This window comes from Camelus ferus, chromosome 27 (genome assembly GCF_009834535.1).
Source record: "Camelus ferus isolate YT-003-E chromosome 27, BCGSAC_Cfer_1.0, whole genome shotgun sequence".
Taxonomy (NCBI): domain Eukaryota; kingdom Metazoa; phylum Chordata; class Mammalia; order Artiodactyla; family Camelidae; genus Camelus; species Camelus ferus.
Window position 1 is genome coordinate 11,232,421 of NC_045722.1, and position 225,385 is coordinate 11,457,805.

Here is a 225,385-nt window from a genome sequence, read left to right on the forward strand (position 1 = left end):
GCTCATTGGAGACTGACCTTTGGTGGCAATTCCTCCAGATAAAGGAAACCGTGCCCTAAAGGGGAAGGGAAGGGACATTGAACCCTGCTCACCGGCCTGGTACCTTTCTAGGCGAGTGATCCCATTTAATCTTAACAGTCCTGCTAGGTATTATTGCCATTTTACGGGGGAGGAATCCATCTCAAAAAGGTTTGAGTGATTTGTCCACGTAACGATTGGTAAATTTAAAAAATCATGGTTTTCTTTCAAATTACATGGGTGTATATAATTGTTACATGAAAATTTAAAAACTTAAGGGGGAAGGTATAGCTCAGTGGTAGAGCGCATGCCTAGCATACATGAGGTCCTGGATTCATTCAATCCTCCACACCTCCATTAAAATAAATAAATAAACCTAATTACCTCCCTCCAAATATTAAAAAGAAAAAAAAAAAACCTCAAAAGCGACAAAGTACTTTTGTATCCTTACTGCATGCCTAAATGCTTATACTTTTTTCCCATTTTTTCATGGTTGCATAATATATTGGTGTGTAGATTCATAATTCAACAATTTTGCTATTGATGGATATTTAGATTGCAGTTTGTACAAATAAAGGTCTTCATACCTGTATCTTTGCATCATTTTCTTAGGGTTGGTTCTTAGAAGTGTAATCACTGAACACTCCCTCTCCAGACAGGTTGTATTTATTAATTTGCCCTCCCCACCAAAGGAGCCTCACCTGAAGAGTACTTTCCGTTTACCCTCAGCAGCGTGGAGTATTACTGTCCTTTTAAACCTCTTTGCTAGGCATTTCCTTGTTTCATTCATAGTTAATTGATTATAACTGAAATTGTACATTTCCCCCACGTGTATTGGCCAAGTGTAACTTCTGTGAATTCTCTTCATTTGCCTTTTCCATGTAGGAAAAGTAAGACGCTCGTTTGCTCCACCGTCAGGACCATGGTTTTCTCACCAAGAACTTCACTGATGCTTTCAACATCCTTTAACTTATCAGCCGTGTGCCAAACATTTATACCATGTAATGTGTGGCCTACAGGCACCACTTTTAAAATTTACTTGCATTCTTTGTTGATTAACTTGAGAGTTTTCCAGAAAACTTCAAAAACTTGTGATCTTCAGATAGGTTCCCACAGCCAGCGTTGTAAGTATCCAGAGATAAGACCAATTTTGCTATCATGTCCTTTACACTGTAGTTCTGAAGCTAACAAAGTCACAGAACCGTTGGAAGATATCAATTCAGAGCACATACTCAGCACATACAACACTGTTTAATGTGTGTATAAAAAGGGGTCGTATTTCTATTGAACAGCATTGTTCTAGAATGTAAGTGCAATGCACTGTGACTGTTTATTCACTTGGCCATAGAATCTTCTAACTGCCACATATTCTTTCTGCAAATTAACAGCTCTGTCAGCAGCAGTGTCTTTGATCTTGCACACTAGCCTGATGTAAGTAGCACTGTTAAGATTCTAGCTAGACGCTTGAGGTATGCATTTTCCTTGGAATTTGTACTCATATAGCATTATCATTCTTCTATGGAAAGAATACTTTTTTCCCCCCATTTTTTTTTTTGAGGAGGTACTGGGGATAGAACCTAGGACCTCATGCATGCTAAGCACATGCTCTTAGCTATGCTAAGCATAGCTCTCCTGAGCTATTACCCTCCCCTCAGAAAGAATACTTTTGATGATCCAACAACACAGGTTAGGATCTTTCTTTTGACAAGTGGCAGCACTTATCAAAAGTGAACAGGAGAACAGATAGGAGGCAGAGCAACCGGGAGGGACAGTTTTGCAAAAGCCAAGCCAAAAACAAGTACCTCTGCCACGGGGATGGTGAAAAGAAGATGAACTAGAAGCATTTAGAAATAATAGGTAGGGGGACCAGCTGAACGTAGGGGCTAAAAATAAAAAATGTGAAGTCAGGGATATAATTTCCTGCACAAAGAAAACCCGAGTAGATGATAAGAATGTCGATTAAGGAAATACAGAAAGAAGAGCAGATTTAGGGATTCCAAGTGGGGACAAGAGGTTCAGTTTGAGAGTTTATCTTAGACGTGTTGAGTTTGAAGTGCCTGTGGAACGATCAGGTTGGAAATAATGGTGTAAAGCTCAACAGTGAGACAAAAGTTTGAGATGTACAGGTTAACAGGATAACAACTAAGGACAGCGAGAGGAGACGTCAACCAAGGGGGATGCCCAGAGGAATCAAAGGAGATGGAACTGCAGCCCAGAAGACTGCAGGAAGACAAAAAAGCATGTCACAGAAGCTGAATACAAGAATTTCAGGAAGGAAAGGGTGCTCATCAGTGAGATCAAGTTCAAAGAGGATGGAAAAGAAACCACTAACAGATGTGGTTAGAGTTCACTAGAATCAGCACTTAGGAGGGCACTCGTGATCTTTATAGGACCACAGTCTGCCAATGCCTGAAACTACTCTAACGAGGGACACAATCTTTCATTCTGCAATAAGAAACAAAAGGCTTAAAATTCAAGTACCTCCTCAAGTTAAAATAACAAACTCATTTTTTTTCTAAAGTTTAATGAATCACAGAATTTTAGAATTGGAAGGGTGCTTGCTGATCATCTACCTAATCCATCCCCCTCATTGTATGGTTGAGGAAAGTCCAGTACAGGGAAAGTTTCAAGGAAGAACCAGACCAGGCCCAGAGCTAATACCGAGTCCAGGCCACGGAGCAGACAAAGCCCCTACGTAAAGTCCCCTCTGCTTTAATCAAAATGGAAGTACATGTCCAGAATTAAACATACTATATTGAGAGTAGAGGCTTTATTTACAATGATACTTAAACAGGATTTAGCAAAAGATCCCCTTCCTCCTCATCAGCACTGACTGTACCTCATAAACAAAAAGAAATATCCTGGGGGCAGGAAGTGAACGCTCTCCTCAGATTTCTTCTCTAAATCCCAAATAAGTTCCCTGCTCCCAGCTCTTAGTAGGACAGTTGGTAGACATTTATTAGCAGCTGGGAGTCAAACTCCTGTATCCGAGGAATGTGTCCAGGGAAGACTTCAACACAGGCAGGGAAAACTTCAGGCTTTCACCTCACTCATGGCCTCCATAAGGCGAGCGCTGTTGGTGACTGCTGTTGTCAGAAAAATGAACCTGTACCCTAAGGAGTCAAAAGCACCACCATATGTGACTGAGAGCAGAACTAGGTCCCCAACATGAGCCATGTCAAGCCTCTCCAGTTCCACTGCCTTAGCTGGGTCAGAGTACCAGTTTACAGACACAGAGACATCAGTGCCATGCTCTTGGGCACAGCAACTTGCCATGCAAGCTTGTTGGAACCGGGCTCCCTGCTATTCAGCCCACAGCAAATGGCAGCAAGTGGTACCCAGAGCCCAGTAAAAAAGGCTTCCTGAGTGCTGCCCTCAGGATCCCATGGAGGCTGGTTCTCACCTTTCTCTCTGCCCAGGAATCGGAGGGCTGAGATCTCCGAGAACGTGCAGCCACCCAAGAACACCACCAAGATGAGGCGCAGGGACTCGCTGGAAGCCTTGTCTTCCTTGGTCATGTCTGCGAATATCAGACCAGACTCAGCTTTTCACCCAGCTCACTTGCTCGCTCGCTCACTCTACTGGGTGATGCATCCAGCCCTCCTCTCAGTCCACCCAGCCCGCCTCCACCCTCTGCCGGTCAAGGCCACTCACCTGTGAATGCCAACTCACTGCAGTTGAGCAGCCGCACCACTTCATCCAGGCCCTGCCAGCTTCGCCGCTCCAGCACCTGGGAAGGCACAAGTGCTAGGTTCAAGTCGAGTAGCAGTCAGACTGCCAGGGTTCTTGCCAGTCACTAGGGTAGTTAAAAACTAGGCCAGGCCAGGGACTAAGAGAAAGCAGAGAGCATGAAATATGAATGGGAGCAAGTCACCTGTTCTCACCTGCTCAATGATTCGGCAGCTCAGGGGCACATAAGCCCCACTGAACACATATGCCATGTCGCGTGGCACTTTCAGATCATACTCGCCATCCACACGTGGGATCTAGAGGGTAAAAGGGACTGCATGAGGCAAGTGACAACTCAACCCTCTAGGCCTTTACAGGGTCAGAGAAAAGTGGCATATCCCTAAGAACAGTTCATACTTCAACTAAAGGGAGAACCAGCAATTACCTCTGGAAAAAAAAAAAAAAGAATCCGTAACTGAAGATGAAAGCTGTTCAGTACCTGCTGATTCTCTTGAATGAGTTCCCATGCTCCCTAAGAAGGGCAAGAGGGAAGGCTGCCCCTTTCTGACCCCTCAGTGACATGGGATGGGTCTGTCACTGAAGCAGCACTTAGCATATTCTGTGACATTGGCAGCTGCTTGTTACATGTTTATTAAATGAATGAATCTTTGTGTTATTCTTGTTATTAAATTAAGCTCATGCTATAATGCTACTAAATGAAAGGATCTTTATAAAAACAAAATGACAGAGAAGATTTTGTGGATTCAAAGTACTCCACAGAGGACTGAACCTGTCACCTCCCCTACCCACCCCTGTTCTACATACCAGATTCAGCTTCTTGCTGATGGCACGAAAATTGCTCCTCTTGGCCAAAGAACTGAAGGCATCAGTAATCTTTCCTGGGAAAGAAATCAGTGTTGAGTTTCATCTAAGGTTTATGGATTAATGATGCTGCCACAGGCTATACCATCCAGAAAATAAGAGGACCACCTCTTCTCAAATAGCAAGACCTATCACATTTGAAGATCCCCCTCAAAGCTAGTCACCTCTAGTTCCCTGGAATTGATGAAGACATTCACCACTCTTGCCACTCACAGTCTTCCCTCTCCTACAGGGTACCAGCTGTCTACTAAATGCAATCTACAGGGTGACCCTAGTTTACTGGTTAAGTGTATGACCTTTGGAGTCAAACCGACTTGGGTTCAAATCTGACTTACTGAGGAACCTCGAACAAGTCCCTTAACCTCTCTAAGTCTCAGTTTCCTCATCTGTAAAATGGAGATAATAAAACTTACCATATAGAAACTCTATGAGGATTAAATGAGGAACTGTATCTAAAGGGCTTAGCACATCAGTGTTCACTAACCGGCAAGTGCTCTTACTAGCAGAAGTAGTGGCAGTGAGGACAGTTAACAGTAAGGAATCACTTCCTCCCCCAACCCCCAGCTCATTCTTTCCCTCTCAGGGTGCTCTGCCTGTTGAGAAGAGGCAACAACAGCTGAGGAGGGGAAACAGGTTACCTGGGCTCCTGCTCACCTGCAGCCTTGTCCGTTACCAGCTTGCTCACTTTACTCTCTACAGCTGTGAGGGTGTCCCCCGGGGCCTGCTCTGTTAGGAGCCCAGCTCGCCGCAGATTGGAGAAGGTGAGCAGGTGCTCAGGGCCATAGCTCTGAAGAAAATGCAATGCAGCTCTCTACCGAGCGTCTGCCAGGGGTCTAGCACTGTTAGCTGACACGAGGTGAAGGATTATGCAGTCTGTGCCCTGAGGAGCTCACTCTTGTTTGTGGGAAAGATTTTCATGCCAGAAATAACCAAACACCAAAGAAGAATAAAAGCAGCAGGAAACAATGAAAGAACTCAGAAAGCTATGGATGTAAGGATGGTGGGGAAGGCTTCACAGATGAGGCAGGACTTGAGGAAGACCTGGAAGGAAAGCTGTATCACTGCCTCTCAAGGTGCTAAAGGGAGGGAGAGTCCAGGGGTAAGAACTCACCACTGGGTCCAATAGCTGAACTGTACAAACTCCCCCTGCACTGGCCACATGAGAGGCGAGCAGAGTGATACAACAGCAGTGGGAAGGGTCTCTGTGTGCTGAGGGGTGACTATCCCCACAACCTCTGAGAGGGAGGCCACATGGGAACAGGGTGGTGATGTGGGCAAGAACGGGACCATTTCTTTTGCCTCTTTCAAAAATGTCCAATGACCTCCCTCCACCAAGTTCCCTCAAGAATGCATTCTCCTGACCTTACCTGCAGATACTGGGTTTTCAGGGATCGGTAATCCTTGGGGATCAAACCTGAGGAAAATCAAGGTTCATGACAACAGGTTCATGAGCCAGTTGAGGTGTCCTAAAGTGTATAGCCAAACCAACCAACCAGCAAACCCTCCTCCCCCCACCAAAACAAAAAACCAACAAAAAAAACCCAAAACCCTAATCAGAAGGAAGGCATCAGTAAATGATGTTAACCTTACATCCTATGCAGTTGACTCTAAATTGACTCCTAAATTTAAGTTTGCTTATTAAAAACTTTATAAAGCCTGGATCTGAGAGTTCCAAGGAAGAGCCCTGAGGAAGGAACACTGAAACGAATGCGAATCCAATCCGTAGTGGGAGGTGCGGTGGGATGCAGCAGAAGGGAGGAGGAGGGCCTTCCTGGGCTTTTCTTCCAGGCTATGGGCCAGTTCTCCTGGGAACTGCTTTACAGCTACGGAGCAATAGGAAAGGTGTTTAAATGAGTTCCCAAAGTGCCGTCTTAGACATTTTTCTCCATAGAGGTAAGAAGAAATGGGCTTCCAACTACACTAAAGGGAATCCAGAATAAGCAGACTACTTCTCTGGGTAGGAACAACCTTAAAGAATGTTCACTAATTGGAAGACTTCAACAGTCAAAACAAGTTGCCATGAAAGGTTGGGCAGTCCAGGCTTTTAAAATGTTTATGAAATTGATTTTTCTTGGACTGTGTCCTTATTATGAAATCTTATTGAGGATAGGAGGCCAGATGGAATGATGAGAGAATTGCTGCCCAGCTCTACCCCTTTGCAGTCCTATGGTGGGACAGGCCTTGTTCTAGGGGCCTGGATATGGTCCTGCTTAGGGCTGGGACAATAAATTACTCTATGACCTGTTTCACCCAAAACAAAAACTGCTTTATTTTACAGGGGAAAGAATCCACAAGATTACACAGAAACATTCTGTCTGCTAAGATAGTTCTCTCTCATTCAAAATGATTTATTCCATTCCTAAGGTCTAGCTTTTCAATCTGGCATCTTTTGTCCCTGGGACTCACCATTCTCAGTGATGGACAAAAGGCACATGAGGCGAAGGCTTTCTATAGGTGACACCTGCACAGGAAGAAAGAGGCAAGGAGAATTCAAGTGTCATAACGCATTCTTCTCCCCTCTTCCTTCTGCTTGAGCCCCACCTCTAAATGCCATTCCCACCACATCCCCGCATCCTTCACCCTCCCCACCCCACTTCACCTGCCGGTCTATGTGCTCTTCAATGTAGTTGGTGCTTTCCCGGATGTTGAAGCCCTCCAGTAGCGCTGTGAGTAATCAGAGGACAGCCTGTTACTGGGGGAGCAGCTCAGCTGTTGCCGTCTATGCTAATGGGCATCTGTCTCCCCATCTCTTTCTCCATCCTTGGGGTGGGTTAAGGGGCCCCCAGGACTTCTAGCAGGAACCAGCATTCCACACAGCCAGCATCAGCTGGAAAGAGCCAGAGAGCATCTTTTCAGGGTGGGCTGGGGCTGGGAGCCAGGGAAGCAGAGCATGAGAAGTAGCCAAGTTACCATGCTCAGTCTTGATGAGCTCCTGGAAGTCCTGCTTGGTTTTCTTCTTCATGATGGATTCACAGGCCCCAATATCTGCAGAGAGGATGGAAGGGGAGCTGACATAGTCCTGGTTCAAGAAGGATGTCTCTTTATTGTCCAGAAGAATAAAAACCTCTTAAGGCAAAATGCAAAAGCACTTCTTCCCACTTTAGACCAAATAAAAGCATTATCTGCCAGATGACGGGGACCTCCTCCTGGGGGCAAATCTCTCAGCATTCCCTCACCCTGCCCTCAAGCTGAAACCTACGGAGGCTCAGCAGGCGGTGCTCCTGTTTCAGTCCCTTGAGCTCCTGTGACACGAAGTTCTTCATCTGCTTGATGTCCATGCCTCTCCGGCGCTGTGGGGACGTCCCATGAGTTCAACCTCTCTGCCCTCAGATGTGAGCAACCACTACCCTCCCTCAGTGCCCACCCACTCTAGTATCAGAAGGGGAGCCACTGAGGAAGCAGACAGAGAACTGGGCGGGGAGCCTCACGTCATACTGGGCCTGCAAGTTCCGGGCCTTCTGGCTCAAGAAGCCAAAGACATTGGAGAAATGCTCATTACGAATCTCATTAAACACCTGTGAGGGGAACAAGACAGGAAGAACTTACTGTACAGAACCTCACCTTGTTCCTTCCTACCTCATCAGTGTCATGACAGCACAGGAAGAGTGCTCAGCTGTTCCAGCAAAAGTACCAAGACATCTGCACTGGTATCAATACATATATGTCAAATCCCTGCTACGTGCTCTGGGGTAAACTCTAAGTGGTGGGGCATCCCTCTCTCTGGGGGACTCAGCCTCCACTCCCAGCACCGGGACCCACAGCCTCATGGAAGCAGTGGCCCCGGGTAAATCCACTTCTGGGACCTAAGCACTCACCTTGTCCTCGGCATTGAGTAGCACCTTCAGGCTCTTGTCAGAGGATGTGACTTCTGGGCCAAAGTCAACACTCCCTTTGAAAGCACGAGGGGACAGCTATGAGGATCTCTGATGAGGCCTTCCTTCTCCTCCCTTTCTTGAACTGCCATTAAAGGCCCCCCAAACTATTTGGAAGCCCTGCCAAATAGTCAGAGTCTGGGTCTCTCCCACAAGCCCCGCCCCACCGCGGGAGGCTCCAGGAGCTGAGGACACCTCCATCCCGCCGAGATGCCACTTACCACATTTGATACGGAAGGTGTCATCCACCAGGCCCTCGTAAACCACCTGGGAGCAAAGTGCCGTCACGAAGTCCATGTCTGAAAGCGAGATCCCTGACCATGAGGGTCCTCCCTGACGCAGCCTCTTACCCAGTTTGCTCAGTATCAGCTCAAGTGCCTTCCAAGGGGCCCAAGGGCCCATGATCCCAATTAACACTGGCATTTACAGCCCCAACTTGAGGATCCTAACTGTGTTACCATGTTTTCCACATTCTCATGTCTTCTAGGTCCACGGATGAGAGGAGTGCTGAGCATAGTTTACCTCTGTCCAGGAGAAAGATATGTCCAATTTCTGGCCTTCGGCCCTTGGTTTCACCATCCTCCTCCTCCTCCAGGTTCCTCCACAATTCATGTGACATCTGCCAGGACCCAAGAAATTCTCAATCTTATGTCCAGGTCCGTACTGCAGCCCCACTCCTACAGAACCCAACCTCTTTGATACCTCATGTGACACTTCTCCTTGATCCCAAGAGGGAAGCTAATTATTAACAATATTACCTACTCGACACCCATCTGTGTCCATCCCTCCCCATCCTCCCCCACACCAGTGAAGAAATATCTCTGCCCCTAAAGATTTAGGAATGCTGCCCAGAGGACCTTGGCTCTTGCCATTCTGTTAGCCACACAAGCTCTCTCTGAGGCCTATTCTGGAGCAATAAAAGCAAAGTAAAGAATATACCTCACATCACAGGTGCCCATGAACAACCTCAGTGGGTAGACAGCAGGTGAAATAGGGACTATCAGGACAACAAAACTGCTCACCTTGGCACACCTGCCAATTCCATAGCAGTAAGGAAAAGGTCCATAGAGAGTGCTGAGGAGGTGCAAGGCCTGTGCCACAGTGTTGATCCAGCGCTGATCTCCTTCCTGCAGGGACCACATGGGCCACAAAGATATGGATCAGCCCGACAGATCCATCTGGAAAGTGGCTAGGCCTAGAAGCCCTGGAGCAGAAAGGCAGGGTCTGGGCAATGCTTGAAAGAGCTCATTTTCATTGATCCCAAAGGAAGCCCCATGGACATCAACCAGTAACATTCAATCTCCAAATCACGATCACTCATAATAAATTACATGAGTTGGACGAAGGTTAAATCCACATTTCTAGCCCACGGGACCCCATGTTTGTCCCCACCCCTCGATGCCAAGACCCAAGGGCCCTGCATTTACCAGAAAGTAGTCCCTGAAAAATTCTGGGAGTTCCATGCTCAACAGATCCACATCAAGAGGCAGCAAAGAGAAGGCCCATTCGTCACAGCTCACATCTGTGGGTACAGAGAGCATCAGCCTCCCTGCAGAAGGCACGTAGCTCCACATTAAGAAGGATGGTCCACGGGGGAGGTATAGCTCAAGTGGTAGAGTTCCTGCTTAGCATGCACAAGGTCCTGGGTTCAATCCCCAGTACCTCCACTAAAAATAAATAAACTTAATTGCCTATCCCCAAAATAAGAATTTTTTTTAATTTAAAAATGTATTAAAAAAAAAAAAGGATGGTCCACCACAGTCATGCAAAAATTCCTGAGTGCCTGCCACACGCCAGGTACTGCACTAAGCACAGGATGCTCAGAGATGAATAAGGTACAGTTTCTGCCCAGAAGGGGCCCACAGGCTGGTAAGGAAAGGAGACACGTACATAACAGCCTATAATACAATGTGATAAATGGTGTGTTTTCATTAGCGTGCTGGCAAAACATACATTCATTCACTATTCATTAAATACTGACTGAAAGCCACATATGTGCAAGCACCAGGCTAAACATTGGGGATGTGGTGGTGAAGAGGGACACACTCCTAACTTCTGGAGCCTCCAGTGTAGAAAGAGAGTTGAGCACCAGACAAACGTAATTAGTTTTGTGCTCCAAAGAAGTAAAACAGCAATCCATGGACACAAATATTTCAGGGATCTAACCTCAACTAGGGGTAGAGGAAAGACCTCCCTAAAAAAGTGACATTAGGCTTAGAATTTGAGTATGGTCTAGGTAGGCAAAAAGTTGTAGAGTGAGGAATATTCTAGGCAATAGGAACAGATGTGTGAAGTCCCCAGGGCTGTAGGGTAGTGAGTCGGGAGATAGGAGAGGCATGTGATGAGGCTAAAGGCCAGGAAGGGGCCAGACTGAAGAGGCGGAGGAGCCACGCTGAGGAGTCTGGGCTTTATTCAGAGCCACTGCAGGATTTCTAGCAGGGAGTACCATGACCAGGTTTGTGTTGCATGGAGGATGGAGTGAGGCAAACACAGAGAAAGAAGACACAATTTCTCCTGGTGGAAGTCTTGAAAGGTGAGAGGACAGCGGCTGGTAATTTCCAACTGGAACCCTGGCATCCCTTTCACGCTGTCTCACTAGTGTTCTAATTTGGGGTCTGACTTCCTATTCTCAGGACCCTCTCCTCCCGATAGGCCGACAGGAATGAGACATGGGAAAGGAGGAGATGGGAACAACCATTATGTCCTTCTTCCACATGCCCTCCCCCTTCCACTCACACTCATCTCCTCTCACCTCCATAGATGCCCTCTTCCTCAAGCACCATCTCACACGCATAAAACTGGAAGAGAAAGGGAAGCTGATTAGTAACCGTCTTCTCTGGTCTTTTCATTTCTTAGGAGTTCCTCTGTGGTCATTGCTGAGGACCACACTTGTTGAACCCAATGAAAAAGATTAGCAAACCCGGACTCTTAGATCTAGAAAGGACCACCGTTATCATCTAGCCTAATGCTTTGTTTCCTTTTCAGCCATTTTATTTAGTCATTAAGTTGATTGTATTTTTCTTCCTGAGAGACTGGAGAAGCTTTACAAAGGAGAAGGGACTTCAACTGTCATGGAAGGGTGAGTCCTGCAGGCAGAGATGGGAAGAAGGGCATGAGAGGTTCTAGAAAAAGAGGAGGAGGAGCAGGTGTAGGTAAAGCACAGTGCGTGAGAGAGGATGGAGGGACTTCTGGTTAGGACATGTCCATGGGACCTCTGGAGACACTGAGGGAGGTCTGGACATACAGTCTTGGGGGGGTCAATGGCACATATGATGCATTTAAAGTGGGTGGTTTGTCCAAAGACCACACAGAGAGAAGAGAGCTAAGGGTAGGACTCCAGGGAACCAAAACTAAAAGGGTGCACAGTCCAAGACCTGGCAGAGAAGACTGAGGAAGAATACATAGAGAGGTGGGACCAGAAGAAAACGGCACCTCTAAAGGCAGAGGAGGTCAGAGCTTCAAAGAAGAATGAGCAACAGTGTCCACTGACAGATAAGTTAAGGAGGATGAACATAAAATAGATATCACTGGATTTGACAACAGAGGCCTTAGGGGACTAGATGAAAAGATGGAGGTGGATGTGAGGAAGCAGAAGCAGTGACAGCAGATAATTCCGAACAGAAGCCTGGCCATGAAAGAAGGGAGAGTCCCTGATAGGGACAAGAGATGAAGGATGGAGAACTGTTTAGAAGAGACCGACATGGTTGAAGATATAAACAGTCTACCTGATGAAGCAAGAGAGTGGAGGAGGAAGGCAGAGATGGAGCCAAGAACACGGGTGAGCTGCTGATCTTAGATGGGACAAGGCCAGTGGCTCGTCCTCCTTTGAGATGGGTAGGAAAAGGATGAAACATTTGAAGGTAATAAGAAAGTTGAGGGCACTTCCGTCTAATAAGGATGATGACAATAATAACAGTGGGTGTGTAGGACGCATTTTACATGTACTAGGCATTGTTGTTAGTGTTTCAGAAGGATTACCTCTCTTGACGCTCAAAGCTCTATGAGATGTGGCAGATTAATGCTATGTGCTCCTTGTTTTATGGTTACACAGAAGAGTCCTAATTACCCCTCACTCATTTCTGTCAGTAAAACTGAAATTGAAGGGCCTACTTCTAATGCTAACTGATGGAATTCCAGAGCCTGGTTTGAAGACTGCCAATGTTCACAATTAACAAAAAGGGTCTCAGGAAGAGATAAAGATTTCCTCTTCCCTACAGCTAATGAGGGAGAGATCATCCTGTGATGGAAAATTAGGTCAAAGAATTTGACTAGATAGGGTGTTAGAAAGAGAAAATTCACTTAAAAATATCAATATCAATTTTGTTCTTCTGTGTGATATGGAGGTTTACAGGATTATTTGAAACTATTACCAACTTGTCCTATTCCCTATTTAAACAGATCTGTTCTTGGAAGTAAAATTTGAAAAAAAGGGTTTTGTGAGACTCCAAAAACTAGGAATTATTACTAAAGCTCCTTTAATAACATTCAAAAGCAACTTGTAATTCTGATTGGTTATTTGACTCAATAATTTCCTTGCCCTAACAACAATGTTATACTTGATATATTTGTATTCCTGAACAGGATAAATAGCTGAAAGATTGGGGAGGGTATAGCTCAGTGATGGGAGGGTATACCTTAGAGGGTATGCATGCATGAGGTCCTGGGTTCAATCTCCAGTATCTTCATTAAAATGAATAAACAAATCTAATTACTCTCCCCACAAAAAAAAAAAAGAAGAAGAAGAAGAAGAAAGAAAGAAAGAAAAGAAACCAACACTAAATAAATAAATAGCTGTAAAATTGTGCTATCAATCTTCAAATGATCTTCAAAGGAAGGTCATTGGTTCTTTCCTTTTAGTCCTTTTATGTGATAAGAAAACAGTAGAAGCCTGTGATTCCACTAGACATCTCAACAGAAACTGAAAGTCATCTCATTTAAAAAAGATAAGCACTATTATCAACTCCATTTTATAGATGAGAAAACTAAGACACAGAACAGTTAAATAACTTTTCCAAGATCACACAGGTAATAGGTGCTAAAGCAAGGATTCACACTGAAACAGTTTGGCTTCAGCATCTTTAGTCTTACCTGCTGCTATTTTCTCTAGAATTTTCTTAGGAAAATAGCAAAGGAATAAATCCCTGTGCTTTCCAGTTTAATTTCTACCTGCTCTAGGTGTGGTATGCACTGCTTGGTATAGCTTTTATAGGTCTATGGCTTGGTACATCATTCCTCCCAATCAATGAGATTGAGGATGTACCTACGATGCACCCCACTGATGTGGGGATGAGAGGGGAGCTTGATGGAATCGAGAAACGGAGATACTCTGATAGATCACCAAACACTGCAGTTATTGAAGTAAAGACGGAAGAAACCTAGCCTGGCTATGCTAACTCACTGTGTGACTGTGGGCTTCAGTTTCCTAAGCTACTCGAAGTCAGGTACAGTAAAATGGTCTCTAAGTTTCCCTTCCTGTGCAAGAAAATGTTTTTCCAAAGTACACTGGTATAGTTCTAACAACCCAGGGAAAGCCCAGCCACATGCCTTAGAGGAGCATGGTGAGGGATGATTTATTATACTTATTATTAAAGGGATATAGGTAGAAAGTCATTGAAAAGCCATAACGTTGTGTACCATTACCATACAGGAATTTGTGTTAGAAGGTATACATAGTAGGTTCTACTTCAAAACTGTCAATCTTTTCATTTAAAGAAGTCTCCACTATGCATAAAAACAGATGAAAAACAGGTTTCTTCTGTATAGTACAGGGAACTCTATTAAATATCTTGTAATAACCTCTAATGAAAAAGAATATGAAGATGAATATATGTATCTATATGCATAACTGGAACACTATGCTGTACACCAGACACTGACACATTATAACTTGCTATACTTCAATTAGAGAAAAGAAGAGAAAAGAAAAGAAATCTATGTAGATGCCACCTCTCATAATCCCACAATCTTATCTAGGGAAGTTTGATGACAGACCCTCTGCTAAATGATCAGGACTACATTAAAGAAAAGACAATGACAGATATTTTGTTCAGTCACACATAATTTGCTTAGAGGGAGATACAGCTGTTGGCCCCTTCCCCTCCCCTTTCCCAGTTCCCAATTCTGTTCTATCTTATCCCATGCCCACCAGGATCCAAACTCACCTTCTGAGGGCTGAAGATCACTTTGTATTTACGAGTTCGGCCAGCCAATTTGTCAGCATTGACAAGACCTACAGACAGAAGGGATGCAACCTAGAATGCCATGGGCCACTTGTTAGACTAGGAGCAAGGAAGTGGAGAGCCTCTACAAGGGGGATGGCCAGCCCAAGCAAGTCTTTTCTCCTTAAAGGGTTCTTACGGCCAAGGCCCTTAGACCTTCCCATGCTTCCCCAGGTCTCAGTTACATGGAACAGCCCGGCACACTCACTAGCAATGTACCGCATATTCTTGATGCGAGGTCTGACCAAGAAGCACAATCTATGGGAGAGAAGGGAAAAAAAAAACCTCATGAAGAAAAATAATGAAGTTGGTAGAAACTGGAACAATGTCAACCCTTTCACCACTTGCTACAGTTCTCACCCCAGCCAAAGCCATGCCAGCTCTCTTGGCCGACCACATATCAACCATAGGAGACTCCCCTTGATAAGACAGGCATACTGGGGTGAGCTGGGGGCACTTGTTGGCCCTATGGTGGACCCAGGAGCTCCTGCTCTCAAATAAGTTACAGTCTATTGGGCAAAATAAGATGCACCTATGTATGGAGTAGATTAACAGTCAAGCGTTAAAAAACACATTACGAGAAAGTATATAAAATAATGCTTTTCAAACTGGGGTTCATGGATGTATTCTCTATGTATCTAGGAGAACTTTTTTCCTCCAAGGGAGGGTGTACATTACTTAGGTTGAGAAATATAAAAAATAAAAACAGAAAACAGACAACAGGCAGTATGTGACTGACTGTGCCAAGTGAACAGGACAAACACTAAACCCCATGCAAATCCAGAGGAGGAGAAAATCACCCTGGGATGGCAACTAAGAGCCACATGGAGGAGGGGAGCTGGGCTCTGAAGGCTGGGTATTTTTACAAGAGCAGTGAAGATAGGAAAGAATTTCAGGCAGGGTGGTCAGAGTGGCCAAAAGCATGGAGGTATGAGCACAGAACTGGAAGCACGTGAGAGCGCATACTGAGTCAAGCTCCAGGGCATCTCTGAGAGACCGGGCTGGAAAAGGGGTGTGAGGCCTCCCTGGAGACGGCCTGGGAATCTGTGGTGAGTGATGCGGACTTCACTCAGTAAGTAAAGGAAGCCTTGAAGGTTCTTGAGAGGGGCACAGTGAAAATATTTTTGAAAGATTAATCAATCTGGTTAAAGATGGTAGATTGGGTTAGAGAGAAGAGACAAGGGAGGGGGGAACTGCAGGAAGGGGGACAAATCAAGAGGCTAAAGCATAACTAATGGATGAAACTGTAGAAGTGCAGGGAGGTGAACCGTATCACAAATATCATGGTGCAGATCTTGGCCAAGGAGCCATGAAAGGCAAATGTGCAGGGACCTCCTCCAGCTTGGAGCTGAGACAGACCTTCCCAGATACTCACTGTTCACTGGAGCTGAGAGCTGGCTTGTTCTCCACTTTGTACAGTTTGTCTACTTCATGTTGCTACAGAGAGAATCCAACAAAACAATGGATATAAAAGTGCTTAGAAACCCAAAGTGTGATACAAAGACAGGGCTCTTCTCGAAGGGCTCCCTCCCATTTATGTTAATTCTAGGAACAAGGTATCTCCCTGATGACCATCCCACTGAACCTTCCTCAAAGTGCCAAAAGAGAAACCAAAAATAAAACAATTCAAAAAGAATACAAACAGCATTATCAATCCTGTTTTGTCCACTCAACTCAGCTACCTATATCTACCCTATAAGGGTAGTCACTGTTTAGTACCTCATACTGTTCACCAAAAGAAAAACTGCTTAATGAGGAAAGAGGGGCCTGAGCCCACCTGGGTAAAGGGGCAGGTACCTTTAGGATGGAGACATTGGCGATTCGATCCAAAGGGCTCATGAGATCTGCCTCAATGAACAAGTCCTTTTTTCCTGGAAGCTGAGACAGAGACAGTATCTTGGGTCACTCACAGGTCACACAAGCTCCCTTGGCTGAGAGCCCATCCAGCCATCCATAAAATGGAAGCACAGTCTCTGAGGTGGAAGGGCACTAGACCTCATCTACCCCAGCCCCTAATTTATGGTCTATATTCACAGCTGACATTTCTCTACATATTCACCTATTTTGTCTTCTCATTTTCTGCACCAGTGGAAAGATATTTCACCTTCTTTCTAAGGTTAAGTCTTTATCACTCAACCCTCCTGCTCGCTAGTGACCTTGTTGTCCTCCATCATTGCTGCTCTACTGCACTGCCTCCTCCACTCTGCCTCCTGATAACCCTGATCTCATGCTGAAGAAAGCCAAACAAAACAAATCCGTACCGTATATCCTGCAACCCCTCAACTAACTGCCAAATATCTCTTTAAATAACATTTATCTTCTAATTACAAAAATAACCTAAGTCCAAGGCAGAAAACATAGCCCAGGATGGTCCTCACCCACCCACCCCCTCTACCACCCCAAATCCCTGTCATCTGGTTCCCATTTCATCACTCCTGATGCTAATCTCTCATCTGTCCAGAGGAAGGAGAGGCCATACTGGGCAGCAGAGAGGGGGAAGTCATTCAAAGTTTCCTCTCATCTAGGCCTTGACAAATAGGTAGAGTGTTGGCAGTGATAAATTAAGATGGCAAACCAGCAAAGGCCAGGGAAAGCGAACAGGCTGAATGTGAGGGCAGAACAAGCAATTCTGTCTGGCTGATGGGTAAGGTACATGTAAGGCAGTGGTTCCCAACCAGGGATGATTTTGCCCCACAGGGGACATTTGACAATATTTGCAGAAATTTTTGGTTGTCAACCTGGGTGCAGGGGATGTTACCAGCATCTAGTGGGTAGAGGTTAGGGATGCTGCTAAACATCCTACAATGCACAGGACACACAACAAAGGATTTACCAGCCCAAAAAGTCAGGCCAAAATGCAACAGCACCCAGGTTGAGAAATCTTGATGTAGGGCAATGGTGGGAAACAAGATTGAAACATTTGACTAGAATTGGAGCATGCAGGGTTCCAAATGTCAAGTTGGGGAATTTGGATTTCATCTTCTACAGAACAAGGGAAAACAGAAAGCTTTTGTGCACTGAAGCATCCACTTAGCTGAGAATTTCAGTTAGGTAAATCCGGGAACTGAGGGTAAAATGGATTGGAGATATGAGAAACCAGAAGCAAGGAGTCCATTCATATGATTAATGCAACAGTCCATTCATGTGATTAAGCAGCCCAAGCATGGGGTAATAAATGAGGACCTGATAAGCTGGTGGTAATATGAACAAAAATAGGTTAAGAGATACATGGAACATGTAATAGAATTTTTTTTAGTGGTTCTAACTAGCATCTCTTTTCAACTCCTCAGACATTTGTTGAGTGTCTTTCATGTGCAAATCACTGTGCTACCATCCAGGACCTATTACAGAGAAATAAAATATGGTTTCACATCCCCTGAGGTTCTCCTAAGTCCCCATCTTCACCCCAGCCGCAACCCTACATTTCTATCTGCTGAATGTTACAAGCAGTACTTCCTACTAGCATCTTAACTTCACCCTATCCAAACCCAAACTAATCAACTTCCCTCACCAAACCCATTTCTCTTTCTAATTCTTTTTCTCACTTCCATTCAATGTTCATGCAACAAATATTTATTAAGCACATGCTAAGTGCCTGACTCTAAGCTGGGTACTCACTGGGTATACAATGTTGAACAAAACAGATATGTTCCGTGTCCTTAAGGACCTTCCAATCTAGTGGGGGAAATGGACATTAAACAAATGACTATATATGTAATCCTTACAATTGTGGTAACAGCACTGTTTTCCTATTAACCCAAGTTAAAAATCTCAAACTCAGCTTTGCTTCTCCCTTAATTTTTACAACCAATTAATAAATCTTTGAGTCTTCTTTCACCATGACTTAAAAATCCATCACTCCCTTTCATTTCCACTGCCACTAAGTTTGCATGGGCCTTTGTTATTACTTCAGTCTGATCTATGGTCTCCTAACTGGCCTTCTTGTTGCCCATTTACCCAACTCCATGACAGCTATTAGAATTATCTTCAAGTATTGTTTCATGCCACAGATGGAAGAAAAAATCTTCAGTGGCTGCCTAATGCCTACAGTGTAACTTCTAATCGTTCTCTTCCCTGTTCCACATGCCTTGTCCTTCCCTGTTCCTCAGCTCTGCTCCTACCAGTCCATCTGCCTGGAACATCCCCTCCCATCTCCAAGGAAAATATGGTTATCTTCAACTCCAGCTCCATAAAACTGCTAGATCACTCTAGCTAGAAATGATTGTTTCAGGCACCCTAGCTATCACTCCCTTACCACTTACTCATGACACCCTGTGTGGGGTACTTTGTGTTTCATACATCCCACTGGAGTGTAAAATCCCTAAGGACAAAGATGTCTTAACTATCTTTCCATCCCCAGTGATGCCTGGCACTAGTGGTGTCTCCCTTGCCTGTATGGAAAAAAAAAGGGAGGGGGTGATTTCCATTAATTCCCTGGTCAGGTTATCCCAGGCACCGGTTTTCCTCCAGCCACCGGTTTTTTTCCTTACTGCCACCGGTTTTCCTCCGGCTTCATTTTGGACCTGCCACAGAAGCTCCAAGGACAATACCAAGGGCCAAGAGCAAGATCAAGGGAACTCAGGAAGAAAGAACTATTCATCCAGAGAGTGCAAAACTGCTGATGCAGTGAAGGCCCCCGGCGTGGCGGGCACTGACCTGCTCCAGCAGATAGATGAGCTGGTCTCGAGCCAGCCTCTTGAGCATGGAGAAGTCAGGTAGCTCTGGGGCGTCCGGCCGATGGGGAAAAGCCATGGCAGCGGTCACCTCAGCCGCAGGGTGGAAGAAGTGGGGTGCCCTCCACTCTGAGAAGGCCAGCAGCGGCCCAGGGTAAGCGCAGGGTGGTTCTCCTTCAGGTCTGGCAGCTGACTTCGAAAGAGCCCCCGAAGGGGCCCTCGCTCCTCAGCCACACTCGAGGAATGAATGGCCACCTCTCAGTCAGGCAGCCGCAGCCTCAGGGGACCTCGCCTCAGGCCTGCAGCCTCCGTGCCCCGTCCTGCCCCTCCCGGTCCACTCGGCTTGTCAGCGGGATTCGGGTCTGCACCCGCAGAAAAACCCGCCTCCAGCCAAAGAGAAAGGCGACTTCCTAGACCTCCCGGAAGTCCGTTACGCTCGCCCAGCGCTTAGCGTAAGGGGAAAGGGACGGCGTCCTGGAAGGGACATTTCAGAACGAGCGGCAACGCGTCATCGTTCCAGTCCCATACCTGGATAGCGGCGAGCGTTCCTTTCAAAAGAGGATTATGTCTTTAACTTTGAAGGGTACGCCAGTTCTCCTCCTGCCTCACTCAAGCAAGCGTTGGGCACTTGCTCGATTTTCAGAACTTCCTGAAATGGACGAAACCACCTCGGAGTCCGGAGGGCACCGAGCACTGGGGATCTTGGCTGTCAATCAAATCTACTTCACAAATTTAGCCTCCAGCCAGGAACTCTAGGGCTTCCGAACTGCGGCCGAACCTCAGGCGAGACGCATGAAGATGCGGGGCCGGTGTGAGGGGAGAGAAGAGGAACGCCTTAGGAGCCAATGGACGCGCAGTCCCGCCAGCTGTTACCTTTGGATACCGGAATTTTCACTCATTAATGCCCTTAGTGGGAAAATGAATAAATAAACTGTGGCGTGTTCATACAGTAAAAATAACTGAATAGACGAAAGAAGCCAGACACGAGAGTGTCATGTATATGATGCCGTTTATAGCAGCTTCTTGAGCAAGAAAAACTTCAGAAAAGTGATTGACTTTGGGAATGAAAATTGGGAAGAAAATTAGTGAATTTTCAGGAGTGATGGTAATGATCTATATCTACCTTGTTGGGGAAAAGATCTTGTAAGAGATATTATAATGGACAGATCTGGCTGACATATCTGAACTCATTAATCAGTGGTAACATCACATCATCGTCTCCTGGTGAGATGCATAGGAAATACACAGCATCACCCATTGCCGAGAGCTAAACATGATCAAACCTCGAGATCTTGGATGGACCTGGAAATCGTCATTCTAAGCGAAGTAAGCCAGAAAGAGAAAGGAAAATACCATATGATATCACTCATACGTGGAATCAAAAAAAGAAAAGAAAGAAAGAAAGACAAATGAACTTATTTGCAAAACAGAAACAGACTCACAGACATAAAAAACAAATTTATGGTTACCAGTGGGGGAGGGGGTGGGAAGGGATAAATTGGGAGTTCAAGATTTGCAGATACTGACTACTATATATAAAATATGTATACAAGTTTCTTCTGTATAGTACAGGGAACTATATTTGATATATTGTTATAACCTGTAATGAAAGAGTATGAAAATGAATATATGTATGTATATGTATGACTGAAATGTGCTGTACACCAGAAATGGACACAACATTGTAAACTGACTATATTTCAATTAAAAAAAAAAACCTAACTACTAGTTCATAGGAAATACAGGGAATAGTTAGAATATGATAAAATACACCATGAATATATGTATGTTCATGTATAACTGGAAAATTGTGCTCTACACTGTAATTTGACACAACATTGTAAAATGACTATTACTCAATAAAAAAAGTTAAAAAAAAAACTGTAAGGATAAAATCAACCATATCCAAAATGCAGAAAATTATATGGGTCAAATGATCTGTCAAATGACAAGGAGAAGAAAGTGGAAGGGTAAACCACTTTAGAATAAAAGAGACTTCTGGGCCATAATGACATGATGCATTGTCTGGATCCCAATTCAAAGAAATTAACCAGAATACTATGAGGATATTAGCTGATTAGCTGATATTAAAGAATTACTAAAAATTTCAAGGTGTAGTAATGGCTTATATGCCTATGTTAAAAAGCAGTCCTTATCTCTTTGAGACACATACTGAAGTACTTACCAGTTAAATAATATGATGTCTGGCTTTGCCTTACAATAAGCCAGGGGGAGATGTGGGGCAAGTATGCAGGATAATGAAAAAAGATGGGCCATTTGTTAAATGTTAAAGCTGGGTGATGGGTACACAGGGGTTCATTGCATTACAATATTCTACTTTTGAATGTTTGAAAATTTCTGTAATAGATTAAGCAAAAAACAAACAAAGCTCTTATGCTCACACTAGGGTTCAAGAGCTCATCTGGTATTTTTTACTAAGCTTCCCCCTACCCACCCCTCCTTAGCTTGAATCTCAGCTGCACAGAGAGGTAGAAGTGGCCCTTTGCAGATAAGTGACATATGTACCCTCAAGGGTGGAGGGACTTAAATCCCTTCTGTTATAGTTTGCAGCCTCTAGAGCTTGGCCCCAGGATTGCTGAGGTGCCCATTCCACCCAGTCACTTTCTCTCCAACTTGGGCACAGTCTTGTCCAATGTTGCCTTGTCATCTGTTGCGTCCTCCATCAGATGCTTCACCTGTGTCCCCAAAGTGCAGCTCCACCTCATCCAGTGTGGTGTCAAAGTCCTTCATCATGTCCTAAAACAGGACTGCCTGGGGACAGAGCACTATGGGGTCCTAAGACCCTGGCCCAGTGGAACACAGGCTGAATGATTCCCTCCCCCTTTCCAGCCTCCCAGCTTGGGCTGGGGCTGTGGGGGTGGGAGTGGGGACAGTTCCCCAGAACACCTCAGTGCTGGTGGATTAGGATCTGAGACACAGTGACAGGACAGGACAGAACAAGAACAGGTCGACCTACAGGAAGCTTAGGCCTTGCTGGCTGAGTTCTGGATGTGTAGGCTGGCAAATGTAAAATGCACAGCTTTCTGCCATTGTGGACCAGCTGATAGGTATCAAGTTCCCTATTCATTTCTTCATTCACCCAACCAATATTGAAATCTATGTTGAGAGCTGGAACTACAGCAATGAACACAGACAGGTCTCCTGCACTCATGGGATCTACCTTGTAATGCGGGAAAGGTGGGTGATGACAAATAATACAGTCGTAATATATTTCAAATACTGGGGAAAATTAAACAAGGTGTGGTGATAGAACATGAAGGGAGCTGGGTGATTAGGGAAGGCCTAAGAAAGCAACATTGACCTGAGACCTGAATGACAAGAACCGAGGAGCAAGCCAAGTGAAAATCTGGGGACAAAGAATTAGTAAATGCAAAAGCCTTAAAAGACCAGTATTTGCAAGAATGGAAAAAAAGATTTAAGCTTAGTGAGCATTAGAATGGTATGGGATGAGACAAATGGAAAACATATCCAAGCTTGCAATAAAAGCTTCTAATTTTCCATAGCCCCCTGGGGAAAGGGCACAATTTGCAGGAGTCATAAATGGAAGTTTAAACAAATAGCATCTTGCTCCTCCGAAATGCCTATAAGTTTCTAATGGCAAAATACCATTTTTTTAAAATCATAAAAATACTGATAAACGTTTGTTACATGATAGTGACAGAGCAGGGATAACAAGGTCCTATCTGTCCACTGCTGTTACCAGAATGTGGATTTTCTAACTTTGATTGGCATATGATAGGGCCTTGCCATTTTTACTGAACACTCAAGTTAACAGTAATCAGTGATGTTGCAATTGCTATTAATAGCATTTGAAATAGCAGTGAGATACATGAACAGACTGGGAATGACAGGGTTGGAATATCAATGTTTTCATTAAATATCCTTCATATATTCAAATTCTGAGCCATTTTTTGTTGGTAAATTGTTAAAGTGAGACATCGTTGAAAACTGTCATTGGACTCTTATGTTGCTTGCCATGTCTCATTCTATTGGTCCATTGATAATCGCTTTCCAGTGTTAAGTATTTCTAAAACAATCAGTAAATTAACAGAAATTATGCCAGGCAGTGCTAGATTTCTGGAATTTTAAAAGCCTTGAATTAAGAATCAGACCTGACACGACATTGTAAACTGACTATAACTCAATTAAAAAAAAAAAAAGAGAGAATCAGAACTGAGTTCAAGTCCCGCAGTCTCAGTGCTGTCACTCACTTGCAGCTGTGTGGTCTTGGGCATATCCAAAAACCTGAGACCAGCTCCTTATTTGTAAAAGGGGGCCTAGCAGCTGTTCTTGTGCAAATCACAATACCTTTGTAAAAATCTGATAAAAACTGTAAGATACTTAACCTTTTAGAAGTGGCTAGAGATTATGTTGAGAGCCCTTAAGTCTTTGCTTGTTTTGCATATTTTTCTTTTGTTTTGTCAAACCCCCATACCCCAATCTCTTTCAGAGCCCTAGCAACTAAAAGAGGAGCTACTTTTTTTAATGAAGTACTGGGGATTGAACCCAAGATCATGTGCATGCTAACTAAGCATGTGCTCTACCACTGAGCTATACCCACCTCCTCAGAGTAGCCACTTTAGATTGGGTGTTTAGGGAAGGCCTAATATCCAGTTTTTAGCTGTCAAAATCCATCACTGAGCCTGCTGTATAATATAGAACAGGGAATTATATTCAGTATCTTATAATAACCTATAATGGAAAAGAATCTGAAAAAGAATAGATTTATATATAACTGCATCATTTTGCTGTACACCTGAAACATTAAAAATCAACTCTACTTCAGCTTTTTTTTTTTAATAGAAAAAAAAATCCATCACTGAGTAGGACTGATCTGCACAGAGCTCTTTGTTGGGGGTTCCTCTAGCCCCATCTCTCTCCCAATATTTAGACAAGGGACCCTTTGCCTCTTCCCTTCCCTTCACAGGGAAACCCTCCCAAACCCAGAAAGCACCAATCAACACAGACTGCTACATTTTACTTTATTTCGCACATAATGAAATCAACCAATGGACTAAGCAGTTCCAGAACTGTTAAAAGAGTTCATTAATCAAAAAGTAAATGAGGTGAAAACGCAAATTTTTCATTTCCTCCCAAACATATACTGAAAGTATCACAAAAACTCCTAACAACACATGCAACACAACACAGGCTGGTTTCAACAAAGAGCCCAGGAAAGAAGGGTAAATCCTGAAGATCCACACAGGTCAGACTAGGAGCAGTGATCCAGGAGGCTGGAATCCACCCAGCCAGTCACTCACCCTTCTTCCATACATATCTGCTCTGTGAAGTTCTCTCCCCTTTGTCAGGTTCAGATCTAAGCAGCTTTCATCTCACATTCCAGGCTCATCATTTCCCCCCATTCCAAGGTGGATAATCCATCCACAGAAATCCAGGCAGATCCAAATACACTTGCTCAGCTGTGTTTCGAGAAGCATCACCACAAGCCAGGTTCCGCTCAAATTCTGTACAGGAAGTTCCCATTGCTGTCAAAGAACTCTCGCCCCCTTTGTACTACTTTGTTGCTAAAGTTCTGGTCATCTGGCTCCCCTGCCTTCAACTCTTCCAGCTTCTTGTCACTCGGCCATCCATCACAGTCAGTTGCCCTGGTGCCCTCACAATCATTGGTGGAGTACTTCTGCAGCTCTCTCAGATGACCTAGGGCTTCAGTAACAGGCATGAAGCTCTCCTCCTCCAGGCCCTGGATTCCTTTATTCCTTCCCTTCTGTCTCCTTGGTGTATTTGTACTGTGAGTGTTCGATTTGATCACTCTCAATGCTGTGATGTGAACATGGCCTTTGGATGAGACTTCATCCCCCGGCATCAGCAAAGAGCCTGATACAGAATGGCCTGCAGAAAGTGGTTTCAAGGTAACCCCAGAGCCTGGGAGCTGCCGGAGCGAGGGGGCAAGCCTAACTTTCTTAAGGACTTTTTGATCCTGCTTCAGTTTTTGTTCCAATGTGGGTACAAACTTGCTTTTTAAAACCCTTCTAATCACATCGGTGCTGACCTCAAAGCCTTCAGCCAATCTTGGAACTGACCAGGACTCTGCAAATTCCTTATGTAAATACCTAAGAAAAAAAGAAACAGGTTTTCAATCTGTGAAGTCTCCTATCAAGATAGTTAACTGATAATACTAGCAATAAATACATGGAAAGAGGGCTTGGAAAAACTGCAAACATAGTCTCTATTTTGTGCTACTAAATGGCTGTGTTCCATTTCTGTGCACTGACAATACTCAGCCACTCAAGTAACTTTATTTCATATCAGCTGACCACCTTCCACTGCATACCAGGCCCCAGTTAAAACCTGGGGATGCATGAAGACTGTCCTTCTCTTCAAAGAACATACAATCTGGTGGTGGAGACAGGTAAGAACACTATGACAAGTGTCACAGCAGAGGATGCTGTGAGAGCACTCAGAGACCCAGGGACAGGCTATCACAACACTTGCAGTGTGGCCCAGGAATTGCTTCAGGAAGTCTGTGCTAGAGCTGGTCTGAAAGGCTGAGCCTTAATAAGCTGGCAGAGGGGAGTGGGGAGGAAGAAGAGCAAAGGTAATAATGGCAGAGTGAGAAGCATGTGAAATACAAAATGTACATCACCTTTGTTGGGAACAGCTCAACTTGTGTGACAGTGTGAGAAGGAGCAAGATTGTATCATGCTTAGTGATTCTGGAGTTTATCCCAAAGCAACAGTGAAGAAAGGATTTTAAGTGGCAGAATGCCATGAGCAAATTTTCCTATTGAGGCTCAGTTCAGTGGTGTTGAAATGGAGGCAGTCATCAATTAGGTAGGGATCTGACCTAGAGAACCCAGAGGATTGGTTCTAGACTAGTGAAGAGCTACCACTTCCCCTGAGATGTGAATAAAGTGTAAGGTAATGGGAATGGAAGGTAAGGAGGAAGACCAAGAAACTTTAAATGGTTCTTACCTAACGGTCTGTTTTTTTTTCTTTGTCATAAAATGATATTTATATTGATCACAAAAGGGGAGGTGATAAGTAGGAAGATGTAAGCGTTGAAAAAGCTGGTATCCAAGACAGGAGAGGAAGCTGACAGGACAAAGGTGCTACAGCCTCATAAAATCTTGATCAGCTCTCAGAATCCCCTTTACTCTAAGTCTCAATTCCAGAGTCATTCTAATGGGAATGGAAAAATGGTACATGACCTATGGAGGGCTACTTAGCAATATTTATCAAATGGCAAATCCATTTGCTCTTAGATTCAGCAACCCTACTTCTGGAAATGTACAAAGACTTCTGACAGATATGTGAAATGCTGTGTATACAAAGTTATGCACTAGAGCACTACTTGTTACAGCACGTGGGTGGAAACAACCCAAGTGTCCACCATAAAAGACTGGTAAAATAAACTACAGTTTACTGTGCATCTACAAAAAAGAATGAGGAGCTCTCTCGGGAAGTGTAAAAATATGTTAAGTAAACAAAGTGCAGAACAGCATAGTATTACACTGTTTGTGATCAAGGAAGTGAAAATAAAATTCTATATTCATACTTGCTTGTTTGTATTTGCATAAGGAAACCTAGAAAATGACACAGAAAACTTTATTTAAAATAGTCTCCAGAGGAGACTGGGTGGGATTAATACTTCTTAATACATGTCATGTTATACTGTTCTAATTTTGAGCCATATGTAATATATTACCTATTCAAAACAAAAAACTTCACATTTAAAAAAGGATCTCTTTTCTAATATATGGATCCTCCCTTCAGAGAAATGAAACCATGGAAGCTCCATCCCTGGAACTTAGTCAAGAACGTCATGATCTACTTTAAAGGAGTTAAATGTTGTGACGCCTGCAATTTACTATTTAAAAATTTCAGCAAAAATGAACCATGTCAGAAAGTTAAAAACTATTAAACCTAGATGAGGGTCTTAGTGAAGTTCGTTTTATTTCACTTTTCTGTTAGAAATCTTAAATACTAAAAAGTAAAAGATATAAAAACAGCGTTTTAGGCCCCAATATCATTCACTTCTCATCACAGCAGATCCGAACTACCAAGAGTCTTACCGGATCTGCTCCATGGCTTCCCACGTCAGGGTCCTGGGCGGGGCACCTGGCACCTCCATTTGCCTTCGAATTTTCTGGAACCGGATGGCTTTTTTCTGTCGTTTCAGGGCTCTAGGGGAGAGAACCAATGGCAGCAGCCATGCGTGGAAGCTAGATGGGTAGTTTAAGAGCCTTGGGCTAAACACAGGGCGCCCAACCCGCATCTCTTTGCAAGGGCAACCTGGCCATATAAGCCAGCCCAGATTTGCTCAGTACACCGCCCCGTAAGTCTAACACCTAGAACAACAGCAGTCCACAAGCTGCTGCCGAATTCTCTAAGCGGGCGATGAAATACGTCACTGGTGAAGGGACCCGTGGTCCCAAGGGAGCTAACACTCTGCGCCCCTGACAACGGGTGAGAAATAAGGGCCGCTGCGGACGCCACGGCAGAACGCCTATGGGCCAAGAGGGCGAGGCCTGGGGCGCCGGGGTACGAGGCCTTGTTTCAGGCTGAGGGCCCGGGAAGGAGCTGGTACCTCTCCACCTCCTGCAGCTCCCGCTCCTCCGGCTCCCAGTCAGAATCGGGGTCCGGCTCGCGGCCGATAGAGCCTGGGCTCGCCACCCCTCGGGTCGCGAACCCACAGCGAGCGACCGCTGCACGTACACGCCCGCCCAGCAAGAGGTTCAGAGCAACAGCCATGTCGACAAAAACAGCCCTCAATAACCCAAAACGCTTCAGCACCGGAAGCCAGGAGCGGAACCGGAAGTAACGGGGGCAGGCAGGAAGCTGGGTTGATTGCGCCTCCTTCCCGCTTCCGGCTGAGGGCGTGACTTCAGAGCTTGAACCGTTCCAAGGCCCACCCTTCCTGACTGTAATTATGGAGGAGACTTCCCTGCCATTCGCGGGCGGGAATGAGGTAGAGGACACGCCTGCAAAACGGCATGAACTTTAATAAAAAGATGGGTTCAGTTGCCAAAAGCCGCCCCTCTGCCCCAACGGCTGCCCAGGCCGGCCTGTCTCCGCCACGGCGGCGGGAAGGGCGTCTTCTTGGCGGTCCACTGATGGCGACAGTCCCGTGCCGTGGGGACTCGGCTCCTCTGGGAAAGGGGCTTCTTGTCTCCCAGATAACCTCCCGTCCCGGGCCTCACCCAGGGGTCAGACCCATCATCTAGTGGTAAATCCAGGCTGAGGTTTGAAGGTTAGAGATGAGCACATCGCCCTGGCTTCTCTTCATCTTATAGTCTTTACTGATCCGGAAATAATCTTATGGAATTGAGGAATTATGGGCGTCTTTGTGTTTTGCCTTATGCAAATAGGGTTCCTGGCCAGGGCTTTTCAAACTGAAGTTTGGTGGCGGTCTGAGTTAGCAAAGATTGAAGACCCTTTGCCCCTTTGGAAACCTGAAGGGGGCTCTCCAGGAGAGCCTGAGTGCTGGGCTTCCTTCCTGCATTTACCTGTGGTGCCTGCTGTCCAGGAGTGCAGGGTTGTGCTACAGCAGGGGTGCAGAGGCAGGGCAGAGGGTGAGATCCTGGGCCTTGGCTGCTCTGTTTCCAGAGTCTAGCATGGAGGGCAAGGTGCATTCAATCCATAAGCCACTTACCACTCTTTCCCGTTGCAGAAGATGGCCCTGGCTTGGGGTTAAAGAGGATGACACTCGTCCTGCCAGGGCTTGGTTTATGGCTTCTAGTCTTCTGCTGGCTTGGCCTTCTGCAGTGGAAACATGGGTCCCCCTGAGTTGATATTCACAGAAGAGATTTGCTCACCTCTTTCCCAACTGTTGCCCAGTTCCCAACACAGAGGAATGGCATCCCATGCTTCCCTACAGCATCAGTACCACGCTGTATTGTAATTGGTGTGTTTACTTGTCCACATCCCTGTTACTGTTTATTGAGTGCTGTGGACTGTATTTCTGCTATTTCTATAACCAGGGTCTAGTACATAGGAGGTAAATAAATGGGTCCAGTACCTTCCTCATTCCCACACTGCTGGAAGTGCCATATAATATTTTGGAAGCATCCCAGCTGTAATGTTTGCTAGTGGGAATTTGCACGAGTCAGAGTGACCAAAGCTGGTTTTGCATACTTACGGCTCGTAAGGCTGACTCTGGCACTGGGAAAATAGTGCCTTCCAGATGTCTTCATTGACAATGAACAGAGGCCGATGGCTGCTGGAGCTTTTATCCAGTTGAAGTTCTTGGGCTGCAGATGGCACCAGGAATGATGTGGAACTGCAGCATTCATGCTTGACGGTGGCCCTAAGATCCTGGGGATCAACTCGTGGGGCTGAACTGGATGCAGGAAGTGAGGAACCTGCTCTTTGGCAGCCCTTCTCAGGAGGACCAATGGGACCAAACTCACAGATTGCAGTTCTTGACTGCCCAGCCTGTCCTGGTGAAATCTAGGCTAGAGGAGAAGAGCAGCCCCTTACCACATTTCTTGTGAGTCTGGATGGAATGGTGGAAGAAAATAGATAACTGAAAGAAATCTCTTCTAGGCTGTGGCCACTGTTTAACCAGCTACTCCTTTAGGGTTCAACAAAAACAGAGGACCCAACAGGTTTTCTACTAGCCGAGGGAACAGTGAATTCGGCAGCTGTTTTGTTGGCCCAAAACTGTTTACTTTTCTCCCATTAGAGCCATGGCACTGGCAGTGATAGGGACGAATTACACAGAGGCCACTGAGGGTGGTGGCCTTGTTAGTTGTCAGTCATGAGTTTGGGTTACTGCAAGACAGGAATATAGAGAACAAGTCTCTTGTAAGTGAGGAGGTTGGGAGCTGCACTTTGCTGGATGTCATTACTAAAAACAAGGGAGCTTGGGAACAGATGCAAAAGGAACCAACAGACCCTTTCCCAAGGTCCAGCATACCCTGCTTTCCCAGGCTCCACTGCCAGATACCATCACATTAGCCTCCTTGGCTGTGGCCACCACCATGTGCCAGTATAGCCCTTGTTCCCTTGTTCTGTGAGAGGCTGTGTAGGGACTCTCACCCGATACTTGTGAAGTTTTTTCTGGCCCTGGTGGCTGGGGTGCAGAATGCGGGTGAGCTGCTCTACAATACCCAGACTTCGGATGAGATTTTCCCTTTGTAGCAGGGCCTTCATCCGCTCCAGCTCCTCCTCTTCCACAATTTCTTGAGGCTGCATGGTGTCCAGGTGTACTGGTGGCAGCTGCAAGGTACATGAGAGATGAATGCAGGATCTCCAATGAGTCCCCTATCATCCACAAGGATGGCTGCAAGACTCCTGCCCGCTCTATCTTTGTCCCTTCCCTGACCTTAGTGGGAGGGTCCCTTTGCTATCCACTCTCTCACCTCCTGTTCCAAAAAGTCAGATTCAGTGTACTGATTAGGAACTCATCTCTCTTGTACAGGAGGAGAAGAGACTCCTCTTCTCTAGTAGTCCCAACCTGTTTTCCTGCAGAAAAGCAAGAGCCACAAAACCCCTGACACCTCTTTCTCCCGGTTCCGGTTCCTGTAAGCCAAGTGGGTGGAAAGGCTCCTGAGCCGGGCCCTGGACTGGCTCTTCTCCCCTGCCGATTCACCCTGGTTCTGGTCCTTGTTTTCCTTTCGTCTCTTATTGCCTGAGGTCTCCTGCTGTTCCTGCTTAAGGCGGATCTCTTCCAGTTGCTGCCTGACAAGACATAGCAGCTTCAGATACTGGAGAAATTGTGTTCGGGAGAAGAGGGGTGAGGGAAAATAGGGATGGGGAGAAAGCAGGAAATTATGATCTGCTCTGAGGACTGATGGGAAAGGAAGGAGGGGGAAGATGGGAAAGCCTACTAAACTGAGTCATTAAGAGTCTGATAGAATTTATAACTCCATTCCTCTTTCCTCAAGTATCTGGCTTCCTCTCCACCCTGCAGAGGAGCAGTTCAGCTTCAGGATTTGCCCCCACACAAGTGGACAGAGGAGAGTGCAGGGCAAAGTACCTGGCACACTCCTCTCTGGCCTTGGAAGCAGCCGTCTCCTGGAAGAGGGAGCCATTGTGCTTGAAGAAGGGTGTATACTTCTCTGTGTTGGGCCCAGGGTAGATCCGCCGGTACCCCCCAAGGTGGGCATCCTCATAGCGTTCCTGGTCCAGCAGTGCTGCATGGGATGACTCACTTTGTTCTCGCCTATGGAAACCAAGCTCAGGGTGAGTCAGGGAAGGACTGTGAGAATGTTCAACAGGGAAAGGAAGGCTGGCTAAGGCATTGAGAACCTCCTGCTAGCTAATGGCCTTTCTGGCCCCTGCCTGTGTGATGAAAGCTACCAGGCCCATCTATGGCCAGTCCCACCTGTGTGTATCCATGAAAACAGGCTTGACTTCCAGAAATCTGGTTTTCATCATAAATATAAAGGCATCCATTCATAAACTAGCACTCCAAGTTATCATAATATTTTAGGTTTCTGATTACAGAGTAGTATATGTTAATTAAAGAAAATTTAGAAGAGCAGAAAGAAGCTAGAAACCTCTAATCTTACTATGAAATTAGCATATTGGCTATGAGCATGGACTCTGGGGCAGGACTTACTGAGTTTGAATCCTGCCTTGCCACTCACTTGTTCTTTATTCCTTCCTTTCCTTCCTTGTTTTAGAAGAAAATGGGATCATACAACATTTTAAAATGGCCTAGTATTCTAGTGAGTCTATGATTGTACTTTTATTAAGTCCAGTAGTTTTTAACCTTTTTTCCCCATTGAAAGGCATGATTCCTAACAGTCACATGCACCGTCAGTCTCATGGGAATACCTAGGGTATCTTACAGTTACACTTCACCTTTGTTCACACAAACATCTGAATGCCTGCTGTGTGCCAGGCCCTCAGGATATCACGGCAAATCAAATACACACTGGTCCTGCATATTGCAATGCAAGTGGTGAAGAGTGATGCTATTATAGAAATAATCCTAAATCGATTCCAGTTCATTTTTATTATCATTAATGAATTATAATTTGGTGTCAGCAACAAATTACCATGTTTTAAACCCATCTTAAAATTAAACAACAGTGGGTAAACAATACTGATTTAAACATTACCCTATTATTGAATAACTAAATGTTTTCTGTGTTTTTTCGTTATAAACTTTCTTAGGAAATGGTTTATAGAGGAGCTTTGTTTAAAAAAAAAATGGCCAATAAAACCACATAAAGTTCCTTATGTGCTAATACGAAATAGCTCTAAAATACATTGGGTACAGAGTGTGAGAAAGTTATGTTACTGTCTGGGTAGATAAAGGGAGAAAAACAGTTTATATAAATACACATATATATGTGCATAAATGTTTGTGAAAGTATATACATGACCCCAGAAACATTGATTGGCTCCAGGGAAGAAAACTGAGTAGTTGGAGGAGGGTAGGAGAGAGACTATTCACTGTGTCTTTTGAATTTTGAAGATATTATCTATGATACATGATGTATTATCTATGCAAGAAAATTGTTTTTAATAGCTAGTCAGCCCTAGGCTGCCGTCTCCATCTAGAGAAGGACTTATACTCTCAGGAAACTAATAGCAAGGAAGGTAAGTTACATGACTAAACACATGTCAAACACCTGGAGCCCTTGGCTTCTCGTGGCTGTTGGTGGCACTGGAAAAGCCTCTCCTTGACTCGCCGCTTGTCCTCCTCTATCACCTTTCTTTTGTCACAGCCTCGGAGGTTGATAAGAGTCATGGCATCACAGAGAAGTGCATCCTTCACTTCCCGATCAAGGCGTGAGTCAGTGGTGAAGCTTGGAGAGTGGTTTACCTGCCAGGAGGAGTCATTATTCATCCCTCTCCTAGTCCACCTGAGCAGGTCATGATTCTTGCAGGCCCAGCTGGAGGGTCTAGGAGACATCCCCCTCCAGTGGCCTCAACCAAGGAGTCTCAATGTTCTGACTTCCAAGGCTGAAGGACTCTGCCACAGAGAACCCTCCAACACACAGGCTGGTGAGGACAAATCAGACAGCCTGACTATAGCTATAGTGTCCTTAAAGGTAAGGCTTACATGAGGAACACTTGGGATCCAAAACCTGGATTGTTATGTGGAGACCAGAGACCACTAAGACTGGACTCAGCAGGTCAAAAGTGCAGAGGTATTACACTTTCTAGTTCCTGTCCACCCTTGTGCCTCTGTGTCCCCCATTCTCTGTTCCACCACCTGCGTACACTTCTATCCCAGGTGTCCTGTTCAGGGGTGGACCTTGGTTTTGTAAAGCCCAGGAGATAATCCTCACCTCCAGCAGCCAGGGCTTCAGCTTGTGGTCCAGCAAGATGTCAAAACCAAGGATCTCAAAACAGGCACATGTACCTCCACTCAGATATTGGGGAAAACAGGTTCGGTAGTTGTGGCGAAGAACAGAATGTGCTGAGATGATGGTTTTGATGATGATGTCCTCGATGTCCCCCCATAGCTCTTGGGGGTCGTAGCCATGCTCTCGCAGCCAGGTGTTGAGTGTTGACAGCTTCCTGTGAGGCCCAGTGCTCAGAGGAAGACCAGTGGGGACTAATGCTAACCCTAATTCCATGTGTCGGTTTCTTGTGCTTTAAAGGGCTGCCATGAGCTTGGAGCAGGGCTTAGTTACAGGGTGGGGTTTGGGGCTGCCCTTGGTGGTCAGGCACAGTACAGGGGTCTATAAAGGCTGAGCCAGCTCAACCTCACATGAGCCATCTCAGTTTCATGGGCTGCTGAGACTGTGGGGCTAAAGGACAGAGAAAGAGGAGAAAACAGAGTAGGGCATACCTCTTACTGCCCACAGCATCATCCCGGACAAAATTCTCATTGTGTTTGTTGATAGCATAGTTGGTCAGGTGCATGCAGACGTCATCCTGGGAAGACAGTGGCCATGTGGTCTCAGACTGCTTCCACTCAACTCTCCTCTCCAGCCCTTTGTTGCCTTTTGATTGCCCTCCCCTCCCCAGGATGGCTCATCTCCTGTCCCTCTTCACCAAGGACTGTCCTGTAAGCTGGGGAGAAGAGTGTGCCATTCCTGCAGGCATGGCCTTTCTGCAGTCACCACCCCCTGAATGCTCTCCTCCCAGCTAGGTGCTGAGGTGCTCACAGGCTTCACTGCCTGTTCATGCATGATAAGTTAGCTGCGAGACAAGCCTCTACCTGGTTTTTCCATAGAACCTCAGCACTACTGGCAGTGGAAGAGAAGAGAGTGCTGCCCCGCCTCCCAGCACTGCCACCTGGCCCCTCACCAGGTTGTTGTGGCTGCGCTCCATGTAGGGCATGGTGGCAAAGCGGGCCAGGCCCTCCTCATACATGAAGATCCGAAGAGGGTCACAGGATGTGATCAGGACGTAGATTCGCATATCAAACTTGAAGCCGTCAATGAGGAAGGGCTGAGAGCATGCAAATCCACCGGGGAAAAATAATAATACAGTGGTCCCTCAGTATCTGCAGGGGATTGGCTCCAGGACACCTCAGGGATACCAAAATCCATGAATCTCATATAAAGTGGCATAGTACAGTCAGCCCTCCATAGCCACAGTTTCCACATCTGTGGCTATGGAGGGCTGACTGTACTTTTTAAGTACTTAATATGTTCCACCAACTGTTGTAAGTGCTTCAAATACATAATAACTCATTTAATTTTCACAATAACCATATAAAGTAGTTACTGTTTTTATACCCACTAATAAATGAAGAAACTGAGGCGTGGAAAAGTTAAGAAATTTGCTCAAGATCACAACATATCTAGAAAGTAAAAAAACTCAGATTCAGAGCAGGTTGGCTCCACACTGCCTCCAAGATTGACATGGGATAGCAGGAAGGGTGGAGGCCTAAAACTAGCCTCCCTGGCTTTGGGAAAGATGGGGCACCCCAGTGCTGGCAGAGGGACCTGGTGGTACTGAGGCACCCTTCACCTTGGAGATGTACTGCTGGCAGATCATATGCTCTCCTGGCTTGATCTCCCGTGGATTTCGGGTGATGAAGATGCCACGTCCCTGGCAGCCACTGTCTGGCTTGCAGATATAAGTGCGGATTTTTCGCTGACGACCATAGGACTGGAAGTCCCCGTAGCTATGTGCAGAGAGGGGCTGGTCAGAGGGTTTCTGTGCATGATGGCTGGTCAGAGGGTTTCTGTGCATGATGGCTGTCCCTGTGGACTTCTTCCTGTTATCCAGTCTATGCTCTTGCTGGAGTACTCAGTCTCACACCTACTTTTCTTTTCCTTTTTTTCCCCCTGGGTTTTTTTTTTAAGTTGAAGTATAGTCGATGTACAATATTATATAAGTTATTGTTGATGTACAATATTATATAAGGTATACAATATAGTATATTCACAATTTGTAAAGGTTACGCTCCATTTATAGTTCTTATAAAATACTGGCTATATTCCCTGCGTTGTACAATATATTCTTGTAGCTTATTTTATACATAGTAGTTTGAGACCTACTTTTCTTTAACCAGCCCAAACTCTCCTACTTCCATCCATCTAAGACATTCTAGGTCCCAAGGCCAGAGTCTGGTGAGAACTGAGTTGGTGAACCCTTTCCTCCCCAAGTATCTCAACCTGGGGAGTATCACTCACTCTGCGGGGAGGCACCAGGTGCGGGGGAAGATGTTGTACTCTGTAGGATAGAGTTTCTGCATGCGGTTGAGGTTCCGAGCCAGCAGATCTTTGCGGCAGATTTCTGTCATGCCAGGGAAGTGGTTGATTTTCTGAAACAGAGCCAGTTGGTTATACTACCCACCAGAGTAAAGGGCAGTTCCTGGGGCCTGGGCATCCCAGGTACCAGTGGAGAAGGACTGGGAAGGTCAAGGCAGAAGTCACAGTGGAGGTAAACACTGCACCTAGTACCCCAACGGAGAAAGGGAAGGTTCCCTAAGGTAGGTGAGAATCTGTCCATTGGCCTCTCCCCCAAACACACATACACAGAAAGGTTAGGAAATGAGGGGCAGTGAGAAGGGCTAGCCAGGACTTTGGGCCTTTCAGCCACCTTGTAACATCCCTCAGACTACCAGGGCCCAGTCCTGTAGGAATAACTGGTGTGTGTTGGCACAAAGCAAATGCGAAAACATTTCCCCAAGGAGAAAGGAAACTAAGAACCAGCTCCAGGGAATGGGCGGCCCTGGCACTCCCAGAAGGCAAGGCGTTGCCATGGTGGAACCCCCACTGCTCGGCCTGCAGTGCATGGTGCTGGGAGGCTCAGTGCTCTTGCACTGGCTTTCCCCCGCACTAGCTATGTGAACACGTATTCCTGAACCTATGTCCTTAACATAAAGAGTATCTTTAAAATTTTTTAAAATTTATTTTTCATAAGGCTATTTTTTTGAGAATTTATTGACATGAGAATGAAAAAGCACTTAACAGTGTCTGCTGTGTAATGAACCCTCAATAATGCTGTTACTGTTACCCTCATCTTACAACTGCTCCCTGCCTGCCCTTTCTTTGGGGCTTCTTGAGTATGTCTAGCCGTCTCCCTCTCTCTCTCTCTCTCTCTCTCTCTCTCTCTCTCTGTCTATCTCTCAGGATCTTCTCCCATGATTTGTGGGCACATTACAGTCTCAGCTCCCTGCTTAGCTTCATCTCAAAATAAGCTTGCAGACATTTTAAAATTATTTTACTGCGAACCACCACAAAGACCAGAGGGTAACAAAAATACCGATAAGAAGTAATAGTCTGCTTGTGGACCCTGGTCCATCTTTCCTGACTTTCTCACTGCTGTGCAGGACCCCACACTGACTCTTAATGGATGCGGAAGCTAGGCTGAGCTGCTTAGAAGGCTGGATCATTTAGCTGGCTCTACTGTTAGCTCTGAGCTGCCTCCCAATCTTCCCCCTAGGATAGGCTCACCCGCCCTGGAGGGTGCCAGCTGAGCACAGATGCTTCCAGGTAAGCGGCAAATATTGAGATAGAATGTGCCCAGCAGACACTTCCTTCAGATAACAAAAGTACCAGAGGCCCAAGAAGAAAATATTTCCTTTGGTTTAGAAGCCCCTGGCTATGATCTCTCCTACTCTATACAAGGGTACAGCCACCCAGAGTGGCAGCCTCAGGTGCCTGGGCAGAAAGATACAAGTCGTCATTCTGGAGTGGTAGTCCCTTTAGGATCTGGGGTGGGGAGGTTGTACCTGAAACCTCTTCATGTCCATGACTCGTTCCAGTGAAACAGAGCAGTCTGTCCAGTACACTGTCCACTCTTCGTCCTCCCCCACCTCTTTCAGGCCACACATTTGGGCTGCTCGACGCACTGTGGAGAGAGGGAGGTCAGTGGAGCCAGCCTGGGCACTGGTAACAAGCTCTGGGACTGTAGCTGGGTCGGGTCAGGAACAGACCTGACCAGAGAGTGGGTTGGAGAGGGGGATAGTTCTTACCTCAGCTCCACACTCTAGTTACCATGTGACAGTTCCAAGCTCATGAGGCTGTCAGGGCCCTTCCAAAATCTGTGACAGAAAACTAGAGCCTAGCTCCCTGTCCTTGTCAGTCTTCTATCTCAATTAGGATAGTTTCTGACCCATAGAGCTGACCCTTAGTAGGGGTCACACTGGCGCCTCACACTCTGGGGGTCCCCTTGTATGATGCCTGGGTTGGGGGGATAAGGGGAGTTAGAAATGACTGACCTAACTGGTGATTTTTTTTTAATTGCTGAAACGCCCTCAAAATCTGAGTTGAAAAAACAGTTTTAACCTGGTTTCATCTTATGTCTGGTAAAATCTAGGAACAGTGGAGCAATGATGACCCTCAGTCATTCTCTTGTTGTTGTTAGCCAACTGTGGAGATTCCTGCCCTGCCACTGAGACAAACTCGAACTATGATGTTTCAACTGCCTGTAGCTGAGCCAGGAGGCTCAGTACAGGTTATAGACCAGCCTCAGCCTAACGAGATCTGGGGGCTGGGAGCAGCTTGGAGGACCATCTCCAGGGTGAAAGCCACAGCCCTAAGTGCCCTCTTATGCCCAGTGGCGTGAGTGACGAGCTGGGTGCTTACCACTCTCATACTTGCAGTTGGTCAGGTTGATGGCCAAGGGTCTGGAATGGAGGAAGAGCAGAAATCAGGAAGAGTGGAAGAGAAGGATAGACCCTGGGCTGCCAGGCACCCCAATAAAGAGACACCCAACAAATGCACAGTGCAATTCATTTTCTCTAGAAGCCATTCAAAGGAAAGGCCAGGATGATATCAACTTGCTGAAATTCTAAACTAGACAAGCCCAAATTGTTCTGAATTTTCTTTGTTTTTGTAGTATCAAAAGGTTAATGATCTCCTGTATGCCCTGTCCTCTTTCCTAGGCTAAAGGGAAGACCTTGGATCCCAGCTGTTGAAGGGCAGGGGATGACTCTGGAGCTAAGCAAGTGAGGGGGTCCAGGGAACCATTACCTGTGTTTCCGCCTTTTCTTTCTCCTCCCAACTTCTACGTCATCTGGGTCAGCTGGGGTTATGACTTTCTTTGGTATTTTCTTGGCTACAACGGATAAGGCAACTCCATTCATAAATGCATTGCAGTCAGCTTTTGAGAGTGCCTGCTGAGAAGGGTTAGAAGGGGTGGTACCTTCCCCTTTAACACATTCCTCCTCAGATCCCTCCTCTTCAACATAGTCTTCCTCTGATTCACTGGTCTTACAGGTACTTGGCTCCATCCTTTTAGATTCTGAAGGGAGAGGGGTGGGAGTGAAATATATATATATATATAGATGTCAGACCTCCCGTATGTGTGTATGTATGTATGTATGTATGTATGTATGTATGTATGTATGTATGTATGTATGTATATGGATGTCAGGCCTCCCGCCAGGCCCGGGAAGGCCTGCAGAAATCCAGCTAAGGACCTTCATTGTGTTATAAGGAATGTTGCTGCTCCTTCAGAACAGAACAGTCCCACTACAGAATGCGATGTTTCCAAGTAGGTAATGGGGTCTGTGGTTTGCCCGTGAGATGTTGGATTCGCTGACAAGCCCCCATCATCCAAGATCACTCCAAATAACATTCTAGGAAGCATTCAGGGGCTGATCTGAGCTGGCAGCGACCATGACCATAGCTTTTTTATTCTTCCATGTGATGGTGGATGGCTGGGGCGCTGGGGCGGGGAGGGGGTGCTTTGCTTTTAAAACAGAGCTGAAGACCAAAGATCGCCTAGGCCAGCCTTTTCCCTGTCCCACGACTCAGTTTCTCTATATGCACTGGGGCCAGGCACCCAATGGCCAAGACCCCTTGGGCTCTGAGAGCAAAGGGGGAGCCCCCGACAGACACCGCCCACCCGAGGTTCCGAGGAGGAGGAGCTGCTGGGTCTGCCCCTATCGGCCTGGTGCTGGACTCAGCTGGTCGTTCATGTCCGCCCTTCAGCTGGCTCTTGCTTCTTCTTGGGCGTTGCTGGTCCTCCGGAGCCGCCTCCTTGTTCCACAGGACTGGTTGTCCCGGCCAATCGCGAGGGGGAGCCCGCTCCCCACTGCGCCTGGGGTTCGTGCCTAGCTCGGAGATCCCGGCGGCGGCGGCGCCTCCTTCACCAAGCCGGCAGCCGCCGCCGCCGCCGTCGCCATGGACACGAGGGAGGCTCCCATTAGAGCAGCGTTCTGGGGGCGGGGCCTCCCCGAAAGCCACACCCACCTGGGCGCCCGCCGAGGCCATCTTGGGCGGGGGCTGGCGGTGGAATCAAGCCCGCGGCCCGCGAGGCCGAATTCCTGCTGTAGCTGACCGGATGCATAATGGGACTTGCAGTCTTTCCGCTTTCACGCCGGTTCGCTCAAGCCCTACCCAGATCCTTTCCTTGAACCCACAGGCCAAGCACCGGATTTGGCCAAGTCGTGCTCGGGACAAATACCTGCTTGCCTTTCTTCATTTTTTTAAAATTACCATGTCTTGAGCACAGTCTCAGCACTTAACGAGGGACGGTCGTGATTAGCACCCATGCCCTCAAGGTGCTCATCAGACTTCACTGTGGTCTCTTCCTGACGTCCAGCCACTTTGACTTCTGATCACCACCTCTACCAAACTCAGCCCAATTTGTCATTTTAAGTTCATCCCACGTGCCTAAATCTAGACGACACTTAAAATTTTTCCCACCTTTAAAAAGACATGGTCATTTTTCATTCATAGACTTTTTGAACTTGTTTGTGACCCGAGGATGGGGGACGGGCACCTGTAAAGACATCATCTCTGTTACCCTCTCCTAGAGATGCTTCTAAGTCCCTTACCTTCCAGGACACACGTTTTTCTTACTCTTTCAACAAGCAGTGTTCCAGGCACTGTTCTAGTACCTGAACCGTCATTTCTTGCCTGAATTTTCACCATTCATCAACCTCTTAACTGGATTCCCTGATTCTGTTCTTCCCTGCTGCATCCATTCATTCACTGCAGCTTAAGTATCCTTTCTAAAATGTAAACTTGCTGCTCCCCAATTTAAAACTTTTTTTTTTAACGGAGGGAGGTAATTAGGTTTATTTATTTAGTATAGGTACTGGGAATTGAACCCAGGACCTCATGCATGCTAGGCATGCACTCTACCACTGAGCTATATCCTCCTCCCTAAAACTCTCAAAGTTTCCCATTAGATCAAGTCCAAAACCCCTTAGTATCAGAGACCCTCCATTAAAAAGCAAGCAAAGAGGTGGAGAGGCCCTGGGCTGGATTATCTCTTCTCACCTTCCTACTGTGCTCAAAGCTCAGGGCTCTGAGTACAAAGGGCCTCCTAAGTGTTCCATATTCAAACTTAGAAAAAGCTTCCATCTAAATCCCCTTCTTGATGATTCGCAAAGTATGTGTGGCTGAGAAGTACCACCATAAAGAAAACCTACTCGACTTTTTAAAATTTTTTATGGAAAAACTTATTTTTTTGCTGGAGAATGCTTTCCTCTAAACATCAGCCCTAGGGAAAAACTGGAAAATCCTCGTATTTGGGCTCATCACCTTGGACACAAAGTCCAGTTTTGCTATAATGGTCATCTGCACTACCTTCAGAGAGAGAGCAAGCAAAATAAAGTGATGTTATTGGAGCCTGCAAGGTAAGGCCTTGCAGAAAGAGGCATGAAGCTAAAATCACTGCCAAAAACATGAAGGTGACCAAAAATTCTTTATAGGAGTTTAAATTTTAAACTTTTTCTTATGAAATGGGTTGTGATGCATATTCTGCCTTATCTCAGTGAGACTTTATTAACTGGCAGTCGGTCGTACGTGCACAGCCCCAGCAGCTTCTGGTGTCTGACTGCCCTGTGCTGCAGTCCTGACTGCACTACTTTTGAGCTACTTGGACAGGTTACTAAACCTCTGTCATCTGTTAAACCTGTTCTCTTCACCTGTTAAAAGGGGGTATTAAGAGGACCTGCAACTTTCAAGTTGTGAGGACACCTTGTTTTCACATGAAATGAGAACATTCAGCTCAGCGTTGGGGATGTAGGAAAATTCAAGGTGGCTAGGTGGGCGAAGAATGTGCTACAACAGGGGCAAATGGATGGGGGAGCCAAATCGGGTGGAGGGATAGGATGAAGAAATAAAACTCAGTGGGGGGCAAAGGAAGACCGAGCAGAGAGGCAAGAACAGAGGAAGTGATTAAACTATCACTTTGCTAAGACTTGATACAAAAGGGAAAGTCTGCACATATAAAGTCAGGAGTGTGTAACTCTTGAACACACTCCCTTTGTAACTATAGGTTTGACATCCCTGGGGCTTGTCTAAGAAGAAAGGTGAAAAGCAACAGATACATCCACCAGGGCTCATTCATTCGATTTATTCCCAGGTTTCTCCTCTTTAAAGAGACCACTTACCAGTTCTTATCCCTCCCCTTAGGCTGAGACAGGTGAGAAGGCATTCGTGAAAGTGGCCACATGACCATGAGGGACAGCTCTCTGGAAAAAGACTTAGCTCAGTTACAAAATAAATACTTCTGGAAGGATTACTGCTCCTCCTGGGCTGTCAAGGCTACCAGTGCTGCCTGTACCTCTTCTGCCTGGGCTGGGGGCAGCAGACAGTCTCGGATGAGAGCCAGAGCAGCTGCCTCTGTTAGGCTGCTGAAGTCCTGGGACATTTTGACAGGGAGGTGCCCGGCCAGCTCACAGAGGGCAACATTGAACGCCTCGCCTTCCTTTACTCCAAAGCTGGGCTTCCGGGCCCACAGAATTACTCGGACCCCTGTAAGGGCTGAGGAAGACGATGTCTTTCCAGGTGGGCCCCCCCGGGTCACAAACAAGTTATGTGCAATCTCGTGGTCAGTCAGATAGTCAGTGGCCCGACAGACCCTGCTTATCAAGGCTTCCAAGTCAGGTCCTGGGCTGCTAGTGTAAAAAAGAAAGCCAGGAGCTGGGAGGGCCTGGAGCAGATGCAGATGGCCCCCAGGGTCCAGGGGTTTGCTGGGGGCCCCCTCCACAGGCAGTCTGTGCGCCAGGTAATAGCCATGCAGGTGGAGATGGTTCACCGAGGCCAGGCCACCTAGGCTGTTGAAGCCAACGCGGAAGCCCGGGTGTGAGCTCAGTAGCACGGCCTCGACCCCAGCCCGCAGTGCCCCTGGCAGCAGGCGCTGGGGGAGCCCTCGGGCGGGCTCAGGTACCAGCAGCACGTGGCCCCACTCCAGGGGGCTGACGTTGATCACCACAAGGATATCCTCTTGCTGGAGCACACCAGGGAGATCGGGTTCCCGGTGCAAATGGAAGAGGACTTCTCCTGGCCGGATCTTATTGAAGTTAAACTGTTCAGGGTCAAACGCCTGCCTCACACTCCTGATGTTCTGGGGGCGCCTTCTCTGCACACCTCGCTCCACATTCAGCTGAGCCACAAAACCCACAGCACCAGGGAGGGTTCGGGTCTGCAGCTCCCCTAGGCGGTAACGGAACAGCCCCAGTTCCATCCGCTGCCTCCAGGCCGAGCAGAGTGCAGAGTCAAAGCGAGACAGTGGCAGTGTGTCTGGGAGGCTGGGTGTGTTCCTCGGCCACTGAATCCCTTCTGGCACAAGTTCCTTCTGCCCGTAGACAAAGTCAGGAATGTTGTGTCCTTCCCAGTCCTCAGTGTTTGGAGGTAGCAAATAGGAAGTTTCATTTGAATCATGTGAAATAGCCATGGGGCTGACCTGAAACAATCATAAGAGGCGAAAAATGCATGATGATATCCCATTTCCAGAGATTTTATTTTTATTTTCAAATAACCTTTACTGTTTGTTCTGATTACAAAAAGTTAATACATGCCTTTGGTAAAATATTATGAAAATACAGAAATCACTCATAATTCACTCACCTGCAGATTAGCATATTTTTTTGCTGAATTAAAAATATAAATCAAAATTGTTTTATTTCTATAAATTATATATATTGAGTAAACTTTCTTAATGGAGGAAAAAAATAAAGATAAAATACAACCTTATCCAATGCCCAGGGGAAAATCGCAATTTACGTTTAACCTCAATTTCACATGTAGATGGGTCTTGATTTTTTAACCAACGTTTAACTTGTACATTTAGGTTGTTGCCAATTTTATACTATTATACACAATGTTGTGATGAACATCCTATGCATCTATCTTTGCAGATGTTTTTATTTTCTTTTAAAATAAAATCTTAGTAGATCGCTGGGTCAGAGTAGGCTCACGGCTCAGGTCAAGCTGCCCTCCAGGAAACTGTACCAGTGTTCCAGTACATGAGGATGGCCAGGGTTTCAAAGCTGACTACTCCTTTTGTGAGAATAGCTTTTCCACTGTTGGGTAGTGATTCCAAATGGCCATGCGTAGAATCATTTGGGTGAGGATGTCCCAATGTGTGCATAAGTGCCCTGGGTCAATCCTTTAAGGTAGAAATCTATGCCTGTCTTCATCTTCCACTGGGCCCCGGGAGCCCTGCAGACCCAGAGGTGTCAGGGAGACGGCCTGCTGTTGGCCCAGACAGGACTTCAGAACAAGGTTTACCTCAATAGTTGCTTCAGAACAAGTTTTGGTATCCTCAGCTCTGCTGGTCCAGAAACTTCACATTAATAAAATACAAAACATACAAAATGACATATTAAAAGTCAAACTGAGTTTAATGGGTATAGAGTTTTAGTTTGTAAGATGAAAAAGCTCGAGAGATTGGTGGCAAAACAATGTGAAAATACTTAACACTACTGAACTATACTTAGAAATAGTTCTTCCAAAAGAATTAAAAGCAGGGTATCAAAGAGGTATCTGTACATCCATGCTCATAGCAGCATTATTCATAATAGCCAAAAGGTGGAAATAACCCAAGTGTCCAACAAAAGAATGGATAAACAAAATGTGGTATATACAGACAATGGAATATAACTCAGCCTTAAAGAGGAAGGAAATGCAGACATATGCTGTAACATGGATGAACCTTGGGGATATCATGCCAAATGAAATCAGCCATAAAAGGACAAAAATTGTATGATTCCACTTATATAAGGTACCTAGAGTGGTCAAATTCATAGAGACAGAAAGTAGAATGGTGGTTCCCAGGGGTCGTGGGGAGGTGAGACTGAGGAATTGTTTATTGACTAATGGGTCTAGAGTTTCAGTTTTGCAAGATGAAAAGAGTTCTGGAGATTGGCTACCAGACAGTCTGAATATACTTAACACTATGGAACTATACACTTAGAAATGGTTACAGTGTTAAATTTTACACTAAGTGTTTTTTAACCACAATTTTAAAAAGGTCAAGATGGTAAATTTTATATTATATAATTTTACCACAATTAAAAAAAATTTTAAGTGAGTCTCAAAATAGATTTCAGAAATCCAGTAATTTGCTGAGCTAAACTTAAGACAGTATTCACTTACTCTCTCATTCATTCATTAATTTATTCAGGTTCAATGCCTATCTCATCCCTACTGCTGACATTCTGGGGGCACGTCTTCCAGGCACCCTGCTCCATGTTCAGCTAAGCCACAAAACCCAAGTACTTATGGAGTAATGCTGTGTATGAGGCAATGAGGACACGGTCACAAATAAGGAGAACAAAGTCCCTATCCTTATGGCACTTACATCCTGGGGTGGAGTCAGATGATAAGCAAAAGGAACACATTGACTCCCCATGGTGATAGCATTTGGTGGGAAATAAACAAGTGATACAACAGAGGAGGGGGATCAGGGCATCCTACATCTACAAGAGGGTGGGGCAGGGCTCTGAGATGACAGCTGAGCTGAGATATGAAGGATGAGAAGAGGCCCCCAGTGAAGAGCTGAGGAAAGTGTGCTCTAGGCAAAGAAAACTGCAAGTCCAAGGCCCTGAGTTGGGCAGGTGCTCGGCCTGTTCAAGGAACAGAAAACAAGCCAGTGTTACTGGAGCGTGGCTGACAAAGGGGAGATGAGGGCCCCAGATGAAGCTGGAGGGGGAGGCCAGATTAGCTGCAGGGCCTTGGTCAGGAGATGGAATTTTTAATTAATTAATTAATTAATTAATTAAATGGCAGTACTAGGAACTGAACCCAGGACCTTGTGCATGCTAAGCAGATGCTCCACCACTGAGCTATACCCTCCTCCCAGGAGATGGATTTTATTCTAAACAGTAAGAAATCACTGGCAGGTTCTAAGCATGAGGATCGTCTGGTATTTTATAAACCTTTCCTAACTGTTGTGTGGAAAGTGGATTGTAGGGGGAGCAAAGGGGAAGCAGAGACCATTTTGGAGGCCTCTCTGAAGGCCAGGTGAGGGATGAGGGTGACTGGACAACACAGATGGCAATAGAGAGAGAGAGGAGCTGGCGGTATGGGTCATGTTGAAGCCTGAACTAACAGGGCCTGCTGACATGCTGACTCTGGGGACTGACAGAAAGGGAAGAACTGGGAGCAACTCGGCTCCAGGAAGCGGGCGCGGCAGCAGCGGCATTTACAGAGGTGAGGAGGCTGGGGAGGTGGGGTGGGGATAGGGTGACTAGAGGAAGAGAGAGATCAAGAGTTCAGTTTTGATTCTTGAGTTTGAGATGTAGCCTGGGCATCCAAGAGAAGTGGTGTCAGCAGCTGGATAGTCAAACCTGGAGGTCAAGGGTAAGGTCTGGGCTGGGTACAAATTTGGAATAACATTAAAACCCAGGGAGAGGGACCAAGGACCCAGGACCAAGGTGACACCAAAAGACTAAAAATATAAGTAAAGACATATTGGTCAACAGAATCAATTGAAAGTAGGTACAGTTGTAATTAAGTTAAAGTGAACTAGGAGGCAAAGAGTATTACCTAGGAATAAAGAGGAATACTTAAGTGACAAATCATGGTGACCACTGACAGGACAGAATCTTTATAAGAAGAGAAAGGGACCACTAGTTGCATATCTTTATCATGCCAGCTATGGGCTGGGGGCTTTCCAAATCCGCTTAGGTGACTTTCACAATAAGCCTGTGCAGTGGGTATCATCCCGGGAGAAAGGTGAGAGATTAAGTTTTGGAGGCTGACAAGGTGTCTGAATTGTAGTTCTACCATTCACTAGTGATGTGACCTTGAACCTCTAGAACAAAGTCTCCTCATCATGGCCTCTGGGCTCTCAAGGCTTAGCTGTGCCTCCCTCTCTCAACTCTTCTCATACCCCTCTTTCCCTTGCCTACTCTGCCCCTCACTCTTCCTAAACTTGTTTCTCTTCAGGACCTTGGAGCTTTCTGTTCTTTTGGCCAAAAATACCCTTGTCCCAGATTTTCTTCTTATGGCTGGCTCCTTCAGGTCTCAGATCAAATGTCACTGCCTCAGAGAAACTTCGTGTGGCCATCCTATCTAACATCTCAAGGAAAACAGGAAGAGGAAAACAATACCACAAGCAGGGAAAAAAATGTCTTGGGAAAAAAACTAAACAAAAAAGGTGGAATTCAAAATCCAAGCATTGGCAAAATATGATGAGTGAGCAAACTTGTACAAGATCCAATCAAGAAACAAAATAATTTTATAACAAGCAGCACTAGAAGCTATTTTTAAGTCAGCCAGTTTCATCACTATTTCAAGGGTTGATCAGGCACAGGAAGGACAATCAGCTAACCAGTCTCACCAGGGATGGCTGGCTGACTCAGAATGACTATTTAATAATTTATAATGAGAATCATGCCAAATGGCACAAAATGTTCTTATTGTCTGGTTGGTACAGCCCCTCCTCCATACAGAAATCTACCAGGAAGCAAAATTATAATCAAAAGGTTGTTCAATAAAGAAGGGTTCAGTCAAGTGAGGTGGCTGGGAGATCTAGATCATAGCTGGTCACCACGGCACACAGCCAATTCCCACATTTTCACCATGAAGTGAGAGTCTCAGCAACAAGTCCAGGGATTCGCCTTGGCTGCCCAGCACTCCCTCTCCTCAGTTTAGCACAGGAGACACTGTGACAGCTTCTTGCTCTTTACCTTTAACTAACTGAAGACCAACCCTTTCTTGGACAGAAAGAGCCAACAGTCAAGGGACCACACTCCAGTCACTTGACTAGTTTTGGTATTCCCACTGCTCTGTAGCCTCTACTTTCCGGAATAGGGTATTTCTACAATGGTGGGACTCACAGGTTGATATCTGAGTCTTACTAAGTCACTCTCAGATGATCACCTTATTTTTGGGTGCCGGGAAAATTAGTCACTCAGCAAGCATTTACTCCACAACTGCCACATATCAGGTCCTGGAGATCATGATTTTCATTGCCCCTCATGGGGCATGCAGTCTAGTGGGGGAAACAGACATTAACCCAATCATCACCCAAGCAAATACAGATTGCAAACATGATAGCATGCTGTCCAGAAGCACTGGGTACTCTGCAAGACAGATTCCTAATCTAGTCTAGGGAATGAGGAAAGGATTCCCTGAGGATAAGACAGAAGAGGAACTGAGAGCCCATAGTGGCTGAAACACAGAAAGCCTGAGCAGAAAGAGAAAGAGGCTGAAGTCAGATTACAGAGGGCTGCTATTTGGTATTTAACCCCTTAAAGGCTTTAAACTGAGACTGACATGCTCATATTCAGACTTTACAAAGATCAGCAAGTGGAATGAATTGAAAGAATCAGGAATTAATTCCTACAATTTTGTCAATTATACCTCAATAAAGCTGAAAACAAAAAGAGAATTAATCTCAGCTCCACTTCCTCAACTCAGCACGTTGTAATCCTCACCTTTTGGAATAGTGTAGATTCATTCATTTATGCATGCATCCAATAAATATTGAGAGCCCACTATGTGTCAAGCATTGTCCTAGAGATTGAGAAGGGACAAGGGCAAAGAGGTCAGCTTCAGTCCCTACCTCCCCTGAGCAAGCAGTCTGGGCGCAGGGTGGGGTCAGAGGACAGCAGTGGGGAGCCCTGAAAAACAGCCTTAGATTGGAGGGACTGCTTTCTAAATGCCGGAGCCTGTACAAGTCACTGAACCACACTGAACCTCTGCATTTCCACATTTGTAAAACGAGAACTTACCTTGCAGAACTGTTGTAAGAATCAAGCTAATCATGCGCAGCGCTTGGCATTCAGTGGACCCTCAGTAAACAGCCTCAGTAGGCAGCAAGGTTATGGTTATTTCTGGAGAGGTAGAATGAGGGTTGCAATACATGTATAGGAAGTGCCGGGTGGCAACGTCTCTGGGTGGAAAAGCCCTCGCTCGGCAGACGGGCAAGCGACAGCGTCGGGTCACTCAGCGAGTCTTGAGGTTTTTCGGTTACCCTGGCTCCAGAGACTTCCCTGATGCCCCTTACCAGACTCCGCCCAAGGTCGCCGTGGCCGTCACCACCTACTGCAGGTGAGGCGGATGCAGCACGCGACTTCCTGCAGGCTCCGACTCGGGCCATACCGACGTCTTGGCGCCCTTAACGCATGCGCAGCCTGCACGCAAAAAAGCACGAGCCGCGGCCCGCCCCGCCCACCCAGGAGGCGGGGCCGTGAGGCCTGGGCTCCGCCCCGGAGCGTCCGGCCCCGCCCCGGGCCCCGCCTCCAGCTGGCCAGGGACCACCCGGAACCGGGATCCGGCAGGCTGAACCGGGCTGGGAGCGCCTGGAAACTTCAAGGAGGGGGCGGGCCCGGGGACGGTGGCCCCTGGAGCGGTTGCCGCGGGGACCGGGTGGTGACACGGCCCGAGGGCGGAAGTGAGAAAGTTGCCGGCGTCCCGAGACGAGTTGGCGGAGCTGTGCGCGCGGCGAGGCGATGGGGGGCTCTGGCAGTCGCTTGTCCAAGGAGCTGCTGGCCGAGTACCAGGTGCGCGAGACACCGGTCTCTAGGGAGCTTGCGCGCGGCTCTGCGCTCGGGAGAGGGGTTCCTGAGTATCGGCAGGGCGGGAGCGGCCTCTGGCCTCCCGGCGGCCCACTGACCTCCTGTCTTGTTTTGCCTTCCAGGATTTGACGTTCCTGACCAAGCAGGAGATCCTACTGTAAGTCCTTTTCCGAACCTCACCTCCGGGATCCTCTAGGGACGGCTTTCCAAGACGGGGGATGGGGGTGGTTGTCTGTCTTACAGATAGGCACACTGAGGCCCCGCCAGAGGGAGGGGCAAGGCCTGCCTGAGGTCAGCAGTTGAGCCAGAACTGGAGTCCAGGGCCCCCAGCCCTAGGCTATGCCCTGTTCCCAGCGCGCCCGACCTGCCCGCGCCGGCGGCCCCAGCTATGCACCGCGGAGCTACCTCGCAGCCTCCAGCCATAGATGGGCGCTCTTTGACCCCGCGCTCCATTGCTTTCTGCGTAAACGAACTTCCTGTCCCAGTCCGTCAGGGGCTGCTGTAGTTCTGGGCTGCTTTGCCTATTGGCAAAGCCAGAGAAGCCTTGCGGAGTCAGGCTCCTTTCCCCAACTTTACCAGAATAATACAGTAACCGTTAACGCTTATGAAGTACTTCCCATGCGCCAGGAACTGTGCTAAGTGGTTGCCTACATTACCTAACTTAACCCTCACGAGGGAGGTAAATGGACAATGAAACAGGTTCAGATAAGTTTGGTAACTTGCCTAAGACTACACTCTGAATAAGAGGAACCCCTTTCCTAGCCAGGTGCCAGCTTTCTGTGGCCTGGGCAATTGAGTAAGGAGATTCCTGGGCTTCCCTTGGTAAAAAACATCCCAATTGGAATGAGGTTGGGCCTAAGGCGTAGACAGTTCAGGATAGCTGCAGGAGCAGTAAGAGATTCCTGGAAAGAGAATGAGATTTCAACTTAGCTCTTTTTCCACTGGTCTTCAGGGCCAGCTTCTGGCTCCTTCCCGACCTCTCCATCCCTTGGGGAGCTCTAGAACCAGGGCCCAGCACAGTGCCTGGGATACAGAGGGCCCTCAGTAAATACCCATTACAAGAATGGACTCCCAGTCTGTACTGCCTTGTGATATAGCTGCTTTCGGCTTATCATGCCTGAGACTCAGAAGTTCAATGTCTGGGGCTTAGCTCCTCACCTGGTTTATGATGGGTAGCAAGGCAAGGAGTGGGGATGTAATGCACCCAGGAAGGCACACCAACAGTTTCCCCTCCTTCTGCCAGAGCCCACAGGCGGTTTTGTGAGCTGCTTCCCCTGGAGCACCGGGGTGTGGAGGAGTCACTGCAGGCACGGGTGTCCTTGGAACAGATCCTCAGCCTTCCAGAACTCAAGGTGCCAGCCCCCTAGCCTCCCTCTGCTACTCCTTTTGAGATCATGCCATCACTGGTCCCCATTCTAGTCTTTTATCTGGTTAGCCCCAATTTCCTGGGGGCTAGGGCTTTACCAAAATTATCCAGGGGAATTATCTAGAAGGATGTTTTCAAACTGAGATTCTCAGACATATTCTTGGAGGTTCAAAGAAGTTTTGTCTGTTAAGAGGAGTTGAATTACCTTATTTTGAGAAATCCTATTCCCGAGGTTGATTGCCTTTCCATAGGGCTGCTGGGAAAATTTGTACACAAAGTGACTGGCCTAGTGCCTGTAAGACAGTAAGTGCTCAATTAAATGTGTTTTAAAATAATCAGCCCATCTTCTTCTCTTTGCTTAGGATGCTTTCCTCTTCCTTTTCTGCTGCCAGGCTTGCCTTTGGGTTAAGCTCTGACTGCCAGGAAGCCATCCCTGTCCCTTCCCCAGCTGAGTCACATTGGTCTCCCTGCCTTCCATGCTGGCCCCAAAGTGCTGATCGTTCTCCCCCGCAATCCTGAACTGCTCCCTCCAGTTCTTGGTGGGGTTGGAGTGTGTGACTTAGGCTGCGTTCCATGGTGTTCATAGAGGGTTTTCTTGCCTAGGCCAACCCCTTCAAGGAGCGAATCTGCAGGGTCTTCTCCACATCCCCAACCAGAGACAGCCTGAGCTTTGAGGACTTCTTGGACCTCCTCAGTGTGTTCAGTGACACAGCAACCCCAGACATCAAGTCCCACTATGCCTTTCGCATCTTTGGTAAGGACCAGGAGCCGGGTGGAACACTAGCCCTTCCCAAGCGGTCTTTGCAGTGGTACTACTTGGGAGCTGGAGGTCATTCATGGAGCCTTGGAGCTCATCCTGACCACATCCTTTTCGGCTTCCTGTGTCTGCTCTCTAGATTTTGATGATGATGGAACCTTGAACAGAGAAGACCTGAGCCAGCTTGTGAACTGCCTTACAGGAGAGGGTGAGGACACACGGCTCAGCGCTTCAGAGATGAAACAGCTCATTGACAATGTGAGCAGCTGGGCCAGGCTGCTCCGGGGCAGGGAGCAGGAGGGAAGGGTTGGGCTTTGGCCTGAAGCTTTCCCTTTCCCAGATCCTAGAAGAGTCCGACATTGATAGGGATGGAACCATCAATCTCTCTGAGTTCCAGCATGTCATCTCCCGCTCACCAGACTTTGCCAGGTATGACTGTGGTCCCCATCTGCTGCATCGGGTCTGGGACATTATTATGACAGGTGGTACCTGGGGTGAGAGAAAGCCTCCTTCTTCCTCTGAATACCTTACAGTAGCTCTTCTTCTGAAGGGAACTCACAGATATGGTACCTAGCTCATTCCAAAGGGTCCTGGGGGAGAGGTGGGTAAGTTTCGGTTTAGTCCCTACCCTCCTTTTCTAGCAGAAAACCCAGTGCACTCTTCTTTTATTCAGCTCCTTTAAGATTGTCCTGTGACAGAAGCCACAGCGTGTGTCCCAGCACCTTGTCAAAGAACCTTTCCACTACTGAGCTGCGGCCAAGGTTACACCTGTGTTGCCAGGGCCGGCCAAGCTGGCCCAGCCTGGAGCTGGCACTGCGCAGTCTTGCCCGGGGCAGGGGAGGGCCCTCCACGTCAAGGCCTCTCCCCTTCTCACTGCCATTGTCATCCGCTCTGTTTGTGTTTCTACTAATCAATAATAAAGGTTTAGAAGTTTTGAGCCTTTGTGTGACACTAGAAATGCTGGCATGAGGAAGGAGTGGGCTTCCAGGAGCCTTTGATCACACTGGGAATAAGGATCTAAAGAAGGAAGTCAGACTGTGGCCGCCTCCCTACCCTCCTCCCGAGGAGCCAGTGAGGGTGTGAGTACACCGTGAGGGTGTGAGTACGCCAGGGTAGAGCTAGGGATGGAGCTCTTCTGGATCCTGACTGGTGGTGTTTACATGAATTTCTCCACGTGTTAAACTTTATAGAACTGTGTCCTAAAAGAAAAACGTCACTTTTACTGGATGATCCTTTTTAAAACTTTTTTTCTAAGTTAAAAACACACACACACACACACACACACACACAACCCAAGACCCTGTGCCCCATCCCTGGACTGAGGTAGAGTGAACAAATCCCCTCACCCACCCTCTCACTGTGTTAAAATTCCCACCTTAAGAACCTGGGAGGTGTGGTTGGCCAAGATGGGCTGGCTCTGGCCCACAAGCACCTCAAAGAGGAGGCCTAGAACCTCCCAGAACTCAGAGAACTAGACCAACCTCAGAAAGCAACAGGCCTTTAAGAGGAAGGGCCATGATTCAATTTCAATTCTAGATTTTATTAAAAAAAAAATGTAAAGTGCATCTTATTAGAAAAAATATAAAACCCACATAAACTCAGGGCCCCTGTGCTCAGGGCAGTGTCAACATCCCTTAGAGTGGAGGCTGGCAGGGTGTCGGGGTGAACTGGGGGACTGGGTTTGAAGATAGGGCCAGGGTGGGTGTGGGGAAAAGAACACAGGTTTGTAGGCTGGGATAGAGGAAGGCAGGCAACCGTCTCTTCCTGGAATTCTGAGGGAAGGTGAACACTGTCACGTACTCTCTCCTGGGCTCACACTGCCCTCTCTCCTGTGGCCACAGCCTGATACAGGCCGGAGAGGTCCAGGAGGTGGGTCCAGGCCCAGAGCCTCCTGAGGGCTGTGGTGCCAGCACGGCCCTCCGGTCCCTGAGGTGACGGGATGACAGCTGCAACAACCTGGCCAGCTGGCACAGGAGGACCCACCGGAGCCCAGCTGGCCCCGGCTCTGCAGTGAGAAGGAGCAGCCTGTGGCAGTAGGGTAAGGCTGAAGGTAGAAGAGGCCAGTTGGTGTCTCCAGCAACCACTCTGGGTGAGCCCAAGGCCCCCACGAGGCTGGGAGGCTGCGAACCGGGTTGGCTGTGTGTGCGGCACTCCTGTGTTGTCTCTCACTCTTCTCACTCTTGTTTCACATTTTCAACTGTTTTTAAACAAAGGGCTCAGTTTACATAAGGAGCACTGTTCTGCCCACCTGGGCAGGCCCCCATCTTCAGCCAGGACCTGTGGGGCCATGGCCGTCTGGCACTGAGGGGGCCTCGCTACTTGGCAGCAGGCCGGCTGGCTCCATCATTCCCAGGGGCTGGGCCCCACGGTGGTGGTCCATGAGGAGTAGAGGTCCAGCGAACTCCTCTAACCTTTCCCGGCCCCCAGAGGGTGGCCGCCTCTGGAAGTCTGCTCTCATACCACGGAGTCCCGGATCTCAGACCCCAGGCGGACCCGGGGCCGGGGACACACTGGGGACACCTCCACGAAGCTGTCCTGGATGCTGAGCGGCCTCTTCTCTGACTCTGTAAAGACCCGGGGCCCTGGGGAGCTGTCTGACAGGGCCTGGTAGCCTCGGTGGTCGAGGTGGGTGCTAGGGGGGCCCATGCCATTGAGCGGCCGGGTCTCAGGTGGCAGCACCACAGGCCGGGTCTTGGGGTGCACGCTGGCACACTCCCCCTGCTTCAGGAAGACTTTCATGCCGCCCCGGTGCCGGTAGAGGAAGAATAAAATGAGGAGCACCATGGCAAACACGAACAGCGCGCACATCACCAGGAACTCGGTCCAGTAGGACTTGTCCACACCCCAGCTGGCCCTGCCACCGGCTGGCGCGCTCACCCGGGATGTGTTGATGATGACAGGCACACTGCCGCTCTGGTCTGCTCGGTCCACCACCACTTCCTCCACTACCTTTGGGCAGTAGCTGACCTCCAGCTGCCGGAAGCCCTCCTCCAGTGACCAGCACTGGAACACCCCCAGCTCCTGCTGGCTGCCCACCAGCAGTAGGTCCCCAGTGGACAGCACGCGGCAGGAGGCCGAGGCATTGACTGGGGCTCCATTGTGCAGCCAGAGCCGGGTTGCCAGGTTGGAGAGGAGGGGGCAGGCCAAGGTGTTCACCGTGTTGGGCTGGAACTGGACTTGCTTGCATGACTTCTCACCTGCCGGCAGAAGAGGGACAGTACAGGGTATAGCGGGGCTGGTGTCCACAGCATCCCCAGGCTCACCCAGCTCCTTGTACTCTTGACGGCAACGCTGGGGACTTCGAGGACTGTGGGTCTCACTTGCCAGGGCCCTGCTTGTAGGGCTGGAAGGATGAGGAAGTGAGGAAAGGCATTTATACCCATCACTGCCTGCAGGAGCCCTCTAGGCAGACTTGGCCCCACCTCTCCTCTACCCTTAGATGGGACACCTTACCTGTTGTTACAGGAGATCGGCCCTTGGAGGAGGAAGTGTTGCAGAGGTCCCTAGCATTGGCCCCCTCAATGTCCTGGATCCATGGCCTGAAAACCAAAGAGAGTCTAGGATAGGCCAGGAACCCGCCATGAGCCTGCATTTCCCCACCCTCAGTACAGTGGAGGCCCTCACACGGCCCTGCAGACACGGGCCTGGGGAAAGGCTCAGGGACCACCAGGCCCAAAGCAGAGGTGAAAGGCAAATGGCTTCCCCACCTCGCTGGGTTGAGCTAGCATCTCCTCCATCCACACAGTACTTAATTCAAATAAAAGTTACTGTAATATTTTCCTGACTTACAAAAGCAGTATGAGCCCTTAAAAAAAGTCTGGAAGGACAGCTGGAGCTGCATGAATGTATGTATCTCTTAAAATTTTTTTAGTTTTACTTTTTGGGGGGAGGTAATTAGGTTTACTTATTTATTTATTTTTAGAGGAGGTACTGGGGATTGAACCCAGGACCTTGTATATGCTAAGCATGTGCTCTACCAGATGAGTTATACCCTCCCCTGTCTGTCTCTTTTAAAGCAATGCACATGCACTGATTTGTTTTTCAGGAAATCTGAAAAACTCAACCAAGCAGAAAGGCTAACAACATTACAAAAATCACAATCCACCATGCAGTGATAATGGCAGGTAGCGTTTTTTGGTGTGTCGCTTCAGGTGTACATATGTGTACTCATATTGGTTTTTTGAAATATAAAACTGGAACTGGAATCTCCAAGTGAAACATGGACACTACAAATGAGACAGATCCCATTTTTATTTTTGTTTATTTTACACATACATGGAAAAATCTGGGAGGATGTTTATCAAAATCTCACTGTGAGTCTCTGTAGGTGGTAGATTAGCGTAGTTTTTATTTTGTTTGTGCTTATTTCTATTTTCTAAGATTTCTATATTTTAAATCTATATTTTAAATCTAAATAAGTGATCCTGAAAGTAATTTTTAATGGGTTTGTTAACGGACTATTACATAGCCCTTACTTTTTGTTACTTAACCTCATTCACATGCCAATCCACATTCTCCTGCAAGGCTTTTCATAACTGTAACATTTCATAATTTACCAAACCTTGTCCCTGCTTTACAGATGGGTAAGGCAAACATAATCTGAACTACAACACTTTTGAGAGTCGGAAGGGAAGCTGACTGATAGTTACACCAAGACCGTGGACACAAATGAGGCTGTGGTGATTCTACAGAGGGCCTAGGGAAGGCGCTTGGAAGCCTAGTGCATAAGGATGGGCAAGTGGGAGGAGCCTTCAGGAGCTCTCACCTGGAGGCCACCTCAGGCTGGTAGAGGCTGATGTGCCTGCAGTGGGAGCCGCTCCAAGCGCAGTAGGGGTCCCGGGCGAGCAGACAGTCCCCACAGCTCTGGTACAGGCTGCAGTTGGCCATGGGCACCTGGACCACGCCAGAGTGTGAGGCAGCATACAGCAGTCCCTGCACAGACACGGGAGATAAGAGGCAGGCACAGGCAGCCAGGGCCACCACCCAGAGTCACATCCGGCTCAAGTGCCCACCAAAGCCACCCCCCAAGGGGCCTCCTCTCGTGCTCTGGGCCCCCACGTGCTGATAGCTTATGCCATAAGCCTGGATCTCTCCATCTTGCTGGGGCAGTGGGGGGGCACTCCGCCTGGATTCTTCCTTTGCCTGCTCACCCTGTCAGTGTCCAGGAGGAGGTTCTGCACAGGCTGTCCTGGTAAGAAGATCTGCAGCTCCTCGATGATGTGCACTCCAGAGCCCATGCTCACTGCCTTGTGCAGCCAGCCATCACCTGCAACACGGACAGCACTCAGGCCCTGCTCCCCACGTCCTGACAGCCAGGCCCCCGTGACTCCAAGCCCGCCCCGCTGTGGGCACTCACTGGTGCCCAGGAAGAGGACGTCGTAAGTGCGGTGCAGGCCAGGGATGCGATGGACCGCCACACGCTGGTAGCGGGCCCGGGGCTGCAGGAGCAGCAGGTGGCTGCGGACCTGCCCATCCATCAGGAAGTGGTCCTTGAGGAAGTTCAGCACCCGGTCGGGGAGCTGCAGGGACGAGTTGATCTTCCTTTCCCGGGCACTGTTGGTGATGCACTGAAGGAGAAGGTGGTGGCTTGAGGTGAGCGGCACTCAGGGCAGCCAGCAGGATGGGGGCCCTGCAGATCCTGCTAGCACTGCCAGCCCTGCCTCTCCAGTGGACAGCGGGGGTATCTGCCCCACCCAGGAGCCATGGCACAGCACTCACAGTTCTGTGGAGCCGATGTGCTGGTGTGGAGGCCCAGGAGCAAAACCAAGGGTATGGGGCACCCAAGGACCCCAGCTGCCAGGGTTCCCCTCTCTGCCCACCCATCACCCCTCCTTCCTGTCCACTCCCCCATCCCCCAGCCCCAGGCCTCAAGAAGCGTGACCACACTTCCTGCTCCTGTAGCTTCCTCTCTCCAGCACTCTCAGGAAGCCCAGGCTGACCAAGGCTTCCTAGCGTAGGGGCATGAGGGCGCCTGCAGTTATACTGCCCGGAGTTTCCTGACTCTCTCTGCCTGAGAGCATTCTCTGTAAAAGCCCCAAGAATTGATACCCCGCAGTGACCCTCGACCGCCGAGTCACAGGAGTTGGTGACAAACACCCCAGTGGGACAATGCTGAGATATGCTCCACGAAGCCTCTCAGGGCCCCAGGGACTGAGCTCCAGTTGCGCACAGTGGTATTAGCTCTGCCCCCTCCTCCCCTTCCCTGTTTCCTCCTGCTGCTTCCTGGGATCACCTCCCATAGAACTGCAGGCACTCATCCTTATCTCAAGGGCTGCTTGGTGAGAAGCCCACTGGACTGGAAGGAAAGAAGAAAGGACTATTTCCCCACAGCCTGTCATTCAGTCACTTCATAACTAAATAAGGAGCTCACAGTAGGGGGTGGCGAGAGGCATGTGCAGTCAGTACCCTGAAGGGAGGTCTGAAGTCATTTCAACATTCGTGGTTACATCGAACCCAGAAAGACAAGCAGGCCTGGGCATTGTCCCCACTTTCAAGATGAGAAAGTGGCTCAGAGAAAGCAAGTGACCCCAGCATGGTGTGGAGACCCATCCTCCCAGCACCCTGCCCTGGTGCAGGGAGCAGCACTCACCGCGCCCGGCCGGGGCGAGGGCACGGGGTGCGTCACGGTGTACCACTGCTGCGTCTCACGGTTCACCTCCTTGTAGAGGCCATTGAAGGCCCTCTGCACGTCCCTCATGGTGAAGACACAGACAGCAGAGCCCTCTGTGGTCCCCCTGTGCCTATAAAGGAAGTGGCCGGATTAGCCCAGTAGCCCTGGGGCTCACAATGAGGCCAGCAGGGCCCAGAGGCTGGCTCCTGGGCCCCAATCCCAGCCACCCCTTGTCCCACTACCCCTTCCCAGCTGGGTCCTGGGGGCCCTACCACTGGGATGTGAAGACCCCATAGAAGAGGGTGTCACGCCAGTCCTGGGGGCTGGGGCTCAGTGTGAAGACGTCTTGCAGCACGTTGAACGGGAAGCCATCGTCAGGCCGCAAGCACAGGAGCTGGGCCTTCAGGAAGGATGTCCAGCGCTGCTGCAGGACCCGCTCGCCCCCCTCGTCACCCTGGGAGAGGAAGAGAGAGGCCAGGGTTAGGCTCAAGCAAGGATGGGATGCTTGGTGTCCCTCACTGGCCCCTCCCCAGTGGTGGCTGAGACAGACATAAAGCCAGGCATGAGTTCCGTTTCAAATTAAGAAGGTTGAGGCTGCAGCATATAGGTCCTGTCACCAGGAGGCTGGCCAAGTAAACAGAGTGCTTTCTTTACTGCAGGATGCCAGGAGAAAGGACGAAGGGGAGTCTGTCCACGAATGACTCACTGCTGAGCAAAAAGGGAAGCTAAAGAACTGAATAGTCAATGGTTTTAAATAATATAAATACATATGTATTTATACATATGCAAAAAAAAAGGATTAGCAAGGAACATTCTAAAATGTTAACAGTGGTCACTTATTGTGATGGGATGGTGGGATTATAACCAAACAGTCGATAATTAGTTATTGCTTACCATGTTCCTAGAAGCTTTCCACAGATCCTAATAACCCTGAGGGAGTTTTGTTATGATTCCCACTGAACAGAGGAGGAAACTAATTTCTCAGTAAAGAAATTAACTGCCCACGATCACACGACCTGCAGGGTTTGCACCCTGGCGGCCTGGCTCCAGTCTATGCTCTTCATCATAGACTGAGGTACAAAGAGGTATCGTGCTGCCTCTTTATCTTGTAAGTGATTTTTGTGTGTATTTTCACATTTTTTTAAGTAAGAAAAAAACAAATGGAGACATTATAACTTGAGAGAGAGAAAAATCAGTAGCCAGGCCGTTCCTCATGAAGGACAGGAGAAAGCCACATGCGGGGTCTCTGGGATGGCCTGCCCCCGTCACCTTGCAGATGCGGGCGATGCGGGACACAATGGTGTTCTCAAAGAACTCAAATTCCTGGCCAGTCTCGCTGAAGAAGAAGTAGATCTTGTCGTCGTCCCCCTGCAAGCTGCCCAGGCTCTCGGGAATGTAGGCTGAGGCCACAAACGCTGGGTCTGTGGGGGCCAGTGGGGAGCACAGTCAGCCCAAGAATCCCAGACAGGCAAGACTCTGTTCTCAGGCCCTGCTGGGGAGACAGGGCCCCTCCTGAGGGCTCCCGTGACTGCCCACTGGTGGGTGGTGGGAAGGCATCACCTTGTAGCCAGTTGAGGGAGTTCTCGGTCTTGGTGGGGCGGAGGCTTTGGCTCCGGGAGATGGCCGGGTCATTCCCCTGGAAGCTGCTGACTGTTCCAGTGTACAGCTCACCATCTGCCAAGAGAACATTCCCATGGGAATGGGCCCTCGGCACGGCCCCTTCCCGCTCAGAGCCTGGAGTGACCCGAATGCTCCGCATCTTGCTCAAGATGGACAGAGGAGGGAGTAGGAACTAAGAAAAGCCCATCCAATGGCAGCCCAGGGTCACTGCACCCCCTGGGAATCAGCCTGGTGTGGGCCCACCAGCTCAGTCCCGGAGCCCACCCTGCCCCCCGCCACATGGAGCCTCAGTGAGCCCCCTGTCCCCTGACTCCAATACTCACCAACCACCAGGGCCGTGGACTTGAAATTGGGGTCAAAAGGACAACGGCCCTTGCCGTCTTCAAGGAGGACATTCCCCACCTTGTCCCGGGCCAGAGTGAAGTTCTCCATGTTCTGCAGCGGAGCAGACGGCAGAGCTCAGGGGCATGTCAGGGAGTGAGTGGGCTTGGTGGGAAAGGAGTGGGGTGTGCCAGAGAGAAGGGAGGTGTCTGATGGGCCGTCCTCCTCATCCCAGCACCCAGGGCATGGTGCCAGCCCCATCTTGCAGTGACCCTATGTGGTGGACACTATTGCCCCACTTGGCAGAGAAGAGAGGAGGCTTAGAAAGGAGATGTGAGCCAGGGAAGAGCAGCGACATGATTCAAACCCAGGTACATCTGACTCCAAAGCTGGTGCTCCAACCCACAGCCTCATAATGCCATCCTCTGTGAAGGTGTGCATAGGGCAGAAATGCAAAGGTGTGCGTGAGTTGAGGAGGGTGGACAAGGTGGGCAGGTGTGACTGAGCGAGAGCAGGGAAGAGAGCTGGAAGAAGCAAGCAGGCGAGACTGTGGGTGCACCAGAATCTTTGTGGGCTGGTAATCCCATCCCCATCCCCTACAGGGCAATTCGGCCATCTGGGCTGTCAGGGCCCACTGCTGCCAAGAAGCTGCTGCTGGGCCCTGCTCTTCAACAGGGGTCGGTGCTAGGGGCAGAAGGAGGGGCAGTTCTCAGGCAAGCCCAGAGTGAGGAGGGGGCACTCACAATGTAGGTGCATGCAGGGCTGAAGGCAGCTGTGCCACAGACGAACAGGTGGCTGCTGTTGAGTGGCAGGAGGATCTTGATGTAGTTTTGACAGTCCCGCTGGAGGAGGGAGGAGGGTGTCAGGCCCAAACAAGCCACCAGGGGGCATCACCGAGTCCATCCCACCAAAGCCAGATTGGGGTGGGGATGGGTGGTGGTGAGGCCTCTGCCTCTTGGCACTCAAAATCCAGAGTAAAAGAGAATCCAGGAGTCTCGTAGGGCAGAGTAGATGGAGGACCAGGAAAAATGTGTGCAGGAGGGGGAGCTCAGGGCTCAGCTAGTTCTGTTTGGAAAACTTTTCGGTCTGGGGTGAAGGCACAGAATCCCTCCCTTTTGAGATGTCTTGGCCCCACCTGGTAAGGAAGCTACAGCCCAGAGGAGGAGGAAACACACAGCCCTGAACCCTGAACCCTGAACCCCAGACTCGCAGATTGCCTCTGAGAGGGCCCAACAGGCATCTCCTACCCAACTTCTGATAGTTCCCCCAAAACTCTCTCCTCTGAGATCTTTCCCCTTTCACTAATGGCAACTCTGTCTTCTCAGTTCCTGACCCCAAACCGTACAGCCAGCCTCAACTCCTCCTCTCTCACACCCCTTGTTTTTCCATCAGGAAATTCTGGTAGCCCCATCTTCAAAATACACCTGGGATCTGAGCATTTCTCACTCCCTTCATTGGGACACCCTGGTCCAAGCCACCATGGCCTCTCGCCCCTCCCTGGTCTCTCTCCCTCTGTCCTCGCTCTATGGAGGCTGCTCTCCACCATGGCGGCTAGAGTGACCCTTTAAAAACGCACGTCAGACCATGTCACTCCTCTGCTCAGCCCGCCAGTGGTTCCCCAAATACCTTATTCCAAGTAAGATCCACAGTCTTATTTCTTCTCCAGGTCAATTCCCTCACCTCCTTCTGATCTTGGCTCAAATGTCACTTTTTTAATGAAGTGTAATGTGACCACTTTTTAAACAGACTGATTTCTTCTTCTTCACAATGATATATCCAGTGTCTAAAAGCACCTGGGCACAGAGCAGGTGCTTAATACATTTTTATTGAATAAAAGAAATCAGGACTTGAACCTGTGTCTTGACTCCAAGACCAGTGCTCTTCTGCCCTCAACTTCACCTCCCCATCCTGCACTCAGGACCAGCAAGCCTCTGGGAATGGTGGGGAGTCCTCCAGGAGAACCCCAGGCTGGCCCAGCCCCCACCCAGTGGTCTGGCCAAAACCAAGCCTGACTATGTCAGACCTGCCACGTCAGGCACCATCTTCAGAGGGACAGACTCCCACGCCAACCCAGTCACTGCTCATCCTGGAAGCCAACGTTTATCTGGGCACTTATTATGTACCAGGTACTTTATACCTATTAGTTCATTGAATCCTAAGTAAAATAAGGCTTAGACAGGCAAATCTACTTGTCCAAGGTCACAGAGATAATAAGTGCAGGGCTGAGATTCAACCCCAGGTCTGGCCCTCTCAGAAGCCTATGCCCTTTCCACCACAGCTGGCTGCATCTGCTCCCCCCTCCGGCCTTCCTCCCTCCTTCAGCCCCCAGAGGCCAGCTCACCTGTGGGTCCTTGCCCTTGAAGCTGCACTGCTGTTTCCTCTCGGCATCAGCGCTCCACAGCAGCTGGGGAATGAGAAAGGGGAAGGTAAATGCAAATGGGAATGAAGAATATGCCTCTCTTTTCCTTCCCCCTCTCCCACTTGCATCATCCTTGGGCCCAGAAGGTCCATTTTCCTGTCCATCTTCCCAACTGCCTTCCTCTGCCCAGCCTAGTCAGCCCTGGCAGCATCTCACCTCCTGGTACCCTCCGCCTGGCAGGAAGCTGACGCTGCTGTTGAGGGCAAAGAGGGCCTCACGGGCACCCACGTACACAGTCCTGCCATCCCTGCTCAGCAGAAGGGCTGTGTAGTTGGAGATGTTTTCAGCTTCAAATCTGAGGAATGGTCGCTTTTCGGAGCCTGGAGAGAGGAAGATGGACATTACCTGGGGGCCATCCCTCTCACGAGAACTCTCTTATACCAACTTCTAGAATGGGCCAATCTTACTGAAGCAGATCAACAAGGCAGTAGGTGGCAAGGGGCTGGGGACAAGGGGAGTTAAAGGAGAGCAGCATTCCCAGACTCTCAAATATTATGTAAGAAACAAACACACAATGATGAATGTAAAAGAACATTAATTATAGCACCACACATATTCATGACAAATTGAAACCACCCAAATGTCCATCCACAGGGCACTGGGTGAAAACAAATCTGAATACTTTATTTGCTGGAATACTATGCATCTGGTAAAATGATGTTGCATTAGAAATTCCAGAAAGACAAGCAAACAAAGTTATATAAGAAAGGCATGGTCAAAATATGAAGTGAACAAAAATATAAAGTGATGGATTCTGAGCACCTAACAGAATATAAGCAAAGAAAGTGTATTTGACACTCTCCTTTGAGTGGCATTAGACCCAAGAGAAGGTCTTGTAAGCACAGCCCACCACCATGGGTCGCAGGGAACATGATCTCCACTGGCAGAGGAATGTAAACATCGGGGCGCTGCTCTTCAACCCCTGGCACCACCTCACAGTCACTCATGGAAGATTCATGGTTAAACAGAATGTAAATGTTACCAATCTTGACCTCAGAGGCTTGAATGTACAATAGACGGACACTGTGAGGCTGCGGGTGAGGGGAGTTGAGGAAAAAGTGGTCTCCATCTCTTCCTCTGAGAACAACGAGGACCATAAGGGACTGTCAATGTTAGCGGAACAAGAAACTGAGGCTTAGGTATATTATTTTAAATCACAGAAGTGACTAAATGGAGTGGCAGAAAATGTATGGAGGAAGTGCGGAAGAGTAATGAAAGTGATGGAAAGCTTTATTGTTCTCAGCAGCAAACCAGTAAGTCAGATAAGCCAAGAAATCATGGAACAAGCATTTGACTTAAGGGGAGGAAACGAGCGTGTAAGTCTGAATGATTAACGCTGCCTCTTTCACCCAGGCCTGGGGGAGACTGAGGCAGTTGTTGCTTTTCATGATAAGAAATTGTACACTTAAAAAAAAATTAACTGCATGTATCCTTGATATAAATTCTAAGTATCTTTCATTGCTGTAAAATATGTAATAAGATACTAATTATTTACCATGAAATGAAAATTAAGATTATAAAACAGTATGTATAGTTAGATTCTATTTTTTGTGGGAAAAATAGAAAAATAGAAAAAAAAAATCCAGAAGGATGAATCACAAAATGTTGAAAAGTGGTATCCCTGGTGGGATCATACGTAATTTTTTTTCCTTTGCTCTTGTTATCATTTTTGGATTCTACAGGTTATACTTGCGTAATGTTAAAGAAATAAATTAGAAGGAGAGAAAGAAGATAAAAAGAAATGCACACATCTATCCACCAGGGTACCATTTGTGCTTTCAGTGACTAAAGGATTTGGAGAGAAATTATTTTAAAAATTCTAAGCAGCTGATAAGAAAAGAAAAACAAGCAAGAAGCAGTAACCCTGCTCAACCCCAGGCGTCTCCTAACTGCCGGTGGATCACAACCACGCAAACAAATAGTTTCATGAAGCTGAGGAAGCAAAAAGTGCAACATGCCAGCAAAGCAGTTGTGAATACGGCCTCATGTGTGTTTGCATGGTGGGTGTTTTTACATACCCTCAGTGTGGTTCCACTAAGGGCAAGGACATACAAAGAAAAGAAGGTAAAATATAAACACTAAAATCAGGAGCAGAAAAAAAAATGTGAAGAAAATGTCTGAACCAGAAACAAAGGACAGATTCACATAAGCAGGTCATAAGGTCCTCAACACACCTATTGGAGATAGGCACTGCATTTAGTGCTGAGCCTCCCAGTGGCCAAGAAAAAAGGGAAATCAAGTTACCTTATCCTCATTATTCAAGAGGAAGAACACATACCAGCCTTTCTATGAAAGCTAAGCTTTTTTCCTAGCCACTAATGCTGAAGGAAGCACTTAGGTAGGAATTCCAAGCAAACACATTGGGACATCCCACCAGCAAACAGGAATGATGGCGTTCCCAAGGCTGTTCCCCACCATGTCTCCTGGTGAGGGAAGGTGCTACCACAAGGTACCAGTGCAGGAATCTAAAGGGGAATCTGCAGTTAGGAGGCTTGTCACTGTAGAACCAGAGTCAAAACCGGGGTTGCACTAGGAATTCACAGGGCAAAGTCCTGACTAATATCCAGAGTCTGAACTCTGCTGCTGAAACCACACAGGGCAGCTGTGGTCTGAAGAGGTTAAGGCCTCTCTTTGAACTCTTAAGTCCAGAATCATACAAGACTGAAGGTCTTTTGCCTCAAATTCCCAACTCCTTACCACTTCCTATCAGCACTCTACACACTGGGAGGCTCAAGGAAAGTTTCCAGCACTAACTCTCCACTTTTCTCAACCAGAAAATTTCCCAACCCACTGGAGCCCAATTATGCTGCTTTTACTTTGTGCCACTAAGCTGATCAGCCTTCTGGAACAAGCAGCCTGACCATTTTGCATTCTGCAGGGAAGAATCATCTCCTGTTAACCACCACAGTGCACCCAGCCTGCCCCAGGAAGGTGCTGTGCTAAAAGTGTTGTAGATATTCCCTGCGTGCCCACAACGGCCCTGTGAGGTAGGAACTGCTGCTATCCCCAGGTTACAAATGAAGAAATAGAAGCTCAGAGACCTTAAGCAACTTATACAAAGCCCCACAGCAAAAGCAGCTGCAGTGGGAAGCTTTCTGGATCCTTGGTCTGCAAACTGCAGGATGCAGCAAAAGCACCTAGAAGATCTAAACTCCAGATTCAGGACCTGCCCCTGGAGACTCGGATGCTGCTGACCTGAGATGGTGTCTGAGAAGGTGCAATTCTATGAGCTCCCAGCTGATTCTGGAGGAGGCCCAAGGAGCACACTTTGAGAAGCACCATGTAGGCAGGTCCTTGTAGGGCAGACGTCATCGCACCAAGCTGTAGTCTCCTCATTTGTATTCCAGGGATAATGAAAAGAAGATGCCCAGCAGGCACGGGAGGAGCCAGTGAGACCAGGGCAGCTACCGCAGCCCCTCCTCGTCTTTTGTAGCCCTCCAGTGTCTTGACAGCAAGGGCTGGTTCAAATTTGCCAATGCTTGTCTGCCTACAGAGGAGGGGAATTCCTACCCAAGTGGGTCCTGTAAGTCTGGGCAGGAGCCTGCTCCTGGAGTCTGACACAGAAATGCCAAAGGTCAGAGATAAGCTGAAGTCCAGGTGGCATCTCAGCCTCACTCGGGCTGGGGTGAGGTGGGGGGGACCGGCCAAGGGTCATGCAGACAGAGCACAGCCAGGCTGGAGGGCCAGCCAGGGCACCAGCTGCCCGGCCCTGGTCCAGCCCAGCCCTCCAAACAAGCCCACTGCTCAAGAGCACACCATACCTCCTCCAGCCACGCTGGGAGTACAGTCAATGAAATGGCAAAAGGACAGAAAACACCAGCGAGAAGCAGGCGAGAGGCCCCCAACACCAGGCTTTCTGGGGTTGCTCCCTCTTTGTCCCTCTGCCCTGAGACGCTCACACTCAAAGCCATGGTGTCCCGAAGGCCTAGCCCTCCACGATCCCCTCTGCCCTGTGGACTTCACCAGGGCTGGTCAGTGGAGCTGGCTTCCCAAATGGGAGTCTCAGTGAGACAGAGATTAAGACACAACTTGAATCAGAGACCTCGGTTCAAATTCTGCCTCTGTCACTTACTAGCCACCTGCCACCAGGACAAGCCACTTAACGTCTTGGAGCCTCACTTTCCTTATCTGTAAAATGAGGATAATAGCACCTCACCTCATAGAGTTGTTATGAGAAGAAATGAGATTATATATGTAAATAACAATATACATAATAACCCACATTTACTGAGCGCTTTACTCAACTTTGCACACGTTGTCCTGGTGTTGGCATGGTGTCTGGCACACGATCAACACTCAACTGGATCAAAAACAAAATCAAAAGCCCTGCAGGAAAATCCAGCCCAGCAAGAGCTGCCAGAGGAGCAGGGCTGCTTGGGAGCTGGGCCTCCCTGGTCCTCATGGTTAAAAAAACTCATCCTGGGCGATTCTAACCTAGGCCTGCACCTAGTCACGAGGGTCTCACAGCCAAAGAGAGGGCATCAGCTCAGACATGGGCCAGTGTCTCAGGCACATCTCGTGTGTGTGAGCTGGTCCCGGCTCCGCAGTGTTCTGAGTGGTGATCCCACCTGAGCGCCCAGGTGCCTAGGGTCGCCTCCAGAGTCACTGCTTAGATGTCTCTGTGGGTCCTGTCTGAGCTTGCCGTGTGTGTGTGTGTGTGTGTGTGTGTGTGTGTGTGTGTGTGTGTGTGTGTACGTACATGCCCTACTTCAGGGCTTGCCTGTGCTTGTGTGTTTGCTCTGGGGTGCTATCTGTGTAGAGGTTACTCGGCAGGGGGGGGGGGTTGGTGTTTATGCTCTCGGCTCCCTGTGAGTGCTGGCACACCTCAGGGTCAGTCTTGGCATCTAACTCTGCTCTGTGTGGCAAAGGGAGTGTGTCTTGTGCGGTCTCCTGGGCTGCCTGTGCCTCTCAGACATGCTCCATATCCTCTACGCAGTGGGTTAGTTCAGTGCAAAGAAAGCTGGGCTGCGAGAAGCTGTGGCTGGTTTTCCCAGGTGGGATGAAACCTTCCCATCCAGCTTGGGCAGGCCTGAGCTGGTGGCTTCTCCAGAGCTCCAAGAAAGTAGGATGGGGGCTGGCCTAGGGCTGTCTGGGCCACTAGCCTCCTCGGAAAGGGCACATGGGCTGGGCCTGTCAGAGCCCCTTGCAGGGCCCCATTCCCACACCCTCAGGGCCTGGGATCTCAGCAGGAGGTGATACGGGAACAACTCAGCCCCCAGCCTCATCTAGAGTTTCTCCCCTGGCCTGTGACTCACCGGATGCTTGGAGATCTCTGGGGTGAGACGGGAACAGGGCTCAGCACCATCCCCACCCTGGGCAGTCCACACCCAGGCCAGCCAAGAGCTGAACAGGGCTGTGACTCAGAGCCCCACCTCACCTTTCTCTCCACTGTGGCTTCCCAGGGGCACCACAGCTGACGCTGACCTGGCCTTAACATCCCGCCCTCCGCAGGCCCCAGCAGGATTAGGCCAGAAAACAACTTCTCTGGGGAGTCAGAGTCAGGAAGGTACCCCTGGCAGGGGAAGGGGGGATAGGCAGCTGGTTACCCCTCAGCCTGAATCGCAAAGTCCCCAGAGGAGGGTCTGGGCCCTGGACAAGTCCCCGAGAGCCTCCCAAGAGGCTGTGTTGGAGCACCTCTTCCCCAGGGAGTTACACGGGCCCCTTGGACCCACTTGTACCAGCAGGAGCTCCACCTCCCGGACAGGAGCGCTGACCCAGCGGCAAACTAGGGCACAGCAGCGGCAGACCTGCATGCCCGCCCTCGTTCCACACCGCCCAAGTGCGGGGCAGGGTGGCCTGTAGGGCCGGAAGTGGTGGGCCAAACTCTGCCGTCACCAGAGCAGTGCCAGGGCAGAGTCCCTGGCCACGGAAGGGGGCCTGTGTGGCACAGGTGCTCCCCAGGGACAGAGGTAACCAAGAAAGAGGAGAAATCAAGGGAACCCAGCCTAGAAGCATCCTGTATTCCTGGACAGGCACGCTCAGGAAAGCCCACTTCCCAACTGGCCACTGCTATGGGCCCAAGCAGGCCGGCCAAGTGCTCCTGCCAGAATCAAAGGGTGGCCCCCAGCCCCTCACAGACACTTGCCTTGTGCCCAACTGGCCAGCAGAGTCCTAACCCAGGACCTGCCATGAGCTACCATCATCTTGGGAGATGGACCTCCCTCCCATCCATGCCCCCGCCCCCACCCCACCCAGGACCAAGGTCAGCTCCTCCAGCCCCCTGCTCAGGGGCTGGTTGTTCCCCACAGTCCCCTCTTTCCTGAGGCTCCTGCCCTAGGGTCTACCTTCCTCCTCCCACAGATGCCCTCCTTTTTCTGAGGAAACTGGGGCCATCAGGCACAAACCTCAACTTCCCACTGCCTCCCTCCCCATCTCCCCAGAGACTTAAGTCCTGTATCAGCAACTTTTCTGCCTCTCAGAGAGCAGTTTTTCCCTTCAGTAATTATCCTGGAAATTCATGTGCCTCCCTCCCCTCCTTCTCAGCCAAACTCCTGAAGAGAAGAGCCGCTCAGCGCCGTCTCCATTCCTCACTCCCACTCACTCCTTGACTGGGAGTCAGGCCTCAAACGGCCTCACGCTCACCAGGCCCAGGCATCACCTCGCTGCCAAACCCCAGACGCCCGGGGACACGGCCTCCGGGGCATGCGGAGGTCCCCTGTCCTCTGGGTGTCTGCCACATGGGTCTCAAGGGTCACCTCATGTCTCCCTCACAGTCCTGGGCCTCCATGCCTCCAAGAGCTAACGTGCTGCAGCGCTTCCTGAGCACTTTCAGCGGATTAGTGCATGTAGTCCCGGCAAGGCTGCTGTGAGGTAGGTAGCACCACCTGCTTTTTTCAGGTGAGAGAACCGAGGCACAAGTGAAATTACTTGCCCTCGATTACCTGGCTAGGAAGAACGTTGGAGCTGGGATTTGAACGTGGGCCACCAGCTCCAGAGTCTAGGTTATTAGTCACCTTCAGCCTCTCCAGGCTTTTGCTCTTGAATGTTCTTGTTCCCTGGGGTCAGCCCTTAGTCCTTGGGCCACACATCCATTTCCATCCCCTTCAATGGCATGGACGCTGGCAACTCCCAAATCTCTTCATCCATTGCAGGTCTTCCTCCAACACGCCTGATCCCATTATGCAGGAGACCCTCCATGGGCACCTCCCCCACTGACCCCCCTTCCCCAGATTCCAGATCACTCCTTGGCCTGGGATCTTGTGTCCCCGTGTGGCATCGCTCACCAGGCAGGAAACCTGGGTGTCACACTTTTGATTTCCCACTCCCTCACCATGGACATCCAATCCATGATCAAATCCTGCCAAGTTTCTCTTCTCAGTATTCTCCAAATATATTCCCCTCTCCATCCCCACTACCACAGTTCTGACGGGGGCCATCATGCTCTCTCACCTGGGCCACTGCAGCTGCCTTTCAACTGAGCCCTGCACCCAGCTGCTACGCTGCAGCCAGAGGGCTCTCTGGGAACTGTCACTGTCCTTTGTAAAAACCCTCAGTTGTATCCACTGTCCAAGCCCTTAATGCCAGCCCTTGCTACATTCCCTCCTTCCCCTCATTTAAGTCAGTGAATTGCAACCCAAGGTCCTATTTCTCCTCCCTAGTCTTTGCCCAGCAAGTCCCCCTGCCTGGAATGCCCTTCCTTTTGACTAACTCCTCCTCATCCTTTGAGACTCAGCTGAGTTTCAACTCCTCTAGGAAGCCTTCCTGAATCCCCAGTGGGGCGAGGGCCCCTCCTCTGTGCACCCATCATTTCCTGCTCACACCTCTCCTGGGGCACTGGCCACACTGTTTGATGATGAAGGGCTTTCTGTGCCTGTCTTTCTCACCAAGCTGAGGGCGCCTTGAGGCGCAATGCTGTTTTATTTGTTTCCCACATTTGTATCATCTGGCCAGGTGAGTTCCAAGAGTTGTTCATAAACATTTGTCAACTGAATGAATGACTGACAGAGTCCCAACTCCCATTTCAGGATGCTCTGGTCCAGGGAGGGACCCTAGATTCAAAGGGACAAGTCTGGAGGTCCTGATGCCTCATGTTCACAAGAGTATGTTTGAGAAGCACTGTCCCTCACTTGTCCCTTCCCCAAAGCTCAGTCCTGGAATCCCAGGTTCTAGACGGAAGTGTGATAGCTCAAAGTGCTGCAGGGAGACAGGAGAGGCCACAGGGACCAGACAAAAGAGTCACAAGGCCTGTGTGTGAGTCCTGACTTTTATCACTGACCAGCTGGACAAGACCTGCCGGTCCTGGGAGGGACCCCTGCAGGGTTGCTGGGAAGACGGAATAAATGCAGCATGTGGAAACAACAAGCTCCCAGGTTAGGGGGTCACCACCCATCAGGATTGGCCCTCCCCACGTCCGCCCCCTCCACCCCTCCTACTGCCTTCCCTCTCTTCATCCTTGCTCTGAGTAAATACCCAGCCTCCAGCCACCTCAGAAGCCCAGTTGTGCAGGGAAGGGGGACAAGGGCAGGTGGGGGTGCAGCCACCTATGGCAGGAGCTCCTCTCAAGGGGTACCTGCTGCTTCATCCCAGACTCAGTGGAATGAGAGCCTCACCAGACCTTCAGAAGAACTGGAAACCTGAATTTTTATAGAAAATTTCCAGAGTTTTAAATATTGACAATGAATTAAAGTTTTTCTAAACTACTTGGAGGCCAAACAAAATACATCTCCTTGCTGGCTATGCACCATCGCTCCCCTCGTTTGTGAACGTCTGTCTGAGATGTCCGCCCAAGTCTCCAGTGTGCTGTGTTCCCAGCCAAGTCTGCAATGTCTGCCCTATTTCCAGTCACGCTGTACCATCGGGGGCCTCAGCTGGACCTCTTGTCCCATCCAAGGGGTGACCTCAATAGATTTCTTCACCAGATGGAAATATATAACCTATCAACTATTCATGGGCCAAGCTGGGTCATTTCACTGCTTTTGAACATTTCACAGGTGAAGCAGGAGGCAGATGTTCGGATGGAAAGAATGTGATTCTTGAGGCAGAGAGCTTGTGGCCCAAGGCTTGGTCTCCAACCTTCTTGCTGCATGACCCTGACCCTTTGAGTTAGCTTCTCTGAGCCTCAGTTCCCTCATCTGTATGAGATAGAACAATACCAGCCCCACACCCAAGAGCAGTGATCAGCACCCAGTGGGTGCTCTGTCCTGGGTGGTCTTCTCCCCTCTTCCTGTTAACATCTCTCTCAGAAGATGGGCAAAGGAAGGCCAAAAATGAGGCAGTGTGTTGGTTCACTTAGCTGCTCTTTAGAGTTAAGATAAAATGAGAACCATCTGTCTAATAGCCTCACTGAAACCCCTTCACCACAAGCCCCCCACCTCCCTCATCCCCACTAAGCTGCCACGATGGGCTTCACAGATGGACCCAGGAGCATAGGCCAGAGAGGTCCCATGGAGAACAGGTCAGGTCACAGGCTTTCAAGGCAGAACTGTATGACGTGGACAGAATGCTTCACCTCTCTGAACCTCAGCTATCTTATCTGTAAAATGGGGATAATTCCATCTATCATGAACGTGGAAACAAGACAACTAAAAGCCTGGTGCCCACAGTAGCCCTGTACCTGTTACTGCACCTTCTACCTTCCTGTAGGTGCTAAATGGTGGAACACAAACATAAGGATGTCAGCTGTGCCACCTAAGGGCTGGCTCCTGCCCCGCAGTGGAGATGGTCACACAGGAATGGTGGCTAATGAGTGACTAGGAATGGAGAATGGCGGGAGATGGAGTGGGGCCCTAAGAGTCCCCGGGTATCCCAGGTATCTGTCCTAAGACAGCTTCTTCTGTGGAAACCACTCTCCATCCTGGACTCGGGCGCACTGCCAGGACAGGGAGGTGAGAATGCAAGGAGGATGGGAGGATGGCTGGCGAGGAAACAGCAATGGGAGCTCTGAGGGCAGGCAGGCTGAGAAGGTGAGAATCTCATGCTCCTCTTTCCCTTTGCCCCCCAGTGTGGGCACATCAGAGGCCTCTCCTCTGATCCTGGCATCCAAGGATTTGAGGGGGGTAAGGAGCGACTGATATGGCCTGAGCCCAGCCTTTTCTCCATGCCTGGAGCCATCCTCTCCAACTCCCTTGTCTGGACGATGAACGTGCAGATGTATCCAGATGTGCCCCAAAAGTTGTGCAAGCTCAGAGCTTTGCTGGGCTGACACACAGGCATTTCCACACCAAGCTAAATGTGGGTTATGCAGAGGGCAGAGTGAAACCAGCAAGGGGCAGGGAGAGGGAGAGGTGCGTCCAGCCTCAGGCAGAGGAGGTTCTTGGGGCAGAAGAGGGCTCTGAAAGAGCTGACCAAGGAGCACTTGAAAAGTGGAGTAAATCAAGCAGGACCCCTGGGGATGGTCTCCAATCAGCCCCAGGGGTCTTGCTTGGTCTTCCACACCGGGGAAGGGGGCAGGGTCTGCACACCACTTCATTTCCTGGCCTGAAGCTCCTGGCACCTAGCAGAGGGCCTGCATACAGCCAGTACTCAGACAGTGTCTACCAAATTGATGCAAATAATCTCACCCAGCAAGGCAGGCAGGGAATTTCCACCACAGAGAACAGAAACCGCTACCTTTTACTGGGGCTGGAGCACGTGCCAGGCACTGTGCCAAACACTTTACATACATTATTTCATGTAATCTTCCCAGAACCCTGAGAGATGGGTCCTGCTATTATTCCCATCTTGCCAATATGAAGACGGGCTTGGAGGAGGTGGGCACGTGCCCCAGGTTGTGCAGTTAGCCAACTATTAGCACCCACAGTTACAGCTTTTTCCACCCCGGCTATGAAGATGCCAGCCCATGGGACAGAGTTGAAGACAAAAGTGCATGTCATGCTGAGGCCACATTAAGGAGGGAGGCCAACAGCCAGGCAGCAGAAGACTTAGAAAGTGGCCTGCACGGGGCTTCTCAGGGCAGCCAGGACCCTGGGTGCCCACTTGGGGTCAGAGGACAAGCAGCTGACTCAGGCCAATGCCCTGTTCTCTCTGCTCAATGAGGTTTTGTTGGTTGCAGTTTGCAGGCCTACGGATTTATATCCAATCTAGTTTGGAAACACTGTGTCCAGAGCTTTCCAGCCAGGCAGTTCAAGGGCAGCGATAAATTAATAACTGCTTTTAATTGCCCAAATAAGGGGACTCAATACAACTTTCATGAGCCCAGGAACAGGTGTGTTTTGTTTCCTCCCACGTGGCCAGGCTGGAAAACACTGGGCCACGCATCGTGCACACCCGAGGCCATTTTTTTCACTTGGCATCTCTCCTACTCTTGACTACTGCAAAGCCTTCAGTCCTGAAACTCCAGACCACACAGTCTCCAATGCAACAGGACCAAAATCCTACAGCCTTCTTTGAAGTGTTCCTTTCACAGAGACTAGAAACTTCCTCTTAAGGCCTCTGCTTGCCTAGATGACCCTGGAACCCCCAGTCCTCTTCCTCCTTGCCACTAGGTAAGACCACAAGCAGGGAACCTCCTCCTGATGGCCCCAGGTACCTGCAGCTGATCAACAGTAATGAGGGTTCCACAGGAAGAATCCCAGATGCAAACTAAATGCTCTACTTCCAGGGATTCTGTTTTAAACCACAGACACAGTCCATTCTCCCTAGGCTTCCAGGCCCTTGCGGAGCTTGGGTGGGAATTCAGTACAGGAGGGCAGGTGGCAGGAAAGGGGGGCATGTTCCGTTCCATGCCTCTGTCCCTGTTCTGTGAGGGAGGGGCCTGGGGCCTCAAGCCCAGCGTCCCATGGTCAACATGGGCCTGCCCAGGGTGGGCACACTGCCAGGAACATCTAATGAGCCCCTGGGGATGAGGCAGGAAACCGCCTCAGGCCACACTTGGAGGGTGCGCCTGTTCAGTCACCAGGGCATTCCCCTCTGGGGCTCCCAGCCAGCTGGGAGGACCTGCATGTAGATGGGAGGGGGCAGCAGGGATAGAGGGCCAGGAGGAAGCCCAGGGAGGCCATGAGGCCAGCTGCACACTCTGTGTGCAGTGCAGTGCGGCTCAGCAAAGTGTGGATACGTGCTCACGAGTCTAGGTGCTGGGATGCTGCTAAACAATTCCAGGGCTCTGGTGGAACTAGAAAGAGGTCTCCTCTGGGGAGACCCAGCCTCAAGAACATAGTGGAAGGTCTTTTTCTCTAGGATGCACAGCTTGGAAAGCAGAGTCTGAACTGCATTTCGGGCCCTCTCCACCTCTCAGCTCGGTGCCTCTGTGCAGGGCACAAAACGCATGCCGTCTGCGCAGTCCTAACAGTGAGCATGAATGTCTTAGCATATGAATTTTGGGGGGTACAGACAACCAGACCATAGCACCAAGTGATGTGTACAGGGGGTGTTGGTGTATGGCAGAAGCCTACCATAGTCTGGCCACAGTCCTGAACTTCTGGAAGTGGGCCAGGTCATGGAGCCATGTGGGTCGTAACGACCAAGTATTCCAACTGCTCTCAGGAAGCAGGTCCTCTCACTTCCTCTTCACTGCTCCTCCACTCTGCCTTTTGGTCCACCCCAACCAAGAGGTCCCCAGCCAGCTCCAGCATTGGACACAATACCTGTTACATTTGACATGGCCCTCCATGTGAGCCAGCCCAGCTTTTCCAGGGCCAGAAGCAGAGTCCATCAGAGTATTTGCACCCACCTCATCTCACCATCTCACAAAGCTGAGAGGGTCTAAGGGCAAAGGGAGTTATGGCCACAACAGAAAAAACAACAAGGCAGCAGCAGGCCTGGGTCCGGATACACCTGTTATCCTCACTTACCCAGCTGGAGCACCCAAGGGGCTGTCGTCAAACTAACATACCAGCACTGCCCCCACCCCAGGCAGAGTCACCCAGCTCTATGCAGGATGTGCCAGAATGAAGCCTATGCTTAACACGTAGCAATAATGATAGTTAACACTTAACGGAGTGGTTTCTACGTACCAAGCCCTGTCCTAAGGATTTTCCAAACATAAACTGATTTAATCATCGCAACTTCGAGGTGGGTGCTATTATTATCCCAATTTTCAGATGAGGAAATCAAGGCCCAGAGAGGTTAAGTAGCTTGCTCAAGGTCACATGGTTACCTAGTGGCTAAGGCAGGATTTGAACCCAGGCCATATTCTCAGTACTATCCTGCAATGTTTCAGATTGGGTTTCCCTAGTGACCCTGACTTAATTTAAGTGGTGATTCTGCTACTCTTTCCTTTTGTAAATGGAATGCCTTTAGAGGTGGGGATGCTGTAAAGAGAACGAAGTCTGGTATAGTTTTAGTCTGTAACCTCCAATGTACACATCTTTTATTCTAACTTATACAATGTGACAACCAAGAAGTTAAAGGCTTGGAGAAACAACATCTATTGGACATCAATATACGTTGCCTATTAATACACTCAGTTTCATGAGTCTCCAAGATAGCCTTGCAAAGTACCTATGACAATGCCCATTTCACTGATGAGCAAACTGGGGCACAGGAAGAAGGGACTCACTTACCGAGTAGTAGAAATGGGATTGGAGTCTAGGTCCCTCTAATTTCAAAGAGTTAGAAAAGCAACAAGATGAAAGGGGGGGTAAGGAGAGGGAACACTGGAGGGCTGGAAAGGAGGGGGCCACAGAAGCAGATGTTAGCACCAGACCTGGGACCTGGTCAGTGAGGATGGTACTCCTGGGTGGCTCCAAGAAGTCCTTCCCAGGGCCTATAAGTCTCAAAGCCCAGAGGTGCCCCATCCCTACCTAGTGTGGTAGTTCCCAGCCCCTGGGGGGATCCCACCAAGTCTGAACAAGGGGTGGAGAGAGAATGGGGCACCCACTTCGCCGCGGTTACCAAGTCCTGCCACGACTTGCTGGAATACCAGAACCCCAGTGTTTATGGGATGGCAAGCAAGGCCCCTTCCACCCCGCGCCGCCCTCAGGGGGCGGCACCGCGGCTGGTTCTGGTCAGCATCAAAGACAAGCAGATGGGCAGGCAGACCAGCGGGAAGACAGAGGGGGGTGGGGGTGGACGCCACCGCTAAAAGGGCGCCCTACCAAGGGACAAGCAGGGGCGACACAGTGGGCGAGAGACTCCCCTCCCTGCCCATTAAAAGAATGGAAGAAAGGGGCCTACGGCCCCACAGCTCCCTTCTCCCTCCCTCCCTGCAGCATTCTGAAAGGAGGAGGGGTCCTAATGGACCCCAAGCCTCCGACAGACCCCTTCCCTCCCTTTCTCCTTTGTCACCGCAACCTCTGCGCGAGGTACCTCTCGGGGCCGCCTCCCCTTCCCCCGACCCCAGCCCGGGCCCCCAGCGGGGTCGCCCCAGCACTCACCCAGAGGCAGGCTGATCCGAGGGGCGAGCGCCCGAGTCGGCGGCGGCGGGAGAAGGAGAAGCAGCAGCAGTAGCAGCGGCGGCCGGCGCTGCAGCGCACCCAGCAGAGCCGGAGGCCGGCTCTCCCGGCCCATCGCGGCGCTAGGGACTCCGACAGCGGGGAGCCACGGCATCCTCCAGATTCCTGCTCAGGTGGCTCAACTGGACTCGCGGACGGCGGCCCCGCCCCGAAGTCCGGCCCCGGAGTTGATCGTCGACCCCCCGCCTCCGGACCTGGGAGGTGGAGCGGAGTGAGAAGTGGGGTCAAGTGGGCTGCCGCGGACGCTGGCCCCTCCGCCCCCCAGCCCCGCAGTTCTCCGCCGGCCCCGTTCGGTCAAAGCTCGCCCGAGAGCGCGGGGGGGAGGGGCCGAAGGAGGAAGTTGGGCGGTTAGTCCTGCCTCTCCCTGCTCGGCTCCTGGCCCAACCCGCCCCTTCCCCCTTCCTCCTTCCTGGGCGACGGAGGCTCGAGGAGCGCCAGCTGGGCTCACCTAGCTCGGTGCGTGCTCGGAGGGGACCAAGCCCAGAGATCGGTAGCTGCCGAAGCCGCGAAAGCGCCGGGGCGCGGAGGAAGGCAGACCCCTAGTTCCCCGCCCCCACCTCTCAGACCCTCCCACCGCCGCCCCGGCCCCTTCCGGCGCCTTTGGGACCCTCCGTGAGCCTGTTTGTCTGGGGAAAACTTGTGGGTCTCTCTATCGTGTGCCCGAGGGTCGGGCCTCCGTCTTCCCCCTTTATCCTCCCCGGTCCCCTTCCCCCGGCTTCCCCGCTCCCCGCTAATGCTTCTGGCATCCCCATGTCCGTAACCAAATGAACTCTGCCAAGCTCGTGCAGACTCCGCAGCTAGTTGCTTCTGCACCTAATTTCTGCACTGGTCAGTCCATCTTAGGTCTTGGCTGTGCGTTCACTACAAGCTCAGCACTTAGTCTAGGTACCCTGCGAGGTCGTCCACGCTTGGAATTCTGTCCACGTAAAAACAAACCTCGGGTCGGGGAGCTGGACAAGATTAGCTTAAGTGGGATAATAGGATTTAATGTTCTGCCAAGGAGGTGAGACCTCCACAACCTGCACGTGGCCTGGAAGGGAAACCCAGAGGCTCCCACCCCCAATCTCCTGCAGTTTGAATCCCCAGGGGCTGAGAGGAGGGTTTTCAAAATGCAGACTGGGTCCTGAAATCAATTTAGTGGATCCCGGTCAGGATTAAAAAAGAAAGAGAAACAGAATGAAAGCTATCAAAGTGCAATAATCAAAGAAAGGAGAAGTAAGCTTTGGGAAACCTGTTTTAACTTTTACTAAATGTGCACAGGATCACAGCACAATGTAATTCTTCCTGTAGTTTGAGTCAAAAGGACTTTGAAAACCTCTGCTAGTCATTTCCATGGCAGTGGGGGCAGTTTCTCCAGGAATTAGCTGCAGTGGCTGGAAAGTTCCTCTGCACCTCCAGCCAAAATTAGCCTTCTCAGAGCCAGCACCTTTTACTCTCACCCTACACCCAGGGCCTCCCACAGGGTGGCTGCCAGGGTGTGGGCACAGCACTCACATGGTCCCAGGTCTCCTCACTTGCAGCCAAGCTTCCTCATGCTCCATGATTTCTGTACCTCCACTATCCCAGTACCTTTCTATGGGTATGGTCCTGGCTAGCAGTACCCCTTTTAAAGGGTCTCCCAGCAGTGGACACAGAATTCCACATGGGATGTGGGCAGCACCAACTACCCATAATTCTAGCATTTCCCAGGCCTTGGACACTTTACCTCTATTAATGGTGACAATCCATCATTAGCCAATGATGCTCATGCTTCTGTCTGTATGTAGGACCTCTGTCCTAAACTCCAAATGGCCCCGACATTTCTACCAGGCTGTCTTGTCTGATAGGCATCTCAAATCCAACATGTCCCAAACTAAGCTCCTGATCTCTCCCCTCTACTCCCCAAAACATGCTCCATCTGTATGAGCCTTTCCCATCTCATTTAAGCTGCAAATCCATCTTTCAATTGCACAGGTTAAAAACCTTAGTTCCTTTCTTTTCTCTCACTCACATCCAATCCACTAGCAAATTCATAATCTGACCACTTACTACCTCCTGGGGTCCCAGTTACCAAACTCTTTCTCCTGGATACTGCAAGGGCCTCCTAACTGGTCTCCCTGCTTCTACCCTTGCTCCCCTGCAACCTATTCTCATCTCAGCAACCAGAGTGAGTTTTTCAAAGCAAAGTCAGGGCATGGCACTTCTCTGCTCAAAACCCTCCAATGGTTCCTCACAATAGTCTGCAAGGCCTTCAGTTATCCTCATCCCATCACCATTGCATCATCCACTGCTTTCCCCAGCTCACTCCACCGCAGGCACACTTACAGACACTCCTGTGTTAAGACCTTTGCCCTGGCTACTCCCTCTGCCTGGAGCACCCTTCTCCCAGATAGCCACACGATTGAGTTTCTTGCTTCCTTCAAATCTTTGCTCAAAGATCACCTTCTTGAAGAATCTGAACTTCCCCCAATTCCTCTTACCCTGAGATTTAAAAAAAAAAATTGAACTACAGTTGATTTACAATATTGTGTTAGTTTCAGATATACAGCAAAGTGATTCAGTTTTATATACATGTGTATATATATTTTTTCAGATTCTTTTCCAATATCTTATTACAAGATACTGACTATAGTTCCCTGTGCTATACAATAAATCCTTGTTGTTCGTGAGATGTTTTTTCAAAGTACTCATCATCTAGGTGCCCAACCAGATTTGGGGGAGCAGGACAGGTGGTGGTGACCCTAATAAAACAATGAAAAACTAAAAAAAATATATATATATATATATATATTTTCTCATCATCTTCTAATACACTGCATGATTTGCTTATTTGCTGTGGTTTTTCTTCATTGTCTGAACTCCCCACCTGCCTTCTTACCCCCAAGAATGCTGACTGAGGAGACAGGGATTTTTTGTTTTTTCAGCTTGTTAACTAACATATCCCTAGCCTCTAGAACAGTGCCTGGCAAATAGTAGGCTATAAGTGTTGGCTGAATGAATGAATGAAACCTAAGAGTCATGGAATACTGCTGGCTCATGTCAACTAACAACTAGAGCTACTTTTTGATATCAACTTTGGTCTAGAATTCCCCCAAACCTGAAATTATGCTATTAACTTTTCAACCTAAGGACAAGACCTTGTATTGATCTCTTTTAAATCGAATGGGCCTGGTCTAAATTTCACCCCATTGAAATCATTTTGAATATTGATTCTATTATACATTTGGCTTCCCCTCCAAGTTTTGAGTCATCCTTAAATTTGATAAGCATTCCTTAACCTTTATTGAAGTCACTGATAAGAATATTAGGTGAGCAGCGCACCCACTTTTTGGTTTCTAAATACCACTCTCCAATAAAAGGTATCAGGACTCCTTAGAGAAATGAAAGGGAAAGTACAAAGGTGAGCCTGGGACGTTGTATTGGGCCGGAAAGCAAGGAAGTGACTAGAGACTAATGGGGTCATGTCAAAAGGATATAGGGCCAGCTCTTGACCAGACTTGGGACAATTTGAGCATCAGGAAGCATAATGAAGTAATGGATTCTAATGCGTTATAATAAAACAATCCATTAGTCCACAATAAAACTCAGAGAAGCACAGAGGAAGAAAGAGAAGGGCTAGAAAAGAAGCTTTTCTCTTTAGAAAAGTGCTGCCTGATAAATGCAGAAGAAATGGCAAACTTAGAAAATCTAGATTCAAGCAAGGATAATCAATGGATGCTAAAACATTGGGTGGAAGATTGTTAGGAAACTTTAAGTCTCAAAGTCTCTTGCAGGTGACTTATGAATTACCAATGGGAAACTTTCTCTAAGGGAGAGCTCTGGTGTCCACCATCTTAATCAAGGGGTCGAAAGTAACATCACTGGTAGTGGGAACACCTGACATCATTTACCTCCTGATATGACTCAATAAGAAATACACAACTCATCAATCCTTGTAGCAAAAGTGTTTAACCTGGATCTAGTAATGAAGACACAATCAGATATATCCAGCATTCTATGAGATAAATCACCTAGACTCTACAAAAAGATCAACCTAATGAAAGACAAAAAAGACAGGGGAACTGTTTTAGGTTAAGAAACTAAAAAGACATGATAACCAAAGGCAATATGTGAACACTGATTAAAACCTGAAGAAAAAGAAAAGCCATAGAGCAATTGGGAAAATTTTAACATGCACTGTAGATTAGATGTTATTATGGCATTGTTGTTCATTTTCTTAGGTATGATAATAGTATTGTGTTAGGAGAATGTCATTGTCCTTCAGCGATGCCTGCCAAGCTCTGTAGACATGAAGTGTCATGATGTCTACAACTTACTTTCAAATGATTCAGCCAAAACAAATGTGTGTGTGTGTTAGAAAGAGTGTGAGCATCTTTGTGACAAAGTTTAACAACTGGTTAATATAGAAAAGTTATGGCTCTTTTTATATCAGTGTTTTGTAAATCTAGGGGAAAAATTTAGTGAGACAGGGCCAAAAACAGAGCCCAGTGCCACTGCAGACCACCATCAGGGTTGAAACTGATCAATATCCTTTGTAGGTTGAGCAATTAGCTATGTCATCTCCTAACTGCACTATTCAGCCCACATTTCTTCATAGTATCCATTAAGAATAGTATGAAAAAATTCACAAGAAACCGTATTGAAATCAAGGCACTAGCTACAGCATTTCCTTCTATCTTCTGCTTACTGATTTTCCCTAGAACAGGACCTGATGAGTGGCATGAGCTCAATCAGAATTTGTGGAGTGCCTGGATCTCCACACCAGGTAGCTCCTCAAATGGCAGCAAGGCTGGTTAGCCATAGTGTCTGGGCAACACATGGGTCGTCTGACTGCTGTGCTGGTCTCTGAGGAGAGGAGGCAGGGAGGGGCTGATACAGTTTCGCTTGGTGGTTAATTATATCCTGCTCATGGCTGCTCAAATGCTTCAAGTGTGTCTTATGCCACCTGGGTGGCAAGCCCCTTAAGGACAGTGACAAGTCTTGTCTTTGGAACCCCCACTGCCTTGGATGGCACTCAAGTAGGAACTTCACAGGATGGACAAAATGAGGGACCCAGCTTTTGGCCTGGAGAAGAGCCCTCTAGTCCATGCCCCCAGCACAGCAGCCTTGGCCCTGTGGGCTCCACTGTCCTCTGTTAGCGTGCTAATTTGTTCTCCCCAGAGTAGAAAACACAGGAGGATGCCTGACAGAGAAAAACCTCATTTGAGCTGATTTCCTGTGGGCTAGAGAGTGGTTCCCAAGCAAACGCCATGTCTCCCACTCCCCTTGGCCACTCTTGGATGCAGGCAAGTCTTTCTCAGCCAGAACTCTGGTGTCTATAAAGAGCTCGGGGGCAGCCTGGAAAGAGAGTATAAAAGAGACGGAGAGAAAAGCAACGCTTCTTCCGTGCCTGCAGCCAGCGAGATGAAGTCATCATTCACCTGGCCCTCCTTCTCCGTCCACACTCACACAGCCCTTGTCCATCCATCCTCACCCTCCTCCCTTCCCTCTCTCTGAGGTTCTCTCTCTCCTGTGCACACATAAGAAGGATAAAAATACAAAAATGAGAGGTAAAATGTGTATAGGAAGACATGCAAAGAGGCCAAACAAAATTTCTCCGTGATGAGCAATGTCAGACTAGGGGCCACATGCCTCATGGATAGACAAGAAAACTTCAGGGATGACAAGAATATTTGATATCTTGATCTGGGTGTTGGTTTTCCAAGTAAATACTGATATTAAAATGTTTTGAGCTGTACACTTAAGATTTGGGCATTTTCCTATATGTAAATTTATACTTTATACCTATTATCATGAGAGGAAAAAAAAGCAAAGAGACCAAAAGGTGGAAAAAAAAAACCCAACTCACCTATAGGATCAGGTAGAAAAAGAAAATGAGAATAGCTATAGAAAAAGGAGAGAGTGAGGGATGTAAGAAAGGTTACAGGAGAAAGAAAATAAAGGGAAGCATGGCTGAAAATATAAAGCAAACGAACGTATGTGCCCACTGCCTCTCTGACCTGCTCAGCACAAAGGAAAAGGGCAATGAACTAGACACAGGGCAAGTGCCCGCAGTGGAATGGTCAAGCCAGACTACAGTCAGCCTCTCATTAATCATCTATAGGTACAGCTTCTGCCCTGGCTGCCGCAGGCCAGCCATGTCCCTGGGCACAGATGGCTCCTGCCAGGCTGCCCCCGAGCCAGGCCTGCCGCTCTCATTCCCACCCAGGGGAGCCTGGCTCTCCAGCTCCCACAGTTCTACTCTGGGAGTCACGGCTTTGTTTGCTGGTGGTGGAGGAGGGGCCTCCTGCCAAGCCCAGTGGAGCTTGAACCCAAGGTCCCACCCGCCTCGTCCTGTCCCGGAGTAGCACTCAAGCTCCTCCCGTCCCCTCCCATTCCCGGGTTCTGGCTGGCAGCTGCCCAGCAAGGCCTTGCAGACACGCACTGGCTGCGGCCCAGCTCCCCAGGCCTTGGCCCCCTGCCACCATCCCCTCATACCCCTGAGCCCTCCTCTCATGCCAACCTGCAGCTGCAGCTCCCCACCCTGCTCTGGCTGGGCGTGCTGCTGGTGTCTCCTCCCCAGAGGCTGGGCAGCGGCTCAGCTGCAGCATCAATACATTTTGATGAGGAAGCGACACCAGCTGGCACACCCTGTGTGTGCTTTTAAATCAGCCAATGACTTCCAGATCCCAGGGGCCACAGCCTCCCTGGGGCAGTGCCCTCTGTAGCAGAGGGCATCCACAGGGCCAGTGCCAATACTGCCTTCAAATCTCACAAGCAGCTTTTAACCAGGGACTGGCAATAAATGCAAATGGCCCATCTCTGTTCCCAAAACCATACTCCCCTCCACTGGTCCCTTGTGTTTTTTGCGCTACTAAGTGTTTAGAATCCAGGGGTTAAGCACATCAGGTCCTCCATCAGAAAGAGACTCTCAGCACTATCTGTTATTTTGGGGACTGCGAGCAAACCACACAATCTTTCTGAACCTCGGCTTTCTCATCGGTGAGACAGGAGCACTGACAGGACTGCATGGGCTGTTAGGAGAGCCGATGAGACACTGCACACAAGGCGGATGCTCAGTGAACAAAGCCGTGCTCATTGCATAACTGGTTCACCTCACCCACCTGAAAGTGGCCGTGACCATCTTAGATGCCCAACCCTGAGGACCCCCTTCTGGGCTCTCTCCTCAGGTTCAGCTGCCTCCTACAAGCCCAGTGCTGAGACTGCAACTCTCACAGGGAGAAGGAACCAGCCCGCCCGGCCCAGGCCCCAGGTGCGCTGCTGCGGTAAAGAGCCCGCCGCCGTCTGCCCAGAGCCACCCCCGCTGGAACCTGTTGGGGCCTGAGCTGGCCACTCCCTGGGAGGAGATCCCCCTGCCCCACAGGGCTGTGGTGCAACCAGCAGGGCTCAGCCTGTCCCTGTCCCGGCACGGCAGAGCACGAAGTTGCTGCCGTCACACCCCTGCCCCCAACACAAGTTCAGGAAGGATGCAGGCCTGCTCCCCGAGGGGGCCTGGAGAGCCTGGGTAACTGGCCTGGCTGATGCTTGGCACATGTCATCCCAAGGGGCACAATTACTGCTCAGTGATTCTCTTTCTTCTGAAACCACTATAGCCACTCACAGGTGGGAAGTAGATGTTCTAGGCCAGGTAAGGATGACAAACAAGGAGCATAGGGTCTAGACGAAAGTCTGGTTCCTAGTTTGGCTTATCAGACCTGAAGGCCCTCCATTCCCAATATCTCAAAAAACCAGGAATCTTCTTCTCCATTTGCCACCAAGTTCTTCTTCCTTAAATTCCACTGAGCCCCAGACCTCTGGCTACTGCTACCTGAAGGCCAAAGCCCTTCTTCCACCCCAGGGAACAAACCTTCCTTTCCAGAGGACAAGGCTCTCCCTCCCAAAGAGGAAGGGCTCTCTGACCCCTGTAGTTTCCCGGTCACTTAGGTCACCTGGTGGCTACTACTCTGTCTCCCAGACAGAGAGTCCTGCTCTTGGTTTCTGCACTACCTGCGGAGAGTAGGCCTAGACAGGTGAGCCCATCAGGTTGAAGATGGACAGGGGTGTTCCACTGATTTCCTGTGGCTCTAAAGACTGCTTGGATAGGATGGAGGGGGCAAGCACTACCTGTGCTGGTGTGCTCACTTGCCACTCTAAAGCAATGGCACCAGGAGACAACACTGGCAGAAAGCTGGTAGGAGGACGGGACCAAAGATTCATGCTTGGACAAGGATCTTACACACCAGCCCAGGCCTGAGACTCCTGGGACTCCTGGCAGCACCGTTTATGTGCTGTGACTGGCATCAGGCTGGAGGATGCCATGAGGTTCTGAGTGGGCCCAGCTTGGCTCTAGCAAAGGAGGGGGCTTTAAGGGGCCTAGACCTGGGGTCTGACCCACCCAGTCCACAGGGTCTTCACAACCCACCTGAAAGGGAGCAGACCCACCTTGCCTCTCCCAAGCTCTCTTTCTATGAATGCTGCCTTAGTTCTTTTGTTACAGCCTGTGAGTAGTGGAGCAGAGCAGGAAGCACCTTAACCCCAAAGGTTGGCTCCAGTGAGCTGTGAACCCCAAGAATGATAGGCCATTTCTGATGAGAGGGATCAGAGCTTTCATCTGATTTCAGAAGATCACTGCTTCCCCCCAAAAAAGTCAAGAATCATTTCTTTGAAGTATGCTGATCTAAACATTCAAACATTAGCCTTTATCAGGTAAAAAGAAACTATACCTCATTTAGGAGTAGTTATATAATCTTGACATGAATTATTTGGCAAACTATTCCACCTAAAGCAAAGTTGACATTTATAAGGCTAACATTTACTGAGCGCTTACTATAAGTGAGCCACTGTGCTAAGCTTTTTACATTCAGTCATTTATTTAATTCTCACAAGAGAGTGAATAGGAATTACTATATTCCCACTTTATAGATGAGAAATTGGGGCACAGAGAGGTTCAGGGACTTGCTAAGTAAGGTCACGTAAGTGGTAAGTCAGGGCTAGGACCAAAACTTGGATCTGACTCCAGAACCCACGAAGATACTCTATCTATAGTTAGAATTTCAGCAAGGGATTTGTCTCAAGTTATAGCCATCCTCCTCTTGAAAATATAAGCTACTGTCATTTCTTCCCTTTCTCCCTCCCCTCTTCTTCCCTTCCTTCTTTCATTCACCCAACAAATATTTCTTGTGCACTTGCTGCCTTGTAAGCATTGCTGAAGGTGAAGGAAACTGACATGGTTCTGCCTTCACAGAGCTTGCAGTTCATCAGGATCCCTTCAACTCTTCTTTCCAGAGAATACCTGTCCTTGTCCACATTTCTTTAGACAATTTCATTCATTCATTCCTCTGTGTCCAACCAAGGTAGTGACCAGAGCCAACTTGGCAGCACTCCAGAAGTGCCCCAGGCTCTGCAGGCTAGAACCATGCTGTTTTCAACTGATTTCCAGAGTTGCTCCTCTCAGCTCCCTCTGCACTCTGCTCAGATATCTATTAAGGCACTCACAATGCTGTGGTGAAATATTTACACACCACATCCTTCTCTTTCCATCTTTTCTACAAGCCTCTTGAGTTCAGGGACTAGGCCTGCCCAACTCAGGTTTTTAATCTCCAGTGCAGAGCTTGGAAATAGCAGGTACCCAGCAAATGTTTACTAAATGAGTTTTCTGCTCTAGCTGACTCTCAAATCATTTCCAAATGATTCATTCGAGTGTTCCTTCCTGGATCTCTTTTTCCACCTTCCTCTGAATCTTTTCTTCTTACTGATGTGGGAAGTACCATTTCCCTGCTTTAGGGCAGCAAAAGGATTTCTCATTCTCACAATCTCAACAGACTTGTTGGCTTCAGAAGAGATGGTATTTTGGAGAGCTGCTGAATGCTTGGTTCCTGGGGATTTATTTAGGGCAAGCCTGTCAGATACTACATTAAAGTGAGAGCCCCCTTTAAAAAAAAAAAAATAAATACAGAGCCCCAAGGCACAGGACATATGCACTAGGGAGAGGCTCTTTCAGCTTTCCCCAAGCCTCCAGCTCCATTCCCCATTCTTTAGTTCACCTGCTGCCAGTGTCCTCATCTTTAGATCACCTGTCACCAAAAATTTGATCCCCAGGTTGCAGAGAGACATAGCCTAGATTTCCCTGAGCTTCAGTAATAATAATCACCAAAGGAAAGAGTCATGGCCTGGAAGTCAGGAGACTGAGTTCAAATCCTGACCTTCCCAACTCACTGTCCTCTTGGGAAGTGACTTAACTTCTCTAGATCCCTATGAAAATGAGGGGGTGGGACCGGGTAGATTTCTAAATCTTTTCCAGTGCTAAATCATCTATGGAAAACAAGTTTTTGTTTGTTTGTTTGTTTTTAAATTGTGGGCTTCCCTGTCCTTATGGCATACGACCCTTACAAGAATCCTGTGGTTCATAAACCAAATGACATACTCACAGGTGAGGAAATGTGAACAGAGGTTGATGGCATTACCCAGGTGACCCTGGGCCCCCGAGTTTTTTCCCAGACCAGAATGTCTCCAGAGAGACCACTAAAGCAGCCTCACTTCCAGCACCCTGACTTCCTTTCCCTCCCAACCATACATACACTATGTCGCTCAGAGAGTAGAAGCTAGGACAGAGTCTAACTCAAAGGTCATACCCACTAGCATTCTGAGGAGGGGCCCAGGCCTTTCCCAAATTCCAGACGATCTCCCTCCAGGGCCAGGATTACTGCCTCTTAGTGGCAGGTTTGGCGGAGAGGCCCCGGGTGGCAACGGGAACGTGGGCCCAGCTTCCTGCGCTGCCATGGCAACAGGCTCCCCCAGTGGCGGGCGCCGGTGCCCATCAAGGCTTGCAGATGGCGCCCTCTTGGGAGAGGGGCCCGGCGGCAGGTGGGGGTCAGAGGCAGCGGCCGCCTCAGCGGCCCTCCTCCGTTTGCCTCCTCCCGGGGCCGCGGCTACGTCCCGCCCAGTCCCCTGCGCCTACCTGAGAGTGTCACGGCCCACGTCCGACCACCGCCCACGACAGGGTCACCTCTGCGCGGCGGCTCGGACCTTCTTCCCGGAGTGTCCCCAGACCGTCCCTGCCTCGAGGCCGGCCCGATGCACTCCCGAGGGACCTGGGGTGTCCCGCGAACACTCAGTCCAGCGTGGCGTCCCCGGAAATACTGGGCGGCGGCCAAGCCCCGCCCCGCTGGTGTTTATGGGAATTATCCGGAGGCGCCCTCTGGGACTTGTCCGCTGTCCAGCAGTCCCCCACCACTGCCCCGGGCGTTGATGGCGACTCTAGACTCGCTGCTAGTCTCAGTCGGGACCTGTCTCCGCGACGGCTGGGCGGCCCCAGTAGGCCGCTGGGTCTATGGGGCTGCCCCCTCCTGACCTTGGGAGCCCCAGCCTGGCCTGAACTGGGCCCGGTAGAGCGCAATCTCACTAGCTGGAATCCAGAGGGCCGGGGTTGTCATTCTAGGTCTGTAATTGAACCATACCTGGGGCCGCTTGCCTGCGCATGCATAGTAAAGCCAATTTACTGGCACCCATCTACTACCTCTCAACTGGCTGTGTTACCTAGGGCGAGTTCCTTACCCTCTCTGTGCCTCGAGTTCTTCATCTGGAAAGTAGGCCTCAGAACAGTAGGGACCTTACAGGGCTGTGGTGAGAAATGTAATTATGTAGGCACACACCTGGCACATGGTCAGCTCTTAATAATGGTAGTATTGTTTACAGTAAGAAGCAAGTGAGAGCGGAGCATTAGAGCCACCCGCCACGAAACCACCCACATCTCCACCCGCGGTAAACGCTGCTCACCGCGTCCCTTAATCGGCAATGGGCCACGCTGTAGGAGTGAAACGAAACGAGGAGATCTGCGGGAGGGGTGAGAGATACGGTTATAAATATCTAACATTTATCAAGTGACCTTGGCTCGGCCCTCTGCAGCCTTTGCCTCCTGGCTTGCCTATCTTCCAGGAAAGCAACAGCAGCTCTCAGGGCGGTTCCTGAAACAACCAGTTCTGGGCGTTTAAGAGACTGAGCTGGCCAGAGCTGGCCGGTCAAGGGGCTGGTGAAACCAGAGGCTAAGGACCAGCCTCTTCCCAGGACAGGCAAGGCTTAAAGCCACTGTTCCTCGGCTGCCTCTCTTCTAGGAGGGGGCTAAGGGACTGCCAAACTCCGCGGAGGGTGCTCTCCCATAGATTAAAAAAGGTGGTTCTTTTGCTGTCTGTCTACAAAAGTGAACACATATTTACTACAATAAAGCTTCAAAGAAAAAAAAATACCCTCCCAGAGGCCACCAGTGTTAATATTTTCTAATACTTTTTTGAGATACAATTTACACGGAGTCAAGTGCACAAATCTTAAGTCTATGAGTGTTGGATAAATCAGGAGTTCGAGGTTTGCAGATACTAACTACCATATATAAAATAGATAAACAAGTTTCCACTGTATAGCACAGGGAACTATATTCAATATCTTGTAGTAACCTATAATTAAAAAGTATATTAAAAGGAATATATATGCATATGACTGACTGAAGCATTATGCTGTACACCAGAAACTGACACGACATTGTAAACTGACTATACTTCAATGAAAAAATAATTTAAAAAGTAAATTAAGTCTACAGGTGTTACTATTTTGGAGAATATCCTCCTGTCTCTTTTCTATGCATAGTTATACGTTTACATTTTTTTAGCCAAAAGATTATTTAGTACGTACTCTTTTGTGACTTTTCCCTAGGACAGCAATATATCACAGATGTTTTTCCATAACATTAAAAATTCTCACATACCTTCATTTTTAATATATATCTATCATGTGATGTAGCATACATTTTTAACCAAGTCTCTACAGTTGGACATTTAACTTGTTTCTAATTGTTCATTATCCTAAGTAATGTCCAGAAGAGCATCCTTATCAATAAGCCTTTACATTCTTCCTCAATCATTTCCCTTTTGTTCTTTGTATTCTTCCTTCCTCCTCCAAGTCTCCAATTAGTAGTTAAACATACTGTGTTTATAGCTAAAGTAGTGCACTTGTGCAAATGGCTTTTAAAATAGTCCAATTGTTTTATTAGCTCTGCCTTCCAAACCACCCTCTGCTGGGGGTGGAGGTGGGGGCAGGAGAATATGCAAAAATCAGTACTTCTAAGTTTCCTGCACGTGGGTCACGTAGTGTCCTGCTGAGCACCAGCTGCTCAGAGGAGCTCCTGGAATCTAGGCCCATTGTGGGGCCTCAGAGCTCCAGAGGGCTTTAGGTGACCCTGACCCTTTCTGTCTCCAGATCAGCCCAAAGCCCCCAGGAAAGAATGCTGTCCACATCCTCCCCTCCCCTCCTTCTCTGTCTCCACCATCTTTTCTTCCTTCTCCCTCCTCCCTTTTCTGCCTCTTCTCCCCACCCCCCTTTTCCTGCCTCTCCTCCTCCTCCAACCTTCTTCCAGCCTTTTATTGAAAAAAAGAAAACATCTTTAAGGTATTGAAAAATGACCTTATCTTTAATGTCTTCAATCCCCCTCCCTTTCCTGGCTGTGGGACCTCAGGTGCAGAAAGGCTGGAGTTAATCACCTTCTCAGTTCCCAGCACATTATCTGCACAGGGTCCCTTGATTAATGTGGCTGTTCTTTCCCTTTTATCTTTCTCCTCCAACCCCTCCCCCCATAAGCTACCATTTTACATTGTTTAATATATGCTTTTGTTCATAAGCATTCTTGCAAGATGTATTGGAGAATTGTACCCGTGTACTTTAAAAAAAAACTTTTTTACTTTGAAATAATTATAGACTCACAAAGTTACAAAAAATAGTACATTGTGTCCCATAAGCACTTCATCCAGCTTCCCCCAACGGTGACATCCTCCCATTGCAGAACAATAGCAAAACCAAGAAAGTGAAATTAATATAATACTGTTAAATAGAATAGAGAGCTTATCATTCAGTTTTCACTTGCCCTTATTTGTGTGTATATTCTATGCTATTCAATCTTTTTTTAATTCTTATTTTTTATTGAAGTATAGTTCATTTACAATGTTAGTTTCAGTTTTACAGCAAAGCAACTCAGTTATACATATACATAAACATATATATTTTTTTCAGATTCTTTTCCATTACAGGTCATTACAAGAAATTGAATATGTTCCCTGTACTATACAGTACGTCTTTGTTGTTTATCTATTTTACATATAGTAATGTGTATCTGTTAATCCCAAACTCCTAATCTATCCCTTCCCCTGCCTTCCCCTCTGGTAACCACAGTTTGTTTTCTGTGTCTGTGAATCTGTTTCTGATTTGTAAATAAAATTTGTATCTTTTCTTCTTTTTTTTTAGACTTCATATATAAGCAACATCATAGGATAATTGTCTTTCTCTCTCTGACTTACTTCACTTAATATGATAATCTCTAGGCCCATCCATGTTGCAGCAAATGACATTATTTCATTCTTTTTTATGGCTGAGTAATATTCCATTGTGTATATATACCACCTCTTTATCTAGTCATCTGTTAATGGACATTTAGGTTGTTTCCATATCTTGGCTATTGTAAATAGTATTGCTTATGCTCTTCAATCTTATGAATAGATTAGTGTAACCACAACCACAATCAAGATACAGAAGGGTTCCATCATCACAAAGGATCTCCTTCATGCTGTCCTTTTATAGTCATGCTCTCCCCTACTCTCATCCCAGTGCCGTGGCAACCACTAACCACTTCTCTATCCTTATAGTTTTGTCATTTTGAGAATGTTAGATAAATGGAATCTTTTGAGATCGACTTCTCACTAAAGATGATGCTCTTGAGATTCATCCAGGCTGTTGCATGTGTGGGTAGTTATTCCTTTTTATTATTGAGTAGTATTGCATTGTATGGGTGTAACCAGAGTTTAACTATTCACCCACTGAAGGAGGTTTGGATTGTTTCCAGTTTGGGGCTATTACAAATAAAGCTGATATGACCATTCATGTCCAGGTTTTTGTATGGATGTAAGTTTTCATTTCTTTGGGATATATGCCAAATTTGGGATTGCTAGGTTTTATGGTAACTGCAGCTTTAGTTTTCTAAGAAATTGCTACACTATTTTCCAGAGTGGCTATATCATTTTACACTCCTATCAGGTATGTACACGAGATCCAGTTTTTCTAAATCCTTGCCAGCACTTGGTGTTATCACTGTTTTATACTGTAGCCCTTCTAACAGGTATACAGTGATATCTCATTGTGGTTTTAATTTGCATTTCCTTAAAGGCTAATGATGTCAAACATCTTTTCATATGCTTATTTTCCATCCAGATCTCCTCTTTTGTGAAATGTCTATTCATGTCTCTGGCCCATTTTCTAACTGGCTTGTTTTGTATTTTCAATTTACATAAATGGCATTTTGTCATATTCCTCATTCTGGTTTTTGTTCTTTTATTCCACAGACCCATCCATGCTGCTCTGGGTACATCTTAGCTACTCCTTCTAGCTGCTGCAGGGTACTCCAAGGTGTGTGTCTACCACATTTTATCCATCTACTCCCCAAATAGCCTACAACTCCCCACCTCCATAAAGAACTCTGTGGTGAATGCCTTCATGCCTCTCTACCTTATGGGCCATGTGAGAATCTCTTTGAAATTATTTGAAGGATATGACTTGCTCTGGGTCACAGGATACCCTGTCTACTTACACACTAGCCATGGACCCCTCCCCTCTGCCAACTCGTGGCATTATCCAGCTAATTCTTCCAATCTAAATGATCTAAAGTTATAACATTGTATTTTGGGGGGAGGGGGGTAATTAGATTTATTTATTAATTAACAGAGGCACTGGGGATGGAAACCAGGACCTTGTGCATGCTAAGCACACGCTCTAACACTGAGCTATATACCCCCCCCACAACACTGTATCTTTTAAAATCAAATTTACCGAGGTATAATTTACCTACAGTAATATTCACACATTTTACATGCTCATTTTGATGAATTTTGACAAGTGTATATACTTGTAAACACAACCCAAATCAAGATACAAAACATTCCCATCAACTCAAAGATTTCTGTATGCCCTTTGGCCCAGCCCTCACAACCAGTGGCCTAATTTCTATCACTAGATTTTTCTGCCTTTTCTAGAACGCCATATAAATGGAATCAGAACCATACAGTATGTTCTTGTTTGTGTCTGGCTGATTTCACTAAGTATAATGCCTTTGAGAGGTGTATCAATAGTTCATTCTTTTTTACTGTTGAGTAGTATTTATTATATAAATATCAATTTGTTTCACTTATTGATGGACATTCGGGTTGTTTCCAGTTTGGGAAGTTTGGAGCTACTATGACTAAAACTGCTAAGAGCCATTGTTTTAATTTATATTTCTCTGATTTCTAATGTATCTTAACATCTCCTTCTGTATTTATTAACTTTTAAATTTCTCCTTCTGTAAATCACCTGTTTATATCTTTGCCCATTTCCCCCTCATTTGAGTCTCATCTTTTTCTTACTGACTTGCAGGAGTTCCTAGTATATTCTGAATCTAGATATTAGCCCTTTGTTGGCTTCAGATATCACAAATATATTCTCTCCAGTCTTGTCATTTGTTAACCTTGTCAATGTATCCATCCTTGGGCAGAAACCTTTCATTCTGATTAATCAAACAAATAAAAAAAAAACTTTTTTTTGCCTTTTGGTTTGTGTTTTTGAAATTTTGTTTAAGAAGCTAATTCCTGCCCCAAGGTCACAAAGATATTCTTCAACATTTTACATTATTGACTTCATTGTTTTCTGGACGCATTTAGGTCTTTAATCCATATGGAGTCCACTTTATCATGTTATGATAAGATAGAGGTTCAGTTTTATTTTTTTCCATAAAGGGAACCACTTTTCCCAATACCATGTTCCCAATACCAAGGTCTCAAACTTGAACATGTATCAAATCACCAAAAAGCTTGTTAAAAGTACAGATTGCTGGGCCCTATCCAGCTGATTCGGGTGGGACCCCAACATTTACATATCTAATAAGTTCCCAAGTGATGAGGTGATGCCACTGCTGCGGGTAGAGAGCACAACGGTCATTACTTAAAACCTTTAACCTCATTGAGCTTTTTCTCTGTCTCACTGGCGTCCTCCGTAATACCCTCTACTTCCTGGCTCTCCTCCTCCTGCACCCCTCCCAACCCTTCCCCAGGTCTCCCGGGACCTCAGGCTCCATCCACACATTTGATGATCACATCCCCCTGCCTCTCCTGAACCACACTCTTCCATCCTCCTGTAAATGCCCTGAGGTTGTCCACCCACCTCCTGGCCACACCCCTGTAGTCACTGCAGACTTTGGCACATGGCTCCCCATCTTTCTCTCCACCTAAAGCCCTGTCATTGCCTTGGCTGACTTCAGCATCCACGTGGAAGACACATCCTAAATCTGGTTTCTCAGGTCCCCAGTGACCTTCCGGACTCCACCTAAGCCACCACTCCCATTTATCACCAGTAATTGGCTCTATCACCAAGGTCCTCAGTTCAGACAGCATTCTCTGGCACCATCTCTCTTCCTTCCAGCTTTCTGGCTTAACATAGTCCCTCTGACCTCACCAGCATCTCTTTGGACGTCACCAGCATCTCAACCTTCTTCCGATCCATCCCCATCTCTCCTTCCCCCTTTCTTAGAGTCCACAAGTCCAACAACCTTATTGCCTCAATCCTCTATAAACTCCTTTGCTGCTATATTTTCACTCTCTGGAAAAAGCCATGGGTGAGTTCTGTGATCCACCTTCTTGGTACTTCTTCCTGATCAGCGGCTGGGGAGCGTCACTCAGGAGCGGAAGGTTACACTACAAACGCAGGTCACCAGAAGAACCCTCAACACTGCCTGGCTGTCCTACTCATCTCTGTGCTCACCTCTCTGTACCACTCCCTGTAACAACTCTCTTAAGCTTTCTCCACAAACTTCCAATGCCTCCACTTTACTTCACATGTAAAATAAAAATCATGAGCTGGGGGTCTTCCTTATCTTTTTCCTTTTTGAATTAAAAGAGACCCAGGCTACTTTCATGAAAAGGGTGGTGGTCTTGGGCTAGAGAGCATGCCAAAACCAGGCTACAAACAATGCAGCTATTTTAAGTGTTTCGACAAATTAGTGCTTTTTAACACACTCACACAAATACACTGGTGATAGATACAAATACATTTGGCAATAACATCCGAAGTCTAAATCTGAGGCCCCTCCCGTATGGGGGACCCTCCTGGGCCCCAGTATGCCCCACCACTTCCAACCAATGGCCCGTCCTCTCCTAGCCTTTTTCTACTGCACGAGTGGTTCTCTGCCCTGGCTGCACATCAGGGTCACGTGGGGGAACTGGCTGCACCTGCAGATCATTTAAAGCAGAGCCTCTAGGGGTGAGCCCAGACATGGCTATTTCTTAAACTCCCCAGGTAATTTAGCTTGTAGTGGGGTTGAGAAGCCCGCGCTGTAGGAACGGCCCCTCCTCCGTCTATGCCTCCACTGCAGTCTTCCACTCCCTCCCTCTCTTCTGGTTTCCTCCCAAAAGCTTTTAAGCATGCTCAAGTCCTGTCCACTTAAAAAAAATTACAGTCGACCCTTGAACAACAGAGGGGTTGGCGGTGCTGACCAGAGCAGTCTGTTACTTTACAGTTGGTCCTCCGTATCCATTGTTCTGCATCGGCAGATTCAACCAACTGCAGATCACGGAGTACATATTTACTGAAAAAAAATCGGCATATACATGAAGTCGTGCATTTCAAACCCCTATTGTGGTTCAAGGGCCCGCTGTACATAAACACACACAGAGCCTTTGACTCTAGCATCCCACTGCCTGCTCCTTCCCAACCAGGGCTCTTACCCGGAAGGTTCTCCTCCTGTTTCAAGCTGTACCTAGACCGGTAACTCCTAGTTCAACCCTTAGCACCCCTTCTCAAACTTTAAATACGTACTCAGATCACGTGGGGGATCTGGTTAAAATGCAGAATTAGACTCTGCAGGTGTAGGGTGGGGACTAAGATTCTGCTTGTTAATAAGCTTCCGTGTGATGTGTGCAGATGTGCTCAGTCTTCAAGCAGGAAAGCTTTAGAGCTTTGCTCAAAGGCTCCTCAACAAAGCCTCCTCTGACCTTCAGAAATGAAACCCCCACCATCAGACCCTCTCAGCAGTGCTTGTCCCCTTCCCAGCACTTTACTCTAGTGTTGAGGGGAGGGTGTATCTCAGTGATAGAGCACAGTGCTTAGCATGCACAAGGTCCTGGGTTCAATCCCCAGTACCTCCATTAAATAAGTAAGTAAACCTAATTTCCTCCCCCCTCCAAAAAAAAAGAAAACCCTATAGTTATTTGACTTTTGCACTTACGATTATTTCATCATAGCCTACTCCCTCATAAAATGAGCCTTCCAAGAAGGCATAGGATATTTCTATCTGGATTGTCACAGATGCCTCACACCCTGCCTGAGACACAGTAGGCGCCCTATAAACATTTGTAGGATGTATGAAGGAATACATTGCTCAGTCAGTCCAAGGACCAGTTCCCGCTCCTGCCCTGAAGTTCTGGCCTGCTTTGTTCTTGTCTCCGCCCCTCTCCTCCTTCTCAGCCCTCTGTCTGGTTGCCAAGGCTCCTGCCCCTGAGACCAGGAACTGAGAAAGTGATGCAGGAGATGTCTGGGCTGAAAGTCTCTTTTCTGCCCCCAGGCATGGTTTACCTCCCCCAGACAAGCCAAAGGAAAACAGGCCCAACAAATCTTCCCAGTTCCTTGGAAACTGATCTCTTTTTTTGTTGTTACTGTTAATGGTTCTGTGGAAAGGGTTAAAGCATTTACAGAAAGCGAGGGACCTCCCTCCAGCCTTCCCTGACGACTCTTGAGATGCTCTGCAAAAGGTCAGATATTTCCAGAATCTCAACAGACAGCCTGTGTCTGTTTAAAGGGAAAGACAACAAGTTCCGGGCCCCCAGCCAGCCCTCGTGGGCAATTCTGCAGGCACCCGGCCAGATGCCTGGTGAAAGTGCATGCCCGCTGCCCCCCTCTAGATGGCCGAGGGTAAGCCAGAGCTCCCCAGCCCCAGCCTGGAGTCCCTTCCCCTAGGGAAGGCTGGCATCTGACAAATAGGGCATGCATACCAACTGCTTGGGCCTGTGATGCACTGGGAATGACAGGGGAGGGGCAACTTCCTGTGGACACTGACTCTTTTCAGCTGGAAGGGACTGTGTTCTGACCCTGTCATTTTAGAGATGAGGCTCAAAGAGGGGTGGCTGTGATGGAGTGTAAGAAAATCCTGACCCAGAATCAGGAAACCTTGGTTCAAAATCTAGCTCAGGCACTATGAACTGTGGGGCTTGCGGCACGGTGTGGGGCCTTTCTCTGGGTCTGTATCTATTTGTAAAAAGTTCACACAGATACCTCCCACTCCAGGTAGCTTGCCAAGGTCACGCACAGCACAAACCAAGGTTTCCTGACTCCCAGCCAAGGGCCCAGTCCCCTCTCCAGGGGAGCAGATTATAATTGTTCTATTGATAGATAATAAAAAGTAGCTGAAGACGGAGTTAAATATCCTTGCCTTTTGCTACTTAATCATGTTCTTTGCAGAAAAAGTAGACAATTCTGATAAGCACAAGGAAAAAAAAATCCATATTCCCACCCCCTGGAGTAACTAATTGCTAATATTTTGGTATTTATCTTTTCATAATGTCCAAGCATATATGAGATATATATATATTGTTAGATAAACAAAGGGTTCTATAGTTTGTTCACTCTCCTGTGACTAGACATTTAGGTTTTCAGTTCCTCATTATGAGCCACAAAAATCCATCTGTATTCACTTGTTCTGTTATTTTTCTTAGGCTGAATTCCTCTCTGGGGACTGCTGGATCAAGGGATCTGTGTATTTTTAAGGCTTCTGATAAATGCAGCCGGATTATCCTCTAGAAATGTTGGGATGATTATTATTTCTTAAAATAACATATTTATATATGAAGATGGGTCCTTTAACTAGAAAGACATCCTCTTTTGTTTGTTTTGGGGGGGAGGAGGAGGTAATTAGGTTTACTTATTTATTTGTCTGTTTTTAGAGGAGGACCTTGTGTATGCGAAGCATGCGTTCTATCACTAGAGCTGTACCCTCCCCCTCTAGAAAGCTGTTCTCTTCAACAGCACACTCAGCCTTAAGAAGACAAGGGCTGGGAAGGAGCGAAGCCCAGATCTGCTGAACGGTGTTGGTTGACACAGAGCAGCTGTTTTGCGCCTGACCCACCGCTCCATCTCACCAGGCAGCTACTGTCTGGCCGTTAAGATGCCCCTCTCTCCCAGCCCACAGCACATCTCCCATTGATATAGAGAGAGCTGGTCCAGGTGTTGCCCTAGAAACCTCTGATAGATGGGAAGGGCTTTCTTTCCCCCATATTTCTTTGTACAACCCACCTCCAGCCCTCTAAACAACCACCCTCAAACCTTTTTTATTTCCTGGTTAGACATCCCTACTTTTGTAAGCCACTGTTTATGAAGGGCTTCATTTACACTATCACATTTCATGCTTACATCAGCCCCGTAAACAGGTACAGATGAGAAAGCTCAGTCTTGGGCAGACAAGCATCTTGTCTCAGGGAACCCAGCAGGTAAGTAACCTATTTGAGATTCAGACATAAGTCTGAGTATCAAACCTGTGTTCTATTTTAAAATTACTATAGAACTACTATGTATATCAATGTAAACATAAAGGCCTGGAACGATGCCACCGGCTTGGGGTGGGTGGTAGACATTACCAGGGCTCACCGATATTTCCAGCTGTCTTGTCTTTCTGGGTACATGGGAGGATTATACTTCCATACTGTCTGGAAGTTAGGTGTAGCCATGTGACTTGCTCTGGCCAGTGAAATATGAGGAAAAGTAACAGGTGTCCCTTTTGGAGGAAGCATTCGAGAACCAGCGTGCGGTTCCCATACTTTCTTCCCTTGCAGTGTTGAACCCTGAAGTCTCATGCTGGGAGGGTGGCATCATAAGAGGATAGTGGTGCTACGATGACTAAGGGGCTGACTACAAAGAGCTCAGCCTATGCAAATCACGCTGGGAATTAAAGCACAGACAAGAAATAAATCTCGGTTGTTTTAAGCCAGAGCTGTTTAGAAGTGTTTGTTACCACAGCATAACCAAGCTTATCCTGACTACTCCAAGGCATAATGGGAAGTTTCATGTCAGTCTAAATTTTTCTATAGTTTTTATCTTTTACACTGTGAAGATATCCATTTTTTAAAAATAAGAGTCATAATACACATTCACATACATGGGAGCATAATATACACCCTGCTATGCAACTTTCCTTATTCTTTAACCATTTCCTATATCACTGTGCCCAGGTCTACTTCATCCTTTTTAACCACTGCATAGTAGTCTATTCTCTGAACATAATACAATGTGTTACAACTGACCACTATTGGCTGATATATAGGGTATTTCTGGTTATTCACAAAATACATGCTCTAAGCTATGGCTGGGCAGTTGCAACATTTATGGGAAAGGAAGTACTACTATTTACTTTCCCTTGTTGGTTCATACCTTACAGTCTGTTTACAGCCTGAGCTTGGCACTCAAGAGGGCTGCAAATGGATGAATCGACAGATGAATAAGCCAAGCATGCCCGCACCCTTCCCAGGATATATGGATGAGGAGGTGGGTGAGCGACGGTGCGTGTGCATGCGTGAAGGCTGGGAGCTGGCCCCGGAAGGGCAGGGCAGGGATGCACGTACACAAACCACCTGGGCTGGACTGACCCTGACTCACAGGTTCAGGCAGATAAGTTAACGGCCTGGAAACTCCAGAGCGCTGCATGAGTTCTGACTCATTGACTATCATCCATAAACAAGTCATCTCGCTTCTCGTTTTTCTTTCCACGCCACCACACAATCTTTGGGAAGGGCTGTGACATTCATCCTTAGGAGTCTGAGAAAGATGAGAGCTGTTCAGAGAGGATTATAATCGGTGGCCTCATTCAGAGGAAGATGTCCAATTTGTCCTTATTACGTTTGTAATTTGAATGTCCCCCTAACAGAGGGTCCATGAGCAGCTGACGTAGGTTTTCCCTGCATTGTATTCCCAGAGCAATTTGACTGAAAACATTGGTCATACACATATCAAGCCCTCTTCCTGTTCTTTTATTTCTCTTCAATAGCTTTTTTCAATTCCCTTTAAGATGAAAATGGCTTTTTTTTTCTTCTGATTATAAAGGAAATATATGCTCAGACAATACCAAAACACATAAAAAGAGACTGGAAATCACCCAGGAGGCCATCCCTAGAGAGGCCACTATTGACGTTTTGAAGTACAGCCTTCCAGACCATCTCTACATATGCCTGCATCACCACACTGGCATGTATAAGCCAAGTACCAGTTGGCATAGATTTCTGCTCTCTTTGGGAGGAGCTGCTGTATATTCCATCATATGAGTGCAGCTGGAAGCCTCTCATCTCCTCCCTGTCCCGCTGCAGGATCTAGCAGAAGACCTTGGCAAGACTTACTAAGCTCTCAATGAGCTTAATAAAGGCATCTAAAGGTGGCGTTATGATTTGAACAATTTATGTCTTGAAGAACTTCATCTTCCATGCAGCTGAGAGTGAATTCACATGCAGAAGAGCATGGTGGGAGAAACAGCCTGCTTGGAGTCAGACCAGCTGGTTCTACAGCTGAGTTCTAGAGCTGCCTTTGCCACTTTCCTGGTGGGCAAGTCCTTTCTCCTCTCTGAGCCTCATCTGCAGTTGAATATACGTGAAACTAGGTGTGACATACGACTGTGGGGAGCACTAAGTATTATGTACCACATACTATTTAGAGGCACTGCCGTAATTCCATGGCGGAAGAGCAAGTTAAAAACAGATTTCTCAGCCACGGAAGAGGGCAAGAATTTTAGAGTTTCCCTGGATATGACTTAGGGTTACACATATATCATAGAGACCTAGAAAAACTTGGAGCAGAAAAGAACCTTGGAGATCAGAGTTCTACCCCCTCGTGCAATGATTCGGAATATCTGTCCACCTATAACGTGATCTAATGGAAAAATATGTTTGAAATGTGAATTTTCTCTTTTAAGGCATTCTCATGCCTGGCTTGGAGTCCTGGAAAGAGTTTCCTAAGTCTCAAATTACAGTCCTGGTTCTCCACCTCTGACGCATATGAGCTTAGGCAAGTCCCTTAAGCCTCTGGGCACCTCAATTTTCTCATCTATAAAACGGTGCTTCTCTCTTGCCCTACCTGTCCTACAGGTAGCTGTGATGTGAGGTTTAAACGAGGCACCACATGTGAAAGTGTTTTGGAAATCTAAAGTGTTTTCATACCTGCAAAACTGCCTCACCACAGCTCTGTTCCATTGCCCAGAGCAGAGAGACATGATGGAAACGGACACCAAGACCCTCTTTCAAAAGTGGGTGTGACAGAGGGGAGATCTAGAGAGACCCCCTGAGCGCCAGGGACTGTAGAGCTGGGGAGGCAGTAGACAGAAAGGCAGACAAGGCCCTTTCCCCGCAGAGCTTAGATTCCGGTGGAGAAGCAGACAATAAAAAGGGGGACAAATAAAAACGAGGAAGCTTCAGAGAGAGGTGAGGGCCCTGAGTGAAATGAAACAGGATGAGGTTGATAGAGGGGGATGAGGCAGGGGCTAGTTTAGGAGGTGACCAAAGAAGGCTTCCCTGAGGAGGTGACACCTGAGAACTAAGACCTGAGTGACAAGGACAGCCAAGCAAAGACCTGGAGCACAAAGTGTTCCCATTCAAGGGACTTCAAGAAGCTGGTGGCTTGGAGCTGCAGTGGGAGAGGGCGGGCAGGGAGGAGGGCCAGGGCTAGTGGTGGGTTTGAAGGGGAGGCGAGCAGGACATGATCTAGTTTGTCCTGTACTAAGATCACCCTCCATTGGGTTGGAAGTTCCATCTCCTACAGGCTGTGGTGGGTGCCCCAAGGAATTTTTAGGGATTTCAAGGGCTTTATCCAGGAACCAGTCCAATCTCCTGAAGCTACATACTAGAACTGAGAGGCAGAGAAAGCCTGCTTGACTAGGGGGCTTTGCTGCTTCCTTCCTGGGCTGGCATTCAAGTCCAAGTCTCTGGTCCTGACCCCTGAGCCCCAGCCTGTCCCCCCAGGGTCACGCCACCAATGGAGGATAGGAGAGGGTTCACTAAAGCCACAGAGCTGGAGGAAGGGCACAGTGCCCCAAGGCTTCCTGCTTCAGCCAGTGATCTCCCAGGGCTGGGCTCCAGAAAGGAAGTGCATTGCCCAGCTGGCCAGGGGCAGGGGGGAGGGGTTGCCAGGAGCCCAGCCAGCCAGGAGCAACCTGATCGAGCAGGAAACAGGCCTGCAGCCAGACAAAGCATCAACCCAGCACCTGGAGCCTTTGTTCCCTTTATTCCCGATGCAAACTTTCCCAGGCACCTGCAGCTGGGCCTCAGGAGCACCTGGGCCAGAAAGGGGCTCCCACGGGATCTGGTGTTTCTGCAACAGGGAGCGGCCTGACTTGTGACCCAGAGGGAGGTCTCATGGTTTAATAACAACAACAACAATAGTGTCCGCTCACGGTACTCTTACTACCCTAAGAAGCATTTTATTTAACCCTCACAACAAGCCCAGGAGGCATGTCCTTTTATCACTCCCATAGCACAGATTAAAAAATGGAGGCACACAGAGATAAAGTGACCTGTGCAAGGTCACACCATATAAGGAAGTGAAAACAGTATGGGCTTTGGAACCATTGCATCCCAGCCCTAACTACCTCTCTGACCTTAGGCAAGGTGTTCACATTTTTCTAAGCTTGTCATCTTATTCTGATCTCAGAGGACTGCAGTGCAGATTAAATTATTTGAGATACGCAAAGCCTCTGGCGCATGGCTCCTTATCCAGGCATGTCTTGCTGTCCTCCTCCCCGCTTCCCATAGCCCTGTGACTTTGGGCATGTTACCATTGCCGGGCCTCTGTTTCCTCATCAAAGAAATGGGTACAATAACAGTACCCAATAGGGCTGTTGAGAGCCTGAAGCTCTTCCGAGAGGAATGCCTCATCTTTTGAAATGGCCACACTCCTGACCCCATCCAAGGAAGAGGCCATTTTAGAAAATTGCCATCTTTGCTTTCTACCAAAATACACAAAGAAACACAAACAGAAAAACCAGTCTTAGAGCCATTCCCCATTTGAGACAAAAAGCCAGTGTTACTCACACTGCTGGGCTTAGAAGATTTTCTCAGAAGGAAAACCGGAAGCGACAGCTCAAGTCATAACACAGCTACCAGTATTCTCTCTAGTTCCACACCCTGAGACAGGTGACCCCACCTACAGCCGCCACGACAAAATGGGCAGTTGTAGGTTCATGCCAAATGCAGGCAAGTTCCACCAGGGATTTCAGCTAAAAACAAAACAAAACACTAAACTCCTTTTCCTATAAATTAGTATTTATCAAGTTCTTGTTATCAGCCAAGGCATTATGTGCATGCATGATCCTTGTTCCCAATAACGGGGAGTATACATGAAAACACGAGCACCATCACTGTTGTAAATATACATCAGGGTGGTGGTCACAGCTCTTCCCAATGGCTGTGTCTGTTTCTCTCATCCATCTTTTGGGGATCAGCTTCTTCACTAGTCCAGCTCAGCTATTCATGTAAGGGCTGCCAATCACCCTACATCACTGCCCCTGGTCACAGTGATATATCCAAGATAAGGTTATGTGATCCAGAAAAACCAAGCCTATTAGAGCTTTTACCAGGATTTCAAAGTTGGAGCTGGAGAGGAAAATCCTATTCCTTTTGGATTGCTGAGCTTGAAGGGTGTAAAATCCAGACCAGCTAACAGCCGTTTTCTGAGGGGAGAAGGCCTGTTTGCAAAAGCTGGGGATGAAGACATGACAGAGAGAAGCCATGATGAGTAGCAGGGTTTCCTGACACTATAATCCCAGATTCCTGTCGTCCCTAAGGCTGGCTTAGCCCTTCCTGCCCATCCTCTGGTGGTGTGTTTCAATGAGCCAATAAATTCCTTCCTCTCCCTCATGAGTTAAGAGCCCTGCCTAATCCAACCCACAAGCATTGGGTGGTAATAAACACAACAGTTCAGTAGGAGAGATGTCACAAGCAGGACTTGATGATTTGCCAGGTGAAAGTTTTAGACAATCTGGGCTGTGAAGTCATAAACAAATAAGATTACTTGATTCATTCAAATCAACAGACATTGGTTGAGCCCCAGCTTGTGCCAGGTACAGTATTAGGCACTCAGGATATGACAGCAAACGGGGCAGACTAGGTACTTTTCCTCACTTTGGAGTCATCAGAAGGGACTTCCTAGAGCAGGTGAAGTTTGAGGAAGTCAACGAGGGAGGGTAAAATCTGGCCAGGAAGAAAGTGACAGAGAGCAAAGCATGACTAAAGTTATGGAGGCATAAGACCGCTGCCTGTGAAGGACCCTGTCTTGTATCTTCATAGTGCCTGGCTCCGGTGGGCACTCCATAGTGCTTAGTGCGTGGTACGAGTAAGTGAATGAATAAATGAGTGAAGTAAAGTACAAATCATTTGAGGGAAGGGCAGGTCACTCGGCTTGGCTGGAGACGAGCTACTTTTAGGGAAGGTAATACCAAGGAAGGGAGATGAAGCCAGACCGCAGAGGACCTCGCTGAAAAGTGTGGACTCTGCCTGGGACACACCACACAATTCCAATTCCGGCCAGGCTGGGAGGAGCTGGCCGGGGACAAAGTGGATCCCACAGGCCCCATGTGGGCCTCATCTCTGTTGTGGTTGCCACACCCACGCTCTCTCAGCCTCGCCAGCCTGGCTCTGCCCAGCGCCCTAACCAGCACCACAGCCACCGGAGGTCATGCCCCAGACACCACCGCCCTCCTGACTCCTGGGTGAAGCTGCCAGCGCAGCACTCCTGCCCAGTCTGTAATTTAAACATGACCTCCTCCCAGACAGACCGCTCGTGGCCTTCTGCACCCCAAACATACCCGTTGCGGGAGCTGCCCAAATAGGAGAAGAGGTCTGCTGTCCATCGAGCCCCTAGACCTGGGCTACAGGGAAAGGGTTGAAATCCCTGCTGGGCTGAGCCTGGGCACAGCGGGAGCCGCCATGGTCAGCTCCTTAACCCAGGACTAGGGAGGCCACTCCCCCTCGTGGCCAGGAGCCACCTAGCATCCTGGTCTTCCCTGACAATTTGTGCCTTTAATTTTGGAGGAAGGTGTGGGTTTAAAAGGAAATACATTTCTGAAAAGCTGAGAACTCGAATCACGTTAAGTTAGACAGTTTGATATCTCAAGTAAATTCATAGTGAAGACTGCTGGAAAAACCTGTTTTAGATTTTCCAAAGCCAAAGCAAATGTTTTCCAACTCTTCATTTCTTTTATATGTATCTGCAAAGGCAGGAGGATGTGATGTCTGAAAATGGTTGTTTTACATATTTGCCAGCTCTATGAAGAATCTTCCCAGGTTAATACGTTCCGTGAGGTTATGGAACACGCCTCTCACTTCTTTTGTGATTCAAATAGCTCAGTCGGGGAAAATGGGTGTCTCGTCTGTAAAATGAGTTGTGAGAGCTCCTCTCTTCACATTCCTCAGCTTTGAAAACTCAGCTTTTCACCTACATAGTGTTTGTTTACCTTGGGGGCAAACCTCTGAGCACTGGTGATGTTAACTTATTTACAAGCATTTTTGTCTACGTTACGTAATGCCCTGTATTAGGTGCTCATTGTTTTTGCGCGGTGCTGGTGTTTGTGGAGGAGGAAGATGGAGATTAAAAAAAAACAAACAAACAAAGTAGAAGACAGATCCTGATCTCAGGGGCCTGTATCCACCTTAGAAACAATATACACGCATGACACAACCTGCAAACCATCACAAATTAACAGCAGGGTATAAACTAAACATGCATGTGCTGAGAGCAGTAATCAGAGTGGGTGGAGGGCTGATGACAGGACACTTGCTGGAAATATGATATGAGAGGAGCCTGGAAGAGTGCCAAGCCCACAGACTGAGGCCTCCTGGGGCTGGAGAGATGTCAAGGAGGAGGTCGGCATCTATACACATTTGGAGGTATAACCATTATGCCCCCAAGGCCTGGTGGCCCACCTGGCAGCTTGTCTCACTGTCCACACTTGTCAAAGACCCCACACTCCTTCCCACCCTCCTGCTCCTGCCATTGGGCTGCCACATGATCAAATGTGAACCACTACCAGGGAGACCTGGCCCACCTGTATATCTCTTACGGCCTCTAGCAGACCTAAGGCTGTACTTGGGGGCATCAGGGTACCCCTTGCCAGTACAATCTCGGTGGTGTTCTACTGATTATGCCTTGGTCCTGCCTCCATCTTAGAAGGGAGCAAACCAAGTTCTTTGGATCCCCAGAGCCATGAAGTCTCCCAGCCCCAGAGGGCAGGTGTTCTCCCTCTCATTGCAGAGAACACTTGGGCAGAACAGATAGATGCAGGCCTACACATGGATGGGGCTGTCGTACAGGTGGGAGCCATGTACTCTGTCCGTGAACAGCCTGGAAGTGTGTTTTGGTCATTGGGTTCACTATAGAGGTCATGGGTTATGAAATACGATGTAGCTGGAGGGCATGTGCCAACTGTTTAAACATCTCAGATCAGGAAGTTCATTAGTGAGGAATGTTGAGAGCAAGGATTGAGGGATTCCACCAGGACTTTCCATCCTACCTTAGCAGTTTTTCAAAAGACAAAGAGAATGCCAATTTGTTCATTCACATTGGAGTATACAATTGCCACACAGTTTGGAACTCCTCAGGAACCAGAAAGTTGCTCAGCCAGTAAGAAACTCAACTAAAGACAATCAGATGAACCAAGCAGCTAAAGACACAGGGTCAAGAAGACCTAAGGCAGTCATCTCACCGCCCCAAGTTCCCACTTTTAGGACCATCTCTCCCTTTGGATTCCACCAGGTCTCTCTTTCTTTTTTTCTTTTTTTTTTTTTTGCAGGGTGGGGGAGGAGGTAATCAGGTTTATTTATTTATTTACTTTAATGGAGGTACTGGGGATTGAACCCAGGACCTCATGCATGCTACGCACTGTGCCCTACCACTGAGCTATACCCTCCCACTCCTTCCATCAAGTCTTTTAACTGCTGGGGACACAGCCCCTTCTTGTGACCACAAGGATTGAATATTACCCTAGGCAGCTGCCCACCCACTGCTTTTGGAACAACTCGTGGCCCATTCTCTGGGAGGGATTCTGCTGTCGGCAATGATCTCAGCATTTGGACCTGTACCTGTTAGGATTTGACTAGTCCCTGGTTGACCTCATTAGACTCTGAGATCTGGCTTCTAGACAGAATGACTTTGCTCCTGGGCTCAGGGTGGGGGGCAGGGCATCATTTGAGATATTTTTGGTTCTGGGTAACAGAAACCCTACTCAAGCTGGCTTAATCAGTGAGGACATTTATGGTGTCACTTAATGGGAAGTCCCATGGGAGAGTGGGCTCCAGGTAAGTTGATATGGCATCTCCATGAGGACATAAAGACCCCAGTTCATGTGTTCCTTTGTTCAGTCTTTCTCTGCCACAGGAGACTGTGCCATTTTGCCCTTCACACATGAGAGTGCCTGCTTCCTCGCAGTCTTACCAACAACATATTGGCAAACATTTGGATTTTTGCCAATCTGATAGGTGAAAAGTGGTGTAACAGCGTCATTTCCATTTTAATTGTTCTCATGTTGAATGAAGTTGAGCATTTTTTCATATGCTTAAGGGCTACTTGCTTTTCCTTTTCTGTGACCTTTGTCTTCACCTACTCTGCTTAATTTCCATTTGGGTTGTTGACCTTGGATGCAGGTTTTTTTTTTCCAGCTCTCTGCTCTGGCCTTTTCAGTGCTGCTTCCTGCTCAGGCTGGAACCAAGATGGCAGCAGCAGTTCCAGACCTGAGATGTTCAGAAATTAGGCGGGTCACTTTCTGTTTAGAGCTAACTCAGTGCCAGTTCCCAACTCGCTTCTCCCTTTTCTGTTTCTTCTTTAGACAAGAAGAGCTAAAAACTCACTTTCCCAGGTTGCTTTGCAGTGAGGAGTGGCCATGTGACACAGTTCTGCCCAATGAGATGAAAGCGGGAGAGTGCTGGGGAATTTCTGAGAAAACTTTGGTTAGAAAAGGGACAAGTGCCACTAGCATGGCCCCTTTCTTCCTGCTTTAACATGGACAGAATGACTGGAGTGGCAGCCTTCTTGACACCAAAAACCAAAGACAATCACAGAGATGTTGATCTTGATATTATTTGAGGCACCAACCCAATGCCAGGAACCACCTACCTTCAGACTTTGTACTGAGCTCATCAGATAGCTTCACTCTTAAACTGTTATTTGTCAGGATGTGGCCAGAGGGATGTGCTCTGTTATTTGCTGATGAAAACGTTCCTAATTGGTAGACTATGGCTTCCTCTCAGTGGGGAGAAGACTTCCCAGAAGTCACTCTTTCCCTTTACCTGGACTTCTCCTCAGGATATTGGTCAGATTGGGTCACATGCCCTTTCCTGAACCAAGGGGAATAGGATTCCTCTTAAGTTAGTGGGGTCACTCCTGAGGTGTGGGTCAACTTTCCCTGAGGCATATGGATCCAAGGAAGAGAGGTGGGAACTTGAGGTGGGGAGGATTGCTGCACTTTTAAGAAGAAAGAAGTGAGAAGTTGCTGGGGAGGCAGCCAGGAGGGTCTCCTCAGTGAGTGAGAGAGTGGCCTCACCTCAGGTTTGTGCCTGGGGGGCGACTTGTGCCTCACCTGCAGAGGCCAGCTGCCCAATTGCGCTGCCCTGGGACACTGCTGGGCTCCACCTGTGTGCAGAGGTTTGCACCCTATCCCACCTGTCAGGCCACAAGGTCCTTTAGACCATGAAGGGACAGTACATGAGCTGTATAGACCTCTCTCAATGAGGTCAAAGAAATAGTTGTATTTCCTTAGAACAAAAACAAACTTTCCTCTATAAATGAGTAGATTCTAGTACTGGTAATAGGTTATACTAGTTTATAAACTCCACGAGGGCAGGGGTCTGTATCTTTCTTGTTTTCTGCTGCATCCCTAATCCCTAGTAATTGAGAAAACATGCTGGGCAGGACAGAGATTTTCTTTTATCTTTTTTTTGGTGGGGAGGAAATTAGGTTTGTTTATTTATTTTTGGAGGAGGTTTGTAGGGATTGAACCCGGGACCTTGTATATGCTAGGCATGTGCTCTACCACTTGAGCCATACCCTCCCCACTGAAAGCTTTTTGATACAGACCTTGACATCAATCCACTGATCTGGGGTTATGATAATTTAATCTGCTACCATCTGACCGACTTATACTGGTATCTGCTCCAGACTCTCCCTCTCCACAAAAGATGACAACCAGAAGTCTATTTGGAGACCCGCCGGATCCAGGCTATCCACATCTAGCATTTCGAGCTGAGGGTGGGGTGGAGCTGGGGCTGATGAACCCATTCTGGCTCCCAGGAATCATTGCTTCCTTTTCTGGGGCTTCTCAAATCGCCCCTCTGTTTCTGCTCAGCGCTCTGGCTTAATGTTCAAAGTCTCCACTTTCTTCCCTTTCAAAATCAGAAATGGCCATTTGACCCTCTCCAGACTTCCAGCTCATTTTCTGTTGTAATATTTCAAAGACTGCAGGCAGTGACTCAGCATCCCATTTCCCGGTGGTGGGGATATAATTAGCCCAGGCCAAAGGACCTTATTTCAAGTAGCCAGGAGCTCATTTACAAACTCTCCAATTCATCTTGGACTAGCTAAGAACTACTTCCTCCCTGGCGATGCTCATTCATGCACACACTTCTCCTCCAGGTCTGAAAGGCAAAGGCCCCGTTGCCTGATGGGTTCCCACCCCTCAGCCTCCCTCCCCCGGCGTCTAGCAGCAGACCTGCTCTTTCTTCTGTCTCCTGGCTCTGGACAGAACTAAAAGTCCCTTTTCACTGTCCTCCCTGGTGGTATTCTATTACAGCTGTTTATTTCCTCCACTATAAAAAGTAATATAAACTCATTTAAGAACATGTAGAAAATCCAACTTAGTAGGAAGATGGAAGTAAGGAAAAATGACTGCCCCATTACCTAAACTCAAGCACAGTCAACATTACAGCGCCTTAAGGAAGCCATCGTTATATTCCTTCTTTTTACAATTTCCTTTTAAATCTGAGCTCTAGTGATTGGCATTTTGTACACCCTCCAACAAAACAATTCTAGAATCATTGTAAATGTGCACAGAGATTTAATCCACAGCGCCCCTCACAGGGATGTTTTCTCCAGGAATACATGGACTGTAGGGCATGGCACGACCAGGGATGCGTGGACAAGGATGTTCCTGGAAGCAGCTCGTACAAGCAAAAAAAGCTTCGAGATGTGGCCTCTGTTACTACAGTCGTGTTCTTTATGGGGGAGCGGGTAGAAGCGAAGACAGCGGGGTAGGATTTCACTTTTACTTTACATACGTCACAAAAAAACTAAGAAAAAGAATGACCTTTGCAGAGATTCTTACCTTAGTTTCTTCATTTTTATTTTCTATGTTGAATATGTTACTTTTGTAATCACAAAAATGTAACTTATGTGTTATAGGCTGAATTATGTCCCTTAAATTCACATGTTAAAGTCCTAACCCCCAGTACCTCACAATGTGACTGTATGTATGTATGTATGTATGTATGTATGTATGTATGTATGTATTTTCATTCAACAAACATTTATTATTTTGCGGACCTGGCTCCTTGCCCGACTCAGGGGATACAAATGGGGACAGACAGGGGCACGGCCAGTACAGTTCACACTGTAGAGGACAGCGACCCTCTCTTGTCTTCCATCCTCACCTCCACCTGGCAAGGCAGTTGAATGGGAGCGGTGCCACGCAGGTGACTGGAGGGAAGGTGTGCTCATTTCTGAACTAGGGACCGTGGAGCCACAGGAGGACAAGGCGGCACGTGAAAATGGAGATGCCCAGCAGTGAGACGGAAGGCTCTGGAACTGCAGAAAGAATTCTGGGCTTAAAACGAGATGTAAGTGGCAGGGGCTCACGGGTAAGCAATTCAGAAATTGTGGGGGGAAGAGCCTCGTGCGCTCTGGCTGTGAGAAACGGCCATCCTTTTAGAGAAGAGTTTGTGTTGCTTCTGGTCCAGGCTGGGCACAAATTCAGGCCAAGAGGCATGGCCAGAAAAAGCACAGGTGAGTAGAAAGCTCAGAAGATGTACCTGACATGAAAGCAGACAAGCTAAGAGAGATGTTAGTTTGGAATCGAGGGGCTCCCTGGCCAACGGCCCTAAGATTCAGTGGGGGTGCCCTCTCAGATGAAAGCAGTCCTAGTTTAGACAAAGATACTGAAAGGGAAAAAAGGCAAGTTACCCGTCATTCCTCAAATAAACTTACATCTTTACCCTGAAGACAGATTCATAAACCATCCTCCAAATCACACTTTTATTCCCTTAAGTGATGAGGACACCAAGGAGAGGACTGTCATGTGCGGGCGACCAGTAGCCCCAGTGCATGGACGCGATGTCTCCCCATTGTAAAGGGGCATCTTGTAACTTTCACTTTTCTACTCCTCTGTCCAGAGTGTGACTGTATTTTGAAAAAGGACCTTTAAAGAGCTCATTAGGGTGGGCCCTAATCCAATATGAATGGTGCCCTTATAAGAAGAGATTAGGACACAGACACTCATAGAGGGAAGACCATGTAGAGACACAGGGAGAAGTCAGCCATCTGCAAGCTGAGAAGACTCAGAAGGAACCAACCCTACCAACACCTTGACCTTGGACTTCTAGACTCCAGAACCCTAAGAAAATACATTTGTATTGTTTAAGCCCCCTGGTCTCTGGTGCTTTGTGACGGCAGCCCTAGCAAATGAATCCACTATGTCATTAAAAAGAGAGAGAAGACAATCAACGCCACAAGCTCCTGGCATTTCAAATTTTCACACTGAAAGTTATTGCTGGTCATGAGAAACGCACTGGTTCAGGAAGTAATTTGTAACTTTTTTTTTTTTAATGTGGCTAGAAATTGAGCCTCAGCCTGTGGGGCAGGGATCAAGCAGGATCCAGCAAAGGTGAGGCCTCCCTACTAAAGCTGCCCCCAGCCACCTACACGCACTAAAGAGCATTCATAGAGCCCTAAAGTTCTCTGTGTGATAGATGGTCCTGAATAGAAAACCTGACCCTGGGGTGGGAAAGAGAGACGGAGGAATCAGGAGAAAGGTGATTCTTGGCCAGTAAAAGTCTTCAAAAAAGCAGACAGTGCAATGTCCAGTCTGGTGGCTGCTCGAGCCAAACATGTACTCCAGGTGTGGTTCTGACCCTCTCATGGGTCGCAGACCCCTTTGGAAATTGAATGAAAATAAGCAACCTCTCCCCAGAAACATGCAGACACATAATTTAGGAGGTTTGTGTCCTTTCCCTCCAATATTCATGCACCCTACTTTAAAACCTCTGCTCTAGTTAAAAACACAGAAAGGCAATTTATAGCACTGTGTTAGTCCAGCTCCCATTGGCACAAAAACTACCCACTGAGTGAGATAAAACCAGGCTGAAGGGTAAAAGGGTAGTCAGATGTAAACTGGGAGGAAGCCAGGACCTGCACAAACATTTCCACGAAGCAGGAGGCAAAGCTCCATGTGGCTCCAATATGACTCCCCTGAGAGCAGGGCTGAATGGAGGACCTGAAGAAGGATCTTTTTTGCATAGGAGAGGTGGTCCCGGCCAACTCCGTAGCCAAAGATGTTTCCTCTTGAGCGGAAGCTCACTAGAGGGCAGGACGATGGGTGGCTCCAAGTGTTGGATGCAGATGAAACTAGCCAACATGACAAGAAGGTGAAATTATGAACATACAAGGAAGTGGCCGAGTGCAGGGATTCTTCCAGGCACCAGGACAGGTGAGGCTTTGCTGAGATCACTGAGCTCCCTCCTACACTCCTTGAATGCCAGACAATAAAGTAATGGAGAATAAAAACTTTTTGCTTGTAAACTGGATTATTGGCAAAATGAATTTACAAGAATGTTCACTGCAGGGCTATTTATATTAGTGAAAAATTGCCCCAAAATGGGCTCTGCTGAAATCAATTATGGTACATTGTTTGCTAGACTATTAGGCAGCCGTCTAAAATACTGGTGTAGAGAATGGTGCAGACAGCTTTTTCCCTCCCACTTTGAGTCTTGGGGGTCATTTTTCCTTTGAACTTTGCCAAGCGGACTCAACCTGGAGGGTGGGATGCAAGTAGCCACGCCCTTTCCTTTCTTGGTGCTCACTGCACTATGAGATGATGTGGCCCAAGCTTTCCCCCCACATAAATCAGATCCCACTGGGACCACCTAGAGGGTCAGATCTGTAAGCCTCTTTTATCCTCAGCTGCCCCTCAGCAAAGCAGGGGGAATAATAGCAGGCTGCCTTTTTCTTTAAGTCCTAAGGTGGAATGAGACACAGAAAGGTGACAGCAGCAGCCCAGATCCCCGACCCACCCTTGCTGAGCCTGGTGGTACAGATCCTGGCTTAGCCACCTTCCTTGTGGGTGGCCATGGGCAAAGTGCTTACCCCTTCTGTAAAAATGAGAATAGCAAAGCACGAGGATGGGGACTAAATGCATTAACGTATCTAAAGAGCTTATACTGAGAATTAATGCATCCAAACTACTCTGTCCACTAGAGTAGCCACCAGCCACCAGCAGCCATTGAGCACTTGAAGTATGGCTCCTTCAAACTGAGATGTGCTGTAAGTGTAACTTCACATGGGATGGGGAAGACTCAAGAAAAGAGAATGTAAAGCATTTCACAAATAGTTTTTTCTATTGATTATATGTTGAAATGATAACATGTTGCATCTCCTGGGTTAAATAGAATACATTTTACAATTAATTTCACTTTTTAAAAAACCTTTGAAGACACGGAGAAGTTACTAATTTCCACTTGGAGATCTCCCAGGTATACATTAGGTATACGTGTCAATAAACATCTGCTTGTATTTTTAAACAATAAATAAAGTAAAACACAGCTACTAGAATATTTTAAATTACATATGTGGCTGGCATTGTCTGGTTATTAGACAGCTGGCTTAGAACAATGCCTGCCTGGCATGTAGCAGGAATAATTGTAGCTACTATCCAGCGTTTAGTGCCTGGCACTTGATAAGTGCTTATTAAGTGGTAGTTTTTGTTCTGAAGACTTCTCACAGGCCTCTCTTGCCTCTGTTTTGGAGATCTATGCCTGGAAGGCATTGTCTGTGTGCTGGCCAGGCTTTTTATGTTTACCCACGGTGAGAGCTCCTGGTCTTTACTTTAATCTTCCCCACCCCCCAAGACCTCTCCGGGGACATCTACACACAGATATACACACACATATCCCAGGATTTCCATGCAGGTGTGGACTTTCTCAATGCCCAGTCCTCCATCACTTCCAGACTTTCCCAGGTTCTGGTCCCCAAGCACCTCTGTATCCTATGCTAAGTTCACCGGGCCTGGGCTTGGTGATTCCTCTTGGCCACCATCACTCTCTGCTTTTCCTCAGGCCCTGCACCTCTGAGGCTTGATCTGTGATGCTCAGACAGATGGAACGTAACAGCAGGGGCTGTTAGCAGGCTGCCAAAAGGCTGCCCAGGGGAGCCTTTACTCTGACAAACTTCCTCCTGGGGTCCCCGGGTCTACCCTCAGCCTGGCAGCTGGTGGAGAGAAGATGGAGTCTCAGCTGTGCATTTGGGCGACTCCATTTCTCATGAGACCAAGGTATATGCCAGACGCCACGTTTTCCATGCATTTAGCTGGGTGAGAAAAGTTTTTGTTTAGGAAAATATCTCGATCAACCTCTTTGGTTGAGGAAGGGAAGGTGCCAGGGACATGAGGACTAAACACCTTTATGGGGGTCGTTAATAGGAACTTGGGGGAAAGGGATCCCCAGAAAAGAGAAGATGGAGGAGAAGGTCAGGAAAATGAAGAGGGGCTGGAACAAATTGGCAGGAGCCTCAGCCTGGGAGGTAGGTATACAGTGATAAATTCCCAGCGGCAGGGACAAAGTAGCAGCGGCAAAGGTAAAATACACATAACATAAAATTTACCATCTTAACCATTTCTAGGTGTACAGTTCAGTGGCATTAAGTACATTCTCCTTGTTGTGTAATCATCACCACCATCCATCTTCAGAATTCTTTTCATCTTCCCAAACTAAAACCCAGTGCCCATTAAATCTCTTCATTTCCCTGGCCCCAGGCAACCACCATTTTACTTTGTCTCTTTGCATTTGACTCCTCTGGGTACCTCATATAAGTGGAAACACACTATATTTGTCCTTTAGTGTCTGGCTTATTTCACTTAGCATAACGCCCTCAAGGTTAATCCACGATATAGCATGTGTCAGAATTTTCTTCCTTTTTAAGGCTGAGTAACATTCTACTGTATTTTTAACCACATTTTGTTTATCCATTCCTCCACTAGTAGACACTTGGGTTGCTTCCATTTTTTGGCTATTGTGATGAGTGCTGCTATGAATATGGGCATACGAGTATCTCTTTGAAATCTTGCTTTCAATTCTTCCAGGTATCCACCCAGAAGTGGAATTGCTGGGTTATACGGTAATTCTATTTTTAATTTTTGAGAAATTGCCATACTATTTTCTACAGTGGCTGTACCATTTTACATTCTCACCAATAGTGTAAAAGAGTTCCATTTTCTGAAAAGACAACCTATTGAGTGGGAGAAAATATTTGCAAATGATATGACTGGTAGTGGTCAATATAAAAAAAAATATATAAAGAGCTTATACAACTCAACATTAAAAAACCCCAAATAACCCAACTGAAAAATAGGCAGAAGACATGAATAGATATTTTCCCAAAGAAGGCATACAGATGGCCAAGAGGCACAACAAAAGATGCTCAACATTATTAATCACCAGAGAACTGCAAATTAAAACCACAATGAGATATCACCTCATACCTGTCAGAATGGTATCATCAAAAGACATAAACTACAAATGTTGGTGAGGATGTGAAGAAAAGGGAATCCTTGTACACTGTTGGTGGGAATGTAAATTGGCTACAAATGGAATATAACTTTTAAAAATTGTGAATCACTATTTTGTACACCTGAAAATTATATAATATTGTACATCCTCGAATACTCAATAAATTAAAAAAAAAGAATTCTAATTTCTCCACCTCTTCACCAATATTTATTCTTTTTTTAAAAATAGTAGCCATCCTAATGTATGTGAAGTGGTGTTTTTTTTTGAAGTGGTATTAACTTGCATTTTCCTAGTGATTAGAGATGTTGATCAACTTTGTATGTGCTTATCAGCCATTTAAACATCCTCTTTGGACAAAACGTCTACTCAAATCATTTGCCCATTTTAAAATCAGATGTTTGTTTTTCTGTTGTTGAGTTGTAGGAGTTATATTCTTTGGTCATTAACCCTATATCAGATCTATGATTTCTAAATATTTTCTTCCTTTCTGTGGGTTGCCTTTTCACTCTGTTGATTGTCTCCTTAAATGCACAGAAGTTTTAAATTTTGACATCGTTCAACTTGTCTATTTTTAATTTTGTTGTCTGTCATATCCAAGAAACCATATATAAACCACATCCAACGTCATGGAGCTGTCCTCATATGTTTCATTCTGAGTTTTGTAGTTTTAGCTCTTGCGTTTAGGTCTTTGATCCATTTTGAGTAAATTTTTGTATATGGTGTTAGTAAGGGTCCAACTTTTCATTTGTATGTGGAAATCCAATTTTCCCAGCCTCAGCTGTTGAAAAGGCTGTCCTTTCCCTATTGATTGGTCTTGGCACACTTGTTGAAGATCATTTGACTCTCAATATGAGAAACTTATTTCTGAGTTCTCTTTTCTATTTCTTTGGCTTACGTCTTTATGCTAGCCACATGCTGTTTTGATTCTGGAGCTTTATAGTAAGTTTTGAAATCAGAAAGTGTGAGACCTTCAACTTTGTTCTTCTTTTAAAGATTGTTTGGCTATTCAGGGCCTCTTGAGATTCTATATGAATTTTAGGATGGATTTTTCTCTTTCTGCAAGAAACATCATTGGGATTTTTATACCAAAGAACTTTTTAGCCCAGGATCAGTAATATTTCATGTTGAACTGTTTGTTTTCCTGCCAAGTATCCTCCTCTATTGCCCCAATCTATGTCTTGTGTAAGGACAAATCATAGATAAAAGACTGACTCCAAGTCCAGGATGGGTGCACAACAGAGGGAAGTGAGGAGGGGGCTTGGGAGGTCAGTGGTGCAGGACTCCAGCCAGGGGGACTGGAAAACAAGCCATCTTGAACCCTGGAAACAGTGAGGAGGATGCTAGGCACCCTACCTCCTGTGGGATGGGAGTGGGAAGAGATTTTATTTAGATCGCAAAGTCCAAGGTCAGCCCAGCTGGCACACAGGTCACTGCCTGGGTACTTTGTCCCTGCCTGGCCTTGCCTCATGGGCAGACCAACTCGGGGACCAGGCCAAGGGAGGAAGACCTGGCAGGTGTGGATCAGGGCAAGGGGTGACATGGAGTTGCACACCTGGGTGACTCTGGCTGTGGTCTGGAGAGGGACATCTCAGCCAGGGGCCCTGCCCACCGCCCCTCCCTGGGTAGACACTGCCACCTTCTGGCTCTTTGTCAACCAACTGTCCTGCCCCATCCCAAGAAGAGCTTTGTGTTGACCAAGTAAAAGAGATAGAATGAGGTTTCTTTTACCTGTTTACAATCCTATCTTCCTGGGGCCCCACCCAGGTTGCCTGCATTAGCCTTTTCAGTCTTTTGGTCTCCTTCCACTGACAGCTGAACACAACTCTCACTGCTTCCCTCTCTCCAAAGATAGCTTTACCTGCCTTAATTTTCAGTAGACTGGGGGCAGGGTCTCAGGGTGGACTGGTGTTGAGGATCACTGGTGTCGAGTATCCAGGCCACAAGCACTGTTTGTAGTCTCTCTCCATTGTTTCTTTGTTTAATGGTCGGCTGGTTGTTTTTTCTGGGAATCCCCAGGACCGCCCCAGCTGTTTTTTGTTCCCACTTAAGGCAGGCCTGCTGGGATCCGATTAGTAGTTAACCAGTTCCTCAAGTTTATCAAGGTGCTTTTCTACCTCCCCTTTTCCAGCTTGACTCTCTCATTACCTGAACTGTGAGCAAACATTTTCCTCCTGGCCCAGCAAGAATCACTCTGGCCTGGCCCCAAGCCCATTGTTCGGATGTCTCACACACACTGCTACAACCCAGTCCTCTCTGGCAGCAGACACCACAGGAGAGGAGACCAGCTCTTCCCCACCTGGTCCTCCCGTTCCCAAGACCCAAGCAGGTGGGCTACCACATTGATTGGTTTCTTGCTTTAGATTCCAAGGCATGCAGGGATGTTGTCCTGGCCTTGTCCAGGGAGGCCCTTAATCCCTGCGGATTCCTCTGGGGCGCTGTGGGGGTGGAGAGCCCGAGGCTTCCCGGCCCTGACTGCATCCCCCTGCTGCTCCAGCTCCACAGGCCCCCACTGCCCCCTCCTTCCCTGGCTTGAAGACTCTCTTCCCACTCCAGTCTCCCTCCCCCTTCACCACAGGGCAGACCTGTTTATGAGCCACCTGCAGCAATACGACTCCTTCCTCTCCTCCTGAGTGGCAGGCTTCCCGCTCGAGGCTGGAGCATCTTAGAGGTTCCCATGGACATCAGTCATCTGAAGACCGAGGAGCGGGCATGGCCGCCGCTGTCCCAGCCAGACCGTAGCAGGGTGTTTGCTCAGAGGGCTTCGTTCCCTTCCACCTCAAACATGGCTGTCGGATATGCTGGAAACAAGGGTGCTCACTCCCGGGGTCCTTGGGGGTTGCTCAGGGCACCTTGAGGCTGTCTATATGAAACGGGTTTGACCTGGGATTTCCGAAGCCGTCCAGACCCATGAAGTCCAGCAGTGCAGGTACAGATCAGCCCTTGGTTTCCCAAGTGCTCTGTGGGGTGAACGTGAGTAATGGGCAGGCTCATCAGAGGGAGACTCAGAGGAAATGGGAGGAACCACCACTCTGTCCCCGTGGCGGTCCCCCTGACTGTCAGACCTAGAAGGGCCAAGTCCTGCTGACACACTCCCACCCTCCACTGGCTGTGCTCTTTTTGGAATTTTGTACAAACCATTCTCCACACACCACTGTAACGCTCCTTTTATATTTAGCCTCACTTAAAAGCCTTCAGTGGCCTCCCACAGATCCCAGAATAATGGTGTCTTTACCAGGCCTTCAAGGCGCAGTGTGAACCAGCCCCTGCCCATTCTTCTGAACTCACCACTTAGCCCTCTCCCCAGCTCACCATACTCTGGGTACACTGATCTTCTCCGGGTCCTGGCATTCCAAGCCTGTTTTAGCCTCAGGGCCTTTGCATGTGCTGTTCCTTCTGCTCAGAATGCTCTTCACACAGATGGCCCCCTGGCCAGTTCCTTGTCATTTGGTTTGCAGCTCAGAAGTCAATCTTCCCTGAGGACCCCAGTCTAGAGCAGTCTCCCCCTCCTTTATGCTCTATCTCCTCATCCTATTTTATGTTCCTCTCCACACATATCTCTTTCTGAAGCTTAAGCTTCCAGGTCCCTCACTTGCATAGGCCCCTTCCAAGGGTCTACCTAATTTTGTACTATTTTCTTAAAAAGGATCCCCTGCCCTGGCAACCCAACTGTAAGCTTCAGGCCCCATAGACTCCAAATTCATCTGTACCTAGAGCAAAGGACCAGGCTGTATTTGGTACATCCTGTGCCTGCCTCTGGCAGGAAGACAAACTCAGCATTCCTCCTGCCAGGCTATTTCAACACATCCTTGGCCTTGCTGATCTTTTCAGGTCTGGGTGCCAAGAGGAAGCCTTGCCCAGGAATCCTGGTAACTGCCCTGGTCACTGTACCCTGGATTCAGTGGTGGCGGAGAATGGGATGGGGGATTCCAAACTCCAAGAGCTGCTGTCTGTTTGTGCTTCTCCCTTCTGAGTACCTTGACTTCCCAAGTAGAGATAAACATTCTCCATCAGAAGCTATACCACTCTCAACTACTCAGCAAGGAGGCTGAAGAAACAAGCCTCCTGTAGAAGCTTTCTCTTTGGAGGTACTGGGAGTTGAACCCAGGAACTCATGCATGCTAAGCACACACTCTACCACTGAGCTATAACCTACCCCCCTACCCGGCCCTGTCCTGGTAGAATCTTTAATCTCTTTCTTTTCTAAGCTTTCAGCAAAGCTAATCCTACCGTCTATCACATACTCCACCTGTTACTGCTTGGACAAATATTTAGCACGCAGGTCTTAACTTTCCTGCTGCCTCGCCTTTGGCAGACCCGACTAGTTGATCACAGAACTCTCTCCAGATGGGCCTCCTGTGTAACCACCATTGACTGACCAAAGGGGAAACCTAGTTGCCTCCTAATGAAACTCAGGTCTAAATGACTGAAGAGGTTAAGTCTGGTTCAGAGAAAAAGGGCCATGCTTGTGATGAATTTCTTCATCTACACTCAGTCCCGGGAGGTCAATCCCAAGGACATATTTACTATTTGATCAAGTAAGGCGAGATCTCAGGAGACCGCGGCCCCTTGTGATACATCCCGTGACACGGTGGAAAATTCACTGACCTGGAGCTGGAAGCCCTCCTCTGTTCTGGGCAGAATGACTCACTTCTTCATTCTGCACGTGGAGTTACCACGCATGTTGTTTCAGTCAGCTCGGGCTGCCCTAACAAATTACCAAAGGCTGGTGGTGGCTTAAACAAATAACACTTATTTCTCACAGTTCTGGAGGCTGGGGAATCCAAAAACAAGGCGCTGGCCATTTCCGTGTCTGGTGAGAACCCTCTTCCAGGCTGCAGACGGCTGACCTCTCCTGGTGACCTTGTGTGGTGAGAAGAAATCCAGAAGCACCCTCGCGCCATGCCGTTCTTACTGGGCGGCAGTGGGGAGCTGTCTTTAGTGTTCAGAGAGAGTGTCACCTCCTGCTGGCAAAAGCAGTAAGAAAGTTGATGATGAGTGAGTTTAACGAGCTTCAGGGCTACAGACACACCCGCATTCCCAGAGAAGTCTAAGTCTAAGGCTGCTGGGTGAAGCCACCTGCGAGGACTGTCGCACCTACGTTACTTCCTGCTTCAGCTGGCTCTCTGCAGCCTCCTTCTCCAGTTCTCCCAAACTGCTTGTCACAAAGTCCACCACTCTCCCCAGTGCCCCCGACTGACCATTCACCCCCCTCACTCTCTGCCTCCCACCTGTCAGAGGAAATAGAAGCCACCAGGCAGCAACCATGGCAGCTCCCTCCTCCCCAGGCGAGAAGGCGGAGGCTCTCCTGTCTGCTGTCTGGGGCTTGGACCCCGCACGGGGCTGTGGCCTCCGCCACCTTTACCCTCTTCTCTCACTGGCATTGTCAGCCTTGCCTCTGCCAGCTCCTTTTCCTCAGCTTTTACATTTGGTAAGGATATTTCCAGCTACGAACAATCAACCTAAAACCCAAATTCCCAAAGCCCTCCTTTCGTCTAGGACCTCCCTCCTGCTTCCTTCTTGTGAAAGAGAAGCCTACACTGGTGGACCCACTTTGCTACCTCCCAGCCTTTCCTCAACCCACCGCTGTTGGGTTCCTGCTCTCCTCACCATCCTGCTGAGAAATGGAGGAACGGCCCCTGCCAAGGTCACTGATGGCCTCTGGATTGCTAAATCCAGGGGATACCTCTCAGTGCTCATTTACTTGTCCACTCTGTAGCTCCCCCTCTGTGGTCCATCCCCGGGCAGCTCGCACTTTCTGTGACAGCACTTCTAGTTCTCCTCTTCCTCAGGGTCCATAGGTGCTGATGCCCCCCAGGGTCTCAACCATCCCTCCTCCCCTCCCCTTCTGCATCCTCACAGCCCACGTTCTCTTTGAGCAATCTTTTGGCTTCCACCACCATCTCTGTACTGAGAATATCTAGCGGTAAGCAACATGTTGAAGAATGCAAGATAATCACGTATGAACTGAGGCTACCGTGTGAAGGAAGTCAGTTGAGGGAGAAAGGAAAAATACTGGGTCCTTCCCATATGACTGTGGCGAAATCAGCACAGCACCCTAAGTCCTGGATTTCTCATCCACAGAACTGGGATAAGAATAGTACCTACTTCATAGGGTTGGTATGAGGCTTAAGTGGGATAATTCTAGAGCAAATACACAGTGCACGTAGTTGTCAGCATTATGACTGTCTCTGTTACTTGCTAGGGGTAGAGAAGCAACAGAGAGAAGTGAGGTTAAACTGAGATGGTAGTTTGAATCCAGGTTTTGAAACATATGAGGGCAGGAGACTGATGCGGTCTATTTGCCAAGGGCATTCCTAACCCAGCAGTGCAGATGCCATGGGGCTGAGAGTCCAGGAGCCGGCAGCTCCTTCCCACGCTTGCTGCTCTCCTTCTGGTCATCTGGATGACCTTGTGAGCACCTGATTATCCTTCAGCAAGTGGCTGGCCAAAATGCCCTCCGTGCATGTCCCAGGCATTCCTGAGACAGTCTGTCCTGACGTTGGGGGAGGTGCTGGTGGATCAGAACAGTAAACAGTTTAGAGCCAGGGAAAGAAAAGGTCACCTTTTAGGCTGTGTCCTGGAGGAAGGGACACAGTTACCAGGGGAACGAGCACTGGTTCTTAAGAAGTACATTGAACTTGCCCTTAGCACTTGTCCAGTTGCCAGGTCCTGAATTTAAACATGAATGCTATTTGTTCACAGCACAGGCCCCCATTGAGGACCCTTGGACCAAGTCAGTGGTGGCTGGAGCCAGCTTATACTGGCTCACGAAAGCCAAAGATTAAATTTTCAGGAATTTTGTAAGCCAGTTACTAAACATAGATGCTCTTAAAAATTAAGTGATATAAACTTACAATTAAATAAATCATATTAAAGGACTCAAAACTCATCACTTCCTATTTTACTGTATGTTGCTAGTATTTCTCCTCTTGAGGATATTTACATGTATTGTATCTATCTGGTGGAAATACTATAAGATGCAAATCCTATACAACTCTGTGTTCAGTGATGCTATGTTGATAGTTTGAAATTGGCCACGTGGAAGTATCTACACCACAGAAATCAGCAAATACTATAAATCAACACACACACACACACCCCCTCCATAGAGCTGGTTGTTAAAAACATTTACCAGCACCTCACTGGATAAACTGATGTCTGGAATTTTGTCTTTAGCCACTTCTCATGAGTTTCAGCATTCTCCATCTGTCCCACATAAACAGTGTCAGAGTCCCACTCTAGCCTTTGGAGTTTCCCCACTCCAGTTTTGCAGTGTAATCCCGAATCTTACTGGTCTATCCGCCACCACTGGTGTGAATAATAGTGTCTGTTATTGATCACTTAACACTAATCTCATCCTCCCTCAGCTCACCTTCACAATATCACCATATTAAACTTTTACTCTACCCATTTTATAGAGGATAAAGTAAGCCACAGAGAAGTTAGCAACTCTCCCCCAACGCAACCAGCTAAGACAAGGTGGAATCCTCTTATAATCACTAGCTCTACAGATAGAGAATAATCTGATACTCTAATAAAGGAATGTGACTAAGTGGTTCAATGGCCACTCCTTCATGGCGCCAGCCCTGACTTTGGCTTTCAGCTGCCAAAGGGCATTCACTTTGACATTGTTTTATTGTTCTTAGTCACATCCCATAAAACTGTGGACTCCCAGAATGTCCCAGGTCTTTGGGAGACTTTAATGAATAAGTAAGACTGTTCTATAGTTAACTGATCTACTGTTTCAGTTGATGTAGTGCTTCTAAATCAATCAATTATCTATTAGGAATTGAGATCCAGCTATGGAACCAACTTAGTTCAAGACCTTGGTACCTCTCATGAAAGCTCAAGCCCAGAAACTTTAAATAACTCGTTGAAGTTTACATAGATTGTAAGACATGAAGACAAGATATTAACCAGGCTTGTCTGATTCCAGAGCTCCTTCTCCAGTGAGAGGCATCTGATTACTATGTTAAAAAACAAAATCAACTGATGGGGTGGCAAGGGATAAACTGGGAGTTTGAGATTTGCAGATACTAACTAATATATATGAAATAGATAAACAACAAGTTTATACTGTATAGCACAGGAACTATATTCAATATCTTGTAGTAACTTATGGTGAAAAAGAATATGAAAATGAATATATGTTTGTTCTTATATGACTGAAGCATTGTGCTGTACTCCAGAAATTGACACAACATTGTAAACTGACTATACTTCAATAAAAATATATAGTAAGAAAAAAACCTCAACTGAGTTAATGTAAAGATTTTATTGGCTTTATTCAATGACTCATGAATTGGGCAGCATCCCATCTGGCAAACAGAAAGGAGTTCTGAAAAGCTGTACAAAAGGGAAGATTTTATAGGCAGAAGGAGGCAGGGAAGGAACTTATTCTAGTTAAAAGTGGATTGTTTCAGGCAAGGTCACCTCCCTTTGGGGGGAAGGTGGGGTCTATCATGCATGTTACTGCACTAGTGCTGACCAGGTAATTTCAAATTGGCTGGTTAAAGATCACATTCCTGGGAGAGGCTGAAATTGCCATTAGGTTAGGTATTAAGCCTTGATTTGCTGACGTGGGGTTTAGCAAAAGTGACTCCATTTGGGGACTGTTGTCTCTTTTTAACAACTATCAGGCAGCTCTTTTAAAAAGTCTTGTAGGACATCTAATGGTAGAGAAAAATGCCTGTTAAACTTAAATTTAAAATGGAGGTTGCAAAGTAACTGAATTTTATCAATTCTTGGATACATATGGTTTTCTACATTTTAACATCTGAAATAGGGTGTGTCAAAAATAAATTCCAGAGGAATTATAGATATTGAAGTGAAAGGTAAAACAATGAAGCTTCTAGAAGATACTATAGGAGAATATTTTCTTTTCTTTTTTAATTCCAAGAAATCTGAGATACATCATGTATCAGCATGGGTTAAAGGAAAAGACAAGTTTGTGGAGCAAGTGAAAGCACGTATGTGTCTTCTATTGTTTGTATTCTGAGGGGCAGGTAATTAGGTTTCTTCATTGATTTCCGCTTGGAGGAGGTACCGGGGATTGAAACCAGGACCTCTTCCGTGCTAAGCATGTGCTCTACCAATTGAGCTATACCCTTCCCCCTAGGAGAATATTTTCATAATCTTGGGTTAAGAAAAGATTTATTAAACAGGAAACAAAATATAAACATAAAAGCTTAATAAGTTGGACTAAATTAAAATTAAGAATTTTTGAGTGGGAGAAAATTTTGCAATACATATATCCAAAAAGGGATATATATCATCATTCATTAGAATGTATACAAAGGGGATCTCATACATCAGAATATATACTGAACTCCTATAAATCACAAACTAGCAGACAATCCAATGGAAAAAATAAGCAAAAAACTTGAAACAGGCATTTCACAAAAGAGATTATTCAAATGGACGATAAGTATATGAAAAGGAGCTCAATCTCACTAGTCTCCAGGGAAATGCAATTTATCAGTTTAACGCACTGAGCAATTGCACCACAGAGACCACAGGGAATGCAATTTAAAACCACCATAAAACCCACTATACACCCACAAGAGTGACTAAAACTGAAAAGAATGACAATGCCAACTGTTAGCAAAGATGCAGAGAAACGGAAGCTCTCATACATTGCTGGAAGAATATAAATTAAACACTTGGAAAATTGTCAGGCAGAGTCTGTTAAAGCTGAATGCTTAAGTATGTAGCCTATGACCCGGTAAATCACTCCTAACTATCATCCAACAGAATCTCATACACATGTGCAGTGAAAGACAAGTGCCAGAACATTCACAGAAGCATCATTAACAATGGCCCCAAACTGGAAACAATCCAAATGTCCATGAACAGTAGAATGGATACATAAATTGTGGCAGATTCATAAATTAGAATTTTATATAGCAACAGAATTAATAAAGTACAGCTATTTGCAAAAACATGGATGAATGTCACAGACGCAATGTTGAGAAGACACACAGAGTACATACTGTATGATTCCATTTACAGAAAAGCAAAAATAGGCAAAACCAGCCTATTTTAGTGGAAGTTAGTTTAGCAGTTACTTCTGGGGAAGCTGGGAAACATAGCGCCTAGGAGGTGATTTGAGAGGCGTTTAGGTGGGTATCAGTGATGTTACATTTTCTGATCTGGGTAGTGAATGGGTCAACAATCAATCATAAGTTGTACACTAATAATTTATGTGTTTTCTGTATATGCATATGTATATATTATACTTCAGGGGTTTTTTTTAATGGAGATAAAATTGAACAATTTGAGACAGAGAAAGTTAATTACTCACAGATCTTTGTGGAAAGGTCTGTTCAATGATGCCCTTCAGTTATTAGAAAACTGAACTCAGGAGGTAGGAGTGGAATGTAAGACACCTTGCTGAGCTAGGGAAAGGGCAGACATATTGATAAAGCTATTTAAAAAATATGAAGAGCCTCAGAAAACCCAGTGGAACGAATACACTCTGGAATAATAACATGGAAGATTGGAGAGGAGAAATTGGACAGAAATCATCTAAGTTTCTCATATTCCTAAGAAGGATACAGAAAATGATGAGTTTTAAACTTTGTACAGTCAAGTTAAGAGTTTAATTTTTTTTGGTGGGGGGAGGTACTTTATTGATTGATTGAAGGATTGATTATTTTATTTTTAATGGAGGCACTGGGGATTGGACCCAGGACCTTGTACATGCTAAACATACACTCTTCCACTAAACTAAACCTTCCCTCCCAAAACAGCAATGTTATAAACACTTCCCACCCATCCACTCACAAAAGAACAAGGTACTACTTTAGATTACGGAAAGCTAGTGAGACATGACAACCAAATGCAATGCCTATTCCTTGATTCTGGATCCCAGACCCCATTTCCAAATTTAAAGGAATTATTGGGACATCTTGGGACCATTTAATGTGGATTACATATTACATCGCATTATTGTATAAATGTTGACTTTCTTGTGTGTGACAACGTGGCTCGCATTTTGGTTGAGCTGCTAGTGCTTTCCTCTAGGATAATTCTCCAACTTTTTGGTCTTTGGACCCCCTTACACTCTTAGAGGTTGTGAGGACTCCAAAGAGCTTTTGTTTATGTGGATTATATAAAGCCGTATTTACTGAATTTAAAGTTAAAACAGAAAAATTTAAACATGCTTATATGTTCATTTAAAAATAACTACACTTTCCAAAACAGAAGACTTAATGACAAGGGTTGCTTTGTTTACATTTTTTGCAGCTCTCTTCATATCTGACTTACCAGAAATAGCTGGCTTCTCGCATTTCCTTCAGCATTCAGTCGGTTGCCGTGTGTTGTTATGGTTGCAGTATATGAAGAAAATCCAGCCTCGCATAGATATGTAGGTGGAAAAGGAAAAGGGAGGGGTATTTTAATAGCTTTTTCAGATATTGAGAATATTCTCTTTTTTCCTCCCATTATCAAAGATCATTTAATGTTTAAAGATCAACAATACCAAAAATGTAAAGTGGAGTAGAAGAAAATAATTTTTTACAAGTACAGTTTAATTAAAGCTGTTGACAGCTATTCTCTCCCACAGGAGTTAAGCATGAATTTAAAAAGAATGAGAGATGAGAAAAACAAGTACAGGCAGCACCCTGGGTTAGAAGAGCCTCCAGGAATCTGTGGAACTTGAGATTTCACTGCAGCAGGAAGGGGACCGGACACCAATGTTTTTTTGTTTTCTGTTTTTTTTAAATTAAGGCATTTTAGGGGGAGAGTACAACTCAGTGGTAGAGTGCCTGCTTAGCATGCATGAGGTCCTGGGTTGCATCTCCAGTACCTCCATCAAATAAATAAATAAATAAACCTAATTACTCCTCCTCCCCCAAAAAAGAATAGTTTAGAAAATTAATGAATTAATTAAGGCATTTACTTTATTTTGAACAAGAAAGTGGCAAGTAGAATAAGCAACTGAGAGCGTGCCTTGAATATGTGAGCTCTTCCCCGTCCCACTCTCCGCTCCAAGGGATAATTTTGGGAGAAAGAAGTGTCCTATATCTAGTTAGTTATGTTATCTACTATTATACCACTAGTTTGTTTTCCAACTGCAAGCAATTCAGCAGGACTGAATGTCCTACAGCATAACTCAACCCCGACACTGTCTACCTGGAGACAGCATTAGATCCCACAGGTTAAGGGCTCAGTCCCCCAAGACTGATGCCGATCGCACACCCAGGACAGTCGTGCTTCTGACTCACCAGCGGAAAATTAGGGATTCCCATCCCCACTTCCTTGGGTCCCATGATTTGCTAGAACACCTCACAAAACTCAGGAAATGTTGATTTACATTTACCAATTTATTTTCGTCTATATAAAGGCCACAGATGAGCAGCCAGATGAAGAGATCCACAGAGTGACGTCCAGAAGGGTTCTGAGCATAGTAGCTTCTGTTCCGGTGGAACTGAGATGCTCAGAAAGAATTACCTATGGCTAACAGAAGGCCACTCCTCTCACTCAGGAAATTCCAAGGGTTTTAGGTGCTCTGTGCCAGGAACTGGGGACAAAGACCAAAAATATTTCTATATTACAACTTTCTTATAAGGCAGGCATGGTGTTGACTGATATCTGGCTTAAAGTCTAAAATTCATGTCCAGATAAAGCATCTAAGCAGTTTTGGGGGGGAAGGGGGTAATTAGGTTTATTTACTTATTATTTAATGGAGGTACTGGGGATTGAACCCAGGACCTCTCTGCATGCTAAGCATGCATCCTACCACTGAGCTATACCTTCCTCTCCATCTAAGCAGTTTTATTTCAGGAGATAAAACTTTCATTCAGGTTAATGTTGAACAAATGTCTGATCCACTGATCTTGATTAAATTGGAAAAAATGACTGCAATTTCTTCACATTTCCAGTTGTTTCTATGTAAAAATCAGTTTTCTAGCTCATTTTATTAAAAAATATTCTGATCAAATAATGTTGGAGGAGATGAAGTAGCTTCAAGTCCACAATGTAAAAGCAAAGAGAAAATTTTTCTGCTCAGTTATCATGTTTAGGATCTTTACAAGGAGGATATTAGGTCCCAGGGAGCATCTCTTGCTGTCCCTGCTAAAAATTTCCTGTACTGTCTTCAATCTCCAGTACCTCCTCTAAGAATAAATAAATAAATAAACCTAATTACCTTCCCCCACCCCCCAATTTTTTTTTCGTGTTCTGTCCTTGAGAGTGGAAATGGTCGGCTGACCGGCTGTGTGCGGTCCACACTGGTTCTCCCACAAACATCCACACAGCTGTCACGTAGCTCTTTTCATCCAGCGTGAGGCAGTGACAAACTCCTGCAGGAAGAGTTACCACGTCTCCTTTCTCCACGAAAATCTGAGTCCTCTTTATCTCTTTCATCAAAGTATCCACTGCTTTCCAAGAGGCAGCAAATCTCACACCCAAGTACAAATGCTCCCAGCAAAACATCTGACTCTTTTCTTGGTATTTTGGCAATTTATCTTTGCATATGGTTATTACGTCCACCAAAGAAGTAGTTTCTCTTTACGAATCTTTGCTAATTCTGAATCATTCTCATATTTGTCGGCTTCCAGTAAAGGGCTCCAAGCTGGTGCAGCTGCTCCATGCGGACTGGGCAGCTGGGCTGCAGCCCACGGAGGCCACCGCGGGTCAACCTGGGATTCATCCATGTACCCGGCCTGCACCACGGTCTGGGTCTGGGGGCTGCATCTGGCCGTGGTGGGCACCACAAGTACCAGGGGCTCCTTGATCTGCATATGCTGAACTGGGCCGAGGCTCTGGTGGCCTTCTTTTTAGGGGGTATCCAGGCCGGGACTCCTGCCCAACCTTCGTCTCCCAGTTGCTGAGACTGGGTGAGGCCTGACCCAGGGTATTTTCTTACTATATCAAAATGCACAAGTGATACTTTCTCAAAGGTTAATTGCAATGTGGAATCTGAAACAACATCAACATGCCTTTCCTACTCTGTTACATTCAAACCCCTTGCACTCAAGTCAGTTCTTGAATAGATCTTTTACCTATGGATAATTTTTTAACATCATGCATTAGTCATTTGGAAAATACTGGTTCACTGAGTTAGGCAGATCTTCCAAAAGTTTGACACATTTCATTATACAATATGAAAAAAAAATCCTATTTGGTAATACCATTAATCTCATTAGAAACATCATTAAGAATTGGGAAGCTCTCAAGCTCAAGGAGATTATATACAAGTTTTCTAAAAGTTTAGTTTTCTCTTTGCTGAGGAGGAGGTAATTAGGTTTCTTCATTGATTTCCGCTTGGAGGAGGTACCGGAAAATTTTTTAGTTTTCTCTTGAAAGCTCAAATTTAAAAATCATTGGTGACAAATACTGTCAGTTATTTTCCTTGAAGTGACTGGCTCATTTCATTCATTTTTGAGAAAAAAAATCTGCCAAATGTTCAAGTCTGAATGGCCTATCAGTTGCTCTTTCCGGTAAAAATGGTGTTCTATGAAGACAGCAGCTGCTGCGGCTCACAACTCAAATAAAGCACTCGGGTTCCTTCTGAGAGCTTTTCCAGGAGACTACCGTCTTACCTGCATCTGCAGCACGAGTGCTTTGTATATATTTCCATTTTTATTATATAGGATATTGGAAAGATGTATACTCAAGAATTAATCAAATTATTATTTTCAATGCTTTATTAAGAGGATCTTATTAATATACTTTTTTTTAAATTAAAAAAAAATTTTTTTATGATGGAGAGTGCATGGTGGTGAACAATAAAGTCACTACCAGTACAGTTTGGAGCTTCTGTCATGACTCAGGGTGAGGTGCCAGCAGTTTCCCCCTTGGTGCTTCTGCACCACTTGAGCAAATTTTAACACAGAGAGAAAGGCAAGTGACTTGTTAGTAGTATTATGAAAATGGTTTAGATCTCGTGGTACCCTCCCCACCCCCTTCAAGCCTCCTCCAGGATGGACCACACTTTTAGGTCGCACCTCCACCTAACTTTACATTCAGTAACTTCTGATCTTTCGTCCTCCTGTGTCCCCAGGAACAGCCCAGCCGCCTCCTCCGGAGCACCTGGGGTGGCTGCTTCCAGCCGGAGCCGCAGGCAGGGGGCGTGGCCGGCGGGGGCCTTCACCCCTCTTCACTTACCTCACTTCCTCCTCCCCTCCCCTAGCCCCTTTAACCCTCCGCTTTGCCCGAGAATGGAAAGATTGGGAGACCAAAGCTTCAATTTAAAGGAAGCTGCCAGAGCAAATTGTGCTGGGATATGGGACACTCTGGATGATACCGAATTGCATATAAACTACTGTGTTTAAAATTTAAAAAAAAATCTGTATCTATAGCTATATAAATCTTGATTGTTCTTTTTCTTGTTACAAAATAGATGCTTGATATATAATATTCAAACCCCATAGAATTGTGTAAATTAGAAATTGAGAGTCTCTCATTATCCTCCCTCCCCATACTTTGCTTTCCGTGCCTTTAATTTTTCATATATATGTATGTATATTACGGTGGGATATTTCTCTGCAACTTTCTGTTTTCACTTAGTATATCACAGTACATTTTTCTACATCAGCAAATATAGATCTACCTCATTCTTAATGCAACTGACAAGGGACATTTAGGTCAGTCCTAATTTTTCCCTATTACTAACAGTGCTGCAGTGAACACCTTGCACTTACGTCTCTGCACAACTTGGTGAGTATTTCTATGGTGTCAGTCTCTCAATGTGGAATTGCTGGATGAAAGGTTATGTGCATTTTATAATAGGATGGATGCTACCGAAATGCGCTCCAGCCACATCCGTTGTATTTTGAAATGACCTGTTTGCATCTCCAGTGGACTGAGGTTCTCTCAGGGATAAAATGTGCCCTCTTGTCCAACCCTGGGTCACACCTGTCATATCATAGGAGCTCAATAAACTGGTGTAGAGTGGATGTAAAGGAATAGTATTAACACCACCCTCAGTTTTCTCTTTTGTATGGCAGGCACGATTTTAAGCGTTTTTATCTGCATGAATTTATTTAACCCTAATAACTGCTAGAATAGGTATTGTTATTATCTCCATTTGCAGTTGAAGAAACTGAGGCTCAGAGAAATTCAGTGACTTGCCCAGGCAATGAGACAATCATAACAAAAGACTGCCACAAACTAGGAGAAAACTTTATGCTCTGGGTATCTGTTACCGACGTGGTAATGTTGCCTCTGGTTCTTTTTAATGCCTTTCAATCATTTCCCCTGTTCCAACTTTGGATCTCATGTTTTATTTGGAATTTCGAAGATTAACTTAAGCACTCTGAGAGAAAATTTCATGAAATTAAATACTGTTTTAAAATCTTCCAAATTTGTTTCTGGATCCCATCTGTCCTTGTCCATAGATTCATTTTACAAAGTTAAAATCAGAGGTATATTTTGTATTCTTTCATCAGGAGGAGGGGGTCTGGGGAGTTGTTGACCTTTTGTGATGATTCAGGTGTGAATGAATGCTGTGCATCCCCACCCCTTACCCTCACCCCCAGTGCAGACTTGAGAAGATGGGCTTGCACTTGGCCATCAAGGATGAGTCGGGTCTGACTCTGGGGAGTGGAAAGAATCCACCTGATGCAATTAAAAAAAATTTAAAAAATAATCCACCTGGTAGAAGGAAGGGATAGTGCAACTAACTGCTCAGAGTCAAGGACGACTCAGGGGAATGGCTAAATTTAGGGTTCTTACTGGGAGGGGATAGTAGAAGAGAAGGGTGGTGAGGGAGGTGAAGGCCATACAATGTTATAAGCCGTTCAGATTTTGTTGTGTCAGCTGGTGGAAGGCTACTCCAGTATTGGAGCTGCGGAGTGACTGCTCAGGGCTGTGCTTCAGTGACAGAGTGACGGGGAGGGCAGATGGGAGGGGGAGGGAGCACAGACTACTGGCAGGGAAATCAGTTTAGAGATGACCATAAATAGCTCTGCTATCAACACCTCCCCCACAACCCTCCCCCCTCCCCTTGTCTGATTTCTAATAATGGCATCACCATTCTTCCAGCCCAGGGATGGAGGTCTGAGTCACTCTGACTCCTCCCCCATCCAGCCTGCTGCAATTCCTGCAGATGCCATCTCTCCACCGTCTTGCACTGTGGAGTCTTGCACTTCTTGAGGGTTCTGCCAGGCCCCTGTGTCAGGCCTGTCCCTGGTTCAGGAATCCTGGCCTCCCTTCCCCAGGCCTAATCTCCCACTCCCTGACATCCTCCCACCACGGTTACCAGATGTTACCCTCGCATACAGACATACCAGGAAACTAACGCCCTGGAGTGTCCACGTGGATGAAGTGAAGTCCCTCACTCTAGTCTGCCTGGCCAGCCTCCTCCCACATCTTAGTACCCGTAAGAGCAGGCTTCATGGATATTCCCGCTCTTAGCTCACCAGGGTCTTCCCCATCAGATGATTTTCTCTTTGCCAGATGCCTAATGTGTCATCTAAACTCCTCTTTGGACCCTTTCTTCTTGCACCCGGTTTGTGGTGATTTTTGGCTCCTGAAGGGGAGAGACTGAGTGATAGGCATTTTTGTGCCTCCACAGGGAACTTGCCTATGACCTAGACTCAATAACTAATTGAGGTTTGATTAAAATGTGTAAGGGTGGGAGTTTCCAATTCTCCTGACCCCAAACTGGAAGATTTAAGCACCTTTCCTTTAAACATCAACTTTCTCTGAAGTGCCTTTCAGTGGTTACCACCACCAAGAATTTCAAACAAGTGCAATAAATAGGGGCTCTGGTTCCTCTTATTTCTCCTTAAGAGAGCTATGGACTATGAACCAGGTATATGGGCATGAACCACAGTTCCGCTGCTTCCCAGCTGTGTGACTTTGAGCAAGTGTCCCAACCTCTCTGAGCTAATGGAGCTGACACCAGCTGGCTCATCAAATAGATACTGTATGGGGAAGGCTGCACATGGGAGGTAGGCAATGAGAGCAGTTTAATTTGAAGACTTTGCTTTGACTGCCCTGGGCTGCTGTTGTGCTTGCAAAGGACATGTGCTTCCACCCTGACCCCCCGCAGGTAAAGGCCAGACTCTGGAACACAGTAAAGCTGTAGTATTGCCTCTTGCCAGGCCTCTGACACCCTGGTCCACCATATAAAGAAACAGATGAGCCCCTGGGGGTGGACAGCAATTTCTTTATGACCATTTCAGAAGTGGCAGTGTAGGCAGTTGACTAAGGTAATGGAATCTGATTGCTTGGGCCAAAAGGATCCTCAGGAATCCATTCTCAGTTCACAGTCATAGACAATGAGGCCCTGGTACCTGATAATACCAGATGGCATAAAAGCCAAATATCAGAGACTTCCATGGTCTCTGCTTGTGTTCTGAGCGAGAGAACTGGGAACAGAATGAAAGGGATAATTTGTCATTCTAGGACATGCTGGCTCAAGGTCAGGCCTTTGATTGAGGCTTCAGACTTCAGGGGGCCCCTAACAGCCTCCCCTTGGGCCCAGTCTACGGGATCTCTGGGCCAAAGCAGTAGCTCTGCCTGGCTGAGATAGGGAGAAGGAAGTTTTGAAGTCAGTAATTCAAGGTCACTTTCCTGGCGGGGCTCCATCTGGCAATGTTGACTCTGAGGCAATGAAGGGGAGAGCTGGGAACACAGGGGAGAAAGAGGAGGCTAGTATTTGAGTGAGCTGGTGTGGGTAGGAAAGTGGGGGGCTGGGGTCAGATTTTTTAAAATAAAACCCAGTCCATTTGGTGCCTCATTTCAAGACTGTGGATGAAGACAGAGAGAGGGAGACTTCGGTTGTTTATGGTAGAACCAATCAGTATTGCCTTTTGTATGAAAGCAGGCAAAACTGGAACTGTTTGCCTGGGTAGATGCTGAGTTTATTCAGCCCCGGCTGCCTGAGTACTGTTTGATAAGCATTGGTGATTGTCGTTGAGCACAGGGTGCGCCCCAAGCCTTTAACGTATGTTATTCCACCCGCCTCCTGGCAGCCCTGTTACTGTTACAGTTCCCATTTCGTACAGGAGGAAACAGACTCTGGCTATGCTGAATAACTTCGAGGACTAGCAGCTTGACCTTCTGGTGAGAAGCATAGGGGTTTCAACTGTTAACTTGAGTCAGTCTATGCAACTCGTGGAGGGGATAGGAGGATCTGAGAACGAATTTGAAGAGACCCGAGGTGCCCACGGTCTTAGTTCAAGAATGCAGAGCGCTCATTGGTTAATGCACCTTGGCGTGTCAGTCCAACCAACGCAAAGGATGCAGGAGTTTGCTCAGATTAGCCTTTTTGGTTTTAAGCCGATGTCAGCAATTGACACCCTAGTTTAAATAGGGCATCCTGGAAAGAGGGGTTTGCCCCGCTAACAGCTCCCCTAATCCTCCCGCCCCGACTCCCGGGTCCGGGTGGGTCTCACCCGCCTCTCGCTTCAGTGGAGCTGGGCTTCGGCAACGCCCGGGAAAGCGCGGGCTGGGCGCAGGGGCGGGCTCCGGGCTGGTGCAGGGCTGGAGGCGGAGTCCGGGGCCTGCCCCGCCTCCTCCCGGTGAGGCCCAATGGGGAGGCGGGCCCGGGCAGCCCCGCCCCAGCCTTACCCGCGCGGCCCGCTCCTGGCAAGCCTCCGCAGCCAGCCGCCAGGCAGCCGGGAACAGCGGCCGGCGCTCGGATCTTCTTTGACCCAGTTGGTTCGCTTGCCTGCCCGACCGTTCGGGATGGCTGGTTACCTGCGGGTCGTACGCTCGCTCTGCAGAGCCTCCGGCTCCGGGCCGGCCTGGGCACCGGCAGCCCTGACAGCCCCCAACTTGCAAGAGCAGCCGCGGCGCCACTGTGAGTGCCACGAGGAGGGTCCGGGCGGGGTGCGCGCCCCGCACCGCGACGTGGCGGCCTTCCGGGCGGGGATCAGCGAGCTCTACCCGGGACGTTCGCGGGTCGGGGTCGGCGGGGTGCGGCACACAAGAGCCGGCGGACGGGGAAGTGCTCCCCTGTCCCACCTTCCAGGCTGTGCCAAGCTCAGGGATGGCGACTTGAAGGAAGGTGGCAACTGGTGGCCCAGGCGATGCCGGCCCTGCTGCCCCGCGCCCCTAGATATTCCTGCAGGGAGTACTGGGGGTTGTCCGGAGTTGGGAGGGTATCCTGCCCGCCCTGCGCCCCAGGAGGGAGACAAAGCAACTAAGTTGGGGCTGGAGCTCACGGCCTGCTCCCCCGACTAGAGGGAGGGTCGCGGCGCGGTCCCTGCTCAGACAAAGGAGGGGAGGGAGGAGGCATCCACTTCCCCTTCCTTCTCAGCCAGGCGCGCAGTAATCCGTTCTCGCTGTCAGGCCCTCGTCAGCTATTTTTGGAGCCTTTTACGCGACAGCTGGAGGAGCGTCCTTTTAATTTTCTCCTTTTGTTTGGACGCCCCCCTTCTCCTTGTCGACGTACTTGAAGCTCCATCGTGGGGCCTCTCCTTGGCTTGACCTGCCTCTTCACGGTAGCCGGCTCCTGCGCTGCTCGTTGGCTCTGCCCCGCTCACCCGGCTGGGAAACCTGGCAGCTGCGCCAGAATGTCACTTTCCCAAATTGTTCTTAACAGCTTCTGTGGTACCCTGAGCCTCTTGCTTAGGAGAGAAAACAATTGTCTTAATAAGCAGGTCATAATAAGCAGGACTTAGCCTAAACTTTCATTGCACTGTTTGGCATGTGGGCATTGGCCTGCCCCGTGGCTCTCCATCCCCAGCTACAAAAGGCAGGGAACAATGTGGGTCCCTTGGCCCTGTCTAATGCCTGTTGCCATGGAAACCCCAATCCTGACCTGGCCAGCAGCCCCTTGGAGTGAGGAAGAGGGGGTGGAGCCCAGGCAGCCTAGTCTTTCTGCTAGAGTAGGTAATCTTTAACCTAGTGTGGGAGCAGCTGACCAGAGCTGGGATGGGGAGGGGAGCTTGAGCCCCAGCACCTCCCTCCTCTTTCAAGGAGAAAGGGGCATTTCTGCTTCTGTACTTAAAAGATTTGTCTCTAAGGGGTCAGCCCTACAACTCCAAGGTTCCAACTGCCCTCAGGCCCCAAGCAAAGTTTCCCATATGGAACCACCTTCAGCAAAATATGGTGGAAGTTAATATATTCTCCAATTTTCCCTTTTTTCCTGCATTGATGGTAAAAAAAGAAACCACCCCGCCCCAAACAAGAATACAAAGCCCCTTTTGGGGCCTGGATTTTGGCACAAAAAAAGAGCAGTCAGTTGCAGGTCTTTCCAGAAGCCTGCGAGTGGGGTTGGTTATTAATGAGAAGCATGCCTGGTGTTTGAGTTGGACACGCGACTATGCAGTTGTGACCTCTGCTAGTTTATTACTTGCAACACTGCTGGAGACAGAATACTTGGCATTCCCCTTAATGACAAGGAAAGAATATGCTTTGGTTAAAAATATTCTTGTGTTTTTGGTGCCGGATGATTCCCACACGTATTTCTTTCTAGTTTTGCAACTCATAAGCCTTCAGCGACTGCTGGTGGTGGTTCTGATAAGTGAGTTTGGGGAAGTGAGGGTGGGCTCTTACCAACTGCTCAGAGGAGGAATTACTTATCTAGCCTTCCTTTGCTCAGCTCCTAGCCTGGCAACTTCTTAATTTTCTCACCCTGTCCCTATCTTTTCAGATCTTGGTGACTTGCCTGCACTCTTAGATTCCATGGCAGATTATTTAATGATTGTTCACAGTTTTGCAGACCCATCAATAGAGTTCATATGTGCTCTCCACTGAGCCTTGTTTCAACCACATGGGATAAGACCACAGCAGCCTCATCAGAGCTGTTTTGGGAGGTCTTGTTTGGGCCCAGCACGGTTGTTTTTATGGGGGAAGGTAAATTAGGTTTAATTTTAGGTTTATTTATTTTAATGGAGGTACTGGGGATTGAACCCAGGACCTCATGCATGCTAAGCAGGCACTCTACCACTGAGCTCCCTCCTGGGCCCAGTAGGTTTTGAAGAAAAGTCTTGGAAAAGCCTGGGGCCTGCCCCCAAGTTTTCTATGTGAGGTTGAGGCCTCTTTCGCTGATCCCAGGATGAGGTGCTGGAAACTGCTCTCTGATTACTAGAAGCCAGCCTCTGTGGCCTGCCCTGGAGTTTACACTTCTATAAACCCATGTTTACAATGCCAGCAGATTGCAAATAAGCTCACCATAAGTTGTGAGCTTCTCCAGGGCTGGGAGCCCAGTGCCCGGCAGAGATGCTACCCTTGTGCATTTGTGACGGTCTGGTGCACTTTGATGGTGAAAGCATACCGGCCTCTGTGTGGTAATGCATCCCCGGCTCAGGGAGGGGAGAGAGTGCTGTTTAGCCAAAGAGGAGGTTAGGGCAGGGCAGCTGAAATGACCGTCACTTGACATTCATTAATGGACTTAACAGTTATTGTACTTCTACTATGTGCCAGGCACTGTGCCAGGGACACTCTGGGGACAGAGCTGGAAATAAGAGGCAAAGATTTCTGCCCTCATGGAGTTTAAATTCTAATTTGAGGACAGACAGTAAACAAGATAGAAGTTTGCTAGTGTGATATACGGTAACAAGAGCTTAGAAGGAGAAATAAGCAAGGCAGATGTGGCTGAAAGACTGGGTAGGGCAATCAGAAAAGAGCCCACTGAATGAAGTACTGAGGGAGTGGAGGAGACAGGGAGAAACAGAAAGGAAAGGTGTGCATGAATGAGGCTGGCTCAGAGAGCACGGTGGTGAGTGAGGGGAGATGACGTTGGGTAGTGGGGGTCATGGGGGGCTGATAGGCCATTTTTGAGAATTTTGGCCTTTACTTGGAGTGAAAAGGGAGGCTTTGCAGGGTTTTAAGAAGAGTGTCATGACCTGATTTACATTTTAACAGGAGCAGTCTGGCTTAAGGGAGCTGGTAGGAGGCCATAGTCAGGATCTGGCAAGAGAGGTTGGTGGCTTGGACCTGGGTGACGGTACTGGAGTGGTTAGATTCTGGATACATTTTTAAAAGAAGAGCCAATAGAATTTTTTGATGGTTTGGATGTGCGTATGAGAGAAAGGGAGGAGTGAAGGATGTCACCAAAGAAAATACTAGTCTCTTCCAGAATTGCCTCCCTGCCTCCTTGAGCTCCCAGGGCTTCCCTCCACATTCCACTGGGCCACGCTGGCTGAGCAGCCTCTCTGTCTGCCGAGAGCAGAGCGAGAGTGGCCTAGGTAGGAATGTGGGGAAAGCAGTTAGCTCTTGAGGTCGGCCTTCCTGGGAGGGACATCTAGCCTGGAGGCTAGATCTATTTACTTGAGCAGCAAGTAGATCCTGAAACTGGGGGTGGGTTTTGAAATCCTTACTTGGTGTTCGGTGCTAGGAATTGGCCTAATGGACCTCTTGCGACTGGTGTAATTCCATCCCACACTCTGGCCAAGAGGACAGCGTTTGTGCAGCATGTCATCTGAAGAGTTCATGGTGGTTGTCCCTTGGAGGCCTTCAAGCAGGCCCAGCTGCTGTTCCTTGGATTTCAGGTCTCCTGTCACCACTTGTCTTCCAGGGAGGGGCAGACAATAGGGGTGCCTTCCCCATATTGGCTGAACAACAGACAAGGTCTCAAACTCCGATGCCTTTGGGTGCTCTGGGGTGGGGGGCACGTGGCAGGCCTGGAATCGGGGGAGAGGCTGTCCTCAGCCACAAGTGAGTGAGCGCCTGCTCAGTGTGGTTGAAGCGACTCATTCCTCAAGGGCTGGATTTTTAAGTAAAATCTTCTGTCCCCCTCACCTCACTGGTTTAAACTGAAAATTTTTTAAATTTAATTTTCTTTACTTTTTTATTGTGGTAAAAAATGCGTAACAAAAATTTCCACCTTAACCATTTGTAGGCATGCAGTTCAGCGGTGTTAAGTACATTCACGGTGGGGAGCGTATAGCTCAGTGGTAGAGTGTGCTTAGCACACCTGACGTCCTGGGTTCAATCCCCAGTATCTCCATAAAATAAGTAAATAAATAAACTTAATTACCTCTTCCCTAACAACAACAACAGCAAAAAAGCTACAAGGCTACCAAGTTAAATAGCTACAGTTAAAAAAAAAAGTACATTCATATTGTTTTTTGAGGGGTGATGAGGTAACTCGGTTATTTATTGATTTATTTATTTAATGGAGATATTGGGGATTGAACCCAGGACCTCGTGCATGCCAAGCACGCACTCCACCACTGAGCTATACCCTCCCCTCCTACATTCACATTGTTGTTCAGCAACCTCCACAGCTTTTTCATCTAGCAAAACTGAAACTCTGTCCCCATTAAACAAATACCCTTTCCTCCCTCCCCCTAGCCCCAGGCAACCACCGTTCTACTTTCTGTTTCTATAATTTTGGCTGCTCTAGGTACCTCATGGAAGTAAAGTCATATAGTGTTTGTCCTTTTATGACTGGCTTATTTCACTTAGCATGATGTCCTCAAGTTTCTTCCATGTTGTAACATGTGTCAGCATTTCCTTCCTTTTTAAGGCTGAATAATACTCCATTATGTGCATATACCACATTAAAAAAATATTCCAGTTAAAATTTATTGACCTTCTGAGTGAAGTATAGGAATTGTGAAACGCTTAGGCATTATACCTATTAAATCCTTACATATTTAATATTGTTTCTAATTTATTATATTGCTTCCCAGAAGTATTAATCACAGCTGGATTGAAAGAGTTTTTGGGAAATGTGGTGATGCTGTTTATCTAATCTAAGTATACCACATTGTAAGTCTATTAGTGATCCAAAGGGAATTTGCCCTTATGGAATTTGAAACAAAAGGACAAGCAGCAAAAGCTATTGAACTAGGTTCAGCTCCATCACAGAAACTGGGAAGCACTTTCTTTTTCAGTTTCAAAGCAAGTACATCCATGTTTAAGTGGTGGGGAGCACAGCCTTGGAAAAACTTGAAATCATGAACATCGAGTCACTTTTTGGAGGAAAGTTTTTCTTAAACTTCCTGGATTCGTTTACAAAGAGTCCCGTTTTCCTCTTGAAGCTTCATATCACATTTTGTTTATCCATTCATCTGTTGATGGACACTTGGGTTGCTTCCACCTCTTGGCTATTGTGAATAATGCTGCTATGAACATGGGTATACAAATACCTCTTTGAGACCCTGCTTTTTTTTTTTAATATATTTTTATTGACATACAGTTTACAATGTTGTGTCAATTTCTGGTGTGCAGCACAATACTTCAGTCATATAGGAACATACATATATTCATTTTCATATTCTTTTTAACCATAAGTTACTACAAGATATTGAATGTAGTTTGAGACCCTGCTTCTAATTCTTCTGGATATATATCAAGAAGAGGGATTATTAGGTTATATGGCAATACTATTTTTTAATTTTTTGAGGAACCGTCATACTGTTTTCCATAGTGGCTGCACCATTTACATAAAGAAAGAATTCTCACCATCAGTGCACAAGTGTTCCAGTTTCTTTATATCCTCGCCAACATCTGTTACTTTCGGTTTTTTTTATAGTAGCCATCCCAATGGGTGTGAGGTTTTGATTGTGGTTTTGACTTGCATTTCCCTAATAATTAGTGATGTTGAGCATCTTTTCATGTGCTTTTTGGCCATTTTTGGAGAAATAATCTATTCAAGTCCTTTGCCCATTTATCAATTGGGTTATTTGTTTTTTTCATTGTTGAAATCACCTCATTTTTAAACCTTGGTCACCAATTAACATTAAAAAAATCCCACTACCTGGGCCAAACACAGAGAACCTTTGCTGCTGTGGCTCACATCGCCGTCCTGTCCCCCAGCTCCTCTGGGAAGTCGCTTTGAGGGAAGCTGCACTTCTGATTTTGATAACTGTGCTGCTTGCTCTCTCCATTGCCTGTAGGTGTTCCCTTCCATACTCACTCTTTGAGGACAGGCACTGTTGTGTTTAGGTGTTTCAGGAAGGGGTGCTTAGCACCTGGTTGTATGTAAGTGGGCCCTCTGGTCTCTGAGGGTTGGACACCTGCACGCCCAGCTGGGAGGGCTGCGTGTTGTGATCTTGACATTGAGCTTCCCCCTGGAGGAGGTGTGATGTTCACAGCCACAGGCTGCTGTGCCTAAAGCCTAAAGCCCAAAGCTTGAGTCGAGCCCAGGCTGAGGCTGAAACCTTTAGGACTGGCCCCCCAAATGAATCTCTCCTTAGGGATCTTGAAAACAATAGGTTTAGTACAATTTAAAAAAAAATTAAGTAGCTGTCATTAACTTATAGAAGATGCTTCTAAAAGCTAAGCTAGCTCTGCAACAGCCCAGTGGACTTTCTGCAGGTCCTAAAGCCCTTCTACTCAAGCTTTAGACCAGAAGAGCAGAAGGAATTCAGTGCTTGGGTCCAAAGTCCCCATTCTATCTTGAGAGGAGTCCTGGAACAGTGCCAGCCGTGTCCACCTTGTTCTCTGGGGAATGAAATGTTTTGAGTCTCTGCTTTCTGCTTCTCTACATCTGGCCCACAAGGGCAGCCAGAGGCTGCACTTGAGCCAGGGCCCTGGGATCTGTCCTGATGCTGACACAAGCCCGACTCCCTGGGTCTCATTTTTCTTGCTTTATAGATTAAAAAAAAGAGAAAAAAATCTGTTTGCACGTCTTTGGGAAGTGAATCATTTTGCTGCACATAGTTCACCTTTTTCTTAGCGGGTCAGGGATGTCATCATGAGTCATGGCTCAGGTGTGTTCGGAGGACAGTGATGTCTTTGGGGTCTGTTGGGCTGTGGTTGCTTTTGTTACCAATGAGCCTGAGTAGCCTTGCTGCTTCATCTTCTAGGCCTGCTATTCATAAGCATCTATCCCTTGCTCTCAAATTAGCTGATGTCACTTGGAGTTTTCAAGTGAACATCCTTGTCCCCTCTTCTGATTTGCTGTGTTGCATCTTCGGTGAGACGGAAGACCTATAACCATATCTGTAAGGATTGTGTGTAACATAAAAGTGGGCCCCGAGTGAGAGCTAAGGAGGGCCTCTCTGGGGGCGGGGCACCGCTCTCAGCAGATCTGCTCTCATCTGGGGTTCAGTGGTGGGTGAGACTTCCTGGTGACTGCGGCCGGGTTGTAGGATTTACATACATCTTGTTGCTGTGCTCTGCGGTCGCTGCTGCTTCTCGGGCTGTGTACGGAGGAACATGCTGGTGCTTGGGTGACCATTTGCTTCAGGGTAAGTTTCGACAAGCTTCGCCCATGGCAGCCTGCACTGATTAACTGAATGGGCCATTTTCTTGCGTTTTCTTTGGAATTCACTTCCCAGACTGTTGGTTCGTCTCACGAGTCAGACTTTCCTTGAAGAGCCTCTACTGGCTCCTATTTCCTCCTCCACCATCTCCCTGGGTCTGGATCAGCCACCCCTCCAGTCCTTGGGTGCATCTCTGGCAGGACTGGCTGACCTGAGCCGGGATGGATCAGGGCTTCTGCCTTCCATTCCCAAGTGCCCATTGAGGAAGGTGTAGATCTTCCTGGATCTGCTGTTTTCAGGCTGTGTGAGCTTTGGCAGTAAGCTGATGATCTCCCCGAGCCTCAGTTTCCTCACATTTAAAGTGGGGAGAAGTGGTTTGGAGGATTAAATGCAATCATGTGAAGGGTGTGGTACACCACCAGGCACGTGGGAGGCGCTCCATACAGTTTCCCGCCTCACTTCAATTTAGTCGCCTGTCAGGTTGCAAGCAACCGACAAGAGTTGGTGACTGGCTAACTTGGAGAAAAAAGTTGTTGGAAGGACATGGGGAGCTCACAGAATTGCAGGGATTAGACAAGTGGGGGTTCCAGGCTGCCCTAAGGAACTGGGTATTTCCCCAGCTTGCTGCTTGACAAGGTGGCCGCAGCTGGCTCTCATTCTCTGTGTTGATCTCCTCTGCCGTCAGATTCTAGGGGAGAGGATCTGATTGGCCAGGCTGGCAACTTTCTGGCTAGTCCTAGCTGGCCATACTGAGTGGAGATCCAGGTGCCCTGAGCAGTCCTGGAGCTGCTCTTGCAAAAGGAGGAGTAAATTCTGGGCAGCTGGACTGCAGCTGACCACTCCTCCATGGTGAAGGGTGGGTCTGGCCGGAGAGGAGAGGGGCTCCCCCACCACCCTCCCCAGAGGTGTGATGTACTGTGTGCCTGGTTCTAGATGCTGACAAGAGGATCAAGGTGGCGAAGCCAGTGGTGGAGATGGATGGCGATGAGATGACCCGTATCATCTGGCAGTTCATCAAGGAGAAGGTAGTTTCTTCCCGAAGTGGGCGGCCTTCCCCGTGGCTGGCCAGGCTCAGTGTTCAGTCCCAGCACAGGTCTCCTGGGCCCTGCTTCAGGTCCCCAGGTTTCACCCGTCACTCTGGTGGGCAGGAGCATTCCTGTTTCTCTCCTTCCATCCACCCTTCTGTCATGTCCAGACCACTCTGGCTCTTGTGACGTCAGGCGGGGGCTGTTCTCAGAAGGCTGTGTCTCACTCGTGCTGGTGCCGATGCCTGCATGTTTTAAAAGATGTGAGCTGATCCTGTATCATATCTTCTTGATTTCCTCCATTCCGAAGTGCTTCCTTGAGGGGGTGAAAGGAGAACCAGGCCAGCATGCAGGACAGTGACACAGCCTGCAGCTGTGCACGAAATTAACCTTCCCTTAGCGGCTCAGGGATGTCACTGTGAGTCGTGGCTGTGATGTGTGTTGTAGGGACAGTGATATGTTTGAGCCACCATGGCAGATGGTTCCCAGGGTGGCTACTTGGCTTCTCCAAAGTCTCTGTGGTTTAGCTCTGCCGGGGAGAGTGCATGGTGGTCACCGTGTGGTGACCCCTGCATTGTATGTCTGCCCACAAGAAGAAGGTTGAGAATTGCCCCTTCTGAATGAGGAAGAAGAGGGAACCCACTGTATAGAGAACTCTGGATGCACTGGGAGTTGGGGTTCAGCTGAGTTGATGGGCCATCTCGGGGGGCATGTGGTCCATGCTAGGGGATGAGCCCTCCAAGGGGCTGCTGCCTGGTCTGCTGGCTACTTTCCAGAGCCCCAGCCTCCCACCAGCTTTGGCCAGTCCTCTGCTGGCTTTCCCCATCCCCGCCCTGATGGGGTGTCCCCTGCCATGGCCCCCACGTGCCCCTGGGTCAGAGTCATCTGGGCTGATGCCTTGCCCTGGCCATCTGTCTCTAGCTCATCCTGCCCCACGTGGACGTCCAGCTCAAGTATTTTGACCTGGGGCTTCCAAACCGGGACCAGACCAATGATCAGGTCACCATCGACTCAGCGTTGGCCACCCAGAAGTACAGTGTGGCTGTCAAGTGTGCCACCATCACCCCCGATGAGGCCCGTGTGGAAGGTGTGAGGGCATAGGGAATGGGTGGCTGGGATGGTAGCGGCTGTGATATGACCCCGGTCTTGTTGCAAATGCCTGGTGAACAGCGGAGCTTTGGCGGTTGCTGTGGAGGAGGCTGTAGAGGGAGGGGTGGTTGAGGGGCTGGCCTCAGGCAAAGCTGGGACCCGAGTCTGTGTCCCTGGCTCCTATGCTAGTGGTGCTTCTGCTGCACTGTGTGGCTCTGGCCAGTGTGGGTGTCATCAGTCACAGGAAGGAGGAGAAAGCGGATGCTGATGCTGTCACAGTGAGGGTAGCTTCTTTAAACCGTCTGCCCCTCTGCCTCCTGGACTGTTTTGCAACATGAGTTTTAAGACCCCCATCTGACTGTGTTCTTGTGGAAGTTTCAAGTTCTGGTTGGAAGATGAGGGCTGCAGGGGGGCCACTTCATGCTTGTCCTCATAGAGTTCAAGCTGAAGAAGATGTGGAAGAGTCCCAATGGAACCATCCGGAACATCCTTGGGGGGACTGTCTTCCGGGAGCCCATCATCTGTAAAAACATCCCACGCCTCGTGCCTGGCTGGACCAAGCCCATCACCATTGGCAGGCACGCCCACGGCGACCAGGTTGGCCCCAGAAGAAGTTGGGCTCCCGGGGCCTGGGGCCCCCGCCAGAGCCCCTGGCCTGAGCCATCCTCTCGTCTCTGCAGTACAAGGCCACAGACTTCGTGGCTGACCGGGCCGGCACGTTCAAGGTGGTCTTCACCCCGAAGGACGGCAGCGGCGCTAGGGAGTGGGAGGTGTACAACTTCCCTGCTGGCGGCGTGGGCATGGGCATGTATAACACGGACGAGGTGAGCACGCGGCTGCCTGGCTCCCTCCCCCACGCCTGTCTCTGTCTCCCACCACGTCGGGTTGGTGGTTCTGACTGTTCCTGCATTGGTGGCCTGCACAATGTCTGAGGCCTGTGAGCAAACGCATCTCAGATGTGTTCAGAGGGACCTGCGGGGGGCCTGGTGTGGAGGGGCTGCCCCTCTCCTGCTCAGCCAGACGCTCCTGCTCAGGTTCCTGCCCTCATTCTCGGGTGCACCTTTTGGGGCATATTGGTTGTCAAGACTCTTGGCTTAAAGCAAAGTGGGTAAGCACTTCCTCCCCTCCCTACACCCCTCGCTTGGCTTTCCTTTCCTCTGTGGTTGGCCTCATTCTCAGGCCAAGAAGAAATGGCCACAAGTAGCTCCAGGCTTATCCCTTGCCAGCTTGACTATCCTATCAGAAAAGAGTCTTCTTGCTCATGGTTCTAGCAAAAGTACAGGCTTAGGTCACATGGCCATCTCTGAGCCAATCATGGAGTCTGAGGGGAGGAAGGGCTCTGATTGGATAAGCCAGGGCCACACTGTCAACTCCAGAGACAGGCAGGGGGACTGTGGGTATTAGCCCCACCCCAGCCACATGGTCTAAGAACTGGGGAGGGTGGTAGCTTTCCAAAGCAAAGCTGGGGGGCTGCTTCCTCCCAGAAGCTGGGAGTGGGTGCTGGGCCAGCAGGAGCATCAGATGCTCACTCCAGGGAGGCTGGGTTAACCCCAACTGCCTGTGAGGGCTGTGTGGAGGGAAGGGTTGTTATTCCTGGTGCCCGTGCCTGCCCTGGGGGACCATGCCAGGGACCTCTCTCTCCCTGCAGTCCATCTCGGGTTTTGCGCACAGCTGCTTCCAATATGCCATCCGGAAGAAGTGGCCGCTGTACATGAGCACCAAGAACACCATTCTGAAAGCCTACGACGGGCGCTTCAAGGACATCTTCCAGGAGATCTTTGAGAAGTAACTGCCTCTCCCTCTACTATCTCCCTGGACTGCATCCTTCCTCCTTGTCCCCTCAGCCTGTATCCACTCGGGGAGGTGGCTGTCCCAGTGCATGTCTCAGCTCAGAGGCTCAGGGAGGGATTCCCCAACCTGTCAGCTTTCTGCGCTCTCCCCACAGCAGACCCTTTTGCTCCCAGGCACTATAAGACCGAATTCGACAAGAACAAGATCTGGTACGAGCACCGGCTCATTGATGACATGGTGGCTCAGGTCCTCAAGTCTTCAGGTGGCTTTGTGTGGGCCTGCAAGAACTATGACGGAGACGTGCAGTCAGACATCCTGGCCCAGGGTATGCTAGCCACATGTGCCCCCTGCATGGGTGGACTGTTCGTTTTCCCTAGAGGAGGGAATTTTCAGATCTTTTGAGGAGAAAACTTCTCTAGTGGAGGAGCAGGATGGGATCTTGCGTGCTCATTGCAGGGTCTCCTGTGGACAGCAGGGGCCAGGAGCTCCCTGGTGTCTGAGTGAGGAAGGACCGTAAGTTAGGTTTGGACTGGGGTATTACTAAGGCTGCAGAGAAAGGAGGACACAGGAATTCAGGTTCCAAAGGGCTAGGTGTGAGCCCTGAATTGGTTCCTGTCCATGAAGGGGCCAAGTGATTGACGCCAGTAGAAAAAGGAAATCAAACACAAGCGGGTGTTCTTTAAATCACAGAGAATTTGTTTTGCGCAGGGAACCTTTTGGATGTAGGAGAATACTTAAGGAAGATGGCAAACTCCCAGGCCCTAGGGTGTCCTGAAAGTCAAGTTGGGTTGCAGCAGAAAGCCTGCATGAAGCTGTTAGGGAAGAACTGAAAGAAATAGCCCAATTGTGCTGGGAACGAGGGTGGGAAAGATGGTGGGAGTGGCAGCAGGTAAGGCACAGAGAGTGGAAGAGAAGCCAGGCTCTGAGAAGTGGGCGGGGTCGAGCCCCTGATGAGGGGTAAAGTGAAGCCGTGCTGGGTTGCGATGAAAAGGCAGAAGGTCCCAGTACTTTATAAAAACCTTTGACTTTATTTGGAAAAGTTTGGTGTGATCCTCTCACTAGAACAATTCCTGTCTAGGATGGAAGGATGAAAAGCCCTAGCAGACAAGAGAAAGCATGAAAGGTACCTTTAAGTATATAAGTAATTGCTGAGTGTGAAGTTCTCAGTAAAAATGAGAAGGGCTCCCCCTTCCTCTGCCCTAACAGCAAAAATTCTTAGACAAATAATTTTCCTCTAGAAGTTGCCCACTTCTTCTTTCTTGGACCTTTACAATTCTTATTTTGGTGCCCTGGGGTGCTTTTGAAGAAGACCAGGAGACCTTGACAACATGAAAGGCTGACATCTGGGTTTGGGAAAATTTGGACATAAATCACAAAACTTTAATGTAGCTTAAAAGAGCAGATAAAGTGATTGCTGTGAAATAGTTGGCAGCAGGCTTTATTTTTTCTGCTGGAATGAGTCTCCCAGTCACCAGCCAGGGTGGGTGGGCAGAACTCTAGGGGGTCTCGGGCCCGGGAGGGCCGTGGACTCTGGTGTACCTAGAGGTAGGGGTCGCAGATGTATGCTAATGGCTGATGAGAGCCACCTCTGAGTCCCCCCCTGCTCTGTGCTGGGCCCTGGAGACCCAGGACAAGGGGAACAAGCCTGAAATAGTCCCTGTCTTCCTAGTTACAGTTGGGGGTGGGTGGAGACATAAGCTGGGAAGCAGCTACAACAGCTGGAGGGCAGCTGTGTGAGGAGAGGCGCTGGCCCTGAGAGGAGGGTCTTCCTACTCTCCAGGCTTTGGTTCCCTTGGCCTGATGACGTCCGTGCTGGTCTGCCCGGATGGGAAGACCATTGAGGCTGAGGCTGCTCATGGGACTGTCACTCGCCACTATCGGGAGCACCAGAAGGTGAGTGCGAGGACTGTGGCCCCAAGTTCACTGGCCCTGAGGGCTGGGAGGACGGGCCTGGCCCTGTCAGTCTAGAGGTGGGCAGCTGTGTCCAGGTGGCCCCCTTGTTGGCTGTTTGGTTCCTGATCCCTCTGCGACACCTTGCCCCAGGGCCGGCCTACCAGCACCAACCCCATTGCCAGCATCTTTGCCTGGACACGTGGCCTAGAGCACCGGGGAAAGTTGGACGGAAACCAAGATCTCATGAGGTGAGTACAGAGGAGGGGCCTGAGCTGGCCCAGGGTAGGTTCTGGGCCCTGCCTCCACACAGCTGGTCTCACTGCCCTGTACCCTGCAGGTTTGCCCAGACCCTGGAGAAGGTGTGTGTCGAGACAGTGGAGAGTGGAGCCATGACCAAGGACCTGGCAGGCTGCATCCACGGCCTCAGCAAGTGGGTGGCCTGGGGTAGAGGGCAGGGCTGGCCTTCCAGGACCTCGGGTTTGGGTGGAAAGAAGCCCAGGGCCCCTCTTAGAGGCCTCCTCCTGAGTCAGCTCAGCTGCCTGGGGTAGGACAGTCCACGGCCTTGAGAGATGGCTTGGGCCAGCCTCCCCACACCAGGCCCAGAGAGTGGGCCCCTATCCCTGAGGCTAACTGCTCAGAACCTTTTCCATCCCCCGCTGCAGCCACCTCCCAGCTTCTCCCTGGAGAACTTGTATCTAGTTGCCCATTCACCTAGGAAAAACAAGACAGGCCTTACTGGGGTCCTGCTGAGTTGGCTGTGGCCCTTTGACAGTTGGCTGTAGGTGGCCTCTGGCCTGTAGGCCTCCCCACCACTGCCCAGGAGGCCCGGCTGGAGCCGCCCTCACGCGCAGGCACTCTCTCGGCAGTGTGAAGCTGAATGAGCACTTCCTGAACACCTCGGACTTCCTGGACACCATCAAGAACAACCTGGACAAAGCTCTGGGCCAGCAGTAGCCGGGGCGGGAGCGCTGCAGGCCGCTGGTGGCCGGGCCGGAGCCGAGCAGGTCCCCGCGACGCCAGGCGGCAGAGGGTGAGCCTCACAGCCCCTCTTAGGAGGCCTTTCTAGGGGACATTTTTTATAAGCAAGATGTTTTTAAAAGTGTCTGTGTTTCCCCTCATGGTGACGTGAGGCAGAAACGGTGTGTTTTACCTCAGCCAGTGGTATGTTTTGCATACTGTAATTTATATTGCCCTCGGAACACATGGTGCCGTATTTAGCTACTAAAAAGCTCTTCACAAAACGGTCTGCTGTGTTTGTCCCTGAGGGGAAGGAGGCAGCTGGGGCTTGAGGCAGAGGCCCTCACAGGGCTGGAGGTCCCACCAGGGACACACTGGGGTGCCTTAGGAACAGCAGGCCTCTGTCCAGTCTGAAGGGCCCCCCGGGGGGAGGACAGATTCCCTGGAGTTCCCCAGCACGATCTGGTTCTGTGTCCTCTTCTCCACTTTAGGATTGTTGTCACTTCCCAATAGATCCTGGTTATATTTTCATTTATTTTCCTTTGCTGGTTTTAATCCAAACACCTGCAGACCTCCGTTTTTGCTCATTGCTTGGTCCTCAGAATAGGTCCCACCCAGTAGCCGCCTTGGTTCTCGTCTCCATGGCTGCCTGGGGCTCAGGATTGGGAGCGAGAGTGGAGGCCCCCACGTGGTCCAGGGTTCCTCTTCCCTATTCTTTGGCAAAACTAGAAAAGTAAGTTTATAAAAGTTTCTATAAAGCTAACAGATCCAATTTAAAGGGCTATCCTTTATGCAGGGATTATATTCTACTTGCAGTGTTAAAGTGTTCTGGAGAAGAGTTGTATCATTTTGACTTGATAAAGCAAATGCCTGGCAACCCAAAGTCCACTTCCCAAATTTGGGTGGGCTCCTGAAACCAGACAATTGGGAGTCTTGGTAGCTTTGAGATGGGATGTGGCTACCCACCTCCACTGATAGCTGCCTTCTGTTCTAAGACCACTCTTTTCTCAGTCACTGCACTCCCAGCACTTGAGAAAGAAAAGCTGGTGTGCTGGCTCTGCTGGGCCCAACTCCTGGTTGGAGGGGGAAGCTCAAGGTTTCCGGACCCTTCCTCTCCATCAGTAGCAAAGGCCTGACAGCGCCCCAGCAGGCACAGCCTCTGAAGCCCAGGCTGGCATCATGAGCTGGCTTCTGTCCTGGTGGCCTGTTGGTGAGGAAGTGGCTTTTCTCTGCAAGTGGTGGGAATTCTGGTGCCTTGGCCTGCGCCCCTTTCTCTTGGGCTTGGAGCCCTGCAGGTGGTCATTCCAGTGCTAAGGAAGGTCTGGGTCTCCTCCAGGCCCCTGGAGAGTGAAGACTTATAAGGAGTTCCTTCCAGGGGAAGGGTGAGGACTAGGCTCCCAAGAACCATGGAAGGAAGCACTCGCAGTCACCTCACTAAAGAATATTCATTTATTTATAATTATTGCTAAGTAAACGTCTCTTTTAAACAGGAACATAAAAACACAGTAGGGCTTTGCACAAGTGGAATTTCTAAACAGTTGGTTTGTATACATGTCAAAATAAGTTAGAATGGAATTTGTCCAGGAGTTTCCAAGTCACCAGAGAGGCCGCACGCCTCTTTTGAAAAGGTGGGGGTGGGGGGGTGAGGACAGGAGCCTTGCCGAGCCACCCCCCAGCTCAAATTGTGAGTTGTGCTGTTTCCTTCTCTCAGCCTTGCCCAGGTCCAAGGCACAGGGCAGAGGGGGAGGCGTTCAAGTATGGAACCTCGCAGAGGGCTGGTGCTGATGGTGGGGCTGGGGGAAGAGAGAGCCCCACCCTGGGGCCAGACCTTCTCCCGTGGGTTTCCAAGACCAAGGCCACTGCACTGGCAGGAAAGAGGAGAAGGAGGAGGTACAGGCTTCTTTTTGGTACCAGGGGATAAAGACGTGGGAAGAGGTAGTTTGCAGGGGATGATGCTTCTGCTCAGCAGGAGAAAATGTCTTCTACAGTGACGGGGTCACTGCCACCTGAGGGTCATCATGGCGGGCACCTGGGAGGCTGGGGGGCCTCGGGGTCTAGGAGCCACATCTGGGGAGAGGCTTCCGTGAGCCCCCAGCCCTTTCATTTGCTGCTTAGCATGAACTCTGGCAGAGAAGGAAGGGGCAGCTGGCTGCCTGATCCCAAGGCTACCTTGTCCTCCCATCGGTCCTGATCTCAGCCACCCTGAGGCCTGGCTTGGTCCTAAGGTACAGCCTTGGGGATAGCTGCATTTCAAATTGGCACCTCCTCCTCAGTCGCTCCCCGCCTCCTGGTTCTGGGCTGAAGCTGGTGGCCTTACCTCCCATGCCTTTGGGAATGGCCCTGCCTGCTCCTCCCCTTGGAGGCCTCAGGAGGCAAGTGGCTGGGAGTCTGGGTGCCCTAGCATTCCTGAATTTGCTCATTCACTGACCTGGGCCTGCAGTCTTCAGTTCGGGGGCAGGAGATGGCGTGGGGACAGGGGATGAGAGTGGGCAAGCGAGGGAATGAGCCATGGGCGAGGGGAGTCAGTGGCCCTGGCCACTCCTCTGGGTGGTGCAGATTGAGTCACTGGCCTGAGGGGCTGGAGGGCCTGCCAGGCTCTGCCTCCTCCTGCCTCACCCTGGCCTCCTGAGGCTCCCTGCCAGCAGCTGCACCCCCAGGGCCAGACCTACAATCCCCTCCGAGCCCGAGTCCAGCCAGGCGGCTCTTGGTCCGGGAGGCACAAAGCACACAAAGCACACAAGAGAGCTTCCACTGGGAAAAAGAAAATCATCTCCATCAGAAAAAAATAGGTGACACAGCTGGAAAGAAAAAAATAAATTACCTTCAAAATAGCCCCATTTGCTCAAAAAAAAAATTTTTTTTTTCTTCTCTATGGTCTTCATTTTCCTTTTTAAATATGTTGCTCTTCCCAGGACCCTGCTGACTGTCGGCTATCCCCACCCTCAAAATGGATACTTGTTAGTCCTTAAATAAGAGGAAAAACTCCAGTCCCCCTTCCCCCCATATAGGTTGTCCTTGAGGACAGCCCCTCTTGGTCCCCAGTGGCCCCTTCACCATGCCCTGCCCCCTCACTCCAGGGGCCTTCATCTGTCTTTGTTAGTGTGTGCCTGACTCAAGGCATGTCCCGGCTTTGCGGGGGAACCCTGCCCCAGTTCGAGACAGAACTGGATGATGGTTTGTTGAAATCCACTTTAGGGACACCTACCTCCAAATAGGGATGTAAGATGGGGGCTTTCAGGGGGTTGGCTGGAGAGGACGGTAGCTGGGAGTTGGGCTACACCCCACTTTCCTAAAGCCAGGACTAGGGCCGCATGCACACCTGGCTGGAGGAGAGCGTGGGAGGCACCAGGAGGTAGAAGGCAGAGAGCCCTGCCGAGCTGTCCATGGACAGGGTGGGAAGGGGACTCTGGGGCCTGGGCGCTTCCCAGTCCAGGGGTTGGTAGGGGTTGAGGGGGGCAGTGCTGACCAGCACAAGAGCTAAAACATCCCTAGAGGCAGGAGGTGGTCCAGAGGGAAAACAGGGCATGGCTCAAGAGATCTCTTCCTCCAGTGACAGGACCCCTGAGGAGCTGTCAGGATGGCCCTGCCCTCACTGGCTGCCCCAGCTCTGCTGGGCCTGGAGAGACTTGAGAACCTGTGCCCTTGTGACCTGTCTCCAAATGGCCCCCATCTGCATTTCTCCTGCCCTCCCAGAGCAGCAGGCCAGAGAGACCCAGACCTGGGCCTCCCATGTTACCCTTCCTTCCCTAGAACGCCTGGGACCAGTGCCGGGTTCACAGCTGAGGCCAGTAGTACAGTCTCCACTTGGTCTAAAAGTCCCCAGTGGTGCAAATGACTGAGTGGGAGGGGAGGGCTCGGGACAGTGGGGCAGTAGCTCGTTTCTCAGCTGCAGGAGGTGCAGCCCACAGCACAGGGGTCTCCCCCCACGCCCCACGCCCTCCTCGCCCCGTTCTGGGCGGCCCGGCTTGTGCTATAGCACATTGTAGTAGGCCATCTCTTTCATGGCCTGTTCGGTGAGGACGCTGGCCTCGGCGCTGCTGTCCACGCCGGCGTAGGCGTAGGCGTTCTCCTCGAAGTCCTCCATCTCCTGCTGGCTGTCGAGCTCGGAGGGGTCGGGGCCGGTCAGCTCCATCATGGGGTCTGCAAGGGAGGGCACAGTTAGGCCTGGATGCCACCTGGGGCAAGAGCCAGTCACTCCCACACAGGGAGGGGAACTAAAGCAAGGACTTCCCAGTCATTGCTTCCAGCAGACTCAGCTGCCTCCTCTGCCCTCCTGCTCTGGGAGGCCTCCAACGCCTGTGGCTTCTCAGATGGGTTGCTGGACCTGAACCTTAAAGCTGTGTGTGTGCCAGGTGGGTACAGGCCTGGACTTGAACCCTTCTTAGGGTCATGCTTCACACCCACCTAAGTCACTAAGCCCTACTTATTTATCCTCTGCGATGTTTCTCATTGGTCCCCTCTGCCATATGAAAGCCTCCTGTGCTATATCATGTCTGCAACACCACTCATTTGGCACCTACTGTATGCCAGGCACTTCACATATACTGTCTCATGAATGCTCACAGCAATCCCACTTAGGAGCTCAAAAGGAAGTTCAGAGAGGCTAATCAACTTGCCAGAGGGCACCCAGCAGGCGCTGTTATTTTGATCCACTGTGCTGCTCTGCCTCAAATGGCTGAAGGGATCTGTCTCTCCTCTCATCTCCACCCAGTGGTATCCTCAGGCCTTGTTTTCCAAAGCCCAACAAACACCCAAGGTAGGTTAACAAAGACAAAAACTCTTCAGAGGCCTCTTATAATTTTATCAAGTTGAAATCTTATTATAAAGCTCTTACTATTGGAATAAAAGCCAGATGGAAAACTTCACAGAGGAGGCCTGGGTGGGGCTGCCTTCCAATGAGCTATGGAGGGAGGGAAGCCCGGGGTATGATCTGGGGACAGTGGGAGACTGGCTGGCAGCGACTGTGGCTGAGCCTCTCAATATGTATCCTGTCCCTGTCCACCTAGGAAATGCGATGTGTTTTAGGGAGAAATGGACCCCAGCCCAGGTGTACGTAGCCCTGATAAATCTCAGGCAGGGTTTTCTAACCTTGGCATTAACGTCTTGGGCCTTAATTCTTTGTTGTGGGGGACTGTCCTGAGTATTGTAGAATGTTTGGCCTCTACTATCTAGATGCCAGTAGCATCACCCCAGTTGTGACAACCAAATGTCTCTAGACATGGCCAAGTGTCCCCTGGGGGGCAAACTCACCCCCAGTTGAGAACCACTAGTCTAAGACTAATCCTGCTCCTTGCCAATGAGTGGCTCAGGATTGGCATGGGACCCAATTCTGGCCAATGAATCATGAGGAAAGGCCTGCTAGTGAGTTCTTAGAATGCTCTCATTGGTTTCACAGAGCAAAGGGGAGCAGGCTCTTACTCTTCCAATGGAGGTTAACTAAAGAAGCATATTGACCTGAAGGCCACTGGCAGCTATTTTGCGACCATGAGGAAAATCACAGCTAATTCTTTGGACAGATAGAGGGAGCCTCACTCTGATGTCATTATTGAGGGGCTGAATGAGCCAACTCTGAAGATAGCCTGGACTTGAAGTCATTTCTTAATCTATTTCCTTATTGTTAAAGCCCGTCTGAATGGAGTGTCTGTTACTTGTGCCCATAGCATCTGACACACTGTAAGTCTTTCTGACTTTATAAAACAAGGCCAACTGTACTGAACCTTATAGACCCTAGGCTGTTTCTTCCTCAGATCCTAGTGCCACACCTTCATATCATATAGTTGATTAAAAACAAGGTAAATAAAGACTGTGGGACAATTTCTATCTCTGTATCTGTTACCCTTGCAACCTCTCTTTATCTTTATTAACTCTATTGGTCCTGTCCATTTGGCCCCAGGGAATAATAATCTCTACCATCTTTTACAAGGACACTGACCTATCCCCCAAATTACAGTCCTATAGTTTATTAGGTGATTCCACCTAGAATGTATGCTGCCTTCCTCCTGCACAAGTGTCAAGCCTGAGCTTCTTAGACCAAGGTTATATGTGAGTGGCGGGCGGACCTGGCCGCAGCCATTCCCATGCCAATTCCTGCTTTACTTTCTGTCATCTGGTACAGTCAGGAAGAAAGCAATCCTATGCACCCCTGGTTACTGACCTCAGAAGGAAAGAGCTTATGTCTTAACCACCTCCTGGAAGCAAGGTGTGCAGGGACAGCTACTTCCAAAAGGACTAATCCTGTTCTGGTCCCACCTGGTGGGTTAGCTCCTGGCAGGTCCACTAGAGTATTGGCTCTCAAACTCTACCACACATAGAATTACCTGAAGTGCTTAAAAAAATCTGGATCCTGGGCCACCAACCAGATCAACTCGAACCTCTGTGGTTGAGACTCAGGCATCAGCATTTCAAAAATTCTCCAGGTGATTCAAATGTGCAGCCAAGTTTGAGAACCAGTTCTCTAGAGCCTAGATTAGAGGTTCTCAAAGTGAGTCCAGACCAGCAGCTTTGGTTTGACCTGGGACCTTGTTGGAAATGTAAATTATCTGACCCCACCTGAGACCTACAGAATTAAGAGCTTGAAGGGTGGGGCCCAGCAATTTGTTTTAACAAGCCCTCAGTGATTCTCATGCTCCCTCACTCAAGTTTGAAAACTATCACTTTAGTCAATGCTTTTCAAATTTTCTGGTGCAAACAAATCACCTGGGAATGTTTTTCAAATATGGATCCTGATTCAGCTGGTCTGGGGTGGAGCTGAGTCTGCATTTCTGGCAAGATCCCAGGTGATGCCAACACTGCTGGTCCTACAACCACATTTTGAGTAAGAAGGGGCTATAGAGCATCTATGTGCAGTCAATACGGTTTCATTCCACAAGAATGGAAAACTGATGACACCTGTTTCTGTCAGAAAACCTGGGCCATTCACTGGTCAGCTGCTCCCAAACCAAATCAGGGTTATTGCTGCCACTCCCCAGCATGACTGACTCCTAGTGAGCAATCTCATATGGCAAATCAACTCACTTGGTATTGCATGGTACATTCCCAGCTAGTTGTCTCAGAAGGAGCACAGAAATTCAAATAGCTCCAGACTATACAAGGAGCCTTCCTAAAGTGCCGTTGGCTTCTCTTTCCTGTAAGACCTTAAAGTGCTTCCCATAAGGAGGCCAGAGAGACTGAAGTTCTGCTACTGACCAGCATTGTGGGGAGAGGCTATCACATGCAGGGATGTTATAACAAACAGCCAATGAAAACTCCACCAACTGCAGAGGTGAGGAGCCTTCTGAGAACGTGGCTACATTCTCTGGCTGGCACTATGAAGAGTGTGACTGATTGTATTACACTTTTTGCCTTGGCTACTGGGAAGCTCAGAGCCCTCTGCATGCCCCTAGGACATTCCATTGGGGAACTTGGAGTTGTAACCTCACCTGGCTCTCCCTTATCTTTCCAGTTGCCATTTTCCCTTTTGTTAATTTCTTTCCCATCGATTTATTTTTTAAATGTCATCTCAGCAATGATCTTGTATGAGTTACCTAACTTCTCTGTCCTTCAGTGTCTGCATCTGTAAAATGGTGATAACAGAGCCAACCTCCCTGTGAGGGTCATGTGAGTTAATAAAGGCTTGGCACACAGCACTCAACAAATATTATTTTTATTATTGTTTATGTGAGCCCATTTAAGTCCTTTGAAGAGCACATAAATATCTCATCATTATCACCATGGTGGCCCTCCAGGGTGCCCCCTCTCCAGACCTGAGCCCACCCCAACGAGGCCTCAGGCCTGGCCAGCCTCCCCACGCCCCTAACTGGACAGGAGGCTCCTGAGTGTGCCATGACAGTACCGCTCCTGTTCCGTCCACTGTGTGTGGCCCACCCACCTTGGCTGTCCAGGCCGATGTCCATGACGCCGTGCTTGACCTTCATGTGCCGGCTCAGATTGCCCTTGAGGTTAAACTTGCTGGAGCAGTAGGGGCACTTGAAGGGTTTGCTGCCCGCGTGCAGGTGCATATGGCCCAGCAGGTTGTACATGCGGTTGAAGGACTTCCCACACACCTGGAACACACCAACCCAGCCTCACCAGCCTGGGGAGCCCGCCTTCCCCAGACCCCCAGCCACTCCCACCTCCAGGGCTGGGCTGGAATCCCATCTGCTGTGGACAGTACTCACTTTGTCTTCTCTATGTAACCCCAAGAGGCAGAGGACTAAGCCACTCCTTGCTGGTCACTGTTCCTGTGGGTCTGCCCCACATTCCCTGAGCCGGAGTTGTCAGAAACCCAGGGCTCAAATCTCTGACTGCACTGAGTCCCAGGCCTAGGCTCTTCCCCTGTGGCTGCACTGTGACCTTCATCCCCTCCTCCAACCCTCAAAAAACAACAGCAGTAGCTTGTACAATGGAACCCCCATCGCCCACCCAACCCCCAGAGCCCAGGCAGTTTCACCCAAACAGGGCTCCCTTGCCCACACTGGGTCTCTGCTGCTGCCATCATGCTGAGCCCGGGCCACCCGTGGGCAAGTCCTGCCTCGAGGTCTGAGGGCCTGGTACCTTGCATTTGAATGGCTTCACGGGCGAGTGTACAATCATGTGGGTCTTGAGGGTCTGCTTCTGCACGAAGGTCTTGAAGCAGATGTGGCACTGGTAGGGCCGAACGCTGGTGTGGATCAGCATGTGCCGCTTCATGTTCGCCTGCAGGGTGAACTCCCGGCCGCACACCTCGCACTTGAACTCCTTCACACCCTGTAGTGGGTGGGAGCGATGGTCAGGGCCACACAATGGACACAGGCTCTCCAAGTGTGTGCGCAGGGACCACAGCGTCAGAGCGTGCGCACACTTCTAGGAAAGGACTTCTGGGGACGTTCCAAACAGGTGCCACTTGTTTGAAACCACTGGAGTGGCTGGGGCAGAACCACTGACTCCGGGAAGCCTTCCAGTGATAGGCAGAGATTGGCTGGGTCGTATTGTTCAAATCCACACACCTGTTGTCTCCTGCCTGTCAGGGTAGGTAAACCTGTAGGTCTCGGGGGAGGGTACAGCTCAAGTGGTAGAGCACATGCTTAGCATGCACAAGGTCCTGGGATCAACCCCCAGTGCCTCCTCTAAAAATAAATAAATCTAACTACCGCTCCCCCACCAAACAACAACAAAACTTAAAAAAAAAAAAAAAGAGCCTTCTGTAGGTCTGTACCAGCACACCAAGGCAAACGTGTTCGTTTGCTCATTCATTCATTCAGCAACCATATACCAGGCACCTGCTACAAGCCGGCATCCTACCAGGCACCAAGTGCCTGTGGTCAAGAAGACACATCCAGAGCCTGGTGGTCTGGATGGCTTCCTTGGATTAAGATGTATGTACATGTTTTTCACCTCAGTGCTGTTTCTCGGTGGTCTTTTTGGTTCACAGGCCCCTTTGAGAGTATGACTAAAGGTATAGGAACCCCAGGAAAAATGACAAACACAAAGATCTGTGTAGAATTTAAAGAGTTCTCGAAATTGGAAGCCCATCCACTGACCTCCGAGAGTGCATTCCAAGCTTCCCTGGTGATTAAGAACCAACTGTAGTTCTTATTGAACATACAGCCTCTCAGGCCCCTGCCTGGAAATTCTGATTCAGCAAGCTCAGGGATTTTTAATCCCAACAGGTTCCCCCGGTGATTCTTATCAATGATGAACTTAGGGGAACTCAGCCCCAGGAGACAGAGATTCCAAGGGACGGGAGGAGGGTATAGCTTACATGGTAGAGCGCATGCTTAGCATGCACAAGGTCCTGGGTTCAATCCCCAGCACCTCCTCCAAAAATAAATAAACCCAATTACCTCCCCCTTAAAAAAAAAAAAAAACATTCCAAGGGAAAACCCTCTGGTTTGAATGATCAACATGCTTTACCATGGTCTAGAGGTGACCCCCAGAGCAGGACAAGGTGCTGTGTGCACAGGAGACCCAGTGTATTGTCTGGGGAGGAATGTGAGAACCAAAGTCGGGAGCTGAACTCTTTCCTAGAAACCTAGTACTTTAGTAGAATCCCAGTGGAACAGACACATTTCTGTGGTCACAGCTGCTGTCCCAACCGCTTGATTGGTAAAGTTTTGTTTTATAATGTAATGGTTCCTGATTCTATTTCTCTTAGCTGACAGGGGCTGTCTCCTGTCTTGTATGCTTGCTTGACACAGCGAAGATGACATGTATGACCACCAGGGGGCCCTGCCTTTGGGAGCTCTCTATATAAGTGCATGATGTGCGCATCCTACAAATTTAGGCTGCTAATGGGAATGTTTTCAATTTTATTAGCCTTTGATTTTTTTTTAACTTTTTTTTATTGAGTAATAGTCATTTAACAATGTTGTGTCTATTAGCCTTTGATTTTTGCTTTCCCCTTTTTCTTCACGGTATTATTTATCTTTTAACACTCTGTGGACTTGTGGGGATTTTAAAGTCTCCTAGTAGAGGAGAAAGATGGCAAATATATAGCACATATACTTATCACTCTCCACTCTCACCCCCTGCAGGCATAAATAATCAATCATCTAGTTTTATAGCCCAGCCCAGGTTCGGCTTCAGAATCCTTCTTAACATTACACTCTAGGTAGTGACACCAATTGAATGGAGGCACATCTGCAATGAAACCTACAAACCATCTCCACTCTAGCAGAAACAGTCCCCTGGGCTGGGGAAGGCTGGACTCTCGGCCTGGCAGGCTGTTGCTCCCCCACTCACTGTCGTGTCCACTGTGAGAGATGAGGACACAAGATTGTCCTGCAGTATCTCTAAGGCTGCCGTTACGGAGAGAGGAAGCTCTGTGCACTTTCATCTTCAAAGTGTGAAGTTGGTTGGATTTGGGGCTGCAACTATGGACGGCCAAGTGCCAGAATGGGACTATAGGACCTGAGAGAACTCAGTCCCCCTGCCTGGAAGTAAGGGCCTCTCAAAGGAAGGTGGCGTTGACTGAAAGGCAGGGTGGCCAGAGGCCTGAAGGAGGGAAGAGGAAGGTAGGAGAGGTCCAGGTTATGCCTGGGGACATAGTGGATAGGAACAGTGTGTCTGTATCTTCCGTCTTCACAAACCACAAACCACTTTGCCTCATTTCATCATATTCTAGAACCAACTGTGCTTTTCCATAACAAATATTTTTCCTTACATCTATCTCCTTTTAAAATGAAATATTTTTAGCTTTCCCCTAAAAGGAAGTCACACAGGTTGTGATATGCTTGTGTAACCACGAGGAGCAAAGGAAGCCCTCTGTACTTCTGACCATCTCCTCCCCGTCCTTGTGGCGTCCTGGCCTTGGTCCTCCCAGCCATAAAACAGAGAATCAGTGATTCTCCAACTGTGCTCCCTGGGTCCTGCAGGGGTTCCTCAAACAGTCAATTTTTAAAGTTTTTAAATAAAGTTTTACTATTTAAAAAACTAATTTCAATGACATTTTTTCTAATATTCATCAAAATAAAAATAACTATAAGAAGAAGAAATGTTCACCACCTAAATGATCTCATCCAGCACTTTGGGAAGCACTGGATGAAAGCAAGGCAGGAGAGGGCAGAGCCTCAGGCTGGGGGCAAAGCCCCTGGGGGAGGGGGAGGGGAGGTAGAGAGGAAGGAGAGGAGGCCTCAGGGGCCAGGCCTTGCAGGGGAGGCGGCCTCACCTTGTGGGTGAGCGAGTGCTGCTTGAGGTGGTGAATCTGGCTGAACTCCATGCCGCACTCCGTGCACACGAAGGGCCGCACGTTCTGGTGCTTGAGCATGTGGTTCTGCAGCTGGCTGCGGTAGTGGAAGGACTTGTCGCACTCGAGGCACTGGTAGAGGGTGGGGCCCTGGTGGGAGGCCAGGTGGCGCTTGAGCTGGGTCAGGGTGGAGAAGTCCAGGCCACACTCGACGCAGACGTGGCAGCGGCCGCTCTCGTGCTTCACTTCGTGGGCCTTGAGCTCGCTGGGGTAGGCAAAGCCGCGGCCACAGAAGTGGCAGCTGTAGGGCTTGACCTCTGAGTGCAGCAGCATGTGGCGCTTGAGGTGGCTGGTCTGAGTGAAGGCCTTCTGGCACACCTGGCACTTGTGGGGCCGGGTGCCCTGGTGCGTCAGCAGGTGCGTCTGCAAGTGGCTGGGCTGCTTGAAGAGCTTGCTGCAGTGCGGGCACGAGTGCGGCTTGATGCCGTTGTGGCCCAGGATGTGCGTCACCAGGTTGTACTTGGAAGTGTAGGACTTCTCACACATGCGGCACTGCCAGCGCTTCTGCCGGTCACCCGCCTCCACCAGGTACGAGTCGTCGATCTGCACGTTGATGTCCAGCCGGTCCAGTTGGGCCTTCTTGTGGCGTTCCACCGTTGAGCCAGCCGCGTCCGCCTCGAACTCGCCTGCCTCCTGCCACACAAAGCCCTGCTCCGGCTTCACGGGCTCCGGGGACTCCATGGTGGGGGCCTCGGGGTCGCTCAGCGGGGCCAAGTGGGGCGGCTCAAAACCACACTCTGCGGGCAAGGCCTCCGGCCCGGGCAGTGCCATGCTGGGCTCAGGGAAGCCATCCCGGGCCGGGTCAGGGAAGTGGGGGTCATAAGGGGCTACGTCCAGCTCTGGCCTCGGGGTTCGGGGCAGGTGCCGCAGCGTCCGGGGCTTGCGGCTGAAGACGCTGAGGTCGATCATCTTGACGGCGCTGCTCTGCACCAGGGCTTCGCAGCCGCCACTGGCCACCTCAGCCAGGGCCTCTGCTGGACCTGCATCCTTGTCATCACCAGGCACGGACACCTCGAAGACCTCCTGCTCCTCCTCCTCCTCCACTTTCTCACACTTGACCTTGGGCACCAGCCGCACGGGGGGCCGTGTCTTCCGCCGGGTGTGCTTCTCAAAGGCTGCCTCCACCTCCAGCACCTCCTCCTCTGCTGGCTCCTCCAGGGCCCGCCCGTTGCAGGCCAGCTGGTAGACGTCAGGCCCCGGAGGCCCAGGCTCCCCGAGGGCTGCCCCAGACAGCTCCGGCCCCAGGTCTGGGTAGAAGGCTTCGGCGCTTATGGTAGCTCCAAAGAGCTCATTTTCTGAGACCAGGCCCAGCACAGCGGCCTGAGCCAAGGACAGCACCACCACGGCATCCGTCTGTGTCCCTGAGTCCATGAAGCCCTCCATCCCGTGGCGGCTGGCTAGGAGAGCATCGCTGCAGGAGGAGAAGGGAACATTAGCACTGCTGGCTCAATGCTGCACAGACAGACAACAGACAGACACACACTCAGCAAAGGCTTGGCCAGTTTTGGGTGTGTCTGTCCCTGATGTCTTTCTATTCCTGCCTCGGGAACAGGACACACTTGTAATGACAGGGAGCAATGACATCCTCTGTGTATCTGACCATCTCCTCCATCTCCCTGTGGGATCCTGGTAAGCCTTGCCCCCTTGCTAGCCTCAGTCTTCCCATCTGTGAAACAGGGAGGTTGGATTTCCTTAGTGGTTCTCAAATTATGCTCAGCATGTCCTTCAGAAGTTCCTCAAAAATTGGATCCAAAATTGCAAAAAATAAAGATTCTGCTTCTTTGAAAACTGATTTTTAAAGACTTATCTACCCAAATGTAATCTATCCCTGCAACACATTCAGTAGGCTCACTGACTTTGTTGCCAAGGTATAATTAATTTTGCATAGAATTTGAGACTGTACAGTGAGGTGTTAAACAACTGTCACCATTTGTAATGGCTTGGCCATGTAAATGAAGTGTTTTGGTTTTTAAAAATATATATATTCGGCAAAAACAAGGCAACACACAAAAATAAATTAGGTGCCAAGGCCGATGTCAGACAGCTGCTACCACCTACCAGCCCTGATGCAAAATGACTGTGTCTATCACAACAGGTCATTGTTCTTGATTAGCTAAATGTTAGATATTTAAATACTTAAATTTATACTGATTAAAATACAGCTCGTGTCTGATTTGTACACTGGAATTCCGCAGAAGATCTCATTTGAAAGAAGAGCTCTGTGACAGCTAACATGTTTGAGAAAACTGGCTGGAATGAATGCTAACACTGGTTCCCAGGTTCACAGCCACGCTCTCTGATCCAACAGGTGTTTCTAAAAAAGCCGGTGATCCCACCTGTCCCAGTTCAAATCCTGGATGTGTCGGCTTCCTGCCTTCCTAGGAGCTCCGGCCGCACCAGTGCCCTCCGTGTGGCCCAGCCTTTGCACAGGGATTCTCCCACCAGGCTGCCCTTTCCCCAGCCTGGCTGAGCTCCTAGCCCCTTCCAGCAGTCCCCCAGGCTTCTCTCAAATTCCTCTGGCTCCTGGGGCTTCCCAGCCCTCCCCGTGGGCCCGGATGTGGGAGGGCCTCCTCTCTGGCCTTGGATACTCATCAGACTGCACTCCACCCCCCCACCCCCCTCCCCCGGCACACTACAGCACACCACAGGCACTCCACAGGGAGGAGGAAAGACAAGCATGGGGTGGCTCCTGCCTGCTTCACGAGCTCTCCTCCCAGGGCCAGGGTCAGGTGCATGGTCGGCGGCGGCCCTTCCTCAGGAAACCAGCTCCCAGCATGGTGTCTCCCTCCCCCCACAGGCCAGAGGAGCTTCCCCTTCCTGAAGCCGGCTAAAAATAAAATACCCCAGAGAGGAATTTAGCCTCCTTGAAACGGACACTAAAGATTAAACTATTAAGCTTAAAGCAGAGCTCTCATGGAAGGGGTCAGATGGAATGAAACCTCTGACACAGGGTCTGCCAGGAAGAGGCTTGGGGGCGGTGGGGGGAGCGAAACCTGATTCAGAGCCCACCTCCCACCCACGCTGGAAAGAGCACTCAACTGGGAGTCAGGCATCTTGGCCTCAAGTCCCAGCTCTGTCACATACAAGTGACTAAGCAAAGTCAGTTCAGAATCACTTCCGCATCTTAGTTTCCCCAACCAAAAATGGGGATGGAAACACCTTCCCATGGAAGGGTTGTGAGAGCCCAGTGGTCACAGGTTAGATGAAGGGGCTTAATTCATTATAAAGCCCTCACCAAATGAAAAGGACCACTATTATTTAATCTGCCCAAATCTCTGGAAGTAGCCTTTTCTAATGAAAACCACAGAGCTAAGAGATTTCTCCATTCTGGGGCCCCAAATTCAGCAAAGGTGTGGGTAATTCTGTGACAATCTCCAGAGACTGAGAACTCATTCACTGATTAGTGCAACAAATATCTGCTAAATCCCCGTGATGGGTCAGGCCCTGTGCTTGGAGATGAAGGATGGATGAGGAAGGTCCCTGCCCCCATGGTGTCCAGAGGAGGCCACTGTGCCCACTGCAGCCCCCGGTGGAGGGGGGAGCATCACTGCCCCCCACGGCAGCGGCACCCAGCGGCTGCCCTCGTGTCTGCTGTGGGCTTGAGAAAATAGGCAGCTCAGCACTTTATCTAGACTTCCCCAAAGGCAGGGCAGTGGAGGGGAGGCGCTGGGCCTCAATAGCGAAGCCTGTGCCGGGACTTGGCCCCAGATTCTGAATCCAAATCTGTGCTATGCCCTTTCCTGGTTCAGGCACATCCTGTCTCATCCTGAGCCTCAGTTTCATCTCTGCAGAGCAGGAAGTGGTGCCTGACTCCTGGGGTAGTGAGGAGATGGGACAAGGACCGCAGTGGAAATGTTAGTTCCCTCCCCCGTGCTCTTCTCCTGGCCCCAGTGCTAGCACCACCCCTCTTCTGGCACCTGAAGGGAACAGAAGCAAAGAAACCCTTAATATTGCTTTATTGGCAGATGAGAGGGTGAAAAAGTCAGCCAGCGGCTGTCTGCAGGAGCTGGAGCACAGGTCTGGTGTGGTCCCTACAGGGAGGGTAATCGTGTAATATTCCATCCCTGTTAGGGGGGACCTTCTAAGAGTGATAGGAGCCACTCCATAGGCTCACATCAGGACCGCAGGTACAAGGCAAACCTGCCCTTGACCACCAGGTGTCCCTCTCCTATAGGAACAGGCATGAGGTTTGACTTTAGGGCAAGAGGACTGAAGCTGTGCCTGGGTGTCAACGGGGACCTGCTCACTGTCCTTGCTTTCGAGGGGTTTGTTCTCAAGTGAGGGGACGCAGAGGTGCCAATGACTAACCACAGACTTGGGCAGAAGAGCTAGCTTCCCATGACAGTGCTCATCAGGTCCCAGGAGAGCCATTTAATCCTAGAAACAAGCCCAGGGGTGGCACTGGGGTGGGGGTAGCTGTGGCACACTCTACAGCCCAGGAATCAGGGGCATAAGTAGCAAGCTCAAGAGTGCCCTGTCAGTGAGGGCAGAGCTGGGTCTGCACCTGGGCCTGTCCAGCCCCACAGCCCAACCCCATTTGGGCTCCATATCTGCAGCTTTACTCCACCATCTTTGCAACCTAGGAGGTCACATCATGACTCTGAGCCCAGTGTCCTCAGCTCCCAGGTGCTGCCCTGCCCCCGTCAGGTTCCCAAGAGCCCCAGGAATGCATGGACAGGCCCCGGGCAAACTGCTACGTGAAGCCTCAGATCTGTTCCGGTCTACCTGTTCCAAAACTCTGGCCAGACTGGGGAACTGGGGTGTCCCTCGAGGGCAAAGCCCCTTCTTGGGTCTCCAATCAGAATGCGCTTTTTCCTGGAAGCCTCCATCAACCCATCTGCCCGTCTGGCCAGTCAGGCCCCTACTTTCTTTTACTGGATGGACACTTGGTTGACCAGACACACATCACCCTGTAAATATGCATTTAAGAGGCTCATGGGGTTGAGTGTTCACTGGGGCAGCCAGACAGTGTATGTGTGTGTACACGTACGTGTGTAGGAGGGGCTCTGTTGAGACACAGCCCCAGAGAAAGAAGACAGACGGGATCTAATTCACCTGTGTTTTGAAAGCGTGTTCATCTATCATGCACAGGGATGGCCAGTGGGAAGCCGGGGGCTCTGCAAGCCCAGTGTCATTATTCCTCCTCCTCCTAGGACATCTTTTTGGCACCCCCGACCAGCTCGTCCTCACAGGCCACAACCCTCCTGTTTTATGTCTGGAATGGGCTGCCCAGGGCAGGAGGAGAGCCTGCCATGTGCACCCCATCTGGGTGCCAGGACGGGCCCCACACCTCAAGGCCCTTTTTGTCATCGGCCTGGGCCCCCTTGTGGCACCTCCTTTCTCAGGGCAAGGCCTCTTTCCCATCAGAGAGCACGGAACAAAATCTCTCTACAGTGTCCAAGAAAAAGGGGAGACTGCCCCGGGCTCTGCACAGACTGGGCTATGAGATGAGGGGCCATCAGAGCTGGAGCAGATGCAGTTCGGCCGCCTACCAGGACACCCTCAGTCCCCTACCAGGACACCCTCAGTCCCCGGGGTGGAGAGAGAGGAAATGGCAAAGGCAGGGAAATAGAGGAAACAGAATTGCTGTCTGATTGTAGTTTAAAGACTTGCACTGGGAGTAGGGGGAAGGGAGGCCACAGCAGAGAAGGGGTGGGGGGGAGAGAGAGAAAGTGACAGAGCGGGGGAGGAAAGAGAGAGGGAGGGAAGAGAGAGGGGGGAGAGGGAGGGAGGGAGAGAGAGAGAGAGAGAGAGAGAGAGAGAGAGAGAGAGGAGAGAGAGAGAGAGGGAGAGGGAGAGGAGAGAGAGAGAGAGAGGCAGGCTGTGGAGACCAAGAAACAAAAGCCGGGGAGGGGGAGGGGAAGGAGTAGAGTGGAGAGAGGGGGAGGGGACTGTGCTGGTGACACCAGAGGCCCAGGGCTGCCCTATTTCCCAGGGCTCGGTATCACCCCCTCCCAGGCCTGAGGCCAGGCCAGCCCCTGGGGAGGGACCGAAGTCTTATCCCAGGGGGCCCAGCAGGAGGCCTTCCCAACTCAGGCAGGGACCCAGTCCCCCAGAGCTCTCACTGTTGCTTCATCTACTGCTGTACTACAGTTTCTGTAAATACTGACATGAGCTTGTCAAGTGCATTAATGAGTGACTTGCTGTGTGACCCTGGACAAGTCACCTGACCCCTCAGTGTCTCAATTTTCTGACCTATAAAATGGGCACAAGAGGCTTCTTGGAATCTTGAGGGTGGGTTAATCCTTGGCTTACCTGCCTGTCTTCCAGGGTCCCTTCCCCAAGACATGACAGCACCTCCTCTCCACGCTGCTCTAAACGCTCCTCTCATCTCACTGGGACCCCTTCATGTATTCCTGATCTGGGAGCAGGGGAGGTCGGGGAGCTTAGGGTGGCCAGTGTCCCTGGAACACAGACAGTGGGGCAGAGTTCGGGTGGAAGGCACTTGAGGCCTGGTTTGGCTTGGGGCTGGCAGGACAGGAGCCATTTGGAAGGAAGAACCAATAGGACCTGGTGACCACCTGGCTATCCTTTGCCTCACTCCCACAATCAGGACATCTCAAAAACCAACTGAAGACGCAGGAATGCTCTAGGGCTTCTGCCAGCCCAGCCTTGGGATGTCACCAAGCACCCTGTGATCGATTACTCTGATGACTATTTTTGAGGGCCTAGTAGGTATTGGGGCCTGTTCCCTGACACAGGCCCCACAGTGCCCCCGGGCTTCTGCTCGGGAGAAAGTTTGACCTTTGGCCTTGAATCACCAGGAGACTGCGGCTATGGCCTCCAGTTCTGCAAGTGAATCACTGGCTCAACACACGTTTAGTGGGTACCTGCCAGGTGCTGGGTACCGTTTATGGTTGCGGGGATATAGTAGGGAGCACAAGTTCCCACCCTCGGGGAGCAGCTCTGAGCGAGCTGAGCCTAAAACCTGAAGCACCAGGATCTTTGGCAGGCAGGAGGCACAGCGCTGGGGTTGGGCCAGGGCAGGACCTAGCAGAGCAGCAGAGGACCAGCTCACTCCTTGGTCTGGCTTTCAAGTCCTGTGGGATCTGGCTCTGGCTTCTCTTCCTGCCCCTGTCACCAGCTGTACTGTCAGGGTCCTTTGCCCCAGGAGCCCCAGGCCCTGGGTCCCAAGAAGCTGAACATGGAGTGGGGTGGGCAGGTAGCTGGGCCTGGGGGGGGAACAGAAGTCCCAGGCATGCACATGGCTGTAGAAGAACACTCACGGGACTTGAACTTATAGCAAAACTACCCTCTTTGTTTGTTCTGTTGTCCTCCTCAGGGTAGACTTGAGGGTAAACTCTGCTCACATCCCATGAAAGGAAGAGGAAGCAGAAGCAAAAGCTGGGGGCTTGTGCAAACTTCGGGGCTCCTTGCCAGTCTCACTTCTGTCCAGCCCACAAGGCCTCATTCGACTTAGCAGCTCTGGGCCTGGCGCTGACGAGGCAGTGGGGTGGGGACGGGGTGGCCGAGGGGGAAGTGTGTACGTGAGTCTCTTCCTTACAGAAGTCTCTCTCTGCCTCAGCTTCCCCTTTCCTCTGGGGACAGATTTGCTAAGCCCTGTCTCCAGAGGTCAGAGTGGCTGGGCCACCAACGCAGGGCCACCAACCCACAAACCACAGGAGGGCCTGATACTTACTATGTAAACCTACCCCTTTTTACAGATAAGGAAACTGAGGCTCAGGGAGGGGAAGGGACTTGTCCTGGTCCAAGGTCACACAGTGAGATGGTGGTAAAGCAGGTCTCTGGCCCAGAGGCCTATCCTCAGCCACATGACCTATAGGATGAAGTTCCCATGTCTTAGCTGGCTGCCCAAGGCTGTCTCCAGCCAAGCTCTCCCTGATGCTGCATTAAGCCTTCCTGTCCCTCTGCACCACACACACACACACACACACACACACACACACACACACACACACACAGACACACACACACACACACAGACACACACACACACCTGTTTCCTACCTTGAGGCCCTTGCACAGGCTGAGTCACTTGCCAGGACTTGCCTTTCCCTGGCACTGGGTGAATATCCCTTCATCCTTTAGGATTCAGTGCAGGCATCAGACACTCCTTAGCCTGGGGCAGGGCAAGGGCCTCTTCCACAGCCAGGTTAATTTTTTGTGTCAACGTGGCTAGGCCATAGTGCCCAGTTGTTTGGTCAAACACTAATTTAGATGTTGCTGTGAGTGGTCTAGTCGATGTGATTAACATCTACAATCAGTAAATTTTAAGTAAAGCAGATTACCCTCCTTAATGTGGGCAGATCTTATCTAATCAGTAGAAGTTTTAAGAGAAAAAGGGAAGTTTCCCAGAGAAGAAGGAATTCTGCCTCAAGACTGTATCATAGAAATCTGCCTGGGTCTCCAGCCTGCCAGCCTGCCCCACAGATTTTGGACTTGTCAGCCTCCACAATTGTGCGAGCCAATTCCTTAAAATAAATCTCTCTGTATGTATACCCTGCTGGTGCTGTTTCTCTAGAGAGTGCTGATACAATCATGCCAATTCATAACTGCATCTGTTTACGGGCATCTCCCCCACCATACGACCACCCCAAAGGACAGTGCCTGCAGGGGAGCAGAGTGGGCCCAGCAGGGGAGTGTCCAGAGAGAAGGATGCCAGGGCAGGGAAAGGGGAGCCGAGGAAGTCTAGCTACCAAGAGACCCGGAATGAATGAGTCAATGAATGAATGAGACTGAGGGGAAATCCGTGCCCGAGAGTTCTGCTAATGCCGTGCTCTTCCCCACCAGGAAGGGAAGGTGGTCCTGGCTGGGAGAGTGGCCACTGTGTGAGGCCCTCTCCTCCAGGAAGGTGATGGGGACCTCTAAACCCAAGGAAAGGAGGACTGGAGTTTCCATGGTGAGAGGCACACTCTCAGGCCCACTGTGTTCATGTGACCTCGTAATTCCAACTCTTCCAAGGACAGAGACCCTGGCTCTGCATGGTCCGACTGGCATGCTTTGGTTAGAGCACCAGTGCCAGGCCTCACCCCAGGTCAGTTAAACCAGAATCACTGGGTCTGGGACCTGGACATCATATTTCCCAAAACCTCCCCAATTCACTCTGATTCTCGAAAGTAATCAGTCAGAACTGATGCGCACTCTCACGTGAACTAGCCTTAAGGGTAAATGAATAGTGCCCTCCCCCCAAAGTTGTGACACCCACCCCTGGTGGGACCCTTCCTCCCCCTCCCCAGCCCAGGGCCCCCGTGCTGCACCCCCCAACCCCCAATGGTTCATACAGGAGCTGAGCCCAGAGCTACAGCCTGCTCCTCCTCACGCCCCAAATGGACTTAGCCCAAGCAGGTTCCTCTACTGGAAATGAGGCTATACATCAAGCCTCAACCAAAGATGAGTTGGGACAAAGAGGCAGAGACCCTAAGCAGGCCAGGGCCAGCCCTCCGAGGAGGAGGGAGTGAGCGCTTCCAGAGAAGCAAAGCCGTGGGCTCCCAGCCCCTGCTGCCTGCCTCGGGAAACCTCGCTGAACCCTTTGTCCTGAGGAGAGCTGGGTGGGTCTCTGATCCTTGTAGAAACGAGCCTGCCCAAACTAATGAGAGTCTGCTGCACAAACTGCTGGGGGCAAATGCTGAGCAGTGAGCAGAGCCCCACACAAATCACACAGCAGCTTCCCCTCAGCGCGAGTGCAGGAGTGATGTGGCATCTCTGATCTGAAGTCACCAGGTCCCCAGAAGCTGTAGACCCTGGGCCCTCATGCCTGACACCTCACTTGCCACAAAGGAGGAAAGCTAGGTTCTCCCACAGCAGGACATTGGCCTTGTTGAAGGCCCTTCACCCAGGCCACTTCGGCTGTGTACCCTCAAGGCTGGTCTTGGAATCTTCATCAACAGGGAGGGAAGGAACTTTGGGGACTTTCCTGTACAGTGCTGTCATTTTACAGATGTGGAAACTGAGGCCCCAAGGCTCCCACCCCATGATGGGGACCAACTTGAGAGCTCAATTCCTGGTGTATTCCCAGCCATCTATCCAACTACATCAAACATGGCAGCCACCTGATACACTCAGGCTCCCCCACCAGGCTGTTGGCCTGCATCAAGTCCAGACACCTCACCAAGGACCTGTAAGAACTTGCTTGCTTGGTCCTTGCTGACGTGGCAACTTCATACCACTCTGCTCCTACCACATGGGCTTTCCTTATTTTCTTGAACAGCCCTTCCTGCATGAGGCCTTTTCACATGCTGTTTCCCAGGCCTGGAATGCTCTTCCTTGTCCCTCACCTTTCAGCTTTCAACTCAGGGATCACTTCCACAGGAAGCCTTCCCTGACTCCCCTCTCCCCAACCAATCTGATCCCCCAAGTTCTAAGCAGCTATAAGTTGAATACTTTTCCTTCCTGGGCTTTAACAGTTTATAATGACAGACTTAATTGCGTGATTACTTGCTTAATATCTGGTATCCCAGTTAGATAGCAGACCCTATGAGGGCAGGGCAGAGAACTCGTCTGTGTGCTCATCAGTGTTTTCCCAGCAGGGTGCACATACAGAATGAATCGTTGCCCTTTTGAGAGTCTCCATGTTCAAGTGTGAAGAAAAATAAGAGGCCCCTTGCTGAGCCTCAGGTGGAAACAGCCAAATCTGTACTTTCTTTCCCTGAGCTTCAGGACCAATGTCTGTTCCCAGGGGAAGGGACAGTAGGTCTCTGGAAGGCTCTGTTTCCAGAAGCAAAAAGTATGTCTATCATCCAAACAAGCACACTCTGCTGGACCCAAAGATCACCAGTTTAATGTAACATGGAAAAACAAACAAAACTGGGCTTACGAGTTCATGGACAAAGATAAGAACCACAAATGAAGGAACAACAGGAGCATTTACTGGGCTTAAACTTTGTCAGGCCCTGTGATGAACACATGTAATTTCTATGCTTCCAGGCAGCCCGCTGGGGTAGGGAGTACCGTTTCAAATTTATAGCCGTCGAAACTGAGGCTTAAAGAGAGGCAGTCCCCCACAGGTAGGGAAGCAGACCCCAGCTGGGTCAGCCCAGGGGCGCCAAGGCCCAGCGCTCTCCACTCTGCCACCTATGGGCGGGGATGAGCTTTCTGGGTCAGGTCTTATTCCCCTGCCCACCTCAGTTTCCCCACAATGAGGCCTGACTCAGACCTGGAAGCCCTCATGGCTTCCCTTCCTCCTCCCCAGGCTTGTCTCAGGCCCCTCCCGCACTGAGCCCTCAGCCTTCTCCATCCTGTCTTCCTGTCCCTCCTTCCGTTTCCGTGGCAACCCCATCCTCCACTCTGCCACTCAGTCCTGCATTCCCATCTCTTTCTTTCCTCTTTCATCTCTCCCCTCATCGCAGTGTATAGTCCAAATCCCCCTCTGTCCTTTCCTTCTGGTCTCTCATCTCTTTTACTCGCCTTTTATCTCCTTCAATGATCTCTTGTCATCTCAGGGCAACATTTATTTATCTCTTGCTTAAAAAAAAAAAAAAAGAAAAGAAAGAGGGAAAAAAAAAAAAAAAGAAACTCCATTTCATCAGTGCCAGCCTTCTTTCTCTTGGGTCCCCTCCAAAGGCTAGACTCGGATTCCAGAATGGACCTCCTGCCTTGCTACCATGCAGGCCCTCTATCGACCTCACCTACCACAGGAAGAAAACACACAGGTGGGAGGTGTCCAGGGGCAAAGGCTCACTGGGGGGAGGCACTCTAGGGGGCTTGGCCCTGCTTCTCTGAGGTCAGGTTACGGGAGGCACCAGAGGCCCCCTCAGGAGAGAACAAGGAAGGACCTAGACCCAGGACTAAGCCAGGCCCAGAATCCCTCTGCAACGCTGCCCCAGCAGGAATTCACTGCAGTTCAGGGAAGGTCCACGCATATACTGCCCCAGGCCCCATATCTCCTCCAGGCCCCACACCTCCTCCAGGCCCCACTTTGCCTCTTGTGAATGCCTGGATGAGACACAGGGCCTGGCCCCAGACTGGGGCCCACAGCGGATGCTCAAGGTACCCAGCTCCCCTCACTCCAAACAGGATAGTGAGATTCATCCATTTCTCAAATTCACTCTTTGCTGTGGTCCTAAATTACCTGAGTAAAAGAAGAGCACCAGCTTGTGGGCTCTCCTACCCAGGGCTGTATCTCCGCTGTTCAAGGCAGAGTGAGGGTTGCCAGCTATTTCCAATTTCTTTTCAGTGATTGCTAACTGAGCTTCTGTTACCGACCAGGCCCTCGATCCAGGCCATGCCAGGGAGATGGGCATTTTAATTTTCATTTCACAGAGGAGCAAACTGTGGCTTGGAAAAGCTGTTACTTGTCCAAGTCACAGAGCCAGCAGAAGATAAAGGAGGGATTTGAGCTGGTTATAATCATGCTCTTCCCCTTTCTTCCTGTTCCCAGGAGTGGAGGGTCATGCCGACCCCTGGCCCAGCCTCCCCAACCCTGCTTTCTACATTTCTATGTTTAATCTGGAGTGATCAGAAAGACAGGAGAAAGAGAGATTTACTCCAGAAAACAAAGCAAGCTGAGCTGATCATGGCTGGAGCCCCAGTGTCTCAAAGTGACAGAGAGAACACATGGGCTGGTGGAAAATGGTATAAAGTCCCCTGGGAAACCAAAGCCACATGAAGAAGAATGGGGCCCTGGACCTTCAGGAGCCCCACAAGCAGTGTGATGCATTGTGGGTGGGGGGTTGGGGGGAGGTATTGGTGGCCGCTAAGTCCTGGGACCCAAATGCCCCACTGGAGTAGCTCTATCAGGTGCAACTGGCAAGGCCTGAGGTCCAGGTCTGCTGAGCCCACAGAGGTGCCTATGACACAACAGCTCTGTCTTTCCCCTAAAAGGTTAGCTTAGAACCTCAGGAACCCCAGGAATACAGCCCAAGGAGGAAGAGATGGGAAGCAGCAGAGGGGGAGGGGGAACAGGAAGGTCAGCCCCTCACTCTGCTGTTGAACGAGGGGAGAGGAGCCCAGCTCTCAGTTGGGCAGGCCTGGCTTGCACTCCTATCTCTGCCATGTGTGAGCTGGGGGGCCTTGGGCAAGTTCCTCGACTCTCCTGGGACTCGGTTTCCTCGTATGTAAGATGGGGACATTGATATGAAAAGGATCTACCACAAATTGAGCCCTTCCTTCAGGCCAGGCTTGTACCTAAGGAGATCATGTATATAAAGAAGGACATCTTGATAACACACCCACTTTACAGAGGAGGAAACCAAGGCAGAGAGGAGTTGAGTGACCCAGTCAAGGTCATCAGATACACGAGAGGAATAAGTGGACTCTGGGTTTCATTCTTGGGTCTAACTTAAACACCTGTGCTTTTTTTTTTTTTTTTTGCCTGTGCTTTTTAAGGTAAAGGAAATAAGGGAAATACAGGTATCTGTGGGGGATGGGTTCCAGGACCCCTGTGGATACCCAAATCAGCAGATGCTCAAGTCCCTTATAATAAAATAGGGTAGTACAGTCGGCCCAGCTATAACGTATTTGGTAATAAGGCCAGTGCATAGAAACGACTCAGTTACTGGGACCTATTGCTGCTATGATCATCCCCATCATCATTTACTCCCTGGGCCAGGCTGGCGCAGGCTTGTGGGTGGGACATAAAGATTCCCCACCCTTAGGGACCTCCCAATGTGCCTTGAGAGAACAACTAAGACCCATGAAACAGGAGCGCAAACTAACAGTGAGGAAATAAGCACAAAATGTGTGAGGTACCACAAAAGGACAAAGCAACTTTGATTTTTTTTTTTCTCCCTTAAATTTAAGGGGAAAAAAAATTAAAGGGGTCATGAACATTCTTGTATGTAAACTGGCACTTAGGGAGACAACACAGCCACTGGGCACAGGGTTGCAGGGTCTGGTCTCACCCCTTGCATGTTGGTTTGGGTGTGCCTTGGGTCCCCTCATCTGACATGGAACAACTTCCCACTTCCCAGAGCTGTTAGGAGGTTTACTGGAGCCCATGAACCCAACAAGCATGCTCTGTAGTGTTCAGGACACAAAGGTCAGGGTGGAGGGGCTGGGGAGGCCTAGAGATGGGAGAACCTGGCTAGGAAGCCCCCTCCCCCAGCAGATGCAGCGAGAGATGAAGGGAAGGTAAAAAGGGAGAAGAGCAGTGGGCAGAGAAGATGCCGAGGGACAAGGACAGGCGGGGAGTGTGGCCTGGCCACGGAGCCCTCTCCTGTCTCACAGCCGCCAGCATGATTCATCCCCCTGCGTCCCTGGCAGCAACTGCCTCCTGGAGCCGATGCTGTAATCAACATTTATTTTGCAGTCACCCACACACCCAAGTTGCGTACGGATTTGTGCCAGGAGAGGAGTAAAGAATGCCTCTCTCATTCACGTAATGCCTGCATGTATCTCCTGAGGGGAGGGACAGCTGGGGAAACATTTAGGCTAATAGTGTACACACGCAGACATCAGGCACATACGGCCGTCCACACAAGCTCTAATCAGCCGCGAGCAGGAGCACTGCGCCAATCTGTGCTTTCCTTACCACCCAACGAACCATACTTTCATACAGTGAGTTGTGGGTCAGGACCCACGAGAGTGGGGGAAGCTTGCAATCTTGAGTGCCCTGCAGTCCAGGTGGGAAGATGCATGTGGTGGTGGGGGTAGCCCACGATGCAGATGATACAGATGTGAGATATGAGGTTCAGGGGAGACCACGGCAGAGAAGGCAGGAGGAAGAGGCTGGAGCCACAGGATGGGGGCATCGCAGTCAGGCCCTCTGGGTCTGGACCTTACCAGGAACTAACAGTGAGAGGGCCTGTCATCTGTAGGCTGGAGGAGAGGTGGGAGGAGGACTGGAGGACAGAGACAGGAAAACCTCCGGGGAGACCTGGCTGGAGGGCAGTGGGGCCTGGGAGGACCTTGAGGGCAGGTCCCCGGAGGAGCGTGGGTCTGCAGACATCAGAGGAGAAGGTGGCCAGTGTGGCCAGCTCAGCCCAGAGCGGGAACTGGTTTCCATTTTGACCTGAATCATAAAGGAGGACACCGAGGACCTTCAGAAGACCTCATCTGCAGAGTGGTGAGCTCTGGGACATGTGTCCCCAGTTGCTAAAATTCAAATGCATGTGGTATTTGACCCTAAAGCCAAAATGATTTTAATGACTATTATGAAACAAGCAAATGTCTGGCCTTCACTAGAGGCGTTGACGGTCGAGTTGAGGGTTTCCTCACCACTCTCCCCACTGTGAGGACAGCCTGTGGGGCTGAGGCTCCTCAGGGCAGGCCTGTGGAGTGCAGGGTAGGGGCCCTCGGCTGAGGTCTGGAGTAAGCTAGGCCACTTCCTGGTTGGAAGGCCTGGGACAAGTTGCTTCATCTCTCAGAGCCTCAGCTTCCCCAGTTGTAAAATGGGAGTAACAGTTGCCTTTCCCACAGGAATGGCCAAGATAAAGTAAGTGACAGCACCTGGCACAGGGGCTGGCATTTGATAAATGGTTTTTTTTTGCCTTTACCATTGCAATATATGTAAACACACAATGTGAATCACCTAGGGCTCGGAAATATTTGCTATTTTCTTATTAACTCTAAAAATATCTGTAGTAAATCCAACATAGGAGTGGTAAGAGCATGAACATTTGGAAAAAGCAGCTGCTATTTGGAGGGAGAGAAACAGGTGCAAGGGAAGAGATGCTGGAATTGAACCTGGTCTCGAAGGAAGGTTTGAGTGCCAGTGTTTGGCCCACACAAGAACTCCTGGGTTGCCTGAGGGGCCGAGAGGGTCCCTTGGGCCCTAGGACCCAGAGGGGAGCCCTGGAGCGGTAGGGACACCTTTTCTACAGATGCATCTGCAGAAGCCATCATCACAGATGCCAGATGGTTTCTCTTTTCTGAAATTTCACAACTTATCAGGGTAGCTCAAAAAACTAAATTTCTAAAAGAATTACAAAACCCAACTCCCCTCACCACAGTGTAGAGTCTCTTTCTGGGATCATCGGGCACCTTCTCAGCCTGGCCCCTAACAGCTGGGATGCCCTACCCTCAGCAAACACAGCGCCGATGGATCACAGGGTAAAGGGGTGATTCTGAGAATAAGACCCCTCGTGCTCGCCTCCATTCCTTGAACCTAAAATGCCCAGGAAGCTTCTTGTGTGACGACCATGTAACTCACATGTGCTCAGGGCAGGAGGCAAGGGTCCTCCTCTTCCCTGTGCTATGGCAATGACTGGCCAGCGTCCTGGGCCGCCTCTGGGGGGCTCAGTGGATTCCCTCCTCTGAATACTCCCAGACCTGTGCCCAAGTGCCCGGTGAATCAAGTTCTGCAGGGACTCAGAGACACAGGCCAGGGCAGGGGGACGAGCACACCTGGTCGCACGGGCAGGGCCCTCCATGGTCTACAAAAGCCCTTTTCCAGGCACTGTGCCATTGGGTACTCCCTGCCCGCTCTGAGCGGGCGCCTCTCTGGGCAGCACCTGTGTTGGCAGTGCTCTTATTCCCACCCGACAGGTGGCAAAATCCTGATGTCAGTGGCCTGGCTGCCCATCCTGAGAGCTACGGCGCCAGCCTGTGCCAACTGTGAGTGCATTATCTAATTTAATACTGACCGTAGTCTGTGTGGTTGACTAGTAACACCCTTCCCCCACCATGCAACAAATAAGGAAACTGAGGCACGGAAAGGTTAACTCCTTTAGGGCAGTGCTCCTTGTGACTGCTTCCACAGAGATGAGGGCAGCATTTAGAAAACTTTACAGCAACTTCACATTGCTATGATATCCAGGCAGGGCTGATAGGTTATCAGCCTGTAAGGATTAGAAATAATAATTTTAAAAAATGATAATTTAAAAACAAGTTGAGAAGTACTGGTTTAGAGCTCAGACTCTGGAATCTGCAGGCCTGAGTTTGAATCCCACCTCTGCTTCTTCTCAGCGTTGAGACTGTTTCTCCCAACTAAGGTGGGGGCAGTGCTGACAGCACCTGCTTCAAGAGTGAAAATATGCAAAGTGCTTACAGCAGAAGCTGGCAGCCTGTTTGCTACTATTATTAGCATCCGGTAACTTGCCTGGGGCCACAAAGCGACTTACTAGAAGAGCCAGCCCCTAGATGCCAGGTCTTGAAGGGAGGATTGACTACCAGGTCCTCTGCCTGGGGGGCAGAAATGAGGGGCCTAGGAAGCATGTCTGTCTCTGAAGTCTGTTCACAAACGCAGACCCCCTTCCTCCTGCCAGGAGCGAGCTGCCTTCATAAATCAGGCTCCCCTTTCATCTCCAGGTCTGTGGGTGCCTTAATGGGGTGTAAGGAGATGTTCTTGCCCAAACCAGAAAAACCTGATGGGCAGCGCAGCCTGCCCTGGCAGGCTTGACTTTGGCAGCAGGTGTCTTAAGAGGCTGACAGGGCCAGGAGGGCAGTGGGTGGTCTTCCCAGCCTGGCACCAGGACCTCTGCTCAGGGAGACTCTGCAAGGAATGGTGTCTGCTCACCAGCTATCTCCATCCCTTCCCTGGAGTACAAATTGCTACTGACCCCAGAGGCAGGATTTGCTTCCCCCACCCACAGCTCACCTGTCTCAGCCACCCAGACTCAGAGGGAGGACACAGCCTTCTTCTCAGTCCTTTGGAGCCCCAGGCTGTCCTCCTCTGAAGTGTATGTCATTTACTGAACTTACACACAAGTGTTCGACACGTGTCTCCTGAATGAACCATCCTTCAGGGGGGTTCAGATCCACCTCCCTGATGATCTTCCTCCACCTGGGCCCAGTCACCGCCACCAGCCTGCTCACTGTCCCCACCTGTCCTGCTGGCTCTCTGCTCATACCACCCTCTATGCCTGGTCCTGACTTGTCCTTCCACTTTCCTCTGTGGATGTGGCTGGGACTCTGCCCCAGTTTTGCTTGGGGGGATCCTGTGCCCTGTGCCCTCCTTTGTATGGGGCTCTCCAATTTACACAGCCCTTGGCTGTACGCTGTGTTGTATCCATTCCCCATCCGCTAATGAGAATCCAATTCACACTTCAAATGTTTATGAAGCACCACTTTGGATCAGGAGAAACTGGGCTTCCCCTTGGGAGGCTCCCGCCAGCACAGACCTCCAGGCCTGGCAGCTTGTGCCAGCACACTCAGGCTTGGAGCCCAAGCTCCACGTCACCCAGGCCACACACCCCAGGGCTCCTTCCCAGAGATCCCTGTGTCTCCCCAGGTGCCCTGGCCCCTCCCGGGGCCCCTGGGCAATTCTGAGCTTGTCTGAGGACGCTATGGCAGGAACCACAGCTGCAGACTTGGCCCTTTGTCCTGTACTCTGAGGAGGGGCAAAGGGACTTCCAGACCTGCAACCTGAGTCCCTCCCTCTGCAGGGAAATAATGGGCCCCCAGACCCGGCCCCTCTCTCCTCTAGGCCTGCCTTCTCCACCCAGGTGCAGCCCCTGGCAGTCCCAATGTCTTGCCTTATTTCCACCCCCTGAACAGGGATCAGGTCCCACATCCTCCTTCCCCTCCTCAGCCCCTGTCCTCCATCTCCTCCTATGAAGCTAAACTGTCCTCTTGAAGGTCACAGGTGAGCCCTTCCAAGCAGAGGTTCTACCTGACCAGGCCACAGCGCCACCCTCTCTTGGCTCCAGCCACTTGCCCTGCCCTCCAGCTCTGCCTCTCCTTTGCCTCCTTCATCCCAGTAGTGCCGGGCTCAGGCCTCTGCCTCTGCTTTCTTGTCCTACAGGGGCTGCTTCGGAGAAACCCTCTTCCTGTCTTCAACTCTCACCTCCATGCTGATGTCACCATGTGCACGCCCCTACCCATCCTGCAATGTTCCCTAGGAGTCAGACCTTCAGTCAGCACCTGTCTAAACTCCAAGGATTACTCGGCTCCTTAGAGCCATCTATCATGCCAGCTTCCTCCTTTCTGCTGTTTCAGTTTTCCAGCCTCCTTTCCAGGCCTCCAGGGCTAGCCGACACAGGCCTACTGCCCCCACAGCCAGGGCCACGCCTGACAACTGTGGTGCTGCATGTGAACCAGCCTTCCTCCTTGCGCTCAGCCCTACACTAGGTTCCCATGGCCTCTCTGAGCCCTCCCTTGGCCAGGAAGGCCAGGCTCCCACAGAGGAGGGAGGTCTGGGGACTCCGCATCCACCTCTGATACTCATCCTCGCATCAAGGCCGGCCCTGCAGCCAGACAGAAAGGAAGACTGTCCCCAGGGCCGTGTCTGCATCCTGCAGGCTGTGGCACCAGGCTGGTAGCCAACTGTCCTGGTGACGGATTCAGGATTTCTCAGCGAGAAGCGCCTGACCTGTGATGAACAGCTCCTGCTTGTCTGATGGAGACCCTTTCCAAACACCTTTCCCTCTCAAAGTGGGAGCCCAGAGGAAGCCGGTGTCCTGTGTGGTGATTCTTTTTTATTCATTTAGAGCTTTGGGGAAAAGGAAAACATCCACATTCTGCCTTCCTCAAATAAACCAACTTCTCTACTCATCCCATCCCTTGAAAACAGAAGCACTATTGAAAAAGGAAAAGAAAAAAAGAAATGTGAAAAAAAAGGGGGCATAAAGAAAAAAAAAAAGGAACTGAATAGAAGAAGAAAAAAAGGGCGAGAAAAGAGAACTAGAAGAGAGCGGTCCCCGAGGGAGCTGGTGAGTGCTGAGAATGAAAGGCAAAAAAGGGAAGGGAAGGAAAGCAGAGATACAAAGGGGGAGAGAAAGACAGAAGCTTTGAAAGAAAGAATGTTTCAGCGTGAATACAGCGGGCAGGGGAGAAGGGAGTTCTTGAAAAGGAGCAGCCCGATGCAGTGACCCCTCATTCACAGAAGGTGCCAATCACTGGGACAATGCAGACCCTTTCTTCTTTTCTCCTTCTCTCCTTTCTGGGGAGAGAGGGAGGGAGGGAGAGGCTGGGAACTGCAAGTTAATTCCTAAAAGTACAAAAAATAAATGCACTTCCCCTGGAGAAGCATCAAAGGGCTGCTTTAAAGGCTTCCCCCGAAACTCACTACACCCTCAAGAGAAGTGCTGGCTCTCAGGGAGTGGGGGGCACAGGCCAACGGCCATCAGCTTTATTTCAGGGTCGGCCGCCCCTGCCCTGGCCCGGCCACCAGGCTGTGGCTCCTCCCATTTGGTCCCGGGTGAGCCAAGGCCGGGAGAGTCCCAGGCCACAACGCTGCGGGTGAGGCCCGGCCTCCGCAGGCAGCTTGGCCCTTCTTGGTTCTCCTGCTTCTGGTCTGAGAGCGGAGAGCCCAGGTAGGAGGGCAAAGGAGGAGGGTCAGAGTGAGGCAGCTGGTCGGGCTGGAGGCCAACCTGGGCTGTGTCCGCTCAGCGGGACAATTCCAGGAGGCACTGGGTATGTGGAAAGTGAATGATAATTTGAATCGGCCCTGGGATCAGGTGTCTTCTCCCTGGACTGCTTCAAGGAAACCTGCTTGCTGCCTATTCAGGCCAGGCCCTTGTCCAGGAGGGTGAGAGGGTGGACCCGTCCTTTTCACTGGCTGCCAACTGTCAGATCAGTGTCCTAAAAGGGAGGGGGCTCTGAGGGATCTGTGGTCACATCAGATCAGCACTTTCCTGAGTTGGCCAAGACCCAAAGACTAAAAGACATGGAGGTGCCCCAAACAATCCCAAATCCCTCTTTTGAAACAGGCCTGGATTTGGATTCTGTCCTTTCCTCCTTCCCTCAAGCAGACATCAATTATGGTGGGGTACCTGCCAGGCGCAGGGGCTGTACCGGCACAAGACACAATCTCTGGGGTAAACTGCACAGGATGGCCCCTGCCTGCACATGGCCCTTAGTCTAGTGACCAAATGTCCTCTGAGATCGCAGGTGAGCATCCCTGGCCCCCTCTTTGTCTTTCCTTCTCTCGCTCTTCTTGTCTCTCAATATTCAGTGAGTCATGATGAAACCTGAAATGGGGTCACCTTTATGCAGAGGTTTCTTTTTCCTTCTGATCATCCAAACTGCTGGATAATGAGAAACGCCTGGGAGCAGAGAGGCTGAGTGGAGGAAGACTGATTGGTTTATTGACTGATTGAGCGAGCCTCAACCTCACTCATCTATTGAGCAATCAGTCTGCACGGAGCTCGGTGGCGTGGGCTCAGATTATAAAGTGACGAGGACCAATCCCAGGCCCTGAGATGCTTGAGGCCAATCTAGTGGGGGTGGGGGTGGACATGCAGCACAAATCTGGGAATTAAAACCCTGCTTTTGCTAGGTTCATCTGGGAAAGGCTGTTGCTAAGTCAGAACAGGCCCAGAAGGGCCTCCAAAGCTAAGGAAGGAAGCCGAGAGAAGGGGCTCATGGAAAATGCAAGAGAGCACACACAGGGCCAGAAAAGTCACTGAACTACCAGGAGCATATAATCACTCTTGCATTTCGCCCCAACAAATGCAAATGCAAACGCAAAACATATTTATTGAGCACCTGCTAGGTGCCCACCAGCCCGGAAGCAGCCCAGCCCTGCCCTCAAGAACTCCTGGTGTGCAGAGTGACAGGCAAGAAAACAAATGGTTGCATCTAGTGTGCCAAGGGCTGTGTGAGGGTGAGGACGGGGGCAGTGGGGAGGTGGGCAGCTCAGAGGAGGTGGCATGGAATCATTTTAATATAGTAAAATGAACTAAATTTTCATTTGTTCTGAAAAAGCTTTAAAGAATTTCACTGGTGAGATATCTCAGTGTCTAGGGGAAAAAAAGGAATAGATCAATAAACTAACAGATTAAACATCTGATGGATGTTTCTTGATCTTTTGGTGTACTAGGAAGAATCAGCGACAGAGAAAACCAAGCCAGTGAGAACAATAAAAGAAGTGATAGCTCAGTGCTAGGCTCACAGTGAACAGTATTTATATTGTAAATTTAACCCTAAATGGTGGCAGAACAATATTAGTAGGAAAGGCAACAATACGGAGGTAATACATAACGTTCAAAACTGGTAAACTGACAAGCAGTAGTATAAACATTTTTTTTTAGAGTATGAAGGTGAATAAGAGAAAGGAGAAACTAAAGAACTGAAAGCAGCGAACCAGTCTGGAGGGCTGGAGTGGGGGAAGTGAGGTGGGTAGGGGCCTTCTGCTTTATTCTTATAAGCCCATCAGTATTGCTGGACATACACAAAAAGATACATATGGATTATTTTGATAAAAAACAAAATTAAAAGCAAGCAAACAAGCAAAAAAGGCTTGGCAAAGGAATCACTGTTAAGTCAAATTGGGATCACTCTGAACTCCTTGGAGCCCTCAGCCAAGAAACAAAGGGTACCATGCTTATATGTTTATAAGAATAGAAATTTCTTTGAGGAAGGACAGAATTCAGTGGGCTCCTGCCCAAGATAACACAATTAGGGAGAACAGAATGGAGGGAAAAACTTTCAGGAAAGAACTGCAGAATATTGGCACGTGGCTTTAATCATAAGATCAGAAGTACCAGGGACCCTTCCCAAGGAGACCAGGAGATCCAGAGACCAGGGTGCTGCAGCTCGCCTGCAGGGGCCCAGAGCCTCAGGAATATGGCAGGTATATTAATACAGCCGACCTGTGTGAAGGTAGCATGTTACATACAGGGAGGGTGATGGTTGGAGCACACTGGCCTGAGCCAGGGACCTCTCACCTCGCCCCGGCCGGAGCCACCTCAGCACCATGGCGGCCGCGGCCCCTGGCGCTCTGGCACTCACGCACACACATGCTCACTGTTCTCACCAGCCACTCCTGCTGCATGTTACGCTCTTTTCTAGGTCTTTTAAACTTGAAACATGTAACAGCAACACCCCACTTGTCCAGAAGTCTCTTCTCTGGCAACCTAAACTCCCCCAAGAATAGAGAATGTGGGGTACCATCCTCCAAAACACAGAAAGCCTACAAGTAAATTAGAAGCAGGTGCCTCCAAGAAGGGCCTTTGGTGTCATGGTCACTCTTTGTTCCATGGGCCGGAGCCCCTCACTCACAGCCTTTGGACTCAGTTCTAAGAAGCTTGTTTATCTGGCTTCCCAGACTGCAGGAGATGCAAGGTGCAAACTAGGAGGAGGAGCAGGGCAGCGGAAGGAGTGCTGCTGGCGGGGACTATGATAGCTGACAGCAAGGGCGCAGCCTGGGGCCATTCAGGGTGGGGCAAGCAATTCCAACACCTCAGAACACAGCTAACTAGACTCATCACCATGACCCAGAATCATCAAGACAAGTGAGATCATATTCAAGCATATTCAATAGTCTCAGTCTAGCACTCAGGGATGTGTATGTTGGGCCCAGGGCTGAGGTTCGGTGACACCAACTTATAACCTACCCAGTCCTGGGGCAAACACAGCAAAGTCATGAAGTCTGCCCAGTCTCCCAGCTGCCACTGCAGTGATGGGTCAGAAGGGCTGAGCTCTGGTCCAGTTCTGCCTAATGCCGTGCACCTGGGCACAAAGTCAACCTCTCAGAATCCCATCCACTAAATGAAGAGAACGCCTTGCCCAGGCTAGGCTTGTGGCACCCCTTCCACTGCCCTGCTCCTCCTCCTAGTTTGCACCTTGTGTCTCCTGTGGTCTGGGAAGCCAGATAAACAAGCTTGTTAGAACTGAGTCTAAAGGCTGTGAGTGAGGGGCTCTGGCCTACGGAACAGAGTGACCATGACATCAAGTGAAATGACCTTTAGGGTCAGCTGAAACATTTTATAAATAAAATGTAATGTTACAAAAGCCACCTCTTTTTTTAGGTGGCTGGATAGGACATCCCACAACTCACACAGGGGTAGGGGACAAAGGAATCATCCTCCACTGTACTTTCTGCCTTAGGATGCTTTTAGACCCAATGAAGCGATTATCAGGTGAGTTTCAAAACTATGCAAAGTTATACGTGAACATAGTCAATCAGACAAAGTCAGAATCCATCCTACCCAACAGCTGGCTTGCCTGGACTCTTCAAAGCCAGTGTCTCACACACACACACACACACACACACACACACATACAAAAAGCAGGGGGACTAGTCTAGATTAAAAAAAAGCTAAGGAAATATAACAACCAAATGCAACACATGAGCCTTTTTGGATAAGGAAAGGAACCTAAACAAACATTTTTAGAGGACAACTGGGAAAATGTGAGTAGGACTGTATTTATTAGATGATATTACTGAATAATGGTAATTTTTTAGATATGATGATGGTATTGTAGTTACATAGGGGAAAGTCATTGCTCCTAAAAGATACCTGCTGAAGTATTTAGGGGTGAACCATCATGCTGCCTGTAACTCACTTTCAAATGATTCAGCAAAACCATTTAAAAGAGAGCAAGATAAAACAAACGTGGCAAAAATGGTTAACAGCTGTGACTCTAGACGAAGGTTCTTAGCTCTTCTGTTAGGCTTGACATTTTCAAAGTAAAAAGTGACGAGGAAAGAGACCACGCAGGCAACTTGTGCTTTGCTCTTCGCATTTGCTGAGCTGATACCGGTTTGTTTACCCAACCTGCCCAATGCCCAAAGTGGTGTGCTTGTGAGGAAGAGCTGGGGCCACTGCAGTGCTTCCCAACCTGCACAGTTCACGCAGGAAATACACTGGGACCATACACTGGGGTATACGGCCTGGCCCAGCCCAGCTGCCTGTGGGCCAAGGGGAAATCGGTACACAAATGGACACAGCGTAGTGGCTCCAGCACTTAGCATGTCAGCAGGCAAGCCAGGCCTGTGGGTTAAGGGGGCAGACACCCTCAGACCCTCACTTCTCTGTTTCCTCATCAAGTCTCCCCTAGAACTCCTCCCTTCTCCCTCAAGCCTGTCTCCTTACAGGCCTGGAATCACAGCATCCAGATTTTAATACTTTATGCCTGGGCCCGTCACCCCCCAGATATCGAGTTCTTTGAGGGCAGAATCCCTGCCTCTCTCCTCTTCAAGCACAGATCCTTCATCTGAAGGTCAGAGAAAAGGATGCAGATTGTGGGGATTACGAGCGCAAGGATGCTCTATCAGTCAGAACCACAATGCACCTGTTGGAGATCATTCCAACTGTCACATTCTATCTAGTTAGCCCTTATCTAGCCAGGCGGTGAAGGCCTAAACCCCCAGGCTCTGCTACCCAGTGGTGGTACTCACTGGTGATCAGGCCTCAGTTTCCCCTTCTGAACAAAATCCCTTCCAGCTGACTCTCCAGGGGCCCCATGTCTACACAGTGCTCCCTTAGTTCATCTTGGCTGGGGGCTCAGGGCTGAGTGAGCAAGGCAGTCTCCCATCAACAGAGAAAAGCAGAAGGGATTCTCAGGGGAAGCAAACGCAAACACCCGGGATGGGCCCACCCCCAGAGACCGGTCTTTTGTAAAAGCCCCTCAGGTGACCCAAAAGTGACCAGGGTTGGGTCCATCTCCCAGGAGACCAGGTCCTCAGAGCTGAGATAGACTTTAAGTTTAGTCCCACTGCCCCTCCTCCCCAGACGTTCCCTTGATGCCCACATTAGGAAGCGTGCCTCTGAACCATCCCTCTCCATCTCCCCAACTTCCCAAACCTCCTGTATTCTTCAAGACACTTACTTGTGGCTCAAGTGTCTCTTCAGAACCCAGGGCTGCCTGCCTCTCAAAAAGGTAAGGCCTTGAAGGCCACGCAGAGGGTCTGCTGCATTCTCAGGCCGGGGGAACCAGGGGAGGCTTTTAGGAGAGGATGTATCATGAGCCAATTGCTGTCCTGAAAACCCTTCTGGTTACTGTGTGGAGAGGGTGAGGAGAGGCCAGGACATTGTCTCATGGGCTGATCTATTTCATCCCTTCCAGCACCCTGCCCTCCAGCTCCAGACCTGCGTGGAAGCTGCTGCCTTGGGAGCCCTAGCCAGGCCTGTCCCCAGGGCTTATGGGTGTCACCAGGAAGAATGGAGCAGGCTTTCTTTCCACTGTGGCCAGTGGGGCTGACAGCTGAATGTGGGGTGGAGGCGGTGAGTGACGAAAGCTAACAATGAGAATTCATTCCAGGCTCCTGGTGGGCAGAGACCATCTGGATGGAGCCAGAGGCCACTGAAGGGATGTCCCTCGTCCTTCGGTGGGGGAAGGTGCTCACTTGGGCCACTCCAGAGAGAAAGGCTCCGGAAATCCAAGGAGCACACTCCCCTGTGCCCTTCAAAAATACGTTAAAATCAAACGGCATCAAGTGAATGAGTGGGAAATGTTACACAGCAAACATGGGAAGGGTTTTCCCCTGGATGAAAGCAATGGAAAGAGGAAGAGAGAAATAGAGGCGGAGGGGAAGAAAGAAAGAAGGAGGAGGGATGGGAAGGAAAGAGGGCCTCAGAGCTTTCTGAGGTTACAAAGAAAGGGGGAAACAGGGTAGGGAGGAACAAAAAGGAGACGAGACGTGAGGGTGGGAATCACTCCCACCCTTGAGAAAAGCTGCCCACGGGACAGAGTGGGGCCAGCATGTCTCAGAACTCCAGGCTGGTTTGGATGTAAAGTCCCTCCTCTACCAAAGGGATGCCCAATTCTGCCACCCTCGAAGCCTCACCCCGAAGTCCACAAGGCTGGGCAGTGCTGCCCTTGGGGTGCCGTCCCGCAGGGCCCCCACCCCGGGCACCATGCTCTGCTGTGCCCGTCTAGAAATTTGTACTGATTTTCAAACGAGGGGCCCTCATTTCCATTTTGCACCAGGCCCCACAAATCTCATAGGCAGTCCCAGATGACCTTTCCAGAGGACGTTTTGCTAGAAAGACAGGAGCAGGAAGGCAGGGGGCCGGCTCCAACTGCTGCTCCCTGTTTGCTAACCAAATACGCACGCCAGTGCTGTTGACTCAGCCACCAGGTAGTAGTTAAGTACGGGGCTTCCCACCCCAACTGAAGAGCCGGGCCTGACTCAGACGAAACGTGTGAGGAGCAGGGCAGGTGCAGGTGCCCAAGTGTAAGTGTTCAAGAAGCCATGAGGGTCTGCCATGTGCACCAGGTACAACATGGTCCCGGCTGCATCCCTGTGTGCAGAAAGCATCGTCCTGCTGAGGCCTGAAAGCCTGTCGGACAAAACCCATCCAGTCTTGGGAGACCTGCCTTCCACCCTTGGCTGGTGGCTGAGGAGACACTAAGACCTACATCCTGGAGGACCCGGATCCTCCACTGTGCAGACTGGAGACACCACCTGGAATGTCTGGGACCCAGACTATCCCTTGTGTTGTGGCTCCCGCATTGTTCACAAGACCATCGTGTGCTTATCAAGTCTCCAAGTGAAGTGCTGAGGCAGATTCAGCCCAACACTACGGCCAGCGGACCGTGCCAAGCCCAGGCCCCTCCCCTTGCAGTGCTCCCCTTCTCTGCTGGCCCTTTGCTCAAGGGCCAAGGTACAGGCAAGGGACTCTCAAATCCCAACACTCCATTGGTCTCTCCCCCAGCCGGTACCTCCCTTCTGAAGACCAAAGGCAGACTCCCTGCAGACTCCCTTCCCACCATCAGGGAAATCTTGGGACTTTACATCCAAACCTTCCTGAGGCCCCAGCCATCAGGCCTCCTTCTCTAAAGGGACTGAGGACCCTAACAGCATCATTTTCAAGGGCTTGCAGTTCAGATCATCAAAACCTCCTAGGCCCAACCTAGGGGGTGACTTGGAAGAGGCCCAAGTCCCCAAAGGTGCCAGGTGCGCAAAGGAAACACATGTGCAGGCAAAACCAGAGGCGGCTGGGCCCCAGCACCCTGCTCATGGCCAGGACAAAGCCAGGTTCAGCAGGCCTGCAGGGTGTCTGGGCCCAGGGCAGCAGGAGGGCAGGCCGGCCTCTAAGAAGGGGCCAGGAGAGTAAGCCGAGGAGGCAGGAGGCCAGGCCTGTGAGGGAGGGCCCGCCAGGAACTGAATTAATCAGCAGGAAACTGATGGTTGTTTCCTGACAACTCCACCACCACCACCAAGAGCACAAAACACACACACACACACACACACACACACACACACACACACACACACACACACACACAGAGGAATTCGGAAACAGGGAGGGCAGCTGGCAACTTCCTGGAGACCCACAATGCAATCCATTTTTTCAAATAACGCAGATACAACAATACAAAGAAGCCTCCCTTTCCCAAGTGCGGACGGTGTGTGTTATCTCATTTCTATCTCACACGAAAAACTTTCCAGGAGGGACCAGTTACCCACCATTTTCTAAACTCTGAGGTGTGAAGCAGAGAGGACCAAGGTCACAACTGGTAGTGCCTGAGTTTCCAAAGCCAGGCCTGGCAGGAGTCTGAAGGCCATCTCTTAAAGCACCTGGCCCCACCCAGGACCAACAGATCTCTCCTGCAGGCTCCATGAGCAGGTTTTAAAGGAATCCAGTGGTGCGCCGTGGACCCCCTTCTGCATGAACTGGCCTGTTGGGATTTGGAGGACGGTGGTGAGAAGTCGTCCACCTCTCCCCCAACTCTTCTCCTACTTCTTAAACTGAAGAGCACACCTTTTAACATACCCAGTGTTTCTCATACTCTCTGCAGTGGAGGATCGGTTTTATTTGAATCCCTGGAAGAAGTAACACTAACAGGCAGCTCCTGGTCCCTTGACCTGCCACAGGAGCTCAGCGATGCCCACACAGGTCCACACTCTGTCCAAGATGCAGCTGCCAATGACCCACTTGGACATCGTCATGGCAATGTTAAAATATAAAAGTTTCTAAGCCTCATTCTCTATTTCTCTTGGCCGGGTAACACTGTGCTGAACAGCATCAGTCCATGGCTCACCCTTTTGCGTGACACTGACCAAGAATTTTAAGTGCAGATGTATATCTTTTCTCTTAGATGAAAGGTCTACTCATAAGTAAGAGACCTTCAAATCTGCCCTTTCTTAATATTTCAAACATGAGTTCTTAACTGCCACATTTTTGGGGGCGTTTGATTTCCCACAGTCATCTCACCTGCCTCTCCTCTTTCTTAAAAACAGAAAATAATACATTTAAGTTTCTTAAGTGTTCTTGGAATGTACAATCAACTACATGTGATCTGCTGAGTTCCATGGAGCTGAGGTGTGAAGAGAATGTTCTGTCAATGAGAAATTCACAAGTGCTCAGTAGAGGGTACAAAATTTGTAATCCTTAACCATGTAACTCCGCTGGGTTCCTCCAGATGAAAACGGGCTTTGGTTTATACCAGCCCAGGACTTTGCAGGTTTAATCTCAGAAGAAAAAGGCCAAATAACAGTTCATGGTTGGCCATGACAAGACTGGCAGCTAGGAACCACCTGAAGGTATTTTAAGATGCAGACTCTTGGGTCCTACCCAGATTCAGGGGATCTGGGGCTTGACACAGGCAACTGCGAATTAACAGGCTCCCCAGCAGGCAATAACAAACGGTGAGACCACTGAAGATGCCCTACTGCATAAGAACCAGGAATGATGAGGTGTAAGCAGTGAGTGGCTCTGAAGATTTGGTCTTAGGAAAATAAAACAAGCCCAAACAAAACAAATTCGTTTTTTGTTTTTTTTTTTTTTTTTTTTTTATTCCACTGGGCCAAGTGGTATAGAGAGACCCATGGAATAAATCCAGTTTGTTTGTTGAAGGTGGTCTCAGTCTCCACATAGCTGGGCCTGGCACACAGCACACACTCAACTAGGGTCCACTGTTGTTATTCACAGGCCAGGAAATTAAAGCCCAGAAAGCTTGAGATTTGCTGAAAGTCAAGTTCTTGGCAAAACTAAGACTTGCCCTGGAACTCATGCCTCTTTCCTCTGTGCCTCAGTTTCGTTATCTATAAAATGGAAATAATAATTACTAACTCTCATGGTTGTTGAGAAAATTAAATGAGGAAAAAAATTAAATGAGGGAATGGTTTGGTGGCTGCACCTAGCTTGGCCTCTAGTAAGCACTTAATAATAATTGTTCATAGAATCATTATTATGGATTTCAAAAGTCCGAGAATGACAAAAAATCTGTTTCTGTATGAGCCGGTTTGTTTATTCCAGATGGTTCTTATTAGCACTAAATGCCCTGGTGATGCTGAATGGCCAGAATGGTCCCTGCACCTTGGAGGAGACTTTCTGGTTGGACCAGGAGAGCTCACTATCCTGCAAATGCCACACCTCGTGACACACCTGGCCTGTGCTTGCTCTTGGGCAGACCAGCTGGCAGAAGCTCTCTGCAAACATGTTCCTGGGCTGAGCCACTCTGCAGGGTTTCCCAGTGAGCACTCATCCAGCACATTTATTATGTCCATATATGCCAGGCAGGGGCTGGGCATCAGAAAAGAACAGCAATAAACAGAGCAGAGCCTTCTCCTGCCATGAGCCTACAAAACTATAAAGTGGGTATAAATTGTTTTGATTAAAAATTTCTATCATAAAATTAATAAAACCACCCACTGCAAAGAGTTTGAAAAAACAGAAGTGAAGAAAAGTTAATACTCCTCATCCTAACTCAACCATTTCTTGTATATTTCTTTCTGGTCCTCTTCAAGCATGTGGTTTTCACATGGTTTTGATCATGATGTGTACAACCCAGATTGGTGTCCTGCTTATTTTCCCTGGACGACATGAGCAAGTTTCCGTGTTGCATGTTCATAATCAATAATCCACGTTCATAAACAGAACATTCACCAGAGAGCACAAATTGCCACTTCCCTGCCCATTCTCGCACTGAAGGACATTCAGATTGCTTTCGATTTGTCTGCACTGCACTCTCTCATGCAGAGAGAAGATAGAGGGAAGAGGCAAATGTTGTGTAATTTGATGGTGTCAGATGGGTTAGGGTTAACTAATGCCATTATATGATCTTGGGCAAGTTACTTAACCTCTATGAACTTCAGTTTCCCCCAAAGTGGGCAAAACACCCCCATCATACAGTTGTGCAGAGGATTTAACAGGAGACTATTAGTAAAACGCCCAGCTAAGGAACTGACACTCAATACACGTGTACCTTCTTTTCTCTTACATATCATGTGGGCATGACTATGACTTCCAAGTGCCTTTTCGAGGACGAGGGCAGTCTGCAGAGACACCCGCAGGGCATGGTGTGTGGCAGTTTCCCAAACCCTCTACACAGATTGCTAAATTCTGGGAGATTTGGCATTTGCAAGCTGAAGTATTCAGGGGATAAGTGATATGTGCTCTGCAACTTACTTAAAAATGGCTCAGGAAAAAAATATATACACGTACAGGTGAAGCAAATATGGCCAATGTTCATAACTGTTACAGCTAGTGTTGGGTGGATGAGTATTTACTGTACTACTCTTTCAACTTTTCTATAGATTTGAGATTTTCCATAATAAACCCTTGAAAAAAAAACTCTTGCTAATCTAAAAGGTAAAAAATGGTATCGTACTTTAAAAACTTGTGCTGCATTCGTTTGTTCAACAAATATTAAATCAACACAGTATCTGTCATGCACTGAACTGACCTGATCCCTGATCTGATGGAGCGTGTCATCCAGCATTTCTTTGGGTTGGGTTTTTTATCTGCTAATTATATAATTTGTTCACTTTGTCTTCAACTTTAAATCTTGATTTTTAAAACCAGTTCCCGGTTGCATTAAAATATTAAAACCCTTTAAGTGTCTTGAGATCTTTTCTTTTCCCTCCAGCTCTCAATTGTTTTGTAGAATTTACAAAGCAGTTATAATTTTTTACATGTAGTCAAATCTGTTGAATTTTTGGATGGCTTTTTTTATTTCTAAACTTTGGAAACTAACCTCCAGCCCAAGATTTGGTATAAATTGTACATACTGTTGTTATGTTTACTCCTTCTTTATTATATATTTTTGTGTCAGTATTATTGGGTTGACTAGCATTTTTAAAGCCATGTTAAACAGTGATGGTATTGGCAGGCCTCTTTTTTTGTTACTGGTTTCAACAGGAATGCCTCTAGTGTTTCTCAGTTAATTATAACATTGGCTATTGGTCTGAAATAGATATCCTTAATCATGCTAAGAATGCACCCTTCTATTCTTTTTTTTTTTGGTGTATTGATTAGTTAGAAATGGTTGTTCCATTTTAATCAATTACCCTCCCAGAATGTATTGGAATCAATCCAGTTTTACTTCTTTAACCCATTAGCATGACGCAGTTACTATATTAAGCTTCCCTAATATTGACAATTCTCCCTGCTTTGCCCCACTGGGTTATGGTGGATGACTTGTTTAATATATTACTGAATTTTGTTTCCAACATAACATTTTCATTCTTTACTGTGGTCTTTTTGCCATGTTTAATATCAGGCTCATTTTGCTTTGTAGAATGAATTGGAGAGCTCTCCATCTTTTGCTAAGCCATGGAACAGTTTAACGTTATCAGTCTTATCAAATTTGAAAGAATTACCTAGCGAAAACACTTGGGAGTGGTGCCTTCTTCGGGTAGAGGGGGCAGTGCTTTGATAAAGATTACAATTTTTTTTCTCAATTAACAAAACGTATACCTTTCCAGAAAAGCATTCATTTACTTGAGATTTTCAAATTTAAGCCTATTGTGCATATATTTTTATTTTTTAAAATCTATCTATTGCAATGTTCCCTTTCTCATTCCTATTTTTTTTTTCTTTTCTCTCTTTTATTTTTCAAACAGATTTGCCAAAGGTTAGTCCACTTTACTGATTTATTTCAAAACAGAATCAGCTCTTGGATATACTTGCTAATTCCACTGTGTTTCTATTTTCTAATTCATTGATTTCTGCCTTTATCTTTACTATTTTTTCCTTCCAATTTTCCTTGGGGGCTGTTTTTTACTCTTTTTTTTTTTAAAGATCTCAGGCTGAATGCTTGGTTTATTCTCTTTCTCTCTCCGTTTTTAATAATAAAAACATTCAAGGCTATGAGAATACTGCCAGCTGTCTCCCATTGGTTTGGTTCTGTGGCACTCTGGTTTTCAATTGCTTTCTAAATATTTGTCATTATGTTCTTTATTTCTTCCTTGACCCAACAGCAATGTAGGAGAGTGTTTTAAATTTTTTCAAGTGGTTAGGTTTTAGTTCTAGTCTGTTTAAATTTACAGCATTTTGGCTAGATTTACCACATGGTGATCAAAGGACTCTCCTACTGGCACAATTTCTGTTTTGGGTAGACCGTGAGATCTTACAGTTGGTTACTGGTGGCTGACAGAAATATTCACAGAGCATATGCTCGCTTGCAAAGCCCAAGTGCTTTTTAAAAGTTTCTGCTTGCCATAATGTTATGTCAAATGAAAAAGAAAAAGGATATAAAGTTCAACGTGCTTGTGAGCAGTTTAAAATACAATACATTTACCTCTACGCACGGAAAAAGACTACGAAGAAATGTATAAAGGTACTAAAAACAGTGATGGTATTTTCTAATTGGTGAGATTACAGGCAATTTTTACTTTCTTCACAATTTTCTGTATTTTTGAATTTTCTATATAGTCGTAAGATTTACTATTTTAATAATAAGATTTCATCAAACGTTTGGTAACAGAGATGCTCTGCTCTGAGCTTTGTCTTTGCAACCTCCCCCTGGCTAGAGACTTAAGAAGTCACCAGGAAGGATTTGAGGGATAATTGGATTTGGACCCCAAGCAGTGTTGACACCTGAGGACGGTGCCCACAGCTCCTCCGGCTGTGGAGGTGCCCCTGCAGGAGGAACATTCCCAAGGGGCACCCAGGAGCACCACCCTTGTCCCTCCATGTTCCTCACATTCAAATGACCATCGCCCATCACTGTCACGGAGAAGTTTTCCCTCAAAGCAGTGAGATCCAACTACTGCTACTGACATGTGCAAGCTTTTATTTCCTTTCTACCTCAACATGCTCTCTGAGGCCCACTCAAAAAACTGCATTTTCAACCCAAGGTCAACTGTACAGCCCATCTGAATTCAGAGGAGCTCTGGCCCCTGGAAATGGACAAGGTGGCTGTTCTCCCAGCTCCTGCCACTCAGCCCAACACCAGCAGCTCTGAAGAGGGGGCTGCCATGCTCCTACTGGCTGCCTGCTCAGGGTGTGGGACCGGAAAATGCAGAGGTCTAGAAGCCTGCTCCGTGACTGTGAAGAAAGCAGGGAGGGAAGATAAGGGAGTGGCCATAGGGGTGAGAAAGGATGAGGGAGAGAGAAGTCTGTGTGACCGGAAGTGTTTTCAGGAGAGGGGAGCAGTGGTTCCAGGGAGCCCCATCATCTGTACGTATCACAAGTTCACAAGTACGTATCCAGCAAATGCCCCAATCAGGCACTGTGGCCCTGCGTTTACCACCATTACCAGGAGTCATCTCACAATGGGGTCTTTCTCTTCTGTTTCTCTGCCCTCCACCCTCCCTCACCAAGTCCTCTGCTAGAAGACAGTGGCAGAGAGGAGGGAGGGAGGAAGGGGCACAGTGGGCCTTCAGATGTCTCAACTGGCTTCCAGTGAGCCCCAGCCCAGTCTGGTAGGGAGTCTGGGGACACTTAGAAAGTCAGGGAAGAGAATCCTGACCCACAGGGAATGTATTAAGATGGTCAAGCAAAGATGGCAAAGGCCAGAGGAAGTGTGACGATGGGCAGAGATACTGGCCTGTGCAGAGCTCCCCGGAGAAGCAGCTTGTGTCTTGGGAATGTCTCTTGTCTCTTCCTTGATAAACCTTGCCCCTGCCACCTCCGCCCCCCACCCCACCATGGCTTCCTATACCCAGGCAGATCTCTGTCTACCACCCTAGCTGTTCTGGACAGTGAACTTCAAGCATGTCAATGTTTAATCCTGATGCCACTTATAGACACCTCTTCTCCATGCAGTGTCTACACAGTGGACTGAATCGCCCAGCTCAGAACGTAACCAAGGGCTTGCAACCATTATCCTTTGGAAGAGTGCTCCTCAGGGAAGGGGTGCTACCAGTGTGTTGGCCCCCAGAACTTGCTGAGGGAGAAAAGGAGTGGGCAAGTGTTTTAGCTTGAATTTTTCCCTAAAAATCAACACTCTCCAGCAGCTTATCTGACCCACCTCTACATCTCCTGCTTTACTTTTCCAGTGTCTTGGGAATTAGGTGGCAGAGTAGTTTAATGAAGGGAGTGTGAACTTTGGATTCAGACACACCCGGATTCAAATCCCATTGCCATCTCTTATAGGTGTAAGGCCTCGGAAAAGTGGCCACCTTCATGAACCTCAGTTTCTCTGCCTCTAAAATGGGTCAGGAATGCTGTTTCTTGCAGTCACTGAATTAAAAGAGTCTAGCCCAGTACCTGGCCCAGAGCAGGTGCTCAGCAAACATCAGTCTCCTTCTTCACTTGCTGGGATTGGGGAAATCCAGCCTGAAAGCTCATGCACTCCTGCAACATTTTAGAAGATCTTCCTACCTTCTCAATTTAGTGACTATACATATGCGTTAATATACCCCACTGGAAAAAGTTTACTGGGTTATTTCTTGGTGAGTTTTAAGAAACAATTAAGCATAGAAAATGTACGTTAGTAAACTATCTGTAAATAGCTGGTGCCGAGCAGAAATTTTAGGTGAAATGAGAAAGGATTCAAGCAAAAGTGTTACACTTACTCCTCTGAGGGGCTTCTCAACTCTCAGACTGACATTTCCAAGGGGCTTTCCCCACACAGAATAACAACGTAAGTCCCATGTCCCCTGGCTTCTGCCAGTGCGATTTGTCATGTTGCTTCTTTGCTCATTGGTGGTAGTTCACCCAGGCCTCTGGGTGAAGTCCAAGCCTTTGGACACATTGCCAGATGGGCCTCTACCTACACCTCCGGCTCCATCTTCTACCATCCCACCTCCACACCCCACCTCCCATCCACACCAAACCACCACTGACTCTTCAAATGCACCTGTTCTTTTGGCCTTTGCATAGTCTAGTCTTCCAACGGAATGCCCAGGCTTCTCTCATCATCTAAGACTCAGCTAAACACCACCTCCACCAGGCAGTCTTCCCTGCACACCTCCACACCCTCACCACATCCCAAGAGCGAACTTTCTGTGCTCTTGTCTGCGTATCCCATAGCCCTTCTGGCTGAGGGCCTGCTAGGGACAAAGACCATGCCATTCCCCTTTACATCACAGAGTTTAGTAGGTACCCGGTAAATGTTTGCTGACTGAATGAAGGAATAAAGAGATGACAAAAGGAGATTTGTAAGAGAAAAGAGGATTCGGGGCAGTGCAGGGCTCTCTCCAACTTCAGAGCCCTGCAGGACACAGGTAACAATGATAACCATGTACTACACAGCATCAAGCACACCTAGGAAAAGCAGGTTCATGAGCCCATTTCACAGGCCAGGAAACCAAGGCATGGTTGGGGAGGCTGTGGCTCATCGGGGCTAGGAGATGGCAAGCCAGTACGGAACGCCATGGCTCCTCTGATCCTGAGTCCTGTGGCTTGAAGTGGGGTCCTCCTCTTGCCTCAGAGCCCACTTCCTTGGGGAGCGACATTTGAGATGTGGTCCTGCTCATAGGGAGAAGAGCGGTTCTGTGTTTCTGTGAAGAATGCGCTTTCCACCCTGCAGAGCTTCCCAAGGTCAAGGTGCCAGGTGCCAAGTTGCAGCACACATGGGAGCAAACAATCAACTCTGTCTTGGACCACCCAGAGCGGAGACCCTCACCCTCGGACCCAACTCTCCCACACTGCTAAGGGCAGGTGCCACACCATCTCTCATAGGACACCAAAGTTGCCTACTTCTTGTGCCTTGGGTGGGTCCAGGATTGTTAAATGTGGACCCTGGTTTTCTCCAAATCTTAATTAGCTAAGAAGCAAGGTGACAAGTTTCACTGGAATCTAAGGTTGCAGAATGAGGTCTGTAACATTGTGTCTCAAATGGGGGAGGAGGGTAGAGACTGTGGGATGGGGATGGTCCATTCAGGGAAGAGAGGCATGACCAGGCAGATAAGAGATCTCATCCACCAGACAGATAACGGGGCTAAAGTGACAAAGGAGCTAGAAGCTGCACTGGTGCGTTCAGAGAAAGAAAGAGTATATTAAATTTTAAACAAAGCCCACCCCAGGGGAACCTCCAGCCTCCCTCTCCCAACCCGTGCCTCCTGTTTCCAGCACACAAGTCGTCAAGTTTAGAGAAACCGAATCATCCCTCATCTCTAGGGGCTGGGTTTTGTGTTTTTGTTTTTTGCAACCCAACGGGCAGCAGCTGGCACACCGTGTCTCTCTGGGTTGGGGGAGCTTGGGCCTCCTCTAGCCCTTGTGGCCTCTTGTCAGGCCTGAGAAAGGAGGGGGCAGGCTAGAACTGGGCTTCAGCTGGACACAGGAGTGATGGGGGGCCCGGCACCAGAACAGAGCAGATGCAGGAAAGAGCAGGAGGTGCCAGGTCCAGAGGGTATGTAGGCACTAGCCTAGGTGTCACCAGGAGCCAAGAAGAAAGGAGTAAGAAGGAGGGAAGGTCCTCAGAGGCCTCACCAGCTACCATAAAGAATGTGCTGGTATGGAGGAGGAAGAGGGCAGAAAAGGAGGAAGACGAGTGAGGAGCTGGAACAGGAAGGCCCAATTTAGCCTAAGCATATGTTACTTCCGCCATAATTCCATCAAACCTCCCTCCTGCCCCCCGACCCCCGCAAGGTGATGACTGAGGAATCGGGCTGCAAGGGCTGAAGGTCTGGGCAGAGGCACCCCCCCCCCCCACCCGGCAGGACCCACGGGACAAGTCTGAGGCCTGCACAGGAAGTCCTCCATGCCACTCCCACAAACACCAACCGAGCCAGGGAGGACCAGCCTCGGTCTATGGAGTTAGGAAGAAAGACCAGCCTAAGCTCCCCGAGAGAGTCAGGGATCCTCAAAGACAGCACTGCTGCCAGGCACCCTAAGGATGGGCTCCTTGAGGTTTCCCAGGGGAGCCACAGGCTGGCCCAGCTGCCTGCAGTCAGAGGAAACAAAAAAGACCTCCAGCCTCAGCGCTGAGACCCACTGCAAACAAAGAGGCAAGGACTGGAGGTTCTCTTTCCCAGGTCAGCAGTGCCCCGGGTTTCTCAGGCCTTTCCCAGGCCAGTCACTCTTAATCAACACGTGTGAAACAGTTCGAAAGTGTGTCTTAAAAACGCACAACCCGGTTTTAAAAGAAGATGACTTAATATTCACCTAAAAGGAATCAAAAATACTACACAACATTTCTGGAGGCCATTTTAACCATCCAAATCCAGAGAGTTTAGAATGTGCCCTTGGCGCAGGGATTCCATTCTAGAAATGTACCCTAAGGATATAATCAAACAATACCCCAAGGATGTTCACCACAGCATTCTTTTTTTTTCCTTAGTGGAGATACTGGGAATTGAACCTAGGATCTCGTGCATGCTAGGCATGTGCTCTACCACTAAGCTACAGCATTCTTTATGAGAGAAAAAGAAACAACCTAAATGAAGGCAACTGCTTAAATATATTATGATCCATCTGTTCAAAAGACTACTATGCAACCCTCTAAAGTAACTTGGAGAACATTTAACACAATGGAAAATTTAATAACATTGTCAAGTAAAAGCAAAACTAGTAAGATGCACCGACATGATGAGTATAATCTCATTTTTCTCAGTATACTGTATACATGTATTTACATGCAATATAATGTGTATGTGCAGTCGAACTGTAATAATTCTACCTAACTGAAAAAAATCTCATTTTTTAAATTAAAAAATATACACTGGAAGGGTGTGTCATATACTGAAATATTAATAATTATAAGTGGTTTTTATTTTCTTCTTTTTGCTTGTTTCTATTTCCTAAATTTTTTTGCAACAATCATAAATCTCTTTGTAACAAGAAAAAAAATCAATAAAAGCTATTCTCTAAAAAAACAAAAGGAGGGGATCCAAGATCCAAGAGATTGTACATTCCTTGGACATTCAAATCTGAACAGGATTTGAACAAAACAAAGCAAAACTGGACAGAGACACTTAAAACCACCTAAGTATACTTTCAAGGACTAGGAGGTAGTTTCCAGTGAAAAGGAATTAAAATCTTCCAGAAGGCCCAAGTGAGTGCAGGAAGGGTGAGTCAAGAGTCAAGAGCCAAACCCTGAGAACAGTCAGGACCCCACTTTTCTGTCCAGGCCCTCGGAGTAACTGCCACGGGGTAATCGGAGAGTGGGAGGAGGGAAATGAGAACAGGCAGAGGGGCTGAGGTGTGAAAAAACAAAACAAATATTACTTTTGTCCTTGATCAAGGAAAAGACAATGACCATCTCTTTAGACAGTGAATTCAAAGTGGGGAATTAGGGGGAGGGTATAGCTCAGTGGCAGAGTGCATGCCTAACATGCATGAGGTCCTGGGTTCAATCCCCAATACCTCCATTAAAGATAAATATATAAAAAACTAATTACCTGTCCCCAAAATTAAAATAATTAATTAATTAATTAATTTTTAAAAAGGGAGGAGGGAGGAATTTTTTAAAAGCCAGTTCCTGAGCTGAGATTTTTTTCACCTAGCTGGTAAAAGAGTATGCATTTTTATAATCAAGGTATAAAAGCCCCCAAAGAGGGGTTTGGAAGAGAAATTCTGACAAGCTCTGTAACTGAAGCAACAGAACTTACCTGATGTTACACAAGAGGTTCTTCCAGATAATGAGCTAGAACACAAGAAGATAACAGAGTGGAACGCTCGGGAGTACTCAGAGCGTACCACTGACAGAAGTTGGCCTTAGTGTAAAATGAGCTAAAGCCCAAGGAAGGAAAAATCCTGCAGGGCATGGGCTTAATTATTCAAGCATCAGGAAAACCCGAGGAGCAATGGGAGATGTCTGAATTTTTCCAGTCCTCTTTCTGATCAATAGCTTTAAAATCTATCTCGAAGTTTAAATTCAACCATTTGGGGAACGTTTATTGGGTGCCTCCATCCCTTCATGCATTCAGCAAATAGTCAGGTGCAAACTTTACGTGGGTACAGCTCTGTGACGTTCAAGGCACTTCTACTTCCACTGGCCCAACAAGCAAAAATGGACAGTGTGGGTCATTAGGATGCATCCCTTGTAAAGATGCCAAGTAGCACAGTGACAGGGTGCTGGACATGTCAGCTCAGGCCCTCAGATCCTGAAGACTTTCTACTCCCAGGAGCATTCCTCAGCCCCAAAGGACTCTGCCTCTTTCTTAAGAAATGATGGCTCCAACTTAGAAAATGAATAGGACACTGCACACGAGGACAGGTAGTGCTAGATGGTTCTGTATCTCTTAAAGACATCAAGTTCTTCCCCCAGGTGAAGCTGCTAAAAATTACAGCCTCATATTATATATGGCCAAAACCTTTAGCCTTGTTCTCTGTAAAGAACTTCTCTTCAGCGAAGAGGAAGTAGTCAATACCCTACTTTGAAAACAGCACAGGTGTTTCTGTGAGACAAAAACCAAAACCCAAAAACCAAAAATCAAAAAACCACCTCTCTCTCTGTTTAATTAAAGAGATGCCATCCAGTTGCACCTGTGGATGGAAAATAGAAAAAGTGGTTCTTCCAGATTCATCCAAGTACCTTCAGCCCTGAAAACTTCCCTGCCATAAAACAAAGTGAAGGCACCAGCTGAAGGCACCAGGAAGTGCTCCCTCGGCACCTGGCAGCAGCTGGTGCCTACCTGAGGCCAGTTCATACAGACAGTAATAAAAGCTCCCTTGAAATAATGTTAAGGTTCAGACACTCTGATAAAAGCTGGGAACTTCAAAGGTAGGACTGCAAAGCCCATCCCTAATCCTCCTCATTGTGTCTGATGTGGAGGGCTGGGTTCTGGGCTGGCTCCACCACCTCCTGCCTGAGCTCTGGCCAGTATGACCTGTGAGCCAGCCGGGCAGCTGGAGGCCAAAGGAACTTTACAGTCACTCCCTTGAGGGGGTGGGCCTAGGCCATGGGGCACAGCCATTGGTCCTCGACCTATGAGATGTCAGTTAAAAATAAAGGAAGGAAACAAAATACGGATCTACAGACATGAGCCCAGGGATTCTGGAGTGAGAACTGGATTCAATGCCAGATTCGAAGGCTCTCTCCATGAACTTGGGCAGGTCACTGCAGACTTTCGAGCATCGGTTTCTTGGTTTATAAAATTGGTAACCTCGCTAGGGGCCGCTGAGGAGAGTAATTAAAATAGCCTACGTGAAAATGCAAAGGTGAGATCCTCTTCCCTCCCTCCGTCTTTCCCACCCTCCCTTCTTCTCTCCTTTAAAAAAAATAGTTTTTAATTAGGTAGTATATGCACAAAGTACAAAATTCAAAATGGAGAAAAAGGAACACAGTGAAAAGTTAGTATCTGCTATGGGAAACCACTGTTCCCAGTCTCCTAGATATCCTTGCAGAATGCCGCACAGCCAGGCATTCTGTCCTGTATTTTCTTAAGAAAATACATCAGCAACTATATTGATACACTATCTCGAAAAATGCATCATTTTACATGTTACATGCTTATACCTGTGAGAGGCATTCCCAGAAGTGGAGTTGCTTGTGCACTTTTAATAAATATTGGCAAAATCCTCTCTATACAGGTGGTATCAGCTCACACTCTATCAGCAATTATGAGAGTATCTGTTCCCACTGTCACTTCTCCATAGCACAGTTAACTTGCATTTCTCTTATTACTAGTGGGCTGAATACCTTTTGTGGTTAAGAACCATTTGTACTTCCTTTTCTGTGAACAGTCCATGTTCACAGCCCATTTTAAAAATTGTGTTGATGGTCTTTTATTTCCTTTTTAGATATTAAAGAAATTAGCTCTATCTCTGATATATGTTGCAAAAATGTTTTCCCAGTTTTGAGAAGCAGAGACTCTTTTGACTCTGTTCATGATTTTGCCACACTGAAATTTTTCACTTGTATAGGGATGAATATATTAATCTATTCTTCCATAGCTTCTGGGTTTTAAGTCAAACTTAGAAAGTATTTTCCCTGACTTCATTTTTTATATGTACCATCTTTACTCCTTCTGAAATTTATTTTGTTATAAAGTGCTCATTAAAAAAATGAATAGCCACCACGTTGTCTCAAGTTACAAATTTTAAAATGTCACCTTTCATATTAATTTTTGAGTTCCTTCTCTTTCTTCTTGTCCAAATCATGCCATTACCTCAGAATTGCATTCTTTTTCTCCAAGACCCTCTTATCCCTTCATTCCATTTGTGAACCAAGAGTTGATCCATATGATGATGACTGACAAGTCATACAAGTTATATTGAATCTCAGTATCTTACAGCAACTAGCAATCTCAGAAGCATCCCTTCATTTTATAGCTAAGGTCACTTAGATCCAAAGAGGTAAACTGGACTTGTCTAAGATCATGCGGTAGGGTAGTGCCTGTGATTTTTTTTTTATTACTATTCAACAAGAATAGAAATACTGATTTTGCCATAAACTCTGTTCAATCAAAAGACATCTACTAAGTAACTACTCTGTTCAAAGTGAGCCAGGCACTGGGGCTCCAGAAATAAATGACAAAGCTCTGAGCTTTTAAGAAATTCAGAGTCCAGTGTGGGGTCTGAACACACCCACTTATAGACGAATAGGTAAGGTTAGAGTGTCAATGAATGTAGAAGAGCCGGTTACTTCTGCAAGAGATGGCATGGAGAAGGCTCTGAAGATACATAGTTTTTAATTGGACCTGACATGACTAGGACTATGTTCAAATATGCAGGGAAGGCATTTGGCAATAAGGGAACAATGGGATAAAGTGGGGTGCCTGCTAGTAGTGTTAGCTGTGTGCAGAGTTTTCAATGAAGACTCCTCTGAGAATCTGTGGTCACTGGCAGGCCCGCATGTGGGTGTGGGCTCTGTCCTCAAAACTGCAAGCTAAGAATTAAACTCACAATAAAAAATCCTAAAATACATAAGGAAACAAGCCCTCATGAGTGGGAGAGAGCAGGAGCATCAAACAATAGAACTATACCTGCAAATGTTCCAGGTATTAGAATTACTGGACACAAAAAAATACATATGTTTAATACGATCAAGGAAATAAAATGAGATTTAAAAACAAGTAAGGAGTAAACAATAAAACAAAATAAATTAGAAAACAAGTAAGGAGTAAGATGTCATTTTTAAAAAGGTCATACATACTTGAAAAAGAATTAAATAGAAACATGAAATAAAAACATAATCATCCAGATTAAAAACCTAAAGGATGAACATCAAGGAAAATAAACGGATTAAGACACATCAAATATATTAAAATCTGTGAGTTAACACTGATATTAAAAATACCTCAGTGGAAGGTCCAAACAGAAAATTAGAGACAACTGAAGAGAGAATTAGTGAACTGGAAGACAAATAAGAAATTACCCAGAAAACACTAAAAAAAAAACAAACAAACCCCAGAAGATTGAAAATGAAAAACAAGTTACGAGATGTAAAGGAGAGAATAAGTTCTAACATACATCAGACTGGAGTTGCCAAGGAGGAACCAGAGAGAGAATGATGGAAAGATAATAGTCAAAGAGATAAAGGCTGAAATTTTTCTAAAACTGATAAGTCACTAATCTTTGGCTTCAGGAAGTCTAATGAACACTTAGCTAAATAAAATAAAATCCACTCCTAAATACAATAAACTGCAAACACACACACGCGCGCACACACACCCCACCATCACCACAACAATAACAAAACAACAACCAGGGAGAAGAAATTACCTAAGATCAATAACTGGACTACCAACTTCTCAATATCAGCAACGAAAGGCAGAAGACAGTGGAATACCATCTTTAAATACAAAGAGAAAACAATTGCCAAGCTAATGTTTTATACCCAGGAAAACAATCTCTTAACAATATATGCAAAATAAAATTTCAGTCAAACAGGAACCTGAAGTTTATAATTAAATCACCCACCACATGATGTTCTGATTCCACAAAGAAAGCCTAAGATGCAAAGAGAAATATAAGTAAAGTGATAAATATGTGGAAAATTAAAGGTTAACCAACCATATAGAATACTGAAAATAATGCCCAATTTGTGGTATTAAAGAGTGAAACAAGACAGAGCTAAACCATTATATGACAACTGAATGTGAGCAGGGACAATGGTGACTTTATATAAAGCATCCCCAGATCCGTGCATTGCTCAGAAAAAGATATGGACACCAGCTAACCGTAAACCTTACGCAGTTTCCATGCATCAAAAGAACAGAAATAGAGTATATAAGTTCCAAAGCAGTAAAGAGAAAAAAGAGTGAAGGAAAAAAAAAAGAGAGAGAGAGAATAATCAGAAAAAGGAGAAACAGAAAACACAAACTAAGATGGTAGGAAGATATCCATATATACCCAAAATTATAACTAAGTAATCCCAGCTCTAGGCTATTAACAGGATACATGAGGACAGGAATATAGACCAAGAGTCCAGGCTGTGCAGGCTGAAACCATAGACACAGATGGGAAGCAAGTAGCAGAGAACTGTGGCTGAGGCACCAAAGCATAGCCAGAGGAGGAGGGAGTAGCAGAAAAAGCATAATTAGAGAGATGGGAGGAGGATCCAGAGTGACGAGCCAGAACCCACTGGGGGCAAGGGTCTCATGACAGTACCTGTTACTGAGAAGCCAGATAAGTAGAGGCCACCAGGTGTGATTAGGAGGTGACCATGACCTCTGGGAGAGCAGGTGGGAGTCAGAGTGATACTCTGCTGCTTCAGAGCTGGAGAGAAGGGGAGAGAGGAAGTAGGGATAGAAAGGGTGGACTCTTCTTTGTGAAGTCCTAGGGTGAAGAGAACTGAAATGTGAGTGGGGTCGGGGAGACCCAGGGCCAAAGGAAAAGGAGAAGGGTATGTCTGTAGCTGTAGTGGGGACCTGGGCACAGGAGGATGTCCAGTGCTCAGTCGTAGGGAGGCATCCTGGGTGGGACATGGGAATGAGGGTTGACGGTGGTCATGAGGCCTGGGTGACCAGGCAGAGGTTTCTTAGCTTGGGGCAGTGGTGGGCAAAGCTGCTTCAAGGAGGGCTGTGCAGTGGGAGAACTGGAAGAATTCAGAATTTCAGCAGTGAGCTGCTTCTGGATAATGGTCCAGAAGAGTCCACAGTGGTCCTGTGGTCTGTGGCTAGTGAATGGATGGGAGGTGAGACTGTGGGCCTGGGAGCCCCAGGATGGGACATCATAGGGTGAGGTTAACCAACCAGCACCATCAGTCTCCCAAGGGTTCCTCATGCTCACTGAGAAGCCAGATGAGACATGGTCTTTGTGAGGACATCTTGATGTGGCACATAACATAACCACTCAAGTTTGTACGGTTTTTTTACCAAACACATGCAAAACAACCTTCCCTATCCAGCCATCCCACTGGCCTCACTGGGAATGGGACGGGGTCGGGGATGGTGTTCAGGCACCAACCAGAAGACAAACCACACATAACCAAGAGTCATCACAGAAGTTATTCTCCTGTGTAAATCTGCAGGGTGGACATTCCTGCTTTCCGTAGTGATCAGTCTTACCTGATTTTGATTCTCGATTTATTACATGTGGAGGGGAAGGGAAGGAAGAAAGGGAAGGCAGCTGGGCCCTTATTTTCAGCTTCCCGCTGCCCTGAAAATCCTCTCGGTACTCCCGAAATACACACATGATAGAGCATACATATTTAATATCAGAAACTCCTTAATGATGATGGTCGTAGAAGATAAAACTAAAACCCCCCTAGAGATCAACCCACTTCTAATAGTCCCTTTACTCCATTTACAAATATCTAGATTATAAAGATAATACATACTGATAAATATTCAAATAGCACAGAAGTGAATAAGAGAGAAGACAAAAAGCCTCTGTACTTGGGGTAAGGCACTAGGGATGGGGGAGGAGTCAGGTCTGTGAGGCTCACACATTAATTAGTAGGTAATAAAAGCCACTTATTTTACCTTTGGAAGCTGCTGATTTGACATACATTTGGCCCTGCTTTGGCTTCTAACATCCGTTAATCCCCTCTTTCAGAATCTACCCCAATATCCTCCAACCACCTCACCCCCCTTACTTGACTGTGTTCAAGTGCTTTCTGTCCAATTCTAGAATTTTTAATTTACCTTGCAGTACTGCAGCAGTCTTGTTTTCTAATTCTTCTTTTTGCAAACAATCATGAGTTGAGCCCAGTAGTGACGCAGGCTCTCACGGGCTAGCCTGGCAACCCAGTGCTATTTGTTACATATTTCCTTGGGAAAACCGCTTTCAGTTTTATGCATGAACAACTGGGAGATACTTACCTGTAAAGCGGGGGCCTCTGTAATCTCAATTTCTGCGCTACCAAAAAGAGCTCTCCCCTAGTCCCACCTGCCCTGTTACTAAGGTAGACTTTGCGAGGAGCAGGGACTCTGGGGCCTGACTGCCTGAGTGCCAGTCCTGGTTCTGACACTTACTAGGTGTGTGACCTCAGGAAAAGCAGTCAACCTAAATGAGCTTATATATGGAAAGTGCTTAGACTAGTGCCTGGCACATAGTAAGTGCTGCATAATAAAAGAGCTAGAAGCTGAACAGTGCATGTAAATCAGTGACGTTAGAACCCTCCCTCACACCATACACAAAAATAAACTCAAAATGGCTTCAAGACTTAAATATAAAACATCATAAATCTCCTAGAGGAGAACGTAGGAAGAACTTTCTCTGATATACATTGTAGCAACATTCTCCTAGGTTACGTCTACCAAGGCAATAGAAATAAAAGCAAAAATAAACAAATGGGACATAATTAAACTTATAAGCTTTTGTACAGCAAAGAAAACTAAACAAAATGAAAAGACAACCTATGGAATGGGAGAAAATATTTGCAAACAATGCGACTGATATGGGCTTAAAAGAGCTGGGAGAAATGAGTCAAGAAAGCCTTTGGCCCCTAGTTCTGGGAGGCTGCAGACCCCTTTGAGGCTGGTGAAAGTTACAGGTTCTCTCCCTAGCAAAGTGCACATACACGTAACTGTCTGCATAGGTGCAGGTGTAACTGAAGCCCACCATGGCTGCGAGGGTCTAGGAGCTCTGGTTCCAATCCTCTGCTTCTCTCTACAGTGATGTGAGGATCTCAGGGGCGAAACACCATGGCAGTTCTTGAAGTATTATGTTCACATGCACGGAACTCTTGAGCAGTTTCCTCCCACCCTTGGTTTAGGTTCCATTTCTGGCAAAATGTCACACCTTCCTCCCTCAAAGCCCTTTGACCTTTGCACATTTTTCTCTTGCTCTCTGTGTGCTCCACAAAGCTCCACATGCTTTTGGCAAAGTACGCCCATCTTTCCCCAGACAAAGGTCTGACCCCTCTAGCGCTGAAGTCAGACCAGAGCATGCACTAGTATTGCCTGCTGGCCGCCACCAAAGGCACCGCAGAAGTAGATGCGGTCTTAAGCCCAGGTCCTTTCCCTCAAAAATCTTGGAGACAGCACACACCAGGAGAAGCCAAAGATCTGAGAAGCCAGAAGGAACTTGTAGGATGATCTCCTTCCCTCTTTATTACTCCTCCAAGCCATTCCAAGTTGGGTGACTTGTTTGAGGTCACCCAACTCATTCTCAGCTGCAAACCTCCCAACTGGGTACTTTGATTCCATCAGCATTTCTCAGACTTTACCAGGCACGTGAATCTTGTTAAGATGAAGATTCAGCAGGTCTGGGGTGGGCCCGAGATTCTGCATTTCTAACAAGCTCTCGGGTGATGCTGAAGCTGCTGGTGCACAGACCACATACAGAGTAACAAGGTTTACATCAAGGTTAATGGACTATCCCACCTGGTTAAAGCCTCTTCACCCACTCTTTGCATGGCTGTTTAACTGCCCTTTATTCAGGAAAGCCTCCCTTTCCCCATCTTCCTTGATTATCAGCTCCCATAGTCTCTGTACTTTTTTCCTTTGAAGCATTTATAACGACTGTAATCAAAGAGTATTTGTGTGATTATCAGTTTAATACCTGTCTCCCAGGGAGACTGCAAGCTCCATGAGGACCAACAGACTGTCGATAAAAAGGCAGCTGTTGTGGGCTGGAATAGCCTGGACCAGCACCCTGGAGTAGGATGGATCGTGGAAAACGTCTTCTAGAGGCCTCATGGCCAATGGTGACACTTTTGGCTTTAAAAATTCTCACCAGTCTCAAATACATGCTGACTAAAATTTAAGTTGAAAAGTTGTCCTAAATCCTTATCAAGTACAAAATTGTCCTGATCTAGAACTAGCCACTCTGCTTGGGGAATAGTCAGGGCCCCCAAATCAGTATTCCCTTACAGTCTTCGGACACCGTGATGGCCCTGGCAAAGGAAGCAGAGGGCATGCTCCCTGCCAGCTTCATTCTACTGCAGACCAACAATTTCTTTTCCAGATTTTCTGCTGTCATCCTTTTGAGGAACCCCAAAGCTCTGAATGCTCCTTGATGTGGGCAGAGATGTCTGAAATCATCATTTATGGGAGGCAAAGTTTGAAGTCAGTGTGCCTGGGTTCAGATACCAACTCCGTGCCCTCGGATGAGTTACTAAGTCCTCTGTGCGCCAGCTCCCCAGTCTGCCAGATGGGAATAACCATGGGGTAACTACCACCTATGAGGACTAACGGAGATGATACACATAAAGCACTTACACAAGCCTGGCCCAAGATTTATGATTATTATTATCCTCCCCATATCCGGTCAAATTATAGACCTGCCTATTGTTCTGCACAAGTCTCCATCCAGTGGCTCCACCCCATTCAAGATTTACTCTTCCCAGCCCCTCCTGCCTTACCTGTCTAAAGCTTGTTCTAAGCAATGACTCACTGCAAAACTCTGCAGCTCCCATCAATCACCTCCCTGTCTCTGCCTCTGTGTTGTCATCCGTGGGTTCCTCCTGGAAGAGAGATCTTTTTCCTAATGTCCAGCACATGTATCCAACAAGTATTATCGAGGGCCCATTATGTGCCAGGCCCTGTCCTAGGCACAGGGGCTTAGTAATGAACAAAGAAAGACCTCTGTCCTCACGAACTGAGGGTAATAAGAGATCTAACCCATGAATAGAGATCAGTTCTCATCTCTGGTCCTTTCTTACATCCCCATTCTTCTCCTCAGACTAAGCCTAAATAAATCACACACAAGTACAAAGCATGAAGAAAGCATTCCAGATCAAAAAGTACTCAGGGTGACTTAGGCACATCCCGATGACTAAACTGCTGCCCTGCTGAACTGGTGGACTTTGAAGAAGTAGGTGTTAAAAAGCCAGAAACACCCGGTTTCCCCAAGTAGTCACACTGGCTGTCAAATCCTCTGGAACAGTAAGTATAACACAACTGGAACATAAGGGCCTTCATTTACCTATCTCATGAGGGTAGAATAAGCCCATGGTTTTATGCTTTCACAGGCACATTCTTTGGATGGAGCCTGATTCGGGATCCTCAGCAGGAATACAGGCCACCGCCTTGTGTTAAGAGCACTGGAAATGGACTCAGAAAACCTGTGTTTGAGGGCTGGCTCTGCCACTTCTGTGCGGCTTCAGGTATGGAACTCTTCTCATGCCTTAGTTTCTTTCAGACAACCTCTAAGGTCGTCTTCCAGCTTTGAAGTCTAAGGGCTGGGATCAACCACCACTAGTATGAGACTCACCAGATTCACAGATTCCTTAATTCAACAAAATGAGCCCCTGCCCTGGGATCTAGGGGTGAGCAAGCCAGATGAGGAGCCTGTGGGCAGCATCCTGAGATGCACCCGACTCCTCCTCTATTTATTTACTCCTTTCTAACATCAAACTTGGTTTTCGAAGTACAACTCTGATGGAAATATCCCTGGGCCACAACGCAAACCCAAAATAGAAGGTATGCAAAATCTCTGGTGGGCCCATTAGTCTCCCTCCAATTCAAAAACCATTGCAGACCTTGTCTGTCTCCTTGTCTCTAGACAGTGAGCCTAAAATAAGTCTCCCTGGTAGAAAATGCCTGGTTGGAATGAAAGTGACCCAAGTACAGAACAGATGGCCTGCTGGCCACACACCACAGGACAAGGACTCACCCAGGAATCTGCTCTGAGACGAGTGAATCTTTGCTCTCACTTCCACTCACTGTATCTCCCTCCCTCAGCACACAGGCAACCAGGTGAACCTGGAGAAAAGGAAAATGTGACCCAAACGGCCAACACCTCCTTTTCTCCAAAAGCAGCCCTGCCCCTGCTGCCCTCATGCAAGAAAGCAGGGTCCTGCAGGTTACTGGAGCACTACTGCAGCTAGAACTATAGGTGACCAATTAGAGGTCCTGATTCCAGACTGGCAGGTGCCTGGCACAAGGTGACACGTGGTTTGAGGGCCAGCTGACAAAACCACCATGAAAGCTCTAGAAAATAACATCTGCTTTAAAACAAACGAGAAAGGGACAGCCATACTAAGTCTAAAAAATCAAAACCAGACAAGCCTATGGCTTTGATCATCATAAACACTAAGAATACGTTTTCTAAAGTCTAATGACGATTAGGGGTGGGTTTCTTTCCTTCCACCTGGCCCCACTCGTTCTTTTAAGGCGGCTGGAGAGGGCGAAAACAGGGATGCAGGCTCCAGGCCCTCTATTTGGCAGAAATGAACTTTGACTGTTTTTACTTACACGTGTACTAAGGCAGCACTGAAAGAGCCGTCTCAAACTTGGACAGGTGACCCCCAAGGTTCAAAGTCCCTCTCTGCACACCTGTGGGGGAATTTCGTGAATTTCCCAGGCGCCCGCCTGAACTGGTTACATCCCCTCCAAGTCTACGCCAGCTTGGAGTTTCCATTTTGCACAGAAATTAAAGCGCTCGGAATGCCCTTAGCAGTGAGGGCACTCGGCCCGCAGCTCGAGAGTGGGCCACGAGGATGATCCCTCACTGGGCCGCTCAGACGGGGAAGGACCAGCACCTGGTAGTTGTGAAAACGCACCCAGGCTCTGGATACGCCTTGCCGGAACCATCGCAGAGCTTAGAGATACATTGATTGTTTTTAGTTAGTTAAAACCCACGCAAGCACCTCCCTGGCCTCTTAAATCTTCCCGAACTACAGCTCAGACTGGAGGGAAACAGTTGCAGCGACCATAAAAGTCATCTTAAAAGGCAAGTTGGGAACGAACACACACACACACACACACACACACACACACACACACACACGATACGAACACACACACACACACACACGATACGAACACACACACACACACACGATACGAACACACACACACACACACACACACACACACACACACACACACACACACACACACACACACACACACACACGATACGCACTAGTTAGCAAGTCCGCGGCTAGGGGGGCGGTGGCACAAGGGCCGGATCCCTGAGCTCTGCACGCCAGCAGGGGCTGTCCCGTCGGTCCCAGAGTCCCCGTGCCCACCTGGCAGCCTCGGGGCCCCAAATCTGACGCCGGCGATCACACCCCACAGCTCTGTCCAATTAGGAAAATGACCGCAAGAAAACGGAGAGAGTGGGCGACGAGGAAGGGGAACTAGGACTGAGGAGGCTAAGGACAGGCCATGGGGACCCCGCGGGCCAGCGAGCGCCTTCAACAGGTCCGGGGCCCCGGGCGCGCGGCAGCCGGCTGCCCTGGGGGCGCCCCCGACACCCCAGCGGCGCGCCCAGCCCTCCCCCACCCCGGACGGCGGGGACGCGCAGCAACCCCACCCGCTCGGAGAATAAAGTTTGTGGGCAGCCGCCGGGGCGGGGCGGCGCGGCGAGGGGGTGAAACTTTAAGTCCCGGGCGGGCGTTGGGGGTAGCGCACCGGGCGCCGGGACACCCACGTGCGGGCCCGCGAGTCGCCGCCGCCTCCGGGCCTCCCGCCCCGCCGCCGCCACCGCCGCCGCGCTTTCCTTTCATTTTTGCCTCTCTCTCTCCCTCCCTCCCCTCCCTTTCTCTCTCGCTCTCTCTCTCTTCCTCTCCCTCTCATTCGCGCGCTCTCCTCGCTCTCGCCCTCTTTCGCTCGCTCGCTCCCTCCTTCCCTTTCCCCTCCCCCTCCCCCCCCAGACGCCATCTCTCCCTCTTTCCCCGGCTCTTCCTCTCTCCCTCCAGCTCTCCGGCATGAGGGAATGTGGAAGTGAAAGGAAAAGACGACATGTTTGCAGCGCGGCGCGGGCCTGCGCGCGGCCGTCTCCGGGGAGAGACGGGGGGCGGGTCGGCCGCCGCCGCCGCCGCGACCCACCCCCGCGCCCCCCGCGCCCCCGCCGGCGCGCCGCCCGGGGGTCTGCAGGGCCGGGGCCCTGGGCCGCGCGGGACACTCACCCTGGGTGCGGGCGCGGCTCCTGCGCTGGGGCCCTCGGCGGGCCGGGGCCGGGGGCTCCTGGCTGCCCACCGCCCGGGCTGCTGCTGCGCGCCCGCCGCCCGCCTCCACGCGCGCCCGCAGCTTGCTCCTGCCGCCCTCCCTCCGGCTCCTCTCTTTCTCTCTCTCTCCCTCTCCTCTCTCTCCCCCTCTCCTCTCGCTCTCTCTCTCTCCCCCTCTCTCGGTCGCTCGCTCGCTCTCCCTCCCTGGAAGAAGGGAATGAGGCAGGGCTGACGTGAAGGGATGCAAAACAGCTCCTCCTAAGCCAGCTCGCGGAGGAAGAGAGAGACAGAAAAGCAGCCCTTTTATCTCTCTTTTGTTTTCTCACTTCCTTCCACCCCCCCCACCCCCCTCTTGTCAGCCCAAGTTTTCTTTTCTCTTTCTACCGCAGAGAGGTTTTTTCTTCCTTTCTTTCTCTTTCTTTCGGTTCAACTCTCCCACTCAAATTGAAAGCCTGGAGGGTTTTCTCTCCCCTTCTTTTTTCTTCCCTCTTTTCTTCCTCCTTCCTCCTTTCTTATTTCTCTAAAAGGGTTTTGTTTGCTGTGGGAGTTTCGTTTGAAAATCAAGTCACGCCTTTTTTCCTCCTTTTCTTTCTTTCTCTCTTTTTTTCCCCTCCCAGCAGAAAAGGGGAACAAAGATTAACTGAAGCGGGGAAAAGGGGGAGCATGGTAATGGGGGGCCCGGCCCCGCCCGGCACAAAGGAGGCCGGGGGACGCCGCCCCCCACCGTGGGAAGCCGGGGGCGTCCTCCCTAGAGGAGTCAGTGGGGGTGGGGGGACGCGGGTGCCGGGTGCCGGCTCCTTCCTAAGTGCGGGTGGGGGCCGCCGAGCCCGTCCCTCCCCACCAGAGGTGGCGGGCTGGGTGTGTTCTTTACTTATATATTTTTAAAGTAGGCAGATGGGCTTGGAACAAACATCCCCCCAGAGCACTGAACTGTAAAAAGCCTTTAAACAGCTGTTTGCAGAGCCCTGGACGTCCAGACTCGAGGGAGCGGTGCGGGCTGCGAGCGCCAGGACCCGGGTGGGGAAGGGGCTCGGAGGGGCCGCTGGGATCGGCCGCTCGTGGGCTTTTCAATCCCAGGGCCTGGGCCTCGGCCCGCGGGCGCACTGCTGGGGGGCGCCGAGGCGTGGCTGTCGGCAGCGCGGGGGTCAGGCCCCTTGCGCCTCTCCGCAGGGCCGCGGGGCTTGGCACAACCTCGCCTTCCCTGGGCTCCGGGGCAGGCCGGACGCTCGGCCTCCAACCTCCAGGACGCCCTCCACTCCCAGCCGTTTCTCCACTCGGAGCCCTCGGACAGAACGCGGCAGAGCCGCCAGAAAGGGTCAATTATTCCTGGGGCGCCTGGGCGTATTCCCAAGACCTGCTCTGCCTTCTGCTTCTTGGGAGAAGTGAGGAGAAGACAGGGGAAAAGTTCCCAGAGCAAAGTTGGCCACATTTCTCATTTTCCCAAGTAAGTATTGAGCACCTGCTGGATGCCTGGCCCTTGGACTGGGGCTGCTGCCAGGGCCTGGGAGAAACGTGAGTCTTCGTGGGCCCCGAGAGATGCCGCAGGAAACAATGCCAGAGGAGGCTGCAGCTCGGGACCAGGTCATCGGGAGGAAGGAAAGCCTGGATCCTCTCCCCTCCCTTCTGTCTTCCTTCCCCTTCTCTTCCTTCCTCCCGGCTGCGTCTCCTTGGCTCCACCCCTCCTCCTCATCAATTCCTCCCACACTTCCCTGCTCTCCCTGGCTTTTCACTGGAGGGTCCCTTCTCCCAGCGAGGAGCAGATGCTGAGCCCCATTGTCTCTCCCCCAGTGACTGCAGCCTCCGGGGGACAGGACCTGCCACTCTTCACCCCTCCCCCTCAGCCCGCAGACCTACTCCTTTAGAGACTGAATCCCCAAGGCCACTGCCCCTCACCCCACCCTAAACCAGCTCCTGGTGTTGTGAGCAATGACTCCAGTCACTCAGAACATGATTTGTTTCTGTCTGGGAGTGAGAAAACAGTAGCCTGAGACTGCTTTAGCAAGGAGGACACCATGGTTTTCATATCAGGGTAGTGAGCCCTGGATGACCCCAGAGCATTCCCCCACGGTGCCCTCTTATTGGGAAAGAAGCCACATTCCTGTCATTTTATATCCTGCTTGATGCACCTAAGCTGTGTCTTCTAGATAAAGCAAAACAGCTCTAAGAGTCAAGCATTCATGTAACAACAAATACCTACTGAGTTCTGCTCTGTGCCCGCTCCTGTTCTGGGTGCTAAGGACCTTCAGCACACACAATCCTCACTCAGGCTTTGCAGATTGGCAGGGGGAAAAGCAAGAAGACAGACAACCAAATGCCACTTGTTCCATGTAAGGATGAACCAAGGAAGCACCTAAGAGGTTGCTTGGACTAGGGTGGTCAGGGATGGCTTCCTGGAGGAGGTTACATCTAGATGAATAGGGCTATGCCAGGCAAATGCATAGGAAGGTACAGCCTGTCCAAAGGCCCTAGGGCAAGATAGCATATTCTTAGAGATTCTTAAAACTACCACAAGTATTTGCTGCAATGGACAGTACAAGTGGGGGAGTGGGGACAGCAGTGTCAGGGCACAACTCAGGGAGGGGAGAGTGGCGGGTGTGTCAGGGCATAAGTTGGGGAGGGGGCCGGGTACCAGGGAGATGTTCAAATTTTAGCTTCTTCCACTTGCTAACTTCGTGAAACTGGGGTGATTAACAGCCTCAGTGGATGACTTAGACTCCATTTCTTTACTTATAAAAAGGGTAAGAAGACTTGTGGGTGCAGAGACGTCTTTTTATGTTTAAGGGTCCAGGCTTACTTGCTGCATATTGGCAAGTTGACTTCTCTAAATTTAAGTTTTCTCATCTGTGAAATAGGGATGAAAACACTTGACTCACAGGGTTTCTGAGAGGTTTAAATGGTCCCATTCCCAGCTCAATGTCTGGGACATAAGCTCCAATACATGGGAGCTTTTATTCATTGTTATAAATCAGGGAGTGCCAGGGAGGTGCCCATACAACCTGGAAATGAGATTTATGTTCTGAGTTAAAAGTAGAGTGACTCATCATGTCAGAAACGCAATGAGCTGGCTGTGGAGGATACATTCCTTCAAAGATGCCCTGTGTCCCCGTGGGTGGCTGGGGTTGGGGAACACCTATGTCTGATCTAGGTGGTCAGGGTATTGTCTCCGAAACAGGACCAGAATGTGAAGACTGTGGTTACTAAGGCCTGGCCTGATCATTGGAAGTGTAGCCTGACCGAAGAACAAATAAGAGAAGAGAGTGGGCCTCGTAAAATCCTGGAGGGCCCCTAGGAGCAGGCGCCTGGCTGTATTTGCTCAGTGAAGAGAACTAGACACAGAAGTTCACACTGGTGAGGCAAGGGGGAGAAAGACTTTTGACTCCTCCAGAACCTGAATTAAATCTCTCAAAACCTCTTTAGTCCTTTGCTTGGGTTCCTTGTTCTCCAAGCAGTTTGCAGATGAACTTGGCACCAGCAAAATGCCCCCCTGGATCCAGGCAGACTCCAGGGTTCTTGTTCCTGCATTGTAAACCTTTTACACTTCTTTTATTTCTTTATGACACAAGTTCATTCTGAGAGAATTTGATAACTAGCTAAGCAAAACTGAAAAAGAACCCCTGTAGAGACATGTGTTGGTGTATATCCTTGGACATTTTATGTCCACATACCTAAACATAAATGCACATAGTAATAAAACTATACAAAGTAAATATTGTTAAACAAGTGAATGACTATACGTGTAGATACATTATTTTTACAAAATTAAACAAGAATGGTATATTCCTACCAAACTGCAACCACTTTTACCTGGTAATGGTGTCACAAATCTTTTTCCCTGTCTGTAGACATCCACATTATCATTCTTAATGAACGATATTATTCCGTGCCCTTCTCTTACTGGTTAAACAAATTGCTGGACTTGTGGGATATTTCCAGTTTTTCACTTTTGTGGACCTGCTATGATAAACACACTGCACAGTCACCTTTGTGCCAGGTAAATGTTATATTCTGATCATTTTACAGCTGGGGAGACCAAGGCACAGAAAAATTTAAAACCTTTCCAAGGTCACATCTATGGAGTGACTGAGCCAGAATTTGCAGCCCTGAGTTTCCAGTTGAGAGCATCTCTGTTTTCTCCTTTAGAGTGACAGTCCCCTCCTGGTACGTCCCCATTACCTTTTTCTCTTCCAGATCACCTCCCTGTGAGAACCTGTCTGGGCAGGTGACCCACTTCATTCTCTGACATGGGTAACTTAAACAATGTCCATCTCCTGGGGTTGCTGGGAGGAATGTAAACAGGTAACGTATGACGTGTAGTGAATGATACTGTATTTGGTAAACTGTGACGACTGTACGAGTGTTTGGAAGTACTAGCAAGGGCCTAAGTGCACTAGTCAGACGCCACCACCTTTTAGCCAAATCCCCTGACCTCCTCAAACCCAAGAAGGAAGCCTCCAGATTCACAACAGAGAGAAAGAAATCAGCTGTTCTGATGCAGGAGTGAACAGATGCCTCCCCTGAGCATTTCAGGAGCCCCACAGTTGTTCCCCCTGACCCCCTCTCCCCCTAGCTGGAACAGGAGAGAAGATTTGTTAGTATAAAGTTTATCAATCCTCACAATTTCCCTGAGAGAGGATACATTCGTGTCACAGACCTTCCAGAACGTTCATATCCATCTCTCTAAAAATCAGGACTCTTTAAGCCCAGTAAAGGTATGAAACAGCTCTTCAGTGTTTCACTTGATGTGTTCACCAGAGTAACTGCTGGGAGATTAGTGGGTGATGATTAAAGTCTGTTTCTTTCATTGGCAGAAACATACAAACATGAAAAATATATATCAGTGGATATATATTGCAATGTCTAATATTCGATTTTGACTATCAGACCTCCCACCGAAATCCAGCCAGTGCAAGGCGCAGGACCCCAGGGTGGAACTGAACGGGGCCGCAGAGAGCAGAGATGGACCTAGGGCTCCTGAAAGGATGGGTCTGTGGGAGATGGAAGGGGACCTGGAACTGGAGAGTCACTGAAAACTAAGTCAATGGCTGGAGTCCGACAGAAGATGCGTTGGGCAGCAACTCAAAATTGTCAAGAAATATAGTAACAATTTTGGAATACTCAGTTTGCAGGAAAACTCAAAGCAAAAGTCTGCGTGGATAGATAGGGTGAACATCTGACATTTCTGCACTATTTCTTAAGGAATAATGTCAGGGTGCACCTCCTCTGATGCCGCTTGTGTCCAAGGGTACATGTTTGTATAAAGATGGCTTTATTCCTATCATGGTTTGGACCAATATGCTAACTTGCCTTATTTGCATAAATATAAGAATAAAAATATGCTAAAAGAAACATGGGCCACCTACCATAAGCAGGAAACTGCTAGCTTCACTAAAGAGTTGAAAACAAATAAACACATAAAAGCCACAATGATGACAAATACTGCTGTGAGAGAGCTAATTGGTCAAAGCCTGGAAAATAATTTGATATTTTAAGTCAAGGGAAGTTTAAAAGTTTGTGTCTTTTGATTAGCAAACTTTAGTTCTAGAAGTCTATTTGAGGGAGAGTCATCATTGTGGAGAAAGATGTGAGTTAAGGATGTTTATCGAATTGTTATTTATGTTGGCAAAAAACTACAACCAAAAAAAAAAAAAAAAGGAAATAACTGAAGTATTCAACAATGAGAAAATGTTTAAAGAAGTTATGGCATGCACATTTACTGTTACACTGTGCAGCTATTAAAAACTATGTTTTTGAAGAATATGTAATGACCTGGAAAATGTGATATAGTAAGCGAGATATAAAATGGCATATGCAATTATATTTTTGCCCAATTTCGTATATACATATATTTATCCTGAAAAATAGATATAAAGTACTGGGAAGGAAATACAAACAAGTTAAAAAGTTGTTTGTGTTTGTTGGAATTATATTTGCCAAATTTCTATAATGATTATAGAATTTTTAAACAATAACCTATATATTTAGAGAACAAGACCTGGGCTTCTCACTCACTCCACAGTCAACGGTGAAAAGACCCAGGGCCAGACCTTCAAGGAGCTTCCAGTCTGCAGGAGAAAAAGCCAAGCAAACAGGAAGTTACACTACCTAATGCAGTTATTTCTCCTCCCCTGGAAATGTCTGAAGACCTAGGAGGAAAGAGGAACTAGCGTTTTGGTTGCTGATGATTTGGGCTCTGAGTTGAATAGACTATCTATTGTGAAAGTGTATTGTGCAAAAAAGAGAATGGGGCTTTTTGTGAAGGGAGATAAAGAGGGTGTGGGGTGGGAACTGGGAGGATGGGGGAGGAGGAGGCAGGCCTGGAAGCAGTGGGTGGACTGTGGGCAGAGCTGCCTTGAAGGTCCCCCCAAGTTGTCCTCCACAGCTTGCACCTGGGTCGCAGTGTCCAGGGCTAGCGGAGTACCTGGCTCTGCATTCATAACAGGGGCTCAGTAAATGTTCAGTCAGTGTTTATTGTCCATAAGAACAGAGGAATGAATAAGTGTGTAACATCAGGGATCACTCTCATGAATTTCCTTTAAGGCATTAATTAAACATGTCTGAAAAAGAAAGACTCCATTGTGAAACCATGATGATGAGCAAGACAGGAGGGGAATTTGAAGTCTTCTCTACCGAGACAGCAAGGTGTGTGCGTGTGCGGCGTCGGGGTCTGCATGTCTGCTTTAGCATGGAGAGGGACCTGGGTTCACTTTGAATGTGGCATTGACAGGAGTCTGAAGAGTTCTCGGCTAGGGTGACTTGCCAGCTGTGTGACCTTGGACAGACTTAGTTTCTGAATATTCACTATCTAAAAAATGGGCTTAGGGCGACCTGTGTTCTTGGAGATCAAATGAGATAATGCAGTTAGGATAATGTTGTGTAGACATCAAAGCATGCTGCAAACAGAACGAGCTATTAATGTCAGTATATTACCTGTAAACCCCTAGGCATCACCTGCTTGGTAGAAGTGGGGGAGGGGTGCCATAAGGTGATGGCTTTGCTATGTTGACTCTTCAGACAGGAGCTCTCTTTTGGTCCTTTATTTTGGCCCTTTTGTCTTTATTCTTCACTTCATCAACAAACATTTATTGAGAACCCAAAATATGTCGGCCACCCTTAAGGGTCTCCCAGGTAACCAAGGGTGACAGATGTGACTAGTGATGACTTCTACAGGAGCAGAAGAGGGGTACCCAGCTCTTCTCTTTGGGAAACCTTCTTAGAAGAAGTGATATTTAAACTGAGTCTTAAAAGAAACGTGGGAACCTGCTCAGCAAAGCAAGGGGGACAGGGCTGTAAGCGGGGAACAGACTTTAGGAAGTTACTTAACCTCCCCTGGGGCCTCGTTTCCTGCTCTGAGGAGTCCTGCCTCACCACTGGATGAGACAATACATGCAAAGTGCCTAGCACAGTGCCTGGTCTTTAGTCCTTACTGAAAAAAGCCAGCTCTTTGTCCCCTCTGTATCAAAATCACTTCCTCTTTGGAGTTTACTTCCTGTTCACATTTTGTTCTTTCCCCTAGTTCCTGAAGATATACTGACTTTTGGCTTGGGCTATAAGTTACTCAGCTGATTTTCCAGGATCCACAAAATAGTTTTAAAAAATGGATCCGTTTCCTCCACAAAGAAAATCTCAATAAATTAAAAATACGGATGTCATATGGATCACATCCTTTGTTTATAACATGCTAAAACTAGAAATTAATGTTAGAAACTGACTATTTAAAGTTCTCCAAAATAGCTTTTGGAAAAAGGAGGGAATCGGGAATTAAGTGTTAATTTAGAAAAAAACACAAGGAAGAACCACGCCTAGGAAAACCAACTATGTGTGCAAAGCTTTACTCAACATTTTATTTCGTTTTTTTAAATGGTTGTATTATTAAACTCAGAAAATTTAAACAAACAAAATATTCATTAAATAATTCAGAAGTATTAAAAAACAAAAACCCCAAATAAAAACAAGGGGAAGAGATCAGGAAAAAAGCAGAAAAAATAAATTAGAAAGTAGAAAAACAGATTAGCACATATGTCCTTGAGTTGGTTCTTTTTGTAAAAACAAGGTCTAAATAATACAATGGACAAACGTCATGGGGAAAAAGAGCAAAACAGATACAACTGCCAGTGAAATGGTGGAAATGACAACAAAAATAGACTTTAAAAATATAAAAGGATATTATGTGAAATGGCTGACAAATTTAAAAGCTTCAGAGATCGTTTTCTGGAAAAAAAAAAATAGAGAACTTTCTCTGTTTGACAGAATCAGAAGGAGAAAATCTAAACCACCTCCTTCAGCTTCTCAGAAGCACCCCGGACAGAGCGCCTACCCTTGACCAGCTTTCGGAGGCTGCACTTTTTCTCGGCAGGACTTCACACCATCTGATCTGACATATGCCTAATTGCTTACTTGTTTCCCGTCTTCTCTCCCCACTGGAGTCAGCTTCCTGCGAAGAGAGAACTTTGTTTTGTTTTCTTAATTAAACTTTTTTATTTTGAGATAATTGTGTTTTTTTAATTAAACCTTTTATTTTGAGATAATAGTAAGAAAACTGTTTTGCTTGCTGCACAGAACTGGGCCTGGCACATAGCAGGCATTTGAAATAAATACTAGTTTAGTGAATAAATGAATTGAGGAAGAATTTAAGACAGAATCAAGAATGTTGCCCCCAAAGTTCTGAGTCCAGATCGTCTTACTGGGGAAGGGAGGTGTGTCTACTGAATTTCTGAGGCGTGGCTAACCTCATGCTATTATAAATTAATCCAGAATACAGCCTTTTCTATGTGAAGAAAACTACAACTTTTTCCTAAGGCATAAAAGAATAGACTTGCATATGAAGAGACATACTTAATGCCTGATGCAAAGGCTAAATGATGTAAAGATGGAAAGGTCAAATTAATTTACAGGCTTAATGCAAATCCAAATGTGATTTTTTTCAAACCTTTACCTAAGAAATTATAAAATTCATTTCGCAGAATAAGTAGGTAGAATTTCAAAGAAAATTTTGTAAAAACAAGAGTAAGGAGGGAATAGACTTTCTAGCCACAAAACGTATTAGAAAATTGTAATATTTAAAATTATGCAGTACTAGGGCAAAAATGTATAGTTGTTTTAATAAATTAGGGAGCTCTGAATGAGACAATGATACACATTAATTTAATGTGTAATAAAATACCATCATCAGGAAAAGAAAGTGTTACTAAAAAAAATTATTTGGAGCCAACTGGTTGACAATTTAGGGGGAAAAACTGTATCCTAACCTTGCAAAATACAATAAATAAATTTTATTTGGATGTAATATAATAATAATAATAATAATAATAATAATAATAATAATAATAATAATAACCAAACATTAAAATGTTGTAGGAAAAAGAGACACTTTCAAACACCTGGAGAAGAAATGACTTCCTAAGCTTAGAACCAATGGAAGAAATCAAGGGAAAAGAGAACATTTTTGGTTATGTAAGGCAAACTTTATCATGCTAAGAATACAAAAATTATCTCCAAGATATATTGTTACACGAAGAAGGCAAGTTGCAATTAGTATAATGTTTATAAAAAGAAGAAAAATGTGCACAAAACAAAGCTATATGAATATGTTAGGTGGGTATATACCTAGAAAGTGGTCAGGAGGGATATACACAAACTAAACATTTGGAGTGGGCTAAGGGGACATTCGCTCTAATTGAACTGTATGAATTTTGATTTTATACAACAATATACTCATGTATCACTTGTGTAATTTTAAAAGAAAAAGTCCTGTGTTAAATATTTTTAAAGCCCTTTTAAAAAATTACACTAAAAGCTCATATATATGGTGTTTCAAACTGTAAAATCCAATAGATAAATGGTTAAAACATACCATGAGTCAGGTCACTGAAGAGAAAATACCAGAATCAAAACTAGAGAAAAATGTTCGTACTCAAAGTCATTTAAATAAATCCGAAGTGAAAGCTGGCTCTGAGGATTAGGATTCCAACTTCTCTTCTGGGCCCCAGGATCAGCTCAATCTTGGGAAATGGGTGACTTGGGGGAACTGCAGCAGAGGGGAGGATGGGAGGTAGGCAGGGGCAGAAGGGGGCCTGCCCAAATCCTTCTAACTGGAGACTTGCTGATATGGGCTGCCCATCCCTTCCCTACCCAGGGGGTAAGTGGTCCTGTCCTGCACCGGCTTTGCCTGCCTGCATTTTCTGCATCAGGGTGCAATGCAGGGAGAAAGAAAGAAATCCAAAGAGAGCTGCTGGGATGGCTCAGTCTGCAGACAAAACTGAGGGTATTCTGTCTAGCGCCCCCACACAGATGTCCTTTCCTGGGGACTGAGGGCCAAGAGCATGTGGGAAAGGTTGGCTTTACAGCCTCCTTGAGTGGGGAGGAAACCATAAGAAGAGGTGGGCAGGGATGATGAGCACAAAGGGATTTGGAAGCACTTGGAGTAGAGTGGAAACCCTCTGTTTTACCCACAGGAACCTTCTCTTTTGCTGTCTGGATCCCCAGAGTTTGTTCACACTTGAGCTGCACAAGTCTACGCTGCGTGGGCATGCACAGTGGAGCTGCTGTGTGCCTACAGGTGGCTGGCCTCTCTTTTTCTGGATCTGGACAAGTTGGGTTGAAATCCCAGCTCTACCTACTATGTACTTGACACTGGGAAAGTAATTGACCCTTCCTCCTGCAAAAAAATAAATAAATAAAAAATATTCTCTTAATGGCTTTAAGCCTGTTAATGGCTTCCCATTGGCCTTAGGATACATCAAAATAAATAGCAAAAGTTATTGAGCAACCACAGTCCTCCCTCAGTATGAGGAATTGGTTCCAGGATCCCCTCGGATACCAAAATCCAGGGACGCTCAAATCCCTTCTATAAAATGGCACAGTAATTGCATGTAACCTAAGCACATCCTCCTGTATACTTTAAATCATCTTTAGATTTTACTTATAATACCTAATACAATGTAAAGGTTATGTAAATAGTTGTCAATACAATGTAAATACAATGTAAATACAATGTAAATAGTTACCACATTGACAAATTCAACTTTTGCTTTTTGGAACTTTCTAGATTTTTTTTTTTTAATATTTTCAATCCAAGGTTGGTTGAATCTGGGGATGTGGAATCTGTGGATATGGAAGGCTGACTGTACTGTGTGCCAGGAGCTATGTTAAGTGCTTTACCTACTTTATCTTGTTCAACTCTGGAAGCCCTACTAGGTAAATACTACCACTTCCAGCTTGCTGGGTCACCTTCAACAAGTTAATTTAGTGACTCAGTTTCATTATCTGCTAAGTCGTGACAGTACCTTATCTCTTAGAGTATTGTGAGGATTAAATTAGTTGTATAATGAAAAGTGCTTAGAAAAATGCCTGGTGTATAGTAGATGCTTATTAAAGTTAGCTAGGTGTTGGAGAAGACACCCCATTTTGCAGCTAGGGAAACAGAAACAAAACCCGCCCAAGGCCCCACAGAGGGCACATGGCCCAAGCCTGTTGACCTTAGTCACTGAGCTGAGTGTTCAAGGAGACTCCCAGGACCCTATGTGTTACTCACCAGCCTCTTCCAAAGCCACCCTCCTCTTCTGTACTCACTGCAGCCCTGAAACACACCTCAGTCCCCCCACCTGTGCCCTTCGCATGCTGTCCCATCTCTTTTGGGCCTTCATCTCCTCCAGGAAGCCATCCCTGGACTCCCAGATCAGGTTAGGTGCTTGGTATGTCCCTCCCATAGGCCCCTCCCCCCACTTCTTGGCAACACTTTGCACATTAGCAATTATTTGTTTCTTATTTTTCATTTTTCAGTTTTATTTGGTAGAATTGTTACAATTTGACTGCACATATACAATGTATTGCATGTAAATACATATACACAATATACTGCACATATTTTTTAAATTTACATATATGTACTGTTCATTGTTTCTAAGAATGTTTAGAGCTTTAGCTTTTTAAACTTACATAGTTATCAAAGGAATAAAGCCAACCACAAAATAAGAATTAATTCAAAAAAATACATACACTCTGCTATTAACAGCAACATTATTTGTAATTGCCAAGATATGGAAGCATCCTAAGTGCACATCAATAGATGAATGGATAAAGAAGATGCAGCATACATATATAATGGAATACACCTCATCCATAAGAAACAAAGATATTTTGCCATTTGCAGACCTTCATTCACTTTTTTTTCACTTCAAAACTAGAATTTTATAACTGGCATAAACATTTTCATTGCATCAAAAACAACAAAATACTTAGAAATAAACTTACACAAGGAAGTTACCAATACTCTTGAAAACTGTGAAACATTGATGAAAGAAACTGAAGATGATACAAAGAAATGGAAAGGTATCTTGTGCTTTTGGATTGGAAGAATCAACATCATCAAAATGGCCATACTACCCAAAGCAATCCACAGATCCAATGCAAGCCCTGTCGAAATACTCATGACATTCTTCACAGATCTAGAACAAACAATTCCAAAATTTATAT

At 48.2% G+C, this 225,385-nt stretch overlaps 8 protein-coding genes, 2 long non-coding RNA genes, 1 other non-coding gene and 1 pseudogene across 20 annotated transcripts; 4 read left to right on the forward strand and 8 right to left on the reverse strand.

Annotated features, from left to right (window-relative positions):
* Positions 1–2,525: 2,525 nt before the first annotated feature.
* Positions 2,526–19,768, reverse strand: VPS33B (VPS33B late endosome and lysosome associated). The gene is made up of 23 exons (XM_006192586.3): positions 19,316–19,768; positions 16,457–16,537; positions 16,035–16,096; positions 14,868–14,917; positions 14,603–14,670; positions 11,194–11,239; positions 9,869–9,963; positions 9,464–9,568; positions 8,964–9,060; positions 8,663–8,740; positions 8,385–8,458; positions 7,998–8,084; positions 7,769–7,859; positions 7,480–7,554; positions 7,169–7,233; positions 6,976–7,030; positions 5,937–5,983; positions 5,224–5,356; positions 4,513–4,586; positions 3,903–4,004; positions 3,673–3,748; positions 3,422–3,538; positions 2,526–3,131 (listed from the first exon to the last, which is right to left on the reverse strand). The coding sequence occupies exons 1-23, from the start codon at positions 19,409–19,411 to the stop codon at positions 3,052–3,054; spliced, it is 1,854 nt and encodes a 617-aa protein (XP_006192648.1). The 5' UTR covers positions 19,412–19,768; the 3' UTR covers positions 2,526–3,051.
* Positions 19,769–24,318: 4,550 nt separating this feature from the next.
* On the reverse strand, positions 24,319–28,129 carry NGRN (neugrin, neurite outgrowth associated). Its single transcript, XM_006192585.3, has 3 exons — positions 27,901–28,129; positions 27,386–27,496; positions 24,319–25,424 (listed from the first exon to the last, which is right to left on the reverse strand). Exons 1-3 carry the CDS (start codon positions 28,062–28,064, stop codon positions 24,812–24,814), a joined length of 888 nt encoding a protein of 295 aa, XP_006192647.1. The 5' UTR covers positions 28,065–28,129; the 3' UTR covers positions 24,319–24,811.
* A 61-nt stretch (positions 28,130–28,190) lies between these two features.
* On the reverse strand, positions 28,191–41,843 carry LOC102510419 (tubulin polyglutamylase TTLL13-like). The gene is made up of 16 exons (XM_032469459.1): positions 39,878–41,843; positions 38,654–38,924; positions 38,267–38,307; positions 37,411–37,529; positions 35,867–35,997; positions 35,199–35,355; positions 34,530–34,673; positions 34,069–34,154; positions 33,563–33,794; positions 32,900–33,093; positions 31,294–31,479; positions 30,815–30,995; positions 30,354–30,533; positions 29,452–29,767; positions 28,966–29,072; positions 28,191–28,854 (listed from the first exon to the last, which is right to left on the reverse strand). Exons 1-16 carry the CDS (start codon positions 39,972–39,974, stop codon positions 28,816–28,818), a joined length of 2,481 nt encoding a protein of 826 aa, XP_032325350.1. The 5' UTR covers positions 39,975–41,843; the 3' UTR covers positions 28,191–28,815.
* Positions 41,844–41,977: 134 nt separating this feature from the next.
* Positions 41,978–48,973, reverse strand: GDPGP1 (GDP-D-glucose phosphorylase 1). 2 transcript variants are annotated; one of them, XM_006192583.3, is made up of 3 exons: positions 48,604–48,973; positions 44,153–44,207; positions 41,978–43,325 (listed from the first exon to the last, which is right to left on the reverse strand). In XM_006192583.3, the coding sequence occupies exon 3, from the start codon at positions 43,314–43,316 to the stop codon at positions 42,159–42,161; it is 1,158 nt and encodes a 385-aa protein (XP_006192645.2). In that variant the 5' UTR covers positions 43,317–43,325; positions 44,153–44,207; positions 48,604–48,973; the 3' UTR covers positions 41,978–42,158. The 2 variants fall into 2 exon arrangements, with proteins under 2 accessions (XP_006192645.2, XP_014421444.2); XM_014565958.2 differs by lacking the exon at positions 44,153–44,207.
* A 149-nt stretch (positions 48,974–49,122) lies between these two features.
* Positions 49,123–52,449, forward strand: CIB1 (calcium and integrin binding 1). Its single transcript, XM_032469461.1, has 7 exons — positions 49,123–49,374; positions 49,512–49,546; positions 50,633–50,741; positions 51,359–51,509; positions 51,652–51,770; positions 51,853–51,941; positions 52,186–52,449. The coding sequence occupies exons 1-7, from the start codon at positions 49,324–49,326 to the stop codon at positions 52,205–52,207; spliced, it is 576 nt and encodes a 191-aa protein (XP_032325352.1). The 5' UTR covers positions 49,123–49,323; the 3' UTR covers positions 52,208–52,449.
* Positions 52,450–53,552: 1,103 nt separating this feature from the next.
* SEMA4B (semaphorin 4B) lies at positions 53,553–104,670 on the reverse strand. 2 transcript variants are annotated; one of them, XM_032469421.1, is made up of 15 exons: positions 104,654–104,670; positions 76,735–77,006; positions 62,639–62,802; positions 62,405–62,467; positions 60,807–60,905; positions 60,066–60,177; positions 59,683–59,796; positions 59,392–59,543; positions 58,395–58,576; positions 58,102–58,252; positions 56,869–57,079; positions 56,663–56,778; positions 56,278–56,444; positions 54,966–55,051; positions 53,553–54,709 (listed from the first exon to the last, which is right to left on the reverse strand). In XM_032469421.1, exons 2-15 carry the CDS (start codon positions 76,904–76,906, stop codon positions 53,967–53,969), a joined length of 2,532 nt encoding a protein of 843 aa, XP_032325312.1. In that variant the 5' UTR covers positions 76,907–77,006; positions 104,654–104,670; the 3' UTR covers positions 53,553–53,966. The 2 variants fall into 2 exon arrangements, with proteins under 2 accessions (XP_032325312.1, XP_032325311.1); XM_032469420.1 differs by lacking the exon at positions 104,654–104,670 and adding an exon at positions 87,728–87,911.
* A 22,779-nt stretch (positions 104,671–127,449) lies between these two features.
* Positions 127,450–129,365, reverse strand: LOC102522103 (annotated as a pseudogene).
* A 5,775-nt stretch (positions 129,366–135,140) lies between these two features.
* IDH2 (isocitrate dehydrogenase (NADP(+)) 2) lies at positions 135,141–149,705 on the forward strand. Its single transcript, XM_032469034.1, has 11 exons — positions 135,141–135,363; positions 143,600–143,691; positions 144,613–144,778; positions 145,217–145,377; positions 145,461–145,604; positions 146,429–146,565; positions 146,745–146,896; positions 148,352–148,464; positions 148,615–148,712; positions 148,802–148,894; positions 149,331–149,705. Exons 1-11 carry the CDS (start codon positions 135,249–135,251, stop codon positions 149,416–149,418), a joined length of 1,359 nt encoding a protein of 452 aa, XP_032324925.1. The 5' UTR covers positions 135,141–135,248; the 3' UTR covers positions 149,419–149,705.
* Positions 149,706–150,856: 1,151 nt separating this feature from the next.
* Positions 150,857–213,003, reverse strand: ZNF710 (zinc finger protein 710). Of its 5 annotated transcripts, XM_032469033.1 has the most exons (6): positions 183,600–183,785; positions 168,245–168,251; positions 161,045–162,533; positions 157,954–158,145; positions 157,289–157,463; positions 150,857–153,561 (listed from the first exon to the last, which is right to left on the reverse strand). In XM_032469033.1, the coding sequence occupies exons 3-6, from the start codon at positions 162,503–162,505 to the stop codon at positions 153,392–153,394; spliced, it is 1,998 nt and encodes a 665-aa protein (XP_032324924.1). In that variant the 5' UTR covers positions 162,506–162,533; positions 168,245–168,251; positions 183,600–183,785; the 3' UTR covers positions 150,857–153,391. The 5 variants fall into 5 exon arrangements, with proteins under 5 accessions (XP_032324924.1, XP_032324921.1, XP_032324922.1 ...); XM_032469030.1 differs by lacking the exons at positions 168,245–168,251; positions 183,600–183,785 and adding an exon at positions 212,876–213,003; XM_032469031.1 differs by lacking the exons at positions 168,245–168,251; positions 183,600–183,785 and adding an exon at positions 211,888–212,503.
* LOC116660232 lies at positions 177,485–189,333 on the reverse strand. The gene is made up of 3 exons (XR_004315643.1): positions 189,322–189,333; positions 187,984–187,990; positions 177,485–179,847 (listed from the first exon to the last, which is right to left on the reverse strand). It is a non-coding gene; the product is annotated as an uncharacterized LOC116660232 (long non-coding RNA).
* TRNAV-AAC lies at positions 199,983–200,054 on the forward strand. The gene has a single exon. It is a non-coding gene; the product is annotated as a tRNA-Val (tRNA).
* A 216-nt stretch (positions 213,004–213,219) lies between the features above and the next one.
* LOC116660231 lies at positions 213,220–221,399 on the forward strand. 4 transcript variants are annotated; one of them, XR_004315642.1, is made up of 3 exons: positions 213,220–214,358; positions 216,087–219,553; positions 221,162–221,399. It is a non-coding gene; the product is annotated as an uncharacterized LOC116660231 (long non-coding RNA). The 4 variants fall into 4 exon arrangements; XR_004315640.1 differs by lacking the exon at positions 213,220–214,358 and having other exon boundaries at positions 214,501–216,262; positions 216,935–219,553; XR_004315641.1 differs by lacking the exon at positions 213,220–214,358 and adding an exon at positions 214,501–215,241.
* Positions 221,400–225,385: the final 3,986 nt, after the last annotated feature.

Excerpts from the sequence above, each read along its gene's own strand:
- NGRN (XM_006192585.3), bottom strand. The coding sequence starts at position 28,064 with ATGGCTGTTGCTCTGAACCTCTTGCTGGGCGGGCGTGTACGTGCAGCG. Across the intron at positions 27,497-27,900 it reads GAGCTGCAGGAGGTGGAGAG|AGCCCTGAAACGACAGAAAA; the intron begins GTACCAGCTCCT and ends TCTCTCCCCTAG. Across the intron at positions 25,425-27,385 it reads GAAGCCATGGAGCAGATCCG|GTATTTACATAAGGAATTTG; the intron begins GTAAGACTCTTG and ends TTTTTTTCTTAG.
- IDH2 (XM_032469034.1), top strand. The coding sequence starts at position 135,249 with ATGGCTGGTTACCTGCGGGTCGTACGCTCGCTCTGCAGAGCCTCCGGC. Across the intron at positions 135,364-143,599 it reads AGAGCAGCCGCGGCGCCACT|ATGCTGACAAGAGGATCAAG; the intron begins GTGAGTGCCACG and ends GCCTGGTTCTAG. Across the intron at positions 145,605-146,428 it reads GCATGTATAACACGGACGAG|TCCATCTCGGGTTTTGCGCA; the intron begins GTGAGCACGCGG and ends CTCTCCCTGCAG.
- LOC102510419 (XM_032469459.1), bottom strand. The coding sequence starts at position 39,974 with ATGCATCCGGTCAGCTACAGCAGGAATTCGGCCTCGCGGGCCGCGGGC. Across the intron at positions 38,925-39,877 it reads TGGCCTCGGCGGGCGCCCAG|AATCTAAAAGGATGGAGCCA; the intron begins GTGGGTGTGGCT and ends CTCTCCCTTCAG. Across the intron at positions 30,996-31,293 it reads GCCAGAGAGGAGTGTGCCAG|GCAGCAACTGGAAGAGATCC; the intron begins GTACTTTGCCCT and ends ATGTCTTGTCAG.
- CIB1 (XM_032469461.1), top strand. The coding sequence starts at position 49,324 with ATGGGGGGCTCTGGCAGTCGCTTGTCCAAGGAGCTGCTGGCCGAGTAC. Across the intron at positions 50,742-51,358 it reads TCAGCCTTCCAGAACTCAAG|GCCAACCCCTTCAAGGAGCG; the intron begins GTGCCAGCCCCC and ends TTTCTTGCCTAG. Across the intron at positions 51,942-52,185 it reads CGCTCACCAGACTTTGCCAG|CTCCTTTAAGATTGTCCTGT; the intron begins GTATGACTGTGG and ends TCTTTTATTCAG.
- ZNF710 (XM_032469029.1), bottom strand. The coding sequence starts at position 169,164 with ATGAAGGGATATTCACCCAGTGCCAGGGAAAGGCAAGTCCTGGCAAGT. Across the intron at positions 158,146-161,044 it reads AGCACTCGCTCACCCACAAG|GGTGTGAAGGAGTTCAAGTG; the intron begins GTGAGGCCGCCT and ends CACCCACTACAG. Across the intron at positions 157,464-157,953 it reads TGAAGCCATTCAAATGCAAG|GTGTGTGGGAAGTCCTTCAA; the intron begins GTACCAGGCCCT and ends GGTGTGTTCCAG.
- VPS33B (XM_006192586.3), bottom strand. The coding sequence starts at position 19,411 with ATGGCTTTTCCCCATCGGCCGGACGCCCCAGAGCTACCTGACTTCTCC. Across the intron at positions 8,741-8,963 it reads TATCTTTCTCCTGGACAGAG|ACATGGACTTCGTGACGGCA; the intron begins GTAAACTATGCT and ends TCTCGCTTTCAG. Across the intron at positions 8,085-8,384 it reads TACTCAATGCCGAGGACAAG|GTGTTTAATGAGATTCGTAA; the intron begins GTGAGTGCTTAG and ends TTCCCCTCACAG.
- GDPGP1 (XM_014565958.2), bottom strand. The coding sequence starts at position 43,316 with ATGGCTATTTCACATGATTCAAATGAAACTTCCTATTTGCTACCTCCA.
- SEMA4B (XM_032469421.1), bottom strand. The coding sequence starts at position 76,906 with ATGCCGTGGCTCCCCGCTGTCGGAGTCCCTAGCGCCGCGATGGGCCGG. Across the intron at positions 59,544-59,682 it reads CTCCCTCAACTGGCTACAAG|ACCCAGCGTTTGTGGCCTCA; the intron begins GTGATGCCTTCC and ends TGGCCCCCACAG. Across the intron at positions 58,577-59,391 it reads GCATCGCCCGCATCTGCAAG|GGTGACGAGGGGGGCGAGCG; the intron begins GTGACGGGGGCA and ends TTCCTCTCCCAG.